General features: G+C 37.7%; 3 long non-coding RNA genes across 8 annotated transcripts; all 3 read left to right on the top strand.

Moving 5' to 3' along the window:
- The first annotated feature begins 103,290 nt into the window (after positions 1 to 103,290).
- Positions 103,291 to 126,510, top strand: LOC137853086 (uncharacterized). The gene is made up of 3 exons (XR_011094228.1): positions 103,291 to 103,398; positions 125,190 to 125,290; positions 126,281 to 126,510. It is a non-coding gene; the product is annotated as an uncharacterized lncRNA (long non-coding RNA).
- A 5,315-nt stretch (positions 126,511 to 131,825) lies between these two features.
- Positions 131,826 to 168,683, top strand: LOC137853085 (uncharacterized). The gene is made up of 3 exons (XR_011094227.1): positions 131,826 to 131,979; positions 163,096 to 163,196; positions 166,947 to 168,683. It is a non-coding gene; the product is annotated as an uncharacterized lncRNA (long non-coding RNA).
- Positions 168,684 to 170,708: 2,025 nt separating this feature from the next.
- Positions 170,709 to 240,369, top strand: LOC137854725 (uncharacterized). Of its 6 annotated transcripts, none has more exons than XR_011095357.1 (10): positions 170,709 to 170,962; positions 182,220 to 182,341; positions 193,923 to 194,609; positions 194,751 to 194,797; positions 209,281 to 209,324; positions 220,021 to 220,097; positions 226,442 to 226,570; positions 226,822 to 228,999; positions 229,142 to 229,199; positions 230,109 to 240,369. It is a non-coding gene; the product is annotated as an uncharacterized lncRNA (long non-coding RNA). The 6 variants fall into 6 exon arrangements; XR_011095360.1 differs by having other exon boundaries at positions 193,923 to 194,797; positions 226,822 to 227,706; positions 227,817 to 228,999; XR_011095359.1 differs by having other exon boundaries at positions 193,923 to 194,797; positions 226,822 to 227,943; positions 228,097 to 228,999.
- The last annotated feature ends 47,989 nt before the right edge of the window (positions 240,370 to 288,358 follow it).

Genomic DNA, 288,358 nt, shown 5'->3' with positions numbered 1-288,358 from the left:
TAACAGTGCATGTAGGATGATAGGGATATCATACATAGAGAAGAAATAGCCCTTGTACTGATAAATTGAGGACCTTATTATGTTGACTACTCTTTTTTTATTATTTATTTTCATTTTTATTTTTATTTTGTACTGGTGACTTAGACAAATTAATTAAAGAGTAGGTACATTCTCCATATACTTAATATAGATTGCGTAAGTTGCAGGAGTGGTGATCAAAGCCATACATTTTGTCTTCTTTTCTTTATTTACTCCTCTACCTCTAAGTAAATAACTGAACATTTTAAAATATGAGTGTTAAAAATGATGTATAATGAGCTCTTTAGTGGTTCTGGAGAAACCAATTAGCGCAAAATGGTATCAAACTGTGAACATTTTTATGAATATCCAGCAGATACTGAAGTCATGCACACAATGAACTTGTTCTCTTATTCTATTTACTAATTTTGTTTGAAAAACATTTCTTTTTTTCCTAATTTGTAATTCATTTGTATCCAAAATAAAATCTGAACCCCAGTTTTAAACTCTGTGGACCTCTGAATTCTATTTATGCCCATTCTTCATTGTGTCAGTTTTGCAATGTGAGATGGACATAAGTTTCAAAGAATTTAGAATATGCTGGTAGAATGGGATAAAGAAGCCTGAAGGTAATTAAATTTGGACTATATTTTGGACTTATATTTTTTGGCTTTTAAGTAAAGTAAAGGGAGTCTCAGTTTTCTATGCAGTATTTCCTTTACCTTGCCATGCATAAAAGAAAACATTAAAGACATTGATTGTGTTATACAGTGCATATTACAATAGTTGTATTTATTTGTTAATTTATATTTTACTTTAATATTAATATTTTATTTTGTTTGTATAATATACAATCGTGATTATGTCGTATTGATACCATACTATACAATATGGTATGTATTCCACCATAAAATAATCTATGTAATGTCCCAAATGCTGATAAATGTATACAAAATCAGATTTTTACTTCTGTAAAGCTACGGCAGCACATTTGTCTGAAACCTGGCTGAAAAGATATATCCTGTAAAGAAAACTGTTTCACCTAGGAATCTGTGAGCTACAGTTGTATGTTTTTGCACTTGTAGGACACTTCAAGGAGATAGGATCTGGACCACAGCCTTCAGTGGTAATGGGCAGAGCAGCTGGGAAAGGGACAAATCAAAGAGGTTTTACAGTGTGGGATCAGGAGGATTGCAACAGCTGGGGAGGGTCAGGCAGGTTATGACATTTGGGGGTACTTTTGGGTAGGGAGCTCTTCGGTGAGGTAGGATGAGAGTTATGGCAGCTGGAACTGAGTTGGCGTTGAGACTTACGATCATGAGGAATTGGGAACAGTATAGCATCTGGAAGCTGATCAGGCAAGGGGCTCATATCATCTGGGGGATCAGGAAGTACACAACAGCTGGGAAGGGTCAAGCAAATACCCAACACACATGGAAATGAACAGCAGGGCCTAGTGCCACATACGGCTTCTCACATTGCTTTTTTATGTATTGCTGCTCTCTACCTTTCTGTAAATTTCCCTTAACTCATGTTCAGAATGTGTCTTTGTGCAAAAACACAGACAGAAATAAACAACTCAAATTTCTACCAAGAGAAGTTAGCCCTTCCCAACCACAAGGTGGCTTGCCAAAGTCCTTGTAATTCTGGCTAGTGAAAAATCTCCTTCTGCCCTATTGCACCCACTGTCCTACCGGCTAAAGTTTTTTATGACATTTTCTCAGTTAGCCAGAGATTAACTTTCTCCCCCAGCAAGAGCTCAACATGTGGAGGCTCAATTCTTGGTACCATTGCTTATCAATACTGAGTTGACTTCCTGGCCAGCACTGCTACTGCAGGAAGGACTAGTTGAAACCAGCTCTGGCTGAAATGGTGTTTTGTCTATAATGCAACAATTTATCTACATTGCACTTTCCCTGCCTTGGGTATTTCTCTTTTCTATTCTGTTATTAGTTACCACAGGTATAATTTGGCACTTTTTTCCTAGTGTTTCTACTTCCTATGTGAGGTTTTTTATTTCTTATATTCTTGTTCTTCACGTGTACCTTGGACATCCTGTTTTTTTGTCTACTAATTTTAAAAGCGAGGTCTTTGTGAACAAATAACTGTACTTTCTTAGTATTCATAGCCTCATTTTCTTCCTTTTTTCATTTCTCTATGACCTTTGCTGACATTCCTAGAAGACAAACCTCTTTTATTATACCCCCTCATATCTGCACCCAAGTGTTTTGTTTCATGCTATGTTTTGATTGTAAGCTTACTTGTCAGGGACCATTTTTTAATTCTGTTTTAGGTATGTGCCTAGCATGATACAGTTCTTCACAATAGGTCTCATAGGTACTAACAGAAATAATAAATTATAATAATAAGTTCCTTGAAAGCCCCAATTCTTTATAAAGCTTTGACGAAGTGGGAAAAGATATCATAAACATCAGGCAGTTGTGACAAATACGCATAGGGTGAAGGGTAAATTGTTTAGCTCTAGAAAAATCTGTAGTACTCTCTTGTGTTTTCCATAGCTGCTCATATTATTTTTTCTTCTATAGGCTCTTATTGCTTTCCAGACATGCTGTGCCTTGTCTTTGCCAATTGTTGCCATCTGTCCTGATGACATTGTGATGGAGGTCGAGTGTGTTGCTGAGCTTCTTAATAATGTCACAGTGTCATTTTATGTTACCTCTGTCACTCTGCTTCTCTTATGCTAACTTGTCTTTCTTCATCGTTTCTTTTTCACAACTCTTATACTCAAGGCAGTCTAAAAAATGCCCTCTGGATTTCAGTTCTTCTCTTCTTTCTACCATATCTAATATCTCATCTGTGCTCTACAGCTGCTTTCTGTGTTCTGTATTTATTCCAATCATATTCTATACGGTAGAAAGTACTGCTTGTAGGACAGATTTTTTTAATTTCCTCTTGGCATTCAATAACACCCTATTAAGTGGCTGTGTTTACACTGCAGTTGTCAATGATCTTTTCCGGGTCCTCTGCTCATTAAGCAATAAATTCAACTTTCCTGGCTAGCAGTGTTTTGAACATTTCATGTGGCAATATGGAGCCAGTCCCACAGGGAATGGTTTCCTCTTACCAGACTGCTCCCTCCACGTGCTATGCTCCCTGTTGGGTTTATCTAACTATGTCATCTCTACGAAGGATACTTGAAGCAAGCTGTTGTCTCTTTCTTAGTCGCTTGCAGGTTGCCAGGGAGCCTGGGGGACCCACCATCTGACATCCATAGCACTCGGCTTCTATCCGAATATGTCTGAGAATCCCACTGAAGCGTGGGATGACAAGTTCCCTCTTTCTTTTTGCAGAATTACTTCTCATCCACAATTAAGGTAATAAACTGTTTCTGCCAACCTGTTATTGTGTTAGCATTCGGATCACTATCAGTCACTGCAGAATTATAAAAATGGACCAGAAATACTTTTTCAAGGACATCTCCTAAGTGACTTTGTTTTACGTTTACCTTGGAGACCATGAAATCTGAAAAGCCTTAGTGACTTAAGTCACAGTGATGGTACAGCACAAACAGAAATTACTTGGGCTTTCCTTCCTTGCCCCTATATTCTGCTTCAATTTTGATGTAGAAAGATGACACCCAGCTGTGGGAGAATAATTCATTGCACAATCTGGTCCTTAACCTGACTACTAAGACCGAGAACAAGGGTGTCAATTTGTGCCAGCTGTTACTCTGTTGGGGAGATGTGGGCCATTTACCATGACGTAGACCAGGACCACAGCTTATTTTAAAAAGGTCATTAAGCACTCATCAGAATAGCAATAATTCCAGTCATTCCTGAATTGGGACAGATTCAGGCCTAATTTAATAGAACAGACACTACTAAGGGTACTGAAGGTAAACTCTGGGCAAAGAGCGATATCAGAAAGGAAACATGAAAACCAGTGCAGGGACAAAGAAACTTAATAAACCCGTTAATTATCTTTATTAAAAACAAACAAACAAACAAACAAAAACTTGACAAGAAAAGACCCTAACCAAAAAATAGAGGGTTTGTTTACCGCCATGCTGTTATATAGCGGAATGATGAAACCCAATAAACTATGTTAATCCTTGATATCCTGGAGGGAGAACTGAGATCATGTAAATAGCATAGACTCCCGTCATATAAAGTACCATGTTTCAGCACTGGTAGAATTTGAAGACCAAAACTCAAATACAGTGTTGGATGTTGTACATTATTAATAGATTTATACCACTATGTTCCATCCCATTTGCAATGCCTTTGACTCTTGTAACTGCTGTGATATGTTGATGTCATTGGCTCTCTACCTTATTCTACCCATTTCCACTACCACTTAATTTTGACAGCTTGTTCTTCCTTCTTTCATAGTCTTCTATTTTGTAACCTCACTGACATTAACTTTGATACTCATGAACTATCTAATGCCTTAACTGTATTTCTTTATTCAGCTCTTCGTTCAACCCTTAGCTTTGGTACAACTCTCCAGCTTGCCAAAGGGCCATTCACATGACCTTGTCTTCAAGTGTTTCCTTTTGGCCTTTGCTTATATACAGAAGGCTATTTCAGAATTCATCTGCTTTGATCATCACCTAGTCTTACTCTGCATGACTCTTCCACCTTTCCACTCACATAATTTAAGTCTGCTTTTCATGGTTTCCTGTGCCATCAGTACTGTTGCTATCTCTTCTGATTTCAACAAAAGCTAAGTACAGTTTTGCTAGTATGCTATAGGTAAAGTAAGTTAGCAAGCATGAATTATGAACTGCTCAAGAAATAGCAGCTGTTGAGCTTGTGTGCACAGCGAGGTTTGTATGCCGCTGATCAATAAAAATCAGAGTCAGTAGCCATACTACCAGAGAGACCATCTGTGGCTAGAGAACCAGAAGCTTGCTGACCGGGATAGACACCTCTGGCTTGAAGGAGGATGGGGACAGGTTAGATTCATATAATCCCCAAAAGAGGGACATATTTAACTGTCAGAAAGTGCTAGCTGGCAATCTGTAGTCAAAAGTATGCTACTGCACTGCCTAGATCTCTGTGAAGAAGGACATTGCAATCTGACAATGGAATACTGGGACATCCCTTTCTTACGCTGTTAGTGTGATAAAGCAGTATGGCTAACAAAATGGGGATTCTTATTAAAGACAGTTTAGAAAGAAAAAAAAGTTGGAGAGAGACTTTTTACTCAGTCATATAATAGCAGGACAAGGGGGAAGGGTTTTAAGCTAAAAGAGGGGAGATTTAGATTAGAGGTTAGGAGGAAATTCTTCACTTAGAACAGGTTGCCTAGAGAGGTTGTGGATGCCCCATGTCTAGAAGTCTATGTCCCATGTCTGGCAGGAGGGTTGGAACTAGGTAGTCTTTAAGGTCCCTTCTAACCCAAACTATTCTAAGCTGTCTCTGCTGCGTGCCTACTTAATTATTTAGTCATTTATCCTCATTCTATACATTTGGTAGCAAGGAACCAGATGGGAGGAGAAGTACAGAAACTTTAGACTTATTGAAGAAACAAAGACAGTGATGTATCCTCATTTATTCTTCTTGTGAACCTTGTGTTAACACCTTGTATTGAAAATAATTCACCCTTGACCCCATTTCCTTTCCAGTTACTGCCACTCTTTGCATTATGTGCTCTATATTGCTCTTGTGTGTCCTGTGTCCTGTCACTGAATTTTTCTTCCCCAAACACAGCATAGACACCTTCAGTTTTGTTTCTGCCCTTGTTGTTCAGTTGAAATCATTCCTGTCAATCTCAAATGTCCTTTTCTTAGCCAAATCTTATACTCAGTACACTGTTCTCTCAGACCTGTCATGTCTTTGACATAACCAACTATGCTCTTCTTAAAATTCCATCATCCCCTGAGGTTTCTGAGGTGTCAACATCTGCTGTTTTTTCCTCTGACATTTCTGATAATTCCATGAGTCTGTCCTTTGATAGGTCCTTCTGATTGATTATCTCTTAATAAGACTAAATCCTTTTTCTTTTTCTCCTTTCCTTCTGTATTGAGCCTCTGAGTAATGCATACAAAATCAATTGCCTGTTCTTTGCAGATGATTCACAAAGAGAGCTTCCCTTCAGATTTTTTTCTCTCTCTCACCAACAGAAAAATCCCAGCTATTACATTATGTCTTTGTGGATGTCTACAAGTAATTTTAAAGGTCAACCTAAGTAAAACCAAATTCTCACTCTTTTACTATCCACATTTTTTTTTCTTCATTACTATGACATCATCCATGTTCTTCCATCCAGGCTATGGCATTTTTCAGATGCTTTCCTAGAACATCTTTAAAGTATGTAATGATATGTTCTTTCTTATTGTTCCACACTGTGAAGACTTTTATCCAGGTCCTTTTCCTTACATAATTATTCTTGATTAATTTCAACATCACTACAGAGATACAATTTTGCCCCTTCAATATCTATTGTCTCTCTTCTGCTTTTTTTTTTTTTTCCTATAGTTTCATTTTCTTTTTGACCATGTCAAGCTAATTATGTAACAGTTCAGTGGTTTTGTTTGCTTGTTTGTTTGTTTGTTGTTGTTGTTGAATCAATCTCTATCTTGATTGTCAAAGCCCTTCACAACTTCTCTCCTGTTCATTCTTGTTTGCTTTGAGATGTTGATTCCTGGCCTTAGCACTTGATGACAATATTTTTCTTCCTGTTTGAATTTGTATCTTCTCCTAAGGAGATCTTTCATGGAGGAAAAGCCTATGATCGTCCATAGTGCTACTTCCTTATCCACCTCCAAAAATTCTCTGTAAAACTTTTTTTTTTTTTTTTTCTGCTGAGAAACCTAGAAGAAACCTAGAAATAGTTTGGCATCTTGACTGGGATTCACCTGATCAAATGTTGTTGGTTCTTATACAGAAACTACATCTGAACTAGTTCTAATTCTTTCAGTAGTCAAGTCAGACAGGAGTCATGGATTTATCTCATCCTCAAGTTCACAAGTATCTCCCTACATTGGTGGGGACAAAACAGACAGTTCCTTTGCAGATGTCATAGATGTATAAAACCTAGTGAATATACATAAGATTGTATATTGTATACCTGGAGGTGCTGAGGGAGCCGGTGGACATGATTGCTGAGCCGCTTTTTATCACTTTTTATCATTTATCAGTGGAGGTGGTCAATTGAAGAGGTCCCAGATGACTGGAGACTTGCTAATGTGATGCCCATCTATAAGAAGGGTCGTAAGAAGGACTCAGAGAACTACAAGCTTTTCAGCATGACCTTGGCCCCAGGGAAAATTATGGAACAAATAATCTTGAGTGCAATCACCCAGCATGTGTAGGGCAGCCAGGCGATCAGGCCCAGCTGGAATGGGTTCATGAAAGGCAAGTCCTGCCTGACCAACCTTCTATGAACAGGTAACCTACCTGGTAGACGAGAGAAAGGCTGTTGATGTCATCTGCCTAGACTTCAGCAAAACCTTTGACATGGTCTCCCACAGTATTCTTCTGGAGAAGCTGGCAGCCCGTGTATGTAACAGGTACACTCTTTGCTGGTTTAAAAACTGGATAAATGGCTAGGCCCAGAGAGTGGTGGTGAATGGAGTTAAATCCAGCTGGCAACCAGTCATGAATCATGTTCCTCAGGGATCGGTATCAGGGATCTTTCTCTTTAATATCTTTATTGATGATTTGGATGAGGGAATTGAGTACACCCTCAGTAACTTTGCAGAGGAGACCAAGCTGGGGGGAAGTGATGATCTGCCGGCGGGTAGGAAGGCCCTGCAAAGGGACTTGGACAGGTTGGGTCAATGGGAAGAGGTCAATGGGATGAAGTTCAACATGACCTTGAATCCTTATGGGTTAGGATCAGTGGGAAGGCCAACAAGGGAAGCATCCCGGTGGGGGTCTGTTATAGATCGCCGAACAAGGATGAGGAGACTGATGAGGAGTTCTACAGGCAGCTGACAAAAGTTGCTAAATTGTCAGTGCTTGTTCTTGTAGGGGACTTCAACTTCCCAGATGTATCCTGGAAGCACAACACAGCCCAGAGAAAGCAGTCTAGGAGGTTTCTGGAGTGTGGAAGATAGCTTCCTGACACAGCTGGTTAGTGAGCCTACCAGGGGAGGTGCCCCGCTAGACCTTCTGTTCAAAAACAGAGAAGGACTGGTGGGAGATGTGGTGGTTGGAAACTGTCTTGGTCAGAGTGACCATGAAATGGTAGAGTTCTCCATTCTTTGAGAAGCCAGGAAGGGGACCAGTAAAACTGCTGTATTGGACTTCTGGAGGGCTGACTTTGAACTGTACAGGACAGTGGTTGGTAGAGTCCCTTGGGAGGTGGTTCTGAAGGGCAGCGGAGTCCAGGAAGGCTGGGCGCTCTTCAAGAAGGAAATCTTAATGGCACAGAAGCGGTCTGTCCCCATGTGACCAAATCTGAGCCGGTGTGGAAGAAGACTGGCCTGTCTGAACAGAGAATTGTGGCTTGAGCTTAGAAGGAAAAAGAGTGCTTACAATCTTTGGAAAAGAGGGCAGGCCACTTGGGAGGACTATAAGGATGTTGTGAGGCAGTGCAGGGACAAAATTAGAAAGGCCAAAGCTCATCTGGAGCTCAATCTGGCGACTGCCATCAAAGACAACAGTCTTTGCCTCAGTCTTTAGTGGCAAAATCAGTTTCTCTCTGGATACCCAGTACCCTGAACTGGTGGAAGGGGATGGGGAGCAGAATGTGGCCCTCACTATCCATGAAGAAACGGTTGGTAACCTGCTACAGCACTTGGATGTGCGCAAGTTGATGGGGCCAGATGGGATCCACCCGAGGGTACTGAGAGAACTGGCAGAGGAGCTGGCCAAGCCGCTTACCATCATTTATCAGCAGTCCTGGCTATCGGGGGAGGTCCCAGTTGACTGGCGGCTAGCAAACATGACGCCCATCTACAAGAAGGGCCAGAGGGCAGACCTGGGAAACTACAGGCCTGTCAGTTTGACCTCAGTGTGAGGAAGACTAATAGAGCAGATTATCTTGAGTGTCATCACGTGGCACTTGCAGGGCAACCAGGTGATCAGGCCCAGTCAGTGTGGGTTTATGAAAGGCAGGTCCTGTTTGATGAACCTGATCTCCTTCTATGATAAAGTGACGCACTTGGTGGATGAGGGAAAGGCTGTGGATGTGGTCTACCTTGACTTCAGCAAGGCTTTTGACACCATTTCCCACAGCATTCTCCTCAAGAAACTGTTTGCTTGTAGCTTGGACTGGTGTATGCTTCGTTGGGTTAAAAACTGTCTGGATAGCCGGGCCCAAAGAGTTGTGGTGAATGGAGTCAAATGCAGTTGGAGGCCGGTCACTAGTAGTGTCCCCCAGGGCTCGGTACTGGGGCCAGTCCTCTTTAATATCTTTATAGATGATCTGGATGAGGGGATCGAGTGCACCCTCAGTAAGTTCACAAATGACACCAAGTTAGGTGTGTGTGTTGATCTGCTCAAGGGTAGGAAGGCTCTGAGGAGGATCTGGATAGGCTGGACTGATGGACTGAGGCCAACTGTATGAAGTTCAACAAGGCCAAGTGTCGGGTCCTGCACCTGGGGCGCAATAACCCCAAGCAGAGCTACAGTCTAGGAAATGAGTGGTTGGAGAGCTGCCTGGCAGAGAAGGACCTGGGAATATTGGTGGGTAGTCGGTTGAATATGAGCCAGCAGTGTGCTCAGGTGGCCAAGAAGGCCAACGGCAACCTAACTTGCATAAGAAGCAGTGTGGCCAGCAGGTCTAGGGAAGTGATCGTCCCCCTGTACTCGGCTCTGGTGAGGCCGCACCTCGAGTACTGTGTTCAGTTTTGGGCCCCTCACTACAAGAAGGACATCGAGGTGCTAGAGCGAGTCCAGAGAAGGGCGACGAAGCTGGTGAGGGGTCTGGAGAACAAGCCCTACGAGGAGCGGCTGAGGAAGCTGGATTTGTTCAGCCTGGGGAAGAGGAGGCTCAGGGGCGACCTTATTGCTCTCTACAGGTACCCCAAAGGAGGCTGTAGTGAGGTGGGGGTTGGCCTGTTCTCCCACGTGCCTGGTGACAGGACGAGGGGGAATGGGCTAAAGTTGCACCAGGAGTGTTTTAGGTTGGATATTAGGAAGAACTTCTTTGCTGAGAGGGTTGTTAGGCATTGGAATGGGCTGCCCAGGGAAGTGGTGGAGTCACCATCCCTGGAGGTCTTTAAAAGATCCTTAGATGTTGAACTTAGTGATATGGTTTAGTGGAGGACTTGTTAGTGTTAGGTCAGAGGTTGGACTAGGTGATCTTGAGGTCTCTTCCAACCTAGATAATTCTGTGATTCTGTGATTCTGTGACTAAGTGCTGGGTCCTGTACTTTGGTCACAACAACCCCATGCAATGCTACAGGCTTGGGGTAGAGTGGCTGGAAAGCTGTGAGAGGAAAAGGATCTGGGATGCTGATTGGTGCTCACCTGAACATGAGCTAGCAGTGTGCCCAGGTGGCCAAGAAGGCCCATGGCATCCTGGCTTGTATCAGGAATAGTGTAGCCAGAAGAGCCAAGGAGGTGATCTCCCTGTACTCTGCTCTGGTGAGGCCACACCTCCAGTATTGTGTTCAGTTTTGGGCCTCTCGCTACAACAAAGGCATTGAGACTCTGGAGCATGTCCAAAGAAGGGCTACAAAGCTGGTGAAGGGTCTGGAATACAAGTCTTATGAGTAGCAGTTGAGGGAACTGGGATTGTTTAGTCTGGAGAAGAGGAGGCTCAGGGGGAGACCTTATTGCTCTCTACAGCTATCTAAAAGGAAGCCGTGGGGAGCTGAGGTTTTGTTGCAGGTGACTAGTGATAAACTAGAGGGAATGGCCTCAAATTGCACCAAGGGAGGTTCACATTGGAAATTAGGAAGAATTTCTTTTCAGAAAGAGTGGTCAGGCACTGGAATGGGTTACCCAGTAAAGCGGTGGAGTCACCATCCCCAGAATTGTTTAAGGAAAGGTTGGATGTGGTACTTAGGAGCATGGTTTAGTGGGTAGTATTGGTAGTAGCAGTACAGTTGGACCAGATGATCTTGGAGGTCTTTTCCAACCTTATTGATCTATGATTCTATGATCGTATGATTAACTTCCTATGTTAATTCTTTCTATCCTATTGCTTTCTGTTATTTTGATTCAGGTATTAACAATTTTTTTTCCTTGTATTGTCAACTCTAGAGAAGGTAACTTCTATTTTTCCATCTTTGCTCAACCCATAATATACCATGAAGTACTTTCATAGTTTCTGTAGTGATATATAGTATAAATAATAACCATGATAAATGATCCTATTGAGTGCAAAACAGCCAGAGAGCTCAGATAGGTGACTTTACGTATTCATCCTCCTTATGAAGCATTTGCAGAACTACTTTGTACTTTCAGCTGTTCATAAATAGCTCAGAAAAAAAATGTTTTAATGGGATAAATATTAATGAAACAAATTGTTGTTACTTTGGAACATTTCTTTTGGCCTGACTAATGTGATTGGAAAATGCATCTCCTGGTTTGACTTTAACAAATACGCAAGTTAAGTCAGGAATCAAATTAAACAGGAGAGACACAGGATAACTCAGACAATCCAGTCAACCTCATCAGCTCAAGAAACTCTACAGTCAGAAATGAACACTTTGCTATATTTGAGTGTGGAGCAGAGTCTAAAATATACTTTACTAGAGTCACAGAAAATTTCCTTATAATAAAGGAGAGAGCAAAAAAGAAAATAAAAATAGCACATACCAAAAGAAAGGAAAATAACCATTCAAAATAACCAATAGCTTGACAATTTGTTTGGTCTGATACAGCAATTACTGAGCTAAATAAAATACATTAACCAAATGCCCTGTGACTGATGCCATGTTGTAGTCAATTTAACATATGTGAGGTCTTCTCAATTGCACCAACATGTTATATTTTGTTTCATTCTATATTAGAACCTGAGGAGGTTTATTTTATTTTATTTTTTTTTCCAAAATAGCAATGTAGATATGGGCAAAACACATCTACCATTTTACCAGATAGCAGACTATATGTTCCCAGAAACATAGCATCCATCTGTCATTTCTTGTACTCTCACTGCATCTGATATTAATTTGGATAGATAAATAGTTACCTTGAAATGTTTTTCCGTAGTCCCAGATGTGTGAATTTTTAAGTAGCTCTAATAATAGTCTTTTCTATATTGTCTCTATGAACCATGATATATAACCTCTTATCTTTATAAATCACATCTAAAGTCAACATTGCAAAATCCACTGATTATAATTGTTTATATTTATTACAAGCTGCATTGTACCTCTTTAGCTACAGGCAGAAGTACACCTTGGATAAAATGCTAGTCACACAGTGACTGTCATATCTAATGTTAAAAAATAAGAAATATTAGAGCTGGAGACCTTTTGTGATGATTTATCATAGTAGAATCTGTATCAGCATGGTCACCATTGCAAATCACTCTAATATGGGAATGCCTTTCTCAAGGAAGAAATGGTTGTGTTCCAAAGAAAAATACTTCAGTTGTCTTGCTTTGTTCTTTAGCTTTCTGTCTTCCAGTAGCATTCAATCAAATACTCTTTCTTCCTCCTCTGCTCCAGGCATATTTAGAACATGTAGACTGCTGAAAGAGTGCTGAAGAATCACATCTTCACTGTAGATAGAGGTCCACAGATGCCTTGTAAAGGCTTAACATATCCAGATAATAGTTTTTAGGGTGCTACCCACTTGAAGATGCTAAAGAAGAGGTCAGTGAAAGATTGGGATATGATGAACTGTATTTTAATAGGTTCCAAATGCTTCAGGACTTTCCCCGGAGGAGTGCATATTTACTGAAGAGGATAAGTCTTTGGACCTATGTTATATCCTGTACAAAGATGTACACAGAGGACTAAAAATTTGTCTTATGTTAAAAAAAATCATCAATTTAACAATTCTCTACCCTAGTTTTTGTTTATTTGTTTGTTTGCTTTTCCAGATTTGTACATGGTATGACTTGTGTCTTCCTCTTTTCAGCTACTTTTCATTATTTTATTTCCCTTCAATAACCTCTTTATTCATGTATATTCATTTTCCATCTTCCAGTTTGACTAGAAGAGTCTTAGGTCAAAAACTATAATTTCCTTTGAGAGTATAGTAGAATATAATTTCTCGTTTCACAGCAGCATTGTATCTTTACTCTCTTTTTTAGTATTATAACAAATATTGTTACAGAAAATTACAGAAACAAACTTAGTAAAAATATATTAAACTTTATGTGAACTGTAATCAAATGCCATTAGAATTAATGCTGAAAATGCAATGGTGAATGGAATGGCAATAATGAGAGAACTGCTCAGAAGAGCTCTAGGTTGGACTGATGTACCTAATCTGTGTACCTAAACTGTTCGCAGTGTTTCTTTAGTAAGTGCATAAGTGCCCTCTTTAGTGAATAAAAGGAAAAAACAATCTTAATCACCTATGTGCCCACTGTTAATAGCTTTTAAGGGAAATTACAGCCTTTCATTGGCTCTACTAGGAATTCAGGCACTCACACGGAAGAACTACTTCCCAACGCACCTAAAATGGTGTCCTACAAGTTGGGTGCCTTGTAGTGCTCTTTCATCTGCCAGATAACCTGGAAGACCTGAAACTGCAGTTAGTGTCAGATCCTAGATCTGCCCGTAGAAGTAGCAATGTTATGTTTTTGATGGTGTTTCTACCTGCATCATATAAAAGGACATACCAGCCAACACTGATAGCAGAGGGAGAGTCTCAGCTGATGTCTTACTGACCTTTTCAGAGTCAAGGCTAAAGACGGTTATGCTAACTTTTTAGCTCTTAGATGCCCTTGATATCCTGCCTTTCTTTAATCCCTGTGACCTCAAAATCTACAGTCTCATTCAATTGCTTGTCACTTTGTATCGAGGGAAAAAGGTATTTGGGGGTGGGGTGGTGGAGGGGAGGGGCGGGGAGAAAGAGGGGGGAAGCTGGGGTTGTTTATAGTGGTACCCTAAATAGTACAATTCAAGTTTCTCGTGATACCAGTGCAGGAATTTGACTTGGCTGATGCACTGTGGTTGCAGGGCTCTGACAACTGAACTCACAGGAGGAAAAGTAATACAAATGGATTTTACTATCTGCTAGTAGGAAGCACAGGAAAATAAGGAAGGAAAATAATAATCCTGTATAGGCTTATTTAAATTAGTTTATTCTCCACTTTGAAGAAGTTCTATTCTAAGCCTCAGTTAGGTGACATAAAAACAATGCAGTCTTGAAGAAAGCCTTGAGACAGTCCTTAGGGATTTAGAGATTGCTTATATTTTTCAAGAGCTCAGGTTGTTAGCAGATACTATTATGTAGTAATCAATGTTTCCATTCTCTCTAGGAAAATGGAAAAAGGAAGACTGCCCCCGCCTCCCCCCAAAACAAAACAAAACATAACAAAAAACACAAAGAACCAACAATGAATACAACAATACAGAAAACAAACAACAAACAAACAAACAAAAAAACAAAAAAAACAAAAAAAAAACACACAAACAAAACTACAGCCCCCAAACAAACACACAAACAAACAAAACACAGAGAAAGAGTCCTTTTCTCAGTTTTTGTGGTAAATATATTTATTAATATAAGAGCCACCAGTTCCTGCAGGTCACAGGAAACAATTTAGGTTTTCTTCTTTATTTGATGAATGTTAGAAAATTATTTTAAGACAACAGTATGCTTAACTGTGCACCACACCCTATTGCACTCAGTGTAGCAGGAAATGTTAGTCTGTAGAGCCATACAAGAACAGAGTTTTGCATATGGGCTTCTGGAAATGATTGTTTTTGCAATTGCAACTTTCAAACCAAAAACTCTTCTGGAAATTTAACAGTATACAGACCAAGAATCTGATATTATGGATTTGCTAATGGCACATATGCACACAACTTGACCAAAATGCAGGTTGCAAAAGCAGATGTTTAAGTCTGTTAGCGGGTTGTATGCAACAGCATACTGGGTGTGACCTGGGTTTGCATGTGTTTTTAATAGATGAGTCTGTATAAACTGATTCCAGTGAATGTACATCATGGGAAAGATAATGCTTTAGCGCTTTAGTTGAAAACAACTAAATTCAGTCAAAAAGAATTAAGTGTCATTCTCCATCAGACCAGACTTTGTATACCTGACCTCTATTTTAGACAGTTTATTGGGAAAAGAGAGACGGGTCAATTGTCCTTCTTTTACTGAGAATGCTTTTGCAGATTCAATTGTTTATTAATTTGAATCAGAAGTTACTATTATCACCAAAATTCTTCTGCGACTGAGAGATACCTGTCTTTATAAAATGAACACAACATTTCAAGGCTTTTAATCACCCTTGGCTACACATTAGCTTATTATTTTTGAAACATCCTTGAACACATGGTGGATTTTTTTTTTTCCAAAATAGAAAGTTCCACTTCTAGCTATGATTCTGAATGATAAATAATTCAGATCAGTTATTCACTGTTAACTGTAAACCTATGGGGCAGGAAATAATCTGTGTTTTTTTACAATGTATATGCATGTGAATGAATCGTCCAGATATTACTGCATTAAAATATCATAATGAAGTGAGAATACAATGAGCTAAAGCCATCCTCATATCACTGAGATTTGTTTAAAGTATTTTCAAATTTCATTCAGAAGGCAGGCTCTACACTGGATGTAGTACTGCTGTAGAAAAAGGCAACAGGACACTCCTCAGATTGACAAATGATCCCACTTTGGAATACATCCTTTTGGAAAAGATCCTTTTACATCTCTCTCTCTCTCTCTTTCTCCTCTCTTCTCTGCTATTTAGCTTTTTCAGAGCCTGGCTGTATGAAGAGGGGCTAGTACAATGGTGTCCAGTTTCTGTTGAAAGTTTTCAGTCACAATACAGAAATGATTACCAAAGGCAGGAGAAGCATTGTGTGAGTCATTGAACATTCACAAACTATAGCCAGATCACTACTGTCCTGTTCAGGCTGCCCAGATACTAATTGTCTGGACTTGGAATTTCCATGTCATGTTCTCTGCTAATCTTTAAGCAAAATTCTATGGCCTTCCTTGTGCAAATGAACTACGTTTCTCTTTGTATGAAGATGACTGGTAATATACAGTTGTAATTACCATGTAATGAGGTTGTGCCTGAGGACATATGACATGAAGACTGTTGAGCAATACAAAAGAAAAACTAATGGGGAAATGTGAGAAAGAAAGATAGTACCTGGAAGGATTTCAGCTATTTTGTAGAACAGTCCCGTGAACAAACACTCACTTGAAAGAGACAAATCTATCAATATGACTTAAAACAGAATTACTAAAGGGTGTAGCTGTTATGTTCTGCAGGACTTCAGAGAGAGATGGAAACTGTAAAGTTTACTTATTTTACCCTAGGAGATGTCAGTTAATCAAAAAGTAACAGATACTATAAATTGCAAGCTTAATTTTTGTCTTAATTTCCAAGAAAAGCAGGGAATGTTGCTTGGGAAAATCCCGAGTCAGATGTAGATCTATTTAGCTTTCACATTAAAAAACAAACAAACAAACAAACAACAAAACTCAGCCATCTGAAATGCAGTGCTATTAAAACAGAGGACCAAGTAAAAAGTTAGGTTTGATCTGTGTGCATAATTTGTATTGTAGATTCCAATAATCCCAAATTAAGATCATGACCCACTTGTGCTAGGTGTTTTGCAGCGCTAGATGCTGCACAACACAGTAAAAAAGGGCACTTAGAAAAAAAAAATAAAGAGGTTAATAACAGGTTTTATAATCCTTCACCACCAGTATCTATCTGAACAACAGTAGCTTCTAGGAGGGTCATTTTATACAAGTTTATCCTTTATGTAAATGTCTGATGTGGAACAAGGCTGGATGATGCCTCTCTTTCTCTGTCTTTACTAGGGCACAAAGCAGGACCAGGGCTGGTGTTTGTGTTGTTGTATTCTGTAGCCTTGGCCAGACTGCCTCCTGACAATGATCCCTGGCACTAAATGGTGGCTGGGGATTCCTAATGGGGGTGCCAGTTAGGCATGGATCAAAATTGTTACAGGGATGTGCCTGCATTCTGAAATGATAGATGATGCCTTTGGCCTGGTTTAATTTACTGTTTTAGATGTAGCAAAATGTCAGAGGCATTGCCCTGCTCTCAGTGCACTCCTGGCCATGTGGGTGGGAGCATGAGCCACACGCTGAGGTGTGTACAGCACTAGACATCTTATCTTCCTTGTCCTCCCTTCAGAAAGCCAACTTGCAATGGAAAAATACTGATGATAGGTTCAGGAAGGAATTATATCTGTGCTGGTGAGACCCTGAGTATTCCAGTACCGCCAAAAAAAAAAAGAATATTAAAAAAAAAAAAAGACAAATGAACAAGGGTTTCATAACCCGACATTGTTTGTATGTTGAATTATGTTTATATTGTGTTTTCCAAGAGTAGTTCCCAGCTCCCAGGGCTGGAGTCCTCTTATTTCTGCATTGTGAATTTTTATGAGGCAAGACCTGTGTGCATACCATATTCCCCTGCTATCCACACTGGGGCTATAGTAGAGACAAAACCTGATGGAAAGAAGTCATAGTGACCTCTAACAAAATTTCATGATCTGGCCGACCACGATATGAGGGCTGCACTGTGGGGTCCCCACAGCAAAGACAGACCCTTACAACCATGGCCTCCAGAGATAATTATCATCCAGTTTCCATGTGCCAGTGATAATGTGTTAGTCTGACATTATTAATAAAATGTGTCAAATTAAAAGTTGAGAGGAAGCGGATGTTGTCAGTGAACCAATTTTTCAGCATTCAGATTATTTCTAAATGATTCTGAACATTGCTAGAGGCAATCTATGTACTTGTTTAAAAATATTTATACTTTTAAAATATTGAACATCCTGCAGTGCTTTTGTCAACAGTAACCGAAAAGATGAACCAAAAACGTGTCTATGTAACACTTGATTCAATCAAAACTAAGTTTTATATATGGAAGCCTTAATTAATCTTAACATAGCTCCAGACAAATACAGACTGTACTGCAGTAAACACTAGTAATTGGTTTCCATGATTTGTATAGACTATAGACTAGACAGAAAAGTGGAACTGTGGTTTCAAGTGACTTATGTTCTCCTCTAGAACTAATCTTAATATAAATCAGGTTTTATCCTCCTAGTATACTAGCATAATTTAGCATAATTTAATTAATATTGCAAAAGTGTTCTTTATTATATATAATTTTCTCAATATAGTTTTATTTTCCTATTATTAGAATGTAGGATACATAATGAGGTATCTTAGGTGCAAAACCAGAAAAACGTCCACTAAAAAAAGAATCACAATAGGCCTTGAAGTAGATTTAGAAGTACATTGTGAACATATTTAATGCAGTTTTACTCTTTGATATAATTCTGTGGAAGGACCTAGAAATCACTAGATAATTCTTTTGAAATATATTTTGATCTTTTGATGTTTTGTCAGTAAGTTGAGAGATGTGATCCTTCCTCTCAACTGAGCCCTGGTGAAATAAGTCTGATGTGCTGGGTCACTTGCTGGACTCACCAGTAAAATGGCAACATGGACATACTGGAGTGAGTCCAGTAAAAGTGTCATAAAGAAAATTTAGAAATTGGATCATCTGATATATAAGGAGAGGCTGAGAGTGCTGGGACTGCTCAGCCTAGAGCCAGACCTTTCTCAGTGGTGTCCAGTCAAAGGATGAAAAACAATGGGCATAACTGGAAATAAGGGAATTCAATTTAAATGTAAGAAAAACTTTTTTACTGTAAGGGTGGTTGAGCAGTGGGACAGATTGCCCAGAGAAGTTGCAGAGTCTCCATCCTTGTAATTATTCAAAACCCGACCGGAGATGGTCCTGGTAGATCTCATCACTCTCTACAACTACCTGAAAGAAGGTTGCAGCAAGGAGTGTGTTGGTCTCTTTTCTCAGATGACAAGTAATAGAATGTGAGGATACATTCCTCACATGTATGCAGTTCCAACTGGAACTGGATACAGTCTCAAGCTTCATCAGGGGAGATTTATATTGGATATTAGGAAGAATTTATTCATGGTGACAGTGGTTAAGTATTGGAATGGGCTTCCCAGGGAAGTGGTGGAGTTCCCATCCCTGGAGGTATTTCAGAGACCTGTGGTGGTGGCACTAAGGAACAGAGTGATGGGACTCGGTAGGTCAGGTTGATGGTTGGACTTGATGATCTTGAAGGTCTTTTCCAACCTAGACAATTCTATGATTCTATGATTCTGGGCAGGCTGCTCTATTTGATCATGCTTTGAGCATGAGGTTGGATAAAGCAATCTCGAAAGATGCCTTCCAGCTTCAACTCTTCTGTAACTCTGCAAAGCTGATTTGAGAGAACATTCCAACAGTCAAGGACAACATCTTTTCCTTCTTGTGATAGTGATGTTTTAGTCCTGGAATAAAACACCATACATCTTGCAATTTGCATATAGATCCTACATGATCCTACTGAAAGGCCCGAGATTACCAGTTTCTAATTTACGTCCTTAGGACTCCATTATAAACACAGCACATGAACATATAGTCTATATGCTAGCAAATTAACCATGCTGCTCTCTGGCACTGAGTCAAACTGTAATGAAAGGATTAGCATTCACACTTTTCTACTCTCCCGTCTTCCAATCAGGATGGCCCCAACCCAGCTGTCTATTGGCATGGTCCTTGGCCAGTGCTTGGGCTCCTGCACCATGCCTAAGAGTTGTCTTGGATTGGGCTTGTTGGCCTGGGCTGAAAATATGATGAGACTGTTTTGACAGTTTAACACTGTAAGCGATCAATTGCCAACTCTTGAGAACAATTCCCAGCACTGTAAAATGTGTAAGTATAGATTTACCCACGCATACCTGTGTTTTGTTTTTAAAGCATTGTTTTTCTAATTGAAAGATAAAGGAAAAAATTGTATTGACATAGTTAAAAAATCTGAAAAATGAAATCAAAATCCTAATCCCTACACTCATTTCCCAATATTTTAGTGGTCTGTATTATTCTTCAGTTTTTGTGAGAACCCACTTGGATTATTGTGTTCAGCTCTGGTGCTCCCAGCACAAGAAAGATATAAACCTGTTAGAGTGGGTCCAGAGGAGGGCCGCAAAGATGATCAAAGGGCTGGAGCACCTCTCCTATGAAGAAAGGCTGAGAGAGTTGTTTTTATTTAGCCTAGAGAAGGCTCTGGGGAGACTTTATAGCAACCTTCCAGTACCTAGGGGAGGCCTGCAGGAAAGCTGGGGAGGGACTCTGTCAGGGAGTGTAGTGACAGGATAACGGGTAACAGTTTTAAACTAAAAAGAAGGGTAGGTTTTGATTAAATATAAGGAAGACATTTTTCACTCAGAGGGTGGTGAGGCACTGGAACAGGTTGCCCGGAGAAGCTGTGGATGATACATCCCTGGAAGTGTTCAAAGTCAGGTTGGATGGGGCTTTGAGCAACCTGGTCTAGTGGAAGGTAGCCCTGACCATGGCAGACGGGTCAGAACTAGATGATCTTTAAAGGTCTCTTTCAACCCAAACCGCTCTATAGTTCTGTGATTTATGCTGGAGAATTCTTGGAGGCTCTTTGGAGACCATGATCCTTTCCTTGCATGAGTTTTTTCCAGAATCACAGACTTTTTTTTGTCTCTGAACTACAACAACTTATCTTGAATTTGGCTGGTTCCTCAAAGAGCTCATGCTCTCTTCTTGCTCCTCCATGAATGATTGAATTCTCTTTCCTTCCTGTGCTCTGCCCAGAAACTTCTTCTGTGGCCCTATTTTATAGGTCCCTGCTGGTGCCGTGGTTTCTTTGTTTTCCCCCTGGAAATTTTGCATTTTTTTTTTTCTTGCCAGTTAACTGACTTCCTGATTTAGGCTTACTCCTTTGCATACTAACTATCTAATGAATTTAGCCATTAATTACCTTCTATTGTGCCTGTTGATCTGGTGAGTATTTTCTGGAGCAGTGGTTCTCATCCTGTTTTAATCCTCAGAAAATTATGACGGTTTTAAAAAGAATCAAAAAATGTCTTAACCCTGACAAAAAATATCCACAGATATATGCAGTACTACCTTTCCAACTTTTATTTGAAAAGACAAACCACTCCAGCTAAAATGAACATGCATGAATTATTTTTATTTATTTATTTATTTATTTATTTTATATGGAGGATGAAAACATGTATGCAAGTTTTTTCCTTCCCCAAACTCAAACATACAATTATTTAGTGAATTATCTTCTGATGCCCTGACGGGAAAAAAATGTTATAGTAATTGGGATACAAATCCACATGCGTTTGGGGGACTGAACTGAACCATAGAATAGAATCAAAGAACCATCTAGGTTGGAAAGACCTTCAAGATCATCAAGTCCAACCATCAACCTGACCTACCGAGTCCCATCACTCTGTTCCTTAGTGCTACCTCCACAGGTCTCTGAAATACCTCCAGAGATGGGAACTCCACCACTTCCCTGGGCAGCCCATTCCAATGCTTAACCACTGTCGCCATGAATAAATTCTTCCTAATATCCAATATAAATCTCCCCTGATGAAGCTTGAGACCATTAATGCTGTACTTGAGCACACAGACAGGTATAAAAAGATATTTTAACATTTAAAAGTGTGAATAAGTGTCTCTGGGGCTGTTCAAAAGGGACTAAAACAGAAAAAAGGGAAAGGGAAAGGGAAAGGGAAAGGGAAAGGGAAAGGGAAAGGGAAAGGGAAAGGGAAAGGGAAAGGGAAAGGGAAAGGGAAAGGGAAAGGGAAAGGGAAAGGGAAAGGGAAAGAAGGGGAGGGGAGGGGAGGGGAGGGGAGGGGAGGGGAGGGGAGGGGAGGGGAGGGGAGGGGAGGGGAGGGGAGGGGAAGGGAAGGGAAGGGAAGGGAAGGGAAGGGAAGGGAAGGGAAGGGAAGGGAAGGGAAGGGAAGGGAAGGGAAGGGAAGGGAAGGGAAGGGAAGGGAAGGGAAGGGAGGGAAGGAAGGGAAGGGAAGGGAAGGGAAGGGAAGGGAAGGGAAGGGAAGGGAAGGGAAGGAAGGGAAGGGAAGGGAAGGGAAGGGAAGGGAAGGGAAGGGAAGGAAGGGAAGGGAAGGGAAGGGAAGGGAAGGGAAGGGAAGGGAAGAAAAAAGAAAGAAAAGAAAAGAAAAGAAAAGAAAAGAAAAGAAAAGAAAAGAAAAGAAAAGAAAAGAAAAGAAAAGAAAAGAAAAGAAAAGAAAAGAAAGAAAAGAAAAGAAAAGAAAAGAAAAGAAAAGGGGTGTTTGTGAATATCTCCTTGCATTATGAACACTGTTTGATTTAATCATATTTATAGCCTTTGTGGCAGTTTGGATGTTCTTGGCAATGTATTCAGAGTACCTAAAAGTGCCAGTATGTCCCCATTTGTTCTTCTTAGATTTGAGCTAGCATTTTTATCTTTTTCTCCTATCCTATAATTTGCAGGCTTATTATTTATTTATTATTTTCTAGAGATCAGATTTTGCTGGTTTGTATACAACTTTGAGATAACTAAGCCTGAAGCTGAAAACATTTAGCATTTCCCTTAATAGAGAAAACATAGGATTTATCATTCTGTTCATGAAGTTGGATACTCTTTTGAGATGAAGCTCCTCACCTATTCCCCTATCTACTGAAAATAGGTGATTCTTCCATTTTGATGGGTCTGGAGGCTGGGAACTCAGCAGATTTTCTGAGATGCAGGCTGTGGGACATGAGAGTCTATTATAGTTTTTCTGTAGATAGTACTATGTGATATTGCTCAAGTATGCTCATTGACCTGGTCAGTGAGGTGAAGTTGCTGAATAACCATGGTGTGAATAACTACAGGAAGCCAGCAGATCAAAGAGCTACCCACAGCTTAAAAACCTCTTTTCAGGAGAAAAAAGCATGGAGACGGAGGTCAGTTCTTAGATGCTGATCCTGTTGAGAACAGACAGTGATGGAAGAGAAGGGATCCTCTGGTAAAGGAAACAAGAGATCCAAGAGTTCTTTTTTTTTTTTTTTTTTTCCTTTTCTTTTAGGGTCTGCATAGTATGCCTCTTTATTCTCCTCCAAAATCAAAACTTTCCTTTGTGTCATCAGTGCCTTCATGCCTTATAAATCTAATTTGTTTGCATTATTAACATTTGTTTTGGTACCAGAAAACTTGGTGTAAACATGGTAAGCAAATAAATGCTGTAAGTGTGCTCCCCATGGAAAAAAATGAAGCAGTGTAGTTTTGTATGAAGGCAGAACTCTCTTTTGTCTAGGTTCATGTTTGTTCAGACATGTACCTTCTTTCGGCTACATAAGGGTGAAAAGGCCTGAGAAAAAGAAACTGTGACATGTCAGGGAATCTGTCAGTAAAACCCCAGTATAACTGCACAAAATGATCAGCAGCTGTAACCCAATTAAATGCAGCAATTTAACAGTACACTACTGCTCACCAGAGAGTGTATATCGATATTCTCTAAGTACTCAGCCAAACCATTTGTAGCGGAGCTTGCAAACTTCTCCTTAGGAATATTTAACATTTGGCTAGAGAGTCTCAAACACAAAGGGAAGATGAGAGGGAAAAGAAAAAGCAATGGAACATAGTGCAATGAGAGCCAATTAGTAAGTAAACTCACTCTGTCTCTTGAACACACAGTAATGGCTTCACAGGTGTGCAAAGAAAAAGTTGCAGTTATAACGTAACTAGAAGGTTAACTACTTAAAAGGTCATCTCAAGGAACATTTAGATTAGGCTAGCCTTTCTTCTTCAGTTCAAAGCTCCTGCTGCTGGTTTATGAGTCCAAAGTGAGGAACCAAGCTATTCCTTGTTTAATGTGATCATTTTAATAGCTAAGCCATTTCTAACTTTGCTTTTATAGCTAGCATGGCTCCAGTCTGTGCTAATCTGAATGCTCTTTTGCTTACCCATATGTGTGTGTCATAAAAGTCACTCTTTGGCTACCAATTACTGTGGTGAGGACAAAATCTTTCCCTAAAAACTGTTACAAAGCTGAGATTATACATTTCCCACTGATGCATTCAGTGTTAGACATACTAGGAGCCATCTTTCAATAAATATTAATATAAAAAATATAATGAAATAAAATATTAAACAATATAAAAACATTCATACAAAGTTCTGATTATGTGAAAGATTTATTTTTTAAGCTTTGTTTATTAATTTCATTTTATAGCTGAAACTCCATATCCTACCTAGGATTATATACTGTGATTTTTGTCCTACTCATCAGCCAGACAATTTGTCTTGGGAAGGCTTATTGTGAAATTCAGAAAGCAGGACTCAATTTCCCAATCAGTATTAGCCAATAAGATCACCTGAAGTCATGTATCTTCCGTCCACATATCTCCTGCTAGGACCACCTATGGGCAGTCATCTTGCAAACATGGATCTCAAAGAGAAGATCACACAATATGTATGCAAATTACAAATATCTTCACAAAGACTGTAGATAATGTTCTCCTGTGCTTACTGTCCCTTCGCATATATATCTAGGATTGTAGCTCTCTGCAAAGATGATTTTTTTCTTTGCTGTTGTGTGGCACTACACTGTATATTAAGAAAAAGACATAAGAAAAGAGCCTGGATCACTGCACATCTCTGTTGTTTCATTCTAGCTGTCTGAGCCAGATGCAAAGCAGTAACCTCTTAAAACTTGTTGGAGCCTTGATTGCATCCGTGGTGCTCTGCTGCTACTTAATTGACACATTTTATGACATTCTGAACACCACATGGACTGGGAGTCGCAATCCTACATCTGGGGAGATGAAACACCAGCAGACAGGGGATTCTCTCCTGCATTTTGTTTCTTTAGCATGGTCTTGTTCTATAATCACTTATTTCTGTAAATAAATCACACAACACTCACTTCCCAATAAACTGGTATTTACCAGCCTTAGGTTATCATCACCATGGTTTTCCCTCATTTCTTTATCTCCATATGGTAAAGTCCCAGTATAAACTTTATTTTATCCTTTGCAGAGCTCTGTTTCAGTTCACTTTAAGTGACTAATTTGCCTAAAGAACTTTCAGTTTGCCTTGGAACTTTTTCAGCTGAACATGGTAAGAAAATAAAGGAATGTATATGATCTATTTAAATAATTACCCCCCTTAACATCTTTAAAACTATGCAGAGTATTTTTCTAAGCGGCAATAATGCCCAGTACTCATTTTCTGCCTATTTTTGTCCTTTGTCCTCATTTCTGTAACTGAGCCCACTGTCATCTGGTAGAAATATTTACCAGTTGGATCTGAATTGGCCTGGTAACAGTGAGAACACATCTGGAGTCTAGACTCAGCGGCTCTATGGGCAGGGTCATATCTCTGCGCTACATCAGCCCCAGCGCCTATTTCTGTTTACATAGGTGGTGTGCGGCATCATCTGTTTCAGCTGTCAGACACCGCGAGCCCCCTGCTTCCCCCTCGCCACCGAGGGACAGGCCCCCTCCCCTCCTCCCTGTCCCACTGTTATCAGCTGGAGACAGGAAGCAGGGGACCTCTGGCACACAACAGGAGAGGAGGGGGAAGAAAATCCCTCACACCGATAAACTTTAGTGTTATTGGTGTACCAGTGCTGTTTACCAGCTCTGCAGGACTTGGTTTAGTGGGGTACCTTTGTCTAGTAGAGGAGGAGGCTGCAAAAAGTATGCTAGAGACAGAATAATCTCTTGGTGCAAAGTGAGGTGTGCTCTACATTCTTTAAAACCTCCTTTGTATTCTTTTTTTCCCCTAATTAAAAATGTGTGTTTAAACCCCTAGGAATTTAAGGCTAGAGAGTGTACTATTTTATATATATATATATATTATTTTTCTGAATACTGCTGTTTACAAGGATGGGACTGAAAAATGCTTAGAAACTGCCTCATGATACAATATGTAGCCATAGGAGTTTGCTGTGACAGGAATTTTTTCTCATGACAAACCTGAGACACCTGAATTTCTGTGATGTGTGAGGCAGTTTTTGTGTGTGTGTTTGCATATGAGTCAGGATGTTTTGGGATAAAAAACATTATATAAGAATGCTGCACTAATGCTTCTTTAAAACTGGATGATAGGATTCTCTTTTCATCGCTCTGCAAAATGAAACAATCAAAAGAGTAGGAACTACTCTGTTAACAATACATACAAAGAGGATCACATATTAATGTGAGACCAACTTCTTCAGTCAGGTCGAGAAGTGGCCCGTTGTACCACTGTGGCTTTATCACGAGGAGGCATGGACAGCTTGAGCTAAACACTCAGACCACTGGCAAGGGGGAGGTAACACATTGTATCTTCTGAGGATTGGCACTGTATGGCACTTATAATGCACTCTTAAGCAATGAGTTAAGGTATATTGCTGTTGCTCTTAAAACAAGGAGCAAATATTTATAAGTACAAAACATTCCACGATGTGCAAGTAGGTCCTATGAACGCTAAGAGGAATTCTGTTCACAGAGAAGAATAATAGACCGATTTATACAATCACACTTTTATCAGTAAACATCATCTCTTGTGCATATACTTGGAGCTTGAACGGGAACAAACACAATTTTGTTAGAGGGGAGGAGTGTGCTAGACAGCCTACTGTTTTTCACATCATCAACAAAATGGAAAACTAAATGCTGGGCTAAATACTGCCAACATCCTTAAGATTTGAGCCATTGTCTTCAATGTAATGGAGCTGCGAAAGAGTTAATGAGTTTAAAAAGGGCTGGCAAAGTATTCTGGTACTGATGATGTGGCAAAACTCAGAAACAATCCTGTTTGAAATCTGCAGAACAGTTGGCAGAGCAGGCGATATTTGTATTTTTTCAAATATACTTTTTTCTTGTGAACTCTAAAGAAAATTTTGAAAACTGAGTAGTGTTGGCTCAATTCAGTATATACTGGAGACAGTGTTAATATATGTTTCAACTTTAATTGGAGCAGAACTTAGCTAATACTAAGTATTTTTGAAAAATGCCACAACATCACTTTAAAAGTACCATTTTTCAATAGATATATATATATATTTAATAAAATGACTTTGTTTTCAAAGTTGAGGGCCAAAAATTATCAGGTCTATAAAAGATCTTGTATATCAGGTTTGAGTTTTCCTTTCAAACACATTGGTTTGGAGCCACCAACAAAACAAAGCTAGTTGGATTCTCAATAAAAGAGAAAATTTAATTCAGATCATATATCATGGCTCTTGGATGTAATATTTGCTTGAATAAAAATGGTGAAAATTGCTCCCATTATGATACAAGAGATTAGTTTGCAAAAATATAATACCCAGAAATTACTCAAGCATGTTTTTATCATATATCATAGCATCACAATATTTCTATGAATTTCCATGATTATTCCACTTGGGTGCATTAAGGAGGCACTCAAAAAATTACAGAAAGGAAAGTAGAATAGCTAGAAATTATTTTCTTTAAACTGATGCACACATGGCTTTAAATTATATATGATAAAGTATAGAGCTAGGAGAAGGAATATGGTTCAGTTCACAAAACTTTCCTGTGATAAGAATCTCAAATTATTGTGAAACAGTGAGAAAGGCTCATTCCCTAAGACAATTTTAGTATTACTGAAAAAAAAAATCCAGAATAAGGTAGAAGAAATTTGGTTACCATTAGAAAACAGGGAGAAATGTGTTTAGAATTGATCTTTTTACTTTATCATCTCTGTTTTTCCAGGCATTGCTGATGGTGTTAATAGTGTCACATTAAAATGTATCAACAGTTGTATCTGACCAGAAGTGTTCTGTGGAAGTAGAGCTATCAATCCACTCATTCTCATGATTTTCCTCTATCTATTCTTGTTGCTAGGGGCAAATTTGAAAAGCTTTCAGGATCAAAACCAGCTCTACTACCTGTGAGTGAATGGAGGAGGACTTATATGCTCCCTACTTTCCTAGATGTTATGAATAACATTACATTTGCTTTTCTTTTGAAAATACTAACTTTTGACTTTAATTTTCCTCCCTCTTTTCCTGTGATAAAGAAACTCATAAAAGAGTGAAATATGTTGTTGTTTTTGGACACACATCGAATGGAGTTGTTAGAAGATCATAAATGTGCAGTATTTCTCAGAATCTTCTTGGGGAGGGGAAATATACATTGCAAAGTGTGAAGGCAAATTTTTCAAAAGATTTCATGGTAAGATTTGTTGTGCTTGACGCTGAAAATGGGGTAAAATTTTGTCATGGATATGCTGCAGTTCTCATTTCAACGTGCAGATTTTTTTTAACCTTTTTAAACTTTTTTTGTTTTGTTTTCTTTAAAAAAAAAAAAAGAAAAACAACTTTTAATTGGCACATAGAGTACAACTAATTCTGAAAAGTCTGGTAACCTGTTCTGGCATTAATAAAAATTAAACTGAGAAGTCTAGAAACTAACTCTGAGGACGTACTAGAAAGGAGGACCTACTAGAAAATATACACTGGATATTTAGTGTAGCAATGAAAAGTTACCTTGCTTTGCAACTTCCCAAAAGGAGTCTCTCTTAAGAAAAAGAGAGTAAGCATTATCCCATAAATGTAGGGACGACATGAAATCACTAAAATTAAAAGACTAAACCAGAAAATAGTAAATAACATTTCCTCAGGAATAAACACTTGGTTATAGGATCCCTTGTGTTCTGTCTTCAAAGAGTTTGCTCAGGTAATATAAATGCAGCTCTCTCAATGTTTGGACAGCATTCAGGAGCCACAAAGAGAATGGATAGAGAACATGGTCTTTGTTTGAGGTGTCCTGCTGTTGCAACTGACTGCCTTCAGTCAAGTTATTCTATTGAAGAACTTGTCCTGATGTTCTCACCTCAGTTTCATACCAATTGTTGTTTCTTTTCCACAGGTGGTATGAGCAACTGTTGGGTGAGCCACACAAGGTTAGAGGTTAGTGGGAGGGAGCTATCAGTGATTTGGATGAACATCATTTAGTTTTAAGGAAACAAGGATTAGAATAAAACTCTAACCCAAATGAATACTTTTAAAAGAATAACAATGAGCAGTCAAATTGCACAATGTTTAATGGTTTCATTTGATCAAAGTTGAAAGAATCCAAAACAATCATAATGAATGGTTGGAGAGGAAAGAAGTGACTTTCAAACTTGATTGTCATGGCATAGTAGGCACGCTTATTTCTAGGCCACCATTGCAAAACTGGCTATGCTAAGAAGGGTGGAAAACCATAGCTGTGTAAGAATTGTTTATTCTCAGACAAGAAATGAGTCAGAGTAAATTTCTGTGGGTAAATCTTTGTGTACTTAAGCTTACCACCACAATGGACAGCACATGGCACTTGGCATCCACCACACAGTCTAAGTGTATGCACAGGGACAATATTAGAATGGTTACTCCTAGAAGTAAATATTGTATTCTGGATTTTTTCTCACCCTGGCAAAAGTGAAGAGAAACTTGAAGTCAAAGTATTGAAAAGGAATGTGCTTCCCAAAAGACTTCAGCTTACATTGTTACTCTGGAAATTTTTACTGTAGATGCATAGACGAAATGGAGAGGGGCTTGTGAAGATAGTGGATGTGGCCATAATTTTGGCCTGCTGCAGAAAGTACGGAACCAGATGTGGAGGTTAATGTAGGAAAGGAACACTGAAGGAGTATAAACAGATGGTGAATAAAATAAGACCTTTCTGTCTCATATTTATGAAGAAGTCACATGTAAGAAAATGAACTTCTAAGAACCCACTGTGAGTAATGAAATAGGAGAGTCTGAAAGAATGAGTCTGGGACTGATCCTATTAAATAAACTCCAGTGTCAAAGAGCATCGTGGGATGTATTGCTCAAGAACTATAAATTCTATCACAAAGATTTCTGCCGCCAAGATTTAGTATCTACAATACGCTGCACATACTGCTGGATCAGCTCTAGCCTGATAGTTCTTTGAAAAACAAGACTTCTTTGGTAAATGTTTCATCAAAGTTCCACTTTCTATCAAAAATGACTGAAATGCATTTTTCTATCAACCCTACACTTTACTGTACAGAATTTTCCATCAGGATTCCCTTTGCAATGGTAGCATTTATACTGGTGAGAGGTCCTAGTCCCAAATCCTTTCTCTCTAACAAAATAATCCACCTACTGTTATTTATTTCAGTATACTTTCTAAACTTGAGGGCCAAAATGAACCATGGCATTTTAGTTTTGCTGATAACAGTAGCAGAAGAGATATTTACTTTGCATTTCTTTCTTCATCTTAGATTCCTTTAGCTGTATATATTCTGATGGAAGAATGATATGTGTGGTAGAAATTCTTTGTTGAATTAGTATGGCAATTACAACAAAGTTATATTGCTTTTGAAATGAGTTACCATTTAACGTGTTCAGTTAAGGTTCTGAGTAGAATGACAGAGTAAACACACTGCATGAAGAATGACCATGAAAATAAAGGAAAGAAAAAAAGAAAAGATCTGGACACAATTATATAGTTCAATTTTGACTTTCTTCAGTGACTAAATACAAAACATCCCAATTTACATAATCCATGGATTTTGCTATGTTTGTACAAAATTGCAACAATTAAAAAAAATCTGAACCCTGCAGTAGATGTAAAACACAAGTCAGTAATATGAGACATATGTTACAGCAATGTTGACACTTGAACTCTTAATGGAATTTTACATTTGAAATTCTATCAGTTATTCATTTTCGACTGATTGAACACAATGAGCTCCTCATGGTTTCTAGATTTTGTCCAGAAATGAATTAGATATGAAAGTCTTAGAATCTTAAAGAAAAAGATAGCAGTTATCCTTGAAATTTTCTTGAGTACTTTTAAAAAATGGCAGATGTGCAGGAAGGAGCAGAAACCAAAATGAACAAGAAATGAAATCTTTTGTTTTATCTTTTTGAAAAGGGAAATGTCATACATCATGCAAAGCTATATAAATATAGAAGAGAAAGAGGTGGAAGTGCTGAATACAGGGAATTTTTTGTAGTTTAGAAACTGCAAGGGACAATCAATATTATGTAGTCTCTCTCTTGTATATGTAAAAACTTTTGATGACAGGAAATTGGATTGCAAGACAGTTGGAGAACAATGAAATTGTTTCTTTCAAAACTATTCTTATTCCTTTAAGGGAGAGAAAGATATGTAAAATCCTGAGTGCAGTGATCATTAAATTAAATGCAATATTAACTTTCAAGTTTCTTCTTGTTAGGCTAAATAATACCTTTTTAGCTATTACTTAAGTTCATTACTTACTTCATTAGTTTTTACTTAAATCTTATGACACCAACCTCCCTAAAAACCTGACCTTGCTTCAAAGAAGATAGACAGGTAAAATCCTGTCCCCTTGCTTTGTCAGTGACAGCAAAAGGGTTCATCTGTCTCACAGAGAAGACTTCTGAATGGAAATGACAGACTCTGCTTATATTGAAACTTTGGGACTTCACAGTGCTTCCTAACTCTTGGGTCTGGTATGTGTTCAGCCCACATCCTCACTCCAAGTTGGAAGAAACCCCAGGGAAGGATCATGTCACCGAATGACAGCATGGCAAAGGTTGGAAGGGAACTTTGGAGGCCAGCTTTCCAGCAGGGATGCCTAGAGCAGGCTGTCAAACACATGTCCAGAGAGCTTTTGAGTATCTCCATGGAGGGAGGTTCCATGACCTCTCTGAACAGCCTGTCCACATGCTCAGTCATGCTCTCAATAAAGAAATGTTTCCTTGGTTTCAGATGGCATCTTCTGTATTTCAGTTTGTGCCAATTGCCAATTGCTTCTTGACACTGGATCCTGAGTGTGGCTGCAAAACAGTGAAGAGAGGTCTGTCCAGAGCTCACACAAGCAAAACAGGCAGGTAAGGCTGTAAAGTGAGCCTTAGTGGCCATGACTGTACAGCCTGGAGTGCTGTGTCTATACCTGTGGTGGGAGTGTTGTTCATCCTCATCCATTAGGGTAGAGCCTGAGCCTCCGCTAATGCACACACAGAGCCTCTGTGAATGCACACAGGAAAGCAGTACCATTATGGTATTGTCAATGCACTGCTCTCCAGATATTCCTGTGTCTCTTCAACAGAGCAATAGGCACTAACATGTAGTTGGCTGTTCCAGTAACTTTTCATAAATTTTCTATGAAAAACACTTCTTCCTCTCTTCTACTCTTTCTCTCATACTATCTATAGGACTCTAGACAGTGTCACCATTCTTTTCTTTGTTTCTTGTTCTTAGGTGTTAAAATAAATCACTTTTATTCTTGATGTCTTATACCCCCCCCCCCCCCCCCCCCCCAAGTTCTTCAGGGTTTTCCAGTTCTTTCTGACCCTCTATAATATTGGAACAATTAGTGAGAAGAAACAGGATCTGTTCAGAAAGCAATGAACAGCTATGGCTTTTTCAAGCTTTGCCCTATTCAGCGACTCACTAAGACCAATTTGCAGAAGATTAAGGAAAGTCTGTTTCTTTTCCTAGAACAAACTGACCATGCTTATTGACCATGCTTCCTATTGCACCAGCTTGTAGTGGTTCTATGCTACGCTACTTTGCAGACAACATAGGTGAAGAACTGAGGATTTGTGTCATAGGTTTGAAAGAAAAAATAACAAGTAAAAAAATAAAACAGAGTTGGTTTGATCCAAGGGAACCCTGACACGACAAAACCTCAGAAAATCTTTGCAAAGACCTAAGTACCCAACTTATTAACAGTTGATAAACACTGGACATATAAATCTTAATATAGTTTAATATTTTAATAACTAATAACTTATGTTTACAATTAGGGAAGCTGAATACATTGACACTGCTGTTCTTTTAATATTGGACTTTCACTCTAGTTAATTTGGTGATACAGGTATTATAATTTCTTACAGGAATTAATTTATTCCAACAAGTTATAAATTCTCATAATTAATTTAATTTCAATATGAATATTATGTATATATCCTTTAACCAAACCAGGTGTTTAAAAACAAACTCTTTATCTATTAGTATGTGAAAAGTATTTTTTTTTTCACAATAAGTCATAGTAAATACAAACATAACTCTGTAGAGAGTGAAGTTTTATTTTTTTCCAAAATATAAGAGGACAGAGGCACTGAGCTTTCTGTGTTGGTTTATGTAACTTCAGCTGTAGCTTATATGTTCCTCCCTTTATTCTGTAATAAATGATTGTCAAAATATGTGTGTCTTTTCACATTAAAAAATCTGATTTTTTCCTCTAATATTAGAGATTTTATTTTCTTATATGTGGTTATATTTGTGAACATATGCTAATGGATTCCCATCAAATATATGTATATATTTATAGAGTCATGGTAGTTCTTAATATGTGTGCATCTGGGTAAAGTTCAATCTAAACTCATTATGAACAGACAGCATTGCTTCGGAAGTCTTACACTTGCTACTTTCTTCAGCTATTTGGTTAACACTGTCTTCACATATATGATGTGTTGCTTGGCTAGTCTGGTAGAACTAGAAGCTTAGACCAGTTGTCCACTGAATACAGACAAGGAACAGACTTCAAAATCTTTATTACTTTGCCACTATACAACAAGTTCAAATTCGGGCTGCTAGAAACATCTCTAGAAACAGATTTTTCTCTCACCATGTTCCTTCTGTCTTTCTCCTTTCTAACAGTAATGGTGAGTGTTGTCAGTGAACTAATCTTTTGGTGACCCACATTATTTCAAGTAGTAAACATAATGTTTGTAAATAAATATAATGTAGACACGATGGACCCCAGTCACTTATCACTTATAGCTACATGCATATACAGACATACATACATGTATATAATATGGCATAATACACTGCACAGAGGATGATAAGTCTCTGAAATACAATGGCTTTGAATATTTCTTTCAGAGATAAACGGCTAATACCCTAAACTATGTACCTCAGACCTCCAAATAGTCATACATTTTTGAGTGTTCTGAAATGTTTGGTTAACCTTTTTTCCATTCTTCTAGTTTTTACAAGCTTCTGCACTTCTGGTTTCTGTCTGAGACTAGAAACCTAAGTACCAAAATACCACAACAAAGACAGTGCTCAAGATATTTCAGGCTTGATTTAGAGCAGGAAGTATTTAGATTATTTTAAGATTTCCAGTTAAATTTTCAAACACACGAGCATTCAGATAAGCATCCAATCTGATTGGTGCTCCTCTGAACTGAACACAAATGTGAAAACATTAGAAATTACCTACTTACAGCCAATAAAGAGATCAACAAAGAGACAATTCTATATTGGTACCATGTAATCAATAAAACTCCATTATAATAAATGTTGAATTAGACTAGCTCTAAGCTCTCAGCATTGCCCTTGTGAGGCACATTTTATATTGGCTTACAAAAACAATAGATTGTATAGAGAAACCTTTTAAAAAGTATATTTATGAGAATGCTGGATAAAGAGTTAACATATGTATATACAAACATCTATAAATAGATCGAGCCCTTAACACACACCTCAGCATTTGACATTTGTGGTCTAACAAGATTACACTGTTTTGGATCATTACTCTATATTTTTCTAAGAACCAAGTAACTTTTTCAAAGCGAGTGAATGATCATAAATGTTGGTTGTTTATCACACAGTATTTTAATTCCTAACAGAATTTGCTTTATTTCTTAACCAAAGAATGGTAAACACTGCAAAAAGTATAGCACAAAAGTATAAGTATCCTCTTTAAACACTTATCTTAAAATGACCTGCATGGCTCAGCATTTTTGTGTAGCTACAGATCCCACTCAAATCAAGTCACTCTAACTCTTACTATGGTTTTAGTATTTTGATTTGGAAGGTTTAGTGTTTGTCTTTCAGGGAGTAGCTGAAATAAGGCATATTTTGGCTAAACAGGTGTTTTGGCAAAAACACACAGAAATATTATTTATTGAACCAAGATCATTCCCTTGACAGGAAAAAAAAAAAAAAAAGTCTGTCTGAAGGAGAGAGGGAGCATTTGGTGACTGTGTATTAAGACCCTAATCCAGAGTTCACCAACTCAGTAGGTCAGGATTTAGCTAGCTGAAAAGACTGTTACGAAAGGCTGGAAAGCAGATCCTGATGACTGGGTGTGGTTAACTTCTATCTGCATGCATGAAGGGAGAAAAACTCATGTGTCCAAACAGATCATTAGGCAGCTGAATTTTGTTTAAAATATTTTGCCTTTACCTTCACATGGATTCCAACTTTTAATGCTGAAACAGAAAAAATGTAATCACCACATGGAATGCTAAATGGTAAGGAATTAATAAACACATGCCAATTATGCTGGCAGAGAATAAAATATTTCTTTACTTTTTGCATGTAATAATGAAAAATTTAAAATTCACATAACAAAGCTTTGAAATTATCAGAATTTTTGAGCAATTATGACACACAGAACTTTATTTTAGTTAGATGATGGAGAAGACAGGAGAAAAGCAACTCCCGTTGAAATATCTGTGAAGCTCATTTATTTACCCTGGAAATGAGCCAAATCTCCCAGAACTGGCTGCAAATTCATTGGTGCAAGAAATTTGGCTACCAAATTGCTAAGGCTCACATGTCTAAAAGATTAAGTTATCCAATGAAATAACTGATCTCTGAAAATCAGTGGGATCATATGTTTAGAGCTTGTTGACTTAAAGAAAACCTCCTCAAAGCCCAAGAACAATCCATCCTAATGTAGAAGAATGAATGGGGAACTTAAACTGAATTCAAACACAGAAATGAAGAGCTGGAAAGTGAAAACAGGGACAGGCAACCAAGGAGAAATTTAGCATAACACAGGCAGTTTGGAATGGAGCTGGGAAAGTCAGTCCTTGTCTAGAGTGGAAATCAGTGAGGGTTACAAATACTATAAATGGCTTCTACTGGGTATCATATCTGGGAAGGAAGCAGCAGGGAAAATGTATGGCTAATGATGAAGAGGGAAGACAACCTCATGCAAAGGGCAAGGAGAAGACTGAGATACTCAGAGCCTTTTCCAGAAACATCTTTTCTCAGGCTTCAGAAGCCTCCATACCAAGTAACAAAATTTGCAGAGGGGATGAACTACTCAAAGGAAAGAAAGAGGGATTGCTTAGTTAGACACTACGGACTACTTAGGTGATCTGGCTTTACATATAATCCATGGGACCTGACAGGATGCATCCAACCATGTTGAGGGAGCTGGTAACGTTACTTTGAGTTGGATATCAGAGCTGGTAAAGTCTTCATACAAGTCTTTGAGCAACACCAGTCTAAGGAGTGAGACTTAGAAAATGGAAGACAGGGCTACTATAGAGGGACCTAAGCAGCCTAAAAGAAACAAACAAGCAAAAAACCAAGCAAACAAACAAACAATTTCATGAAGTTCAACAGAAGCAAATGAAAAGTCCTGCATCTAGAAAAATAAAAAATAAATAAAATAAAAATAAACCTAGGCACCGGTACCAACTGGAGAATGACTATCTTTTAACAAGATCTACAAAAAAGTACCTGGGAGTCCTTGTGGACCCCAAATTAAACCACTGCAGTGATGAAAGCTAAATAAAAGCCTGAGCTTTTATTTACTAACAGCAATAAATTTATTTTGTTTACAAGAATAACTTAGTAAGCCATTGCTAGCACTGATGTAAGAATATTGTGATTACTTATTATGATTCCTTCAAAAGTTTTAGGACTTTCCTTGCTTCTTTGAAGATATATTTAGTTATTGTTATCTATAAATACATGATCTGATACAATCTGCATGTGGTTCAAATAACAGATTAATTAAGGAGTTTCAATATATTCTCATCAATGAATGATCCTGCTTCAGCTTGGCACCCTGATTAAATCTTGAAGTGGTTGCCAAAGCATCTATTTGTGCTCATGAAAAGTGTTTTTATGTTTTAGCCCTCTGTATACATTGCCTATGTAACTGAAGGGGCTTTGAGAGCCCTCAGGATGTATCAACTATCCATTGTATTTCAGAAGGAAAAGATTGTCCTCTCTTAAAATAGGTCTTTTCTAAGGAAATCAGCATTATTAAAACAATTGATATTTCTGTTTTCTTCCAAAGACCCCACGTTCACAAAGGAGAATCAAAGGTGAACATTTTCAATAACTGAAAAAGTCTTAATTTACAGTCTGCTAAGGACAAAAGACTTCTGAAGAATCCTGACTTTGTTTTGTTCTAGCTAAAAGCAAGTTTTCAAATAAAGATGTAAATTTCTTTCTGAAGAAACGGTACAAAAAATAGTGACAGAATCAATATTTTTGAAAAGAGTTTTTCATTCAGAAGCTTATAAAAATCTCTGTGTATGATTTTAAAACTAATACAAGATTTAGAATGATAATCATTTATATGACAGTGCAATATGCAAGACGTACAATACAGATCAACCTACAAAAATGAGCCACAGTATCTGATAAATTAACTTTGGCCTGGTTTTCTACCCTAAGTTGTTTTAAAACAAACGAGAGACCAGGACCAGCAGTATTGAGTAGAGTGCCTAAGTACTGCTATATCTTTCTCTAAAGAAGCTTTAGTTGGAAGTGAAGTGAGACAGTGAAAACTTGCCTGTGTGGGAAGGTATAAAGTTTTTATTTTTTTTTAGAGCCATAAGGGTTTTAAAGCAGGGAAATAATAGTAAGTGTTGAAGTTAATATGGCTATTCTTGTGCTGAAGTTAATCACAGGCTTAGGCTTTTTGATGGCTTTGTCCCATTGAGTGCTATTATTCTATTACATACAAAACTAAATGCAGAGATGAACATTTCTCCTTTACATTGCTGTATATAAGAAATGAATTAAGATTGCCTACTCCTGAACAGATGTTAATTGGCTATTCTTTTCACAAGAGTCAAACTTGAGCAAATACCAAGTTTCCAAATCCAGCTGAAAGGCAAAAGAAACAGGCATGTTATGACAGACGTAGAAAACTGCTGTCCAGGCTGGTAGCCAGGCCACCTGAGACCAAACAAGAACAGCTGGGGGCCAGCAAAAATCATTACTGCCTCAGTAGAGACATGTTCATGTATTGTAAAAATGGAGAATGAATGTTACTGAAGGAATCTGTGAGATTTACTTGAATTACTACAGACATCCTGGGTAGCTCTTGAAAATAGAGGAAAAGTTAAAACCCTTATATTATTATTATTATTATTATTATTATTATTATTATTATTATTAGCAAGAATAAGTAAGGCTATATCTTTTTCAGAAGCATTGTTATAAATAAGAGGAGCACTGGAATGACCAGTACAAATTGCTTCTAGTTGAGATTGCAGCCTAGCCAGACTTTTCACTTCTGAGTCATAAGTAGCCTAACAAGGTATGCAATGAACTGAAATTACACCTTTCTGGCAAAATGTTATAATCTCAGAAATATATCATAGAATCATAGAATCATAGAATATCCTGAGTTAGTGTACTGGGTCTGGCTGGAATGTTAACTTTCCCTGCAGCAGCCCATACAGTGCTGTACTCTGCACTTGTAGCTGGAACAGCAGTGGTATCACACCAGTGTCGTGTCTGCTGCTGAACAGCGCTGGCACAGCATTGGGCCTCTCTCTAACCCTTCTAGGGGGTGGGCAAAAAGTGAGAAGAGAAACATCACCAGGGCAGCTGACCTAAACCAACCAAAGGGATATTCCATACCATATGATGTCACACTCAGCAATAAAAGGTGGAAACAGGAAGAAGAGGGGAGGGGTGGGCTCTTGTGAAAATGTTGGTCCTCCTCCCGAACATCGGCTACGTGCGTTGAGGCCCTGCTTCAGGGACGTGGTCAATCATTGCTCATTTGTGGGAAGCAGAGAGTAATTTCTTTCCTCTGCACTTCCACATAGCCTTCATTTGTTTTATTTGTTTGTTTTCCTCCTTTTCCTTCCTTTCCTCCTCCCTTTTCCCCTTTCCTTTTTTTTTTTTTTTCCTTTAGTTAAATTATTTAGTTCATAATAATCTTTCTTTAATTATTATTATTATTATTATTATTATTATTATTATTATTATTATTAATTTCCCTTTACTTAAATTATCCTTATCTCAGCCCATGAGTTGTTCTTTGCTTTACTTCTCCCCCTCCTCATCTAAGGAGGAGGAGAGAGTAGTTGTGGTGTTTAGCTGCCTAGCACAGTAAAACCACCACAGTTGGAAGGGACCCATAAGGATCATCAAGTCCAACTCCTGGTACCACACAGGTCTACCCAAAAGTTTAGACCATGTGACTAAGTGCACAGTCCAATCACTTCTTAAATTCAGACAGGCTTGGTGCAGTGACTACTCTAACGGGGAGCCTGTTCCAGTGTGCAACCACCCTCTCGGTGAAGAACCTCTTCCTGATCTCCAGCTTAAACTTCCCCTACCACAGGTTAACACCATTCCCATGGGTCATATCACTGGTGATTACGGAGAATAGGTCACTTCAAGGTAGGATTAATCTCACTGAATGTTGGACATCCACTTTTCCATTGAGTACTGACCCCACACTCCCTTTTTGATGAAAGAACACAGTACAATTCATCTAGCCTGTTTTAGTACCTATTTTTGTTTGGGGTGAACAAAGTTAGAAGTACCAATCTTTTTCCACTGACTTGCTGTTTGTCTGCCTATCAGTCACAGATTCAGTGGTATAGATGTGTTAAACTTCTGTATCATCTGATAAAACCTGTTTCTACTGGGTTTAGACAGCCAGCTCCTATGCATATTGTGCATTATAGATGCTTACATTTGGCCAGATGAATGCCACTACAGATGCAGAAATCTTTGTGAGAAATTCAATTTACTTCATATAATTCATATAATTCAATTACCAAATTACCCTGGGGCACCCAAGCCTGCATGTACATTTTCCACTTTTCAAGGACCTAAGCAGATGTATCTACATTTGCCTCTTTGCATAGTCTTTTTGATTTACCACATGAACATATTTTATTGTCTTGGATGAAACTGATGACAGCAGAGAAATGTACTGTTGTCAGTCAAAGCCTCTTAATCTAACTGAAAGATCTCTTGGCACTACAGTCAATGGATGTGGGACTGTGGGAATAAATGGCCAATCCTTTTTCACTTCTGTGTTCCTGCTGAAATGTCCATTGTATTTCACTGAAAATAAAAATGACACATTTCAAAGGCATTGGATTGTCCCATGGAATACAACAATCCACAGCATGTTAACGCATTTTTGTTTCTTTTCATATTGCCCCAAACTGCAAGAACTGTAATGTTTTAAAACATTGTTTGAAAAAAAATATAAAATAATCATTCTCACAAGTTTCTAAGTAATGGATTCTTCTAACATTTCAGGCTTTTAATTCTGTTTCGTTTCTTCCACTGATGAGATGGAAAATCCCCTAGATCAATTCAAACTCATTTTTCAAATGTGCTCACTTCCCAAGCAGAAACAAATTATCATAATCTCTGTGAGATTTAATTGCTTTTACTCCAAAAAAACACTCTTTTTGCAAAGAGGAATGAAGCAAAAGAAGAAATGCTAGATGAATCAGTAAGGAATGAGCGGTTCTGAGTTGTTCTTTCCTTCTCCTAAATTAACTTGGGGATACTTGTCAGTTAATATACAGTAATTTGTACATCATGAAGAAGTCAGTATTTCCCATGTTAAAATCAGGAACTGAAATCTCTGTTCAGCTACAGAATTCCAAAATGAAGTACTTTTGCAGAAAGAAAGGAAGAAAGGAAAAAAGAAAGGAGAAAAGAAAAAGGGGGGAGAGAGGAAGAAAGAGAGATGGAGAAAGAAAGAAAGAAAGTCAGAAAGATATAGACAGACAGAGAAAGCAAGAAATTGAGAAAACATGCCTGCATGCGAGAGAGAAAAAGAAAGAGAAAGAGAGAAAGAGAGAAAGAAAGAGAGAGAAAAAAAGAGAGAGAAAGAGAGAAATAAAAAAAAAAAGAAAGAGAGAGAGAAAGAAAAAAAAGAGAGAGAGAAAGAGAAATAGAGAAAGAGAAAGAGAGAGAGAGAGAGAGAGAGAGAGAGAGAGAGAGAGAGAAAGAAAGAAAGAAAGAAAGAAAGAAAGACAGAAAGAAAGAAAGAAAGAAAGAAAAAGATTCAATCTAAGTTGCAATATTTATGAAACAGTGGATCCAGCATGAAATAATTGGCCATTCATGTGTAATGTAAAGGAGCTCAAAGTAATAAGATTTGGTAAGGTCAGGGTCATTATTTTACTTTATTTTATTTTTTTCCAGTGAGATATTGTTCTTGAAAGTGACGCTGAGCTATGGTAGGCAGTGGTACTAAAGGAAACATCTTGTTTACAAATGTCAGCCAGCAATTAGCGTCATTTAAAGAGTGGAACCACAACTGCTGTTTTTTGTTAGCTTTGAAAACCCCATCTCTTTCTTGTGGCCACGTTTTAAGAGGCAAAGTAGACAGCAAGACTCTGAAACCAGTTCATAAATAGTTGATTTCATATTTTAAAATCTTGCCTATAACTGTCACCCCCCTCGCGTGGATCACAGATGGTGAAGAACTAATTTGTTACTGTTTGATAACGGCTTTTATGTATCAAAGCTCTTATTTACTACTCTGTGGGGGGAAATGACAGACTAAAAGCAATTATGTGTTTTTCTTTCAGTTTTTCTTTAACCACTATGCTCTTTGGCTTTTTTTTTTTTTTTTTTTTTTTTTTTTCCCCACTCCTGACATGTTTCTTATTTGAAATATAGCATTGTGAATCTTTTACATATGTTGGTTCTCATTTAACCCTCTTTCTGGGTTTTCAAGAATGCATCTGGCCAGGCAGATCAACTGTAATCTTTCATGATTGTTTATAATGGCCCAGTGATAAGTAATAACACTCAGGGGTGTCTCCCGGTAACAGCGTATTACATTTCAGTATTAAAAATGCAAATTGGGACTTTGCTTTTGAAGATTGTTAGGAAAATGTTTCAAGGAGGTAGAATAGCTACCAGGATGCCTGTAAGTGAAATACCCCCCTTTCCCTCCACCACGTGGGGCCTTCTGCCTGTAGGTTTTCTGAAGGAGCCCTCATCTCCCCCCTCCTCCTTCTCCCAAAATAAATAAATAACTGAAGAGACCTTCCTCTGTGAATGGTATTAAGTAACTGATGTTAAATTTTGGTCCTGGAAAGTCATGAACTCCCCCATCTTTACATTTTTTTCCACTCACTGGTGATAAGCAAACCTGTCACTTGGGATTGCCACCACGAATGATTGTGCTGTGGGGTATACTTTCCAGTACTTGCTGATGAGGCTGAGGGAATAGCTTGTGCACATATCTTTATTTTAAATAAACATAAAATGTTCCAGTTTGGTGATGGCTAGGGCTGACTTTGTATTAATACTTTATTAATTTGTGCGCTTCATAAATGTAAGTCATCCTGCTCGTGTTCTTAAAGTTTAGGGTGTGTATGAACACCAGGATTAATTTGTTCTGTAGAATAGAATTTGTCATATTAAAGTCAGAGTTAAAGACAGAAGAATGCTTTTATATATAGGAAACTTCAATGTAACAATGCAATATCATAATTATGGTTACAAGCTGAAGGAAACATTGCCTGTTCGTATTGAGGAATTTTCCCACTGACTTAAATAAAAGAAGGAGTAAGTCACCAGGGAAAAAAACATGGAAAGATTACAAGCTTTTGTTTGTCTTATTACATCCTTTAAATTACCTCCTGGCTCTGTTTGCCTGTTTCACCCTCCTTTTCTTCTTCCATTTTGTGCGCACGCTGGCATTAGGAGGTGCCTGCTAACATCAGTGGGACTGGTATGGAACAATATACTGCTGAACATATGGAAGGACAGAAAGTTCCCACCAAATAAATATACACAGAGCTTGCACTTCCATAATCTCTGAAGATTTGACCTTTTAATCAAATCTTAGATTACCAGCAAGAAAAATCAAGGAAATGCAGGAAAACAGAGAAGGAAAGTAAAAAGACAAGGGAAGTTAAGAAGCTAGTATGCCAGTTTAAGGATGAAACATCACAATACAACCTTTCTTACAACTGAAATATAGGAGTAGCACTTATTTCCAGGCTTTAATACCAGAAACCTTCAATAGAATCCATAAATCACTTCCACATGTTTTTGAATAAATCTCTGTCCTGTATTTTACAAATTGCTTTCTCAAGACACAGTTTGAGTAAGGTCAGCAATCCTTCCCTCCTCTTGTTTGACTTTCTCAGGGTGAAATTCACCTCTGGCAGTTGTCAAGAACAAGACCTGTGTCACCGAACTCCTGCCTAAGCCAATTGATTTCCAGTGAGAGCTATATTTAGGCTAATCAGGTCCACTGTGCCTGGATGTGGCATTGAAATAGCTGAAGCAGGCTCTATCAGGCCCCATTTGAAAATGCTGGCCCAAGTGTGCCTGTCATTTCTGCTGTATTTCAGACTCTCCATCATTTTGATAATTATACAGCTTGGAAACTTTTTTTTCTTTTTATAGTCTTTGAAACTATAATGAAGTCTTCAGTGCTGCCAACCCAAACCATCCAAAAATCTTGAATCAGGCTTGAAATAATCATGAGATTGGCCTGAAAATCATGCAACTGAATGTACTTGGCTTCTTTTTATTTGCCTTCTGGTTTTGAGTGTTTAGGGTGCAATGGGGTCACATTTGCAGGGTTTCCTCTGCATCTGTGTGGGCCAGAAATGCAATCTTTTTATAAGACAACTGAAATTCCTTGGGTATTCACATGACTCCAGGAGCTGGGATTTAATAGGAAAAAAAAGAAGTCCACTGTAGTTGGGCTTGTGATAAAAGTGGAAGCCTTGGTAATACAGAGCGCCTCACATTCTAAGTTTGTTTATAAGGGGAATATAGTTCCATGGAGAGAGAGAACAGAGTTCCCTTCTGTTCTCTTCTGACTTGAGAGAAATTCCTCCCAAAGGGTGAACTTCACTTTGCAGAGCCAGCACAAGGCCTATTCAGCATCTGAAGTGATGCATAGACCTGGCTGTGGCTCTCTTTACATGAATTTACTTCATGCTACATTAAGAGAAGCTGCAGAAGTTATTGTAGCTGAGATAGTTTAATGTTCACAAGGAAGAAAGAAATTCTTTATAAAACTGCCCATTATCAGGGATTTGGAAGCAAAGTCCAACAAGGAGGGGTGCAGGACTCCTTGTGAGAGGATGGAGGAGGCCCTTCAAGAGGGATGAAAGCATATGAGCCATTTGCTATTACTGGAGCTAGGAATCCAGTATTAGACTGAGTACATGAATGTGGAGTAGGAGATGTAGCTGGAGATGACGGTAGGAGCAGCACCTGGAAGAGCAAGCAAATGAGGATGTAGGTGAGAAAAGATTCCTCCAGGGTGCTCTTTCTAACTTTTGACATATTTAGGACATAAAGCTTTGCACGTAAGACTGAGACATAAAAGATGAGATTCATCTTATCAGTTATATCTACAGCACAACAAATTTGAAGTAGGATTCACCTCATCTACCATCTACATGTGCACTAGTTCCTTAGTAAGCGGTAGAAAAGAACAGGTACTTCTGGGATGTGATTCATTTCACCCTCAAAAAGACATCTAGAGCAGATTAGATAGACTGCACCATTAAAAATGTCTATCTATTTCCATTGGCTATGTAGAAAACTCAAGCTGATATATCTTAAGAGGACTAGTTCTTATGCAGACTACTGGCAGTGCAGAAGTCTAAAGTTAAGCATTTTTTTCCATATTTTGCTTAAGAAAAATCTTAGCTGACATCTTTTTGAGTAATTCAGAATATAACTGTAAATGTTCTTGGTGCAGCAATATGTGTGTATGTGTATGTGCACATGAACAGGGTGTTTGGATCGTTTTTGCTTATGGTAATGTCTAAAACTGGGAGGTGGCAAGAGTAGTTATTGCTGCTCCTGGAGAAGACTAGCATTGAACTGCATGAAGAGGAAGATAAAGACACGGCATTGAGCCATTTATACTATATGATAAACGTCTGGATATTGCAGTGGCTGTACATGCAGATCATAATGTCCAAACTAGTCTTAATGCCCTAATGTCTCAGATAAGTCTGTAGCCATTTAAAATTATCTGAGTGTGGTTTTCCTTTTCTTCTGTGACTAGTGACACCTTTAGGTAATACACCATTAGTGTCTCTTATCCCAGTTGTGTATGCCTTAAAAATTGGCAGTGTTTTCACTCAAAAGGTATCAGATTCAATTTAAGTACAGGATTTAGAGTGTGCCAAGCCAAGTACTCTTTGCCAGCAATTTGACATCCTGAACAAATAAGGTTTGAATTCCTGCTCTGAAACAGGAAAAGGATCATTTAGTCTGTTTGAATATCATTTAGAGTAGGATAGTGTGTTTTTTTTTTTTTTTTTTTTAATGCAGCAGTACTGTCAAGTGTTGATTCTGACAGATTTATTGTACTGATCGTTGTACGTTAAACATAAAGCTTTAGACACAGCTTATATATATATTCAATCTATTTATGAAACCTGAAGTGTGGAAATACACTATGATAGGTAGATTAAAAATGCGACATAAAATAACTGGCAGCCAAGGGTTCTCAGGGTAGGGTTTTTCCAGCAGGAGTATGACAAAGGTTAAGAACAGAGAGTAGAAAGATTACACACAAAGGAGTAAATTCAGAGAAAGACATAGGTATTTATTTGCCAATTTAGGCACAGAAGTAAAACTTCATATTCTCAGCTCTTGCCTTCCTCCTTCCTTCTGTTTCAGCTGTCACCCATCTTTTGAGACACACAACTTCAGCCAGTAAAATTTCCTGGGTGCTTTAATATCTACTGGAGAGATAACAAAATATTGACAGAGCCTGCTGCCCTAGATAATGCTAACCTGCACATGCATCTGCTGAGCTGTGGAACAGGAGACAGACAGTCAAATGAGAAGATACCTTTCTGGATGTGGAAGAAGTGTCATTTTATTAACTTGGCTATCCAAGGTAATAAGCACCACTTCTCAAACAGCAATCAGCATTAAGTGAGGAACACCACCAGTGCAGTTAGCTGTTCTGAAATTGGCCTAGTTTACCTTGGGTAAACTAGCATACCTTGGGTAGCTCTGGCAGGAACTCCACCAGGAGGAGGTATGTGGATGGTCTTAGCATCCAAGCTCTAGTGAGACACAAAACAAAGGAATTAGGGAGCACGTGTAGGAGATGGCCCTGGCTGAGCCTGACTCCTCTCCTAGTACTCTGAGCCCACCTTAGGTAGCCAGGTATGATTACCACTTACATGGTGTTATGCCTAAGCCTACATGTCCTACTAACATGGCTGTATGGTGAGGTGTTACCATTACCAGTGTTGCCCAACAAGATGCAGTGGTGATACAGGGGCTCAGGTAGTTTGGAGCAGTATTTTTGCTTATATATGTATGCAATACTGTGTCCCATCCTCTCCCTCCTACCCTTTGATTTGTACATCAAAATTATTTGCAGAAAGCCTGGTGTGGAATAGAAACATTTTCTAGCCCTCACTTGGCAGACCTAAAATTCTTTTCGTTCATGGTCATGCTGTGACATTGTTCAGAAAAAAACAACAAACGTGTAGCATTTTCTGTCTCATGGTTGCTGCAGCAGCACAACCTTTATAAGAACTTTTAGCTCTTATCTACTTTTTAAAAAAATATTATTATTTTATCATTATTATTATTATTATTATTATTATTATTATTATTACAGAGCAGTTGTTATAATGGTAATAATACCAATAACATGCCTGTCCATTTGAGTTCTGAGGCTTCTTGATTCATACATCTCCTTCATTGGGGTTGGGATTTTTGTGAGGAAACCTTCCTTCATCTGTGTCTAATTTTGCATCAGTTGAGGTGAATGAAAGCTAAGTCAAGACAATAGGGAAGGTTACAAAAGACCTCACCCAAAAAATACTAATTTACTTTAAAGAAGGGCTACAGATTCTATTGCTTTGGGGGTTAGGTGGAAAAGTATTTTTTTTTTTTAATAAACTTATGTCTGATACTTGATATAAAGATATAATCATGCAATAGAAATTGACTGTCCACTTAGGCAAACTAACTTAAGAGCTCTCACATTTTATAGAAAATCTACAGAAATGTTTCCTAATTCACATTCAGCTTGAAAGCACCTAACAACAATAAAATATTAAACATAAATCACTAAATGTTTATTATCAAAGATAAATTGAAATACCACACTTAGCACAAACAATGTGTAACCTATGATATATTAAGTATAATAAATACTAAACCCCAAATGTATACTTTCTGCATTTTACTTATGAACTTCTGGTCATTTAGGTAAATGGATTCATTTACATTAAGACAAAATGCACACAGGATATCCCCTGTGAAATAAAAAAGTCATTTATGGCTACTTGCTTGTACTCATATGCAAAAATACAACAAAATCACAAAAAGAAGAAGAGGAAGAAGAAGAAGAAAAAGAAGAAGGAGAAGATGGAACAAATACATTAATGTTACTGTTGTGCTTTTAGCAATTGTTAATTTGACAAATGAATATTTCAGGACCTATCTCTGGCTGTTGCTGTTATGGATCTGCTGTACCATATGCTATTATTCAGGCTAGCAATGGTGACGCAGAGCTCATTTTCTGTCTACTGATCAGTGTAACTTTCTAAGCTTGTTCTGCACTATTGATAAAAATATCCTTTTTTTTTTTTTTTTTTTCCCCTGACTTTCTAGCAATTAAAAGTGATCTCAGATACTGCCATTCTGTATTGCTGCATGATGTTTATTTGTTCTATCACCAACACAACAAAGGAAAGGCAGCTTTAATTTGTTGTATGTTGTGTAATGCAAACGTGAGTTACTGTATATCCCTTAACAGCCCATCATTAATTTCCCTTGCATGCCGTTTCCAGGTTTCATATATTGCTGGCTGTTGTGATAGTATGTAAAGCATCAGCTGCTGTTTCACAGCTTGGATTTTAAGGGGTCCACAAGGAGAGATCAAAAGCTGAAATTCTAATATTGCCTCTAATGGAAGAACTATTACCCAAACAAGCAGGATGTAGATTTCTTTCCTAGCAGAATGCTGCTGTGGCATTCTCTCACTAATAGCATTCCAGACTGTAGCTATGTGTGGTTTTCAGTCCTGAGAAACAATTATTTATTTTATTTTATACTTATTCTTTTGCCTAAGGGTGTGTGTGGGGGGGGGGGGGGGGGGGGGGGGGAGGAAGCCTAGCCTAGCAAATTTGAAATCAAATTTATTTTGTATAAATTCTTACAATGTGCTCATCAGCATATTATATGGGTGTAGTACATAAAGCAAATTTACGGACATTTGCAGTAAACAGAGATTAAGCTTAAAGCCAAAACTGCATGACTATGTAAGAATCTCAGTTGTGCAGAGAGCTAAAATCTGGTAACTAGTAAAGTTACAGATTGGGACCAATTTCTATACAATTTCTATATGTACCTAATGTTGTTCCTAAATTGCTGAGCATCTTCAGCAGTTGTCTTGGAGGCAATGTGACTCTCATTTGACTCACAGATTCAAACCTCAGTTTCTTTCTTTCTTTTCTGCGAATTTGAAAAGATAGATTTAGACTGTGAAATTGGGAAATCTGACATATCATGGGAGTCCAACCTCTATTACCTTAAAGAATGCTAACCTAAAAGAAACCTACCGAGATGTTTGTTATCAAAAAGGAAAGCCAAAAAAAAAAAAGGAAATTTTATTTCTAAACACAGAACAATCTCTATCTCTTAAAAATTAGGATAGTATGTATTATTTTGGTTTGAAGAAATTTTTTACTTTTTTTCTTCATGGTTGAAGGTACAGACTCTAGCTGTTGAAGGAGTGCCTGAGATTTTTATTCAGTCATCATCACTGTACATATTCTGAGCTAAAGATAAACATAGAGATAAACATGAGATTGCTATTCTAAGATCCTTCGAATAAAATTTGATTCCATGTTTAGGCATTTGGTGCCTTTTAGGATAAGACCATATAGAGCTTTATGTATTAAGACTGTTATTTCACATGCCTATTTTTGAGAAGTCAGTTGAAAATCTTTGCAAAGCTTACCATTTAGAAGCAAAATTATTTAACACATAAAAACTGTCATGAGAAATTGATTACCAACAAGGCGGTAAGCATCTTCTGAAGCCCATGTCCTGCTGGCTTGATGGTGAGTACAGCCATTCACAAATCACAGAATAAGACAGAATAGAACAGTTCAATTGGAAGGGACCTTCAAAGATCATCTAGCCCAACTGCAAGTAGAAATAAAAAAAAAATAAAAAAATCAAAACAAGAGTCCGGAAGAAAGGAAACTGCTAGGGGAAAAGCAGAGGTACGGGACAGTTCAAAACCATAATCTCTCCAACCACTTGCTGTATAAATATTGTTATTTTGTGTTAAAATATTGCCTCTTCTGCTGTCAGAGTTTGAAGTTGCTTTAAATCTCTTTACCTTATTGAACACAGTCCCAAAGTCTCCATCTACTCTGGAACAGTGCAATGGAGTATAGTGGTATTTTAACTTATTCAGGTTTTAACTTAAAACCCAGAGAAATTAAGGAGCTTTGCAAAGAAGGGAGGATAAAGCTTTCTTTACCACATTAGGTATATAGATAGCTGTTTTTCCTTGTCTGCAACACAAAACATCTCTTGACATTTTTCTGTAGATGCCTTTCTTGTAAAAGGATCATTTTTTCCCCAGAAACTTTTTCCTTTGCTGCAAAATGACTCATTTTCAAAAAATCCAAAAGTTGAAAAAAAAATAATCCAAGCAAGCTGCAAATTTCATGCAAAACTCTGTGTCTTTTTAGCTTTTAAACTTGATGCACAGGGGAATGTATGTGATGGGATAGAAATCTGGGTCACAGCATGAAATTCCTGTTTTTGTATTCATAAAAAACAAACTCTATATATCAAAGGAAGGAGGTGTGAAGTAGTAAAAAAGAAAAAAAAAAAAAAGGAAAGCAGTCTAAAATATTCTCAGCTCTTGATGTTTCTCAAAAACATACTGAGATCTTTTAAGATATGATATGATTTCTTCTGACCAGTATTGAAACAAAACTATTCAGCCAATGCTGTGCTAATAACTGCTCTAAACTCATCTTCTGAAGATGAATTAGTGAAACAGTTCCAATTTTTACAGGATTTTTTTCTATCAAAGATGGTCCAAAGTCCTGTGCTCTTGAGAAGTTCTCAAGTGAGTACAGAATTATATAGCAAAGCTGGACAAAGACATTGAATTCATGCTTCTCTATCTATATGTGATCATGAACTTAATGGATGATTGGAATTCAAACAAATATATGGTATCATAAGATGATTCTGATAACTTTAACCTTTTTAGGTCTAGAGTTCCTCATTAAGTGTGTAAAGAAAGAAATAATTGGATACACGCTCCTTTTAAATAAGACTGTAATTTGTATGTCTCCTGCATAGCAAACCAAATTTTGGACCAATTATAGTGCAATCTGAATCTCCAGAGTGGATTGTTTGGGTGATTTTTGTTTATAAACTAAAGATCAGCTCAGCTCAAGGTCTTATGCTATGGAATAAATACTTGTTTTCTGAATGAGTTTACGTGTTACAGATGCAGCTAAAAATGTCATTTTAAGACAAATCTTTAGTGCTTCAACCTGAAGATGACCAGTAAAATAGAGTAATTCTTAAGGAGAGCATATGTCAAGGACAGCATTTGTAGTGGTAAAAACTAGGACTCTTTTAGGCAGCAGTGGGGAGGCTGTTTTTCCTAATGCAATTCTGTTTCAAAAAGACAAGGAAATACAGCGTGGTTTGAAGATGAACATGCCAGCAATTGCATGAAGTGTTGTTCTGCTGCTCTGGGATTTTTGTCTCAAACAAACAAACAAACAAAATAATAGTAGCCTAAAGTAATATAATGAGTGAAAAGATGTAGTTTTAGGATGCTTGCAAGGGAAAAAGTCAAAACAAGGAAAAATAGTTGCCCCTAGAATTTACTGGTTTCCAATTCTTTTTGAGAAGCTTGCTAAGCTCTCTAATACTTTTTGACAAGGAGTTCCACTGGCCCACTATTCCATTTCCAAGGAATGAGTAACATGTAGAAGGTACATGATTACATTATTCTCTGAGTTACTTTCTTTATACTGTTTGCTTGCCACTACTTTCTTTGTGCACCCATTTGCTGTGGCAAAACACAAGTGTTATCAGCCATCACAGGGCAACTCAAATGAGGTTCCACAGACCAAGAGAGGAGATGGACATGCTCACTTTATGCTCAGTCCCAGCGAAGATTCTTTGGGACCAGTGCTCACATTATTTGGGACCCTGAACCTCAACTTATTGTCCTCCTTCAGAAGTTTACCCCCCAAACCTAAAGATCAATTTTGGTGTTTAGTGACTGAAAGGATGCATTGTCCTTTTGTAGTGGCCACAGATATTCACATTTGCACAAGAGAGATAGATGAATTTCCTCCCAATTTTCCCAAAGAAAGGAGATAATACCATGCTTTAATATCACTTAAAGGAAATCAAGTTTCCAGGAAATTATGAAAGAAATACATCTTCCTAAATCCCTTGGGCATAATTGTCCCTTTGGGTGGAGGCTGTGTCCTAAAAGCATAATTGTGCCCTCATTGTTTTCATGTTATAAAACTCCCTCAACAATAAAGCATCAGTGGAATTCCAGCTGAATGTGCTAACTCCTGAGAGATGTGTCTCTACTATAATACAGTCAGATGGGGGAAAAAAAATAATAATGATAAAAGCCATGTTTACCCAGTGGCAGAATAGTTAGATGTCGACACCAGTTCACAAAAGTGGGTTATGTTGACCTACAAATTAATTATACTCTTGAAATGCAAGAGATAGAATGTCAGCATTTGATGGGATTTGTATGAATGCTGATTTAGGCTTCAAAAGAGCACTTGCTCTCATGCTAGAGTTGAAGCACCTACTTTAGTCCCAAGTAAAAAGTCAGGACCTAAATTGTATTGTGTATTTCATTTGGAACTAATAAAAAGTAAGTACAAAAAGGGAGCATTTGAGTCAGTTTATTATACTGTATTTGACCCTATCTACCCTACTAAAACTTCACATTCTTTCTCCAGCGGTGCCGTATGGGAACACAAGATTGCAATTGTGCCCCAAGAGCATGACAGCAGTCCTTGTAATAGTTTCTTCAGTCTTTTTTTTACATTGCTTTCCAAAATGATGCTGCCATATGTGCTGTTATATTTAAGCAGCAGATGCTGTGAACTCACAAAGTTGAAGAATGCTGAAGTATGATACCATTTGAAAACAGGTTTTCTAGGGAAAGCTGACTTCTTGCAAAGCTTTGGATTTATTTCAGGCATTTCATTACTAATTACAACAGGCCATATAGAATGCATTTATACCACTTATTGGTTCTGTCTTGGGGCACCTAATATATAGTCTATATAGCTTTTACACTATATTGCTCTTCCCACAGCTACAGAGCTGTAATAGTGCCTATTTGCAACAGTGATAATGCTTTAATTTTAAAAAGACGCTGGGAGTGGGTCTTCATTTCCACACCCTTCCTTAACCTGAGATTGAACTAATGATGGTATTGTACCATTAAACCAGGGTCCTAGTGTTAGGCCAGTAAGCTAAATACAGGTATCATAAATATGCTAGCAAATTCAAATGACTTCAGGGTTCATTGCTAACTGTTTTTCTAGTCATTCCCATGTTTGACAGTCAAAAAAAGCAAACTCACAGCCCACTCTGAAGTACAGTGAGATCAGTAGACCTGCTAGACTCATGGGGAACCAGCTCAGTTACTACGGTATACACATTGCATGCAGCAAATAGGAGTTGAAAGAGGATGCAACAGAGGTATGGAGGAAAAGAGCCCCAAAGGAACATTTCTAATATAGAGGTTGGCGTTGGTCTTCATGGGCATGTTTTAGTAATATAACCAACAGGATCTGGGGATTGAAGTAAATAAAAGCATTCGTCTAGCGCTGATGACTTTCACGCATAACCTCACTGGGTTTACAAGACTGAAATACTGGGGTCTGTAAAATGGTTAGTCTTTTTCCACACATGGCCAGCTCTAAGTAACTGCAAACAGGGCAAGTTGCCACTAAGTCTTGTATTAATTGAAAGAAATTCTTACACCTTAGGGGAAAGAGACTGATTTGGAAGGAAGGGAATTACCCATTTGTAAGAGATGGCTGGGAACTGGTAGGCCCTGTGCCTTCTTTGCCTCTGTGCACACACAGATAATGTATAGTGTGGGATGGATCTCCTCTCATCAGTGGCATTGTTTAATGCTCCCATCAAATGAGTCAGTGGGAGTATATGTCTGACCTTCTTACGATCAACCTAGAAAAGTTCATTTTCTTCAGAAGTGTATTGGGTGTAAATAGCAAAGTTTAGACAGTGTGGTGTGCGTGTGCAAACATGCATGTGTGTTGGATGGCCTTTGTGGAAAGAGGCCGAGGCCTGCCCCATGCTGGACTCAGGCAGTTCCATCTGGTTGCAAAATGGACACAATGTGGGACAGAGATGAACCTGACTTGGTGGCACCTCTGTGAAAATAGATTTAAGAAAGGCAAGAAAACACGGGAAGAGGTGGAGGGAACAAAAAAGTGAGAAACAGTAAAGGGAACACCAGGTTTGGAGGAGGAGCTCCATGGCAGGACAGGTACACACCTGGATGGACTGTGGAGGACCCATGTTGGGGCACAGGGAAAGTGAAAAACAAGGAGTGTCAGAGCAAAACTGCTATGCACTGACCCGAACCTCCTGTGCTGTAATGCGTAGTAATGAAATATTTATGCAAATTGACAAAAAAAATAAGTTAAATAACCCAAGCTGAGGTGGCTATTTATTATTTTATTTTATTTTATTTTATTTTATTTTATTTTATTTTATTTTATTTTATTTTATTTTATTTTATTTTATTTTATTTTATTTTATTTTATTTTATTTTATTTTATTTTATTTTATTTTATTTATTTTTCTCACAGCTGTACTTGCTAACTGATTTTCCCTATCTTTGACCCACACAATTTTTCATTTTTCTATTTTGCCCTGCTGTCCTGCCAGGGTGGGGGTGGAGGGGTAAATGAGAAGTGGCTGTGTGGGTGCTTGGCTGCTAGCTGGGGCCAATCCACCACAAGAAGGAATTTTATTATTATTTTTCCCTCTCTTTTTCCCACCTCTTACTCTTTCATCTTATTTTCTTTGACTTCATAATGGCTCAAATGGAAGAAGTGTCTTAAATATAGTTGTCTTTAAGGTGAATTATTGTTCTTGCAAGGAATCCTTGCTTCTATCTAGCTTCTATCTTGTTTCTATCCTTGCTTCCACAATAAAAGCATTATTATGAAACTGATCCTATTGTAGATACTTCCAACAGTAAATATTGGTGCCCAGATCTCATTAAGCAATGGGATATTCTAACCATACTGCCAGTACTGGAATGAAAAAGAGAACTCCTTGTTCTAAAAAGCTATTGGACCAACATACTCACTATGGTGGGTACATCAGGATTATATAAATGGACTTGTATTTTATACCTTTTTCTAGTTTTACTGTGTTTCCTTCTTTCTCACTCAATGGCCATTTTTGGGGTGATATGTTCATCTTTCTTCTGTTGCTGGTCTCTGCACTCCCCTACAACACTGCCAGTTCAGCACCACTGGAAGTGTTTATTCCAGTCACATGATAGCGTTTAATTAGAATTTCTTGGCTGAGATGATTACTAGTAGAATTTGGATCCTTTCATCATTATGTGTGCCTGATAGCTGCCCACCCTCCTCTTGGTTAAGAGTTCTGTGTGGTGCCCCTTTCCTTCTTTCAGAAGAAGAATGGAAGACAAATGGTGGTAAAACCATTTGGAAGGGGTCCTGCAGCATTAGAGAATAAGTCTTAGAAGGAGCGGCTGTGGGAGCTGGAGTTATTTAGCCTAGAGAACAGGAGGCTCAGGGGAGACCTTATCTCTTTCTACAACTAAGTCAAAGGAGGATGTAGCGAGGTGGGGGTTTGTCTCAACTCCCAAGCAACAAGGCAAGAGGAAATGGCCTTAAGTTGTGCCAGGGGAGGTTTAGGTTGGATATTAGGAAAAAAATCGTCACTAAAAGGCGAAGTATTACAACAGGCTGCCCAGGGATGTAGATGAGTCACCATCCCTGGGGATATTAAAGAGACATATAGATGTGGTGCTTAGGGACATGGTTTAGTGGTAGACCTGGCAATGCTAGGTTAACAGTTGCACTTGATCTTAGAGATCTTTTCCATCCTAAATAATGTTGTGAATCTATGATTCTATGACTGGAGTGGTAGGTTGTGGTGACAGAGAGAGAATTTGCAGACAGGTTGCTGAAGGATCAAAATGTCATAAAGGAGAAGGACTATTGCAATAGAAAAGGAATCCTAGACTGTGCTCTCTGTGGCTCCAGACTCCTTTGTTTCTTACACTCTATTCAGTTCAACAGGTTTTATGTCTCAGCTGCAGTCTTGTGGTATGTTGATAGGCATAGAGAAGAAATGGTCTGAGAGAAGAAATTCTTAGATCCCCGTGTTTTAAGAGCTATGAAAGGCCTTCATTGGAACTGGCAAAGAAAGGTGTAGATGAAAGCAAGGGAGGGGAGAACAAAGTGTTAAGTATTCCAACTTGAGATGCTGGATTTAGCTGTTTGGAGAAGAGGGATGAAGCTATAAAACTGAGATTTAGATTTTTACAAGATCAAAGGATGTTGGCTCCCATTTGCAGTTCAGCTTTGAATCTCTCTAATAAAAAGAATCAGTCTTAGAATGAAGTTAGAGATGTTTACTTAACATTGCTAGTAAAGTTTCCTAGGAATCCCTCACTCAAAACCCTCTTACTTATATAAAAAGATGATAGGAGTATATGGAGAAGGTAATGAAAATACTGAGTTTTTCAGTATTTCTGGTTTCTGAACAGAGTCTCTGAAGCAGCTGAAACACTTATATGATTTTGCTTGTGTTTCTAAACTGATTGCTGTCCTAGTAAATGACAAAATCCAGATAGAGTGTGGGAGCAGCAGGATCCCAAATTAAACAACTGGGAGGTTGATAAATGCTTCCAGTAGCAGATTTAACTACAGATGGAATCGTTTGACCATTCGACACGCCACAGTCCACTTGTTGGGGGCTTCCGAACATCTCTCTGCAACATTAACTTCATAAAAACTTCCATCAAAGAGCCCCCACTAGAGTCTCAGTGCCTTTTTTAGAGCATTTTCAAACAGAAGAAATAAACATTGAAAGATTCTGCCCTTCCTTCCTTGACATTTTTCTGACAGTAAATTAGAATCAGATGGAAGGTATCATTATTTCCACAAAGATTATCATGCAAATTAATTACTTTATGATAACTTATTTATCTATTTATTTATTTTAAAACATGTATACATTTGTCCAATAAATTCAAAGACATGAATAAGTTTTGTCCCCAGCTGAAGTGTCTCTTTGTTGCTGTCCTTGGCCAGATATTGTTCTTCACTAACCACCACTTTTGAAAAGTAGTTTATTAATATCCTGGGCACTTGATAATTTTGTTCTTAATTTGTTTTCTCTCCATTTTTTTTTAAAGCACTGATGTTTTACACTTCAAAGTGACAAAATAATTAAATACCATTAAGAAAATAAATCTGTGAGAAATTGGAGTTATTTGAATCTAAGAATATCTAAGATCTGGAGATGATGTAATTTTAAGCCACAGTGTTCAAAAAGTAGAGTTCCAGGCATAAACAAGTGGTTCCCCTGACTTCATGTTGGTGAGTTCGAAGCAAAAGACTGCCAGTGCTCTCTAGAGAATCTGTTCATTGAGAATATGCTTTACCAGGATATCAAATTTGTGAACTGAAAATGTAACAGATATGTGGGATTGAATAGGAGGCTAAATGCAAGTACAGATGCAAGACATGACTGGGGTGTGTGCATTTATGAAGGATGATATTCATTCATTAGTATTCATTAGCTGATTTCCCAGCATAACTTAGCAAGGTTTATGACAAAAACACTTTCATTATTTTTTATATATTATAATTGCTAAAGAAGGCATCATTATAGGTTTATCCTTTAAGGTACATGTTCTCCGCAGCACTGGAGTTAGAAACATCCGTTGCTTTTCTCTCTCCTCTCCCCCCTCCCCCAGTGTGGCAGTTTGACACCAAATGCCCCTGAGAAGGTGCAGAATGATGATCCAGACAGTGGCTGTGTTTCTTTCTGAGTTATTTAGGCTTGCTTTACTGTAATAGTGACTTCCTAGAGCAGTGAAAATCCATGATTTTGCAGCTCTTTTATTCATTCATAGTTCTTTGGAAATTTTCTCAGGATCAAATAATATTTATTGACATTATACCTGAATTCTAGTTGGCAGATTGCTGCCTAATTATAATGGTCTCAAGTTAAAACTAAGCAGCTAAGTGTACAGCTATTACTTTATAATTTGTGTTTACAATACTGTAGTATGCAGAACACACTGTCCAACTCCTACCCTTGCCATGCAGTATGCACACAAAGAAAGACTCAGTGCTTATTCAGAAATGCTCATGACCTATGCAAGTAGGTACTCAGAGGTCCTTGCATTAATTTCTGAATACTTATATTCACACATTTAAATATTTTTACCGTGAACATCTTTGTGATTGTTCCAGCTACAACATAAAACTAAATAATTACTAGGATTAAAAGTCTGGTCACATCATACCTCCTCTTCATATTGTGCACATCATCCAGGATGGGTCAATGGGCAGAGGCCAATGGGATGAGGTTCAATATGGCTAAGTGCTGGGTCCTGTACTTTGGTCACAACAATTCCATGCAATGCTACAGGCATGAGGTAGAGTGTCTGGAAAGCTGTGAGAGGAAAAGGATCTGGGATGCTGATTGGTGCTTGCCTGAACATGAGCTGGCAGTGTGCCCAGGTGGCCAAGCATCCTGGCTTGCATCAGGAATAGTGTGGCCAGCAGGACCAGGGGAGGTGATTGTCTCTCTGTACTCCGCTCTGGTGAGGCCGCACCTCAAGTACTGTGTTCAGTTTTGGGCCCCTCAGTACAAGAAGGACATCGAGGCCCTGGAGCGTGTCCAGAGAAGGGCTAAGAAGCTGGTGAAGGGCCTCTAGCACAAGTCCTGTGAGGAGCGGCTGAGGGAACTGAGGTTGTTTAGTCTGGAGAAGAGGAGGCTCAGGGGAGACCTTATAGCTCTCTACAACTACCTGAAAGGAAGGTGTGGGGAGCAGGGGGTCAGACTCTTCTCACAGGTAACTAGTGATAGGACTAGAGGGAATGGCCTTAAGTTGTATCAGGGAAGGTTCAGGTTGGAAATGTGGAGACATTTCTGCTCAGGAGTAGTCAAGCATTGAAACAGGTGACATTTTAACTTCTAAATACTTGGTTTCTCTTTATTTTCTGAAAGACTCAAGATCATTCAGATCATTCAAGATTCAAGATCACTCTGACTCAATTCAGAAGTAAGAACAGTATCTTGAACTCATGTTTCTTTTCCATATAGTTTGCTACAAGAAATAATATTTTCACCTACATTTATCCACCACTGAAGTAAATCCTTGCTTCCTTCATGAAGGAAAATAAACCAGATGTATCTAGCAGACTAATAAATTCTCTTAAGCAATTTTATGCTTATTATTTATTTGAATGTCCTTCTGATGGGTGACTATGCCTTTGCTAGTGGCACTCAAAGAGCCAAAAGAAACATATGTTGTGAAAAGTACCTTTAGCAAAACAGACAGATGGATAGGTAACACTTTAAAACAGGGTGGCCAATGATTAGCAATTCATTTGGTATTCATTGCGATAACATTAATTGTGATGAATAAATTACATTTAGCATCACTTAGAATTTTGTGAAAAGAACGCTTGCCTTTTTGGTGCCTTTGTGCAAAGGGAAAAATAAAGCACTCTTCTATTTTTTCAATTTTGTGTTATTTTTCCCATCTCAGAAAACAGTTAATTTAGCAGCAGAGCCTATGCAAGAAAACCAGAAGTTGTGCATCAATGCTTTAAAATTTTAAATGCTTCTGAGGTTATTATCATCTACAAGTAAATTTTTACTTAGATCATGCTTTGAAGCTTTCCTTTTTTTATATAGCAATTGAAAAATTTCTAAACTGCTCAATCCATTTTGCTGGTTCATCACTCTCCTATTCAGTTAAATACACCACAGAAGTGAAAAAATATACCTATTGCTTGTAAGCTGTAAACAGTCAGTAGATTGTGTTCTGTTGATTACAGACAGTTTATATTGGCTGGACAGGGCTTTAGCTGTCAGCACATAAAGAGAGAAATGGACAAAAGAGGCTCTGAGAGCAGATGTTGACACTGGAAGCTCGAATTCTGGGATCCTCAGCCTGTGGCTGTGGAAGCCCAGCTGGGAGAAAGAGACAGGCTGCATTCATAGAGCCTCTCTGGGATCCCTGCCCCATGCAGGTATCCAGCCATTGAGAGACAGGAAGATGAAAGGCTGCTTCACAGATGTCACCTGCTGAGGGTTCAGCAGCCTGTCCAGAAATGTCATGTTTGGCAGCTGGTGGAGGATCCCTCCCACCAGCTCTGGCGCACAGATTCTCACAGTATTCCGGGAAAGATGCTTACACGGGGGCTTCCTAATGAGATGACATTAAAGAGAATTTTTGGCTTCTGCCTCTAACAGCACTTTGACATTAACCTAGCTGTCCATTCATTACACAGTTCTACTGAAGATCAGTCACTCTAACAAAATGAATTTTAGGCATAAGCACCAAGCCAAATTACCCTGGAAAATTGTTGAGATGGTTATCGTTTCTCATTCTGTTAAATTGATTCTACTTTTCTTTGTTTCCGTGTAAGTTTCTGAAACTGTTCTGAATTCCACTGATACAGACTCAGTTGAGGCACTTGGCCCCAAAATCAGCAGAAACTGCAAAATTCCAGAGGATATAAGGCATTCAAACATGGCACACAGAAACTCATGGGTCCTATTATTTGCTTGGGTAATAACACATGACCTCATCAGAACACACATTGAGAACATTGGCAGAAAAGATCAGAGAGTATTGGTAAGAAGATAAAAAAGAAAGGCTATATGAGTTTGGCAGAAGAATGCCAAGATCTAAGCAGAAAGGTGCCAGAATTAATCAGAAAAAGGTTATTGCTTAAACTATTTGGGAGGGGTTAATGTTTGTCCTTTTGCCCACCTACCACCTTCAGGTCAAAGCAAATAGTACATCTTGTCCTTTGCCTCTTTTTTTTTAGAGGGGGGGGAACTACTTCTAATCTACACAGAAAGAACAAGGGGTTCTTTTCCCTATTGCACACAGGCTCAGAGAAGTGCCAGGACCTGATTGCTCTCTGAGAAATCAATTAAATTCCTTTAGATTTCAAAATATCTGAACATATTACTTAAATGCATTTAAATGCATGGGATCTAAACTTGGCATTTGGATGACCAGTAACAGAAAAAAATCACTCAGTCAAATTTCTCATTAAATTTTTTGAAGCTTCCAATCTTCACTTTTTTTTTTTTTTTTTTTTTTTTTTTCCCCTCTTCTTTCTGTATTCAACATGGTAAAAAGAATAGTGTTTTTAGCAAGTGAGATTTTTGTTATGGAATCTGTCTAGTGATGTATTGCTTCTTAATAGCATTCAGAGATATCAAAATACCACTGAGTCCCAGTAGAGGACTTCTGTCAGTATCATCCATATTTTTTTCACAGATACAGTTTGGGTTATTGATAATATCCTTCCCAGAAGGCTGCTTGCATAACAGGCCAGACCAGGCAATGCTCCTGAGCACCTAGGGCATGAAAAGCTCATTTGAGGGTACCAAGTGGAAGAACTGACAATGAGATGTTTGTTATTAATTACATCAAATGGTTGAAAATAAAATCACTGTTAGAGCTAATACCCTTCTTGGCTGTGGTGAGTGAAATTTTAGAGCATTGTGGTCACCGTGGATCTTCTGTCATTGTTTTGCAGAAGCAAACAAAAAAAAATCATGAGTAAAAAAGTAATGAAGGAATTAATGGAAAGAAGTAAACACACACTGAACAATATGATCCTAAATAAATTCACAGCATTCACCAACTAGAGAAGTGTAAAAGCCATGAGCTTGTAATGGCCAACTAGCATCAACAGGATACTGGTGATTTAAGTTATTGGTAGCTCTCAAACTATGTAATTATTTAATTATTTTAAAAGAGGCTGGAAGGATGTTCCAATCTCTGGCAGTCCAAATTGAGATATCTTAAAAAAAAAAACACAACTCCTTTTGAAATAGTAGGAGGCTCAGCATTTTTTGACAATTGGATCTTTAATGATGAGATCTGACAGAGGAAGACACATAGTTCCAATGATACTTATAGCATTAGGACATCTTAAGAAGAATAACACCATAAAATCAATACCTATCATAGACAAAAATAGGAAAAAAAAATAATAAAAACTTAGATCCTGGTGCATTTTAGAGTTGTTAGTATATTTCATGTCCCCTGTGAATGAATGTTAGCAAAAGTAGGGAACTTCTCTTTAGAATTTCCTACCTTTTCTTTAGAACCTACAAAATATTAAGTATATGTATCCATTTTTTTTTAATGTTTATAAAAGTAATATTTTGTTTAAAATATAATATTATATTCTCTACCACCAGGTTAGACTTCTGTCTAGTTAAAAGGGAGTTTTAATTAAAGAACATAAAATTTAAACGGTTCAGAAAATGTCAACATGGGTTCCTATTTTCAGCCCAACACAGATGATAGAATGAGAGGGCATAAATGAAAATTAAAGAAAAACAAATTCAGAACAGATGTCAGGAAGCATTTTTTTTCAAGCAGCGAATCATAAATGTGTGGAATGGCTTATAAGGCAAGATAGTTAAGGCAAAAACACGGAGGTCATTAAAGAAACAATTAGAAGACATCATGGTGTAGAAGGAAAAGGGAATGAGACACGATGAGCCAAATGTCCTCTATTCGCTCCAAGAATGTCTCATGTTCTCAAGAAATCTGGACACTGGGAGACACTTTCAGGGCTCTAGGGTAGGTACTAGCTAGAAATCCAGACAGATCCCTCTCTTTTTCCCTCTCTCACTTGCTCTCTCTCTCTCCCTGTCTCTCCCCCTTGCTTTCTGCAGGTGCCATAACACAACTTCCAGGAATTCCATCAAAGCAGTTTTAAGTATGGGAGTGCCAGTGAAACCTTTGAAACATTTCCTATGCAAAGTGATCTTAATTACCATAAAATAAGTTTGCCAGTGTAAAGCAACAGGACACCTCTATTAGGAAAGATGTGTCTTCTACTAGGAAAAATTTAATATCATTTTTTTGTGTGTGAATATAAACTCTTTAAAGAAACATTAAATACCGTATATAAATACTGTCATAGAAGGTAGAGAAATACTTAAAACAGAAAACCAAGCCTTATGAATAAGTCAGGACAGTGCACCTGGCAAGTTTTACAGAAGAAACAAAGACTTAGATTTTGTTGTTCTTTCAGATTGGGGCAACCAGATCTTGCTTAGGTGAGGACAGATAATGGAAAAGAATTTGCTTTGCTATCACTCACCTACAGCTATGAATGGAAAAGGAGGGCAAACAAATAACCTCTGTTTGTGCAAAATTATTTTGAAACAAAATAGAAATCTGAAGTGATAATTATATCTAGAAAGCAGCAGATGTTAAAACAACAAGATGCTTTATAAACAAGTACAGGCTAGAAATGAACTAAAAGGGAATTATTGCAGTATTCCAGCTGACCGCAATTATTGCCAGTTTATGCTATTTCAATAACCTGTAAAATTCTAAATATGTGGGAATTAAGAGTCACATCTTTACTTTACAAGTCTAGAAAGGTTTCTTTATAGGGCTGGTTCTTTAGGAAGGTAGGATGATTTAAAATGTTAGAGATCCAGCTCATGCTTGGTGAAAAAATTGCTCTCCTGCCAATGTGTGCATTACAAATTGAAAACTGCATCTTGTGAAGTTCTTGATAGAGATGAACTGATATGAAATGATATTATGCTACTCCAGATAACAGCAAGGATTTGGTTGTTTAGGCCTATTGAAATTGTGTTTTTGTGCTACAAAATTTGAACTTTCAACAATACACAGTTGGCTTTGGATCTAGTCCCCTCAGCATACTGTCCATATATGAGGTAGGTGTCTGAGATCCCATGGGGATGCTGGTGATATGAACAATAAGGGCAATGCAACCAAAGTAGCAATTTAACCACTCAAGTGCAAAAAGTAGAGTGCATTCAGCTCAACCTGAAGTATATACATGTATATAGTCACATTATGTGAGCTGAATGTTTATTTAAGAACAGTGGCAACTTAAATCACAGGGGCTGTTTGAGAAAACCCTTTGTCTGGTTACTATTATTTTCATTTGCCTTAATCCATTTAGGAAGTGGGTAAATCTGAAATACATTGATCCTACCCCTTGGCCACCAGACTCATTTGGTAAAATGTTGGTATGTTTAAGATCTTAGTAACTGACTTTGGCACCATAAGTTTCATTTGTAATCAACAGAAAGAAATCTGCCCTTCCAAAGGCTGTTTCATCTCAGTCTAAAGGATGTCAGACGAATCACACTATAAAAGTGATTATTGCTCTCTACTGAATGGATACAAAGGGAGCTCAGGGTGACTAAGCTGGTGTTGAAATCTAAAGAATAATAAACATAATGTTAATTTCCCACCTTCCTATAGACACTCTTTTGATCAATTTACACAGGTAAAATCATTAGTTCTCTAAGATTGTTCTTGCAGAATACAGAACTCTCAGTGGAATAATTATTTTTCCTTCCAATTGAAGGAACTAGAAGAGCTAAAATAAGCCAATAAGTGAGTCTTAACTGATATCCTTTTAACTTATTGCCTTAGTTTTGCCAGTATGTGGAGGACCAGATGCTAATTCTCCCTAAGGTATAGAGAACACTGGGAAGGAGTCTGTGGCGTTGTGATGAAGTCTGCTCCAGGACCTTCTAGCAACAGCGATCATCTTATATCAGACATTGAAACTCTGGCTATATTGAGTTCAAACAAGTGTCATTTCAATAAAATTTATTTTGTAGTCAATATCAACAGAAGGCTAGAAAAGTAAATTTCTGGATTGGCTCTAGAATTTACCTGTAGCTGTTTTCCTTAAATTTTATACAATAATATTTGAAGCTAATTGAAATTATTTCTTAAAATGTCCTCAGCTTCTTCAATCTCTCCCCATTTATAAAAGGGACGTGAATATGAAATTACAAAACTGAGATGTTATTTGGAAGCCAAATAGTTTGTAGGAATGGAATGAATGCTTCTCAGGTAATTCAAGCTATTTGAAAAAAATGTCTAATTGTAAAGTGGTGTCTAGACTGCATCAATTCTCAAGAGAGAAAGGTGGGCCACCTGAGAGTCAATTACCTTCTTTTGTTTTTACTGTTAGACCAAGGGCAGAACAAAGTGCCTTCTGCAAGTGCCAGCCTCAGTCTGTTGAACATATAGGAAGACCAGAAAATCAGTTAAGATTCAGTTTGAATCTTAACTTTAAGATGATTAAAACTAGACAAGGATGAATCCTGACTAGAAAGCCAAGATAACTACAGCTATTTTCAGCTGGAAGCCTGCACATTAAGAGTGCTCTTAAGCAGTGCTATGAGAAACGCATATAAAAATAATAAAAATAAAAAATTATAATTTAAGAACAAATAAAACTTTTGGAAGGAGAGTATATACAAACATATATACGGGCAGACATGTCTTAATTGGGCTCAGGAACTGTTATGTATGTTGCCAAATTTCATATCATTACATATGATTTGCAGTAAAACAGAAATACCTCAGATAGGGCAATTAGCAATACAGGCTCACAACTGTGTCTGGGTGGGTACAGAAATGCTCATCAAGGTTTATCGCATAAAGTGTCAGACCCACTGTGACTTAGTGATTTTAAACACTATGGAAGTTAATAAAACAGAGAGTAAATTGGCTTATGCCATTGGAGCTGTGCATTTGGCTACATGAGTGAGCATTTGTTTTGGAAGCTGGAGACTCTGGTTTTGGTCCCAGTGTTAATTAATTGTACCATGCATTTGCACTGCAGTCCACTAAGGAAGGTGTAAGACAGTGTCTGGATGTGGATTATTTAAACATTACTGACTCATCCAAAGGGCTTTAGTGGTCAGGTAATGACCGGCTGGAACAGTTAAGGGCTGTAGGTGAAGCCAATAGTTCTGCATTTGTGAAGGACCTCCAAGTGACTCTGCTGCTCAGACAATTTTGGACTATTTTTTTCTTTTGTAATTTGATTTATTTTTTGAATGTTTAAAAAATCTGAGTCTTAATGTCATTATACTATTGCTCTGCTCTGCCAGCACACTCTGTTCAGTGGCTGCAGTCTGCTCAGGCTTGCTTTATCCTAATGGGAAATTGTTCCATTTGGAGCAAAGCAAAAGCAAAGTATTATATGCAAATTACCTTAAGAATAAATGGTTCTCTGTGGAAGGAAGATGTCAAGTCTCCCTCCAAATGATAAATCAAGATAAATAGTTTTTGAATAGAAAAGCAGACAAAGCACAACAGTTACCTGGTAGCTATTCAGATCTGTGGAGCTATCATTGCCTTCTTGCATCCAGAGCAGATAACTCCAGTCCTCACACTGAACTCAGGGCTACTGAGGCTTCAAGGCCAGCATGGAGCAAAGGCTGCCTCCCTTTGAGGCACAATCTCTCCTCTGAGCCTGTCCTTTGCTCTGCTGAGTAGTGGGCTGCAGGACCAAGGCTATGCTGAAGGCCAGCACACAGTCTGAGCCATTCAGTGCTGGATAGATGACGTGCTCTGATCCATCCAGCCATCAAGCATTGCTTGAGGACTGTGCTGAAGGCAGCACATTCTCTGCACCATGGCAGTCCAGTTGTACTTGCAAGGCCACTGCATCCATTCCCCAGTTTGAAAGGGAGTAAGCTGGCCTCTGTTATACCTGGATGACAGTCATGACAGGAGGTAGACAGTAGAGTAGCATGTAGGCTATTTTAGTCCTTACAATACTGGAATATCCTTAGGTGGGTGTATGCTGATTAACATACTGGGATTTAAAGATTATTCCTCCTCCTTTTTATTTTTAATTTTTTCTAGAGAATTCTGTTGAATAAAAGGGCCCTGGAGAGCAAACTGTTAGTGATATATATTAGAAAAAGATGCATAAAGCTGAGGAAGACAAAGCAGTGGAAGGTTCTGCTGTGGAGAATCTATCACCTTCCATGGAATGACCAAGTTCTGATGGAGATTTCCTTCAGGTGTCTGGTTACCTCAGGCTGCCTACACAGTCATGGCATCTTTTGAAAGACAGAAGTACCTAGATTGGCTTCTACTCTGAATCTGAATCCATTCAGTGAGAGCTTGCCTTTCTCCAGACTGCATAGGGAGCTTCATGTTGTTCCACTACCAAATCCAGTTTTAAGATTGTGCTTAAGCCCAGTGGAAGCAAGTCCAGCTGAAAGTTGAGTGTGTACTTACTTTCTGCAACACTGGGAATAAGAAAAAGAGAAAATAGCTATAGGGAACAAAGAAAGACCAGACTCCAAAGGAAAGAAAGAAAATACAGAAACATAGTATGAGAAACATAGTATGAGAAGGGAATAATAATATAAGAACCGGAGCTGTAGATGAAGAGAGGTGTCCTAACAGAACATTAAAAACAAACAAACAAACAAAAATACACACACACAAAACTGTTACTGTTTTGATGCTAGTTTTCTATTTCTTCATAAACTGTGGGATTCAGTGAACCAGAACTGAAGAACATTTCTTCTATTTCTTGTTTCTCTCTTATGTTTTACCTTCTACTAGCAGCAAGCAGCAAGTAGGTAGCTGGTCCTTTTGTCCTGGCACATCTTTCCTCTAGAATAAATTCTCATACATTGTAAGATTCATTTTGATTTCATATGCTTTAAAGATATTTTTCTATCAATACTGTTCACAATTTAATTACAATAATTAGCATAGTTTTCCAATATTTTTTTGTGCATTTGATTATATGCCTAAAAATGTTGCAGCTGTGTTTACCTATATCCCTTTTGTCTCAGGCTTCATCTGAAATGAGAATGTCATTTTATATATAGCTTTCTACTGGCTTTGTGAACTGCTTTTCATAATACCCCAGTTTAGCTTCATATACATTCATACAAAGGAATGTACTCAGCTTGCTCAATTTGAGTGGTTCTGGAAGAGAAATCGGGATATGCAGAAATTCCCGGTGTAAATTGTGTGACTTTTCAAGAAACAGGAAAATATGTTTTCTGTTTAAACAACACGGAAATATATATTACCCAGAGAATGCTGAGAAAAAAAAACAAAACACAAAAACAAAAAACAACACAAAACAAAACAAAACAAACAACAAAACAAACAAACAAACAAACAAACAAAAAGAGTGGTTGAAAGATACCCCTTTTCCTATTCATCAGAGGAAGTAATACCAGAAAAAGCTTTTGATTAGAAACTGATCTTTTCTCCTTGTTTCTAGTAATATGTCCAATGACTAAATGCTTTTCCATCATCCTTTGTCCAGAGAGATACTACTTTATCTTCTGTGTAGCTGACCTATTTCTGGGGAAGTGGCAAGGTAGAATATAATTAAGCTTTGTACAGCTGATGTGGACAAGAGATCTCTCACTCATTATCGGAGCATCAGCTACCATATGTGGTCTGTAGAGCAGCCAAACATTTGTGGTCCAGCAGCTGCTAACATGAATTTCTGATGGATTAGGCTTAGGAGTCTCTTCATAGATTTCATTGGGAATTGGAAAGGCCCACAGAGTTTCCAGAGAGGCTAGTGGGATTCCCTTCCTGCATGAGCAGAATCCAAAAGGGCCTGTCTGATAGCAACTGTTTCATCTAGATTGCTCTGCTGCCAGCTTCTGGAGGCAGCAGCTATCAGAAAGAGAAAAGCTGCTGTTGGGATGGGGAATTTTTAAATGATTCACAAAAGGACACAAAAATTCCTAGTTATGCAAAGATAAGAGTTGAAAGCAAAGATCACGAGAGGAAGAAGAATATGAAATCTGTGAGAGGAAGAAGAAGAACAGACAAAATTATATACAGAGATGAATAACAAAAGGTGGGTGAACAGGGCTGCTAGGTCCCTGGGTGGAAGCTTTGCTGCTTCCCAGAACTGGATGTTCTGAGCATATTCTACCTTAAATCTTCTGTTATTACAGAAATATACTACCCTAATCAGATTTCATAGTGCATGGAACAGCCAAAGAGTAAAGTGGTGAAGTTCTTAAATGGCTTCATTTTCTCTGTAGGCTGTATAACACAGCAGAGGTTTTCTGCTGAAAATCAGTGTGCTGTGGATCAGCATCATCTTCCTCTGTTATGCAGCTATTGCATCTGTGATCCTTTTTTTCATAAATGTTCCCAATAAGCTATTTATAATGAGACTAGGCACTCTGGGTTAAATTTTTGTAATTCCCTTGTGTACGTTCCACAGTATTTTCCAGGGAAATAATGTTATCAGAGGCTGGGATTATGTAATATTATCAGCCTCAAGCCCTCAGTAATAATGGAACTTAAGAAGTGGGAGATACCTTTTAAAATTTTATTTTCTGATTTCTGTTCATGTGGTATGATTAAATCTGTTTGTCACAACTGTGAGGGCTATACAGCTCCTGTTATTTATTTATTTATTTTTATTTTTACTTTTTATTGGAAGTTGAGACTTCCACTTAAGCAGTGTTACTTCAGAAGTTACTTTATGAAGAGTAATGAAAAATATTTCAGTATTCATAGTAAATTAGTGAATTGTACAACACTCTCTTGACTTTTGAAGACATCTCAAGTTGCTGCTTACATTTTCTGGACAGCTCCTTATTAACTGATCATTTCCTGTGTCAACTGCTGTTTTTATTTCTTGGTCACGTAAGACAAGTTTCCTGCTACAGCTACACCTCATGTCCTAAATACTGACTTGGAAGAGTTTAGTTGCTTAAGGCAAAGGGAAATAAATGCTTCCTTCACCCATTTTAAGTGAAGCTGATTTTAATACAAGATATAATAAAGTTCCTTCAATCATAAATATGATCAGAACACCCAGAATAACATAAGGTATTTCAACACTCCACATAATGGCATGTCCCAGCATTAAATATAGTCTGAGTTAATTAATATTGTGCTGTAATTCTGAAAGACTGTTTAATTTGCAGGATGCTTTCTGAAATTTGGCTTTGATTCTGGAACAAAAATATTTGTTTTACTACACAGAACGTTAGGGAACAGTAAAAATGGGAAGCAAATTCCTTTGTATCCCTTTCCTCTATATCCTATTTTTATGTCTGTGTTCACTGAAGGGGGTCAAGTTAATCTGAACAGGTTTCTAATATACTATGAGTTGGGTCAGAATTGTCTTCTTAGTGAGCAGACCTTCTTATTTAAGGCTTGGATTTTCTTCTTTCAGGAGATCCTTATTTGCTCTTTGAATTTTCTGAAGGGATTTGAATTTCTGGCTCCGATAGCAAAAGACAAAACATTGTGTCTAAGCTCAGCGGAGCATAAACAAATGCTGTATGCTGCTGAAGAGTTGGTTGCAATGATTCGAGTAACCAACAGTTTGGGGTTCTTCTATTTCTGGGCTCTGACCTTTGAAGGATGAAAATGTCTTTGCACAGACTTGGGTATCCAGAGGTACATGCCCAAGTCTCAGCCTCTCTTTTACTCTTTACGAGTTATTTCATATTTGAGACACCCTGAATATCAGCTAATTCCACAGTAGCATTGCTCCCTTTTGACTTTTTCTCAGCTGGATGAAATAGCAATGGAGTCCACACTCCTGGAGATGAACATCGGAGGGATGGATATAGCAAAAGAGTCTATGGCAATTCCTGAACACCAGGGCAGGAGGAAGCAGGCATCACCTTGCCTTCTGGTGGGGAGACCTTGTACCCAGGAGATGCAAGAGGGGACCACAGGGAATGCAGCTTCACTTTTGTAAAGGAGCAATGCAAAAAAAAACAACTTCTGGAGCTTTCCATCAGCTAGCCCTCTACCAGCCCTGAAAATAAAACTGCTTAGGGGGTTTTCTCTTTCCTTAGCAGGACTTGAGCCAGGACAGTTTATTTACTTTTAATCTTGGCTGCTTTATGTGATGCACCTCAGTAGTAATGGAGCCACCTAAATGCTTTGCTGTAGTGAAGGATGCTTAATTTTAAGCTGCTGAAATTGGAAAAGTTGACCTTGTGACTTCCACTGAAAAAGACGATGTTGTTCTCTGTATTGCCTTCATTCATGGCTTCTGAAAGACAATTCCACAAGCCTTGCAAAAGCATGGATCAAAAACCTTAAGAGGGACTGTACAATATTAAGCATATGAGAATAAATTATTGATATTGCATATTGATGGTCTTGAAATGATCTTATGGATTAAATCTACTACATGCATATGGAAAAGGTATTTTTCAAGGTATCATCTTGTGAACTCTCTTTGGGATCAGGGATGCTGGCAACTTCTTTCCTTTTTTTGTATCAAAAGTATTCAAGAGCCAGTGATATTTCTACAGCCTCAGTATTTTCAGTAGGTTTGTCTGGGGAGGGCCAAGCAGCTCCATCTTTAAAGATGTGGTTGCTACAGCAGGAGAAATAAAACCTCAGTTGGATCAGAAGGACTATGAGTGAAATGTCAGTGAAGCTTTATTATCATCAACAAAGTAAGCAGAGAGAGCTAAAAAGATGCAGGCAGCAAAACTGTTCAGTGATAAATTGTGACTTCATGTGCTATCTGATGCAATTTAAAAGTCTTGTACAGCTTGAAACAGAATTTCTCATTTTTTAGACCATGAAGCTACTGTTCAGCCCTCAACATTTCTGGTGAACCAGGAAGCATTTTTTACCAACCATGAGGCATTCCTGTGGGCCACCCAGTATACTATTTGTGTATGGTTTTACTGAACACAAAGGCAACATGATATGGCTGATTATCATGCTTCAACAGGCTTCTGCTGATCATTACCACAACCTCATGACCTGACAGTGGTACACAGAGCACAGCCTGGAAGCCACAGAGTCAGAAATGTGCCCACTGTCATACTGTTTGATGGAGGAAGAGTGAGAGGAGTTTCTGGAGAAGGCACTTGTACCCAGTTTGCTGTTCTAAGAGGGTGATGAAAGTGAGAGATTTATTATGTATTTATTTATTTATTTATTGTCATCTTCTGGTGGCCTTGGCAGTCTGTTTCAGAAGCCACAGCTTCTGAAGTTTCACATCAACTTGCTCAGCAGTACCTTGTCTTTCTGCTGCTGGTCCCACAGAAGCAAATGACAGGGCAAAATTAGGACTTGGGCCAGCTTATTAACAAGTCTGGGAATGTCTGCAGACATATTGCCTAGCTTGAATGTTCCACAGTGTCAGTACATGAACTATTCAGGCTCATTTCCAGTAAAAAGGGAAAGGTGGACACAGTTTTAAGATGCAGTCAATCTCAGCATTTTTTAGACATTTACTTTAGTGATAAATTGCAGTACAGAAACTCCTTTTGTTGGTTGACTGCAGAAGTAATCTAGAAACTAACTCAGATTTTAGATGTCAGTCAAATTAATCCTGACTTCAAGACAGAATTGGTCTATATGAGTCACTGTATGTCTCACTTCAGCTGTGTGTTGTACATGAGGTGTGGACTTTTCACTGATCTCCTATGCACTTGAAGATCTCTCAACAAGGAAATTTCTGTCCCACATATTTCAGATTTCTTTCTGAGTTATTCACTTTCTGTTTTTCCCAAATGCCTATGTGCTTCCAACCCTGACTACTTTTGTTTAACAATACTCTCCTTATTCTCTTTCCTCTAAAATAAATTGAAGGATCATAAATTGCAGGGTGAAAGGAGAAGGTTTTCTTTTGATTCAGCAGTCATCTTCTCTGGTTCATTCTCTTATATCTGGCTGCTTGGGTCAGCAAAACATGATTTGCTTTGTGTTTCTATAGTGCTTAGTACAATGGAGTCTACCTCATGGCCAGAGCTCCAAGGCACAATGGTTGTACAAAGAAGAGAGGAATAATGAATAGTAAATTAAGTAAGAGCTGAGTAAATAGAGAACTATGGTGAGGGAGAGGGGAATGTATGGACAGTGATATGAGAGAAGACCAGAAACAAAGAAAAAAAGGGGAGAAAGAACCAGGAGAGGCAGTGAGAAATACACTAGAGACAGAGTAAAAAGACACAGGTGGGATAGGTATGGAAAACAAAAACTGAAGGAGAATAAAGATACCCAATGAAAATAAGAATGGAAGATGAATACCATGGAAGTATTTCAGAAAGCCACATAAGGATTGAAAAATATAACAAAACAAACACTTGGAAGATAACAAGCAATGATGAGGGGCAAGAGGCAAAAAGAGGCAAACAGGACAACCAAGGCATGATACTGATTGAAGACAGGGAGCGTATTTGGCTTAGGATAAATTAATTGACTGAAGTCCTGTAAGAACACAGAGTACTGTACTGAGGGCTATCAAGCTTACTGGACTGTCTGCATTTTTTTTTTTTTTTTTTTTTTTTGGGAGGGGGGAGTGGGGAGAGGTGGGGTCGGGTAATTTATGCAATGCTTCTTGCCATGGTACGTTTACCAACCTATTTTCCTGAGGTGAGGAAATAGTCCATTTTTCCACCTGTACCCTCTGCAGTTTGCATTCAGGTATGGCTTAGTGTTACTGGGCAAAGGTAAAATCCATGGAATGAATTTTGCAGCCTGAGTGTGACAGTCCAGTCCTTACTTGTCAGCCAGACTCTGCCCTCAGATTGCTCTCACTGAGTTACACGTGTACAGTTGAGGGCAGGGTTTGGTACTGCTCTCCAGCATACAATTAACACAGAAGGTCTATACATTATCTCATCTTGCATTTTTATTATTTGCAGCTTATTGTTCAACTGAGCATGTATCATTGGTTAATTAATGCTGCCAACACTCTGCTCCACTAAATGATTGTTTAGCCTAGAGTGGAATAAAATACTACAATGACTAATACAGTATCATTATGTAACAGAAAATTAAAAATCTGATAATTTGATTGGAAGTCTCAGGTGAGTTTTTTGTATAAAAGTGTTAACCTCAAGTAGCTATAAACAGGTAAATGTTTTATTCAGCTGACTGATAAGGAATAAATGCTTATGATATAAATTATGTATAATTAATACTCCTGGGGAAAAAAAAAAAAAAAAAAGTATGCTAATAGGTTGTCAGTTAATTAGGAAAGGAATATGAGGTAAACAAAGGTGATTAGAATGTACCCTGGGACCATAAACAGAAATTGTGCCTTAAATAATCTGTAAAAAAAAAAGCCTTCACATCAAACAGCAAATAGTTCAGTTTTAATTCAGAGCAAAAACATAATGCTTTATGGAGAAAGGCATAGTGGAGATGTTAAATGAAGAAGCAGCTTGTGATAACAAATCTAGGGGCTGCAGAATAAGTTACCTTCCCTGTTGTTCTGCTCTACCTTGTTTTCTATATTGTTGTGGTCTGTCCTCAGATAAAAGATGGCTAAAATAAGTTTTGAAAAAAAATATGGCAAATAATGTACTAAATAACCAATCTTGGACTTTTGTTCATACAAAGGAGAGCTTAGACTGATGGATCGTAAATCTGCAACACAGGGAATATTCCCCAAATGAGTTTATGTGTCTTACCTGCCCTCTGACTCACTGTTCCTCCTTGTTTCTGCCAGTATCTTCATGTGATAAATGACTCCTCCTTCCTGCCATTCTGTAATTTCATTTGGGTTCATGAAACAGGGCTAAAGTTGAGAAAGACATGACAGAGATGAATAATCATTACAATGGCAGCCAAGCCTTTCTGTTGTGTTGGAAAGGGACAGACCTGCACTGTCCTTAAAGCTGGAGTGATGCCTCCTAAGAACAGCCATCGTAGAGAGAACTACAGATTCATCTCCCCAGAATCTTGTTTAGGACAGTAATCAAAAGCAGCTGTTGAGGAAAGAGTTTAACAGAACAAGTATATATGGTACTTCCTTTTAGTATTCTCCTAGCCTTCAATCATTTGCAGCCAAGGGGCTTTGAGAGCTGGATATATATGGTAATCTTCAATGAATTTAGCTGCCATTGGCTTGACCATTTCTCCTCTGAATGTATATAAACTTTAGCTATTCCTGAGGCCATCCAAGGAGAAAGGTGAGACCATGGCCCCTAATATGAAACCCACCAGAGAAAGATAAGCCAGCAACAGACACTATTTCCTTACAGCACCATGCAAACTAAAGAGGGTCATTGCCTAAAGACTCAGATTTATTATGGGTTGTAGGGGGAAGAGATTTGGGGGACTACGCAAAATTTATAACGGGGTGTTTTAAGTAGATTGAAAGACTTACTAGGGATTGTCTAGGGAAGGGACTAAAGGTGGGGAAAGGGAGGGATCCAGATAGACTGGAAAGGAAAAAGCAGGGGAAAATAGAAGATAAATGGGATAAAATGGTCTGGTTAAGTTTAAACACGTGGGTGGTCAGTACATTTCTCTGAGTGTCAGACAAATTTGAATGCTCACTACAATCTATCACATATCCTTATTAAAACCTATTTATAACTACATTCTGTGTGGGTGCACTCTTTATTCTGAGCTTGTGTCTGTGACTGCCAGCGAAGTTCAAGCTGGACTGGCTGGGGAGTAGAAGAGGTTTCAATACCAGCCACTGGAATGAGAGGCTGTCAGCCTAAGGAGTGACAGTCAACCTATGGGGCTCATAGGTCTCGTTGAAAGAACTGGGGTGTTCCTGGGTAGACCAAGTGTCTAGGAACAGATACAGGACAGACCCAAGACGTGTGTATATATTCCACCAGTGTATTTCAACAAATCGTGAGCAGAACAACCTGCTGTTGTTTTTCCTGAATCTCTCAATTCCTACCTTATTTGACAGCCTTTGGTTCATATTTTGGAAGAGGCTGTGATAGTTGGCACCTATCTGTTGTCTCTGCACCTCTGAAGAAAGTTCATCAGAGCAGTGACAGATCACCTGAAAACAGCTCTTTAGGAAGTCACCTGCTTTCTGCACTTACAGTAGTGGTTATGGTATAGAGGGACTACATTTCCTCCTGCAAAACCTAGTCCTTTTAGAAAATAAGTTCAATTGCCTTAAGAATTGCTTTTTAGAGCTATCTTAACTGACTGTAGGGGAGCCTAATGCTGCTGTATTCCTAGTGATGTTCTTCAGGGCATTGCTGTTTTCATAAGGTGCAAAAAGGTATATTCTTCTGTCTCTTACAGAGTTCAGGCATAAAACTGACATGAAACTATTTGTAAACATGTTCAGCCTGCAGGGGTGTATCATTACTGGTTGTTCAGCTGACTGAAAATGTTAACTTGATAAAAATGTATCAGTGTAGACATCAAGGCCTGCTTTCCCAAAAGAATGGTGTAACCCTTGTTGGAGTTGTTTGGAGAGTAAGGTATGCTTTCTTAATTGTAGGATCATATCAGGAAATGCATAAATTAAATCTACTTTGTGTATTTTACAATTATGCCAAGGAACAGCGCAGGTTGGAGGCTCCCTTGGGGTTGTGGAGCCAAGGCTGAGCCAGGCCTGGCGTCATGCATGGCACATAGTACCATGGGGCTCATTATGGGGTCCTTCAACAGCCCCTGACATGGTAAGTAATGAACCAGGGCCAGTGTGCAGCCAGAGGCGACAGACAGGAACAAAAGGAGATGGGACGAGGACAAGGCTTGAGACCGGCCCTGCTGTGGCCTCACTGAGGTGGGGCTGATAGCCCCAGGGGCTGCAAATGGGGTCCTGGGACATGTGCAGGGTGGGGGACAGGCAGTGTCCTGGTCAGGGACATAAGGCCTGGGAGTGTCCTCAGGGCCCTGACAGATTTTTAATGGATGCTTGCTGTACTGGTGTACGGTGAAGAACTGTCACACGTTTATTATTAGTAGTAATATTTATATCCCTGTACCACCCACACAGCCCAACAGACAATGACCTTTTCCAAGATTAGCAGGGGAAGTGACATCTGAAGGATGAGCGGTAAATGATAGAAACAAATATATGCTTTAACTCAGAACTTTTATCTATACAAAAATAAAATGAGGTCAATGTTTTCTTGGGATAACTTTTTGTTTGCTCAACATATTTTTTTCCATGCAGATTAAGATAAACTAAGTGCTGTCCTTTAGATATGATAACTTCTCATTCATACAGAAATCTACAGAATGTGATATGGCGAAAAAGATATAAAACAACAGAGAGACTCATGAAGGCAGCTAGCTTATCACTGTGGAGCACTGTGGCCATACATTTGAACTATCTGAATGTGGTGTTCGATTTCAGCCATGTATCAAGCTACCACAAAAAGTGGTCTGACATGGAAACTTAAGCTTAGCACGTGAGCCCTTCATCTCCTTTTAATGCATTGAAGATACAAAAATACTTTCAGATGGAAAGGTTTTAAATCATCAGGTTTGTAAACATAAATCAGAATATAGAAGATCTCAGGCACCTGGGTCTGTCCAAGTTCACATTTAAAATCATCTCAGCTCCACAAATTAGTTGTGCATTTCCAAGAGGGCTTTTGCACAGCTTATTGCAAGTGACTAAGGCTGTATCTATCAGAAGATGGGAAGTACAAAACATTTTGCCAACCTTAAATATGGAGGTTTAAAATTACCAAATGTAAAGCTCTAGCAGTGGGCTTTTAATTTGGCTCAAGCTTTCAGAGTCTGGCAGGCTGATGAAGTGCAATTGCCATGGGTGAAAACAGAGCATCAATTAACAGACACATGCAAGGTTGGCACCTACCAAGAATTCACCCTGAAAGATTTAAAGACAAATAACTCAGTGATCAGACACACCTGGAAATCTTGGAACAAACTTCATAGAGTTATGAAAATTAAACCAGCTAAAAACTTCCAGTCGAGTATCTGGAACAATGGTATGTGGAAGCCAAGGAGGGAAACGATACTGTATATTACTTATTGTAAATACCAGATTATTTATGGAGCAGATTTTAAATAAATTTCTAGTAATGCAAAAGACAGTCAATATTAAAGGTGAACAGCACAATAGCCAGTCCATTCCAAAAAAAGTTCTCTGAATACCCAGTGGGACTGAATCAAACCTACAGATGTCTATTTTTTTTTTTTTTTTCCATTTACTTCAAAGTCCTTGGAATCAGACTTACAGTTTGAGAAGCAGGATTAAAGCCTTCACAGATGCACTGGGGTCTTAGGTTTCCCAGAGAAGTTCAGCTGACTTTTCAAGGCATTTTACCATCGACTGAAAAATACTTGGTCTTTGCCTTAAGGTGATTCAGGATTTAAATGTTTTGAAACACTATTTATTTATTTATTTATTTATTTATTTATTTATTTATGTATGTATTTATTTATTTATTTTACTTTCTAGGTGTTTTAGGTTTAAGTTCACAAGACTCCTGAAGTAGAAAAAGATGGAGATGCTGTCCTCAGTGATGTGGATGATAGTTACCCTGCATGGGCTCTTGTGCATTTTAGTCCTATCCTTTAGATAATATGTTATGAAAAAATGTTTCTAAAAAATTTAAATGAATTTTCAAATAACATATTCATATGGTCAGTTCTTGTTATCAGAAAGAAGTTTATGGGAATGTATTCTTGAAAAGCAAAACCAAATGTCATAGAAAATGTCTATGATGAAAATATTACCAGACAGCTCATTGTTTATTTGATGAAACTCCAGAACCTTCTTCATTATGGAAGACAATACAATCTGTTACAAAGACACTGATATATTTTAGATTTTTTTAAATTGCTTCCTAATTGAGTCATTATTACTTGGTTCAACAAAGCACTTCAGAGTGTGTCAACCTTTAAGTCTGAAAAGGTTTATGTGCCAGTGATTTAATCTTAATCAAGCATTAACCATTAAATCAATACTTAAATGCTTTACTGAACAGTACTGATTTTAAAGCATGCTACAAATGAAGCCTCAACAATAGATCCTTTCCTTATTGGCCTTCTCTCCTCTTGCTTGTGTTTAAAAATTCTTCTAGTTTTCTTTTCTCAGTCTTTTTTTTTTTTTTTTTTTCTTCTCAGATTGGCTGAGTTCACCAGTTCTCAGGACTCAGTTTTATGGGGACTCAGCACTATTAAAGTCAGGGCCACCACTGCTTTCCTTGGGCTACAGTGCTGCAGCCTTTACTTCTCCCCAGTGATTCCGCTGGTTTCCAAGCCAACCCTTTATAACTAAGGGTTTTCTAAATCACTATTTTATTTTATTTTATTTTATTATATTTTATTTTTTATAGCGCATCTAAGTAAGTACATTCAGGTGGTTTATCTCCTTTTGTCTATCTTACAAAACATAAATTTGTATTTAAGAACAGCTACCCAGGACAAATCCTGGCAGGAGTATACCTTGTCAAAACTAACCAGAATGGTTATTTTAGTATTAATTTTAGTCTAGTAATGCTATGTATTATGCTGAAGATGAAACTTGCTGTATTAAATCTTGAGCAAGTGTTGAGTTGGCAGCCAGCACTATTTGAAATTTCTCAGAAACAATATTATGGTTGAGAAGGTTTGTTCTCTTTGAAATAATTGATCTGAGCAGAGTCTCTTTGGGGAAACTGAACATGACAGTTCAGGAGGCATTTCAGAGACACATATAAATATGAGAAAAATGCCAATTCCAAAGTAATTTTTGAGAGGACCAGAGACGTGGAAGTTTGGTACATTACAGCTGAAAACACAGAAGGGCAGAGCCCTGGTAGGTGTGAACAGGTGCAGCCTTCTTGAAGTCAAGGAAAATATTCTGATTCAAACCAGCTGAGGTCTTGCTACCTGTAGTTTGTTTTATGAAATGTAGTTTGTTCTGGGCAAGAGATTCAGTTCTGACTTTGAAATAAGGTGGTTATTTTTGTTTGTTTGTTTGTTTGTTTGTTGTTTCTTTTGTTAGAAATTTGGTGTTATTTTCAAGACAGGTTTGGATTTCATCTGTACTTAGACATGCTATATTGTAGAATATCTCTCCACCGTTTTCTTGGATAGGTCTAATAATTCGTGTTCTAAAGAGGTGATTTTTAATTCTTCAATTTCTTTAGCTGCATAGGTATGGTATGGTATGGTATACTGCCTATCTCTTACGCATAGGTCTATTTCAGAAGGAGGGAGAAATGAAGGGAAGAATAAACATGGGGTAGGAGTAACAAAATAAAAGAATATTTAAATGATTTCAAATGAATTGTAAAGTGTTGAATCATAAAGGATTGGCAAAAAAGCCCTCTCCTCATGAGGTCTGGCTAATATTAGGAATTATTGCCTCAAACGCTGCAGGTGTGGATCCATTTCTTTCATTGCTAGCAAATGGGGTTGCAACTGCCTTTGACAATGTAAAAGCTGCACAATCCCCATGCCCCAGGGCAGACAATGATGTTGGTGAGATGCTGATTTTAGGATAGAAAATTACAATGGTTATATAGTAAACAGCACCTGGAAGTTTACTAATGATTTTTACAATTAACAGCAGCACTGTGGTCTGATTATTCATGCGTGTTTTCTATGAAAGAAAAGAAAAGAGGCAGATGTTGAAAAGAATCACATCGGTTGAGGGATATTTATTTATTTTTTCTATTTTTTTTTTTTTTGCAACTGGAGGTAGAGACTCTGTCCTGTTATCAGTACTTGTCATAATAACATGCAAAAAAAAAAAAAAAAGGAAAAAAAATATGTTTGGAATGTTCTAATCTTCTTTAATTCCCGGTACTCACAAAGGTATATGCGAGTATACCTTTGTGTACACACATGAAATGCACATGAACAAGGAAAAGTATACGTATGTGTTTGTATGAATGTTTATGCAGATTTTAATCTCTGCCTGTGGTTTGATATGTAGATTTGGCATGCAGTTAAATAAAAAACAAAAGAAGACAAAACAAAACTGCATGGCCATGCAGTTCTTCAGCTTTAACAACTGGATCTTCTATGATAATAATGGTTGGATGTCTCCCCTTAGAAGTCCACCAGGTGTGCACCTGCCAGGTTAGTTATTCAGAATGCTGAGATTCAAAAACACTCCACCATCTGCAGCATAAATTTAAAAGTACAGTAAGGCATACTGGTACCTCATATATTTTCTCTCTCTCTCTAGTCATCATTTATTTTCACAGCTGTTCTCGACCCACTGCCAAGCAAAGACCTCTTCAGTTTCTTTTCTGTCATATTGAGGCTTAGTCAGTATCTTGACAAAGAATGGGTGAGGCAATGTTCATAAAATAGAAACTCTCTTTTCCTTTAACCCTTTGTAAATTGCCACAACTAGATATTTTAGAAGGCTCTGAAATGTTATCTTTGTCCTCTTTTTTTTTTTTTGTTTTGTTTTTGTTTTGTTTGTTTGTTTCTCAAACCAATAGGCTTTTGCACCTTGTTCTCACAGCACCTTAGGGCTTATTTTGCAGATCCAAGAACTTATAGCAGTTCTAGCAAACTTCAGATATTCTCACCAATTTTTAAGGGGTTATCTGTGACAGACTCAGTACTTCTGGGATTTATTGGTCACTAATTTCAGCTAGAAGGGCAGGTAACAACATGCATATTTGTTCTTATCTCTGGTCAGCTGGCTTGTGAAAAGTTATAAAGGACCTCACCATGAAGCAGAGTCAATATTATGGTGAATGTGAACTCTGGTAAATTCCTTTTCTGAACCAAGTCCAGGAGCTGGACAAATTATGTGCTGTTGTCTGCACAGCCTCCTGGTTTGCCATAGATAGAAAGTTCCCTGGTTTCCTGGTTAGTGGTCAGGAGAGGTGAGACTGAATTTAGACTTTAATTAGTAGTGGCTAAGTGATTGCTAAATATTTCAGCAAGTTTATTTTTAATTTGATGTCTTTGGTATCTTCTGAGGTCTTGGCCATGCTGGGTTGCTGCCTCTAGTCTTGGAAACAAAGTTGTCTTGGACATATCCAAAACTTGGTTGAGAGAAACCATCTACAAAAGTTAGGCAAAAGCATGCATCATGGAAAATGCTTGCCCACAGAAGGTTGATGACCTGAAAGGTGTGTTCATCCCCATCAGCCTGCTGAATGATCCCCGGGGTGGGGGGTGGGGGGTGGGGGGAAGCAGGATGTGCTGTGGAGCCGGATGTGGGCCTGGCATGAAGCTGGACCTTGCTGTGTTACAGGGTTCTCAACCAGGCAATTAACTGTAGCTGCTGTACATCATTTTGTTGTTGCTGTTGTTTGTTTTTGTTTTGTTTTGTTTTTGTCTCCCTAACTAGTCCTGCCTCTTTTGGGCTTTTCTTTGCTAGTTCAGACTAGGCCTCTTAACATTTTTAGGTTTAACTTCAACGTGAGTTTGGAAAGTACAAATATATACTTATATGTGATCTATTAGCTATCTAAACTTACTCAAGGGCAAGTTGAGAATATAAATGCCTGTCTGTGAGATATTGTCTTACAGATAAGAAAGTCTATCTGTTAATGAAGTCAGCCGTAATGGTTCAGATATGCAAGCACTTGTCCAGTCACTGAGAGGCTTTTGGTTAAATTTGGGTGCTGTCCTAGCCAACAGCTTCATGCTCTTATGAAATGAATATAAAATATGTAGTGGCTGTTTGGGTACGCAGTGCAGCATGAAAAAAAAAGGGTTGAATAACGAGAACATGGAGACAACAAAACATCTAGATACTTAGATCTTCATTTACATTTTCTTGGTTAACTGGATGTATGCACACATGTATATACATTTATACTCTGTAAAATTCAGGCTGCTAATTTTCAAGAGGTTCTCAAAAATCTTCTTTTCTTATGGTAAATCAGTAATAGGTGGATGAAAAGAATAAGTAACAAAGTTCACTGGCTCAAAATTCAGGTAAGACAAATGAAGTCACGTAGTTTTCAAGCCACTTGCCTGACTTCAGTGAACTGCCTCCTGGACTTTAGACAAAGGATCTTGTTCATGCTGATTTTTAATGCTTATAAACAGGGGCAGATTTATGTGGAGGAAAGCTGGGTGAGGGAGGCTGAACTCTTTCCTAGTCTAACCAACCATAGGAAGTGGTACCATCTTGTATAGTCAGGTAAAGAGGAAGTATCAGTGTGGCTTGCATGGTCTCATTTCCAATTGTCCCTGTGTCATGTTCTGGCTCCTCACAATACTAAGCACCCTCATGTGTGGTGGATCCCACTTGAATCCTTTCATGTTGAAGCCTTTGGAGTGCTGAATTTTTAAAAGAATTTGCAATCATTTTTTATTGGGTAGGATGAGGTGTGTTGTTATAAAGATGTTAGATAAAAGACACTAATTGCAAATATCATACCAATATCATATGAGACCTTTGAGACAAATTATTGTGTCTCTCAGGTTCCTGCATGAGTGCCATACACACCGTACAAATTATTTTGTGTTCTGAATACATTGTTCAAAATCATCCTGTTACGCCAAGAAAGATATGGTTCGCTTGCATTTCCTGACTTTGTTGCATTGCAGTTTTTTCTCAAGAGAAGATGCTACTGACAAAGAAGTTAGTCTGAAGGAAGAGAGCATGTAGTTTAAATAATGCAGAAACGGTATCTTTAGGATCTTCTAGATATGGAGAGAAGTCACACACAGAATCACACAGAATTTCTATGTTGGAAGAGTCCTCAGGATCATCGAGTCCAACCTCTGACCTAACGCTAACAGTCTCCACTAAACCATATCCCTAAGCTCTACATCTAAACATCTTTTAAAGATCTCCAGGGATGGTGACCCCACTACTTCCCTGGGCAGCCCATTTCAATGCCTAACAACCCTTTCAGTAAAGAAGTTCTTCCTAATATCCAACCTAAAACTCCCCCGGTGCAACTTAAGCCCATTCCCCCTCGTCCTGTCACCAGGCACGTGGGAGAATAGACCAACCCCCACCTCTCTACAGCCTCCTTTAAGGTATCTGTAAAGAGCAATAAGGTCACCCCTGAGCCTCCTTTTCTCTGGGCTGAACAAGCCCAGCTCAAAAGCATAGTCAAAACTGAAGTATGCTTTTACGCTGTTATACTACAGTACATTAAGTCCATCAAGAGACTGATGTAATTGTGAGCCACACAGAGTGTCTGGGCTGTGTGGCTTGTCCAGATGGGCAAAGTTATCTTTTCATTTGGTGCAGAAATATCAGGAATACTTTTCTTTGGTGTTACTTTGACGATCATCTCACAGGTATATAGATGGTGAGCAGAAAACAGTAGGAAAAAGGACAGTTTGATAAGCTCATTTAAGCCTTTCTTATGGCAGTATCTGTACTGTTTGGATTGTAAGGACACACTTTGCCAACTGTAACACTGGGGTTTCTTATAGCTTGATCAATCATACCAGGAAAGTGATCTCTAGCTGTGCAAGCCATAGACCCTGTGATACCAGCTGTGACAGTTGTTGACCTAATAAAAATTAAAAAGAAGACAAATAGGAGAGAAACTGCCTTTTGTGTGATTATATATATATATGCTGCCTTTGTAAGAACTAGTGAAGTGTTTTCAAATTAGTTTGTTTCAGCCTGGGGCCTAATCCTGCCAAGCACATTTTTAGCATGAGATCATGTGTCATCAGTAGGAATAAACTGAAATAAACAGAATCTCAGTGTGTTCAGTGCCTCTGAAAACTGGACTATTTATTAACATGGGGTTGAATTCAGTAGCATTTGAAAATTACGCTCACTTTTTCCTTTCCTTTGATTTCGCGCGCGCGCGTGTGTGTGTGTCTGCTTTGGAAACAATTAGATCACAAGATGCAAGTAGACTAGAATGTCATACCTGAATCATGGAAATACTAACAGAAATAGCCAACTTCTCACATCTATAACCCAAAGAATTGGAAATGTCAGAAAGACGGTATTTGGACTGAAAAAATAAATATTGAAATGTTTTACTAAATAGGAGAGACTCTTCTGACAATCTAAAACTGTCATTGCAGAACTATTTTAAGGTCTTTCACTAACAAATGCAAGTGATTAAAATTACTAGAATGGTACACTTTCTGCTTTTGTGTTTCTGGTCATAATTATGTTCTCTCATGTCAAGAGTAGGCTCCACTTTACTGTCCTTGGTTAGCTTAGCATTCATAGCCAGCCAGTATCCATTTACAGATTTACCCAGCAGAAAATACCAAATGGGAACAACAAAGGTTGAGCCAAATACATTTAAAAAGAAATACCAGTCTTCTTATGTTCTGCTCTGCACCTGACAAACAGCACTTTGCTATGCAGTGGAGTGGGAGAAAAGCATGGAGAGCAAGGTACAAAAGATGAAGGTGGTGGTGATGCTTCTGCTGTCACTCTTCTGAGTCAGATCTGAACTTAAGCCCCAGCCTTGTGTTAGGTAGTATGGTGCTGCTGAGATTGCTATGTTTCAGCTGAGATATCAAATGAAGGTCCTGACCTTGTTCTCATTAGAGATCCCTGGGTACTTGTTCTCATTAAAGATCTCCTGGCACTTTTCAAAAGGGAAAGAGTGTTAGCCCCAGTGTCTTGGCCAAATTCCAGCTTGAGTAATTATGTTCTGCCTACCTAAATTCCCTTGGCTGTTTCAATTTGAGTTTTTTAATTTTTATTATTATTATTATTTTTTATTTCTTCCCTAAATCTGTGTGTAGTTTTATCGTGTGTTGGGAAACAACTGCCTCTGGCATCCTAGATATGTTTGCAATTTTTGAAGCAGAAGAACTGATATTTGTATATAACATTAATAATTTGTTAAGTCTACAAAGTACTTGTAGACTTATGCTTTAATGCAAGATCATGTTAGAATGTAATCCAAGTCTTTCATGTCTTGGAATGATCAGTTTCACACAAAGTAGTTCTACTAAGAAAATACTTTTTTCAGATAGGTAGTTGAATGTACTGTTTACATTATGTATTTTAGTTGATACTTTTAAAAGCAAATGATGTAGAATCTATTGAATGTCAACACCCACAGAATAGTGGAAGATATATTCAGCTGAGAAACTATTTCTGTATTCATTTTTTCTTATGAGCATGAAGAGACAGAACATGGAAGATGGGAGAGTGGGGAAGATTACAGACATAGCATGTTTTAAATAATTTAAAAAGATAGTTAATCCTATCACTTACAGGCTTAATGGAATGTTCTCAGTTATGGTAAAGGTGATGGGCCAAGAACCCTCAGAGAATAAAATAAAATGAAACAGGTGAAAGCCCTCTTTGAGGTTCCAACCTGTTACCATACTAGAGATAAACTAGCTAGCCTCTTGAATCCAGTTATTCTCTTAAACAAATTCTCAAATGCATCTCCTATAAATTTTGAGAAAACAGTTTATTTGGTGTGGCCTTTCACAGAGACTAGCAGTCAGAAGTTCAGTCTACCTAGGTCAGTGATCCACCTTGTGATAACACAATCCTCTGAGGCTGTTGGGTGGCAAGTGGAGGAGGTATATTTGTGGTTGGAAATGATTTTTGTCCCATTCAGTCCAGCTCTGTTCAGTTGTGTGAGTGATTTGGCCCACTTTTCAGTACTGATAAATTTTGGCTCCCTGTACAATCAATGGAAACAGACTACTGTAGATATAACAGACCTCATGGACTGAGCAAATACTCATGACATAGCACATAAAACTTATGGCAATACTTATACAGTACTTAAATACATCTTTTCTGAATGCACGTTGCAGTGTATGTGCAGGAGCTCTTAGTCTTTTGAAGGATCTAACATGTTACCTGTATTTTTTCAGGGAAGCTCTTTTGTTCACTTCTTACTGCTCCTGCCATAATCACTGGGCTGTGGTTTGCTAACATTTTCTCAGAGAAAAGGATCTTGGAAAGATCAGAACAAGGGGTTGAGTGCCCAGTCCCACTTGATGCTGTCCCATGCTTTAGCTTTGTGAAAGTGGCGGGAGCTGAGTTGCCTTTTTGCAGACATACAGGGAACTACTTCTGTCCAAATGTTGAAACCTTTGGTGGGAAGAGGAGATCCTTGTTGTTGTTTTTAAGCTGTTCTCCAACCTGGAGAGGTTGTTCCACGTCTTTGCTCCACGTCTTTGTTTGTGTGCCATTCACTCGGTGTTTTACTGATCTGTTTCGACAGATTCCTTCAAACTACACATTATTTTCATTACAATTTGTATCTGCTTTTTAAATAAAAAACCTCACCAGAGCTGTTGCCATGAAAATAAATTAAAATTAAGAAGTCTATAATTACAACATTAGCCTGTAATTATTACAACAAACAATAATACTGTACAGAGCAACAAAATAGGAGCAAGAGTCTGATAACAACTCACACATATAAACTTTGTTGAGTAACACTAACCAGCTTACTGTAAACTAAGAAAGTCCAGAAAATCCTGAGCCAAGACTTCCACTTGGACTGAAGTCCCTGTTCTGGATAGCCCCATTATATGAGATCACAGCCTTTTCTGAGAACATTACAAATAACTAGTCCCTGAGAGAGTTGCGGGTGGAGTGAGATATCCTTACTCTGAAACTCTCTGGTAATTGTTAGTATCTAAAAATAAACGGTGTGACACAGACTGGAAGGATGTAGGTCCACTCAGGGCTTTTCAAGGATACTTCTCTTTGCCCTATGCAGAGGTAGGGACAGCAGCACTGCATATGAAGGGCAGCTGGGATTTCAAGAACTGTGTCATCTCTCATTAAAGAGACACCCAAACCACCAAGGTGTGAAGAGGTTTGCTTGAGAACAAGATCCCCTACTAGATATAGTGTTTATGGTACCCAATACCACGTGACATTGATGGTGTTGGTGATACCCACGAGGACAGTAAATGAACAGGTGGTGATCTTGATTTCAACTACCCTTATAGCACTCTTCTAAAGTATAGTTGAAGACACTGGAAACACAGAACTAATTTTAAATCTGTTTTAGTACCTACCTATTCATACGTCCTTAGATGCTTTTTGAAGCCCCCCTCAGCACCTTACACCACTGTTATCCTACGTGATTTATCTAAAGCCTAGTCTTGCAGCAAACAGAAAAGAAGGTTAAAGCTGTAACATAAAGACTGCTGCCCTGATCTCTGGTCAGAACTTTTTCATATTAAAAAGGGGTATTTTTGTTGAAATATGAGAATTTTGTCTGAACTATTTTGTGGAGTTTTTCCAATTTTTTAAATTAAATTAATTTGAAACAGAAATAGCATTATACACATTTTAAAGCTGGGGAAGAGGACTGTGAATTTCAAATTTCAATTTTAACTATTAAATTGTATTTTGAATTAATTTTCTGAACTTTGAACACTGTTGCTACTCATTTTATTTGTTTTTAAAATATAACTCTGGGATTTAAAAATGTAAAAAATTATTAAAAGAACTTTCCCAGCTATGTTCTGTTTTCAGGAGATAACCATGCTGTGGCTGCTTCTAACATCCTGAATATAGTCTCTGTTTCTTGGACGGCTTTTCTCATGGGGCATTTGATATCTGGGAAGAATCTTTGAAAAGATGTTGTTGTCACCCTTTTGCCATAGTAATCACTTCTGACCATATCTTAAAGAGGCCAAATGGAACTTGCAGGGGATATATATCCTTTGTTTCATCTGCCAGCTGTGCTTATATGGAGGTAAAAGACCTATTCTCAAAGTGCAGAGGCTGAATTTACACAAAGTCAAAAATAATGGAATTGGTATCCCTTTCCTATAGAGTGGTCTTAGTTCAAGATCCTGAGTGGAAATAGTGTTAGCATAGTGAGCTCTCCCCCTTCTGGAAGTCCCTTCTTTCAAGCCAAGATAAATACATTTTTCATTTGATAAAGAAGTGTCCACCTGGAACAGCTAAGCTAGAACAGTTAATATACCAATTTCCAGTAACTCCCAATTAATTTAACCTCTGCAGACACCAGTTGATTCTTTGCTTTCATCAGAGACTACTTATTCTGGAAGAAATTATTTGAGAACAGGCTATCTGAAGAAAGGAATAGAATTGGTATAATTATAGCAGAACAGCATCTCTGACCAGTCCAGCCCGCAGTGTCACAGCGAATTCTTGGAGCAGATCTGCATCAAGGACACTGTAGCCACAACCTTGCTCTTTCCCTCAAGACAGAATGTCAAATCATAATATTTCCCCAAATTCTTTAAGGAGGAAGAATTACAAATTACATTTTAAAAGTGTAAGCAGAATGTACCCTGAAGACACCACTCACCATAGACTTCTTTAACCAAATGTGTTTTTTTTTTTTTTTCCATATAATAACAGTAATTAAAAATACAGATTTAAGAAGCCTGAGCAGATTAGTTAAAGAGCATTTTAGGATTATAAAAGCACTTCCAGTTGCATCAAGCAGATGCCATTTCAAACGCTGCTGTTTGGATTAATTAACTGAGTTCAGGACACCACATATATTAAAACTGCTAGTTGTACTACCCATCCTCCCCCACACCCTTTTGTAATTTGTTATTAAAATCTTGGCCAATTAGAAAAACACAATGTATTAAGTAAAACAGCACACTGAACCAATCAAAAATAATTACTCAGACTAAGATTCATTTAAATGATTTATGGCAGCAATTAAGCTAGTTTAAAATGCTTCATAAAGGTGTGGTATGTTTCACACATTCACATATACAGTATGCAGAATGTATACTGTCTGTGTTAAAAGGCTACTATTAATTGCTTTTACAGAAATGCCACAAATCATGTATTTTAGCAAAAAAGATCATTATAACAGGATGTAATTGATTTAAAGCACTATTCTGGTTAAGAAATACAGCTATAATGTGCTTCAGACTTTAGTGTAAGAGCAATTCTGTTTCTCTTATAGAGATATTTAATTACTTTAATAAGTCTGTAAAACTATTTTATGGAGAAGTAGCTTTTAAATTACTTTCACCGTAGCAGAGATTGAGATCACTTTATAGAATATAATGCAAATACACTTGTCAGCATATTAATAAAACCCTAACATTTTCTTCATTGAAAGCTGGAAAAGTTCTATCTTTATTTAAATATGGGTGGCCATTACGCACATTTTCCCGCAGGCTAAAATAAATTAAGTATAGATTAAGTACTGTATAATAATATATCCTTATCTAAAACAAAGAGCATAGTGTAAGTTTGGCTACTTTAAATTGGGTCAGTTCTCCAACTGGCTTGGGGCCAACATCCAGTCTCCAGTGCTGGCCCACGACAGACACTTGGTTCAGAATTTAAGAGCATGATATTAAAACATCTTTAAATTCATTTGTCTCCAGCCTTCCCACATGACGACTCATTGTTTTCTTCCCTTTGCTACCCTGGTAGATGCCAGGCCTTCAGCTGGAAGAACTGCCAATTAAAGAACCAAGTGCAAAGTCAGTGATGAAGAAACATCTCAGTCATATCAATACCTTGGTGATGGTCCAAGCCAACAAAGTATTGATGTGACTGAGAAAAGCATTTTTAGGTGTGGGCTCTCATTAGAATGTACAGCTGCTTAAATGCCACAACTAGCATTTAGTAGAAGATACCAGTGTAGCAATACACGGCTCAGGTTACTTTATTTTTTTCAAAGAGCAACCTAACAGGAGGAAGTCACTGGAAGCCTTTGCAGCATCTTACCAATTTACCATAAAGCTGACCAAAAGTCAATAACTAGGATAAAATAGCTGATAAAATCTAATCTGTCATTAAAATAAGATAGATTAATCACAGGTTTATGATAGGTAACTCTCTGACAGCAGAGCAAAGTTTCTGATGACAAAAAAGTTTTTGATGACAAAAGTTGATTGGATCCAGGGAAATTCTATTTAGGTATTTGCCAGCTTCCAGAACTGATATTGCTATCTCTTGAAAAGAGCACAGTGTGATAGCTATGGACATTTATTTTGCTAGCATGGCAATATAACGCAGTTGATCATGCTCCATATAGGAATAGTACTACTGAGTATCTAGTTTGTAAATACACAGATCTCCTATTCTAGGCTTGATCCTAAGTGCTTCCAGAAGAAACAACTTTTTTTTTTCTTTTTTTTTTTCCCCCTCTAATAAGAGTCTGGGTGGTGGTGGTGGAAGTGGATTTATTTACAGAAGTAAAACAAATGCATTTCTTTCTACGTTTACAACCTCTGTCCACTTTCTACTTAAGGACAGGATCAGTTACTTTTTTAAGTAGCTATTTTTTTGTTTATGAAGCACACTTTCTCTGTAGTTCTCTTTCACCTCTCTTTGAAGCAAGTCTTTCTTTTAACACTGAACATAAAGTGTGATGCAAGAGAGAAGAGCTTTGGAGAACAGATCAGGGATAGTTCCCTAACTGAAATGAGCTGTACAATTTCTGTGGTCACTGGAATTAACTTTATAGAAAACAGTCTACTGAGAGCAAAGCACATTGAAATCATACCCTTATATCAGCAGAACAATCTAAGATGAATAAAAAGACAGTCCACATTAAAGGACCAGGAGATCCATTTCTGCTTTCATTCAAGGAATTCATACGCAACGTGCTGATACAGATAGATAGCAACTATGTTATCAGACACATGAAAACGTGCTGTTTAAATCAGTTTCTTTCAAGATATTCAGTTCCAACAAAATTTTAATGATTAATTAAGAATGTGTGAATAAATTTGAATATATTATTTTTTTGAGTGTTTGACTGTTTATTATCTTCATAGTCTTATTTTAGGGAATTTCATGGCTGTATGGCAATCCTATTTGGTGGGTTATCTTAGTAGAAGAAGAGGCAGCAGAGGAATTGGGAAAGGAAGATGCTCAATTAATTAATAGGGTATTAGTTCCTGCTCCTAATTAAAATCTAACTGAAATAGGAATTTGACAGGTGTTTGGCCAGAATGGAAACATTAGACACTTTTTAACCTTTGGGGAAGCAAGAAGGAAGAGATAGAGCTTGAAAGGCATTTTGAGGGCATTTTGTATTAGCTTTTATCTCATTATTTAATAAATTCTCTTTGACAGCAATTCTAATAGAGACAATTTTATATATATATATATATATATATATATATATATATATATAACTTCAAATGACTGCATTCACACCCTTTGCTTCTTCCTGGATATTGTAAATCAGTTGGGAGTCTCTTAGTTTTCTTTTTGTTTGCTTGTTTGTTTTTGCCTGAATTTTTCCTTTTACTGTGTTTTTGTCTGATTGCTTTTTTATTCCCTACTGATTATTTCCTGAAAAGATAAAAGGCTAGAGCTTTCACCATCTTACCTTACTCTGCAAGGCTGTTTGTAAAAGGTGGTTTGAGGAAGGACATCTGCTTGGTAATTCTTTCTGTGGAAGATGCCTGTCCACATCATTCTGTCTGGACAGCAAAGATGAAGTCCACTACAGAAAAAGCCACGAGATCTTTCAAGTTAGATGTGCACATTAAAGTAGTGTAATGACACTAGAATCTTGTAAATGTACAAATCTTGTAATGACACTAGAATTTTGTAAACACTCAACAAACTGAATAACCCAAATCCTGCAGTAGCAATTTACCATTGGCTAGATACACAAATAATAGCTTGGTTTATAATTTAAATTACTCTTCATTATCTCTGTTCTGAGCATGTGAATAAGACAGTAGGGTTTGACTGAAGTAAGCAGCTTTGTAGATTTGACAGGAATTCTCTTCTGGGCTTCATATAAGCTTATATCTAGCTTAACTCATAGAGTAGGTTTGGACAAAGGCTGTTACACGTAATTCACACAGTTACCTCAACAGCAAGTGAAGACTTCCCTGGGAGACCACTTCTGACCAGATGCCTTTCTGGTGGGTGGGTTATTTGGCTATGGGGCAGCTAACTAGCTAGGGTCAGCAAGCTGTAGCTCTGGAGCTCTGCACCAGCTGCACATGCCATCACATATGGAGCACATTTTGGCTTGGAAATATGAATCTGTCCCTGTAGTAGTGATGCCGTTTTGTTTCTCGAACCAAATATTGTGGAATTGCAGCTCTATGAAAATATTGTCTGTCTGGGAGGAGTTATTGACTTGATTTTCAATAATTTCCCTTTCAAAATCTTATCTCTTTTCTGGAGCTGAAGTTCTGCTTCTGGGCCAGATCTGTATGGAACCTGGAAAAAATGGTAAAAAAAAAAATAAAAAAATAATCCTAATCAGAAACCAAACAGATTCCAAATGAAGATAAAATTCTAATGACTGCTACAGCTTACTTCATCAGACCAGAGCCAATTTATCTGCAAATTATGTAACAAACTTGTCAAAGAAAGCAGCTGAAGAAGTTATATTGTCATGGAGTTCTAGTGATTATTACAATGGTTACAAATACTAGACACTATTTCAACTGGATGAATTCCTATAGATGCTTCTTTTTGGTGTCTAATGCTAAAAAACAAGTATTTCCCAACTTACAAATATAGTTCTATGGTATGTTTACATTAAAAGTTTGCATTCAGAGAGGACAAAACCAGGTCAGTTTCTTGACTAACATTTCTAACCCTGTGCCATTTCAAGACTCTTTGCTATAAAAAGACTCTTTGCTATATGTTATTATAAAATGAATGTAAAATGTCAAGTGTGATGTGATGTTCAGTATCCTCAAAACAGTGTGGTATCTGTGACTGCTAAGCTCTCAAGGGATATAAGGAATATGCTGGAATGACCCTTACTTACAGTTCCAAATCAGGGTGCAGGTAATCAATAGTTAAACTTCAATGGTCTGTCAAGTATTGGGACAAACTAATAAGGACGGCACATCTCAATATTCTTCTACATTAATCAAAAAATATTTTACAACTGCAACAGCTTTGAATAATAAATCTAAAATACAAATCATCGTACACTTTTTAGTATCACACTCAACAACTAAATGTAATAAATTAAAATAACAATAGTGTATGGGTTACTGCCTACTTCCCTGTCTCTTATTCATGTCTACCCCTCATCACCATGGGTTACTAAAATACCTACATACACAAGTTGCTTCCATAGAATTGATATATTTGGACAGATTTCAATGTACCTGATAGTAATCTGTCAATCTTCTTATTCTAATGCTGAGAATGGCTAGTACCACCTGATTCAGAAGAATATATTAGAAGTCTCATGAAATGGTAATGATTTTCTCAAGAAGGTTTCATTTTAATCTCCTGAAATAAAGTGCATTTCAAACTATAATAAACAAAGTTTTCTAGTTGCTACATTTCTTTTTTTCTTAGCATGAAACATTATACATTTGGACATTGTTATTCTATAAATCCTTATTTGAATTAACCTAGGTGGCATCCCACCACAATGAGTTCCACAGTCTAATTATTCTTTCAGTGAGGAAATTTCATTAGTTGTAAAAGAAGCAGAAAAGGTCATTTCATTATTTCTTTGCCTAAGGCCGCACCTAGAGAACTAAGTAGTCCTTTTCAGTTTGCTGAACCAGGAGCTTAGCTAAATTCAATTCAGGGGTTTATTGAAATAAAATTCACTTATTAAGAGGCAGAATAAAATTCACCCTGTGAAGAAAATGATGGAACTGAAATTGGTTAAAATTCTATGTTCAGTCAAAAGTTGCCTGAGAGCCCACTATTTGAGTCCATTTAAAAGTGACCTTTAAGTGAGCAGTAAGAAGGGTAAAACTATTACAGCTTTACAAAGTTTGATTCATGTCTGAAGGATTTCAAATCAGGGGTTTTGATATTGCCATCTCAGTCAGAAACAAATTGTTGGCATTGATGTGCTTCTTGTAGCACACAGCTGGATAATCATAAAAGAGATTATAGAGGGCATTGAGGTAAGTGGAAGCTTTTCCTTCACTTAAACTTTTCTGTGGTCAATTCACGAAATAGCTGGAATACAGCATGGCTCACTGTGTGATGTTTGATGCAAAGGTAGGAAAATGCCAGCGGTAGATGGGTAAACACATTTGTTCTGTGCTGCACAGTCACTCATCCAAATCAGTTCACCTTATCTTTGCATCTACATCATGTCAGAGAAATAACTGCTCCTGATACCTCAGGAGTGCTTTGCTGGAAGGAAGTTTCAGCTTAAAACTGAGGTTCCTAATTTTAGTAGTAATAGCACTGCTGTTCTAGTTAGATCACCTTCTGAAAAAAAATATATATATTTCTGAGAGAAACAAAAGATTGTGGTTTTCGTTCTTGTTGCTGTTGTTGTTGGCTAACACACACACACACACACACACACATACACACAAAAGTGAAAAAAAGAAAAACTTCCACAGCTTTCCCATTATTAGTTCTGGGAAAACATAATAAAGCCACAGCTGGCAGGCACTTATTTTTTTTTTTCGTAGCATTTGATAATAGAATTCATTGGTAACTGGAAAGCTTACAGCCCTGTGTTGGGTCAAACCCTTATTCTGCTGCAAGTTGCCCTCTGCTAACATTATGAATAGATGTTAAAATCCAAGCTAATTGTAATTCACCTAATAATGAATAAATGTACCATCAGTAATCAAGGCTTTTTTTTTTTTTTGATAAGTATTTTTAATATAGAGTGTCAATAAACTCTGGAAAAAGATAGTCAGGTCAGCATGAAAAGTTCAGAGAGACAGGTTATGTTCTAATGCATCACTCTAATATATATAGCTAGTCCCTGTGATTCTATTTTAATGACATTTCCTTTAACAGCACTTCAGCAACCATGGAAGGTGAGGAGGGAAAATAATGTCTATCTTACTAGTATACCACAAAGCTGAAGTTAGCAGTTCTGAGTGATGAACAGCAGTTTGAGTGGAGTTGTCTACAGTAGTTCAAGCCCATTACTCCACCCTCATTAGAGGCATTTATCATTTAGTCACTATGCTTATGCAACAGTATTCTAATGCTGAAAAAAACAACAACAAAAATCAAACAAAAAAAACCTCACCAGCTCTATAATAGGGATGGGTGAATTCATTCTGATAAAATGAGAACTGTTCTTAATTTTTCCCAGACCTGTAACTGAACCAAAACCTCATGTTCATCCATCATTATTTCAGACCTGAGATCTTGTGCTTTGCAAGCAGGGCCCCAATGTATCAGCTCAGCAAGGTCCCTGATGCAATGGCGGTGGGCATGGTATAAGAACCTGACCAGAACAGAACAGATTATTTGGGAATTTCTTCATCCCTTTCCATCTGCAAACTTCTCTCCTAGGCTTCTTGCCAGTGGTGAAACCACAGTGAGGATGTAATCTGCTGGCAGCCCAAAAGAAGCACAGTGTCAGCAATATGGATTGATATGTATATTTAGGAATGGCTGGATATGAAATATAGCATAAACTTAGATTAATTCTGGGAAATGTTATCCAGGAAAACAGTAAAAATAGTATACAAATAGTATACTTTTTTTTTTTTTTTTTTTTTTTTTTTTTTTAAATCTGTAACTACTATTTTGATTCCTGTGTCATTTTTCTCACATTTCATTATTTATGAACCAGTATGATATACACATTTAAGAGCAGCTTTCAGCAAGTTCTTGTTGTGCAGGTATAGAAGATACATCTGTAAGTATAGCAAAATTCATGTCTTTCAATGCATAGTTATATTGCATCTTATTGACTTATCACCCCCACCTAAGTAAAGATTGGTACATCCGAAGAAGTTATGCTGTAAGTGAACAGTTATCAGAAATCACCAAGTTAGAGAACAGAAATTCTTAGTACTTGATGGAAGATAAAGGCAGAAATACATTTTACAGCATTGATATGTAACATAATAAAACATTCAGGCTTTACAAAGCTTGCTGATTTTTTTTTTTTTTTTCCCCAATGTCTAAAAAATAAGCAAAAAACAGTCACAGTGATTGTACCTAAATTATTTTCAGTGTCTCAAATATGACATTTAAGCACTTTCCCTCCGGAAACTATTCTTAAGTAATAAGTCTTCCTCAAGCCTCCATCCTTCTGTGAATGAATGTATTTCTGTCTGTTAAAATTCAAGGACTGTTCACAATTTACATTTAATCATCTGTAGCTAAGGAACAAAAAATGTTACAAGAATTTTTGAAGAGTTAAAGCAAGGACTCATGTAAGGACAAATTATTGGAGTATTATTGATGACTGCAGTGAAGATTCAGTACTACAGATTCTCAGGGAGACCATGGCTATGGGTTTATCTCAGAATTTCATCTGAGTCTTCTCTTTAAGGAATTTTTCTGATACTTTCAATGACAAAAAAAAAAAAAAAGTTTTCATGACAATCAAATGGCATTGAACCTGTTCTCTTTTCTCCACCACAAGGATGTTGGTAAGCTCTCTCCAACAGGTGATGCTTTGCTTTGTGTGGTGATGGATATGGATATCTGACTCAGTTACTGGACAAGAAGGTGTGATCTGTGACTGACTTTTGGATTATTCCGTTATTTGCTCCTGGCCCTACAGGTATTTGGATGCTTTCTTAACAATATTCACCAGAACTTTGCCTTCAGTGCTAGTCCAGCTAGCTGAATGCTGTCCTGGATGTTATCAGACACGACAAGGTTGGAAAAAAAAAAAACAGCTTGGATATACTGCAGGTGTAGAGTGCATGGCACAAAACTAGGGGGACTGGCTGATGCACCAGAGGGCCATGCAGCTATCCAGAGAGACTTTGACAGGTGGACTGACAAAAACCTCATGAACAAGGAGAAGTGCAGGGTCCTGCAGCTGGGGAGGACCAGTCCCAGGCACCAGGACATACAGATGGCCATCCAGCTAGAAAGCAGCTTGACAGAAAAGCACCTATGAGTCCTTGTATACACCAAGTTGAACACAAGTCAGCAATGTCCCCTTGCTGCTAAGAAGGCTAACAGCATTCTTGGCTGCATTAGGCAAAGTATTGCCGGCTGGTCAAAAGAGGTGATCCTTCTGCTCTACTCAGCATTGTAGAGGCTGGAGCTACTGCACTGAGTACAGTTCTGGACCCCCAAGTACAAGACGGACCTGGATATACTAGAGAAAGTCCAATGAATGGCTATCAAGATGATCAAGGGACTTGGAAGACCTCTCCTATGAGGAGAAGCTGACAGAGCTGGGACTGTTCCACCTGGAGATGAGGAGGCTCTGTGGGGATCTTATCAATGTCCATAAATACCTGAAGGGAGGGTGCAAAGAGGACAGAACCAGGCTCTTTTCAGTGGTGCCCAGTGCTAGGACAAGAGGCAATGGGCACAAGCTGGAACATGGGAGGAGGTTCTGTATTTCAACCTGGAAGCACTTCTGTGCCATGTGTGTGATGCAGCACTGGCACAGGTTACACAGAGAGGTGATAGAGTCTCCCTCCTTGGAGATCTTCAAAAGCTGCCTAGACAGGGTCCTGGCAACCTGCTCTGCTGGGTAGCCCTGCTTGAGCAGGGGGTTGGACCAGATGGCCTCCAGTGGTCCCATCCCACTTTAACCATTCTGTGATTCTGTGATAATCTTATATGCTGTGTCAATTCAAGTATTATGCTGTCTTAGCTTGTTTCTGAGTCACTGCCACACAGGTAGAGATTTCTGCATGTCACTGAGAGGACATCGACAGGGATATTCCTGTGTTATAAAGTAAATGAGTAGAATTCATCAATTCATTAGTGAAAGCCCATAGGACAGAATAATGCCAACAAAACAAAACAAAAACAAATAAACAACAACAACAAACACACATAGACACACAAACCATCATAAACCTAAAAATACCAAAGTACTCTCTGGTGTTCTATACTGGTATTTAACCATGCAAAAGAATGTTGTTGGATCTTTCAGATCTTATGATCATGGTTTGTGGTTTATATGCTCTTATTTATTTATTTTTTTGACTGTTTCAAACAAAAGGTGATATGGCAGATGTAGCATACAAGAGCACTTCACCGAGTGATACACTGAATGTACCCATGAAGTTAGATTCACGTTTTCAAATCTGGGAACTGTGTGTTTGATTAGCTTAAGTAGAGACTGGTCATGGCAAGAAACAAGTTCTGTATTATTTCAGTACTTGTTTCCAGCTTTACTGTGAAGCAACATATTTGGTACATAGACCATTGAGTTACTAAGGAATGTAACAGGTATCATAGCTGTTGGCTAAAATTTAGAATAAATAAATGGGATACTGGAAAGTGTGTAGTGCACCCCACTCCATTAATAAATTGTTAAACTGAAGGCTCAGATGTGCTTTCAGTAACCACTGACATTTTATCTGAAATAAGGATGAGAAATTTCACTTACTACAAAGCAAAGCATTAAAAAGGCTCCTTATCTATGGGACCAGAATAGGGATATTAGTAACACTGTCTGCTTCTTTAAAAAAACCCTATTAGTGTCAGGTAATATGTTTCTCCAATGGCGCTTGACATTCACTGGACTCAAAAAACCCTGTGAATGAACTTTCTGAGGGAATATTTTAAGTAATACACTAATCACCAGCTAAAGAAAATGTGACCTTTGATATCAGTAAAACATACACTAGCTTTGTTCCTAAAACTGGTTTCTTATTATATACAGGCATTAGCAAAGTAATCTGCTATTTCTTTTTCTGTGCTTCTATTTTGGTCCGTATGTACACATGTATACACCAACCAAGCAAATATTGAGCTTGTGCTGTTTCTGTGAGGTCAGGAAAATGCAAAGCTAGAAGGTGGGACTATTCTAGTGGCCAAAAGTTGTATTTTTATTTTTTTTTATTTTTATTGCTGGTCTGTGTAATGCACATTAGGAAATTTGGATCCCACATTACTGTGTTAGTATTGATCAACCTTTTTCATGATAAAGTGATTTACATTACATAAAATTTCATGTGTGTAAGGCACCTAGAACTGTCTAGCTGTGCCTCACAGATTATTCCTCCAAAGGTAAAAGGTCCAAGACTGTACAACTATCATGGACACTGAATGGTATGAATAGCACAGCTGGAATGCTTGTGGAAATACTCATATTTTTAAAGGACAGAAAAATAGCTTAGTCTGCACTACTGTGACTGGAAATCTGAAGATGGAAGACACCATATCATATGCAAGAATCATAGAATCACAGAACTGTTTGAGTTGGAAGGGACCTTAAAGATCACCTAGTTCCAACTGCCCTGCCAGGAGCAGGGACACCTCCCAACAGAACAGGTTGCTCAAAGCCCCATCCAACCTGGCCTTGAACACTTCCAGGGATGGGGCATCTGCAGCTTCTCTGGGCAGCCATGGATGCTTGTATCCCTCCATTCTATACATCCCTCCATCAATATCTTTGCAGGCTGTATGTGTTCAAACTCTTTGCCTTATTGTAATATATCCTGACCTTTTACATTTCCTTAGTTTTAGGCTCCTTGCATTGTTTCAGACCCTTAAACAGAGGCATGTACAACACACAGTAACCATGTCCTGAAACCACCTTGAGTGTCAAGAAGCCTCTGGACTAAGCACAATGTGATGTAGATGGCACCTCTGTGTGTCCTTTGGCCTCAAGGTCATAAGAGAATCCTCGTCACATCTATTTTGCAGGGTCACTATAGATATATCTAATTGGAACAAATAGAAGACAACTCAAAAGCAGAATGTGGCAAATGCCACAGACAGATGGAACTGAAGCCCACTGTTTTGGAGACTTTCTGAAAAGACACCATTTATTTTGGTGAAACGTGCACCAAATATGCAAGCATATATTCCCTGTAACTCTGGGTTTGACCAGTGCTTCTGAGCTGCTTTTCAGATCTATCCCTTAATATCCTAAAATGAAGCTTAAAGCTAAACTAATTAAATACTTGGATTACTCTAAAAATAAAACATCTCCTAAAATCTGTATGTTCATTAATGAAATGATTGATTCTGATTAATGGTGGCAGAAGGTTTCCACTGAAAAGTTCTCCTGAAGCTCCACAGTGAATGTGGGAGAAATGGTCCCAAGTGATGGATCATTTGCTGAGTGGCTCAGATAACTTTCCCCTGCATTCATTCTCTGGATAAATGTTCCTTTTGAGAGTGCTTCTGAGGTCAAAAGTCTTTCTGGCCATGAAGGCTGTGAAAAAGTGGAAGGCTTTCACCAAAGCACTGTTTGTCACCAAGCACCCTGGGCTGTGAAGCTTTTCATTGTTCCATGCCTCATTCCAATGAACCAGTTTGACAGCTGCAGTTTTAGAAAGATCTACCAAATACAAGGGAACAAAAAAGAAATAAGGAGATGGGAAAAAATTTCACTGAGAACATATGGGTCAGGAAAACAGTGAAAAAACTGCTGATCTATTGATTGGCTAGAGAGCACAAAATCTGTATTTTTAGGTGATTAAAAGCTAGATTCTAATTTACTCACCCATTCTGGGTGGTAACTCACTCTCAACTTCTCCTGTTCATTTCAGTGGAACTACAGGAGAGCTTATGCACTGTGAGTAAGCAAGACAAAACCTCATGCTAATTTACATGCTGCAGTTAGCCATGGCTGATAAACATTTATCTCTTGAACATGACTACTTGCCACGCTCTCACATTCTCAATATGAGGTGTAATGGTGTTAAATATTGACACTGAATTGAACCTTGCCATACAAAATCCATCACATTTTACATGGTGAATCTTTTACGTAGCTTCTTTTGCTCCCAGCAAAGGTTTCAGACTCATCACCTGCTGTCACTGCAATATCCAACACTGGTAGTGCAATCTGACCTTAAAGCCTATATAGTAGCTAATGGAGGATTCCATGTGAAAAATACTATACTGAGCATAATGCCTGTGTAATGTTCTGCCTCTTGCTTCCAAAATTGTAGCTGGTATGTCCAGTCCATGTTGTCCTTCTGTCATGTCAACCTCTGGATGCATTTTCAGTTCTCTGGCCATTATGCAGCTGGCATAAATGAAAGCAGGGCTGTACCTTCATTGATACACCATGCCTTAACGCTGCATCTGTTTCTTTACTTGTCTCTTCTTGACCTTCATTTAAATACTAACAGAGTATTTCTCTTGTAAAAGGGCAGATGGACAGGCTAACAGGCCCTGAATCTGTGCAGGAGGAAAATTCTGCACTTACAGCCAGAATATAGTATACGATCCCATGCGTCCCTATAGAACTGCATGCCATGAAAATAAAGTTCTTTCTATATTATTCTTTATTGAATTTAAAAGACAGCTCACTCATTTTTTTCCCCTTTCTTTTTCTTTTTGTCAGTCCTAGTCTGAGTAGATGGTCATTACTATTTTAAGCCTAGGCAGTAAAGATCTTTCCCCTTCAGACTTGCCACACAAAAATATAGTGCTTTACACAGCAAGTCATACTCACAGCTTCTTTTGTCCTCAGTAAGTCTCTGAAGTGCAAATTAGAGGGAAGCGTATATAAATGACAATGATTTTTTAAGACATTGACATACTTGGTGTCACCTGTGTCTATCACAATAGTACCAAAGCATCCTTTCCCTTGCCACACATGGACTTTTGTTTTTCTTACACAGCTCTCTAATTGTGGTTTTCTTGTTTCAGTTGCCTGAAGCCAGAGACATAATGTTTCTTGTCTGACTCCAAGGCAAGTTAAATAACTGTCATATATCATATGGGCTCCCCTTTGTTATCAGTGCTCTGTGGTTGGTTCTAATTAGATGACTGAATTACTTAAGAAACCAGAAGGAGTGAGGTGGTTCCCCTGAATGTAATTAGCTATCTACTGCATGATCCTCTCGAAACTCCTGTGGCTAGGGATCTCCCAAACCTTCCTTCTTCCCTTCCAAAAGAGCTCATGTTGTCTGGGCCTTTGTTCCCTCACTAGTAATTACAGAATCAGAATTTTCATGATCGTTTAAATTTTGTGTAAAAGCTGATACAGAGCAATTTCAGTGCTGCCTCATTCTGAGAACAAACAAAACCTTGCACCTTTTGAATCCACCTCCCTGCCTGTGTGATTAGCACTGATCAAGGTTTTCAGTGTATCTGAGAGATGGAGAAATACAATTACTTTTTGCAGTACTAGAAATAATGGCACTTTGCATTTCAGTTCATGTAAGGTAGTGCAACAAAAAGCAGAGAAAGTGATGCACAGACACTTATATGTGTTTATATTGATGAAAACAGACAGACACATTCTGCCCATGCTTTCAGCTTTGCCTATAATTTGTAAATGCAGTTAATATCCAAACTAGTAAAACCTGCTTTTAACAATGCTTACCACCTGGGCATTAGGCTGTACTACTTCTGTGTGACCAGATTTGTGACCAGAACAGAAATGTCAAATCATCTGTACTCTGCTTTGAATGAACTGATTGCAACCTGCTCATGTAGAAAAGTGCCCTGTGATACCTGATCTATGCTGTAGCTAGTGAATATGACATCCACCACCTGCAAGGATTTCTGTACTTTTTCTTAAGAGGCCTCAATATCAGGGTTCTCAGAAATGTTATCTGAAGGTTTTTCAAATTACATCATAAATATAGCTTACTGAGAAATAATGTCACTGCTGCTTCATGTGCACTATACTACTGGTAGTCATGTTCCATAAGGAATTCTGTGGTTTGTATTCCTAATTTTCCAAAGTGAAAGTGATGTTGATATACCCCTTACAGCATGTTTGCTTCATCTTGCACAAACACTGAAGAATTGCAACAGAGCAACTCACCTAACTTATTATTCTGCTCAATATAATTGCGCATCTAAGACCACCTATTACAGTGTCGGTCTTCCTGCCTTCCATCTTATTAACCTTTGAAAATGCTTATTTGAGAAAAGGAAACATTCAAACTCTAATAGCTATATGCAGAAGTAGAAGCTATAGTATAGCAATACATCACTCCGCCACAGCTCTCCAACCCTGTTGTTTTTCCCTTAATGTTGAAATAGGGCTCCCTTTCAAAATCTTCTCCCTTTAGGTACGGGAAAGAATCCATCAGTATGATGCTGATAGGCTATACTCTGTATAACACATCAGGTCATCCATCAGCACAGCCATTATTATGCCAGGTGCTTCAAAGCTTGGGAAGCTACCAGCTCTCAAAACCCATTGTATTGCAAGCTGCTCTCAGTGCACAGAGACCATCTTCACTATGCATATCAGTGGGAACTTGTAAAAAGCAAAAGGTCTCTACAAGAGGGTGAATCTCAAAAGGTTTGATTCAGACACCACGGAAAAAAAAAAAAAAAAGTTTTTAAGTAGCTTCTTTGTTATGAAAATCAGTTAGAAAATCTCATGAGAATAGGTTTTCTGCTTATGAGAATTGCAGTATTGTCCCAGTTTTGGCTGAACTGAAAATACCAATAGAATGGTCTTTTCTTAAAATGCTTTAATAAATCAATAACTGTTTTTTATCAAAACCAACAAAAGTAAGAAGTCTGTGAAAACTCAAAATGTTAAACAGAGAAAGAAAATGTTTGAAAATGGATAACTTCACTCTGGAGCTGACTTCACAGACCTGGAAAAATACCCAGTAGGCCTATCTTCAAGGAGGTTAGAACCATATGTTTCTGTGCATTTGTTCTTTATCTTTTCAGCTAAACCAGAAATGAAAGAAAAAAATAATAATACAGCCCTCCAGCTCTATTATAGCTTTTATCATTTCAGATCTTTCCCTTAATAATTCAAAGTAAACTAATTACCTAATTAAGTTAACAGGTGTCAGTCATTCAAACATAAAGAGCTACTTGATAGACCTGAACTGGGGAATTCTTTTCCTTAAGTGTCTGCACTTAAAATTTGAAACATAATGGCATTAAAACAACTGATTGAGTTCTTTTAAAGACATTGTAGCTTAGATCCTTACTGGAGGCATTCACCTGTGAGGTAATTAGGCTTTTACCTCCCATTACAATACTTTGGCAAGCTTCCTGATGAATCCTTTATGTGTGGTCCCTCATGTCTAGGAGCCTACAGTAAAGAGTTGTACTGTTTGAAAGGAGGATGAGGAGCTGCTTGTTAAAGGAAGGGGAGAATGCTGGCCTTGCTGTGAGTGGAATTGTGTTGATAATTATAGTGTGTCCATTATCATCCTTAAAAATACAGTATTATACTACGATAACAGGAACAATATTGTTGGGACTATTGTATGTGGGGCTAAGTGTTGTAAAATTAGTGGATTCTTTAAAAATATGCAATACCTATTTTTTTTTTTTTTTTAAATGAAAGCTTAAGATGATTTCTATCTCTTCTCCAGTATATTTTGTGGATCTTGATTTTTTTGTACTGCCTCTTTTTTTTTTTTTTTTTCCTCCCCTGAATGAATCCAAGTGGTTGCCTGTAAGAGCTCTTCAGTTCCATAATTTCCTGAAAAGCATGAAAACATTGTGTCTCAGTAATAAGCAGGAAGTCATTGGAAATGACAAAAATTGTCTGGGACCCCTGAATACAGAGAAAGCCTATCCTGTGAGATAAAGTAGACAAACATTTCACAACTATCTGTGCTGATTTGAGACCTTCTTTTCTACTCAAAATATTTCAGGTCTTGAATGTCTATAGTTTTCTTGAATGTCTATGGAAAATCAGGAAAACCCAGCATGTCTGCTTGTTTTTGATGCTCAGCAGAAAATATATATTTTACAAAAGTAAGCTACAATCATGTCAACCAACAGAAATACTGCTTATTACTTGTCCATACACTGCGCTCATATATTAATGCTGTCCTTAGGGTATCTAGATATATGCCTGTATGTACATGTATCATTTCTGTTGACTTGATTTCTTACTGCTGTTTAGTCCAGTGGCACAAGTAGTAACTGTGTATGTTGTAGTGGTGAAAGATCATGATCCATAGCCAGCTGCTGGTAGTTCTTGTGAAACTGATCCTATGTAACAAGATGCCAGGCTAGAAAAGTGGGTGTGATGAACTTTCAGGGGGAGCTTGACTGAGATTTGGACCTGTTTCTCAGTGACTGCCTGTGAGGCAGTCCTCTGGATGGTGCGCAAACAGGAACTAAGCTATGTGTGGATGTGATCCAGAGCAGGGAGCTGAGTGCTGGTGAGTTGTCTTGTGTCAATATGTAGTGTGTGTGTGTGTATGTGCATATACACACGTACTATTCTATAATTACTATGCTTTTTATACAGAGTATAACATTTGACCACAGAAAATGGAATGGAATATCCTGAGTTGGAAGGCGCACAAGGACCATCAAGTCCAAATTCTGGCTCTGTACAGGACTACCCAAAAATTAAACCATATGTCTGACTGAGAGTGTAGTCCAACCACTCTTGAAATCTGGCAGGCTTGTACCCATGTCCACCTCCCTGGGGAGCCTGTTTCAGTTCCTGACCACACTCTCAGTGAAGAACCTTTTCCAGATATCCAACCTGACCCTCCCCTGTCCCAGGTCCGTGCTGTTCCCTTGGGTTCTGTCACCATCCCCAGAGAGCAGAGCTCAGCACCTGCCCTTCCACCCCCCTTGTGAGGGAACTGCAGGCTGCCATGAGGCCTCCCCTCAGTCTCCTCTACTCCAGGCTGAACAAATCAAGTGGCCTCAGCCATTCTTTATACGCCTTCCCCTCCGGGCTCCTCACTGTCTTTGTAGCCCTCCTTTGGACACTATAGTGGTTTTATGTCCTTCTTATATTGTGGCACCTAAAACTGCATGCTGCTTGAGGTGAGGTAGCAGCAGCACAGAGCAGGACAAGCCCTTCCCTTGACTGGCTAGCAGTGCCATGCCTGATGCACCCCAGGACACTGTTGGCCCTTTTGGCTGCTAGGGCACACTGTTGATGACTTAAATTTGAATAGCCTTCAAGCAGAACACCCAGGTCTCTTTCCTTGGGGCTTCTCTCTGGCCTCTTGTTCCCCATTGTGTACGTATATCCAAAGTTGCTCTGCCCCAGGTACAGAATCTGTCACTGGCTATTCTTAAATTTCACGTGGCTGGTGATTGTGCAGCCCTCTAATCTATCAAGAGCTCCCTGCAATACCTCTTTACCCTCTAGGGAGTCAACAGCTCCTCCCAAGTTAGTATCAGCTTCCAGGCTTGATTAAAAACAGCACTGTGTAAGTTGCATTAATTCTGTTGCTCTGAAAGCCTTTGAAATGTATAATAAATGGAAGTAAAATATTTAGTGCCTGGGTTCAAAAAAGCAGTGAGACAAATTCATGAAAGAAATGCTTAGCAGAACAGTTAAACACAAAGGTGTTGACTTCTACTTTAAGTCTTTGATTGCCTTACTGCTGGAAGGTGCAAAAGTAAGGTGAGAAATGCATCAGCTCGCATTTACCCTCTTTGGTTCTTTCTCAGGCTCTATTGGCTGATGATGGTAACAAATTATTGTGCTAAATGGACCTGCTGTCTAAACTGAAATGATTATTCTTGTCTTCTTATGTTAGCAAATTTTGGTATTTGGCATTATTTTTGGTAGTATATTTATGTTGAAGCAGTGTACAATAACAATGTCACAGCTAGGAAAAACACTGGCAGAAATGAACAAACTGAGTGGTGGTATCATTTTTCATTCTTCAAATCTCCAGTGAGAAATTATACTTGTAGTACAAATGATACGTGGGAAAATTGAATGAAAATCAAGCTTTTTTTTAACTTGTGTAGTCTCAAAGTAAATAAAATTATTTTTTTATTATTGTATTTATGCTTTGGCAATGTGCAGGTGTCAGGCAGAACATATTTCATTCATGTTAGTAAAAGCATGCAGCAAGCAAAGGGCTTGTGTGCATTGGTAGAGGTAAGTTACAGGGAGTGGATGCATCACTGAATAAAGAGTAAAGAGGAAAAACAGGTATTGTTTGATGTGGACACCTACAGACAAACTTCCCATGAACTCTGCCACACAAAATATCGTTTTATTAGATGAGCCATTATTTCTGGTTCTCTCTTTATTTATTCATTTTTAAAGAAGACTGAGATATGTAACAACCAAGCAATCCTATAATTAAGAGTGTGCTCTTTCTGTTTGTTACTGAAAAACAAAGCTATTCCTCTGACTGGGAAAGTTTATTTTGAACTGGCAAAACTATCAAAGGACATAGAGAATGAAGAATTTGGGGCAACATTCGCCTGTGTTATATAAACCACTCAGCAAATTGTGATGGTACTGCACATTTTTTGCTAGAGGCCTAGTTGGGAGAGTGGGGGCCTAAGGTCCTCAGGGAATTTAAATTCCCTGTTCAGTGAGAAAGGTCTTGAAACATGGCATCATTGTGTTTATGGAGCAGGAATAAGAAGGTTGAAAACGACAGAGAATCCTTTCACAACCAAAATGGCTTGTAGCCTGGTGCTAAGAGATCTGTTTTGGCACTGTAGGCACCGTATCAGTGGCAGAGAGTCTAAGGGTAATGACGAAGACAGAAAATAAAAGGTCCTCTTATTCCAACACAAGATATGAACTGTACTAGCTGGAGACTGCAAAGGCAACAAAGCTGTCTGTATGAGGCATACCTGGTTATAAATCAAGTTCTTGGTTGCTTCTGGAAGTCTCCGTGGCTTGACTGTGGAGCTGAATTATCAGATCTTTATAGAGAGATGAAAACCATGTATGTAATTTGGGTTAATTCTCTGAGTTGTTTGCAAATAACCAATCTGGAGTTTGTATAGAATAACTTGACTGAACGCCTCTAAAAAATGGAATTTCTAACTTGTCTGCTAATATGTATTTTTACAGGTGGATAAATCATACAGTGGTGTACAGGCGTTGCTTAAGATAATATATGGAATACTGCATTATCTATCTATATAATTTATTCTGCTTAAATCTTTGAATAGGATGTCTATTATTCCTGCAAGAATTACTCATTACTTATTCTCTTATCTAGAAATGCCTACATTTACAGGTAGTAACAACACTTGAATGTTTTCTCAAAGAAAAGCCTATGTTTTTTTTTTTTTTTTTCTCTGAAGAAACACGCAACTCTTTCCTTCAAATGATCAATTTTAACCTTCAAAAAGAAGTAACTCCTCTAGAATAGAAAACATAACAAGCTGAAAACATTTTATTTTATGCTTGTATACACTAGGATACCAATAGCTGACTGAGAAGTGAACTGTTCCAAATATAACAATGAGCACAAAAAATATGTAACTAGGTTTAGGATCCTGAAATACAACTAACCACACCAGAGCCAAACAGATTCAGTTGTCAGGTAACTGCTGCAAACACCATGCATTTTTCAACAGAACAAAATCAGAAATGCAGATTTACAGGGAGAAGGTTTGCAATATATTTACGGTAGATGTAAGTTTTTCATCTCTGGTATTCAGCTTAAACCACATTTCACCACAAAATGACACTATTCTGGCTGCTCTGGGAATCCAGCAATATCATGGAGGTTATAAATAAGAATCAAGAGAGAAGTCAGAACAGGTACTATAACAGCACAAGCATGAGATGGTATGGTTTCAGCTGTGTGAAATGTTTTTTTTTATATAATGCTACATGGAATCATACAGAAAGCTATCACGTGCTTTCAGTCCACTGAAAATAATTACGATGCTGGCTGATGCTCTACTTTCAATGAGAGCAACTAAAATTACTTGAATCAATGGTTAGGTAGAAATAATACAAAAAAAATCATAAAATTATTTGGATTCGTATTTTTTTCTTCTGAAAAGTAAAGAAAAGAATACAGAAAAAATCTCTGAAATTTATCTGTTAATGAAAAGCTGAATATGTCACCCATAATTGACCAGCTCACTTAAAAAAAAAATAAATAATAATTTGGAAGTAAAAATTGAATTTTCTTATCCAAAAATGCCAATTTCGCTTTCAGAATGTTATTTGTCAGAATTGGCATGTAAAAATGACATTTGACTTATGAAAAATCTGTAATTTGTAGATAGGCAATTACTTATTGGAGGATTTTTAACCAGATGTAACTGAAACTATTATTTCAGAACAAAATGTTGTCCCTGTGATTAGAAACATAATAATATTACTGCACTCTCCTGTGCTAATCCTGACAAAACTATTATTTTGAAATCAATGATAAAATTATCATCAATTTCAATGGGTGAGAATGTAAACTGCTAGATTACACAAGAAATTACATTTTCTGCAGTTGTTGAGTGTTTAAATGTTTTCTTGCAAGAGATACATTGCTGAGATCTGGTCAGCAGTTACTTGTCTTTTTGCTGTTGTTCACTGAGGTTGTATGCAAAAAAAAATACACATTTTAGTAGCAGAGATCTGCTGCAAGAATGTAGTTGAGGGACTGTATAATTAGACATCCATCAGCCTCCTCCTCTCACTTTCAATTTAGTAGAGTCTGCTCTTGTTGCTGCTTGTACTTGGGCCGGGATACCCACACCAAATCCAGGACACCTGTTTAAAACCACCTATTGAAGGTCAGCCCATGCTAGATGAACCACGGTTGCTGTGGTCCTGTGGCTCAGGTGCAGAGAAGGGTCTCAGCCCCTGTTTGGCCCTAAAAGCTTGCATCTAAACCCTGTGCTCTGGGGCTTAGAGAAATAAAACCTGTAAGCACTGATCCATCCGGGGATTTCTTCCTTTTCACTGTGCCGTAAGACATTAGTGGTCATTACTGGATTGCTTCTCAGGGCTGAAATTTTCCAGCTTTACCTCCATTTTCACAGAAGACATTCCAGCATCGCTGGCATTCAGTGTTATTACCCTCTGAATCCAGTGCTGAATTTGCAGACCAGCTGGCAAGGCAAATGCCTTGAGCCTGAAAAATTAGTGATTTTGTAGGCTGTATGATTTCATAAAATGTCTGAAAGGGCTGTATATTTTTACCTGCCTTTCCAATCTTTGGAGAGGCAAGTTTAAGGTTCTAATAAAATCTCAAAATCCTAGGGGAAAAGGAAACAGAAACCTGTATTATCTCATTCATGAACAACGAATATAATAGCAAATTGCACTCAGAAATTCTAGAATAAGGGGTTTAAAATACCAATGAGACTAATGTGTTGCATCTAATAAAGGGGGCAGATAACTGAGGAGACAGAAGGCAGGAGACAGAACTCACCTGTGCATTTCAGCACAGCATTCTGTCAGTGCTGAGTTCACAGAAAACCACCTCACACTGATATCAGGGTCCTAAGGGCATTGCTAAGCTGTAATACCCCTGACGAGTCCCTACTGCAGGTACCCCCCACCCTGCCCAGGACCCCACATCAGCCCCCAGAGCTGTCAGCCCCTGCCCCAACAAGGCTGCAGCAGGGCCAGCCTCCAACTCCCCATAGCACTCCCTTGCCTGGCCATGGGCCCCACTGAACCATGTCCACTTGCAGTCTCACATTCTGGCCTGGCCTTGGCCTGTTGCTGTCCTAAGGGAAATGCTCAGGCCTGTGGCTGTCCTGGTGCCTTCAGCTGGGGTGTTGTGAAGGGCCCTGGCTGTCGGGCCTTGCCCAGCTGCACTGGGGAATCCCTGGCTCACCCTGAAGTTTTTATCTCATAGATTTTTGGGTACTTTCTTTCCTGTGCTCCTTAAAATTCTTTTTGCAAATATTGTGGCTTTTCATAGTTTTCCTTCCGTCTTTCTTTCTTCTCTGTGAACTGTAGCACTGAAAGGCCAGATAATTATTTTATCCAAAAGAAAACAGGACTGCGATGAGACTTAATCCCCTTCTGTGCATTAATTTGTGTTAGACCTATGTTACAATTACATGACGGAGGTAAGATTTAATGGATCAGGGCATTTATTGGATGCCAGGGGACCTGGCTGCCATTTTTGACTGTCCAGCTGCTATGTGAGATGGCTGCCGAGAATTGCCTTGCTTACTTCCCTGTAAGTGAGGGGGAAAAAAATGAGGATGGTGTTCCTGTGCACCTCTTTCTAGCTTTCTGAGTTGTAAATGCATGTTAAATGTTGAACCTGTGAAACAAAAGAGGTGCAAGTTAAGAACAGTGCAACTTCTCCATAAACCATGGAGAGCAGTAAGAGCTTCCTGCACTTTGAGACTCAAGTAGCTTTCAAAACAAAGAAAATCCTTATTTAACAGATGAGAACTGAGACACAGACATGAAGTGACATTTCTTGTTCCACGCACATAGGTTATATACTCAGCCTTATAATTTTCTCATATCAAAAGCTTTTTAAGCCATTTCTACTACAGATACTCCAGGTGGGTGTAAATCATCCTTTAATCCATTAATTAAGAAAACAGATCTCCCAACAGTTTGTTTTCTCAATTTAGAAGAATAAAGGATTTTTTTTTGCCATGCACTACAGGCACATATTGTTCTTCCCAAATTGATCTTTTCCAAAAAAAAGCTGTTTGTTACTATGCTGCATTTCACATGCAAATACATTGTGTTCCTTTTACTTGTTCACAGTTTAATTGGAGAACAGCAGGTGATCAAAATCACAGTAGTAAGAAAGGTGTATTTCTGTAGAACAGATGAGTGCCATTTAAATCCATACAGGGGTGATTTTTGCTTCCTGTATTAAACAGACTTGCAAATCCCATCACAATAAAATCAAAGCTGAGCCTTACCCTACTTACAAGTTCCCTCAACCACACACACATGAAGAGAAATCTTAGGCTAGTTTGCAGCCTTGTTTCTTCAAATTTGGTCTGATTGATTTTTTTTTTTTTTTTTTTTCCAACTGAAGCTATATCACAAGAACGCATAGCAAACTAGAGAGAAAAATCTATTTTCCTTTCACTAAGTAATTTTTATTTTTAAATTCATTGTGAATTGTGACACATGATTCTTGTCCAGTGCATAATATAAGGTTTCAAGAAACAGATACACAATGCAATTTATGTAGAAGAATTAAGTAACATACATAAATTGAGTAAGACATTAAAGCATAGGAATGCTCTTTAATTAAGTCTATTTTTACAAGCTGGTTATGTTTTGGATGTATCTCTATAAACATGCAATCGTTCCTTCCAAATAATTGTGTGTGATTTGTCTTTCTTGAGTCCAAATCTTCATCCTTTCTAAGCCTTTATAAACATACAAATTAGTGATATGCTTTCTTCCTAACAACTCATGAACCGGGCCTGGAAAACTAAACAGAAATGAATAAAGATGGCAGAAGTAGAGAACACAAAACCAAAAGAGGTGGTTTGCTTTATTCTGCTCTTTTTTTCTTTCTTTCTTTTTTTTTTTTTTCCCTCCATTGTTACATCCTTACTTTGCTATTATTTTTCACTTTTTTTTTTTAAATATATATTTTTAATATATATCCACACATTTATCATATGTGCACTTTTCAACCTTTAAAATATATATTAATACCAAAAACTCATAACAAACTGCCAGAGACTGTCAGGAAGCAGATGATCCCAGTATTAATTGCTCCTAACAAATGCCATAAGTTGGAAGTCCTGCAGCACACCATCATTTAAATATGAGACATCTTTCATCTAATACCTTTACAGGCAGGAGTCTGGATAAACATGCATATCTTTCTTGCCTTGTAGGTCAGCTCATTTGTGTTCTGACTGAGCAGAAGGGGAATGAGTGTCAGCTATTGCCACAGATATTTTTGCTTTTCGTAAAAATCACTAATCAGGAAAAGCTCTATCTTCGGCCATTTTAAGTAAACCTTAGCCCTGAACAAGGATTACATTGCCCAGATGCTTTATTAGTGTGATTAAATCAATATGTTGGATTTCCATAAGTTAGCTATACTTATGAAACACAACTGCTTACAGCTAAAGCATGTTTAGTGTTATTTGGCTTACATCGTTGCTGCAACAGATTACAGGGAGAACTAGTTTTTGTGGTGTCAGCTTGAATTAGTAAGCAAGAATTTTTTCTTTACCACTTTTATACCTATTGGGAAAATCTTGTATATACAATTTCTCTGGGCTGTAGGTTTAAGGAAATGGCACTCAGAGCAGCTTTGCTTCTTTACCCTGTGTTTGTTAATGTGTTTTAAGTGTGACTATGTATCATACAATAACATTTAAATTTATTACTCAATCTGAATTGTATTTGACTGCAAAACAGGTTTCAAAGGTGTTGCTGCAGGGTTAATTAAAATAGGAAGTCTGAAAGAGATGCTGACAAAGAAACAAGAGCTAAAAGGTTTATCTATTACAAGTAGATAATCTATATAGGAGAGGAACACCAGAAGTCAGACTTCATAAATTGTAGATAACTGCTTTTGGGATTGTTTTGTTCATGGTTGGATGGAAGGCTGGATAGGATAGAATAAAATAGTTCAATTGGAAGGGACTTTCAAAGATCATCTAGTCCAGCTGCCTGACCACTTCAGGGCTAACCAGAAGTTAAAGCAAATTAATGAGGACATTATCCAAATGCCTCTTGAATGCTGACAGGTATGGGACATCAGACACCTCTCTAGGAAGCCTGTTCCTGTGTTTGACCACCCTCACAGATGTAACATCTTATGTGGCCTTCAGAATTTATTTACAATTTCTGCTTTGTATTAACATAAATTCATTTAGTGATATTTGGAATATCATTAGCAAGCTGATATATTTTAGATTCAGTATTTTTTTCCTAATTTTATTCGGCTGTGTTTGAAGAAGAAAAATTGGATCCCTGTCCTCTATTTACCTGTTTACATATACTTTTTTTTTTTTTTTTTTCTGTAGAAGAGTTTGTAGTTCCAAACATAAAAACATTTGTACATAGATTAAGGACTTACTTAATCATAATGAACCAAAATAAATCTATTTTTGTTGTTTGTGGAGGTGTCTCTAGCTGAATACACCACCTGGAGAAATGGACTGACAAAAAAAATCGTGAAATTCAACAAGGTGAATTACAAAGTCCTGCAATTGGAAAGGAACTACCCCAGGCACCATTACATGCTGGGGGCTACCCAGCTGGAAAACATCAGGAAAGGACCTGGGGGGTCCTGATGGATACCAAGCTTAACATGAGCCAGCAAGGTGCTCTTGCAGCAAAGGAGGATAATGGTGTCCTGGGCTGCATTAGGCAAGGTATTGCCAACAGGTTGAGGGGTGTCAAGGGTCTATAGAGCAAGTCTTATGAGGAGTGGCTGAGGGAGTTTGGGTTGTTTAGTCTGGAGAAAAGGAGGTTCATGAAAGACCTTATCGCACTCCATAATTACCTTTAAAAATGCAGTGGATCTGTCCCAGAATTTGCCACTGGAACTGAGAGCAGAATTAGGCTGCCTGAATTTCCACAGGTTTAAATCAAGGCAGCATTCACCCCTGGATATAGTGTTGTTAACAAGGATAGCAATGGGGGTCTTTCGTCAGGATATTCTTTCATGGGAGATATCAAAATAATCGTTTTATGTTGACTGAATGTTTTGTCATAGATAATACGAAGTCCCTTGTGCAGTTTTCTCAGGGACATGGTTTAGTAGTAGACTTGGCAGTGCTAGGTTAACAGTTGGACTTGATGATCTTAGAGGACTTTTCCACCCTAAATTCTATATTCTATGATTATTATTATATTCTATAATTCTATGATTCTATAGTGAGGTGGGGATCAGTCTCTTCTCCCATGAACCAAGTGATTAGATGAGGAAATTGCCTTAAGTTGTGCCAGGGGAGGTTTAGGTTGGCTATTAGGAAAAATTCAGTGAAAGGGTGGTAAAGTATTGGAACAGGATGCATGGGGAAGTAGTTGCGTCACTATCCCTAGAGGTCTTCCAAAAACATGTAGATTTAAAGCTTAGGGACATGGATTAATGATTGAAATATCAGTGCTAGGTGAAATGATCTTGGAGGTCTTTTCCAATGTAAAAGATTCTTTATCAGAATTCCGTTCCAGAAGAATTATGGAATTCTTCTTCACAATTCCAATATTAATGTAGGACTTCCTTGTTGTACTTAAATGCTCATCTGAGGTTAAAACTGCATTGAAAGAACAGTCATGCTTAAAAATTTCTGTACTGTATGAAATATTTCCTATATTGAATATGAGCTGAAGTTTGATTTAATTGCTCCTGAGAAGGCATACCTTAAACATTTGTAAAGTATCTGAACAAATGCTCTTTGTTCAGTACTCAAGATCATGAATGTACTTAAAAATGTCAAAGCATGCTACGTTGAACATAGCATTGCCACAAAAATATTTCAGAATGGTTGGAATCAGTCTCTCTGTCCTCTCTGTTCCTTTAGCACTGTTAACATACCTGTTTAAAGAGATTTATTTCTTTGACTTTGGTGGGTGCTGGATTGATTGGGCTATTCAGGAGGTAAAGTCACAGCTTCTCAAGCACAACCATCAGCAGGATGCTCACAAACAGTTTGGGCAGAATAAGAATAGTGGATCCCATGTCATTCACACAGGTCAGGGAGGTTCTGGAAACCCTGTCCACTGCTGCTGTTGTGATTGTGGCAGATAAAATGTTTTAAAGCCAGTACACTGATCTGAGGTACTGTAAGGCATTTCTTTCCTCACAGTCAAATCTTGGCAGAGGAATCAGGGGAGAGACTGAACAAGTTTTTCTGATGTAGATTTGTACTCCTCATCATTCATGTTCTCTCTTTCTCCTTTATGGTTAATTATTTAATCCAGACATCTGTAACACTCTGCTTTGTATTAACAAATATTTACCAATGCTGTGACTCCTTTGCACTGTAGTTAGCCACTTGACTGAGAAAACTGCAATACTTAGCTGTTGAAATGCAGAGTTAATGTAAGCAATGAATTTCTATGTATTAATACAAACATGTGGAGTAGAACTAATGTCAAAATAAGGAACGGTTTCTCTTTTGACCTACTGTGATTACTATTTTGAGCTACTCCTCCAAATTCCTACTTCTGTAATTCCTGTTTATTAATTAATTTGTTTAAAGTTAACATCCTCAGCCATCTGAGCTCTCCCTCAGGAGTCAGTGGGACTACTCACAATACTCATCTTGCTTGTGCAAGTGCAGGTTGCTGTCCTGTGTGAAGAGAGCACTTTTTCTCCGCTGCTGTATTTCAGACTGTAGAAAGCTCTTAGCTGCAGCAGAGACATGCTAAGAAATTGGTTTGGAGAGCAAGGCAAATTTTGATTGGAGTCTTACCTTTGCACTGCATTTTCCCTTCCTCTTCTACTGAGAGAGGCAGCAAATAGTAGAGCAACCCAAGAAGGTAACTGAGGCGGTGACACTGAACATCTGCTCCCTAGCCAGGGAAAGGCAAAGCCTTGCCACTGCAAACTTGTTCAGAGTATGAAAGGTATGTTCAATGTGGTGAAAGCTGGAGGGGAATGTTAATCACAGTTTTTACCTTTAATCTATTTTTTTTTTTTTCTTCAAATAATTAATACAGATCAAAATTTTTTTACCCATTAACAAAATTAAAAGGGAACTTGTAACTACTGTGATCGGTAGTTTGTCTTTACATCTCTCAGTGAGGTATTGCTATCTCTTAGGTACAGAACTGGGGAGTGGAAAGCTTGGGAGACTTGTTCCTGGCCATCTTTCTTATGAAGAAATCAAATCCAAACTTTCCATATGTTACTGGAGGGTTGTGACACTTACCAGATAGTGTGCATCTGCACAACAGTACTCTTTGTGGAGATCTCTGGAGATGTTATACATCATGCAGTACTTGCAGGGCAACCAGGTGATCAGGCCCAGGGTTTTATGAAAGGCAGGTCGTGCTTGACGAACCTGATCTCCTTCTATGATAAAGTGACGCTCTAGGTGGATGAGGGAAAGGCTGTGGATGTGGTCTACGTTGACTTCAGTAAGGCTTTTGAAACCGTTTCTCACAGCGTTCTCCTCAAGAAACTGTCTGTTTATGGCTTGGACTGGTGTACACATTGTTGGGTTAAAAACTGGCTGGATAGCTGGGCCCAAAGAGTTGTGGTGAATGGAGTCAAATCCAGCTGGAGGCCGGTCACTAGTAGTGTCCCCCAGGGCTCGGTGCTGGGGCCAGTCCTCTTAAATATCTTTATTGATGATCTGGATGAGGGGATTGAGTGCACCCTCATTAAGTTCACAGATGACACCAAGTTAGGTGCGTGTGTCGATCTGCTCAAGGGTAGGAAGGCTCTGAGGAGGATCTGGATAGGCTGGACTGATGGGCTGCGGCCAACTGCATGAAGTTCAACAAGGCCAAGTGCCGGGTCCTGCACCTGGGGCGCAACAACCCCAAGCAGAGCTACAGGCTGGGAGATGAGTGGTTGGAGAGCTGCCAGGCAGAGAAGGACCTGGGAATATTGGTTGATAGTTGGCTGAATATGAGCCAGCAGTGTGCTCAGGTGGCCAAGAAGGCTAACGGCATCCTGGCTTGTATAAGAAGCAGTGTGGCCAGCAGGTCTAGAGAAGTGATTGTCTGCCTGTACTCAGCTCTGGTGAGGCCGCACCTCGAGTACTGTGTTCAGTTTTGGGCCCCTCGCTACAAGAAGGATATGGAGGCACTCAAGAGAGTTCAGAGAAGGGCAGTGAAGCTGATTATGGGCCTGGAGAACAAGTCCTACGAGGAGCAGCTGAGGGAGCTGGGCTTGTTCAGCCTGGAGAAAAGGAGGCTCAGGGGCGACCTTATTGCTCTCTACAGGTACCTTAAAGGAGGCTGTAGCGAGGTGGGGGTTGGTCTGTTCTCCCACGTGCCTGGTGACAGGATGAGGGGGAATGGGCTAAAGTTGTGCCAGGGGTGTTTTAGGTTGGATATTAGGAAGAACTTCTTTACTGAAAGGGTTGTTAGGCATTGAAATGGGCTGCCCAGGGAAGTAGTGGGGTCACCATCCCTGGAGATCTTTAAAAGATGTTTAGATGTAGAGCTTAGTGATATGGTTTAGGGGAGGACTGGTTAGTGTTAGGTCAGAGGTTGGACTAGGTGATCTTGGACGTCTCATCCAACCTAGATGATTCTGTGATTCTTTTAGTCACTTGACAAGTAGATTCTGAATACCTGGAAAGGCTAGCATAACATTTTATGCAAAATTCAGAAGCTATGAAGGATCTCAGTGTGGGGCTGAGAGACATACACACTTTGTTTTCTTTTATCATTTTCCTCTTGCTAGTGAGTGCCTCAATCACCCAGTAGCATCTCCCATCCATTCCCATTTACTATCTACATGGACCACAGTAAAACAAAAGTCATCACCGCTTGCAAAGTCATGTTAGGATGAGAGCCTGGGAAGTAGGTTAAGCCGCAAAAGGTGTATGTCTTGCCAAATACTGTGCTTACTCTGTAACTTCTTCTTAATTTATCTTCCTAATTTCTTGCACATTCCTCTTTCACACTGTTTCTCAATTCCTTAGCAGTCTAAATAATTTATAGTAGACAACGGAACTGTGGATAGAAACAAATTTGCACAGGTGCGGTCTAATCCTCTCAGATCTTAATTGCTGGTGAAGGATTGGACAGTCTTTTCCATTCTATCTCTTGCAAGTCTATATAGAAAATGAGCTGGCAGGTGGCATGTTCCACTCCTTTCATTTTTTGTGTGGTCCCTCTAATAAGCAGATGCACAAAATGCATCTTTTGGATTGACATGTGTGAAGCTGAAATTTTGTAGGAAGGGTGGGACCTCTTTGTTTCATTTGAATATATTTACCCTTGCAACAGAATTCATTTATATGGATTTCCAGGAGGACTGCATGGGTTATCCAAAGACCATCTTTCAAAGGCAACTCTCATAAAATATGCATGTGAAACATGCCTATGCTGTCACAAGCAGGTAATTTCACATGCAAAAATATGCTGTTGTAGACTATGAAAAACAAGCTGTCATTCATGAAAGTAGTGCTTTACTTGTGCAGTTAATATTTACAGATTCATCTTAGGAACAGAGACCTGCAGGAGACCATCTGGGTCATCAGGTCTAGTTGCCATAAGTGCAGTCAAGAGAAGCATAAGACAGTGCCATTTTCTGGCACGCAGGATGGCACGAAACTGGTGCCATACTAGAATCTTTAAGATCAAATATCAAATGACATAAAAGACTGGGATGGGCTACAGGAAATGGAGAAGGTGAGATCAAGGGTATCACCAGTGTCCTAGGTCTTTCTAGGTCCTTGCTCTTTGGTTCAGTGAACAGCCATATAGTCCTAGAAAGTTCACCTTCTATGGAAAAGCTGTTGTATGCTCCTTTCTTGGAGATTCAGAACTGGCCTAGACAAGGTTCTGATCAGTCTGTTCTAGCTGGCCCTGCTATGTTGGATTAAATGGCCTCGAGAAGTCCCTTCCAATCTAAACTGCTTTTACTATGCTATGGTTGTTTTCCTGTTCTCCATTGCAGCACTTCCTTCTGAGCTGAAGTGCTCCCATGCTTTTTGACTAATTTGCTGCGGGCCAACAGTTGAAAAAAATGTTGAAAGTGCTTTCAACATTTGATATCCTTGCTTAGTTTGGGATTCTCTTTGTCTCAGATTTTAGAGCCTTTGTCAACGCTGGACAGTTGGGAGTGAAACCAATTGCACAGGACAAGATTAAATGTTAATGTTTTCATTAGGTTACAAAAAAAGACGCTTCTGATTTACTGTGTATTAAACTGGACACATAAGCCTGGCTTTGGGGTTATACAAGAAAAATACACAGACAAGAGTACTGAGGGAAGGATGAGCTCTCTGTACCTTATGTAGTGTGATATTGTAACGCTGTATGTTGCTGAAATTTGGGGGGTATATTCAGTATTTTGAACCTGACATCTGTTCTGTTTGCTTGAAGGACAACATGCAGATAGGAAGTTGGGCTGTAGGGGAGCTTGATCCTTCATTGATTGAAATCAGTGGTAAAAGTTGTCTGAGATTAGTAGAGCTGGATTAGGCACTTTTAGCTGTGAAACTCATTAGGAGAGTTTCCTTGTCCTTATGGGAGCCTGGAAGAGATCTGGTCAGCTAAACCCAACACAATGCTCAAAAGAATGATCCTGTACGTCATAAGATCGGACAGGTTCCCTCCATCAGTGAACATTTGTGCTGATAGTGTAATTCCATCTGAGCTCAGCAGAAAAGCAAGCACCCACATCTAGCTGATTTAATTTGGTAGAGCATAATTAATTAAAGTAGTATCTGTGATCTGTTAATTAAAAGAATGAAATCTGAAATTAGATTTTTGGTAAAACAGAAAATGTGGACTTGGCAAAAGTTTTGAAACTCACATAAGGCTTCTGATAAATTCACAGTGGATATGCAGTTATTTGGGGGGTGGGGTAGAGGTTAAAAAGGGTCTTTTATCTCCCCCACAAAACCATCTGTGAGCCTTTTTTTATCTGACAGGCAGTAGAAGAGGAGGAGATGTGCAGGAAAAATTAAATGTTCACATTGTTCAGGAAGAAGAAAGGCATGTGTCTTAGAAGCTCTCTTATCCAAACTTCTGCTTTCCTAAAAGCCCTATAAGCCGTATTTAGGTCATGTCCTCTGTAGTGCATCATTTGCCTTAAGGAACTTTTTTAGCAAAGATATCAGCGTGTCCAATTACAGGCTGAGGGCCTGATCCAAATATCACTGAAGTCAATATCACCACATTCCATCTCAGTGATTATAAATGAGGGGGTGGAGGTCTACTGTGCAAAGCCATGAAATTATTCTCCCTTTTCAGGGCACATGTAACTTAAAAATAATCTCTGATATGTAAACAAGCATTATCAACCTATGTGGAAGATAATGTTGAAACACAAAGCACCATTCAACATGTTAAACCCTGCATTTATCCACAAGTTTCCTCACATCACCCAGTTTAATGTATAGCTCTTTTTTAGAAGTCCTTAGACATCTACTTTTTGTATGTATCTTGCTATTCAAAATCCTAAGATTGATTTTTCCAAGTAAAACCCTGTGAAAAGTTAAATCCTATGGATGACCTAAAATTATACATCCTTATATACAAATATTGTCTGTGTGTGCGTACATAAAAGAAATGTATGTAAGATACATTATTATATGTGGTAGATAAAAAGCTGAATACTCTACTCTGGTAAAACTGAATGTTTTTACATCACAAACATTCAAAATCGTTCCATTAGGCAGTATTGGAAATGAGTGGGTAAAAATGTTGGGAGAATGTTCAGCATCAGTAATTATTTAACAAGAATATATTTAGAGGAATTATTCCAGTGACTCCAGTGACTCTTAAAGTATCTGTATAATTTCATCCCATGACTGTATCAGGGTGACACAAAGGAAAAAGTGTACTGAGTGTGCTTTTTTATTTATTTATTTATTTTTAAACAAGTGCTTTAAAGTAGTTCAAGATATCCTTTGGCTTTATTTTCCCAAGCAGCCATCTCCTAGTAGGTGTTACCACATCAGCCAGGGCTTTGACCCAACATACAAATAGCTCAGTATTTGAAAAGCAAAACAAGTGAAGAAGAAAACAGTTGTCTGAGTACAAATACAAATGTGCATATGCACACAGACACACAAAAAAAATATGTATTTTTAGGAAGTATTCTCACTAGTCTCATATATGACTAAGGTACAGGAAAATTCATGGTGCTCTTCTGTACGTGAGCACATACACAACAGACAAACACTATAAGGGCTATGTGTCTAAAACTTGTAGGTATTTCTAAACATTATTTTATTTAGAAACCAAAACTTGTTCTTCAGTATCTTAAAGGTCAGGTAAATTCAAATAAAGAAACACTTTAGTCTGACTATAAGCAAAGCTAAAAGGATATGGTGTTTTCAGTACAATTTTGACAACCAATGTGATAGTCTTTATTTTATATGTTAAGAGAAAAATGATTTTTTCATCGTGTATTGTAGATAAGTGTATGTAAAAAAAAATTCAATGTTTGTGTAACAGTATCTAAACGTGATGACAGCTGATACAGAAATCAACAATTTTTCATAATAAGTAAGTGATGGATCCTTGCTAATTAATAGGATTTATTTATTTATTTATTATCATTTCTTTGCTAGGAATAAGATTAGTGAGTTATTTCCAACCTGAGATGTAGGTCAGAACATAGTCATGAAGAAATTTTCTTTCAGGTAATGTAACCTGGAAATGCTCTGAATATATATATTAATATATATATATAAAGGAAACATCTTGAAGTTCAACAAGGGGAAGGAACAACCCTGCTGAGTACAGACCAGCTGAAAAGCAGCTTGGCAGAAAAGGACCTCAGGGTACTAGTGGACACCATGCTGAACATGAGCCAGCAAAGTGCCCTTGCAGCAAAAGATAAAGCTGTCCTGGTCTGCCTTAGGCAGAGAGTTTTGGCAGGCTGAGGGAGGTGTCCAGTCCTGGGCTCCTTAGTAAAAGAGAGACTTGGATATACTGGGGAGAGTCCAACAAAGGGCCACAAATATGCTGAATGGACTGGAACATCTCTCCAGTGGGAAAAGGCTGAGAAATCTGGGACTCTTTAGCCTAGAGAGGAGGAGGCTTTGGGGAATCATTGATGTCTATAAATATCTGAAAGGAGGGTAAAAACAGAGCCAGGCTATACTCAGAAGCACTTGGGACATGGTCCTGGGCAAGTGGCTCTAGGTAGCCCTGCTTGAGCAGGGATATTGGGCAAATTGACCTCTAGCAGTCCTTTCTAACCTAACCACTCTGTGATTCTGTGATTTTTTTTTTTTTTTTTCTTAGTATTACAAAATTTACACTTAAAAATTGATATCTGTAAATTCAATTTTATGATTAAGAAAAACATTATCTCTAAAATAGATGAAAGCTGCTTATCATTATCCAATTCCTGATTTAAATCCTTGTGTTTTCTACCTACTGTTTGAAGAGTCTCTTTAGTTTAAATTTGTTCATTCAGTCTGAAAATATGTGGCATATGACAAACCTCTAGTTTATCAACAACTGTGGTTTCTAGTGCCTTAATAATCTGAAAATATTATTAAGAGATACTTGTAATCATATGTATTGCAATGGCTCCTTGGCTGAATGTTCTAGGGGAAGATCAGGCCTAAGGGCTAGCAGAGCCAAGTGCATCTCTATTACATGCATCTTGAGCATCAGGAGCAGGTCTCAGACACATATTCAGATGTGGTCAGGTATCCACATGCCTTTAACTACATCAACAGTAGCAAATAGAACAGGTTAGGGACTCTTCTTTGGCCTTATGGACAACCAGCATGGCTAAAGTGTCTGCCCCGCAGAAGGGTGGCCTCATCCTGACTGACAATAGACCCTTGAGCTTACTGTTTCTGCAAACTGTACCTGGTCTTTTTCAGAGAGTGGACTAAACCAGTAGAGATGAACATATATTGGTGCTTACATTCTCCAGTCCTAGTCTACCCACATAGGCAAAACCTTTTTTTTTTATGTGCTTTTTCTGATGTTTCCTGCTAATATGAATAAATATAATTAGAAAATAAAATCTACTACATCAGAAACAATTGCTTCAAAATGGCCAAGTAAGATCTTCTAAAGTTCTTGAAAATTATCAGATTTGTTCCATGAACCACTGAAGACCACCGCACAACTCAGCATTGTCTGGCCAGTGAAGGCTGCATAAGAACCAGTGCAAATGGTAGATGTGCAGAAGGATCCTTTATGGGTTCAGTGAAGCTGAAAGGTTGTTGCTCTTCCTTTCTGTCAGCCTACAGCCCACAGTCTCAGTTCCTCTGCAAGGCCCTCAGCCTCACCCAAAGACATTTGTGTTTTTAATTACCAATACAGCTGCAACATTTTTAAGAAACTGTTTTCTCCTCTCTTTGCCCTTAAATGGAGGCAAGCAGACAGCCACAAATGACACTTTAATGAAACGTGTTGAAATACTCATAGATTACTCAGTGCCCTCATACCATTATCACTTTTTTCATTTTCTTATTATTTTCCAAATCCTCCTGTGTTCCTAATCGTTTCTTAGCCTGGGCAGAGCTAAGAAAAATAATGGGCGTTCCACTTATGTGTAGGTGAAGAAGGATGTAGCACAAGACAAAATTTTCTTTTCCCTCAGGATGACCTCTTTGTTTATGGAAGTCCTCGATTCACAGAGACCATCACCACCACCACGACCACCAAAGAAGAACAACAAAAAAATTCTTAGTCTTCACTGCAACTGTGTGCTGGAGTGGTTGTGGTGAAAATAATGCTATTCTATCATGACTAATGTTGTCTTTAGTTTTGTGTGGGCTTTTCTGGTGGAATGTGAGGACAACAAGAAGGATAAAATAATTAGAGTTGATATATACCACCTCATAGCAAACACTAGAAGGAAAATTCATGGTGCTAGAAGGGTGTTATGAGACAACTCCAGATTAGAGAAAGGTAACCAAAACTGAGGTTCATCATAGAGGTCTACAATTTGAGTTTTGAAATCTGTGGTTATATGTTTGGAAAGTGCTATTTCTAACCTGCAGACTGGCTAAAGTAACCCTGTTTTTGCCCTAGACCCTAGTCCTCATTCCTGGCCTTTCTCTCCCAACAAATCCATTGTGGCAATTTTCTGTGCAGACATTCAGTGAAATGGAACAAAGAACTAGGGGACTAAAACCAGCCTTTCCAAAACTTTTTCATTTTTGCTGGATGTTATGTCATTTAAACACAAACACCATCCTGGAAAGCAGCTCCGCAAAGGACCTAGAAGTCCTGATATACACAAAGTTTAACATGAGTCAGCTTGCTGCTAAGAAGGTTAACAGTATTCTTGGCTGCATTAGGCAAAGTATCACCAGCTGGTCAAAAGAGGTGATCCTTCTGCTCTACTCAGCAATGTAGAGGCCATACCTGGAGTACAGTGTCCAGTTCTGGGCCCCCCAGTACAAGACAGACCTGGACATACTAGAGAAAGTCCAATGAAGGACTATCAAGATGATCAAGGGACTTGGAAGACCTCTCCTATGAGGAGAAGCTGACAGAGCTGGGACTGTTCCACCTGGAGATGAGGAGGCTCTGTGGGGATCTTATCAATGTCCATAAATACCTGAAGGGAGGGTGCAAAGAGGACAGAACCAGGCTCTTTTCAGTGGTGCCCAGTGCTAGGACAAGAGGCAATGGGCAAAAGCTGGAACATGGGAGGAGGTTCTGTGTTTCAACCAGGAAGCACTTCTGTGCCATGTGTGTGATGCAACACTGGCACAGGTTACCCAGAGAGGTGATAGAGTCTCCCTCCTTGGAGATCTTCAAAAGTCCACTGGAGATGGTCCTGTGCTCTGCTGGGTGTCTTTGCTTGAGTGGCGGTTGGACCAGATGGTCTCCAGAGGTCCCTTCCCAATTTAATCATTCTTTGATTATGTGATTTTCTGTGATCCTTGCATTTTTCTCATTAAAGACCTTATAGCAAAGGAATACTGCCAGTACTTTGAAACAGAGAGAAGTGTTAGCTAGTCCTGTAAACAAGGTAGAATATGTCATGCAGAAAACAGTAATCTGTTTCTTTGTCTTTACGTGAAGACAAACATAAAGTTGTAGTTTGACAAATCTAATGACAAATTCTGAAATTTTCATCATTTGTTTGGTAATAGCTAGAAACCTTTACACTTAATATGGGCAAAAATTTTAGTAGCAAAAGTTACCTTGCATTCAAAATAATAATAATAATAAAATAGAGACTATATTGCAGAACCAGCTCTTTTGCAGAGGCATGATGACTTCTTTGGGTTTAATAAGGAGCCAGTTTGAGTTTCTAGTTACTTGGTTGCCAGCACTCTCCCTTGTTTTCTGAGATGCTATTGAAATTATAGATGCCTATGGTCAGAAAAGGTTTTCTCAGTCATGTTTTGAAGGTGAAAGGTTTATTCTTGAACAATCCAGGCTCTCCCAAAACAATGACAACAAGGGATCCATCACAATCCTGATTGGATAAATAAAAAATTGTTTCACCAAATTAAAGGTCCAGGTCAAGAATGACTGAGTTGAGACTGGTGATGGCTGATAACTGTTACCCGAATCTGATGCTTTGAGGATATAATTCATTTGACTTAGAAGACACAGCTATAGGGGTCTTCCAACACCTATGCCTCTGCTTTTGGTGGAAAAACTTCTAAAGATTGAAAGTGCAGAAATATAACATCTCCTTAACATCACCTAACTCATCTTTGCAGGTTTACATGCAGAAGAGATGCTAGGTCCAAAGGCTAAGTGCATTCACTGGAAAGTTCCCCTACAACTCCATATGCTTTGGGTCATACTTAGAGGTGTAGAGGTATGTATGGTCCATATAGCCAAACTGTGTTCACTCATGGAACAGTGTGACTACTTACACTGCTTACTGAGATGAACCCATGGTTTGTGCTAAATCCCTAAACTGAGTTTGGACATTGTCGAAAATTTGTCCTGGCTCAAAACTGTGTCATGGTTTGTACTAATATTAAACAGTAGGGGTGACTGAGGCCTTGTGCTCAAATGTCTGTCCTGGTCTTGCACGCTTTACTGTAAGGAAGACAGCTGAAGTTATTACCACCAGGAGAAGAGAAGGAAGAAGCTTGTTTGCAGGGGAATGTGTTCTCTCTTCAGTTCTAATGATTCCTGGCTATTTTTATGTACAGTAGTTAGTTTTCAGACTGATGAGAAGGAGTCTCATTTGTGCAGATGGGAAATGCTTATTATGCTAATAGTGTTCTGCATTGTTAGCAGAGATTATTAGACAGAGATGTTAGAAATGCCTCTAGTGGAATTAAGTAGGTGACAAGGTAAAACGAAGAGATAAATGACAACAGTGATTAGGAAATGGATTGTGCGAAGTACAGCAGTGCAAATGAAGAAGAGAAAGGAACTTCTCCTACAAGGATTTGTTTAATCAGTAATGTATCTATGAAAAAGAAACATAAAAGGTAGTTTACCCAGATGGTACCAAACACTGCCCTTTAGATTAAATGTGATGTTTAATCTGGAGAAAGCTGAGAGGAATGTCAAAACGGTCAGCAAGGAGGAAAAACAGAACACCTGAAAGCAAGGAAACCACAGACAAGCTTGTGTTTTATAATGAATATATTCTGCCAAAGATCTGTATTATATATGGCCAACTATATATTTTAACATGCAATTCAGTGAAATGTGCTATTCATCTTCTCTGAACTTGTAATAAATCAAGAAAATCCACCAACAGAGGCAGGCACATAGACCGCATAGTCACACAGTTGTCTTGCACTACACTGAAAACTGTTGCTTTTTGGCATGTTGTTTCTATACCTAGGTCCACTGTTCCAGCTGGAAGATGGCATTTGTGACTGCAACCTGAAAAACAGGCATTAGGATTTATTTCCGAAGCAACACATCTGCAGCCTAACTATGCTGTAAACTTTCATTAAATGCTTGATGGAAATCAATGCTCATTTATAAAGTGATATTGCAGCACTACAGTTTGATATGACAGAACTAGTCATGGTAAATAAATGATTCAGGGAATATGGCTTTTTTGCTTTTTCTGTGAATCACCAGTGAATCAGTCCTGCCAATGTATTGATTCTTCTTAATTATTCAGTATGGGTAAAGGCTTTCCTTGTTGTATCAATTACCATCTCATGACATGTTCAAACATTGATCATTTTCACTTGTTCCAACTAACAACATGTAACATATCACTGAAGTTTCTGGAGTTATTTTTGACTCTCTCATCAGGTGCTTGAAAATTCCATGAGGGGCAGAAAGAAGAGTGATGAAGAGCAAATAGTTACGGTTGTAAACTGATAACAAATATTCTCATTTCCCTTCACAGTTTCCTGATTTTCTATCTGGCAGGCAATATAATGATTACTTTTTCTCCCTAAGATTGAATATATGTTAAGCAGAGAATTTGGATAGGATGAACAGCATCTTTTGGATTAATTCTGTACAGTATTTGTGACTTGCTGGTAGGGAGAATCACGAATGCAAAAGGCTTATAGACCAGATAACTTCCCTTCACTAGTCATAAAATGAGATCCTGAAGTCTGTCTGAAGTGGGCATACATGAAGAAGCTCTTTGTTGATTTCCATAATCACTGAAAAACTGGGTTTATTTCCTCCCCTTCTGATTGTGTTGATGGAGGGCCAGATTCCCTGGCCAACCTGTCCAAAACTGAGGACTATCTATCTCCATAAGTTAGGGGTTGGTGTGCCCTCTTACTTCAGTATGTGAACACCTCAACATTTTTAAAACTCTGAGAGGGGCAAGGACAATTTTCTTATTGCATAGAATCATAGAATAGCTTGGGTTGGAAGGGACCCAGATGATCTAGTTACAACCCCCCTACCATGGCCAGGGATGTCAGCCATTAGATCAGGTTGCCAAGGACCTCATCCAAGGACCTAGACCATCTCCAGGGATGGGGCATTGTGGTGTTTTTACCCAGCTGGACAGCTGAGCTCCACCACAACGGGTCTCTCACTCCCCCTCCTCAAAGAGAAACTGGAAGAAAATACAATGAAGAAGGCTCAAGGTTTGAGATAAGGACAGGGAGATCACTCAACAGTTATCACAATGGGCAAAACAGACACAGCATAGGGAGATTAATGTAATTTATTACCTATTACTAACAAGCTAGAGCACTTAGAAATTAAAAAAAAAAAAAAAAAAAAAAGGTAAAAACATCTTCCCCCCCATCCACTTTCTTCTACCTCCTTCCCTGAGTGGTACTGGGGGCTGCGGTCAGTCCCTAAAGCTTCACCTCTGCCACTCCTTCACAGTCACTCTATGCTCCTGCTTCATGTGGCATCCCTCCCACGGGATGCTGTCCTTCCCAAACTGATCCTGTGGGGCTGCCCACAGGCAGCAGCTCTTCAAGAACTGCTCCCACATGATTCTGTACCATGGGGTCCATCAGTTGGGAGTAAACTGCTCCAGCACATGTCCCCCACAGGCGGCAGCTCCCACAAGACCCCCTACTCCTGCATGGGCTCCTCTTCTCTCCACAGGCTGCAGCTCCGGCCCGGGGCCTGCTCCTGTGGGGGCTCTCCATGGGCCGCAGCCTCCTCCAGGCCACATCCACCTGCTCCACCGGGGGCTCCTCCATGGGCTGCAGTGTGGAGATCTGCTCCATGTGGGACCCATGGGCTGCAGGGGGACAGCCTGTGCCACCAGGGGCCTCTGCACAGGCTGCAGGGGAACTGCTGCTGTGTGCCTGGAACACCTCCTACCCTCCTGCTGCACTGACCTTGGGGGCTGCAGGGCTGGTTCTCACTCCTCACTCTCCCAGTTACTGTGGTGCAGCAGCTTTTTTCCTTTTTTTAAATCTTCTCTTACAGAGGTGCAAACAACATCACTTACTGGCTCAGCTCTGGGCAGTGGTGGGTCCTTTTGCAGCCAGCTTGAGCTGGCCCTTATCTAACATGGGGCAGCTGCTTCTAACAGAGGCCACCCCTGCACCCCCTGCTACCAAAACCTTGCCACATAAACATAATACAGATATCCACAGCTTCTCTGCGCAACCTTTTCCGATGCCTTACCACCCTCTGAGTTAAGAATTTCCTCATAACATCTAATTTAAATCTTCCCTCTTTTAGTTTAAACCCATTCACCCTTGTCTTTTCATTATCTGCTTGAGTTAAAAGTCACTCAATCTTTTTTCTTAGCTGCCTTTAAGTATTGAATAGCTGCAATGATCCTGCCCAAAGCCTTCTTTTCTCCTGGCTGAACGTCCTCAGCGCTCATTCTTTCTTCACCGGAGAGGTGCTCCAGCCCTCTGATCATCTTTCTAGTACTCTTCTGGACCCGCTCCAAAAGGTCCATACCCTTCTTGTGCTGGGAATCCCAGAGCTGAACACAGTACTCCAAGTGGAGCCTCACAAGGGCAGAGTAGAAGAGAAAAATCACCTCCCTCAACCTGCTGGCCACTCTGATGTTGATACAGTCCAGGATGCAGTTGGTCTTCTGGTCTGCAAGTGCACACTGCTGGCTCATATCAAGCTCTTTGTCAAAAAGAACACCCAAATCCTTCTCTGCAGGGCTGCTCTAAATGAATTCTTGACCTAGGCTGTCTGGGATTTTCCCAATCCAGATGTATCATCTTGTACTTGAACATGTTGAACTTCATTAGGTTCAAATGGGCCCACTTACCTAACTTGTCCAGGTCCCTTTGGGTGGCATCCCTCCTTCTGTTGTATCGACTGTACCACTTATTTCATAGATGTGAAACTGGGGCAAAGAAAGTGTCTATGGCTTGTCTAATGTCGCAGAGGAAGTCTGTGATAGAACAGGGAAACAAAAGTGATTTTCCAGGTTCTGGTCCTTAGACTTAAAAATCCTTCCTGTTGATGATACATGAGATGTTTGAGCTGCAGGGACCAACAAGAAAGGTTATCTCGCATGAGGGTGGCCCCATCTCCTTGGGTGACCCCAAGATACAGAAAAATTGCTCAGCTCTCTTTGGTGGCTGATATGAGGGGAAGAAGAGAGAAAAAGACTGTTTCATTTCTACTGAAAAGCAATTCAGAAGATTGTGGATATATGTGATTTTACAGGATCGAGCAGATGTAGGTTGTTGTAGGTACTGAGGAGTCACCTGTGTCCTGTTATGAGAAAGGCCTTATTTCACTCCTTTCTCTGATCAAGCAAGGAAAGTGCAGCAGGAGAGAATGGGCTTTCCCTGGTGGTGTGATGACAATAGAAAATATTTATTTTGGAGTGGGAAGTTCTTGCTTTAAAGACTATCAATTTTTACATGACCGTTTAGTGAAGTTTGACTGTTTCTACCAGAAGAAGAAAAGACATTTAACACAAGGGCCTACTCAGAGTCTTCTGGTATTTCATTAGGCATAAGGAGCTGTTTGCTGTGGTTCCCTGGAACAAAGTAAGAACGAGGTAATCTTTCCTTTGGGTTACTACAGCTTTGGGGAGGAACAAAGTTACACTGCAGAGAATATTTCTGTATCACAAGTGACTCTGTGAATCCAGGTTGCCCTGACCAGGCATATTTTTGCAATACAATTAATTATCTCTTTTTTTTTTTTTTTTTTAAAGTTGAGAATAGACACAGACACAATGTCCTCTTTTTGCTGCTCAGCCCATTCCCACACTGTCACAAAAGCATTGTCATCAGGCTACGCCTCCAACTGTGACTCTGACACTCTGACCTCTGTCCTTCCTGGACAGTAAAAACCTCATTCAGTACTTGAGACTCCTGCAAACAACGAGCTTTGATGAGAGTACGCTAAAGCCTCTAATGTTCCAAAACCGATCACTGAAAAAAAAAAAAAAAAAAAAAAAGGAATCCCTGGATGAATCCCTGGACAATATGGGTCTCAAAAACAGCCATTCAGACTATTTCTTTTATACGTAATGCAACTAAGACGCATGTAAGTGCCATTGCTGTCACTTCAGTTTCTCCTTAGACATCTGTTTGGCTTCAAATTTATATATGGCACAGGCAGCAATTCTTGTGGTGAAATTCTGACTTTACAAAAAATTTTGGGATTCTTAGGGAAAACTAGCAAAACACTTTGGGATAAGGAAATCTGAATTGAAACTGCAACATTTAATTTGGGGCTATTTTTGATTTTCTTTATTTTCTCCTGACCTGCCAAGTTGCCTTCTCAAAGATTTGTTTCAGATATTTCTGAATATCTGGAGATTTGTGATTCAAAATAGAACATGAAAAGTACTGGGTACTGCAGTAAGTCCGGGTACAATAAATTCTTAAATGGAGTCAAAGTGAAACATCGTGATTCAGTTCAGTAAACTGAACTTAAATATCTAAGTGAAGTAATATTGTTATGCTGTATTTGGATTTTGTAAATTATACAATTTCCTTTGTGTTAAAGGCATTAATTAAGCAATTTTTGTCACTTTGTATCTGTAATGAGTTGGAAAATATCCTGCAAAAGAAAAAGTCTATTCTTATTTACCAAATGCAGACCTGCTAACAATTATGTATACTTCTTGACTATTTAGATTCATTTATTACATTTAAAATTGAAACAATCTGGAAAACTCCACTTAATAGAATAAACCAGCATACATTAAAAATCATCTGAAAATATTTACCTGAAATACTGTATTTCTAAATAGATTTTATATTGGCTGGCAAAGAGTAAATGTGTTCTGTTTACTTTCTGAGTCAAGTCCTTACTTTCCCTGTAGATAAATACTAGATGACATTGGTTCTCTAGAGCAAGTGAAGAACTAAAGTGAGGACTGAGCTCTCATGAGAGGGGAATCACAGGATTCCTTAATGAAAGTGCAGACCTAATTATATGTTCTTGTCCCTGTGTTCGTTCAGTGTAAGCACTGAAAAGATGAAGCACTGAAAAGTCTCTTGCATGACTTCTGTTCTGCCTGTGAGTACTTTTTGTTATTGCCTCCAGAAAAACTCAGACTAACTAAACTCTTAATCTATGTCTCAGAAACAAGCCTTCACATAGATGACACAATTCCATGTTGCCCTCTGCCTAAAATTCAAGGTAGAGCTGCGCAAGAAATACTGTTCCCATCTAGTAAAACTCTTAGGACATGTTTCTCTGTTTTTCATCCTCCTTTGGGATGATCAGGGATCTCATAAAGTGTTTTGGTAGAGAACAGAAGGGAAAGAAAATGAAGCATGAGGTAAGGGATTTATGTTAAAATCCCCGCTCTGAACAAGTGCACTGTGACTAAAAGAATACATTGATTTGGGAAATAATGAGAGGTAAGGTGTGAGTCGGTGTGAATCAGTGTGAACACAGAGCTTTTCTGCTTCATTTTCTTCCAGTTCCCTAGGATCCCAAAGTTTGAGTCAAATTTTCTGTCTGCTGCTAAGACTTTATGTGAGTTGTTTTTCTCTTTCTGAGGGTTTACTTCTCCATGACAATAAGAGCCTTTGGTGAGTACCTGCCACTGGGAAAACTGCTTCTGGCTAAGAGCAAGCTGATGAACTCAGAAACTTTCACAGACCCGGATTTAGGCTACAGAACTCACAAAGGATTAGGAAATCTATGGAGGTGAGCATTTTCAGTCTAAACACTTTTTTTTTTTTTTTTTCTCTTTGTATTCTCATTTCCTGCAAAATTTCAGAATGTACACCATTATCATAATTTTTCTTTCTTAAAACATTTTTTTGCATCCACACAAGAATCAGAAATAATATATCCAGACTACTTTCCCTGCAAGCAAGGTAAAAGATGGTGTAACAAAGACTGCAATATCTAAACAGCAAATTTTCAGCTGTAAAATCAGGAAGTCTATAAGGTAGATTAATACTTCTTTTTGCATTAACATATAACTCTAATTAACTACTGCTTCTGTAAACATAAGAAAAAATGGACATATCATCATCGATTTTTAAATTACAAGCCCTGTAGTACTTGTTTCAGAACTTTGGACGTTGGACTTCCCTGAATTAATTCTTGCTTGAACTAGAGTATAGCTTGTAGTAAATAATCTAATCTCAATAATTTATTTAGCAATTCTTAAATAACAGGATTGGGGCTACATTATGCTAAAAATTAAGGCCAACTTAGCAGATGTAGCATATTTTATATTTACTATCACACAAGTGCACCTATCTCTCTATTCATCTCCTTAAATGCTACTGTAGACCAAATCCAAATAAAAAGTGTACCTAAAATATATTTTTATTTCTTTTCAACCCCATAGCTTTTATTTTATTTTATTTTATTTTATTTTATTTTATTTTATTTTATTTTATTTTATTTTATTTTATTTTATTTTATTTTATTTTATTTTATTTTATTTTATTTTATTTTATTTTAATTTTTAAGAAATCAGAACAATTCCTTCTGCGCAGACATTAGCTCCTGTTCTCTGCAACAGACATGCTCAGCTCCAGAAGACTTCCAAGACAGGATCACATTATATGCAATGAATGTATGTATGTATATATGGTATGATGTCACTGATTGCAACTTACACATTCAGACTCTTCACAAGGTGAAAAACTAAAATTAAAGGGTATGGACATGTCCCAAACTTTTGATTGCACTCACCAAATGTAATTTCCAGTGTTAGGAAAGATTAATTACTCTTTTCAGTGTGTATATTTAAAGTCAGTCTGGCATGCATGTTTAAAGTAATAAGGTAGACATCAACATCAGAAAGTTAACGGTTTAATAACAGGTTGCACAAGAATTCCAGGGCTCTTACAGTGATCTGAACATAATTGACAGCTATTATTCTTCACTTAGGAGCAATGGCCCACCCCGGGAGCAATGAACAGACAAATCATATAGTATCATGTTCCTTCTTGACTGAACAACTTTAGGGGCCCATGGCTAACTGCATGGCCTCTTGTTCAGCTGCAAAAGTGTCTTTTTATTTGTTTGAGGAAGTGCACCATTGAATACAGAGGTGAAAGAGAGGCCATTTCTCTTCTCTCTCTCTCACTCTCTCTGTTTTTTTTTTTTTTTTTTTTTTTTTTTCTCTCCTTTTTTGCCTCAGCCTCAGAAAGGTCAGGAGCCTGCTTCATCTGTCATGCTTAATCAGCTGATGAAAACTCTGCTGATGCACGAGGTTGTGGCTCCTCTATTTTAAGCATAAATCTTAATGGGAGAATCGTTCTGTAATTTGTTACTTCCTGAAATGTGGAGCTGCTCTTTTAGGAGTGTGCTGGAGGCTTCTGGTAGCATGGGTGTACAGTGTGTCTGGAGTTCTCCTGGGGCACCACGCTTTTGTTGGCTGATATATGTGACAGCTTCCCAATTGCATATGATAAGGCATGTGGTCCCAGACTTCAGCAGAAAGCTGTAACAAAGGAAATAGACGTCCCAATTGGAATGTGAAGCAAGTCATCATGCCTACAGTTAACAGGATGCTGCTGACTGAAGAACAAAGGCAGGAGTACATCTCAATTGCGAAAAATCAATTGCCCTCATTACCCACCAACCCACCATTTTTCTGATTAAAACTATTTGAAAAACAGGGGAAGGGGGCTGTGTATCTAGTGAAGATTGCAAGAGATGTGCAAGCGTTCAGCTAGAGAGGAGGATGGAATTATACATTGTTGGCACAAGTGCTCCTTTGTCCTGGCTGGTAGGTCTGGCTGAGCATGCAGAGGGACAGATATAGTCCCTCTTTTTTTAGTGACCCATCTCTTATGACTCTTCTGAAATCTTTGTGGTAAATATGGCTTAATACTTATCTATCTATTTATATCCCATGTTATAGTTATTAATTTTCAGATATGGCTTTTTTTGTGTGTGTTTTGTTTTGCTTTCCTTATTCACATAGATTCCAGGATGGCTCTGGAAAAAAAGAAAGGGAAACAATACCTATGGACATGGCGCAGAATTGAAGAACCCTTGATGTGGCCAGTGTCGGGTATTCTGACAGGAAAATGTTTGCTACTTTAAAAAAATTAACAGACCTAGCTGGATTTCAAGAAATGTTTGTCCCATAGGATGACTGGCAAAGTTAAATAGTTCATCTTTGTATTCATATACATACTGAGTTTACCAAGATAAGCATGCAACAAAGAGCCTTCACAACACTCTCCCTCTGCCCTAGTTACATGTATATCTCATGAAACCAGGAGGCATTTCTTACTATATCACAACGTACCAAAAAACCACAAGTGAATGCACAGACGAGCCATGTTACATGCATGGAACATTAGTTAGCTCTCCGCTGCCGTACACAGAATCCAAGGTCCTTTTGCTTACCAGTATATTTTACAAAAGTTGGCAATAATTTCGTAACATTTTGAGGCTACAAATACCACCTCGAGCATTACTTATATAGTGCACATAGAAGCTGCATTTAAATATACAGCCAACTCAGATTGGCAGAAGTATATGTAGAGGATATAATATTTTCTAGCACAGCTCTTCCAAACATACAAGGCTATGACCTCATGAAGAGTCATGATGGCAGTTCTGTTTCCAGTGCTGAGCCAGAAGTTCAGTTCACAACCATGTGTAAAGTTGCAAGTGGAAAGGATTTGGGAACTGGTATTCCAGTGACAAATGCAACTCTGCAAGTTTAAGCAATGTCTCAAGATTGAGTGCATGTGTGCTCATGTGTGTGTGATTCATGTCACTAGTTCTCCACCTGCTGGTGGCATTTTTAAGGCCTATAAACCCTAATGCCCTTGCTATGAGTGATGTGGAGGTTGCCACTAGTTAACCCCATAAAAATGTGCAATCAGCTAATTGGAAAATTCTAATTAAGCCTCTGCTCATGGTACAGACATCCACATGTGAAAGACACTCAGCTTCTCTATACGACTGGCCTGCTTGCCACTGGAGAGCAGCAATCAGGTTGGGCAAGCTTTGCTTTCCCAATCACTGGAGCATGATGGCCCGGACAACTGTGCTGATGGCTGGCTTGTTGAGGGCCGATTTTTCTGCTGCAGCCACCCATGGTTCCTTAGTTCCAGCTGCCTATTCAACCATGTTCCCTGTTCTCACTAATCGCCATTTCAGAAACAAAATGAACGGGGGTGTACACAACTATCATTAGGAAAAACGATGACAATTAAATATAATTAATAAACACTCCTATTACAGGGCATATGCATGCTGTGTGTCTAAACTGGACTGAGTCTGAAAATTAGCACACCTCATTACCCAAATGAATTGGAATTACACAGTGCAACTTCCACTATTAATACAGCTTAAAGAAATCCTCCATTTTTTCTCATGTATATCTGTGTCCAGAAAACGATGTGCTTTTTAGTCAAAGAATATTAGAATGAACATTGCTAATCACATCAGTCCAGATGGTTGGCTCTCTTCTTGCCAAGTGGCAGTATTGTAACCTATTTAATGTGCAATTTACATAAGCTCTGTGTTAATAAAGATCCATGAGCTTGTGGACTTTTCCTTTACTCTTTTCTGTATCTCAGGTTCAGTCCACAGAGGCACAGCATAGTGCTTGCGACTGCCATTGATGCTGGTTGCTGAAGTGAGGACTACTTAGTACCTTGCCCACAACCCTCTGCCCCTGTCTTCTCACAGCAGTATGGGATCCTTTAATTGATCATTATCCCCTTTTGAACTTAAAAGTACAGTTAGGAGCATATATGCCAAGCCCACATAAATCTGTGGTGAAGGCTGGAGTGAAACCTAGAACTATCTCAAAATAAAATTATCCTGTTACTGTGTGCATTCAGCCTGCATTTTCAGACCAGCTGGAATTTGTTAGAATTGTTTTGTGTTTATGGACTCTCCATCTAAACCTTACACAATTTAATTTTCTTTGGAAATTTACTAACTCTGATGCTACTGTGCATCCTGTCCTCCAGTCCAGCTAGAATTTTGTGTGTGGCCAGTCACACTATACTGACAATCAAAACATATTTTCCTGATAGGTGGAATGATGTGCCTAGAAATTATTGTCGGTATCTCTACAACTCACATGAGAAAATATTTTGTAACTGAGAATATGTCTCCAGCAGGTTTGGCAGGTCATACACCTTTCTGTTATCCAACTGTTATGTGGAAAGAAATAATACAACCACAGATCATCTAACATTAAATCACGGGCTTGGCTGTACATCCCCCGCATTTCCTGGATCTTCTATAGATACCTATAGAAAGCAGAAACTCTATTTTTCTAATCACTGCAGAAAGTCTAAGAGGAGGTACTTGTGCTTTGAAGAGCTTGCAGTATGTAAAAATGGGACAGACACCAGGTAAACAAAGAAAACAGGCAAATTTGTTTTGAAGGCCGCATGGAAGTCATAGAAGTCTAGAATCACCTGGCTCCTTCTACAAGGCTGTGCTATCAAGATTAGCAATAAAATCTGACTCATATCTGGAAAGGGGACCAATGCATCTGATTCTTTTCTAATTTATTTGGTTGTTGGCCCACCTGGGCTTGTTCTGTTAAAAGCATTAAAACCTATTTAATTATTCATTTAATGTTTTATACTTTAAATTATCAATTAACATTTCAAAATGTATTAAAAGTACATTGGAAAAGAGTCCAGTGGAGGGCCACAAAGATGATACGGGGCCTGGAGCATCTCCCCTCTGAAGAAAGGCTGAGAGACCTGGGTCTGTTCAGCCTGGAGAAAAGAAGACTGAGAGGGGATCTTATCAATGTTTATAAACACCTGAAGTGTGGGAAACAAAGGGGTATGGACAACCTCTTTTCAGTGGCCTGTAGGGACAGGAGAAGGGGTAATGTCCACAAAATGAAGCACAAGAAGTTCAGCACCAACTTACGAAAGAACTTCGCAGTGAGGGTGACAGAGCACTAGAACAGGCTGCCCAGGGAGGTTGTGGAGTCTCCTTCTCTGGAGATATTCAAGGTCTGACTTGATACAGAGAAACTTTTTATTGCTATTAAATTGAGCTTGACTATTAAAATGAACTTTGTTATTGAAAATATGACATCAGAGGAGACTTTTTAATAGAAAGGATAGTCAGTAGAATCAGTTGACTGGTGGGGTTGTGGGATTTTTGAAATTGGAGGTTTTTAAGAACAGCTTGCACAGAGGTCCGCTGGTCTCTTTAATGCTTTTCAGTGGCATTTCAAGTGAAATTTTTGTTGTAAGTTGTGTGTGTATATTTTTGTATGTACATATGTGCATGTGCAAAATGGGGGTTTAGGAGAACAAATTATTATGAAGCAAGAACCTTACAGATTATCAATTACCAAGACAAGGGTCATTATGGTAATATTTAGCAGTTATATGATAGAAAACGTTAAAATAAACATATCATTTATTTGTAAAGAACCTTGTAAACTTCTCCTGTGCACAGCTTGTCACACAGCTTAAGGTGACACTTACCTGTCTTTGTGAACCTAGGGAAAGCCAGTGAAATCCCCCCCCAAGGGATTTCACAGAATGCCTGGTGCCAAGCATGGAACTAGCAGATGTACTGCTTGTGCTTAGCATTGTGAGAGTAGACTCAGAAGGTTTTACTGAGAGCTGCAAATTTCTGTTTGGGATTCTTCTGCCTCAGTGTAGAAGCTTCCCTTGAAAGCCTCTGTCAGTCTGGTGTAGCTAGAAGAACTCTTGATTTCTGAGGGAAAGGGGTTAATGGATAGGATGACTCCTCCATGTCCCTTTCTGTGACTTGTGAAAACAAACAACTCAAATTCTCAGTGAGATTATTTTCAATTACCACCAGTCTCAAGACTCCAAGACGCCTGAAAATTTAGGGGAATGTTTTGGTGACAGGAAACTGTCACTTGCATTTCTGACAGACGTCCTGTTTGGTTGCTGTTTTTGCCTCTTTCAACTGAAATGTTGAAATATCCTTTCCATGTTTATGGCAAAGCTGGAGTAACTTAAAAGTGATTTCTTCTAACTCTTAGAAAACGCCCCCAGAGTTTGCCATTGGCTGCTTCTAGTGCCTCCTGCTGCTTTAGCCTCTGTTTTCCTGCAGAATTCTGTGTTTATAGCATTTTAAATCATGTCTCCTTACTAAAGGTGTGAGCACCATTTTATATGAGACGAAGTCTTGAGCACAACCTACATCAACACCTGACAAAGCCTAGAGATTATACATAACCTACATAACAGCTTTTCTGTTACACTTTTGACTAAGATCTCACTCATTTCCTAAACCTTGACAAGACAGACAATCTGCCTTCCCATCATTAGAATCTCATGCCCACTGCTCACCATTACAGTCAGCTATCAATGAACGAGGTGACTGTAAACTAAACTACATTTTCTGGTACCTGCTAGTACCAGCTAAAACTTCTTTATCTCTCTTTATATATATATATATATATATATATATACACAAAATCCCTGATGAATACATGTGCTTAAAAGATTTAGAGTAGGGATTAGAATCTGAAAAATAAATTTTCCTTCACGTTACACATATGCAACCTATTGCCAGGTCAGGATGCATTCTGTCACTTAACACAAGGGAAGACTGGCATGAAAACCAGGATGTGTTTTAATCTATTAATCAAAATTGGTGTAAACACATCTTTAGATCTTGTGCAGACAAGAATGAAAAATCAAGTCCAAGCATGAATAGCTAAAACAAGTTCTTACCTGCTCTCTTTTCTTTCTCCCTCTCTCTTTCTCTCTCGATTATTTATTTGATACTTGGTTGAGATTTTACTGTTGAACAGTAAACAGGGGTCTCTCAAAGGCCATATTTTAGCTCTGTAATGATTATGAGTATTTCTATTGCAGATAAAAAGTCCACAAGAAGAGTCTCCAAGAAGGTTTTCATTTGTACTGGATATTATTCCAACATTTAGAAAGACTTTTCTTCTACAAAGCCTTTAGAAAAGTTTAAGAACCTGAAAGTATTAAAACTTTACCAAAGCAAAACTTCAGTTGCCGTAACATTCAGTTCAACTTTCAGCTGCCAAAGTTTGGACACAGTTGCCTAATTGTAGCAAATATGTCATATGAATGACTGAATTATCGTATCAGTAAGTACTGATTTCTACTTTTGGTTATTCAGATTACTTTTATTGCCTAATCTTACAATTGGTTCTGCCTAAGTAAGCCCAATAACCTTGCTACAGCACTGGTAGTAACTGGTTCTTTTCTGTCTTATAGGGAAGAGTACTCTCATAGGGTAATCTTACTCATAAAAATTATTTCTCTAAACAAAGAAGAATCTCATGTCTCATTAGAAGAATAACATGTCTCATTAGTTTATCCTGTTGAAAAATCAGGCAAATAGAAGGATAAACATATTTCTGTTCCACTTCCTCTGCCTGTTCTATCAGGTTGTCCCCCAGTAGTTAAGAACATTGCAACACCAGAATTTACCAAGTGCCTCTCAAACTCAAAAAAGATAATTTTTTACCTTCTCTTTTATAGCTGGCCTCAGGCTCTAAATCTCCCCATATGACCCTCAAGTAATAATTAGAGCAATTAGTTCGTGCCCCTCTGGGATAATTGCTAGTATAAATCGAGCTGACTTTCCTAAAAGTTTGTTCAAAAAGTAGGTAAGAAAGAAAGGAGGAAATGAGGAAAAAGAAAACACACACACACACACACAAGGGGCAGGAAAAGGCTGCAGAGACAAATAGGCAACAAGAAAAAGGAAAAACAAGACAAGACAGTTTTCCACATTCCATTCCCGTGATTCTGCCTCATTCACAAGCACCACATATATAACATTCCTTCTTGCATGCAACAGGCCTCCCTACCCCAGGTGCCATCAAAAATTATGGGAGGGAAAAAAAGAGAAACTAGAGAAACTCATATCTTAAAAGCAACCCTGTTTTTCATCAAAATGTATTGCTTTAAGGCAACCATCTGACTGGAAAGGGGAAAAAAGAATTAAAAGAGTCCTGTTCTCTACATTTCTATGTAATGCTCAGGCAAAAGAATAACTGAACAGTAATGAGAAGGAACTTGAATTTACCAAGTTAAAGAGAAAAACACTGCAGTGGAATAATTTGTTAGAGCGCATTAGGTGCAGGTCAGTGTAGTCCTCTGTGGTCAGCAGCAACAAAAGCTGAATTAAGCAGAAATTCATTACAAAGCTGGTGCTGGGGCAGGAATGTTGCATTTAATGGTTTCAAAACCTGTCTTAGTTCACAATCAGCATAAGACATGACAATTTAAAATTTCTTTCTGAAGGAAAAAAAAAACAAAAACAACAAGCTATTATTCTATTATATTTCTTTCAAAGCCTTCTGTTTAAACAACATTAAAATATTTTTCAGTTTTGTTTTGTTTTGTTTTGTAGTGTGCAACATACATAGTAAATTTTTGAAGTAAACAAATAGGAAGCCCTCATATTTGATTCATACAGAAATAGGATAGTCTAAACTGTGTCCTCCACTTGCTTTTTTTTTTTTTTCATTTTTTTAAGTGAAAGTGAAACACTGGTGAATTTCAAGAAGCACTCATGTAGACACACATGGAAACATAATGTATTCTCCCAATAATACTGAAGCCATCTCTTCTTCAGAATTTAATTGTCCACTGTTGCTTTACTGCAAATATATTACATAAGTGCGCGCAGTCTAGCAGGAAATACAATGAAAGTAGTTAATATGAGACAATTATCTTGGGCTGTGAAAGAGCAAAAAAAAAAAATCAATAAAAGAATCTTGAAATGATTTCTTGTCACTTGTATAATTGTATAACCCTTCTAATTACATCTCTTTTTCTTCTGTCTATAAGGATACTTTTGTGTCTTCTAACTCTGCCCCTATTTCCTTACAAAAACATCTTAGGACAAGACTGCCATTTTACCACAGTACCACTGGTGAGAAATACTGTGCTTTAGAAATGGAAAAAAATAGCTATGATTCAGAAAATGATTCAACTTCTGCTTTAGTATTGGCCCTTGGGAAAGATAATCATGCCCTGTGTGTAAATGAATATCAGTTTGCGTGGCTCAGCTGCCCTGCTGAAGGGGTTCTGAGAGAGACAGCCCCTGCTCCCCTCTCTTGTGCAGGGAAACAACAGAAGCACAGAGGTTTGGAAGAACCAAGAGCAGGTCTCTGACTTCACTGAACCTATGTCAGTCTGTCTCATGTGGAACATCAAGGCTGAAGATGATCATCCACGAGCAGAAACAACAATTGGTAGGCTGGCTGCTGATATCTGGTAAATCAAAAAAAATTTTTGGTTTGAACATACAGTCAGACAAAAGCACACATGTTGAATACTGGGTGCTTAATAAAAATAATAATTGGGTGTGTTTTGTAGGTTAACAAAATGTTGAGACTGTGGCCTAAGACAAAAAAGTCAGTATAGGCATTGACCAATTATTTAGCTCTTTCCATCCATCATCTTTTTGAGCAATCACAAAAAGGCAGAAGAACTTCAGTGATAAAATATAGGATTAATGCAGTGCTAAAGAATAAGGATAAGCAACACCTAAATCCTCACATAATGCTCTCCTCACATATGGTTAATGCAGTGTGAATTCAAATGAAATACATAAATCTAAAACAGGGAGAGCAGATCATGGCTGACATCAGACACCACAGACATATTTATGTTTTCTTCAGTATTTCCTTTGAGATCAGGAAGCACAGCTGACATACATTCAGATGAAGTAATTTCCTTATCCTTGAAGACCGTATAACGTGTACTTGGTCACTTTAAGTAGGTGAAGCAATATACAACTATTGGCTACATTAATCTCGGTTGTATAAAGGACCTCATGGACCTTTGAGAATTTACACCTTTCTAACTATTGGTATGAAATATAAATGGTACGACTTTAAATTGGTGAGTTAGGATGTCAGGTTACCAACATCCAGCAGCCAAGAATCATGGAGGGCATCAGGTCTTACAAGAACTCTGCTCTGAAAAACATTAATGGGAAAACTCAAACAAACTGTTGTTATGTACTACTCTGAGCTTTGGAGTAGCCTTTAAAGCTTTGCAGGAATCTAAATGAACGGGTTAAATATGTCTAGAATAGAGATGCCAATGATACAGCCAAAAGAGACAACAGTAAGACAAGTGTGAGGTTAGGAACATTTCCTTTAGCTAAAAGTCTAGTAAAGTTTACACAACTCTGCTTCATGGATGAAATGTCTTCCATTTTATTGTTTCTGATTGTTTCTTTTGTGTCAGGGTCTGGGGGAAAGGCAAGCATCGCAGTTAAACCCTGATGAGAATGCATGCTAAATCCCCACATCAAAGTTCTTTCAGTATTTTGCAAAGTCAAGTCCTTCTGTGAAGGTTCAAAAGATGTTGAAAATGTAGAAGTTGAGGGAGGCAATAATGTGAGTGGTAGCACTGATAAGCTGAGTGAGTGCAGGTACATCGCATGCCTTTGTGGGTGTGAAGAAGACTATGTGTGGGAGGACATGGGAGGGATTTAACTTTTCTAAGATGATATCAAACTTAACATCCCATCTACAAAGGATTTTTTTTAGCTTCAAACCTAAAAGTTCTGCACTGCAATAAAATGCAACAACAGATATTTCATTGTTTTGAATCATAAACATAAGGATCTTCCCCTCTTAGGAAGGATCTTTTAAGATTCATTGACAAGAGAACTCTGTACTTACTGTTAAGGGGAACAATGTGCAAGTTCTCAGGAAGATACTAATTTCCCAAAGGTAAACATGTCTATAAAACACCACTGCATTGACCAGTGGCACAGTACTTCAAGAGGGATGATTTCCAGTGCAAATTTTATAGAAAAAGTAGAGACTTTGTTACCTGTTTCCAAGTGTATTTCTTAGCTTTTAAACTAAAAAATGTTTTTGTTCAGTGCTGAAAGTTCAAAGAGCCTGACTACGTGCAAATAAATCTCTGTAACTAGAGTCCGAAGGATGAATCTACCTAAGGATCATCCTTTTACAAGATAGTAGTCACTGAAGTCTGTGAAGCTGGGAATATGATTGTATTTCTCATCTGCACTTCCCTATGTTCAAGCAGTGTGGATTTTACATGATTAGGGAAGAGCGTGGGGAAGTAGTGAATTTCTGAGAGGGAATGTGTCAGATCTATAACTACACAGTGTTAACACACACTTGGGCTCCCACTCTCATCATTCTCTCCTTTACATCACCTGCCTGCTCAGTTGAACACCTTGGAGATGGTGAGACAACATGACAAGAAAGGACTTTTCCAGCTCTGGCAGAACACAGGAAAAGTGTAAATGGGCCAGCTCACACAGGGGATGTTAGGATTTTAGAATAGGACTTAACTACTTCTGCATTTAATTTCTAATGTTCTGCAACACATCAGCCAGGTATACTGCCAATTCCTTCCCAAGCTGCAAGAAGGTTTAACACACATTGGACCATAATCCACTGAAGATCTTAACCAGATGAATATGACCTTTGTTGCATACACAAAGAATTAGATTTCTGCATTTTGCACATAGTAGCTTATTTTTTACCATTGCCTCAGTTTGAAATTGGATTGAAATGAGTCTCCAAATATTGATTCTTCTTACTTCAGTGGTAATTTCAGGTGCTCAGCATCTTTGAAAAAACATGGTTAGAAATACTGTAGGTGATTACCCAAAAGTATTATACTGGATCAGGCACTGAGTCATTTGACCAAAACGTGTGTCTTTGAAGTCTTTAGAACATGACCCAAAACAATTACAGGGAGAATATAGTATGTGCTATATTAAGGCCTTCTAATCCCTATTAGAGGTTAGATAAAACTTCGAAGCAATGCCTTCAAGAGCTGCATTAGCTGTTTTGACTCTAGATTCTTGCCATCCATATAAACATACATTTTCCCTTTAAGTTTTACCACTCATGAACTGCAACTATTTACAAACAGTAAGAAGTAGGTCACTCCCACTTCTTCAGATCCTGAAGCTGTAATGAAGTGTAAACATTAATGCATTCCTGTTGAGCTGATCATAAGTCAATTTTTATTCTCACACCTATCTGTGGGATTGAAGCCTAACCAGCGACTGTATGCAAAGCTATAGACAGAAATGGTTGGAAAGGAATGCATTACAAGACCGCTATTAATCTATACTTTTTTACTGCCCTCTCCACTTTGTACTCTTTCTTTATACCATTGTTCTTTTTGCATTTATTTCCCCTACCATATTACTGGTCTTGCTTAACAGCTTTCATTCCTGTTCAGAAGCTATTTTTCATTCAGTAGCTAATCATTCTTGTTTTCAGTAATATATTCCCAAATAACTTTTTAAATGGGATTTGACCATGCCAAGCCTTTCCTTGAGCATGATTTTCTTTAGGCATTTGAAAATTACAAAGAATTTAGTTCTTTTTAAGCATGAAGAGAATGGACGAACAAAACAAAACAAAAAAAAATCCTGTTGTAAAAACAGCATAGGTACAACATTTTTTGATAGTAGTAAAGAAAAAGTGATTAGAACTCAGAGCTGAAAACTAAAATATTAAGATCCCTTAGTCCCATAAGAGCAACATTTGCTTACTTTAAATTCTGTTATTAATCTGCCCAAACTTATAGATCTGTCTCTTTGTGCTCTGTTAGTAATCAAAACAGAAACACTTTGGATTACAAGTTCTCAAGTTTATTTTGGATACCCTGGACAAGAAATGGTTTATCTTAAAAAGCTAGCAATAGTTACAGCTCCTTTAATCAGATAAATGTTAGTTTTGTCCCTGATTCTCCATAGTTCATCACTTGCCACATCCATGTGAAAGAGATATTTCATGATTCAGCAGTAATGAGATGATGCCTGGAGCTGCAGAGGAGATCTCAGGGAATTTATGCCCTATTTGGCAGTGCTAGTAGGTGAAGTCTCTGGTCACTTTTGTCTCCCTCTGGTAAACTTTAACCCATGAACTGTTTAAATGTCTCAAAGAATTAGGTCCTGATGGCTTTTGCACCTTCATTCTCAGACATAAGCACTCAAGCAGCCTCTATGAATATCAACAGTAGTAACCTATTTGCAGTGAAGGGAAAATATACACTATTGTTGAGCTTAATTCCCTGTGATTTTTTTTTTTTTTTTTTTTTTTATAATTTCCATCGATTTTCTTCTAGCTTTGATGGCTCATAGTTTCACTTCTCTGTTGGTCTAGTAGGAAGTCATTTTAAGCACTGCATGTCTGCCCACAGTAATGATCACTCTAAATGCCATTGTGTGGTTTGGATGTTCACAAATCAAAGCTGCTCTGTTACCTTTCCTGAGCAAAGGTTATAGGTCCAATAATTAGAGTGGTCCCTTGATGCGCACATTGAGATCCAGTTTGAATGCCTCAATTGCAGCGATAAGAATAAAATTATAGCTCTTCATAGAAATCTTTTTTTGATATGGTGTTAACTCTGTATTGCATTAAGTTAAAGTGTGGTTATTATATCATTGGATGCCAGTAGAATTTCACTCATAAGGAAATAAGGGAGTTTCATCCTCTTGGGACATTCTAAAACTTTGTTTAAAGAAAAAAGACCTAAATATATAAAACACCTGGACAGAAGACTTATTTATTTCTTTATGTATTTATTTATTCTGTTTAATAAACAATTATTATTACTAGGCAGGTAGGACAATCTTCCTGTTAATGGGGACCCAGATCAGACCAGCATCTGAACACAGGGCAGCACCTTATGACTTGAGTGGGATTTATACGTGTGCTTAAATGTTCAGCATATACTTATCCACCCTTCTGGAAGAGCTACATTTTGCTGAATTAGGGCCAATTTTAGTGGTGCAGTGCAGTAAAAACAATTACTATAGGAATAAATAAAATGAATAGTGGTTTTAATACTATAAAAATGCTCACATGTATCTACAAGCAAAAAGAGAAAATAGTGGTGCTGACTGAACTGTGGGTAGTCAAAAGCAATGGAGTTGAGTCATGTTAAGTCCTTAAAATACCAAAGGACAGATCATTCCCATTTTGAAGAGGCTGAACTCCTGTGAAGTTCCCATCGAAATAATATTTTAGGAATGAGAGTTATGTGAAAGAAAATGACATTTAAAAACTGTTGAAGACTAAAATCATTTGGTGTATTGGGTGTCTTTGTCTGGGTGTTGGCAGTGCAGACCTGCAAGGATGGCCTCTGAGAGGAGATGCTGGGACCTCCCCGTGCCAGTTCCAGCCAGCTCTAACAGCCCCACTGCAGGGCATGGTTGGGCCCAGCAGCCAAAATGGTGGTGCCTCTGCCAAAATGTACTTAAGAAATGGCATAAAATGCTGGACAATGTGGTGGTTTTACTCTGCTAGGAAGCTGAACTACACCGCTTTCCCACTGCCCTTCCTCAAAGAAAAAGGGGGAGACAATATGATGGAAGGGGCTCAAGGATTAAGATAAGGACAGGGAGATCACCCACCACCAGTTACTATCATGGGCAAAACAGGCTCAGTGTAGGGAGATTATTATAATGTATTGCCATTAGCAGACAGTGAGAAACCAAAAAGCAAACTAAAACCACCTTCCCCCCATTCACCCTCTTCTACCTCCTCCCCCAAAGAAGTGCAGGGGAACAGGGAATGGGGGCTGCAGACAGTCCCTGATGCTCCCTCACAGTCACTCTATGCTCCTGCTTCATGTGGCATCCCTCCCAAGGCTGCCGTCCTTCCTGAACTGAGCCTGCGGGGGCTGCCCACAGGCAGTAGCTCTTCAAGAACTGCTCCCACATGGCTCCGTACCATGGGGTCCATCCGTCGGGAGCAAACTGTTCCAGCACATGTCCCCCACAGGCGGCAGCTCCCACAAGACCCCCTGCTCCTGTGTGGGCTCCTCTCCACGAGCTGCAGCTCTGGCCCGGGGCCTGCTCCTGCCGGGGTTCTCCATGAGCCGCAGCCTCCTCCAGGCCACATCCACCTGATCCAACCAGGGCTCCTCCATGGGTTGCAGCATGGAGATCTGCTCCATGTGGGACCCATGGGCTGCAGGGGGACAGCCTGCTCCACCAGGGGCCCCTGCACAGGCTGCAGGGGAACTTCTGCTCCAAGCCTGGAACACCATTCCCCCTCCTTTTGCACTGATCTTGAGAGCTGCAGGGCTGGTTCTTTCACATTTCTCACTCCTCTCTCTCCCAGCTGCAGTTGCACAGCATTTTTTTTTTCTTTTTTTTTTCTTTTTTTTTTTTTTTTTCTTCCCCCCCACACCCTTTTCTTCAATCGTCTCTCCCAGAGGCCCAACCAGTGTCTCTCACTTGCTCGGCTCTGGCCACCAGCGGGTCCTTTTTGGAGACAGCTGAGCTGGCTCTGATCTGACATAGGGCAGCTGCTGGGCTCTGCCCACAGAGGCCACCCCTGCTGTCTCCCCACTACCAAAACCTTGCCACATAAGCCCAGTACAGACTGGCAGAAGAGCAGGGAACAAAAAGAGTGTGAAACAGCACAGGGAGAACCAATATTAGAGGAGGCGGAGCATAGCAGAGCAGGTATCCCCTGCAGTCCATTGAGAAGCCACACTGCAGCAGGGAAAAAGAGTGGCAGAGAGGAACCCTAACAAGCCCCATCATTGCCATGCAGTGCTCAGGGAGGTAGAGGAGTCTGAAGTGAAGGAGTGAAATGGAGCGTGGGAATGGGAAGGTGTTGCTTTTAATGTTTGTATCTTTGTTTCCCACTATAAAAATTAGTAATTACATTTTTGGTTTTTGTTTACTACAAATTTAGTTAATTTTTGCAAGTCAATGTAACAAAACAGTAATTGATAAACAATTTTTTTGCCTTTGTTTGGCACTAAGGGACACGTGCCACTAATGGTCATGAGATATGGTTTAGGGGTGGGACTCAGTAGGTCAGATTGATGGTTGGACTTGATTGAACGTTTTTCCAACCTAGGTTATTCTGTGATTCTCTCTTAACCTACTAGCTTTCTTATTCCTCTTCTTCCTATTTTTTTTGCCTGGTCCTGCCGTGGATTTCAAGAGAGTGGGCAAGCAGCTGGCGTTTGGATCTTAGCCAAGGTTAACCCACTACACTGGACCCAGTCTTTAATACTGTGCCCTTTGCAGTTTGAATGCCTGAAATACCGACTGCATTGTATTGTACAGTTTTTCACTTGGATGTGTTGTGAAATCAGATTATAATCTTGCAAAGCATCATTTGTTGCATATTCAAGTTTTTCCATGACTTACTGAAAAGCATTACTTATTAGTCTTTTATCTCAGAAATTTAAACAGCAATGAAAACAAAACAAAACAAAACAACAACAAAAAACAACACCCCAAACCAACCAACCAACAAACCCAAAAGAAACAAGATGATTAACAATAAAAAAGAATGGGGTTGTAACATGATTACTCTGCCTTTTTAAACTGTTTTATGTAAAGATGGAACAACATTGCCTGCATAGCAGACACTGACTCCAGAAATCTTTGTAAATGACTTGTGGATCTGAAGGGATTATTCTGGCCAGAGATAAAGTGAAATAAGAATAATCTTAATTTATCTTTGGGCAGTTCTTGATATATAGCTTTCAGTTCTTTGAAGCGTCTAAACAAGTTTAATACATTGAGGAAATAGTCTCCATACAGACTTTTTTTCAGAACAATTATAATTCCATAGATTCAAATTCCTCCTTTTTTACAAGTTAAAGCAATAAAGTAGAGCATATGTAAGGGTTTTAAATGGAATCTTTTGGAAATAAAATCATTCCTTTAAGTCAATTTCATACAATTTTCATATGTTTTGAACTTTCTAAAAGGAACATCTTCCAAAATTAAATTAAATGAAGCCCTGGGTAGAAAAAAATTTCCCATGAATGTTGTTTTTGTGTTACTGCTAAATTGCTTCCAGTACATTAGATTAGTTTCTTGCATAACATTGCATAATTCAGTGCTTGTGCTTTTTCCTCACTCCTATTTCTAGCTCTTACTCGTTATTCATCTCTGGGGACAGGGAGTTATCTGACAGATATTCCCACCTGCCGAGGTATAAACTTGGGAGATTGTCCTAAAATTAAACAAGTTCATGAACTAAAAATTTTGATAGGGTTGTCTACCGGGGCTGAGCATGATATCTCAAAGTACAGGTGACTTCAGCTAGTTCTGAAGCTAAAGGATCTGCTCCATCACAGACAGGCAGCAGTGAAGTTGTGCAAGTTGTGCCCCATTGAGTATGGACTAGGTAATGAAAAAGGACAGTGAACTGCACTGTCTTTGTAGAAAGCTACAGTCTGTAGCCAGAAAGAATCACTATGATCATCTTGACTGGGATTTCTGTGTATACAGGCTATAGAGTTTCTTATAAAACTAGATTAAATCTGAGTGATGGAAAGGATGTGTGATGATTATATCCTTGGATGCCAGTAAAATTTCAGTAGTGAATGAAGAAAATTTGGCCACTTTGCCTGATAGAATGTAGATGTACATGCTGAAGTAGCTGATGTTAATTGAGAAGAGCTTCACCCTCCTGGATGCCCTTCCTTGCTAAACCAGTATTTGAGTCAAAAGCGTGTATCTTAAAAAAAAAAATATATATATATATATAGAGAGAGAGAGATTAAAATATAATATATATATATTATACATATATATATATGATTAGTTCCAAACATTTATATGATTTGTCCCAAACATTGATACATTTCTGTAGCAATTACAGTTAAATACCCTAACTTGTAGGAAAATGTATCTTGTTTCTCTAAATTCAGTACTCAGCTATTTGTTGTAGGCTTTTCTTTGACAGCAAAGTTCTTTCCCTTTTCCTCAGACACCTTTTCCCTTAGCAAATATCAGTGATCTAATCACTTATATTTACTGTGGCACAGAAAGTGTTCCCTGAGCCTTGTCTTGTACAGTATGTTCCTTGTCCCTGTCTTGTTTGAAGAGTGAATCCCAGAACTGGTTGCAATAATTTTACTATGTCTGTATTCAGGAATTTTATCAGTTAAACCCTTCGTTTGTTTTTATGTTTGTGGTTGTGGAATTGTGGCTTTGGGAGTGACAGCATTGGAACAAGGCACTCTGAAAATGTCATTTTTTGTTAATGCTTCCAATATTTTTTTTGATATTTCTGGATAGTTAGGGTTTAAGGTTGGGATGCTTCTTCTTTTAAAAGGCCCATTTATATTTATTACTTTGCAGTGCAATATTCTGGTTACACAAAATGCAAAATACTCTATATTCATAGAAAGTGTGAATGAATGTACATTAGAAATGCCATCATTTCTCTGATCTGTATACATTTGTTCCAGGATAAAACAGTGTCTTGTAATATATAGAACATTATTATCCCTCTGACAAGCAGTTCTGCTGTACTTCAGGTATTTTAAGCCAGGTTTCAACAGGTGTTTAATAGGAAAAGTATATGATAAAAGATTTGCAAAAGCATAGTTTCTTCATTCCATTAATTTCAGCAAGAGTTAGGTAAGTATGGTTGTGAATATTTGCACATACCTGTGTCTTGTTTGCTATTTACTGTCTAAATTACTAGTTGGTTGTGGATATTCTCTAAGCACGTAATGGATCTAACTCCATGTGGGATTTTTTTTTTTTTTTTCAAAGTTAATACCAGCTGCATAGAGAGAGTGTTGAGCCTGAATTCTTCTGTTTTAGTTCATGAACTGGCTTCCTGCTTCACTTTTCTCTTGCCTCATGAAGAGACAACCACTGGTGAGGCCTTGAAGTTAGTTACTAGTTCTTTGTCTGCAGATTAATTGGTCTGGAGATAACACTGGTTTTCCTTGAATTTCTGGTGTGGTGGTCAGTAAGTAACAAGCTCTTAGCTCTGTGGAGATTAGCTGATTACTACATTGATAGTGTTTTAGATGAAGATAGAACTCATCTAAATGTTGGAGTGTCCTCCCTGTCCTGGATGTCTACAAGATCCTTCACTTTCACAGGACTTCACATGGGCTACTTGTTGGAGGGGTCTAATGTGCTCTACTAGCAGACTGGGATTTATCTATCAGTGCTCATTGCAGAAGAACACACCTTTACTAAAGTCATCAGGAAGAAGAATTCATGGTTCTCATTCTTGGTCATTGTAAGGGTGAACATAAATGACAGTCATCATCTGGTTACATTTTCTGAAAATAGTATCAGTCTTCAGTTGGAAGTTACTCTTTTATAGCCCTGTCAACAGATGAGATAATATTAACTATCCCTTAATCCATCTGGTGCAGAGTCATCTAGATTTGCATAGAGCCCTTCATCAGTTACTTAAGCCAATGCAGATGTCTTTGCCTTAACTGCTTGCATGAACTTCACTGGTGGAGATGTAATCTCCACCAGTGAAAAAACAAGCAATAAGATGCTGCTGCGTGCAAATAGTAAAGCAGTTTGCAGCCTGAACTCTCAGGCATAGTCTCATGTTCATTTTTAAATATTTACGTTTTGTCAAAAGTGTGTTGTCTGTCCTTGTATCAGTTTTATTAAGCTGGTATAGCCTAATACACCCCCCTTGCAAGCTGTGGAAAGAATGCTTTTACTGATTTCCCTATGGAAAATGCAAATGAAAATTGGGTTATGGAGTCTTCCTGATTTTGGTTTAATTTATGACTGCAAAAAGGCAAATCCATTTTTCTTTATTTTTCTTTATTTATTTTATTTTATTTTATTTTATTTTATTTTATTTTATTTTATTTTATTTTATTTTATTTTATTTTATTTTATTTTATTTATTTTATTTTATTTTTATTTTATTTTATTTTTACATTTATTTATTTATTTATTTTTCCAAAGATTGGTTATAGTTTGAGTAACGGATTCTGCATTGTGGATTAAATAGTGGTTTCCTAAATGAAAAGCGATACCCATCATAAAAGAAAAAGATCAGGAGTGAAGCACAATTAGGCCAAAGCTACCAGTAGTCATTCCTCTTTCTTCTTCCTCAGGAAGCTCATTCTGTGAGTAAGTTTCTGCAACTTTGGCAGTGAAAGGCCACTTTACAACTGAAAAAAAAAAAAAAAAGAGAGAGAAAAGAAGGAAAGGGGAGAAGAAAGAAAATTCTTAGAAGTGCTCTGGCATTTTTGTGATATTTTTCCCAAATATGGCAAAACATAATTCATAGACTTCATGTAATTGTATGGAAGAAAGCCAAATACTTTCTTATGAGAGAGAGGTGAATTATGTCCAATCAGAGATACAATTCAGCTATAAGGAATTGACATACTGAGAGGCTAGCAGAGAAAATACAGAAGTAACACAATTACTTTCTAAGTACTTGTTACTTTCTAAAAGGTGGTTTATGATCTGTAGTACTGATGACTCAGTATCATTGAAATTACTTTATTTGGCATTTGTCTAAAAGAGTGGTTTATTCACTTAAAGTACTTCTGCTTGGTTGTAGAATACAGAGGAACTACTTAAATATTTGAATGCATATGATTAAATAAAAAACAACGCAAGTCTTCACAATGTATACTCCTGTGCCAGCTGTCTGTATAAGTACAAATCACATCTTTAAGCTAGCCCCAAAACTCCAGGTTAATAGACAGACCTATGTCATTTATAGGGTATGTTTTAAATATGATGAACTAAGAAAGCATTTATTGAGTTTATTAATTTAATGAGTTTAGATAACATTGTTTGGAGCTGAATGTTACTCTGACCTAGGTGACACATCATGAAAACAGTGGATTGGATTGCTAATATCTCAAGGGTTGGATTGTAGCTTAGTTTTTGATTCTCTGGGAAAAATAAATAAAAAACTGAAGAACTGGAGAAGACAGCAGAATTTTACTACATGATGAAGATGCTGACTATCTTCATATCCACCAAAACTGAATGGGAATAAACATACATTGGAATATATGAATCTTTTTTTTTTTTTTTCTTCTTGATGTTATGGAGATGTGCAAATTGAAGAATTTTAAATATTCTGTGATTTGGGACTTTCTGTTACTCACCACTGAATCAGTGTCTGAACCCTCAAATTTTATTAGAAGTGCCCCAAGTATATATATTCACTGAGGCAGTCTCATTAGCAGAATGTTTTATGTAGACTTATTTTGGTAGAAACATATCTGTTCCAGTACACTGTTTCGGTGCAAGAAGCTGGTAGCAGAGCATCACTGCTAACGAGGAGGGCTGGTTTCCTGCGTGCTCATATATACATGTTAGTAATGATGAATGACTTACAGACTGCATGCTTCTATGTGTATTTTGGCAATTAAAGGGCTGCCTTGCTCCCTTTTACTACTGTATGTGTATTTTGGCATGTTGGTTTAGTGTGTGTTCATAAATAGTATGTAGATTTGTAATGCTGTGCCTAGGTTTGCATGTTGTATTCTTTCATAGCACTAGACAGGACAAGAATAATTAAAGGGGAAGTAGGATATTATTTTGCTAGTTTAATAACGTTGTAAGTCAGCAGGGAAACTGAAAAAGGGTAAAAACTTTTGTATCACTATTGGCTGAGAATTGGAAAGCCAAGCTGGCCATGATTTAAGTAGCTGAAGAAGCAAACCAAAAAGTCTGAAATTTTGCTAAGAAACAAAGAGAAATGGACCCCCCTGCTTATCTCTAAAGTCACCTTATCCTTACATATGATATATACTCCATAATGATTTTTAAAGATTAGTTGAAATATCCCTGTCATAATTGAGTATGATTCTTTTGTTATCTGCATCAGGATGAATTAGGAATAATTTTGTGGAAATAAATACCTTTAAACTGTCCAAAGAGAATATGGTCCACCAAATACAGTTCTGCTTTACTACTTGCCACAGACCATTACTGCCAAATTAAGAAGTGAGAAATATTGCATGTTATTTTGACCACATAGTCCATGTAAGAGTGAACATGTGGCTAAAGTGAAAAAAAAAAATAAAAATAAATGACGACAACAACAACAAAATACGCTATCCAGAAAGTTCAGTCTATGTCTCAATGCAGAGTTTCTGAAATGAAACTAATGAAACTTTCTGAAAACCTGTATCTCTGAGAAATCAAATGAGATTTTAAAGGCCCATGGGACCTAGATACTTTGAATTAAGCAACAAAAAATATATATATTTTTTCCTTCTAAACATTTATCTCTGCATTGCTTGAGGGAATACAAGGGAAAGGGTATACTGTGTAACTTGCCAAGAAATGTACAGGAGTTTGGTGTGGGAATAGTCCTAATAAAATACAAAACAAAACAAAACAAAACAAAAGGCTAGGAAACTCTCTTTTGAGTGGTCAGTGAAGAAGAATAATAGGGTAGGTATAATGCTTACTAATGTTTATTAAAAAACTCCCCTTATCTTCACTATGAAATAGATAAAGCTGGTCACTCCCTTCTGTATTTGCATACAATATGTGCCTAACTTAACTTCAGAAAGTTAACTCATTGTGCTGTGTCAGAGAGAGATCTCCTTCCACCTATTTACAATGAAATTATGTTGCAAAAGAAAATGAGGTTTTGTAGGGTTTTTGAGGTTTTTGTAAGGTTAGTTGAAAATATATAAAGAGAAAGTGCCTGGAAAGAAAGAGAGTAGTGGTGCAGTTTAACCAAACCATTTGCCTGTTTATACCACCTCCGTGTTTCTTTTTGCTTTTTTGCCTTGGTTCTTTTGCTTAGGACGTTTGTATCATGACACAAGTTCTCATAATACCACTAATTTAATCTCTTTTCCCTGACAAGGGTATCCCCCTTGTAAAGTAAAATTGGACTTGGTGGCTCTAATGCACACTTGGAGTACTCTATCTGGCATCAGTAAATACAGATTTACACCAGGTAAGAGACGAATGAGATTACTATTTCCTTACCATCTCTGCTAGTGAGACACCAAGCAAACAAATGAGCCCCTTCCAAAGGACCTTCAGGGCTCTAAATGCAGCTTCCTGGCTTTGAATTTCAACCACCCTTTATCTTCTGTCTAAATCAGTGGGTGGAATTGTACCTCTGTGATTTCCTAGTAGGCTGCTAAGTCATCTTGATGATTCTTTGAAGGGTAGTGCTTTTACAGAGAAAGCAAGAACTTTCCCACTCCATACATTTTGAATTTATCTTTATGAATTTTCAAACTTCATATTTGAGAACCTAAACCTAATTGTAAGTATAAAACCATGTTGGGATATAATGGAGAAAAGATATTATCCTATGCATGCCTACAGGAGGAATTTTACACCATGCTGAATTAGAGGACCCTGTGTCTGAGTCTAGGACTGTTTCTACGTTTTTGTAAAAATGTTCATTAAAGACAAGGCATTAGGGTAAATTTTTTGAAAGTGTTATGTAAGTCCAACTGTTAAGCTGAAGCTGTAGTTAGTTATTATGTGGGACAATGAAGAAGTAATGTGTGGAAGAAGATTAAGGCAATATGAAATAAACAAGATGTAAATTGGAATTAATTTTAAAACAAACTAAGAGATATCTTCTAGTAACTCATGTAAAGCAGTATTTTATTTTTTATTTTATTTTATTTTATTTTATTTTATTTTATTATTTATTTTTTCATTTCTTTTCTATGGACAGTTTTGTGTGATCACAAAGGAAATGTGAAAACAGCATTCAAACATGGCAGTGACTTTTTTATTTTTATTTCATTTTATATTATTATTTTGTGTGTCTCTTTCAAATAATATTCTATATATGAAATGTGGAATAAGGTGGGTTTTTGTGCATGGCTCTCTGATGACTTTATTCCCTGCAATAGCTGAAGTCCAAAAGAATAACCCCCCACCCCCCCAAGCTGTATCTCACTTTTTTTCTTGAAGCAACAGAGATGGGGTTTTAGCGCTTCACAGCACTCTCCTCATCAGGAAAAATATGTCTTTTCTCTGGGCTGTGTCACACTGTATTTGCTTTTGCAGTTATACCCTTTGGACCAGGTTCTGCCACTGGTTACACTCAGCGGTGCTTATAGAAGAGTACAACAGAGGGACAAATTTGGTCCTCTGTTTGTAAGCAAGCACCCGGGGAATGACATGGGCTGCCTTATTAGGCAGCACAAAAGGAAATAGTGCCGCTTGGCGATCCTCACGTGTTCAGCCGCCAGCGTCTGTAGTTCCTCAGCCCTCTCAGGCCTGTGCTTTTTCATTGTGAAACAGCAAGCCCTTGAAAATACAGTGCCGGCTTGGCAACTGACCACTGCCAGATAACAATTGACACTAGGACTAATTTGGTAATGTGCAGCTTTGGGGAGTGACATTTACTGTATCTCCTGGCGCAATTGATAAAAAGCATGCAGCCGTGGCAAGCCCTGCATGGTATTTGCAAAGTGTCAACTTGAAAGAGTCAGGCTGCTCTTATGTCTGCTCTCAGAGGCAATTGCTGCAGCCCATCAAATCAACCTTCATGTAATATAAACAGGGAGACGTTCTCCCGCCATTCAGTGTTACTATTCTGTGCGGTTGCTGGTTATATCATATGTCAACACATTGTACAGATAATGAAAATGGGGAGTCTGAACTTGTACGGGAGATAAAGATTTCCCTGGAGAAGCAAAATTACAGTGAACCTGTCAGGCAAAGATTAAGGATTTTACGAAATAATCAAAGACACAAAAGTTAGCACTTTTGATACGACTGTTAGCCATGGTGTGACTTACTGCACAGAATAATTCTATCAAATTAATTCATTAATATGTAAGTTGTAATGATCTCTGTAAAAGAGACTTTCAGCAGAAAATACTGGTAGTTCTTTCAGTATTTCAAGATGGGTTTTGAAAGCTATTGCGATAATGATTGCAGCACTAAAGATCTCACAAAGGAATTTTCACCTGGACTTATACGTTAGACAGATATTTCGGAGGAAAGGTTTAAATAATGAGTATTATTGAATCCTCAGATAGGGCTATTGTTTTCATCATTTCTCCCCTTTCACAGAAAAAGGGTTGTTAAGCAATGGAAGGTTTCCAAACAGAACAATGGAAGGGTGTGTGTGGGCAATTTTACTTTCACCCACTGACTTTTTGCCAGAACAAGCAAAATGCTTAGATCTCAGCAATTCAATGGTGTTTTTTAATAAGAGCTGCAGTTGTAATCTATCGCTGTGCTGAGAGCAGAATATCTTGTCCTAACATCCAACTTCTTCCCGAGCCAGGCTCATTGTGAAGCTGCTCTGGGGCTGCCTCAGTGAAACCCTCTGATAACCTGCACTACTATTTCTGCTGCAGAAGCTCACAACAGATGAGACATGTTGGTCATGCAGACCAACAAATGACATCACAGTTTCTCCTTGGTAACTGCTTCCTGCATCAGGTTGACTCTAACCTTCAGGAAGCTGATGAATCTGAATATTAAAGCCTATCAGAACTCTTAATGTTTGTCTATCTCATGCAGAAGAAAAACCTCAGTCTGGAAAGACATGTCAGAGTTGTTAGCATTTTTCTCATGTTATTTTCCATGCCACTTTTTATTGTTTGTTTGTTAGTTTTTGAGACTTTTCTGCAATTTAGAAACAAATTATTTTCAATCATGTGAACTTAGAAAGGAGTCACTGCTCAGTAGACTCAGTAATAATGAATTTCCAAAGGTTAACAATCTTTCAGTAGAAAATAGCAGAAAAAATGTTGAAGAAATCAATTAAAAATGAATGCCAAACAATTTCTGTTAAAATTTCATTTTTGAAAAAAAAAATGGTATTTATAACAAGGTGAAGTTCTAGCAATGAAATTTTAATCTATCACAAGATGCTTATGATACATTTCTATCCATGATGAATTATTTCTGAAAGTACCTTGAAGCTTTACCAAAGTACAAACAGATCTGTGAACTGTGCCAGCGGTGTTTCTGCAATATCTATGCTGCTGTACTTAATGTGGGAACATTAAGAACATGAAATGTTAAAATGTGATGACTTCAGTTTTCACTCCTCTGTATAACCTCCTAATGAGAAGTCACAAAACTCACTGTGGGAGAATTTTGGTGTCTCCATGGTTAATTACTCTTATTTTTTTTTTTCTTTTTTTCTTTTTTCTTTCTTATAATAATACTGTTGTAGTTGTCTTAAAACAACATTTCCATGCGTAGATCAGTGATTTAAGCTCTTCTATCTATATAGGCCATGGATCAAAACTAAATGTGTTCTAGAAATCCTAAGGAATCTTAACTGTCTGAAATCAGTATCTAATAGGGTGAAGACAAACTCTAGTTACCCGGACTTGAAGATATTGTTCTTTATCAGTCTGTGTGAACTAATTACATGGATCATACAAGGGCTTTGAGGGAGCAGAATGCTACTGCAGAATGGCACCCAAAAAACATCCTCCCTTCACAGCAGCCTGGTCTGCGAGCAGTCTTGCAGACACAAAGGGAGATATAAAATGACAGAGCCTACACATGAAGACAGCCCTACAGAACAGCAGGGAACAATTCAAGACACTTCTTAATCTGTTTTATATTCCCACTACATTTGCAAATGCTATTTCATATTACAGGAGGGAGATAATGCATGGATTTGGGAGGAAATTAGGGGAATATTAGATGTTTGGGAAATAAAATATTTCTGTTTCAGTGCTGTCTGCAAGTCACAGAAGTGTACTGTTTACTGTGACATAGAGTTTTGCTTTAAATTATTTTCGTGGATTGTGATTAACAATTTGTTAGTATTTATAATATATATATATCAGTTATATATTTTCCAGTCACAAATATGAGCTCTATGATATGATCTTAGTAACATAATAAATTAATAGAAAAGGACAAAGCAAGAAGAAAGTAAATCTCCAGGAAAGAACGTGGTACCTGTGTGAAGTTTCACTGAAATTTACATGATGTAGCAACTGCAGTTGAGTGGACAATGAAGTTCAGCTCTATTTTATAGAAATAACACCATTGCTGCATGCCACATCAAACACAGTGACACATGCTAGCGAAGAAAAACAGAATAGGTTTTTCTGTAGATTATAGAGGAGGAACAATCTGTCCAATGTTAAGGTCTGAAACAAAGTAATGATTTTAAAGTTTTATTTAGCCCTCCTCATTGTTTAATTTAGGTTGGGAAAATATATATATATATTTCTGCAAATTGCCAGGTTTGCTCTAGGGGAAAAGGTAAATGTTTCTGCAGTGTTTGAAAGCAATAAGCAATACATCAAATTGTTGCTGAGTTAGAGATCACTAAGTTCCACGTGAAATAGTAGATAAAATCCAAAAGAGCTTTTCCATTAACACCAGTAAGGCATTTGAACTTTTAAAGAAATATTTTACTATTTAAAATATGATGGTTATTAGCCATTTACAATTTGCTGTGCAGACCGAGCTTTTTGGAAAACTGGTGCCTATTCTATTTGAGGACAATACACTTTATGCTAATAATTACGATTTTTGAGGCTAAACTGACTGTGACTAGAAAGAAGTTTTCTTTTGTTTTTATTTTCTATTTTTGTTTTGGTTTGTGTCCTTATGTGAAAGCAGAAAATAAGCACTGAGAATAAAATTCATGTCAACTGAGGTCTCTTTAGAAGCTTGCACTTTCTTCAGATGGACAGATTTTTCCCACTGTTGCTTTGTGTCACTTCAAGGTGATATTCTGATCATCTGAGAGAGGATGGTTCTCACAACTGTCTCCCAGCTGAGAGCTGTGCTTCAGAAGGCACTTAGGCATTAAAATTTCACTTAAATAGTGTGGTTGTTTTTTATAGAGGCACAGAAGTTAATGAATAGCTAAAAATTGCTAATCAGATTGTGAGCACTCTTCAGCATTCATGATATTATATGATTTGTGCAATGTAAAATATATTGTCTACTTAAGCGGTAATTTTCTTGTTTAATCTAGAATTAGAAGAAATTATTGTTCTTCCTTAGAGAAGATATGAAATTGATAATTTGACAAGAAACTGTAAATTGCTCTCCTGTTCTGAGTTAGTTTTGGAATATCCCGACTTTACTTGATGACTTTCAGTGACTTAAAGATATGTGAGTGCTCCAACTTAAAACAAACAAAAACAATTCTCTCTTTTTATTTATTTATTTATTTATTTATTTTTCTCCTCGTTTCAAGAATATTTATTTGCATTCATTTTTGTAAAATAAATCTAATCCTAATCTGTACACTGAGAACTCCTATTGCTTCATGCTGAAATATGAGTTATACAGACATGACACCAATCACAGAGAAACACTGTTTTTTTCAAGGTACTTGTATTTAGAAGACAGCAGTACAAAATGACAGACTTTTCCCTATCTCTAGGGAACAAATGTTGGGAATTGGTGTAACATTTTAAGCAATAATTTGGCATCTTTTGAGACTTTACGCCATTGCTGGTAGGAAGCATATTCATGCAGAACTATAACAATATGTGCAAGACAAAACCAATATAAATATCTCATGAGATAAATACTGGCTATGGCTGTCTGAATTAACTCATATAATTTCCCATATTGTATATATGCATATATGCATGCACAAAATCTTATAAATTGGATGCTTATTATTTATATAAATATAAATAATACAGTTTTTATATCATACTTTTATCAGGAAGTTCCAAAGTGATGTCATATAATTAAGAAGGCAAAATCTAACTGTTAAGGATTTTCTCATCCAGATATTAATTCATTAAAATAAAATGGGAGGATGAGATTCTGGATGAGAACTTGTGAAATTTGGGTGACATTCCATCTCTGCATGAACTTTGAGAACTGATCTCATCTCAGTTTGTCTCTTTATATGTATAAGGTGATGATACTCAATTTGTCTTCATTGGGGAACACCCTAAGAAATGCATAAGTGACTTAGAGCTTGGCTCCCTCATTTCCCATAATGCTGAAAGAACAAAAAGGATATTTTAAAGTGGGTATCTGACTGAGTGCTTGACAAGTTGATCATTTTAACGCATTCGTACAAAGATGGTATTGTATGTTAATGGCATGGTCTCAAATAGAGCATTTTGAACAGGTATCTTCTCTAAATGATAGGTCATCATTTAACTATAGTCATTTGATATGATGTACTGGAAAAAAAACCTTTTTTTTTCATGCTTCTGACTCAGCTGCTTTTGAGAAGTATTTCTCTTCACATTCCTGAGTCACAAATTCTAATGGACAAAAGCCATCTCTCTGCATTATTACAGTAGGATGCTCCTTGATGCAAATAGATACATGCTGCTAGAGTATGGCTGTTAGTACAAGGGTAAGTACATCTAGCATTGTAAGAGCTGTATCAAACTCCTGCTTTCTAATTCAATGTCCTCAGTAGTACCACTGGGGGGAATTTACGCAGCAAACATTCAAATTTCACCATAAACCTCATGGCATAGATGATTATTGAATGGAAGCAGGAGATCTCTAGTACCCAATGAGTTTATTCTTTTTTCTCACTTTTGTCTTTAAACTGAAACTATTGCTTCCAAATAAATTTATATATATATATATATATATATATATATATATATATATAAATTGACAACAGAAATAGCTTCAATTTCTTTAGGACTGGAGATGGTAGCAATCATTTTTGGTTTGACTATATCCCTGAATAAAATAATTCACCTATGCTTCAAATCTATCACAAAAAATGTTGCTGTTTTCGTAGATAAGCCTAAAGCTAGAAGCTCAGATCAAGACCAGATCTCGTTGCTCTGGCAAACATCACTGTGCAGCAAGGTTCATTATTACTTGTTTTCACAGTCTTCATAATAGTTGAATTTGTGGAGCAACTTGCACTCTACAAAGGGTTTTGAATGGTTTTAATTAAATGTTGATAAAACAGAAAAGGAATCTTGGGATGTGAAAACAAATTAATTCTGGTCATTAGTCACCTGACAAGCATATTACAGTACAGATTTTTTATAGCTCCATGGATGCCTGTGAAACTGGAAAGATGGTATTCTAAATGGATTCCTTGTTAGCTGCTTTGAGTCACTGTGAATATCACTTTAGTTACCTACAGTCATTACTGAAACAGTTATGTAAAGTGCTTTCAGGGCAATGTATTTCCATGCATGTGTCTGATTTTGAAAATGAATTCTGAAGGCTAAACTATAAAAAAATACGGGATTAGTTTAGTACAGTTCAGAAACTGCTGTAACCAAGTAGAATGTTTTAGTGATATGCAGCTGTGAGCTGCTCTCAGGGACATTGCAGAAATACGTCACATATTATGCTCTCTTCCCACCCCCCTTCCCTTGTCTCCCCTTTAGTCTTTTCTGTTTGTTACATGTAAGATGAAGTTAACATTTAGCCTCTGTTCTTTGCATCCAGTATAGTCCTTATGTTAGCTGACAAAGACATAACTCAGGTAATCAAAATATGGTGAAACCCCATAGGTAAATCAAGGAATTACAGACAAGCTCTTCCAATTTCACACATTGATCAAGCCTATTCTTTGATAAGGAAACTGGTCTGTGTAGATGGAAAACCATGTGATGTATACGGGACAAAGTCTTCCATGTTCCCTAGAAAACTGCTACTTAGATGTATATTACTGGGGTTAAGAGGGACAAATAATTCCCTCTTTCTATGCAAATTGTGTTGGCAGTTTCTGGCAGAAGTCGTATGAGATTTGATATTACTTTTACCAATGTGCTGTTGCTCACAGTTTCCTTTTAGCTGTTATGCAGAAAAAGGTTTCTTGTGTTATGTCCTATATATCAGCAAAGAATGTTACAGGGACTGAAGGATGTTTGGATATCCAGATTGTATATATTAATTTGCAGAAGAGTAGCAAAGTGGAGGAGAGCATAAAGTAAATGAGCCAAACTAGGCTAGCAAGATTTTTTATTTTCTTTTAACATAACATAACGTGATCATTAGATTTCCACCAAGAATTAATCCTGCTTGCTTTTTGTCTGTGGTAGAGCTATCAAAGAAAAAAGGAGAAGGAAAAATAATGAAAAATTTGCATTTTCCCGGCTGACTGACACAGATGTACAAACCCTTGAAAAATGAGTCTACATAGGGAGCTGGAATGAAAATGGTATAACTGACATCAAGGTCTGCTTTCCTGTCTTTCAGGGCTATGGAGTTCACATGAGGAACAGGCCTGAGATTGTCTGGGAAGCCCTGAACAACCTGTAGTAAGGCAGCTTGTGTGGATGTTCGCTCTGATATTCTGGGTCAGTGGATCTTTGGGCTCCTCTGTTGATGGAAGGAGTCTGCACAGAGTCTGCACAGTGTCTTGGTGATGCAGGGCAACCAGACTTTAGGGAGGTTCACTATTTTTGTGAAATATTGCAAGTTTCAAAGAAAGGAAAAATATTTGATCAGAATTTTTTCTGACCAACTGAACCTTATAATAGGGTGAAAGTTGCTTTACAGCTAAGTGGGAATTTGCTGCCTTGTGGTGAGAGTGTCCTAGTTATCCTCCAAATAATGTAATTGTTTCTTTTGTAGCAATATTACATGCTTGTCTGCCTGTCAGGATGGCCACTGCATCTACAACTGCTGGGATATCCCACTTGCACAGAACAACAACAACAAAAACTACAACAACAAAAAGCCACAATATTTTTATGTTATGAAAAGATAATTATAAACTTTCCAGTGCAATGGTGTGCTCTTTGAGTGCATTCCATAGGAAATCTGTGTGGCAAAACTTTTGAATAAAGGACAGAAGAGGAATCATATCAGCAGCTATCAACAGGACAGCTCGTTTTGTTTCATATCCCTGTGCCTCTATATTTAATAGCTGCCACCTACAAAATGACATTATCTCTGGCAGAGGAGCATTAAGCGTAGCTAAACAAAAGGAAGAATTAGGTTCATTATCTTAAATTGGTTTATCGTAGAACTATCTTGGAGGATAATGTAATTTTTAAACAGTGCATTAAGGAAATAAAATACAAATGAACAATTCTTTTAATATGATTGACCAAAACCCAAACAGATTGAAACATTCATTCATTTAGAAAGCAAGACTGATCCTTTGAGCCTTTTCTACTGAATGTAATGCTTATATACATATAATGCTGTGAGTTAAAATCAATGGCATTACACCAAAAAGCAAGCACAACATGCTGCTTTGTAAGAGCCCACAGAAAAACAGACCCTCAGGAAGTCCCCACTAAAAATGTTAAAGTCTTCAGCACCTTCTGTTTGTTAAGGTGAGACACTCAGCTTTACCTCACAAAATGGCAGTTGTTATTGCTGGTTGTAGCTCTTAGTGATTGAAAGGGCTGAAATTACTGATAGCATCCTCACTGTGTAACACAAACTGCCACCACCAAGACAGAATCAGGAAAATTATCGCACTAGAAAAAAGGTATTGGTGTTTCAAAATGCATGCTGTGGAAGACCCTTTTTCAAGGTCAGTGTTCATTTCTTTTCCTCCACATCTAACCCCCCTGTGTTCTTCAGGCTCATACTTCAGATTCAGGAGCTAGCAGAGGTGTGGAAGGAGAATGAAAAAACATTTCTTTTATAGGAGGAGATTATGTTGTTATTTCATAATGAAGATTCAGTCAGTGAGCACCAAACTCAGATATGACTTATTCTTTAAAACAAAAATTAAAAACAAAAACAAAAACAACCAACAACATCAGACCTTATAAAACCATTTCAGTTCTCTAAAATCATGGTTAATAAATTCCCCAGCTGCCTTCTTGTACAATAATAGATTCAAATCCACTTTTCCAAGACCTGAGGTGTTATGATGCATTGTGTTTTCCTCTACCTCAGAACTGCTGCCAGTGACAATGAGACCTCTGCGTCCCTGAAAATCAGCCAGCGTGAATCTCATCTTGCACCTCTAGCCCCAGTGAATCTGTCACCCATGACGAGACAACTCAGCAAATCCAATGCTAGCTGAGACTGAGGGCAGAAAGGTGGCTGTGAGGATGAGGAAACTGCAGATATTTTCCCCATAACTGAGCTGAAACAGCGTGCTAGTCCCATTGCTTTTATGTACATATTTTTGGCAGTAAATGAAATGGAATATGTTGTTTTCTGCTACCACAGAGAGTCATCCAGCACTTCAGTTAGTGAACACATTATTTCATTCTGAGGTTTTACTATTGCCACTCCAGATTCTGGTCTGCTTGTACTGTCTATAAGGAGACACAGTAAACACGGTCGATTTAATCCCAGTCTATGAAAAAGAAAATAAGTATTTTTTTTATCACATGGAGAAGACTTAAGATTTTAATTGCGAGTTCTCAGGAAAACTAACTTTGGCTTGGAGGCTTCCCATGTTCTTTATCAGAAGATCAAAGGGGGAAAATCCTTTTTTTTTTTTTTTTTTTTTTCCTAATCGTTCTGCAATATTTTCCTGCATTTAGAGTGTCTCTAAAGCAATTTACGTGTAAGGCATTTATGTAGCAGTTTGATTAGGCAGCAGGCACAACAAGGAGAGCCATTTGGATAGTTAATATTTGCACCAGTTGTGGAGCTCTGAGGCATGCAGCCAGAGGCCAAGTGACATTAGCTTCTCAAGAAATGCACTAATCACCTTAGAAATGCAATGCCTGGAGAGTCTTTTTGTGTATTATGTAATGGAAATTGTAAGGGAAAGGATGAAAGCCAAACTCTGTGTATTTACTAAAGGTTATTGACGTAGCTGTGACATCACTGACAGGCAGTCACAGGACACCTTTTGCGTACAAAGTCCCAATGCCAGTTGGCAATTAGAGCAATGCCACCCAGGCAGCTGGAAATTTGGTTCTCTACCTAAAAACACAAGCCAGGAGGCATTTCAGTAATAGTGAGCTGCCTTCTGAACTCAATATACAGAAAGTGTTAAAGGACTGTCCATTTGTCTTGTCGTAACCATGTCAATGTCATCTGAAGGGTTGAATTTTCCTCCTCTCCTCTAAGACTGCTCAGCTTGAACTGCAGCTGAAGGCTTGGCCCCACAGATCACTTCTGTTAGGATCCACGCAATATGAAGGACTTCGCAAAACACAACTGTGCTTTTTACTGATTTGGGGAATTCAGTCATCTTACAGGAGAAATGAGCATGTCAATGAGGTAATTAAGGATGTGGTGGATCGTGACTCCTCCAGACCAACAGAAATCCCAAAGGAAAATAAAATTTCCCTTAGCTGCATGGAGACGCCTGATATACAGAGAAGGTCCTTGGGTAAAACAGTTAAGATGCATGACGTCCTGACAAATTCACAAGTCCAGAGGCCAGAAGAAGGTTGCCAGAAGGCCAAACAGAGGAGTCTGGATCTCTGAACACATAGCATCTACCTTCCTGACATCTGAGTTGTTCACTGCAGGTCAATTGGATTTTCTAGACAGGATTTCCCCAGATATGTCCTTTATGGTCAAGCAAACTACTCTGTAAAAAGACTTTTGAACATCACAAAAATTTTACAGCAGAAGAGGGGGGAAGGAATGTAGCCCATGGGTTTTAAAGCAGTTGTTTTACCTGCATCTATTAAGAGCTGAGAAAGGTAACAAATTAAAGCAGGAAAGCAGTAAGTTTCCTAGTAGCTAATAGTTCAGGTCAGGTATTAGGGCTGTGTGCAAATCTGTTAATTTAATTGAAAATCTACAGCTGCCTCTGCCAGAATTCACAAGCCTGGTAAACAAGTCATACAAAGCTTGTAGCTTCGGCTAGCAAGTTCATTGCTGTTCAGCTGGTGGCCCTGATCTGATATAATTGTAAAAGTCATCTAAATAAAAATAAAAATAAATAAAAATAAAAAAGTGTAACAAAAATCTTGATACAGGAGTAAAGAGAGAGTCTTGAATTCTGCTTAAAGTTATGCATTTTTATCACAAAAGAAAATTGTGACGCAGTGGTAAAAGAGAAGATGATAATTATCTTTAACCAGATGACTAGATACAGTAAATATTTAGGAACTGCTGAAGTGAATTGGACCAGTAACCTATGTGCTGTGACACCCTGTGCTCTGTTGTAGGAAGCGCTGCAGGAGTGAGGAACCAGGTAGTGAGCACCCCTGGGGCAGGCTGTCCTAGAAGAGACCTATCAGGTGAGGACTCCAGCCTTCTCTTCATGACTCCTCCCAGGTGCTCCTGGGGGAACCAGACTCAGAAAGGAGCAACCTGGCCTTAGAAAGTGCTCCTCTGCCTGATTTTATCATGAACTCATGCTTCTCCTTCTAGTGCCATGCAGGCTGAGTATTAATTTAGGAAACATTTTGTATAATAAAACGGACACAGAAACATCCAAAAGTCATGTCATGTTTTCCCTTACCATGCTTTATTTTCTGAAGCCAGGGCTGACAGCAACTTGAAATACCACATTAGGAACAAAAGACACTATTTATTTCTAGTCCCTCCAGTGACTACTGTATTTGGCTAGAGAAAGCATTACAGGCAGGAACGGTGAGCTTAGGACCAGACAGGATGGAAAGATTTTGATCTCCTGAGTACCAAGCAAATTCACCGGAAGTTTAAGTTCTGAATGCCCTTTCTTGGAACCTAGAGACATCTCTCTACCTCTGCTACCAGCTAACGTCATCCTTACAGTACCTCCATCAAAGCAGGAAAGACTATCCAAATAATTACAAAACACTGTGACTGGGTTGGGCTTATCTTATATCTTAAACCATTCAGCTGAAGTTGAGAACATTACTTTCCCAAAGTAGGAAACTCTTAACAACAAGGGAAATAACACATTGGTTTCAGTCCAGTAGCTTGATGTTCATAGGAGCGACATTAAATTCTGGTTCATAAAAGTTTCAGACAATAGTGATTCAGATCATTCCTTTACTTTGAAAACATAAAGAGCTCAGGGAATGTTTGCCTCGTAACTGTAAGCCATGGTGGACAAACACAGTGATGCAATTTGCCATGCAGAAGTGATTAAAATAAGTGTATCTACTCAAAAGGTAGTCTGCAAAGATTCTGCTGATACATGATGCACTTTAGGCTCAGAGCTTATCCATGTTACCCTCTGCTTTGGTATCTGTGGTGCCTTAAAAAAGATTGTCATACAATCCATCTGGCTGGTGGGTATGTGTCTGCTGGATAGTGGTAGACTCCTGCATTTTCCCCAGCACTTATGCAAGTTCCCATGAACAACAAAAAACTGTGAATTTTATCAACAGACAGAAGAACAGGATTATGTTTACTCCATTAGGAGACCTAAACACTCCCAAGTTTAAGCATCATACCTGAATAAAACTGCATCAGTGTTTTTCCATCTTACAGGTCTGCAACATACATCAGCTTAGCAGACACTGATCATGGAGTAGTCTCTGTAAGCCCACAATTACTTCTTTGACACCAGGAATAAAGTGCAAGTGGTAAAATACTATAAAAAAGAATATTATTTATTTTGATTTACTAATGCAATTTATTAATATTACTATCTGCTTTACTATTGTTCTTGTAGAGGGCATATTACACACCTCCCCACCTTTCTGATTATTATTAGATCTTTTCCTGGTGATTAGCATTTACAAAAGAACCAAAGGGTAATTGAACCTTCCTCACCTTTCATGTTTTCAGCTGGGGAGAGCCACAAAGGCATTTGTGATGCAGTGACTACAGTGGCTAGCCTTGGCCAGACTGTTCTGATCTGATCTCCTACATTTATGGATATCAGGAGTGGAATTTGGTGACAATCATACCAAAAATGTTTTAATTTATGTGAGTAGCAGTTGTCTCTTACTCTATGTACATGTGTCTCAGTGAGGAAGGTTGATCAGTAAAGCAACAACTATATTTCATCGTATGGTTCAGAAAATGGAATGAAAATGAAAACATGAAATAAAGCAAACACAAGAAAAATGAGTTTGTGTTTCCAGAGTATGAAATTCTGGAGTTTTCTGTGATTTCTCCCATATTTCTAGAACCTGTATCTTTACAATGCTATGTCAAGATGAGAGAGAAAGCAGTGAAAATGATTCCACTGATTGCAACACTACGTGCCTGGCAAAAGACGCACATAAATAGCATCAGAAACAAAAGGTTTGTCACCTCATAGAAGGTAGTACTACAAAAACCAAAAGCTAATATATGACCTGCAGGAGATTTTCCTCACAGAGCTGTGAAGGGACATTGACAATAGCAGTATGATATTCTTGGTTTAGCTCAGCAAATGATTTTGGCCATGAAATGCTGTTTAGAAGAGCTAGAGTCAGGAATGGAGTAAAGGGGAATGGAGTCAGTGTTTGGCAGCAGTTACATGCAGTGGGACCTGACCTGTCATCATATCACTTTGTAGCGAGAACGAGAAATAAATACGATTTTAGAATAAGAGGTGCCGTGTGTGACTTCCAAAGCACAACATGGGCCTTTTACAGCTCCACTGTTGCCAGGTCTCGATGTTTAGAGTGAGAGCTTGGTGGGAAGAAGGGCTTATAGAAGTCATTTGCCACTTGAACTGCCTGGCTCAGTGGAGTTGGATGGGACAAATGCAATATAACACTTGCAGCCTGCTGAACGCTTCCAGAGACCGACAATTTTGCCAAACTGTTTTCAAATAAAAGAGTATACCTAATATATATATATATACATACATACATATATATATAATAGGATATTTTACTTGGGGAGTTGAACAGGAATATTGCACAAAACCTTGCATGCAGTTTCACAGCACACTTTCTTACAGTGCTAGAGATGTTTCCCCACATATGCCATGCACTGGGGTGAATGTTTGCCCAGGGAGGAGCAGAAGTCAGGGCTCTGCCACTTACAGCACCTCGAGGGCAGACGAGAACACAGGTGTGTGCGTGGGTGGGGAGTTTATAGCTGAGGAAGAATACCGAGTGAAGAGCAAAACCACACAAAGGGACTGTGTTTGATCTTTGTTCTGAAAACTCAAAGACAGCAAGAGCTGTAAAAATTACTTGCTGTTCCCATGTAACAAGCAAATTGGTACAATATTTCGCAAAGGCCCAGGACTCTTCCACATTTCTTAAGGACAACTGAATGCATTTTGTCTCACTACGACCAATAGACCTCGTCTGGATAGATGGGAGCCACTTTTTTTCCCTGACACTCTGAAACTGTGAAACTCTTCACTGTGTTAAAATCCTTTGATGCAGGAATTTCAGTCACAGGTCATTCTTTATGTAAGTTTATGTTCCCTTGGTTATTTAGATTTGTATATTATACATTCTCAAGCTTTTTACAAGCTCATTTGTGTGTCTCATGATTAAAAAATCTGTTTATGTTTTTTTGCTTGTCAAGACATAATCAGCTTTCATGCTGTGTCTATGTGATATGTTCAATAATCAGTCAGGTTTATGGGGAAAGCAGGAGCAGCAATGCCATACAAAGTACTTCTCGGGGATAAGTCTGAAGCTGTGAACTCGCTTTTCATTCTGCTTCACCTAAAATCTTAAAGCTATGCACCGCCGTCAAGGAAGTTTTTGTAGCAACCTGGGTTCTGTTAGCTGACTAGCTCCCCCTTTTGAAACTCTGCAAACACTGACTGAAAACTAGTCAGGGCTGTAAAAAGGAGTGAAATGAAATCCAGCGGTGTTGTAGTACTTCATTTTTATATCAGTTCTGGATTTTTATTTTTTTCATTTGCAACCTTGACAGCTGGCGAACAGTTCTTTCCTTGCTGTTGCTGCCGGTTTCTGAAGTGAAGTTTTAAGAACATATCAGGGGTTTTGGTGCCTGTTGCAGAAGGGTTGAAGGCTGCAAAGTTCACCCTAATGCCGTGTCCAGGGGGGATGGAGAGCAGAGCTCCCCAGCTGAAGGGCACTGGAGAAGGACGGTGGAGGACAAGGATGGCTGGGGGACATCATGGTTCAGCTCCACCCTGCAGCAGACCCCATGCAGGGACTCCAGCAAGCAGCGGGGCAGGAAGGGTAGTGCCCATCTGTGCAGGAGTGCAAACATCAGCTGTGCCTCCTGGGGCATTCCCTCCTGACAATGAGCCCAGCTGACACAGGGAGGTGGCAGCTGTGCCTCCACGCTGCATGGCTTGGCTAGGAACAGGGCTGTAAACATGGTAGGTAACTACAGAAAGTAGTTTCTTTATAATTTTTGATTTGTTTTGTTTTCTAGAACAGATACAAGGTATAGGAGGAGATTTTGTTCTTGGGTGTCACGGGGAGAGAGGTACGTGGGTCTGCAGCTGTGAACAAGGTGTCCTTCCTCAGTGTACAGCATGCCTCATTAAGTAGAGCAAAGCTCACGCACGTTTTACAAAGAGCTGTCCCTGCCCTACCCTCTATAGAGGGGTAGCTGAGATATAGAACAACACTCAGACTTCATACTATATTATTAAAGCATTTTATCAAAAGACTCTTTATTTGAAAACACATTTGGCATCCCTGAAGCAAGAAACAGAACTCAGGACTCTTCCTTTTCTAGGGTTTTTCTGGCAGTGGGCTATAAAACCAGTCTCCTTTCATTTACCTTTCCTTTTTCTGCATGAATCATGCCTGCTTTTGGATGCAGTGGCCCATTTTCAACAGGAAGGACAGAGAGTGAGACTACTATCTAATCAGGTGAATTTCTTTCTGGGTAAGGACAGAAATTGTTTGGAAAGTCTTTAGGTTGAAGAGAGGGTGACCCAGTTTCTAGGTAGAAGTTTGTAAACAATGTTTAAAATGGAGAGAACTACCTCTAGCTTGATTTTAAGCTGATTTTGATGCTTTGTGTCATTTTCAAGGGTGCGTAAGTGTCAGCTGAAATAGCTGTTTTGGCACTCCATGTATGTAGCTGTTGCTTTTCCCTGAACCGCAATGGAGCAAACATCACAGCTAGTGATGCAACTGAGAGTTTATTCCCTTCTCGAGTGAACAACGTGGCATTTACTCACTTCTCATATAATCCAAATGGTTGAGGTTTTACAGTCTTAGAGTCATGCTTAAATCTTTCTGATCAGCCTGAAGACATCCTTGGAGATGCAGCTTAGTTGTTTAGGTGTCTTGAATCCTATGTAAATCCACAGTAAATCTTAAGTGTCATAATATCTTTCAAATATCTTTAACTTATGTTGCCTGTCCCAAGTCATCATGAAAATCTGTAAGAACTGGAAACAAATTATCCATACTCTTCACAAGAGTCTTAACTTCAGAATGATGCTTCACATAAATTAAATGAGAAGCATTTTTTAAATAAATGGCAGACACAAGGATTTCAATTTTTCTGTATCAGTTCTAGGACACCTTACATTTCACCTAAAGGTGATAGGTGGATAAATACCTCCTTCTGGACAACTAAAACATCCCTCTGATCTGTTTACACTGTAAACTGTGAGCTGTAAACACTGACCCAATTAAAATTACTTGCCTTTTTTGAAAATCTTAGCTTTCATTTCTAGGATTAAGAAAGACATGCATGAATGCTTTCAGGAATAAAAAAGAAGGGTTAGAGATACCCTCTCAAATCTGCTGAACTATTGAGAAGAACCGTAGGATCAGTGAAAAACTAAAACAATGAAAAACTAAAACAAACAAACAAACTATAAACAAACAAACAAACAAAAACAACAAACAATCAAACAAAAAACAACACAGAGTTTTAGTCTCCAAAATGTATTTAGTCTCCAGTATTTAGTCTAGTAAACTATCAACAAATAAAGAAAACTGCTAAGGAAGTACTTTGAGGTAAACTTTGTTTTAATATCTTCCCAAATATTTTAACAATATCTTATGTACCCAAACCATAATACATGTTTTTAATTTCAAGCAGTAATGATCTAAAATTGAAGGAAAGACAGATCTATTTTGTATCCAGTCTTCTAATATACATTATTTCATACCTCTGAAAGCCCTTTCTGTGTGCTTTTAAAACAGAACTGTAAAATTCAGCTCTTCAGCTGATAACCTTAGAGAAACTCTGCCCACTTTTATCACATAAAAATTTGAAGGTCAAACGTTGTCACAAAAACAAACAACCCCCCAAACCTCACTATTCCCAAATTATGCATACTGGAAACATGTCATGGAGTGCGGTGGTATGGTTCAAAATACAGTGTATTATTCCTGATGTGCCTTTTATAAAACGCACAAATACCAGCACAAACTGAATGTCTGGGTCTGCATGCAGGAGTATTCTTTAATGCTCATCATGTTTAAAGCTGGGGGTCCTCTAGGCAAGAAGTGACTGTCTGGTTTGGAGGTGATGCAAAGAAGGTCATCTACATTAAATCAACTAGACTGGGCTCAATAATAGTGAGCCATTCTCAGATACTAATGACCATCTGGATTACAGATGCAGTAGCCAGATTGTCTGTTGTGTCCACCAAGTGAGTTGTCTTACCCTGGGAAAAAACTGTCATCTGTCTGTCTTGCCCTGTAGACACAAGCTTTCTTCCAACCTGTCCACATGGATTTACTGGTGGCAAGGTCATTCCGTTCTCTGGAACGTCACTCACTTGCGTTTGCTGGCTGCTTAGCAGCTGCCAAAATGTTTGGAACAGAGCAGAATGGCAAGGGGCTGAGAATAAGACAGTAAAACTGAAATATTTTCGATTTCTTTCTGGTGCACATTTACCAGTAGTTAAAGAAAACAATACCTATTTATTAGCTGAATAACAATTCTTTTTCCAGCTCTGTTTGTTAAATAGATGATGTCGGTTTTAGGGTGTTTCTCTTCTCTGCTCCCACGCTGTGAAACTCCTTCCCTTTTGTTTAGCAGAATAAGCAAATCATTGCAAGACCTAAAATCTTGTTAAAAATGCACCAGTTTGATTTGGCATTTAATTAACACATTTTTTGTTTTGTTTTACTGTGTGAATCCTGACTTTACTTTCAGGTTTCCTTTTCATTTTATTAATGTAATTATGCTTTGCTCTTAAATGTGGCCAGCAAACACATAATCTATATATTGCTATTGTTTGTTTGTTTGTGGTTTTATCATCATGCTATCTTTCATGCAATAGAGGATTGTACATATTTTTCTGAGTGCAAAAAGTAGAAGTTAACTATTTCTGAAGGTTTTATACTACTGAATGTTATTCTTGTGTTTGAAATGCACAATCCTAAACAACCTTTGCAATGCATCTCAAACAGTGTAATACACTGCAATATACAAACATCAAACACTTCCAATTATTTTCAGAACTTCCTTATATCCTTGTGAACACATACAAAATGAAGACATGAAAGGGGCTAATGCTTGTGTTAGCTTCAGATTCTGAGAAAATAGTCCTTCTGGAAAAGGTTTCATCCCCAAATCTACAGGTAGATATCCTGGGGATTCATTTGTGATTGTCATGGTGAAGTGTTTTTGCTAATTAATTTTGCTAATGAGGTGATAAACAAACTAAGGGAGTCCTCTCCTTTTTGACACTAGCTCAGATTTCATTAGTAGAAGCTTGTCTATGACAGATACAGGTAAATCCCAGACAGTGTGTGCTACAAACAGTACATATAAGGCACTGTGATGCTCTGACACCAGTTTGAGCCCAAAGACTAGGGTTACTTGTATAACTCTCAAGCTGACTATTCAGTCAGCTACAACGTGAATAAGGAAGGTCATACTTCCATGTTACTGTATGGCTTTGATAGGAACATGCTGTGACAGACAGTATAGGTAATGGGGAGAGGGGAAGGAAGGAGAAGGGCTACTGTTCCTTACCCTGTCCTTTAAGATTTGCATCTCTGTGTGTGTTTAGACACATGTATTCAGCATATATATTTTCCGCATGTATACATAATCTGGGCACCTAAGTAGGTTTTCAGTGTTAAGAGTGTTGTTAAGTGTTGTATTACCCCATGGTCGTAAGAAACATAGCTAAGAAAATAAAAAAGAGGATGGTGAAAAGGAAATAAATTAGGAGATCAAATGAAAAAGGAAGAACAATATGTTAATTTTGGTCACATTCTTCATGGACTGCTAATGTAGCCTGTATATACATGTCTCTGTGTATATAGATGTAGACAAGTGCATATGGTTAGATATTCAGAAATCCTGTGTGCAGATAGAGCTTTTATCTTCATTACATGTGAAAGAGAACCAAGTGTACGGCTTGAAAAAAAATAAAAAATCTTCTGTATGGTATTTCATCTGGCATCATCAGAAAAGGTGTTTTCCAAGCAGATCAGAAACAGTCTGTAGCTTACTGTGGCAATTCTGTTTGGAGTAAATGAGCTCTTAATTAGGTGAGGGCTGATTTCTTGGCATTTGAGACTCTTTGAACCTCTCAGACTACTCTTCACATTAAAAAAGAAAAAAGACTGTTCTTTGTAAAACTTCCTAGGAAGTGGGAGCATAGTACAGGAGAAAACAAGACTGAAAGAACACATACTTCACTGCAAAGGGCACGATGCAAAAGCAAACTGGACTCTGTTTTGCACTTGAACAGTTCCACAGAGGTGTCATTTGGCATATACTGGAGTAAGATAAAAGAAATAATCTGCTGGAACTATAGGTAATTCATGGCCAAGACATGGGAGCTGAGACCCATCCTAAGAATTGTCCTCTGCTGTGGCAGGCATCACAAAGCACATCAGCTTCTTTTTGGAGCTGATTACTTTCTTGTCCTTGCAGCAGCAGAGGGAAAGCTGTTTATTAGCTTAATTCCAGGGGCGTTTAGAAACTATTTATCAGAAACCTTTTCATGGCCGTTCCATACCCACCTATATTTAACATTGGATGTCGTCACGTTACAAGGCACATCCACCCAAGAGTGATATCTGGTCCCCTGACCCAAGTAGCCTAGAGTGGCTAATACTCAAGGCTAATCCTGTATAGAGCAGATGAATCCCATCCATGCCATATTGCCCATATGGTGCTCACATACATCTAAAACATGTCTGTTTTTGTCTGTGGGGGTGGTTCAGTTCATTGTATTTAAAAATGTGAGGGCTGTGTTGCAAGCCCACAGAACAGTTTTTCTGTGGCATGAACTGCAGATTAGATGTTGCCTGCTCTGAGCCACAGCATAGATGTGCTGCGAATTCTTGAGGATTCCTGAATTTTGTTTTGGTGGTGACTGGTTGATTTCCTCCCAAAGAGACCTTCTTTCATAATCAATAGAGAGAAATAAGTGATTCATCTCATTCTGAAGTAAAGGTTTGAAAAAGGTCAGATCAATAACGTCTGGAAGTGCCTATTTGTCTCCTTTGACTGCAAATGCAGGCTGGGTTGGGCAGCTAGGGGAAATATGCCTACACTGTAGACACCTGAAGTTAGGTCAGATGAATTCCTGATTGATCAATACTGAAATGATCACCCTGACCTTCCTTCTTTGCTGTCAGTAGCACCTAAGAGCCTCTAACTTACAGGAATTATTCTTGTTATAAACCTGTAATTGCAGGAGCTTCCATATGTTGTATTAATTAGGTAATTCATGAATTTCTATTAGCCTGGTCCTCAGGGTTAATATAACACTTCTCCTGTGTGATATTCCAATTCTCCTCCATACTGGCAGTGTCTCTCAGCTCTATGTCAGCACCCAGATTGAATTTGTAGGCTCCTATATTTTGTGCTGTTTTTGAAAACTTTCAATCATTTGCTCCCTCACAGCTTTTAAAGAAACTTTAAGATTAATGTCCTTCAAATACAGGTGTCACCTTCAGTACAAACTATTGCCATCTCATAGTTGGTTCCATTTTTAATATACAATACAATTCTCTGTTAATGCTTAGCTTCTCTATTAACTGACAGTGTAAGAGAAGCTTAATAACTTAGCAAAGTCCAGGTAGATGAGATACATGTTTTAGAAAAAAAATCTTTTTATAATAAAAATCAAGAAAGAATATACTGCTCAACCAAAAGGTATTTCTTGAAAAATCTGTTACTGCCTTATCCTATTTGCAATGTAACTCCATGGCAAGTTATTGTTTCTTTCAAATTATGTTCTGAACAATGCAAATTCTTGAGGCAATATGAATGCAATCCTAATGTTTCTCTTCTTAAATATTAGTAGCTTATTTCTTTCCTCATTTATTATCAGATTGTGGTCTTTCCTCATTTATTATCTGATTTGATCAATTCTGTAACTACCACAGATTCACAGAATCATAGGGGTTGGAAGAGACCTTGAAAGATCATTGGGTCCAACCCCCCTGCCAAAGCAGGTTCCTTAGGGCAGACTGCCCTGGTAGGGGTCCAGACGGGCCTTGAATATCTCCAGAGAAGGAGACTCCACAACCTCCCTGGGCCCTGAAGAAGGACTTTTTCCTCTGATGGTTCTTTCAATATTCTGAAATGTTTCACCTCCTATACCTTCTTCAGCCTGAACTCTCTGTGTCTACCTTCTGTGTCTACCTCAGATTTCATTTTTGTTTCAGCTTTCATTTCTCTTTGCCTTCTTGCCTTCACATCTTCCCATTCATTGTTAATTTCATTGAAAACTGGGGCGAAATATTCCTTTGATAGCTGGATTTTATCTAGATTGTTTAATTTCTCTTCTGCTATCTCACCCCTTGTCCTCAGTGATAAGAACTCTCTTCTTGCTTCATCTCTTCTTGCCCATGTGGCTGAGGGTATTTGTTTTATTTTGTTTTATTTTGTTTTATTTTGTTTTATTTTGTTTTACTTTTTTGCTGTGATATGTAACTCAGCTTTACTGTGGCAGTTCTCACATTGTTCCTCCACTTTCTCACCTTCAGGATATATTTGTCATTTCTTTTCAGTCTTTTTATTTTTTTTTTCAGTCACTTGTAGAATTTGCTTACCTTTAATATACCTTCTATGGCAATTATTCTTCTAGTTATACCTAAAGCATTTTCTCCTTGCTTGCAAATTGAATGACAGACAAATTCAGAACTTTGTCAAGGAAATTCCAAGCCTTACATATGAGCCTCTGAGCTCTTCAGCACAGTTGACGACACTTGTTAATTTCCTTAATTTCCCACAGTCTGTTTCTTGAATTAAAAAATCTTAACTGTAGACTTGTTTCATTTAAACTGAATCATCTTATCATTACTCAGGGCAAAATTTCTTTTGTGACTAGAGTTTCTATAAAGTCTTTGCTGTTTACAAAAAATAAGCCTAAAAGAATCTGTTAGGTGGTAGACTTCCTCTGCAGTCAAAGAGGAGAGACAGAAAAGTCCAAAGGTTGAGTTGGCCCATGCAAGGTCTCTAGAAGGGCATTTTTCACCTTCGTGACTTAGAGGAACTTTAGCTCAAACAGCTTGTGTGTCTTTTCTGGATCTGGCCTTTGGAGGCCACAGTTGGTCAGCTGTGGCATTCCCAGTGCCATTTGCTTACCCCATAATCATGTGTTTCCCAGCAGTCTGCTGTGTGTATTGTGTATGCATGTGGACCTGAGTGTTCTACAAAGCTCAAGCTATATTCAGATTTAAATGAAGGTCTGAAGGCCTCTCACACTGTCAGGATGAATTCCTTTGCACTGCTTTCCTAACGTATTTGTGAACTACGATAATCCCATTTCACTCATCCCACCACCTCCTATTTCTTTGCACTGTCTCACATAACTGATGCATTGATGTGATGATACCATCGTGATATGATTCTGATGACTGTACAACAGAGCTCACTGCCCTTACCTTGTTTCTACCAAGTTTGCATTTAGCAAGAAGTCAAAAGAGACCAGGACTTTCCTGTTGGCAGCACTTGGTGAAGTGAATGATCCCTTACAGATGTTACTGTGGAGTCTCCTCTTGCCCTTTCCCTGCTCTATAAGTATGCTGCAGTATACTGAATCCTTATTTTTACTTCTCTCAAGCCAGTCATATCCTTCATTCATTTCAGCCCTTAGAGCAATTAACTTAATCAAGTGCAACTCCAGCTTTTAAAAATAAGGCAGAACCTGTAGGAATAGATGTGACTATCCTGTCAACTAAGGAGTCACAGATAGGTGATATGAATTAAAAAATTACTATATATATATATGTGTGTGTGTTTTCACTGGGATACATTTTCTTTTCCTCCTGATCTTTTTCTCTCACTTTTTCTTCTTTGGTTGCTTTGTGGCTTCACCTTTTTCTTGCTTTCCTCTAAATTTCACTTATCCCCAGCTCTTTTATTTTTTAATGCCTTTCTAAGAAAAATCACAAACTCTATCAGTGGTCAAATTAAGTCCTATGGGGCTTCAGAAGATGCAATCTAAAGGTGATTACTTCTATTGTGAACCCTGCCAGCTGTCACAGTAGCTGTAAGAGCCGATGTCATGTCCAGGCTGATGGCTTAGGAGACCTCCAACCCTGTCACTATATGGCCATTTTTAACAGTCCCCCCAAAAGAAGCAAACACATAAAAGTAAACTCAGCTACTGCTGCTCTCAGTGCTGAAAGATATGTCACTGCCTAAAAAGTGACAAATCCCAGGAATCTGAAGATTCCTTTTGTTCTGATTTATGAAAAAATAAAACTATTGCTTTGGTACAGGAATTACCTTGACTGTATAATTTAGCATATAGTCTTGCTTTACTGGAAGTGTACTGAGCTATGTAATCTAGCAAACTTTTTAGCTCCCAGGAGACAGTCTCTGAGGGATTTCAATGAAAAATTCAGTTTCAGTTTAAGCCATCTCAGTCAGGGAATATATCTTTTCCTGGTTTAGAAGTAAAGGTCATGCAAACAAAGATTTTTCATTCCTGAAAGTGAATCCTGCTCTTTTTTTTTTTTTTTTTTTTTATGTAGATTTTTCACAGATTTTCAACAGACAGAAAAATTTCTTCAAAATTTCATGTGAGCTTTTGCTGTTTAAATTCTAACATGCTCACTAGGTAAAAAAGAGGGAGTTGAGGCTTTTAGGATTCAGGTTCTTAATTCTGCATAAAAGTGCCCTGGAAGTCTTGAAGTGCCTGAACTTAGAGTTGATCGCGATGGATCTGCCTTGAAACTGCAGTCTTTGAAATTCTAGGCCAAATTCCCTTTTGCTTCAGTGGAAATTCATTGGAAGTAATACAGATATCTGTGATCCAATGTCTTATCAAGGAATAAAAGTCTTCTCTGATGAAAATGTGCTTTAGTGGGAAGTTCCATACTGGTGCTAAGTAAAATACTAGAAATAATGAATATCCCACTGAGGGAATATTTGGTAAGTATGCAAATCTGAAAGTGAACTGAATAATAGGGTGCAGCTGGTTCTTAGTCTTATATTTGACTGTTGCTGTTCACATACAGTATAACAGCCGTGCATGGGGGAGGAGTGTTAACATGATATTCAGTGAAGGCTGCATGGCGTGGGTGTATCACAGTTCCAGGAAGAGCCTGAGGTTATGGTTAACAGAGTTCACGCCAACTCTTCATTTTAAAATGTAGTGGCACACTGCAAGTCTGCTGCTGACAGAATGAAGTTTTACTGATGCTTGACATGGTGACTAAACTATTAGGCCCATCCAAGCTCAAAATATAAAGCTGTTTTCTGACAGCTTATCAGAAAACAAGACTAACTGCTTTTCAGCTGAATATTTGCTAAACCTCTCTCATTCCTCAACCAATACACATTCTTGTGACACACATTTTGAAAATCCACTTATGTATTTCGCTTTGTTTGGGAATTCAGGCCTGCTTTCTGTACAGAGAAAGCTTGAGCTGTCTTTTTTTTTTTTTTTTTTTTTTTTTTATCAGACATCCCAAACAATTTGCTGTTAGCTCTTCTTTTCCTAAATTTATAAGTTTCAGATAATTTCTAGTATTACAACTTGTAAAATTTTAAACAGACTGACTAATGCACGAAAAATATATTTCTGGAAAAAACATCCTGTGTTGTCAGGAGATAGATTTTTTCCACATCTTGCATCTTTCTTTGCTAGGTTTGGTGATTGTTTTCAGTGAAATGCATTTAATTATTTCCAAAGCTTCTATGCAAAACAATTGCAAAACTCTCCTTTTGTGAGTACACTAAGAAAATGGCATTACCTCTAAAACTTTAGTCTCTCTGCAGCTGACTTAGAATGTGTTTCTCATTTGCTCTGTAGATAAGTTTGATGTCTCATTAGGTTTTAGCATGTTCCAAACCCTGGATTTTTTCATACTTTATTTGGATTGATCTCTGTACTAATATATACAGTAAGAGGTGAGAAAATAAAAATAAGTCACTGCATGAATGAGACTCCTTTTATATTAACCCTGTGTTCTGTATAACCAGTTTCAGATTTTCAGCGTCAATGTCTATTTAGTTGGGAAATGTAATACTTTAAAGTGCTTGATGGAGAGATATTTTGATCTTTATATGTTGAAAATTGAATTCTTTGTCTTTATATGTAATATCCATAAAATATATTTTTCCTCAGGTGCCTTTATCAGAAAAACAAATTTCAGTTATTCACACCAAAGTACATTTGAACAAAAAATAACTTTTAACACATGATGTGGAAACTGACACTAAGGAACTTGAAAAATGAAATACCCTACTGTTCAGCAGCCAAAACTATAACTGGTGCCTGGACGACAGGCTATTCCTTTGTCCAGTCATCATATTTCCTTCCGTGTCAAAATTCCCTACAGTCTGGAGTGGTCATCACATGATCATAGATCTTCTAATTTATTTCATTGTGAAGAATGTTAGGTTTGGAATATTTCTAATATGGTATCATGGAAAATTCAACAGGCAAGAAAAATACAATATTTTGAAATCTCTAAGAAACAGGAAACATGGTTGCTTTCTCCCTTTCTTCTTTTTCATAACACTGCAGTGTGTTGACTGCCTTTTGTTTTGCAGTATAATTGGAATCATATCTGTAGAATGGGAGTATCCTTACAATAAATGATTTTTTAAATTTTCAAATGCTTAAGCTTTGTTTGGCATTTAATTACCTCCTCCTCTCTCCAAAGCCGTTTTTGTGGGCTCCACACCTCTGTCAGGAGCTGTTCATTATCCTACATTAGAGAAAGCTGTTTTATCTTGAAACATACATTTTTAATTAAAAATTTCACTTATGCTCAGAAGGCTTAGGTATGCGTCACCATGCTTTTTTAATCATAAAAGTCATATTGAAAAGCAGGTCTGTTATAGACAGAGCAGTGTGGGTTTAATCAGTTAATTGTACAGTTACACTGTTCATAATCACTTTATTTGCTTTTAATGACAATGAGATGGATATTTCCAAAGGAGTCTCATTGTCCTCTGTGTAAATAACTAATTGTTTTGTTATTAAATACTGAAGTACTAAACATGCCCTGTAAATGAAATCTGCATGTGAAACCAAACCCCACATTTTACCCACTTTACATTTCACAGAGAGGTAGTTGCATCCAAATAGTGCCCTGGTTCACCTCTGGGCAAAGGTGAAGTCATTCCTTTACGTCAAGAGGTGAATAATCCGATTCTAAGTGATTAATTATTGCAATGTTCACTAATTATTTTACTTGATTTTATCTATTTCTCTACTGGAAAAGATACAGGGAAGACAACTATTCACACAGCCAGGCAGCCGTCTCATCTAAGAAGGTGCCAGCACTGAATCTGGGTGGAATATAAATGCTGCTCCTTTCTGCCTCTTAAATGAGACCAGTTCAAAGTAAGTGTGAGCTTTTCCTCCTTTCATCTGAATAAGGCAGAATAGGTGAGTACAAAAACCATGTAGGATATATATCACTTGGAAGATAATCTACTCAAGCTCCCACTACAGAAACCATGTTTGCGTACTGTTTCCTCAGTTCTCCCCCTTCTTCCTGGGAAAGCATGGCCCTGAGGGCCCTTGTTTTATCTAGTTTCATCCAGATTGCATGGCTTTTGCTGTCACTCATGTTAAAGGAAAAACAAGCTGGAAATGATAGAAGACAGACTGGAAAACAGCTGATCTAAGACGGCTGCAGTGTGGAGATCTAAATCTGATCTAGTCGCACTAGGTTCCCTTTATAGTCAATAAGGAGAAGTAGGCACTTTAAAGACATGATTCATCTGACCTATATTCAGTGTCTACTGTGGGTTAAGATGAATCATACCCTAAAAGTGCCTATTTCTTTCTATTGACTATAAAGAGAGTTTTGACAATGGCTCAGTTGTAGACAGTTACATTTACTTTTGTTGCTGGTCAAAGATGTGCTGTGTAGCTGCTAATGGATTGTATTACTAAGATGGAAAGATCTGGGTTGGGAAAAATATAATAGAGAGCTATTATAGGAAAAGTAATGTCAAAGGAGGTGAGCACTAGTTTGAAGCAACGGAAGAAAAGCAGAAGTAGCAAAACAGCGGAAGGGGGAAGGAAAGTCTGAGTGAATTCAGTTGGCATAAAGATATGACTATATGATTATATTAGCAAATAATTTGACAGAATACAAGATATAAGTATGAGATCTCTATATCTCTACTGTATACAGACTGAGGCTTTTACTTCAGCTTAGATTTAGTGGTGTGCCCTGTACTGAACATCACTGCAACAAATATATTTCCGAGTTAACTAAAGGACCAATAGTTGGTTGCATCTCCTATATCCACATGAAGGGCCAAGGCACATTTGGTGTGCACCAAACACAGCCTCCAGAGGGATCTGGTTTGTAAACACTGAAAACTCTCCATGAAGTCAGCCAATGTGCAGTGAGTGGGGTGACTGAAAGAGTTATTTCAAGACTGCACAACTGCTCTGAACCAATATGCTAATGTAAATGAAGCCTAAGACAGGCATTTTGCATACAAAATTTAAAATTGTAATGAAACAGTCCTCTTGACATAACTGCCTAAAATCCTGATGGAAGTGGTGAGAAGTACATATCTCTGAGAGCTGCCAGATCAAGTTGATAGATGAACTAAAGAGGACAAGATTTTCCTCTGGAAGACTTTACAGGCACTTCTCATTCCTTGTTGATTATACGGGACACGTGAGGAAAATCTAGCAGCCTGGCACCCACTCTGGCAGTACACAACTGTGTGTGTCAGGTCTGATGGGAGAAAAACAGAACTAGGTTGTTTTTTAAGAGAATAACATGGCAGGGAAATAAAAACACAGTTTGAGCTGAGTTGCTGGGAGGAGACCTGAATAGTACCTGATCACCAAAAGTTGACCAAAAACAAAAGATGAGAAGGAGACAGGTGCAAAGAAGGAAAACATGACATGGCAAGTGCAAGGAAATTCAAATTTGAAATACTCTACAGTTAAAATACAATTTTACATAAGGCAGAGGACAAAGCAATACATATGGAGAGTTTTGTTTGCATTTGTACCGCATTGTCCAGACTTTCTGTTGCTATGGTTTTATGCCACCTGTCTGCTCTCAAGAACTGTTTACCTTTTTCAGTACTGCACGGGGTTATTTAGATGGTTATCTCAGCATGATAGATTGAGTTACCTTTCTGGCTTCACATGCTAAGAACTTGAATTCTGTAAAAAGTGTCTGTTGAACCATTGTGTTACTCCCTTATCTCTTTCTCTTTCTCTTTTTAAAGGAACAGTGTACGTCTTAATCACAATAATTGATTGTTTTATAAGAGGCCAGATGTGTTTTTCATAAAATGTGAAGAATGGTGAATGTAAGGAAAACCATTAGCATGCAAAAAGACCACACAAAGCTGATGCCAGTTTTCTTTTCAACTTCATATACATTTTTTTTTTATCAATTACAGAACACACAATTTTGTTTACTTGTAGTTTGGAGTTAGTGAAAATTGTGAGCCAGTTTTTCAGGTAGTATGAAGCAATGCATTTCTATTGGTTTCGGTTTAACTGTTTTTGTTTACATCTTCTAAAGTTTATAGGATAGCATAAACATTTCAATAATGTATCGTTCTGTTAGCTTTGGAAAGACAATGTATCTAAGAAAGAATAAGATGGATTCTTGTGCTGATGCTGAGCCAAACTGTTCCTTCCTATATCTTCAGAAATCTGAGAAAAAACAGGGGAAAACCTTGTAGCTTAATCAAAAACTACTTGATTGTATTCAAGGGGCTCATTGGAGCTCTGAAACCCTCATTAATATTGTTACAAATAGCAATGATCTTCCAAGTCCAGCTGGAGTTTGTAGACATAATATTCAGAAGTAATTTCTTTATGTGTAAGCTGAGTGCATTTAAATGACCGTTATTGACAGACGACAATTAAGAAACATTATTTTGCTGTTTATGAAGTCAATTTTTAAAATAGGGCCATATTTTAAGCCCTAAAGCTTTACTCCCCTCATGCATTTAAACCAGATCTCACAAAGGAAGTTGGTGCGAGGAACAGGAAGCTTAGGTAGGGCTTAGTCAGAAAGAGAGCTCCTGACACCAAGAAGTCAAAACAAACAATGTGTCATCCCTAGCCTCACTATGACAGAATCTATGAGCCATCAAACATGCCGTTTATCTGATCCTCCATTCTTCTGTATATGAACATCACTGTTTGCATCTCTCCCCTTCAAAAATTCTCTACCTGACCTTGATATATGCGGATATACCACATAGCTGAGTCTCTTAAACCTGTTAGCAGCGTATCAGGGCTGAAAATCTTCAATAATAAGAGAAACATGTTGCACAGACATCAAAGGCAAGAATTGTTGAAGCGGCCTACAGTAATAAGACTCTAGCCTACCTGAGATAGAAACTGTACAGCGGTCTTGGGATGAAGGTAGTCTGCACTCAATTCTATTGAAGAATGAGAACGCAATGGAAAAACAACTCCTATTTCCACACAAATGAGAAAACTCTCTAAACCCTCCCTTTTTCTGACACCTTCATTATTTCTGAAGAGTATCTGGCCTATGGATTCCAATCGTACCTTTTTAGGTACTTCAGAAAGAATGGAAGAAACTATTGTATATGGAAATGGTGTCAAACAGCCTCGTGAATGATGTTTCCATCTCTCCTTGTCAGAAAGGAGTGGTAAATTGCTCATCAAAATATCAGGTTTATTGTATCAAAAAAGGAGCAAATACACAGCTGAAGGGAAACCAGAGGATGAGCCCTCTCATGGTTGCTGTTTAGTATGGATGAATGGTTTCAGGGAACAGAGATAACAAGCTGCAGGTGACACTGTGAAATTAAAATAGTAATGATCTATAATTAGTGGTCATAAAACAAGGTTGAAAGACAAAAGAGGGTTTCTTGTAAATCTTTATGGAATATGGCAGAACCTCTTCAGAATTTGGAGACAGAGAACTTGGGAGAGCAAATCCTGAATTTGAACCTGCATGGAGCACTGGCTGACCTCTAGGTTAAAAGTTGCCAAGCACCACTGAGCTTTTGCTAGCATTGAATTACATGAAAACTTTTAGTCTGCATGAACTCTGATGAAGCGTTAAAAGCTCAAATCCATGAACATTATATCTAAACCTTTTTTTTTGTTTTAACCCACATCCTTAGAAGGTGTGACATTTCTTACTATTTAAAAGTTCAGAGTCAGTAGATCCTCAGGGAACTTTATTTTTTTATTTCTTTCAGAGAAAAATGAGATATTATTAAACTAATTATGGCCATGAAGAATCATTTTTAATATTTAAAGACTATTCATGTCTTTAAATAAAATATGTACAGTCAAAAAAAAAGTTCCCTCATGACAGAAATTTTAAAGTCTTTGCCAGCTTTATCTATGTTAAACTTCAGGATGAAAACAGTCCACTCTGGCCCTAAATTCACTGAATCTGTGCCATTTGAAAATGCTATTTTCCATTAAATAAACGAAAGTGTTTACCCCTTGTGCTTTTTATGGCACTAATGCATACGGAATACAAGAATTATCTTAAACTAATCCATGGACTTTAATAATTTGCAATCAGTTAATTGTTTCCTTGGGACTGAATCACAGGATTTAGTTCCACCAGTTCTGATTATTTCAGGAAAGGTGATTGCAATTATTAGTATTAGTCATTCTTTCAAAAGTATTTGAATCCTCCCTTCTTGTGTCCACACAATGAAATTCTCAGCTATTGCCTTTACAAAATAATCTAATGCAACTTAGTTTATGCTGCTAAAATCTAATTCTGAAATAACACTAGTCAAAAGGACTTCTATTTCTGCAGGTCATGTGCAAAAGTGACCTCAACAGGTTCTAGCAACAGTACTGCTTTTCATATTAAGCAGTTATTTTGCTCTACAGCCCTCTGCTGGAGTGTTCAGCTGGCCTTTATAGATTTTTTATAAACAAGAATTTAAGATATAGAGAGTAAAATACTTTTTAATCACTTCTATTTTCAACATCCTGTAAATCCCTGGTGAATCTCTGTGATGATTTCGTTTTATCATTTATGTCCAATCTTTTCATATAGTCCATGTATACTACCAGTATTCATGGGATTTCTGGTTCACTTATATATTTATATATACATTTATTTTTTTTTTTTCACGGACTGAGCTTTGTACTGAAGTTCCACCATTATGCAAGACTATATCACTGACATTTTCTAAAATCTTACTTCTGAAAGTAAGTAAGCACTTCAGCAGCTGAGGTCTGGCAGTGCAGGAGCATCTCATTGCTACACTCCAGCAGTGGGACAGTAGCCTATCAGTTTTTTGATGTTAAGGTCTGTTTTCCGCCTGGAGGTCCTGGGATAACATAATCCAAATCAGGAAAGACAAGGCCAAGAGGAGTGATTTACAACAATTCCATGAGGAATATCCAGTCTCATTGTAGGACTCCAGCTGGGAATAGGAAGAAGTACAAGACTGGTGACGCAAATAGTCTTTGTCAGTGAATAACAATATCCAAAACTGCCAGATTTTCATGGCATCCATATTTCTATCATAGATCCCAGATTTATTGCAGGCATTTCTACAATGGCAGGCATCTAGGGAGCAAACTGACCTGTAATTTTATTGTGTGTCCACATCAAGGTGGTTGATTGGACCTGCTGAAAATAGGTCAGAAGCATTAGCACAGTGCCCTCAACATCACCAAGAATCTACCTGTGAGTGGCCTATCACTGAAGCAGAGAGTTTCTGGAAATTATTCTAGTACATGGGACTGGATATTTCTCATCTACTAGAATTCTCTTCTGTTTGGGCTACTTTTCTGAGAAAGGTTGGAAGGAGATTGTATTTACTTTTACCGGGAATAAACTGGGATTCTTTTTGCCTGTATGTTTGTTTGTTTTTTATTTGATTTTCTTTTTATTCAGTTTATGGACTTTGATCAAGTACATGGAAAGGCAGTACATAATTCGAAGACTGTCCTTTTATGGATATGCATTAATACTAGATTGTTTGTGAAATGCCTGCCTTCCTTTGAGTAATCTGTCCCCCATCTGTGGCCTTAAAAGGGCTTCTGTGTGCACTTAATCTGTTCTAAATGACCCAAATAAGCTACGACTGTTCTGATAGGAGCAGGTTATCTTCTCTGTAGGTGGACTGTGACTGAACTGCTCCCCTCATGAATTTGTTTCTGTAGAAAGGACAGGTCTGTAAGCTTGCCCTTCAATAAAAGGTGTGTGAAGGTGGACAATTTCTAGTACAGACTGCTGCTCTGAGATTTCCCTGCTCAGCAGTCTCTCTACAGGGCCAGTATAGCTGTACAAACAGCAAAAAATGTATTTGCTTGAGAATGTTAAAAGATTATTTTTTTTTTTTCTTGGGCAACAACAAGAAATTTTGGTGTTTGATAGCACATAATGGTTCTTTTGACTGTGTCTGGTAGGAAAAATGAACTTACCCCCCACCAGGTGTGCCAGTGGCCCACTCACTTTCTTTTGTGTGATCTTCTTGGAAGCCTCATAGGTTGTAAAGGCTCCATTCTCCTGATGTTAAGTGTGCAGAAAACACATGGATGATCTTTTCCACACTAGCATTGAACCATTCTCACTGTCAGAGTCCTAAAATAACCAAACACACATCTGACAAATGTCTGGCAGAGGCTAAAAATCTTGTTGTATCCTCTCCGTGAGTGCAATGGTCAAAAGGTCATAAGCAGAAGGCAAAAATTCTTGGTTGAGGTTAAGTGAAGTTGGCTTGAGGTGCAGATTTGGTATTTTCCTTAAGATAAGATGATATGTTGATTTATTTATTTATTTATTTATTTTTTAGTCACAGAAGGATAATGTCAGAGATTTGAAATAGACTGGCAATATGAGCATGGCTGGTAAAGACGATGCATGCAAGTGGCCTACCATCATGAAGCATCCCTGTATGGTTATAATAAATTCAGATAGATTCAGAGAATACTGTGGGGGTAGTGTATTCTGTTGATAGTCTTGTAGCGGCTGGATATGGTATTCTTATGGAACATGGCAATGATGCCTGAGCTATCAGAAATCTTGTCAAGGATGAAGCAGATGGAGAAGAGCCCTGCAGAAGCTCCTTGATAATGACAGCAATAAAATAATTCCTAACTTGGAACTGTTAAGCCTCAGCTCTATAGACGTCTGATGCAGTCACTTTAATAAAGCTAATGAACCTATTAAGGCTCCAGAATACTGTGTTGCTGCTCTAGAGCTGTCACCAGTTCCTGGCACAGAGCCAGCTGAGTAGCCTTTTGCAGCCTGAAATCATCAGCTTTGTGTCTACAGTATGGTGTCTTTTCACATGTGAGTGCTAAAGCCCTGGACAAGTTAAAGAAAGGTGTCTTGATCCTGGTATTGATGCCATCCAATGTTTAGATCATGATTCTGTTTTACAGAGAAGCTGAGAAACATCTGACAATCTCTCTGGTCATGGCATCATGGTTTACGAGAAAAGGCTTCATTTTGGTAATCCTGCCATGACCCAGTCCTGCTCCCTTTTCTCCCCATCTTCATCCTCTCAGGCTGTAGTTTACCACTTTGTGCTACCACAACAGGATTAGTGCGAACCCTAAGACACCAGAGTGCTTCTTGGTGCAGGTGGTACGCGTGGTGTGGGTGAGTCCAGGGCTGATGTCTTCTGTATGCTGGCCATTGGGTCGTGGGTGCTGTGCCTGCAAGCTGACCATGCTCCATGAAGTGCAGACATGCTGCAGAAAAGTGGAGGTTCCCTAGAGGTCTGCAGTACAGAAAACAAACAAACAAACAAACAAACAAACAAACACAACCTGGGAAGGGGTGTCCTCATTGGGATAGTCCTTGAAATAAAACTGCATAGACAATAAGAATTATCAATAATTCAATGTTTCTTTATTTCTCGTAAAGAATAGAATTTGGGGGCAGGGGAAGAGGATGTTAAGGGAGCTGAATTAAAATAATCTTTCTTTAAATGTTTAAAATCAAGAATAATAAATTGTTCTTTCTCAGGTTGATTTGGCTTTTAGAGAAAACTTTCTAGCTGTAAACTGCAGAGTCTAAATGGTTGTGTCAACATGAGAACATGGTTCCTAAAAGTGCCCACTTCAATTTAGATTAAAAAAATGGAGGACTGGTAATAAAGCTGAAACCCAAAGAAATATATGAACCACATCTTGTTACTTCCTTAAAATTTGTGTGAAAATGATGTTTCAATTTTCAGTACTGCTTCAATTCTGACCAAAAAATTTCCACAGTCTATACCATGAATTCCTGCAAAATAATATTTTTTCACCCAATGGCAGGAATCTCTTTCACCATATCAGAGAATTAATTTAATAGTCTTTAGAATAGTTTTAATAATAATAATATTAAAAAGGTCCAACCATCTGATAAAGCAGCCTGTCTTATTTTTACATTTTCTGTTGCTGCTGATCAGATTCCGTTTGTGTACAATACAGAAAACAGACCGCTACTGAAAGAAAGAACAAAAGGCAAATCATTGTAAAATCTGAACTGCCAGAATTAGGCCGTCATGTTACAAAGTGGTAATTCTTTCTGACAGCCTCAGCTGTACCAATCATGACATTCGGCAAATTAGCCAGGCCAAGAACAAATAAAAAGAAGAAACAGGTGTGAAACCAACTTCCTGCCTCCCAGGATAAATACATTGTACACTGAAGGGCAATGCACCTGCACTATTGTTTCTAGCATGTGTGTGTGTGGGGGAAGCTTTTAAGTGCAAATACACTTGAGACTTGATAAAGACTAGAGACTTCTCTATAATTTGGGTGTAAACGGGCATTTTCTTTCGTGATTATTTATAATAAGTTAACTCTTTGAGGAGACATTTAGAACTGGAGCTTGAATAAGTGATTGCTCTGCAAGGGAAGATGAAATGAAGTGAAGCAGAAAGCCTTCTCTGGGCTTGCCAGAGGAATAATAAGATAACCTCTCATTTCCTTTCTGGGTATGGCCTTGCTTCTCAACATCACCATCCTGGCTGGGAGCACTCAGATCCTCAGTTGGATCCAGTGGGGCCAGGGAAAGGAGCCCACTGCTGTCATCCTGCTGCACCTTTGCAGGAATTCCTATGTGACCAGATAATGTTGGGGGTGCTGGCCTGCCTGCACCTATTCAAGGGAAAAAGAGACATGGAAGACTGGGAGACAAGAGAAGGGCAACAAATAGGCTGTAGCCTGCACACCCTAACAGTTATTTTATTTTATTTTATTTATTTATTTTATTTTATTTTTTTGTCTTCTTCTTAAATTCTTAAATTCTGCTTGTGACTTGGTGCTTGGGAATATTTATTTCATCATAATATCTACTGGCAGGCAAAGGAATGTGAAGGGAAGTGACTATGATTTAAATCTAAGAGAGGTTCCTTTCTGGAACCCAAATCACATGCATCAGCCAGACTGCTTTTCTGATTTTTTTTTTTTTTCTCCACTGGAACAGATTCTCAGAGACATATTCTAATATGTTCCTTTCTGCACACATGCAGATGCAGACCAATGGCATGACTGGAAGTCTAACATCCCTTTCGTTCTAGAAAGGGGCAGTAAGTATGAGGTTTCAGCCTCTGTTGAGGAACAGGGACTTTTTTTTTTTTTTTTAACCCCTAATACATATGGTATAAAATATCTACATTTCACATTTTTCTTTTCAGTAGGAAGACAGAGTGGATCAGAAGTAACACACTGAGTAGATGATTCTTAAGGGGCAACAGCAGGACAGCCATGAACTGGTTTCTAGTTTTTCTGGGACAGCTGCTGAGCAAACATATAGCACTGGCTTTTAGGGTAAGAGCTCCTCCCTGGTTCTCTGGGAAAGACTGACTCCCGCAACCAGCACTTTTACAGCTGCACCAGTGCCTGGGAAGTGTGATGGGAAATTGCTGTCATTCTCACAAATCCCCGGGAGGACAGGAAACACAGTTGTAGAGTTATGGGAATAAGAGAATGTCCAGGAGAGATGGGCAAGGAGGTTTCTTGCATTGACCTCAAATGGTCCCCAGAGTTTTTTGTGAACAACTTTGTATACTACAGGTTCTTCTTGTTTGTTTGGTGCCTGGTTCCCTGTGACTTTTGGTGATGTGATTCTGAGAGCTGGCAAGCTCTCAGCAAGCCTGGCTCCTTGCACAGTCTGAACTAAGACAAGTGAAATAGGAGAATGAAGTTATTACATATAAATGTTTCTATTCTTGAATATTAGGGTTACTAAATGAGCATTTGTACATGGGGTGTCAGTATGCTTTATTAAAGCAGGCGATACCCCATGACATATGGGTACCTCCTCCACCTTCCCCTGCAGCCCTGTTATCCTTAACAACAAGGTGATCACTGTGACAAAACCCTTTAGAAAATGAATACCTGTGCAGCCTTTAAGTCACACGAACCTGCCATTAATCTGAAGTAGTTTAGGGCCAGGCTTTATGCAAGGTGAAGAAAGAAAGCTGCTTCCATGTAAATATAAAACAGTCCGTGATGTAGTAGGTGGTGAAAGGACTAGTATAGACATCACTAGTAATCAATGTTATATATTGATTTATATTATAGAGTTATGGAGAGCAAAGGAATCAAGATGTACAGGACAGTACTGCTACTGTGGCATTTTTCTCTAGCTAAGGAGCAGAACTGCAAATGAAGAGACTGTAAAGGCTTTACTTTAGACATTATTTGGAATGAGTTGCGCAATTGCAGTGAAGATTAGTGCTTGACTGCACCTGACTTTTTATTTATTTATGATTTTATTCTATGGGAAATATGACAGAAAAAGACTTACTGAAGTTCTGTGAGTGAGCACAAGCACTTGCATCATTTTAACATCTGTCACCAAGCACAATTGATAATGGTGACTGCTATTATGGCATCTTCCTCCCCTCCGCACAAGGCCATCTGGGATTTGTGTTATGTAAGAGGATTAGCATTTTTGCTTTCCTCTGTTATTTAAAGTATTTCTCAGAACTAGTTTTTGAATAATAATAACAACAACAATAATAATTGGGCTGTTTTCTGTGTGGCTTTCTGAAAGGAAAATTCGGGAATTCTAAAGCCATTGCTCTTAAGACGAACACCTGGCCTTGCCATTTGGGTTTCAATGGGATTCACTTGAAATGGGATTTTTCAAGCTGTGGTGGATAGGACTGATGGAAGGCTGATATGACTGGATGAAATGAAGGATAAAGCATAAATTATCGTGAGTGGATCTATTCCAGCAAGGAAACAATTGTGATTTCCTTTTCCTCCTCTCAGACCTGATTATTCGTCACATTGTTTATAAGGAAAATTTCAGCTTCAAATACTATCTCATATAATTATAGTGGTGGCTGGTAATTTTGACTGTTAAGAAAGCCTGATATTTATCATTATCTGACCCTGGCTTGGGTTGTTTATATATTTATGAAAATTGAATTATTTCGTCTGAAATTTTTCATATAGAGTATTCAGACATCATTAAGATAGAGAATTTTGGAAAGGTCTAATCAAAATATCTGACTATTTTTCAAGATTTACTTAAACAAAACAACAACAAAAATTTACCATGAAAAAAGCGTAATGCATTAGGAATACCACTCAAATTCACATCAGCTGGAGCTAGGACTCAGTACTGTAAGGCAGGAATAGGGAGAAGAGATGCGTAGTTAGACCTGTGACTGTTTCTGCCTTCACAGGAGACTTTCAGATTTAGCCAGAAATATGTATTTGAAAAAAATGTTAATTCAATGGAGCCTTAAGGAGACGCCTTGAACAAACACTTCAGTAATTAATGGTGGAGAATCTCAGACGGGAAAAAAATATATGAAAAAAGTAGGGTGAGATACAAATCCCAGTCTGCCTACACTGTTCCTGCAGTCTCCTTCCTCTTCCTCCAGTTATCTTATGAAAAATCTCTTCCTGTCTGTCACTTCTGTGGCCAGGCCATATCCAGTGCTTGTTGTTTCCAGATATCACCCACTCCTTGTTTGCTGCATGTCTGACCCTGACCCACCATGTTTTCCAGAAGGGGAGTTTGCTCATGGATGGTCTCAGGAGGAGCAAGATATTCCACCCCCTATGGAGGACTTCACCTGAACTAGAGCAGAGCAATTAAATCAAGATAAGTGGTCACAGCCTGCTAAAGAAATGACATGAAATGCACAACGAACTGCAAACAACCAAATAAAATGACTCACTATTACACTATGCTCATATATTCCCACTAAAGAAATCTTAGTCCACAGCTTAAGACTCCATGGTCTCCAATATACATTAACTGTGATCTAGTCTCTCACTCATCCTTTACAAACCTATGCAAAAGAAACCTCTGCAGCAGAGCTTAGTATACACCAGTAAAAAGTATTAGACTTCTTTTTGGTGAACGCTGCTGGTGTGGGAGCAGTCTGTTAAAAGCAATAAGGAAGCATTTACAGCCTCTGGACCAGGTGCTGGAGCTAAAAAGCAATAAAAATGGCTGAGTGAAGACTGGTAATTTGGACTGGGAGCTTAGCATTAGCTTCTTAGAGCTAAAGTCTGGATGGGAAACCAGCAGCAGAAGCAATGACTGTTGGGAGATGGTAACTGGAATGAGCTGTGGTTGGAGGTTCATGCTGGAACAAGGCTCTTGGGCAGGGAGACAGAAGAGAGCTAGAAGAGTCAGGCAGCCCCGTGCATGTCAGCTTTTAATCTTGTCAAGCCTGCAGTGAAGCCAGTGAGTCTTGAGCTCTACCATTCCTCAGCTGCTAGCAATTTTCATGAAACCTCTTGCAGTTTTGCTGCTGTTAATGGTAAGTACATCAGACTGACTCGCTGGGTCAGACCATCTAACCCAATATCCTGTCTCCTCCCACAGCCAGAAGTAAATGCTAAGGGAAGAACACAAGAACAGACCCACAAAGTGTAAGTCAATGCATTCTCAATTACCGCAGTATTTTTTTTTCTTCACATAGAAGAGGTCCCTGCAGTAGATATAAAGTTTTCAAGTAGCTGCTGACTCATAGCAATGTCAAAATAATGCCACGTGACAGCTTTGCTTTCTTTTCAGCTCACTTTTCAGAGCATTAGGAAACCACACATGAAAGCAGCTGTTGTGATGCTGTGCTCTGAGGTGATCCTGACTTGCTTGCTTCTCCCTAAGCTTGCCCTGGCCTGCAGCTGCATGGTGGCACACTTGTTTTCCACAAGGACTTACTCCCTGCCAGTGCAGAAAGGAGACCAAAGACCTGGTAGAGATCTGGTAGTGATAGAGATGTCCCAAAAGACCTGCAGTGCTAGGGAAGTTAAAAGTAGCCCTTGAAGGGTGGCTGCTGTAGAAGAGATTATTTTCAACTCATTTTAGAGGTTTAAACATTTAGGCCTCTAAACCTAAGTTAGTCATTACTGGTGCCTGTCTGATTCAGTGAAGACAGACACCTTGAGCAGATCTGTTTTTAACCTACGTAAGGATGAGATTAATTTTGAGGTGCTCATTTTTTTCTGTTGATTGTAACAGGGACCTAAGACGCAGCCGGCAAACACTACCTTGCTTCCGTCACATCTTTCCCTGCTTGAGGCTGTGAGGCATTATGTGCAAAAATATTGAATTGTCACAGCTTGTTCCCTCAGAAAAGGGAGGGCAAAATAATCAAAGTAAGGAGGCTAAAAGAAAAAGTATAAAGAAGTAGGGCAGTAAGAAGGGCAAAGCCTATCAAACAGCTATACATTGAATGATTTTTGTCCATCCTGCATGCTGAGAAGTTAACTTTGCAACTACAATTGCCTTTGATTTATGATTATATAAATAAGCCTGTGTCTAGTAAGTATAAAACTATCTGGACAGAAGTAGTCTTTTGATTTGTTTATTTATTTATTTTATCTTTCTAGTGTTGCAAAAACAATCTGCTAGCAACATGTCTGCCTACTATGTATATATATCTACCGTGAGCTGTTTTGTTTATGATATACAGATACTTATATAGTTGTCTCCCTTTTCTGACATGACTGTGATCTCATGTGGAGACTGAAGAATGCCACAGTGATGCAGCTTCAGTCCCTAAGTCATAGTCTCACAGGTGGGTCTGCTAAACTTTAGGTTGCTTTTGGTTCTTTAGGAGGTATTTTTCATAAATGACAAAATAGGAAAGCAAATTGGAAACAAGGTAGAAAGATGAACCCTGTAAATGAAGTGATTACATGTATATGCAAGGCGTAGGCTCAAATTTCTGCTTTGAATGTGGTAGGGCAGAAATCTGAAGTTGTAGTGCAGTTCTGCTAAGTGCAAGTCTATAGCTTCTTGCAGTTAGGTTTCTTCTACATAAACATGAAACCTGAATCTCAGTTTTTCTTCACATGAAGTTTGAAAACAATTACAAAAATAATTTGTAGTAAGAAGAAATTCTTGATTGCCAGCCTAATTCCTCATAAAGTAATTCCTCATAAAGTAAAGTTTCTGGTCATTTCCACGCGGATCATTGCCACGCAGATACCATAGGTTTAAGTAAAAAAAAAATATATATATAAAAAATTGTCCATTTTTTTTCCTATCTTCATGTCAACCATACCATTTTTATTTTTTTTTTCTTCGCCCTCTAAGTCTCCATTCTTCTGGTTATGTTTTGCCAGTGGAGCAATCAACATTTTAAACAGAATCTGTAATACAATCTGATAGAGTTTAACAGAAAAAAAAAAAAAAAGGCGGAAAAAAAAAGGGAAAAAATGATTTTAATAACACAGCAGATAGCAAAGGAATGCTATCCTTATTGCATCACTTAGGCAGACATGCAGTTCAGTAAATCCTTCCTCTATCCAACCCCCATTTTCTTGGAACCAGGTCACAGTTCCTATTGGGCTTCAGATTTCAGTGCTGTGCACTGCAGAAGTACATGATTTTTTCGCACAGTATGTTTTCAATGTGAAATAGAGTATATTTTTTCTCTGTGAAACTTCCAAACACTGACTCCATGCTGTTGGAGTCATTTTGCATTGTGTTCCTGGTTGAATGCCTAGGAACAACCTTATTCCTAGCTGAGAACTAGATTGCAAGGAAGCTAATCCTTTTATGCATGTGTGTTCCTGCTTTCTCATTCGGACGTAGTAAGTATTGTTAAGAATCTTGGCACTGCTCTTTGCCTTGACTTTCCATGCAAATCCATGTGCCAGATGTCATCAGAGAGTGTTTTTCTTCTTCTTCTTTTTTTTTTTTTCCTTTTCTTTTCTTTCCTTTTTTTTTTTTTTTTTTTTTTTTTTCTCCCAGCTGTATGCATTTTGTTGATATACTAGTGGACCATTGTAACAATGTGGTCATAAAGTGGGGAACCTGGTCATTATATCTGCAGAAGTCCCTGATAGCATTTTCAGTATGGCTTTGAAGAAAGCTTTTATTGCCCCACCCCATCCTTAACTGGTCTCTTTTTGTTATAATCAAACCACAAAGAGTAAGGTCAGCAAAAAGGTATGAGGGAGGTTTAACAAGAAGGTTCTCTAAGAACATATCCTGATCTATAAATACATGAAACTTTATTTTTCTTTATGTAAATGTGCTGCAGAGCTGGAGCCCAATTGCTTGTATTGAAGTCTGGACATAGATGCTAATATTTTTCTTAACATTTTGCAAGAGACCATTGTCCAAATGCATTGTCCAAATAAGCCACAGGAGATATTAGTGTGCAATCTGGTGAATTTTAGCATATAGCATGCTAATATGATATTTTAATATGCACACTCATATGTTTTTTGAAACTAAGCCTTCTTTTTTAGGAGAAAAAAAAAAGAAACTGGTATTATTGGTAAAAAAAAAAAAAAAAAAAAAAAAAAAAAACAGAAAGATATCCTTGGAAACATAGCCAGATGTAAAACAATGACTGGGGCTGAAAATTTGTCACTGATTTTTTTTTTTTTTCCTTAAAGATCACACATAGGTTATTTACTGTCCCCTCTACAGCTGGTCAGGGTTATGATTTTCAGCCTGTGATTATAGCAGGATTTTATTTTTTTTTGTAAGAGCTAGCTCTCAACTAAAATCTGTGATATGCTTGTGTGAGGAGCAGAAAACACAGGAGCTAACAGAATGATAAAAAAAAAAAGTTTCTCTTTTTGTCAGTTTGTAAATATGTTAATGTCCTTGAAAACTTAAATTTAGTTATGGTCAAAAAGAGTACTCATTCAATGAGTACAAGAAACTAATCTTCTCCCTAAAACATTTTTTTTTCTTATTTCACTAATATGAAACATGAAACATTTTCCTATCATTCTGATTTCTTTTATTTTTTTATTTTTTATTTTTTGTCTATGATATGCTAACCCTTACTAGCAAGAGAAGAAACGTAAGCAGCCTTTACCATAAAAGAATGACATGCAACACCTTGGTATCAGAAAATAATGAAATCACTTGCAAGCTTGTATCAGAAATTTGGGGTTACAGGACACACAAATCGTGTAGTATTTAAACCCTCATTTCTGTGTGAAAATAGCAATGAACCCATGTTTCTTTTGGTGTTATAAAACTCCATTTTGTACTATATTTGGCATTCTGCATTAAACAGGCTGTAAACTTTCACCTATTTATCCTTCTGCAAAGACAAATGATTAAAACATAGCTTCCATGTTGTTTTGATTTCAGGGAATTGACATATGGTTGATTCATCAACTGTTATATTATTCCCATGATTATTTTTCTCCCCCTAAAGATTTGTATCTGATTTCAAACTGGAAATTTTCTGATGCAAAATTGCAGCTGTTGGTTCAATTTGGGCCGTTCCTCCTCTTGATAAAAAATAACAGAATTTGAAATTTTAAGAATACCTGAAATTTAAGGAATAGTGAAATTTGAGATATCTAGAACTTTGTTAACCCAGCAATGTACTACTACATAGCATTCACATCATCTCTCATTCCTTCTGAAAAATGAGACCAAACACTTGAATGAATTGTCTGCTCACTTCAGAGGAGAATGGTCAAAATTATGTAAAAAATTCTAATGTTGTCCTATAGTCCTATGGATAATATGAAACCTAGACTTTGGTGCAGTACTGATTCATTAGTTTTGCTCTGTTTTCCAAGGTAAAATAAATCCACTAATTTACTCATGACATCGCTTTCATACATTCAACAATTTCACTGGCTCTTGGTATATTGGCTCCCAATATATGTAACACACACCTATTTATTTTTAATATTTTTTATATCAGAAAGTTAAATCAGAAATCCCAAATATATTAGAAAACTATATTGCATTTATGATGTTGTCTGTATCAGCCAAACTATAACCTCACTCAAATAATGGAATCCTTTTTGTTCTCATACATTGTCTTCCATAAAAATATGTTGACATAAAATCATAAATATAGTATACCTATGAATTAATTCCCTCTCAATTGTATCCACATATGTTTTCATTATTTAACTCAGAATTAGATTCAGGCCAGATAGCCTATGATTATCCAGGTCATTTAATTTGCCCTTTTAAATACTGCCCCAACCTTTTTATTCATAATTCGTCTCTATTCAAAAATGCAGCAGAAATTAACAAGTCCAGAAGTTATTTTCCTGGCTCTTTTAGGAGTCTTAGGTACAAAATTAATACCAAGTCTATCAATTTAAAGGTGTTTAAACATGGTAGGTACTAATTAATAATGGACTAGAAAATATTTCACATGTTCTATCCAACTTCACTCCAAACAGAAACCAAATTTGTTTACTGCCCTATTGCCTCCTCTGCCTTACTAACAGCTAGCAGAAAACATTTCTGAACAGCTAGTGATCTAAGTGCTAGAGAAAAGATAGCAGGTGGACACAGACAAGCAGACAGAGGCAGAGCACAAGGAAACCACATTGGTCACCAGGGAAGATGGTGATCTTGGCATGCTGCTGCCGAACCATTGCCAAGCTCTGGCAGGCATAGTGGAAAAGGAGAATGTTAAGATGGAATTGAAAGACAATAAGTAACTGAAAGAACTTATTTCCCTGACTAAGCATTTGCTGTCTGGTATATTTGGGGCAGATGGCACCTACCTAAAGCAACAATGAAATAGAAATTGAGATGTGGAAGGGGTAGATCCAGTCCTTGTCACCGAGTTGTGGGTATCATTCTTGTCAAACCACTTAGCTACTCACTAGCTGACAAAGTTTTTTTTTTTTTTTTTTTTTTTTTTGAAATAAGTTTAAACCTCCTCCTCTTGTACAATTAGCATTTTTCAAGTGGAGCTGAGTTAGTTGAAGCAGATGGTTTATCTTTTTTGGTAGTGCTTCTAGTTGGACAAATGAGACTTATATCATTTCTACATCTTCCTCTCTCTTGCAGTGCTTACAAAGTCATTCCACATTTTACGCACCGTGTTTTGACTTATTTAATGCAGACATACTTTCCCTGCAGTAAACATGATTACCCAAATACTTTAACTAGAGAGCTTCTGCTTTCCTCTCTGGTATAATTAGTCACACTGCACTCACACTGCATTTAAAGGGGGAAAAAACCCACACATGGAGCATCTTGCAAATGTGCCTATAATCCCATACAGCTGCTTTCTTCACTTTATTCTTTTTTTGACTGCTTATAGAACAAAATTGCTGCAGCTGGGCAGCAAACTGAGCAAAGTTGCAAAGACACCTCTCTTTTCTTTTCTTTGTGGAATCCACCCATTCAGGTGTCGAGGGATAGCTCTTGATTAGCAATAGCTTAACATGGGGCTAAGTTTTCTTGGATTCTAGCATTGAATAACTTGGCAGGATTTCTATTAGGTTTGAATTTCAAAGCCAAAAGAGTGATCTGAGATCGCATACTGGCAGTTCCACAGTGGTAATTTCCATGTTAAAAGAATACTTATCACCAGCACCACAGCGAAAGAGGCAGCTTTACACAGAAAGGGCCTCTTGTGAAATTAATTTGGTGTTTATTTTATTAAGAAGCCGTTTCCAATTTTTTATTATTTTATTTTATTTTTTTTTTGTAAAGAAACTGTTTCTAATTCTGCTGATATTTTAAGGGAAAGATCTGGTTGTTTAAAAAAATGTTCACAAAAATCCCACTGAAAGTTTTTTCATTTATGTGGCCAGCATACTTTTTATTCCAGCTTTTTAGAAATGGAGCAGGAGATGGAAAAGGAAATATCTGTTCATATTCAGTAAGATGCTGGCTTGATTAGCTTGGCTACTGTTCTAAATTCAGTAGAAGGCTTACTTGAAAGATTATTGAAGTATTGATCTTTGGTAAGTTTAAAATAATAAGGTTAAGGAAAGGAAAGGGGAAAGGAAAACGTATATATGTAAAAGGTTTACAAAATCTTTCACCATAAGCAAGCTGATTTTCTTAATAAAGCACAGGCATAGGGAATAGAATACCAGGTGAGATTCACGTAACAATCATGGTGAATACAAAAATCTGTCTGAATCCTGGATGTCTAGAATATTCTAACTGCTGATAGAAGGAAATGGGCATTTCCAGTTCTGATTTATCTAATCTGAAAATATGTATTTATGACACGTCAGCTAAATTCTGTGCTTATTTTTATGTTAACTCGAAATGAACTTTAGTCAACTTGTTCAGATGTAGGCACCTAAAGTCAACTAAAATAAATTCCACGTTTCTCTTTCTCTGCTCCTAACTTGCTATGTTGCCTGGTCAACGTCTTTTCTGGGCAGAGATGTTTTCTGACACAAGGCAATCTTGTCCTGTGTGTCGGTACAGTACTCAGTTCCTTCAGAATAAATACAATATTTTAGGATTCTTTAAAGAGCTGATGTATCCCAAGGAAGCAGCAGACGGACATTAACTTGTGATCACAAATACAGAAGCAGTAGCTAGGATGGACACTAATGCAGGGAAAGATAAAAGCTTCATGAAGAGCTCTCTGTCTGTTGCCATGACTGAGGAAGAAGGGGTGAAAACATGAATGCTCCCTAAGAAACATAGATCATTTAAAAAAAAAAGAAAAAATAGAAAAAGGAAAAAAGAATCAAACCTGGCTTAAATCAGGTCAGAAAAAAAACAAACTCATCCATATCTGAGTGCATCTGCCAATGCATACATAATTCCTGATGGCACAGTTAAAACAGACCACTTTTTATGTAATAGAGATTACTGTAGCATAACGCCTTTTCACCTCTGGAGATGTTAATATTGATCTGTTGATACAATAAACAATAAACTTTACAAAAATATGCAGAGAGCTAAGTAGCTCTTCAGTTGTTGCAGGAGATCATTTCATGCACTGAGAAAGGATCACATTAAGTCCCAACAGCAGCAATGAAAGTGAAGAAGGCAGTAGGATCGAGACTGTCAGTTCAGGAAGATACAGCTCTGAGAAGAGAGACCAGAGAACTGGTCATTGAGTGACTGAGTCCATTGCATTATTGAAGAAGAAAACCCTAAATGGTAGATAAACAAAAGATCTTGAGAGTTTCTGACCTTGAGGAAGAAGATAGCAAAGTTTCTGAACAACCTTCTTGTCATTTAAACAAAAAATATTATTTTATTTTGAGAAGATAGTGCAACTAGAAGAAATGCAAAGCTATGCCACAGATAAATATTATATTATGCAGTATTCAAAAAGATAATTGCTAATACATTTAGAAGATAAAATTTTGATTAATTTAAAACAACTGCATTCAGAAGATGGCAAATGAGTATTTTATTAGAACAATTGTATTAGTAGGGTTTCACTCATATAATTATTATTTTCCTTCCCTCCCTGGCTCATTCTTATAATCTTTCTCTGCTTGTCTATTTTTGCATTTTATTTTATTTTTTCTTGTAGTTTGGAAAGGGTCTCTGTTCATTCTCTACATTTTCTCCAAAGTACAGCATAAATCCAGGAAACGTTAGGATTGAACTTTCAACCCAGACCTGTAAAGGCAGAATCATAATTAGGCAAAGTTAGTTTGTCTGTCACTGAATGTAAACACATTGAATAACTTCATTATTTTCAAGCTTTGCCCCTACATTAGAATAATTCACACTACTTCAGGGAAATGACACCTGCTAATTAAGCACAAGCAGACAAAGCACTTTAACAGTCATAATCAGTCATTTTCTTCTCCAGTTTTAAAAAAAGACTAAAAAAAAAAAAAGGAAAAAAAAAGGAGATCAAAATGAGTCAAGATGTTTTCATGTTTCCTCTTGAGGAAACCTTATTGCCTGAAGTAGACTTAACTACAATGACTTTAGGCAGTTTAGATTATAAGTAAAAACACATATATACCCCACCATACACACAAATGCATGTTTGGGACCGTGAAGAGACTTAGTTACAACTAAAAGTAGATGTCAGTATGTATAGTTAGTATGCATTTCTTGTATGTGATTCATCTTATTCCCAAGGGGGGGGGTTTGTAATAATGAGCCAGCAACTTCCCTAAGAACCTTCTTTTTCCATTGAAGAGTTTTACTTTTGATGCACGCATCAGCATTGTAGATGTCTGAAGTTAAATGGTATGAATCAAAACCCCAAACCCTTTTCCCTGGATAATATACATTCAACATGCACAAGAGAAATAAAATGTGGGCAAAAGGAAATTTTATTCCTATTTTACAGTGAGAAGATGAAGCATGGAAAATAAATCTTATATGCAAAGGTTCAGTGAAAGTCTGTGATGGAATTAGGAAATTGGGAGCTAATCCCAAATTGTCGGAGTATTTGTTCAGGAATCTAGTCACACTTTTTTTTTTTTTCTCCCTCTGCTTTCACATCCTGGGACCCTGCAGAATTGTTGTTTCAACTGTACTTTTAAGAGTTCTCATAAATCCTAATTTCACAATTCATTTGCAATGTCTAACGAGGTACTTTATATGTCTTGGTGGGCTATCATGTTAACCAAAACTGTACTGATATTCTCCAGAACTGAGTGGAAAACTTAGAACATGATCAATAATCCTTGCTGGAAACAGCAAAGCCTTCAAAGACTTCTAGCTATTTTCTTATTGACTCATACTTATGCTGGATTGGAAAGAGATGCTTCCTGGGACATACTAGGAAGAAAAGCCTTAATGCTAAAAGTGGGAGACATACAAGAAAATGGCTTCAGAGTAATTAGCAGTTGGCAAGCTGAACGTAAAAACACAAAACACAGATAATACAGTCTCAGTTCTCCAGTAGTATGGAGAGAAAAATGAGCCCTGGAGAAAAGTGGTGAATCATAGGGAAAGAAATTACAGAAATTCATTTAAGAAACTGAAATTGTGAATGGTATTCACAAAATAAAAGGGGACTCCAAGGACATAGAAGACGTCACAGCCTTCTTGCATTTGTCGAGAGAAGTGAGCATATTTGATATTTCTACTGTATACATGAAAACCAGGTAAATGCTATCATAAGGAGAAGGTGAACAGGCTGCAGGACTACAGACACTTTCTGCCATCACACACCTCAGAGCAGGTTGGATAGTCCTAGTGCTAGAGACCTTTAGTCCTTTATTGAAGCTGATCATCTCTGGACATGTTCTTGTCTTCATCTTTATTTTGCTACGTATCTGCATTCCTTTTAATAATCTGTGAGATAAATTAGAGAAGCTTTTATTAAAGAATTGTAATTTTCTCAACCACAGCTTCAGCTGTTACCAAAAAATAATTATAAACTTTGATCAGATTCTGAATGCGTTTATATGATGGGCTTGCTGGAGATGCTAGGAGAAGGGAAATTTTCACTAATCATTAATGAAGGACCTGCCAGGAAATCTCATTCTGCAGATCACCTAAAGGAATTATTGTGGTCTTTGCTTTGAGAAATTCTGGTACCTCCACTGCTTCCATCAAGGCTTTGTTATTTGGCATGTGATAGCTACATAGGTGAGAAAAGTATCTTTTATTTCTCAGAAGAAATTCTACATGGATTGGCTGAGCTGTATAGTGTTGAGGATTACTGTCCTTAGCTTTTACAGGAAAATGCTGCTGATTGCCAAAATCTGGAACATTCCAGAGAACCTCATGCAAGACAGTGCCAAACATGCAGCTGGACAACTGCAGCCAACAGCACTGTTCTGGGAACACTGAAGAGGAGGGGTAGTTGTCATACGTGGTAGAGAGTGACCCAGACTTCACATCTTGCAACTGCTGTGTAGTGTCAGGATGGTTACCACATCCTTGGAAAAATTTCTGGAAAAGGAACCCTACTGCTGAGGGACAGAGGGCTGATCTCCTGGACAGACATATGACCGATAGTCTTCTATCCCTGGTACCATATGGTCTGGAAGGACTGCAAGCAAGTATCAGGAGTCTCTGCCCTAAGTATCTAAGGAGTATCTAAGGAGTATCAGGAGTCTCTGCCCTAAGTATCAGAGAGGGAATAAAGAGAGTGTGAGAGGCAGGAGGCTACCTTACCACCTTCTGAATCAAGGATCTGCTGCCTGCTCCCTTGGGGCCTTTCCCCTAAAGCTGCATCCTTTCTGTGCTGCCTGACAGAGAGCTAGATGCAGTCCAGAGGACTTGAGTATTCAAGTAGCTCAAGTATTTGCAGTCTGTGATGCCATCCCATCAGATTTCTCTGATATGTAACAGCATTGAATTCCATCTTTTCTCTACCAAAATTTGTGCAAAAATACTCCTGAAAGATTGTTGCTTAGGTTGCAAAATTGAAGTCCTGTGGATTATGTATATATATGTGAAAATCTGACCTTGCCCAGGATTTTGAAGAAATACCAGAGAAAGAATTAGGATGTCCACATATTTGGCATTTCCTAAAAATTAATTGAATTTACAACCCAAGCAACTTCATTTTACTGTTATTTTTGTTTTGTTTTGGTTTGGTATTTTAATTACAGACACGCACATACACTTACATGCTCATGTAAGTTTCTAATAGTGAGAGAAAGGAAGGTGTATTTTCCATTTAGTGTGAAAGTATGTCTGACTAACATGCTTATCCTAACATGATAGACCTTTGACTGGCGGTGTTCCCCAGGGGTTGTTGCTGGGTCCAGTCTTGTTCAACATCTTCATCGATGACCTTGATGAAGGAATAGTGTCTGCCCTCAGAAAGTATGCCGATGACACAAAGCTGGGAGGAGTGGCTGACACGCCAGAAGGCTGTGCTTCCATTCAGCGAGACCTGGACTGCCTGGAGAGATGGGCAGGAAGAAACCAAATGAGATTTAATAAGAGCAAGTGTAGAGTCCTGCACCTGGTAAGGAACAACCCAAAGTATCAGTACAGGCTGGGGGATGACCTGGTGGAGAAGAGCTCTGAGAAGGACCTGGGGGTCCTGGTGGATGACAGGTTGACCATGAGCCAGCAGTGTGCCCTCGTGGCCAAGAGGGCCAATGGCATCCTGTCATGCATTAAAAGGAGTGTGGCGAGCAGGTCAAGGGAGGTGATCCTCCCCCTCTACTCTGCCCTGGCCAGGCCTCACCTGGAGTCCTGTGTCCAGTTCTGGGCTTCCTGGTACAAGAAAGACAGGGATCTCCTGGAAAGAGACCAGCAGAGGGCCACAAAGATGATACGGGGCCTGGAGCATCTTCCTTATGAAGAAAGGCAGAGAGACCTGTGTCTGTTCAGCCTGGAGAAGAGAAGACTGGGAGGGGATCTCATCAATGTGTATAAATACCTGAGGTGTGGGAGACAGAGGGATTTGGCCAAACTCTTTTCAGTGGTTTGTGGGGACAGGACAAGGGACAATGTCCACAAAATGGAGCACAGGAAGTTCTGCAACAACATGCAGAAGAACTTCCTCACGGTGAGGGTAATGGAGCACTGGAATAGGCTGCCTAGGGAGGCTGTGGGATCTCCTTCTCTGGAGATATTCAAGGCCCATCTGGGCAGCCTGCTCTAAGGAAGCTGCTTTGGCATGGGGTTTGGACCCGATGATCTTTCAAGGTCCCATCCAACCCCTACAATTCTGTGTTTCTCTGATTCTGTGATTATTGGTAACAATTCTTGAAAAAGACAGGTAAAGTAAAAAGGATAGTGACCTTACAAACTGTATGCTACATCCATACCCATAATTGCAGTACTTAAGGGTTCTTAACCACAGTGCACAAGAATCAAAGCACTCAAGCACTCTTGGATACATGCTAAAAGTCCGTTCACCTTTTTCATAGACCACAGGCTCCCACCAGCTGACCTAGTAAGTCCCTTCTGACTCCAGAAAATCTACTTTTGCCATTCCAGCTGGGAATGAGCAAGGTTGTATGTTGCCATGGCAGCAGTTAGACTGAGAAGGGGATAAGTAGAAAAGGTGGCAAAGGCAGCCAAAAATAACAAGTTATAAAGAAGTAGGATTCTGTTTATCTGCAGTTAGGTGGATAGTGCTAAGCACCCAACCCTGATGCTGTGGAGCTTTGGCTAGGAAAGAGTTTTAAACCCTGTTTCAGCATGGTTTCTGTGGTAATAGGCTGTTAACCTCTGGGATCACAGGTATTTAACATGATCTCATTTCTCCACTCTACAGAGCATCCTCCTGCTTCATTGCATGTACCCATTCTCTACTACCCACTTATTATTCAGCACTGTATATTGTATTGCAAGCTGTGACTCCTCAATTCTCTTCCTTGAGCAACATGAGATCAGAGTAGGAGTAACAAATGAGTATGACTAGGTAACAACAGTTCAGCGGTTCAATAATTTTCCTTTATATCTTGCTGAGAGTTCATCACAGAAAAGGTTGCTCCAGGTCTGCTTCAATGTAAGGGAGAGTCAAGTCCTTGCAGAAAAACATCCTGATGGGAGACAGATTATTCATAGCTTCTAATTTTAATTCTGCATCCTCCTATTAAATGTATTTGCTTTTGGAGACACTTAAAAAAAAAAAAAAAAAAAAAGGGGAATAAAAACTCTGAAGTCTACAGACTTGCAGACCTCCATCATTACTTGCAGCTGAACAAACCATGCAATTCAAAATGTACCAAAGAGATGGCGTGAAGCTAGAATCCCTGAGGTCTGTAAAAAGTTTGAAGAGAAGAACAAATAGTTATGGCAGTTTGATCTAGCCCAGCTATTTGATGTACGACTGATGTAGGAGCCGATGTGTGACTGGTAGGCCAGGTTAAATTAGGAAGTACAATTAATTGTCTGTATGGATTGTTCTTATACCTATTTCCTCTTTCTTTGCTTTCTGAGAACTCTGCTGTATTTTATTCACCATGTTATAAGGTATTAACAGGTCATATATGATAAATGTGTGGAAATCCTGGGATGAAAATGGTCATGCATTTCACAACACATCAAATGATTTATTTAGTTTTTGGTCATATAACCAGGAATGATCTGATCAAGAATTCGTTTTCTTTTGGTTTTATTATGAGAAGTTGATATGTATGGTCCTTGAGTACTTCCATGTGAGGCTGTTATGTTCCCCATTAGCTAAGATGCAGATCACTTGTGCAGGTGGCCGAACAGTGGTTATAACTTAAATTATTTAGGGCTTAAAATTGAGACGACATTTGAAATGTGTCATGGCTAATTTCAAAAATAGGATTGTTGTGATGTCATGCCCACCCACATGTGCATAGCTTTGTCTATCTGTATATTTATCTTGATTTTGTACCCGAGAGCAACTTTGTCACCCTCCTCAGCCTGCCATCTCCACTTAATGATGAAAGAAATATTAGGATATTTAGGCCCCAAGAAGCTATGAAGAATATAACCCAGTTTTGGCTGCAAATAAGAAATAACAAGGTGTAATGTGGAATAATGTCTGAAAACTCATTTATCTGAATAGTCCACTTATGTCAATAGAATTACTCAAGTGCTTAGAAGTGTAAAAATAAGAGCAACATTTTGTTAGAATGAATATTGTAATTTGTCTTTTAGACCTTTTATGTATTCATCTAACCACACTGTTGCTGTAGAACTTGCTGACATTGTCATTTAAACTTTCAGCACCCACAGTAGGGACAACGCTCTTCTTGGGGACTGTGGAGTCTGCCCCCACAATAGCTTTATAGCAAAATCTTTTTCTGCAGGGAGGTGTGCTTTCCAGCACCGAGATAAAGACACACCAGATCAGGATGTTACTCTGACAGCCTGCTGAGATCCCACCAGCCAGACTGTAATGGTGTTGCCACTGTCCCACAGTTCTCTGAATTCCCTTAGAGCATAGTTTTTCAACTTACTGTAAATAAATTATCCATGCAACAGGCTGTAGTAAGATACCCCCACTAATCCCCATGCCCTGGTCAGTGTGAGAAGAGCATATGCATTAGCAGGGCTCCCAGACGGTCACCGAGTGCACCTGATCCACAGTGCATTGAACAGCCCAGTATGCTGGGCATTTGGAGCAGCTGTGCTCCACCTAACTCAAGGTGTCCACTGTTTAAGTCTCAGCAAGTCATACCTCACCCTTTAAAAAAAGAAAAAATCAAAAAAATGTTTGCTATAAATGGAAATAACTACCTCTAGGGTAGGAATTGAGAAAGGCTCTGAAAATTAATTTGGGATGAAATCCCTTTCTATTAAGTAAAAATATTAATTGTCTTTACAGAAGCTGATGAATGGCTGTAAGCCAGCTAACTGTTGGACACTGAGGTGAGCACTGCCTTTTGTATCTTATTGTAGAATATTATCAAATTTGCATGGAAGAAGACTAATATATGTAATATATAAAATATAAATATAATTATATTTATATATCTATATATAATATATATTTAATATATATATATATATTTATTTTATAAAATATAAGTATAATTAATATAATTATATTTATTTATAAGCTTGTAAACCCTAATAATTCTGCGGTTGCTCCACAAAAGACCTGAATTTATGGAATATCATAACCTCTCATACTGCAGTATTTATTTGTTTTTTAACAGCCCAATAATTAGTTTGCAGCTTATATATTGTTTCAGATAATGCTTTATGAAGTCAAGATTCAGTATTATAAGCACATCATTCAATCCCCAAACTTTTGTACCCTTTTTGAACTCTTTGGTATTTTGCAATTTCAGTTCCCCAGTGCAGCTGAGAGAAATTTGGTAGTAGCATATGTTTTGTAGTTTTAACTTGGAGGGATACAGCTAAATATATTTTAGAAATAAGTAGGTTATAGCATTACATTTTATTATTTATTATTGAAATAAAACAATGTTGTAGGACTTAGAAATCAAAATAAACCTTGGAAATACCTTACATTGCTTCTTTGGATTCATAGTAATGAAGGTAAAAATAAAATCAGAATATATTTTTGTGGGAGACAAACGAACAAACAGACAAACAAACCACTGACAAAATGTAGAGGATGAACAAACATCACTTAGTTTTTGCCTTCTTTAGGTTTATAAAAGAGGACTTTGTCATCTTGAAAACCACTATTCATTAGCAGTTAACAGTTTAACAGCCAGTATAATCCTAACCATTAAAAAAAAAATCAGCAGGCACTGTCAACTCTCATGTGGGGATAAAACTGCAGGAAAAAAACAGTGCTCTAAAAGTACATATGATTGATTTGTAGAAACTTTTTTTTTTTTTTTTTTTTTTTTTTTTTTTTTTTTTGTCGGGCTTGCAGCTTTTTTTAAAGAAACAGCATGTGTCTTTTTCAGGTATTTCTGGGTGCTCTGCGCTGTTTCTGAAGCATTAGCAAACTGACAACAATCAGTACAGAGCAGATTTAAAATACTGTTGTTTAAACATACCCTACTTCTGTACATATTGCTCATTCTGCATGCTGGAAATGGAATACAATCCCCCTTTTTCTTAAAAAGTGTGTTCTTAACATAAACTAGATGCCTGCTTTTCTGATTTGGAACATGTAAACTCTCACTTCATGAACAGTCATGAGTCAAAAACTGAAGAATATTATTGGCACGTTCTGAGTCATATTGCTATTTTAATATCTACACATTACACTTGCACAGATCTCACAAGAGAATGAATTACCTCCAGACACACACACACACACACACACGCACACACATGCACACACAAAGACACAGTTGATATTTTCCTTATCTTCTAAGTCAAACTTTATATAAAATCTTTCTGAAAATGTATTTTTGATTACTACCAGATTTTCTATAGCCGCTAAAATAAATGTGTCTAATGAATTTAAAAAGATTACAGAGAATTTCATCTATCTGGATTTACTGTGCTTAGATACTGGGAAAGATCAAGGAATTCATATTGGTTACTTATAATGAGGCAATCAGGCTTTAATGAAAATCAACAGTTATTAGATAATCAGTTCAGCCTGGTGACTATTGGCCTGTTATTGCAGGACAAGAATAATTAAAGGGCACTTAAGGTATGGAAAAAATGGCAGTCAGAAATTGATGTGTCTATAGAAGTCTCCAAACGACAGACATTTAATAGTCCTTTATATGTTACTATAGCAACCCACTTTGATAACTCATCTACCCGCACCATAGTAAAACAAGGGGCATGGGGCTCTTCGGAAAGTGCAATCTCCTTTAAACAGATCTATAAGCACTGCAGATGAACAGAACTCTAAACATTCCTCCATGAATATTCATGAACTAAGTTGTTTTTTGTTGCCTGCCTAGTCAGCAGTCACAAAACACATGGTGTGTGTTGGCAGCATCTTGCCTAGGTAGAGGGCTATGGACTGAGGCAATGGCAGGAACCAGGACCTGTGAGGCTGACTGACATTTCCATCTGTAGCGAAGGCTGGTAATTAACAGGAAGGAGTGTGCCTGCAGCATTGCACCATCTGCTAGGGAAACGGCTCAATAAGAAAGGAGCTGGATATCATCTCAGTGGTGGCTCGATCTGGTTCCGACATGAGGCTGGGCATCTGTTAGCTGAGGAGATAGGCTATTAGGAAATTCGACTGGGAATGAACAACATGGAAAGAGCACTCTGACCTAGCCCATAAAAGCATCTCTTCAGAAATGGTGTCTTTTTATCTTACTTACACAAGTCTTCTGAAAATGGTTTGCTGAGGGACCATTATGGATCTGTTTGAAGTAACACAATGCTTTCAAAAATGCTGCTTAATTCCAACATGAAATTCTTGAAATCAGGATACAGCTGTCATCTTTTGACAATAGAGCTAATTTCAGAGTGAGGATATGAGGTTAAATTCCTTCTTGTTGTTTGTTTTTTTGGGGGCAGGAAAGAAAATTAACTTTTAACTATTGTATAGTTTAACTCTCACAGCACAGTAAAATGGATACTCAAATGGAAAACGTGCAGAGATGAAAACACAAAACCTTGCCATTTTTTAAATGCAGGCATATGCAAAGCACAACAGTTGAAAAGGACATCAGTATACGTTCTCTGTGTGTATGTATACATGTATAAATATATATCTATGTGTAAAAATTCTTAAACTTTTTTTTTCTGATAGGAATTTAAGTAGTTTGTGGGTTGCAGAAGGATTTTCAGGGACAAGTTTTGCATTTCAGGGTGTTATGATAGGTTTGTTCTTTGTGCTAGTACATAATTTAAATATTTCAGAATATAAACAGTGTTACTAAGGTCTTTTTAAACATAATGAATTATAGTGTTCTTGGAAATGACAGTCTGACATTCCTCAGGCCTCTGCTGATGTACAGATTCAGCAAAATTTGGGTAAATTTCTCCGTTTTTCTCTGCTGACGTTCTTGAAATATCTTCAGGTGAGGAAAAATCTTTGAATCCTTTTCCTGCCTGGCCCATGCTGCTGACAGCAAGTGTCCACGTTGTGTGCATGACATGATGTGATTCACTGCAACTGGCACTGACTGCGGGATAAAATAGCTCCAACCATCCTGCATTTGCAGGCTCTGAGAGCAAGTATGAGTACAACAGCTGGGCTGGTGTTCACTTAGACTATGATAATGTGGTTTTATGCCAGTCATAAGGGTATCTTCAGTCATCTCTGAGATCTTTCTGGGCTTTGTCTGCAGTCCAGGAACAGAGATAACACTTCCAGTAAACTGCTTCAGTGTTTCAAGGGGCTGATGTGATTATTTGTTGAGCCTAGACCTGACACATACCTCTTAAATCCTCATCCTAGTAGTCATTCCCTTCCCAAAGAGTTCATAGAAACAGTGACATGCACAAATAACAGCTGGGAGATGAGCTTACATGTAGAGCATTGTCCAGAATATCCAGGAGAGGGAAACTATTTTTTATCATTACAGGAATGAGATGGATGGGAGCTTAGGGAAAAAAAATAAAAATAAAAAAATATAACCCTGAAAGGATGATTGCACAGAGGTGCCTGGAACAATAAAAAAAATAGATTTATTTGCATGTGCTGTATATTTTGGGAGTTTTCTGTTTATCTGTTTAGTTTTTAAGCTGCTCCTCTTGCAAAACAATTTTGTATTTTTTTCTTGAAACATTGAGGAACATTTGGCTTTTCCCTATAATGATAGGGACCAACTTGTCCCCCACAGGGGTTATACAGCTGTATTTATATTTCATCACCATCCCTTTCAAATGGAAACAGAAACGCTATAGGGCTTATTCTCCTAGGGACTCAGAAACCAGTTACCTGTAGTGGAACTTTGATCAAAGATATTAGCACCGAAAATGCCATTGTAACAGTGTATGAGAAAGTATTGGAAGGCATTTATGCAGACAGTGAATAGTTAGGACATGCAGCCTTCCTGCTGCTGTTTGTGTTGGTATCTTTTACAGGGATCCATGCAAACTGGAGCTCTCATAAGTTACTCTGCCCTTGTCGAGCTCTCCACTCACAAAACTGCAGGCAACAATGTCCTCCTAGTCAAAATCAACAGGCAATTGGAAAAGCAATTTTTGTCAACTGAGGGGCTAATCAAGCATAAATCACCATTGTCTGTCCTCGGCAACTGAAGGCTGACAATTGAAGGCTGATCCACACCCAGTAAAATGGACAAATCTTTTTATTTTTATTTTTATTTTTTTAATTTAATTATTATTATATATTTTTTTAAGATTTCCCAAATATCTCTTTTCTTGACAGCAGGTTCCTCACTATTCAGTCAAGGGCAATATGACTTCAGTCAACAATTTTCCCTTTCTTTCTTTTCTTTGTGTGTGTGTGTATGTGTATAACACTGTTCTTAAAGCTCTCTGCAGCTGGTTGTCATCTGAATGACTGCCAATAGCCTCCGAGAGCACTACCCCCTCCTGAACACATCGTTTGGCTCCCTGAGATTATTTACTAGTGAAAACTCTGCATGCACTGAGTCAATCTGATACGACTCTCTGAGGAAAGTGCTGGGTGTGGTTGTGGCATTTTGGGAAATGAGTTATGAGAGGAGACAGAAATACCACTTGGCAAGTAGAAGGATGTGTCCTCTGAAGCCACGTGTCAAGGCAGGGCAGCCCAGGACGGCCCAGAGGAAAATGTAGTTCTGATCAGCAGAGTCCTAAGACAACGGATAGTTTAACTGAAAGGCAGCACAACCTTTTGGATAGAGGATTTTCTTGGAGACAGGGAAGCAGAGAGTATGGTAATAGTGGAAAGGGAATGATACAAATCCTTTTGAAATCCACAGAAGAGTTAATTGATTTCACTGGGCTTTCTTCTAGGCCCAAAATGTTTACTTCATAGCAAAAATGGTTTTAAATATACAGCTGTAATTATTTAGTTTAATATTAATTGAGTGTAAGTGGATTCAGTCCCAGAAGGTTTTAACAATACGCTAAATAAGAATTCATTTAGGTATCATTTCGAAGAGGCTGATATTCAGTACTGGGCTATTAAGCCCACACACATGCTTGCACACACATGCAATTACAGCATCCAACTTCTATCTGCAAACATGATGTTTTACTCTGTCCAGTGAAATGAACTCAAAACTTGAGGGTCTTCACGTTACCTTTAGCACTCACCTCCCAAGCATTCCCCATGGGAAAGATCCAGAGGTAACTCTGGAAGCCCAGGGTGCCAATTTGCACTTCCCTCAGCTGAAATAGGAGCCACTTCATCCCTACAGCTAGTAGTGTAATGAGTTGCTACAAAAGAAGAAAAATAAATATTAGTCATTATTTGAGTTATTGAATTATGTGAATTATTTGCATTTGCATGTACAATCTTTTCAAACTCATCCAAGGATGCTGAGTCAACAAACAAAATGCTAAAGAATATATAAGATTTTTGCTGCCTTATTAACACTATGGGGTAAATATTAAAGACAACATATGTTATCAGGTGGCACTTGAAAGATATTAACTCTGGTTATGTTGCTTGAAAAGGTTAAACAGCTCTGCTTAGTCCGTATCCTAGCCCTGCGTTTACAAACATTTCCAGAAAATAGTGTATTTAACCCAAAGAAAGGGATAGAATGAACTTCCAGATTTGAATCTGACATTAGGGTTCCCAGCAAAACAACTTAGGTGGGATTTCTCCTAGGTTCAAACCACGCAGACAATAGCATGGGCACACATCCAGGATTAGGGCCTTTCATTCATACCAGCTAAGCACTTGAAAGTCCAGATTCTGTTCAGGGTAATAAAACCTTCCAAGCTCTCCTTCCAAAAGCCCCGGTGCAGCTTGGCAAGGTGGAGCGAGTGCAGGGGCACAGGGAGGAGGGAGGCAGGATGCTGGGCGTCTGCAATGCATTGGCAGGGCTGCATGGGGAGAGCTTGCACAGCACCTGCCTGCACAGGGTCTGGCTCCAGCCAGTGTCATTAGCCACTCGTTTCGTAAGCATTAAAGCCAGCCATAACATAAATAAAATAATAAAAAAGGGGACCACAATGTAGCAGAGCAGTGAAGGGCAAGAAACAACACTGTGAAAAACTTTAAAATACTTTAACTTCAATGTTTAAGTCTAGCTCCTGCAGATACAGAGAAACAGTTTGTGTTCATCAAGGCATTTAAACTGTACAGAGAAGGTATCCATGCACGTACAAAGCTTCCAGTGCTATAGAGGATGAAAAGGGGAAGGAAATGAAAGCTGAAGGTTCGCTCTATAGTGAGGACACAATGCTCAAAGGCCGCAGCGTTTGGAACACATTGAAGTCAGTGTGATGCTCAATATTCTTCATAATGAAGAAGAGGGGTTGTATTTTTTTTTTTTTCTGCTTGCCTCAGTCATACTACTAATTATTTAGTGGTCTTTCAAACCTTTTGTAATCTCGACTTGAGAAAGCACTGAAAGATATTAATTCTTAGCCATGTGTCTCATAAATGAAGGCCATTCTGCTATACTTAATGACAAGGCTGAGGCAGCAAGATGTCATTTGCTTTTTTCTCGGTTTTTAAATTGCTTTCTAAATGAACTACAGCTGTGAGGGCCAGGTGCTGTGATCCCTTTAGAAAGATCAGGAAATGATGAAATCCAAAATTTCAAAGTGTGATGGATGTCAGCTCCCGATTTGGTGTGTGTGTGAGGTCACCCCCATGCACCTGGTGCTATCTCCACAGCAGAATCACTTTACTGTGGAAAAAAAAAAAATAGATGCACATGTCGAGTGTAAGTGTAACAATATGAGATGCAGTTTATAATTATCCCTTTGTTTTCTCCTCATCGAGATGGAAATGACGAATATACAGTGTGTGTGCTTCTTGTTCTAGGTGCTGTGGAGTATATTAAAGCAAGTTTTTAGTTAAAATAACCAACATGTCAGAGTAGTGAGTTGAGCAGCCATCACACAGAGAATGCAATGTTAGGAAAATAAAAGATCACTGACTAACTTCACTTAATTAGAAATTCTAGCTGCAAGGTCAAGAACTCTATTAGCTAAAATTTATTTCACAAAACATGGCTTGGAAGGTGACTGAGGTGCATGAGAGCAAACAATGCTTTTGTCGCAGTTACTCCAGGCTCTACATCTGACTCTGTGATAATTCAAGCAGGCTGGCTGAACCATTTTAAAATATACTGTTGAAATATTATTACTATCTTTACTGAAGATATAGCTTAATCCTGCACAATCAGCAAGCAGCCTGAGCAAGAGGGGATACACTCTAAGGGAAATACAAATAAAACACAGACGCTGAAAGCCGGAGCCCTTCTCTCTGATACCAGCATTTGACGTGTTGCTGTGCAGAAGCAGCCACTGCAGATTCTGGGGTATGTGCAGACATAGTCAACTGCTCACCCTATTGCACCTCTCCTTGTGAATTGGCCAAATTGCTCCTCTGACCTAGCACAAAGACTAGCTTGCTCTGGCAAGTCACCAAAGAGATCCAGTTCACCAAACACAAGGTATGTCAGATTCAGCCTCGGGACTGTCCAACAGAAGCACAAATAAAACCATTCAAAGGCAGTATTCTCTGTTGTTTAAAGACATGTTGCATCTTCTGCTGAGTTTTAGTAACAGAGCAAGTCAAAAATTAAACAGCTGGTTTTATTCAAAGTTTTCTAGCGACTGAGGTGTTTTTGACTGAGATTAATTCTTGAGAGAATATGTAATTTTACATGAAACACATCTAAGTTCTGGACGTTATTAGGAGCTTATCCTCAGTTCTCAAATCTGCATTGTCCAACCTGAATTGGAAACCTCTTGCGAGAAATATTTTGACTTCCAGTACTTTGTCATTCTTAGGTAGAGCATAGTCATAGCAATGTGCAGAAAGGTGAATAAAAATTAAATTATCAAGCATAGACGGAAAGTTCAGAACAGGGCAAATGTATCTTCAAAATATATGACTGGGCAATTTACTTCACAAAACATTATATTCATTACTTGTGAAAATTTTTGATTTGTTGGGAATTTTCCACATCAATTAGAATAATATCATACTCCAACAAACAGCTGTCTATAAGGCTACCAACTCAGACAAAGAGTTTTAAGCTTCTCATTGTAGGCATAAATGAAGTACTGGTTTTTACTTCTTGTCTGTACTGCACAAAGTGGAGAAGTTTTGAAACATCTACCTTAGCGTAATATATGTGGCAAAAGATGCTTGCATCGTCTTTGCTGAGAAAACAGGAAACATCTTTAATTTCATTTAACCCCATAAATTTTATGGGATGTCAAATCATGTGATTGCCTAAAGAAGTTCATGTCACCTATCCACTTACAAATTTCTAAGTGATCCATTACCATGAAAGAACTACAGGGAGGTCTTCAGTCTAAAGGATTAACAAGCTATTAAGTAAAAGGTAGTGAATTATTAGTACAAACATGTCTAAACTCCTGATACAGAAATCTAAAACTCACAATTTAAATAAATAAATAAAATCTACAGAATATTTAGATGCCAACTAACTTCAACACTTTCAGATTTATAGAGAGATCATTTGAGAAGGATGTCAGTGCTTGACCTAAAAGATGACTGCTCAGTTTGGGAAAATTTTTTATTTGTTTCCTCCATTAGCTCTGTATTTGTATATATTTGTATCAGAGATGTGAGTGCACAAGTCTTTATGTCAGATCAGCTCAACTACGACATTACAAAATGATTTTTTTTTTTTTTTCAGGCAATTGGTTCCAGAGTCTTTTACTTATTTCAAAATCTTCAAATATTCCAATAAACAAGATTCCATTGAGTCATTTCACAGCAAAGCACACAAAAGACATTTGTGCAATGCATAAGAATGGCAGAACAGGCCACTCGATTTCCTCTAATGTCCTTTTTTTTTTTTTTTTAATATATATGTATTTATTTATTTTGTGCAGAACACTGTTTGGCTAAGAATTGTAACTCCTTACTAATGCAGATACCATTATAAAAATATTGACAGGTTCTGGACTGCTATCCACTGGTTCTAATCTTTACAAGGTCTTTAGAAAGAAAAGACACAGAAAGGAAGAAATAGCCGCTAAACAAACTCTGTGCATTGAGATGCTCCTGGATTATGGGGCTGTCAGTGTTACAAAACTAAGTACTCTGAAGATCAGTTTTGGAAATGTCTTTTTATCTGTATCAAAGTCTATATCAAAACACCAGATTGAGATTTCATGTGTCTGAAATCCAGATTCAAAGTCTGTGGTTTGAACCTATTTCTGGCTTTCTGTTGGTTCAGTTTGCAGAAGGCATTGTGAGAAATTAAACTCACAGATACTTGGTATAATGACAAACCAATTTAAAAAAAAAAAAAAGAAAGAAAGGAAAGAAAACTCAAACTGCACCACCCTTCAGTCAGATTGGAACAAAATCAATTGTTAACCCCTGGGGAGCCACTAATTTTTCTAACACAGCTGCAACAAAGCAGCTTTCTCCATCCTCGTGTTGCTATTCTTTAATGGCATTATTGTAGTCAAAATGAGCAGGATTTGTGATGGTAATAATTTCTTTAAAATTACCTGTTTTAAATAGTTCCAGGATTTACTTTACATTGTTAAAATATTTTTGTCAGATTCGATTGTAATACAGCTTGATATAGCAGGAGAGCAGGGGGAGAGGAGTCTTTTGTAGACAGGTTTGAATATATGGTTCCGCAGATCAGCTATTTGTTAATTTTATGCAGGCTGTCTCCAGTTTCTGCATCTCACAGTTTGGGCACAACAGGAGGTGACACTGTTAACTGTTACTCTTTTCACTTACTTTTTTTCCCCTAGCTGAACATAAACATATCATTACACAGTTACACTACACTATATTTAGAGTTGATTTTTAACTATCTATTAGATAAAAAGACTAGAGCTGAGCTAAAGTACCTGGAATGAACTGGGAAGGTCTGACAGAATGGCACTACCCACAAAAATTCCAGTGTGAGTAGGCTATTTCAGCAGTGTGATGATGCTACCTATTTCATTTACTGATGAGAATTCTCTGATTTGACTGGACAAGCTGAGTCTATGTGATGTGGTCCGTGGAGTGGCTGTCAGTAATTTGGGATTAAGTTTTGATTAATTTGGGATGCCCAAGTACAAATTATATAGGCCCACTACTGTAGGCTCCCTACATGAGAAAGGAATTTACACTAAGTCCACTAAGGAGTTTAGTCACCAGCACTGAGTCCCTTAGTCTTTTCTTTCCCCTGAAGGCAAGAACCATGCCTGGACTGTGAAACCTGGGAATATTTCCATCATCTGACATGGCATCCTGGCTGCATCAGAGGGGCACATGAGTCTTCTTCCTTCACACCTCTCCCCCATAACTGGCTTCTTGCAGAACAAACATGGGTCCCATGCCAGGAAGGAAATAGCAGACATTCCAGCAGATTGTCCAGCTTGGATGTTCATGGGATGAAATTCAGGAGTATGTTGTAGAGCACATTCCTTCCACTATGTAACTCAACCTATGCGCTAAGTGTTTGCCAATTTATGTATACATAACCATTAAAACATTTGAGAGGTTAAGTTATTCCCACTGTAACCCTGGCAAAACACTTGCCAGACACCCTGTTCCAGAGAACAGGGTGGTCTCAACACTGAGATTTCCTCACAGGATCTTTACCTGCTGGGACCACAGGAAAAAGCATGAGGAAAAAGATGTGTCCACCCATCACCAATTTGACAAACAAGGTAAGGAATTTACCTGGAAGCCAAAATATTATTATTATTATTATTTTCCTTCACATTTCACTTGAACATGATCTGAAGCACAGATTCAAATGTCAGTCATTAACATCTGAGTTGAGTGTTTATCAACCAGACCAGGCAATTCTTCACATGAATCTCTATCTTTGTCTCCTGTACAAACTGTTCTGTTTTGTAAAATGATAGGATACGCTGAACTTGAGACCTGAACCCTTCTACCACATACCGATTCAGTGCTGTAAATACTGGTATAAAGATCTCTTTTTTTTTTTTTTTTTTTTTTATGAGAAAAAGGTGTACCTAGCTAAGGCATCCAGCTCTGGATGGCTGAAAGTGTTAAAATGTATTCCATGTGTTCAAACAGCTCTATATGTTCTTCCACATTTGGATGCAATATTTATAATAAGGAACATACATATACCACTTAAGAATGTATCTTTTGCCAGCAGTTCCCATATATCTGGGAATACTGTACCTTTCCTCTGTGTTTCAAAAAAGAAGTATTACAGACTCATGATCATTGGTTGATAGCTGGTAAGTGACTGATTGTTCTATGACTTCTTGGCTGCAATTCTCTTTTTATCACAGGGGAAGGGAAAACAACTTTTTAATATGCTTAGCAAATTTATTTTGTTGGTGGTCTGTTTCTTACAGTGCATAGGTTTTCCACATAAAACCTGACAGCTATAAATAACTACATGAACCAAAGCAATCTCCAAAGTAATTGTATTAATTCAAATGAGGTCAATTGAAGTATAAATTGGACTCAGTGATGCTTCAGTAATGTATCTGACTAGTACAAAAGAAGGGTCAAACATCCAAGACTGAATATCTTTCTCAGAGAAACAGAGACTTAATGGAGGAGTACCTATACTGATGGTAACTGTGCTGCTTATTTATCTGAGCTCTTATATACTGTGTTTTCTGCATGTTCAGTCTTAAGTACACCCTGGAAAGGAAGTGCTAAAAACATAGCCTGTCTTAGACATCTGTGCACCACTTAGAGTCAAAATATCTGAGCATAAAATCATAGAATCATAGAATCATCTAGGTTGGAAAAGACCTTCAAGATCATCAAGACTGAACATCAACCTGACCTATTGAGTCACATCACTAAGCCATGTCACTTAGTGCCATACCCATGCATCTCTTAAATACCTCCAAAGATGGGGACTTTTCACTTCCCTGTGAAGCCTATTCCAATGCTTGACAACCATCCCTGTGAAGAAATTTTTCTTAATATCCAATCTAAACCTCTCGTGGTACAACTTGAAGCCATTTCATCACATCCTATCACTTTTTCACCTGAGAAAAGAGACTGACACCCTCCTTGCTACAATCTTCTTTCAGGTAGTTATAGACAGTGATGAGGTCTCCCCTCAGCCTCCTTTTATCCAGACTAAACAAATCCAAATCCTTCAGTTGCTTCTCATATGTCTTGTTTTCTAGTCATCTCACTAACTTTGTTGCTCTTCTCTTCACACATGCTTCTTGTAGTGAGGGGCTCCAAATGGAACAAAATATTCGTAGTGCAGTCTCACTAGCACCTCAAACAAGGGGAAAAATCCTTCCCTAGACCTGCTGACCACACTGTTTCTGATGCAGGCCAGGATGCCATTGGCCTTCTTGGCCCCCTGGGCACACTGCTGGCTTGTGTTCAGCTGGATGTCAGCCATCAGACCCAGGTCATTTTCTGCCAGGCAACTTTCCAGACACTCTTTCCCAAGTCTATACCTCAGCATGGGTTTGTTATGACCCAAGTACGGGACTCAGCACTTAGTCTTATTAAATACGCTATTGGACCCAGCCAATTGATCCAGCCTATCCAGATCTTACCCTCAAGCTGATCAACAGTCCCACCTAATTTGGTATCATCTGCAAACTTACTGAGGGTGCACTCAATCTTCTCATCCAGATTGTTGATAAAAATATTAAACATAACTGGCCCTAATACTGAGCCCTGAGGAGCACCATTGGTGACTGGCCTCCATCTGGCTTGAACTCCATTCACTGTGACTCTCTGAGCCCAGACATCCAGCCAGTTCTTTACCTACTACACTTTTCCAAGCCATGAGCAGCCAGTTTGTCCAGAAGAATACTGTGGGAACCAGTGTCAAACACTTTACTAAAATCTAGGTAAACATCCGCAGCCTTTCCTTTATCTGCTAAACACATCATCTTGTCATAGAAGGAATCAGTTTAGTCAGGCAGGACCTGCCCTTCTTAAACATGTGCTGTCTACATCTGATCACTCAATTGTCCCGCATGTGCCATCTGATGACATTCAAGATGATCTGCTCCATGAATTCCCCTAGCACCAATGCCAGACTTACAGGAATGTAATTCCCTGGATCTTCTTTCCTGACATTCTTGTAGATTGGAATCCCATTCACTAGCATCCAGTCAACTGGGACCTCCCTGGTTAGCCAGGACTGCTGGTAAATTGTTGAAAGTGATGCATACTTCCATTGATCCTCAGACACCCTGTATAGAAACCAAGGTGAATATTTTTTTAAAAATGAATTTAAGAATTGCTCAATTTATGGAAGTGAACATCAGATTTCAATTCATTGTTCACATTTTAATTTTTATTGTTATTGATGAGTGGTCCTTCACCAGTGAGCTATCTTCAGTGGCTGCACTGACTTGTGCTGTTCCCATTTTAACATAATCGCTTGCAAGACCTATCTTTAGGTCATCTCTTTATCTGATCCAGTTTTAAGAAGGCCCCCCTCAAAATTTCTGTGTTACAGTGTTTTTATTTTTTTTTTAAAGCCAGAACTCTTCATCGATCCAGTTTACAACATGAGCTACAAATGACATGCCATTGCTGAAGTACTGGTGTACTATGCACAGGGGCGGGGTTGCATACAACCTATTTACAGCTTTTCTTGAGCTAAAATAATGTAAAACTCCTTAAAATAAAGTAAAAGGAAAACCAAAAGATTTATATCAAATTTATCTGACTTAAAGCATAGATGTACAAATGGAAAAGTATTGAAACATGAGGTTCCAGGCCTATTAAGGACTGTCACACTCAGATGAGGCTGCTTTTGTCTTCAGCATAGAGCTTGTTGGTTTCCATTAGTGGTGAGGACTCTACACAGTGGATTGTGGATGCAAACCTAATACACAAGTTTTTCAGTGTAATAACCAGAGCTCAAATGGGTAGCAGGTTTCAGTAATCAAAGTGAAATTTCTAGTCTGTGTTCTATTAATTACTGGAAGAAAAACACAAAATTTGAAAGAATTACTCAGTATATTCTTGCCTTGAATGCTGTAATATCACTTTCATGGTCAAGCAATGCAAGGGAGGGAGAGTGGTTCATCTGAGAGAAGAAATCAGAGACACTGCACATCTGGCTTGTAGAACACTGTTGCAGGATAAGAAAGTTTGATAAGAAACATTTACAGTTTTGTTTCATGTCAGAGTAGAGACACTGCTGGGAAGAAGTGCATCCTATTGGCATAAAACTTGTTATCCTGTGGGAATCTATAATAATGTCACACTATGAACAAAGATAGCAGGTTCCATAATAATAATTAAGGTCTGACTTCTGTTTCTGAGCCTGGTTATTTTAAGTGTCTTATGTTTTTTTGGAAGAAAAAAACCTGGCTTGTGTTTATTTTTAAAGATTGATTGGCTCTGTTTTCAAGTAAACAAGTCAGTTTATTCATCCTGAATACTTTAGTATCATCAGGGGCTCCATTGTTTCCCATTGCAAATTTTGGAAGCACCATCTCCAGAAATTTTCAAGAGTCTCTTGTGCCTCTTGTGTGCTGAAGCAATTGTACAAACACCACATGCACTTCTGCTTTGCTATGGCAATTATTTGCTCCATATCACCCACCTCCAACAATGCTAGTGTTATTTCTTCCTCATGCCCACACAGATTTGTGTGTATTCTCATGAAATGCACCATCAAATAACAAGCAGAATTCAGTGCTAGAAAAATTATGACAGAGTCCACAATGGATACAGAGACACATCTTTTTTGTTGTAGGACAAAAAAGAAAAACAAACAAAATGTTTTGAGGTTTGAATTAAAGTGTCCTTCTCATTAACAGTTATGCCACCATGAAAGCAAACAACCAAACTAAAAGCAAAACAGTTTCTAGCTGAAAAAGAACAAAATACTGTGCATATATATAGTTGTCATGGTGTGCACACTGCTAAAACTTTATTTTTAGTGATTAGCTTGTTTGTAATGGAGTTTGAAATAATGTTAGGTATAGTACAAAAAGTCTATGGCCAATTTAGTCACTCAAGCAGGGATAGAAATCTTCTTGTTCAGGCTGCAGTGGGAGATAACTTGCCACAAGATGCAGGGATTGGAAGTCTGCGAAGTCTATGCTTCAGTGACTTTTGGAACAGACAAAAGCAGTGCATGAATTCAGAGGGGAGCACAAAGGAGGCAAAGGCACTCACCAGCAGTGACAGACTTTGGAATTTAATAGGGGATTGTTCTCTTCTCCCACTTTTGAAAAGGAATTTTTGGAATATGTATTAATTGCCTTATAGCCCAACGACTGTCTCAGGGTAGAGAAAGTGGAGCGGGTCCCAACTGGTACAAGACTGGCAGCCCATGTATGGTTGCTGGGTGACTGGACAGTGCAGAAACAATGATGTATATATCAATAAGATCAGTGTGCTGACAGACTTGGAACATGGTAAGAATGTTTTCATGGGTTTCATCATCAAAGATGAGTACATATTAGACATTCAATGCTTAACAAACAGTCAGAAGATGGATTTGAAGTGCAGGACAGTATTTTATTATTTGCATAAGCAGACGGCTCAATCCGAATCTCTTTAGGCTTTCCTTTGCTCTTTTCTGCTGACCCTGAAGAAATCCCAGAGTAGCCCTTCCCAAAAACACATGCATTGCAGTTGGTCTGCTTGTATCTTGCAACACAAAGTAGAGTCAAGCATGATCTGGGAAAAACAAATGAACTTTGAATGGAAAATGAATGATTCTAGGAAGCAGATAATATTAGGATATGGTTACACGTTCTCCCAATCCCCAGCCTCAGAAGGCTATGCATTAAGTGCATGCCTATCCTATATCTGAAGTCTTTACTTCTAAACTGCCATAATGACTCTACCATTTTAATAAATCAGCCAACACCTACTTCTTGGAGGTATAACTCTTCGTTGTGGGAAATGGTAAAACCGATCTCATACAATGAAAATAGCACATACCTGAGCACAGGGAGGTGAGAACAAGAGAGAAACATAGAACATGACAAAAAACTTACATTTTTTTATTATTTTTATTATTATTTTTAATTTTTATATGATATTTACTTCAGGTGTGTCCATAACACTTGCTATGAAAGCTGAAAAGTTTGAAAAACTGTTATCACTGTGGGAAAAAAAAAAAAAAAAAAAAGGAAAAAAATATGATTTGCTATTTCAGAGATTCTTTTTAATATAAGTGGATTGTGCTTTTTATAACACTGTTCTGCAGAATACTGAAAGTTCCTAACATATCTGTAAAAATGATAACAAAATGTCTATACACTGTATATCGAGAAATACATATGTTGCAACTTCAAATATGCATTTTTGTATATACAATAAAAATAACCTTTTATACCTTTGCACTTTTTTTTTTTTTGCCTTGGTTACATTAATTTCTAAATGACTTTTATTTTTTTATTTTTTTTTCAGAAATGAGGAAAATTAAGAAAAATATATCAATTTAAAATCTGGAAGGCAAAATTCACTTATCATTATAGAAAACAGCAATCGGCTCAAATGCACAAAAATAACTCAGGCAGTTATCTCTCACCAGCTTGCACACTCTACTGATATATATCGTTTACTACTTTATATCCATCTGCCAAACCCACCTGGGTTTCATATGGGGCATTTGCTAGCTCTGTTAATGATAAGCTTCACTCTATTCCCTATCATCCTCTCAACACTTTCTGAAAAAAAAAAAAAAAAAAAGGAAGAAATTATACAGACTGTATTGTGTCATAGTGTGTTAATCTAAATACTACATTAAGCGAAGAGCATATTAAAAAGTATGTCAGAGAGTGTTTTCTTCTCATTATGACCCCCAGAATGAGTCAGGTAGAAGTCATATAATCTACAGTCAAAAGCCAAAACTAGATGGATGGTGGGTAAGGCAGAATAATATATATATATATATATATATATATATATATTTTTTTTATGAAGCACTTTTCAGGATGAAGTTATCTCCAAGCACTTGCAGAAATACTACAAGTGCTAATATTTTAGTGGATTTGTTGTAGTAGTATTTAAGGCCTGCTGGAACTGGATAATTAGAGCATCACAGACCATCTTTGGCTTACAGGGAGCTTCAGGTCTGCACAGAGATAATGCCGGGAGAGTGGAAAGTTCCCTGTCATGATCATGCAATGTGAGGGACTACCTTGTCCTCCAATTTCTCTAAGGCCCAGATGAACCAGGAGTCTTTACCCAAGTAGGTAGCATCAGTGTACATTTTATTCTCATTCAAACCAACAGTGTTCAAACATTCTCTGAAAGTAACCCATGCTTAACGGGTTTCATGAACAAGAACCCCAGCTCCAGAGAAGCACCCACATGTGCAAACTGCACAGTGTTTGGGAAGCTGTGGCAGACAGCAGACAGGTGAGTAATACACTCTCACTGACCTGGAAAAAGTCTATACGATTTCCCTTCTCTCTGACATGCTATGTCTTCCTTTTGCAGGAAGCTGAACTTGGCAAGTCACAAGCTCCAGCAGAATGGAGATGCACAGCACTGCCTTCAGGACGCAGATAAAGTGGCAAGGAGCTGACCAGCTACTTGGTCATTTCTACAGGCTGATACACAATACAGTATTGTTTCATTTGAGAGAATCCCTGCTTACTGTAGGGAAAAGCCCTTCCCTACTTGATTGCATCAAGTTTTGTTTGTTTGTTCTTACCAAAGCATTAAAGTCACCTTCATTCTGTGAAGATAACAGAGCAGAAGACAGAGACAAGGCCAGCACTGCTCGCTAGTGCAGCAAGAAAAAGTAAATTGCTTTCTTTTAGGGCAGAATTTCACACAGATGGTGCACAGGTGTTTCCTGTACATCATAGTAATATGTGAGTAACACACAGGGAAATTAGTAGGGTGGTTCATGTCCATGAGGTTGTCCCCTTCTTATGGCTTTTTGTCAGACTTTAGTGACTAAAAGTATGTCTTAAGCTTGTCAGCCTAAGTCCTGCAATTTCCCATAGCTAACAGTCAGGAATCCTTCCCAAACTCAAGGGCTGAAAAGGGATTATTCTAGACATTATCAAGTAATTGACTTTCAGCTTTTTTACTTTACATTTTGACATTGAGCTCTGAAATAAGTAAAGCTGGAAACCATTTCTGTGTTACATGAAGGGTAAAAGAAAGAGATAGTATCCCTTCAAACAGGCTAGGTGTGTAAGAGATGGCTCTATCAGCTGAAGATCAGCAGTATCAACTACAAACTTCTCCGTCAAAGCTAATTTTCCAGTCTCCCTGGAGAAGATCGGTTGTGTACACATTCCTCTCCAGGCACCTGCACAGGATGTGGGCACACTCAAGGACAGGAAGGCTTTCTGTTCCCCAAACATGCAGGTGTGTGCAAAGTCAGGCGTCAGCTCTGCATTTTCAGGATCATTTCATATTGCACACGCAGTGCTGTTTTGCTGGATGTCAGCAATCTGAAGCTGTTTTCTCACTGATAGAGTTGTGGTAAATACGACAGTAAATGGACGGCTCTGATGGATGGTTCCCCTCCAGCTCTTTCAAGATGGGGGATTATCAGTGTTCTCTGCTGCATTCTCCAAACCACAGCCAAGAAGGGAGGGTTTAGTGAGCACACTCTATATTGCACTTTAATGTGGCTGAGAAAGAAGTTATTTTTATTTCATTAACAGAAATATGAGCCAAATAATAAGAAGTAAGGCAACTGTTGATGGCTTACTGTTTTCCAGGTTGGTGCTTATTTTGGTATTTATATCATAGGATAATTGTTGACTTGCCTCCATGAGCAAAATGAAGTGACCAGCAGAGACAGACAAGATCATGTTAAAACTCAAATAAGGAGAGACATGTCAAACAGTAAAAATATGTGAAGCAGACAAGCTAAGTATATTTAAAGTCATAAGCAATTAGTAATTAAAAGATAAGATAAAACAGAAATAAGGAGTTTGCAATATAATTCTTGTCTGGTTCTTGTAATTGCTGCTAAGCCTGAGGCTAGTGTTTGGGGTCTATTTCTTTTCCTAATCCTACCAAAGTAAAATTTAATCCTCCCGAGTAGGTCATTTACAGTCTCATCTATGTGAAGACCCTTAAGTAAATATCACAGAATCACAGAATAATCTAGGTTGGAAGAGACCTTCAATATCACTGAGTCCAACCTGTGACCTAACACTAACAAGTCCTTCACTAAACCATATCACTAAGCTCTACATCTAAACGTCTTTTAAAGACCTCCAGGGATGGTGACTCAACCACTTCCCTGGGCAGCCTATTACAATGCCTAACAACCCTTTCAGTTCTTCCTAATATCCAACCTGAATCTTCCTTGGTGCAACTTTAACCCATTCCCCCTTGTCCTGTCACCAGGCACACAGGTCACCAGGATACATAGGTGCATATTGTCAGTCATGTATTTGGAAGCAAAATAGAATGCTGTTTAGACATTCATTTATTTATTTATGCTGCTTCTTCATATTTTTACTTATATTTTGATTATGTAAATCAGGGGTACTCTAATCCCAGGAACAATGAGGATGGACCTTTCTGGGCCCTCCAACTGAGCACGTGATATTCTTCCCCTCAAAGCTGCAGCTTCTGGCATTGTCTGGCACTGACATTCACTTGGTGCTGCTGCTTCAGGAGAAAGGAATTGTTTTTGAGGAGGTAAGGGAAAGTGCGTACACTCCCTCCCACAGGTGACATCAGCAGCTTTACTCCATGTGCTGACTGTGTCTACAGCAGGAGATGTCTTTCAGCTGTTTTCATTGCTTCTGATGCATGAATGCTGATTTCATTGCTTTTCCAGGTGAAAAAAAGCCCTCTGCCTTGGATGAGGATGTTCGGTGGGCCACCATCTAACCAAGGTAACAAGACCAAAGGTCCTTCCTAAAAATGTGGTATTAAAAGAAGACAGTGTATTGTATTGAGTTATACTGAAACTGTGAAGATGGAAGACCAATCTGATGACTGTCTCCTAAAACAGAGAAAACCCAAACAGAACAATGTAAAATATCACATCTAAATGATACCTATGTTATTCTTCAGGAAATCAGTAATCACCCATAAAGGTATAACATAGAAAAACTGTGATATGCTAATGGTGTTTTAATACAGAGGATTTCAAAAGAAAAATACCATTCCTTTAATCATTAATATTATTTTAGGAGGAATAAATGGCTTTACTTATTGTGAAAAAAAAAAAAAAAGAAGAAAAATTCTGAATTTTGTGTCCCTTTTCCTGGTCCAACCAAACCCCTTTCTCTTAAAAGCAGGGAGAAAAAAGTGAACAGAACTTGTCAGAGATGCTTAGGTTTTAAATCAATAGTTGAATAAAAGCCTACTTTTGATATATTATTGATATATTTTGATATATATTTATTGTATAGCTCAGTCTCACTGGTTGTAAGTCTTGAACTGGGGATGAGAATAAAACTAGATGCAGTCTTTCAGCTATAACCCTATCCAAAATACTTTAGAAATACCTACTATCAATGCAAAGCAATCCATTTTGAAATCCAGAGAAGGTTCTTCAGAAACATTTTATGTCCCTGAGAGGTAACTCATCTCTGGCAGGGATTATTTAGTAGTATCTAGACAAAGTTAGAATTGTATCAGAGGAAGGGGAATCATCCCAATTTTACCTTCAGTTTGGCAATGAAATTATAACAATCATAAATTGCTCCCAGCTGTCCCTGAAATCTCCCCTTCAGTACATCACTGTAGGGAAGACAACAAGTTCTGCAACAATCAATCCCTTTTATATCTCTCTACAGACACATAGGCATTGTACTGGAGCTCAAACTATGTTGCTGGCTGCAAAAAGATGACTGGTAAATCAAATACCCAATTAAATCACTCATATACTATCCACTACCTTCATTTAAGCAAGGGAGCTATTCTTGAAATACTTTCTTCACTTTTTACCAAATGTATATATATAAACCAGCAGTTCCTTCTTAATGTTTCTAACCTCTATGCACCTCAGATATTTACTCTTGTGGGTACCATTTCTCTCATTGTGTGACCTACAGGTTGCCTTCCCCTAATTCCTTTTTTGTTTGTGATCCTCTGTAGAGTCCTCTTTCCAGGTGCCCTCTATTCAGTGTATGCTTACCTCGGTCACTGGACATCATCATTACTTCCTTGCTCAGAGTGCTTTTTCTGATTCCTACACTATGGTACTTTCTGGACTGAATGGATCTCTGTCTGTCAGTGATCAAAGCTGTCAGTTGCTGTTTATTTCCTCACCTCCTCAATTTGGCTCCTGGGAGGATGTTTCAACAGACGTTTTAGAGAGATGGAAAAAAACAATGTCCTATTAAACTAATGACCCTTGGCTATACTGTCTACAAATGAATGCAGGCACAATTGCCCAGTTTTGTACTGAGGTTTTGTATGCATATTTTTGATATCAATACTCTTTTTTTTTTTTTTTTAATTTCAAAACTCTTATGCATATTGTCTAGCTATAAAATGTATGCATATAACATCAAAAAAAAAAGCGTATTATTTCCACTTAACAGTAATTATCCCAATGTAACTATGCTACTCCACTAATTATTTTTGCTTATTAAGAATATTAACAAAGTTCATGTCCAGATTTTCTGGTAGAAAGCACTGGTGGCTCTTCTGTTTATTCTTTTCAGAAGGCTTCTGTAAAGAATTTCTGAAGCCTTTTTATTACGTTAGTTTTTGTTTGTTTGTTTGTTTTGTTTTGTTTTTACAGAATCAAAAATCTGGGATAAATTTGTTGTGACTAGCTATTAGCAAACAAGATTTTCTATTCAGAACAGCAATAAGCTCTTTCTTTTGGATAACATAGCTGTAGTGTTTCACAAATTCAACTCCATCTTCATGTCTTACGATCACTGCACTAATCCCAAATATTGCTGCTGATTTTTACTAACAAATGGTTTCTCCACTATCAACATTCTGCTTAATAGGTTATATTTAATATATTTGCACTAAAAAAATGTTGAGAGGACTTTTTAAAAAAGACTTTTTTTACTGTATTGGATGAGGGATTTTGGAGACCATGATGGAGAAAAAAAAAAAAAAAGTGGAAAGACCTTGAGAAAGAGAGAAAAAGAAAGATAAAGAACATTTTTTTTTTTTTTTATGTCATTGAACAGAATAGCTGACTAGGAATACATGAAGAGCTGTTCAGGATGAGATTTTAGCATGAACAGAAAAACAATGGTCTGAAAGAGAGACACAGATCTTTGCACAGAAACAGCAGTTGAATATGTATTTAAAAGAGGGGAGAGGAGAGGAAAGGGTGGGGGGGTGGGGAGGGGAGGAGATTTCTAACGACTTGTTGGACTCTAAAGAAGGCTGAAGGTGACTGCACTGGGATGCTCTAAAGGAAAAACAAACAAACAAACAAAACACACAGGAAGAGTAAAAACTTACCAGTTAAAAGAAAGGTGAGGGCTGATGTTGGGTCAGCATGAGGAGAAAATACTAGGAGTGTAGACTAAAATGTCAAAAGTACTGGAATCATTAAGAGCAGATCCAGTAAAGCCTAAGAAATGAGGAGAGGGAAAGAGGAGAAAGAGATTAAAATGAAAGAACAACTCTTCACAGTTAATGTTGAGAATATATTCAGTATTTTTAAAATTGAAAGGAGGCAGAGAGATTAACAGTTGGAGAAGCAGGGGAGTTCACTTGACAGTTTTTAAAATTTATTTTTATATGCATTAAAATTTATTAAACAAGAAGAAACTTGAAGCATATTTTTATTTCTAGAAGAAGGAACTATAAGATACAGGGAAAAAGAGGCTATGATAAAGTAGTGAAGGATGAGAGTAGCCACACTGGAATTTGGAAAACATGGTCAGACAGGGCCGTAAAAATGGAAATGTGAGGATGCAAGGTATCAAATGCTGAGGAGAGTGGACTAAATCATCTCTGTCTGTGAAAGAAAAACATAGGAGCTGTGGTTAAAGGGAATGAGAAAGGGAAAAAACTCAAGCCATACTGTGTTTGCTAATTTTTCTCCTGGAAGAAATCATCCACATTACCGGGAAAGACGCAGAAACTTTATTGTAATAACCGATTCCTCATAACACTTTGTAATACATATAGCATATAATAAAGCAAAACACTGTGAACTGCAAAATTATCTCTAAAAAATATAGAGAAAACAAAGGTTTTATTGGATTCATCAAAAGCTTGTGCAGGTGATCTAGCTAAAATTACCCTTGTTTGGATAAACACTAGTAAAATGTGCATTAAAGTATAAAACACAGGTCATTATTCACTGTTTCCAAGGCACTGTTCATACGGAAAAGCAAATGAGAGATCATGAGAATGGTTTAAGCATTACTGTTGATTCATGCCAAATTAGGTTTCTAATCTGTGCATACAGCTATTATTATTAAAACAAAACATTTATCCTCTTGAGTACTCTATTGCTTTTTCTGACTTCAGATGATGTCCTGTACCTACCAGTGCTGTGCACCCATCTTTTAATCTGTGTTTTTTGGCACAATTCCTTGTTTGTTGAGCAATAGATTGATACACTCGCAAGGAATAAAAGAAAGTGCTTTGCAGTACTAGCATACATGCTGTGGTATTTTGAATACATTGGAAATACCAGCTAATGATAACAGGTTGTAATGAAATCTTTCAGGGCTGTAAGGCTGAATGGAAAAAAAAAAATTAAAAAAAATCTCCCTCTAATTTGTAGTGGGGAGGACTATAATAAATGCTTCTGTACCTCAGTGTGTTTGCATGCATTCAGTGTGTATAGGAGGTAATGTTTAAAATGATAGTTGCATTTGGCCTAACCATTTACAAACTGAAGATGCTTCTGAGACATTTCTGCAGCTGGTTACCATTTTATATCTTTTATCAGGGGAATATTTTGCATGATAGCCTTGTCTTCCTCACACAAAGGACAATAATTATGCAACAGAGATGAATAAAGCAGCTCAGATAAGGAGTATATCAAATTCATATCCTGTGCTACCTCAGAAATCTGATAGGAGATTGAATTTATTTCCACAATACAGATCACAGTTACAAAAAGCTTTTCAGTCACTTCTGGACAGAGTTAGGACACTGGCTCATGAGAAAAGTTACAGCAAGCTAAACTATAGCATGATTTTAAAGCCTGTCAGCTTCAAGGGTTGCTTCAGTGGATGATTCAGTGCATGGTCTTACCACAGAGAAAAGGCAAGGTAGGTCACCCAGCTTTTATTGAAGAGTAAAGTAAGCTTCCTTGTATACAGGCAGTTCTCACAGACTCTACACGTTTTACTTCTCAATAAGCTAATTGTTTGTTGATACCACCAGTCTCCTGTGCTGCTAACAGTTAACATTCTATCTGCATTTCCTCTTTATGTTGAAAATAAAAAAGGATCAAAAAAGAATCATTAAAACAATAATAGCACCCTCAGAGAAATATAGTCATGCATACTCACCTAGACAATAAAACTGGATGTAGAAGGTGGTCTTATTAGGAGCTCAGACTAGATGGCCTTTCTGATACCACAGCCAATTCTAATTAGCAAAATGTTTACTCTGAAGTGTCTTGTTCAGCTCTGGAAGGAGATTCATCTACAGTCTTCATCAGATCATTCAGGTCTATTCTTGCATGTTTGGCCTGGGTCCTAATTACATAAAAATCTTCCCTCATCTGGGGACTCACCACCTTAATTCTCCTCCTGTAAAACACAACACCCCCCCCACTCGATGAGCTCCCTAAGAGTTGAAAAGTTTGATTGTAAAGCCATCTTGTCTAGGAACTCTTGAAGAGTACAGTTAGTATCTCCAGACCCTGGGGAAAAAGATTTGTTCTCGGACATAGTGTAGCACAAAGACCTGTGATTCAGGGGTACATAAACTGGATCAGGCTTCTGGTAGCATTCTCTCTGTACCCTCTGCAAAGGTGTCCAGCCCTCCATTCGGACTACAGCACAACAGGTCTCACAGTCATCAGCATGAGGTCACCCGTTCATCTCTTTCTAATTCTATTTCTCTTCCTCATTCTAATACTTGGAAGTTGGCTTAAAACAATGAGCATGAGGTTTTACATTCCTTTCCACCATCTATTTTTAGCTTTCACTATCATAACATGGAGTATTCTCAGCATTCATACAAATGCCCATTTCCCCACGGATTTTTGCTAAACTTTTGGCCTTGGTGGTATCTATTGTCAGTGATTTATGAAGTTTAATTGCACATTGTCTGCTCTCTCCCCCCCCCTTTTATGCATTTTCAATTGGCTGCCTTCAAATTTAATCAAGTGTACTAATCTGCCACTGTATTATTTTAGAATAGCTTATCCTTTCTGAAATTCTTTACTGTCCCTCTGGATTTCAATAAAATCTAAATAAATTCATGTTATCTGTAAATTTTAGTATCTCACTGCTTGACCCCATTTCTGGATAATTAATAAATACATTAAATCATTCCTTAATCTCTGATGCAGCCTTAAAACCTTCTGTTGCTAGTGGTTTATTATCATGCGTCTCCTGCTTTCTGATTCTTAGCTACTTTTGAAAGCATAACAATACTTTGCAACTTTTTCCTTGTTGTTCACAGCTGCATTGTATCCAATGAATTTTCACAAGCAATGGTAAATGTATTCTCTTGAAACTTCTGTATTCTTCTCAGGGACTGTCAATTTTTCAAAGGAGGGTTAATTAACTGGTAGTTTACACTAACTTTGGACTTTGAGTATAAAATAGCTAATGTATGTCTCACAAAAGCACACATATACATCACTTCTTAAGCTTTGCATTCACTGGTCTTTTGGAAATTTCCATAGAGCTATTAGGATTTTTATTTTCCTCAGTCCTTGAGAGAAAATGTGTTTGTCCTTTAATTCGTTTGAGAAGGGCCCTGTATGGGCCAGTTTGGGAATGAGCATCACAGAACCCCATCAACAAAATGTCTGTGAAGCAAGAAAATTTTAAATATCTATCTTCTAAAGTGTTTTTTTTTTTTTTTTTTTTTTTAATTCCTCTGAGTTTCTCTTAAGTAATTCTTCTCTAAGTAAGAGTTCTTTGAAGCCTAGTCTCCCATGTGCAGTTACAGGGTCCACCTGTGCATCCATCCACACAGAGAAGGGTTGGTGTGTCAATCTGATGTGCTACACTTACATGAAATCATCATCAATAATAATCGCGTAATGAGGTATTGCATTTTGTATGAAACTAGAAAAAGAATCAGACCTGAGTTTCACTGTTATTTTTTTTTAAAGTTTTACATTTTACAAAAGGTGGGGCAGACAACCATTTTCCTGTGAAAAAGCACGTCCTCCCCAGTATACTCCCAGCATTTTCCAAACCATTGTCTTTTCATACAGTTCTCAAATAGCCCTGGGAAATAAAATATGTTTTTACTTTTTCACTCTTCCCCTTGTTCAGAATATTACTAAATTAAAAAAAAAAAAAAAAAAAAAAAAAAAAGTTTATAAAGGACAACATGAAAACCAGTAAAGAATTGAAAAAACTATCTGTTATCTAAAAAGACATTTTTTCCTCTTCAGTTTAAAATGCTCAGACAAAACCTGTATTAATTTTAAATTACTAACTTGAGAGAGAAATGTAATAAAATGTTTTGCTAATGCTTTGTTATCCTTATGGTTTCAACTCCAGCTCAAAAATGCAATTAATTCTGTAACTTACACTCTGTGGCGGATGTCATTCAAGCTGCGACAGTTTATTGGGTAGTTAAAAGGATAAAATCAAGTAGTCATTCTACTAATCCCTTTACAAGGAAACAGCTTTATGCATAAAAAGTGGAACTTATGTGGTCATTAGCAGATGCTACATCAAGCAACCAAAAATACACACATTTAAATTCTTAAGCACAATCTATGAACACTACACAGATGGTTTCCAAGAAACTGTACCTAAATTGATTACGATAAAAATGATCTGCTGCAATTGTTTCTGTCAAAAGGGAGAACAGAATTTGTCCCAATGTGTCGCTCTGCCCACTCATGCAGAGAACCCAGCTGCTGAGACAGATGTTGCTCTAAGCACTTTATTTTAGGGTCATTAAAATGGTTACAGGGGTTAGTCATTCATTGTTTTATAAATTGTGCTTACTAGCTGAGCTCCATAGATGCTAGAAAACTTCTTTGTGGTTGATCAAAAAAAGTTGCATGTTATATCGCATTTACCTTATGCTAGCAGTAAAAATGAGTGAAGCACTTGCATAGGACAGGATGAGAACAAACAAAAAAACAAAAGCAAAAAAAAAAAACAGTTACTTTTTCTGGTTTGTTTAGACCTGATAAAAACCTGCCTGTTCTGTAATCAGTAGAAATACATAACTTGCCTCTAAGGCCTTCTTTCATTTTAGTTTCTTTAGTCATTAAAGACTTTGTTTTTTCAACATAACTCATTCCTGTAACCATTCTTCCATGGTATTATGAGAAAGAAGTGTCAGACAAGCAAAGGTTTAAGATCAGTTGATTAGATCAGTGCAGAATGGGTCCGTCTACCTCCCCGCTGTCTTTGCAAATGCTGCTCTTTGGCAGTTTGAGCATACTCAAGCTTTACTTAGAAATATTTGGCTAAATCTCTTCACTGTTGGCAGATTCTATGGTTTTCCATGGCTCATCTAATTCAGGATTGACTTAGCTGTGTGCATGTGATGTATTGGTGCAGCAGCTAATGTGTCAATGAGAAACAGAACAGTAAAAGATGAAGCTCAGAGAAAAACAGCAAGGATAGGAGATCCAACTTCTTTTCAGATCATACTGTAGCCTTTTATAGCCTGCACTACAAAGCATAGCCAACATCCACTCTTTTATTTCATTTTTGTCCCTATACACTTTTTATTATGTAGATGGTTCTATTTATCTTACTTAATTGGTGGCTAAACTCTGGCAACCAAGTTCTTAATTCTAAGCAGTGATCATCCACACAGTTTAACAGACATTTTTTGACCTTTCCTTTGTACATTTAGACAGTAATCTATGAAAATCTAGCAGAAAATATTAGTATCATTTGACCTGCCTCCTTCAAACATGGCTGCTTTGGTCGTGGGTTGACTTCCTGCATTTTTGCAGAGAGATTAATTTATTTCCCCTGGCTTAATATGCTTCATTTAGATAATTGTGGACTATGTACATGTAGTTCCTCATAACTAAACAACACAGTATTTCACTGCTTTGAAAATGCCCAAAGTTACAATTTTTAAATTAAAATCAAAATAGCCTCAGAAAATTCAAAAGCTGGAAGAATGAAGCCCACAAATCTAGCTGTTTCTGAATAGTAATTCCACGGTAAAACATTTTTAAAAGACCCCATCAAAACTATTAGGTTAGAATTTGGATGGAAGACATTCTTCCAGAATATGTAATTCTTACAAATGCAGTGAGACGTTCTCTCAGAAACAGGCACATTTCACCCACTTCAACATTCACTGAAAACAAACTAACCAACACAAATACAAATTCAGCCAAGAGAGCCATACTTTCACCTGGGTGAATGTTAAAATCTATACATTATTTTAGTTTAATGTAAATTTGAATTGAATTTTATCTCTATTTTGATGACGAAACAAGACCTTTAAACTAGTGATTTTTATTTATTTATTTCCCTTCTCCCCCTGGCATTTCTCAATATTGTAAAACAGGTTCATCCATAAACTGTATCTGTATCAAAAGCAGTGAGGGGGCCTTTCATACATAATGCCAATTTATTACAATTTCATGGCAGGAAAATTTTTATTTGCTAAGTAAGGTGTTAGGAGCTGATTTGACTGCAATATAAGCTTACTAGAAACTGCAAAGTCAGTGGCTCCTGGGCTGCATTAGAAGCTTGGAGACATTCTGTTCATAGTCTCCTGTTGATCTACACAATGAAAATCACATTTCTGCTCTGTTTTCCTCTTCCTATATTGCAAGGTTTTCAGGACAAAAACTGTTACCCACTTTGCCTATATGCAATATTCACTATAAAGATTATTGTTTTGGAATACATTTCTTGGGACATTAGATACTGATGAGTGTTCTCATCTTCTCATGTGTTGCATTTGGAGGGGAGATTCAGTGGACCTATGCGAGTCCAAAACAGTGGCAGCGCCACACTTTCAGAACAAACGTCCTTTTTCACATTGGTGGTTCATGCATTGCTCACAGAACAGCATAAAGAGAAACATCCTGATGAAAAGCAAGCCTGAGTTCTTAAAAGAGTTTTTGATATTCTGCACACCAGGCATGACAACATAAGGCTGCTCGCAGCCTGGGTGTCACTCCAAATTCCATTATACTTACATTAGATTCTGTTTGTTCCTCCTGCAAATGCACTGACAGATTTTTGCAGCCCTGTACATGGCTTTTTTTAGTGTATGAAAGGTTTGTAGTTATTTTAGCCATGGAGTTGCTAAAAAATTATTAAAGAAAATCAAAGTTTGCTCTCATCTACCCTGAATTAAGCCAAAAAATATGTTATTTTTTTTAGAAACAAATCAATGGGAACTGGCTAGTAAACCACTTGCACTGAGATGTCTGGGGCTGCAAAAAGGGTGTGATTACTTGATTACAAGTTACAGAAATGAAAGTATTTCTCCTTGAAAAGCCATCATGATACCTATCTCCAATTCTTTTTGTTTTTCTTTCTTTTTTTTTCTTGCCATCTTTTTGTTATGTAGCGTCAGATTTTTAGCTGAGATGTGAAGTAGACATATACTTACCCTGAAAAGTATAGATTTTTATATAGAATGAGAAAACAAAACCAAACCAAACCACAATGCAATAACAGCCTAAAAACCCAACAACAATTAAAAAACTTAAATAGGAATGCAGTCTGTTGTGCACCATAGGTTTTCTCAAGGTAACATTATTTAGTGTTAAGATGAACAGTTCTTGCAGATTTAAAGCATCACAAAATATAACATAAGCATATATATACTCAGTCACACTGAGTCCTGCTATCCCAACCTACAGACTTCAAAAGTGGATGCTTATGAAAAAGCATAAGAATAAAATATCAGTCTTTTTTTCCTTTCTCTGAACAATCTCTCAGCCTTCAAAAATTTGTGGCTCAAGGACTTCTTCTGTGTGGTCCACCTATCCCACCCTCCATGGTATTCACAAGCCAGAAATATTATCTAAGGTATCAAAGGAGAAATCTTGGCTCCCTTAACATCCAAACCTTAACTACCTTATATTGAACAGAAGAGGGTTTACTTTTTCTACTATTCTCAGACTTCCCAGCCTTGACACAAAGTCAAAACTGAGTGGATGACACTAATATCAAATTTACCAGCTAGAAATAAAGACTACGTGACCTAAAGATTAGGATATGATTATAAATATTACACTACCTTTGCCAAAGACGAGAAGCCTAGGAGGTTTTTAGATGGTATTCAGAAGAATCTATACATATATTCACATCTTCAGTTTGAAATGAAACTGGTGTGAAGCTACACAAAAGCTGTACCTAAGCTATGAATTATTGTATGTTTATGTAAGGGTATTAAGTTAAGGTACGTGATAACTGGAAAGAGAGGAGTAAACAGCCCCTGGTCCAGCTAAAACTATGGTCTTTTACATCTACGTATGTCTTCATCATCATGCATTCTCTCAGTTAAAAATAAAAACCAAAAGAAAACATAGCTCAAATATCTGGTTAAACTTAGTTCATGTGGTGATAGAAAAGAAAGAACGCTAATACATTTGGGCTATTCACCATTGGTTGGAGGATCTGAATGCACCTGTGAGAGCGTAGGTGTGTTTTTCTACTCTTGTTGATTATCTTCTAAAGGTTTCTGATGGAAACCACATCCTCTCACCCAGAATTGGGAGGTGTTTATTAAAGTCACTGAGAACACACAATGAGCAGCCCTCACCCCCTAAAAAAATAACTGATATAGATATGATTGTCTATAATTTTCTCTTTAACTTAACTGTAAATGTGACCTTTTCAAACCAACAGTACTTTCCACAATGAAAAGGTGTTTCAACTACATGACAATGTAGTACATCATATTGCAGTGCTTTGCACTTTCACCTTTGGATAAAGTAAATTAAAAATGCCACTGTCTTGATTTGGTGATATATGGCACCTGTTTTTCATCAGTGCAAATGACTCTTCAAAGAGCTAAGCATGAGACAGTCAGATAGTTTTTTTTAAACAACTACTTTGGTGTTAAAGGAGTGATCAACCTGACAACAGAAAGACCAGCCAATTAATGCCTAAAATTCCCATTTCTTCTGTCAGCCATTTAATTTTCTGTCTTATAGGGGTTTCCAGTAAGTGTTTAGCAATGTTGAAGATTGTGAAATTTAGTCTGAATGAAGGAATCAAAAAATCAATGAGATAATGAATCTTCTATTTTCTATTTCAGTTGAGGTGGGTTTGTTAACTGACGAAATCCTTTTTTCTCCATGTTATCAATGGATCTGGTTTTAAAGCTATATAAATGCAATAGAGAGTAAGGAGTTTGTTTGTTTGTTTGTTTGTTTTGTTTTGTTTGTTTGTTTTTGCTACAAATAGCTTGTATATATTTAAATGTCCAGGGAAAAAAAATGATTTATTATAAACCACCAGGACTTAGATCATGAGCACAGTAGATCTCTGTGTAGTTGATGAACTTACAGGGACTTTTCTTTGTTCTACTAAACATATAATATTTTTATAAAATCCATTCTGAAATATATGTGTTTTTTTTTTTTTTTTTGTTTTGTTTTGTTTTTTTCAAGGCTTAATCAGATTCTTGTAGACACTCTTAGAAAGTCCAATGCCTTTTTTTTTTTTTTTTTGTTAAGTTGATCTTCCATAGTGGATATATGTATATAAATATAATGGTATTTTTCACTGTCCGTGTTGCTCAACTTCCAGCTACTTCCAGCTGTCTTCTGACTGAAGGAGTGATACAAGGAAGCCTGTGGGCCCTTCGGCTGTCCCTTGGACTCACACTTTTTTCTTTCTATAAGATGGCAGACAAGATATGTAAGCCAGAAGGAAGTGATCCACCAACATACCCACAAGCTCTTCAGTTTGGCTGCCCTCGGATGAAGTACTCAGACCCTTTACAGGATATTTATAATATACATGTACATATATAATCCTGAGGTTGCCACTGAAATATTCACATACTTGAAAATATGTTAATAAATATATTTAACTGAGGCAACTAAAGGAGGAGTCCAACAAGCTCTAGTCCAACACTAGCAGTTGGTGAAGAGAAGAGGCACATTCAGAAGACAATCGACTTTGGGTAGCCTGAACTATGAGCTGGGATGCCCATCCCATATTTCTAGAGCTAAGATCTCATTCTCCTTCTTTCATCCCAGAAAAAAAATCTCACCCACACTCTTTATTCTTCTCTGGCTCAGTGTTTATAACAAGACACTGGAGAAAGTGATTGTTTTAACATTTTTTTGGATATATAATGTGCCTAATTTTCTGAAGATAGTGGAATATTCCAAAAATAGCTTTAAACATTTTAAAACAGGTGTTTCTGTTTAAAGAATAACCAAATAAAGTTTCAAATATGTTTGCTGAAAGACAAGTAGTCTAGTGTTGGTCCAGCAGGGAGGATTTCTGGTAATAATAATTTGAAGACATTCACATGATGCAAATAACAAGGTTACTTTTATCATCTACAAAAAGAAGGTGGTAAAAAGAAGCCTAGTCAATGGGAAGTCAATGCATTATGAGAGTCAATGAAAAAGGGGAAAAGGAACACATACTAATATTTACAAAGTAAACAGTCCAGATGGAACAAAGAACTGGAGCAGCAGTTCAGCTTCAGGATAAAAGGAGAATATGCATCATTGATTCTGAAGAGTTTAAACTTCTTGAGCTGCTTTTTTTGAACTGCTTTTTTTTTTTTTTTTTTTTTTTTTTTGGTCATTTGCACCAGAGTTAAACTGGTTTCTAGTTTTATGTGATGAATCTATCCATAAGTTGCCATTAGTCCTCTGCTCACTAAGGATGAGTATGCACTGTTGCACCTTATTGGAAGAAACTGAGTAGAAACACCAGCTTTTTATCTCATTTTTTTTCCTATTTTCTGAATAACATCCAATGTATGGCACAAGCATTTCACAAAGACACCTGTTCCACTTCTACAGTCAAGCAAAACAAAGCAATTCATTGCTAGAGAGAATGGTGTAGACTTTCATCATCCAAGCTCCATACCTATGCATCTTTCCCAAGCAGTGTTTCTCCAGCTGTAATGGGCACAAGGTTACAGATCAGTTATTATTACTTTCAGGATCTAGTTCAAAGGTCTGATGAAAGCCAGTTCATAATACTTGCTTAATAATGTTATCAGGATGAAGTTTATTACAAAGAGGAGGGTGAATAGGCTGATAAAGCCTCTTTTTAACTAAGACTTAAAGGTAGCTTGGCAGAAGAGAGGTGGTAATGCCACCTAACCCTTGCACAGAACCTTTCATCCGGAGATCCTAAAGCACTTGGAAAAGACAAATCAAGGTCACATGTGGAGATTTTGGAACTGGCAAAAATGAGAAGCAGCTGAGCGGTATTACTGATGAGATAGGACAGTAGAGCTGAGATTACAGATTAGCTTTACTACACTGATATATCTGACAGCGACAGGAGTTACTATAAATGAACAGTGCATAGCATTATATCCTGAGTAAATCTTTGCTATGCACTTATGGAAACAGAGGCAAAAGGCTTTTCCTCTGGCAATAATAAATCTACCTTTCTCAACCCTTTGTCCGTAACCTAACAGTAGGATTAGCAGTGCGACCTTTTTCAGGTATAGACAAAACAATTATGTGTTACAAATACTTTTTAACAAAACATATTTGATGCTCACTTAGCTTAGATACAAAGAAAAATCTTCAATTGCCATAAATGGATGTAGTTCTATTCGAACCTTTGTTTCTAAAAAGTGTGTTCAGTATGGAACAACTGAAGAACTAATCTATACACCTTACATGATCTATGCTATATGATAACATCATCCAAAGGAGAAAATATTCTTTTAAACAATAACTTGTATTAAAAATCCTTTGATTATAATCGATCATCATTTATAGCACATGGTTTCAACACTGTGTAGAAATATTTTTAAAACAGTTAAGTGCATTCTGGACTAGATATCTGTGTGTCCAATTTCATTGCAATGCAGAAATGATAGTTTTGCAATGTGCTCTATTACTGTTGCATGCTAACTTTACATTTGAATTGTAAGCATTTGGCCCTGTGAGATCAAATTTCATTTTAACAGTACCAGCATAGATAACAGGATGATTTAAACAAATTGTGTCCAGCCAACGAATCCAGACAAGTTACTTCATTTTAGAGGAACTGTTTTAAATGATTTATTTTATTTTATTTTATTTTATTTTATTTTATTTTATTTTATTTTATTTTATTTTATTTTATTTTATTTTATAACTAACACCCAATATATTTCTATCCCAGTAGTATTTTGTTGTACTTTGTCACTTTTTAGGTATGGGATCAATCCTGTAATAGGAGGAAATACATGTAGGTTTTAAATCACCATAATGGGAACACGATTGACTGAAATTCACTGCAAGTTATAAAATGTCTGCCATGATAGAGTTTTGTCTGTGATATTTAAAATGCTAGTCCTGCAACCCTTCACAGGGACAGGAAGTTTACTAGTTGAGTACTCTAACTGAGTAAGGGTTGTCTGAGAAGATCCTGGGAGATCTTCAGCAGTCACACCATGGCTTTACTCTGATGCTACCAAAGGAGAGAAAGTCAGGTTAGGTGAAATGACAATTAGTCTACTGAACTTTATGTGGGAACTTCTACAAGGGTAAATATTGATTATTTGGTTTTGCTGTTTTAAATCATAGTAGCACTTAGGGATTATTATACAGCCATTGAAGTCAATGGTGAAACTTGAACAGAGATTTCCTGCTTGCCTCACATCAGCTAACAAACAGCTGTCAGATGATAATAGCTGTCAGATAACAACAACCTGAGCTGAATTTGAACCAGCCAAATTTTACACAGTTTGTTTCTAATGATACTAGCTGTCTTTTGCCATGTCATATTGTGGCTTTTTAATACACTGGTTCAGAAAAATATCTTCTCTGCCTCCATTTTCCTAGGTATCTGACAAGTATATTGCTGCCACTCTAATAAAGGCAAGGCAATTAATGACATGTAGTTGATTACCTGCAGTTGAGAATAGATATACCTGTTGGCTGAAACCACAATATTTCATAGAATAGTGTCAGAGAGGAAAACAAACCATTATATAAGCAGTAACTGAATGAGAGAAATTTCTCACCTAAAATGGCATATTTGGTTGCAGTTGTTCTCTGTTTCTTCCACAAAGATTTTAATAGGAAGACTATTAGAAAAGTTGTTTTCTTTTAAAAGAGATTTGCTGTACTGAGACATTATTTATCTGTAACTGAATCTTATATTTCTATACAGTGCTGAGCAAAAGAAATCAATGTCACTTATCAAATTATTTATACAAAGAGGTATTGGCAGTATATTGGTATAGAGCAGGTATTGGCTTCATAAAATATTTAATGTTTGACTTCTAGTAAAGTTTTCCATTGTGACTGTTCCCTACAACATACATAATAAGGAGCTCTTGAGAAAATACCTATGTCTAGTATTTATTGCTCCGGTAATAGCAAACTGGCCTTACTGATTTGTGTTCTCAAGAACTTGAGTTAAATGCTTCATCTATTCATATATTTGAGGAAAATTCAGCCATCAGATGTGAAAATGTCTAAAAAAAATGGAGATTTGCAGTAACAAGTTGAATGGCACTATAATCACAATCAAGCTGTCTTCACAGCAAGGTTCTCAATGGCAAAAGCATTTGTAAAAGGGGTGCCATAGGCAGAATTCTCATTAATGAGGTTAATTCAGTTCATGTGCTGAAATTTAAATTATGTGGAATTTTCAGATTAATTCAAACAAACATTAATACAGAAATAAAAATGCAATATAAATACAAATGAGTATATATTAGTTTCATTTTGATGGAATAAATATCACAAAAACTGCAAAATCAAATGGGTATACCCTGTCTTCCATTTTTTTTTTTTTTTTTTAAGTAGTATGTTGAAGGACTGTATTGTCTTCATAAAAGTCAGCTATACTTTTTAAAGTAAAGCATGCAATTTGCCTCATCATTTATCTTTTTCTTTTTAAATCTGCATATATCCAGTAATGTCCTGACATGTCTCAGCTAAAATTATAGCCATATTTTTGTCAAATTGAAAGGAATTAAATATGTTAGAAATTAGGAATGTTGTCCACCCCAGTTTTCTTTTCTTCTTAATGGGCTTCAGCTGAAGCTTTCAGAGTAGATGAAAATTCTGTGTGAGGCTGACAGTGCGTATAATTGAGCAGAACTTATTCTGCTGCTACTTTCTGCAAGAGAACAATGGGCCTGATTTTAGTCAGAGAATTTGGGAAAGGCTCTGCCATTTGGCATTTTGCAGTTGGTCCTGTGGGGCACTGGGGAATTAAATGTACCTCCCCTCTAGGCTAGATGGATTTTAGAGGATGACTGACATCTGGTGTTGAGGGAATGGGCACTTGGTTTTCCATGGTGTCTGTAGGCTGTTCCAGCTGGAAAGGGTGCTGGGTCGATGGCAAGGAGCAGCAGAGATGAATTCCAAGGCAAGCTGATCATTTTACAGCTCAGTGAGCAATGCGTACTGTGCTGGACAGTTTGGGGTCTTTTTAAAGAACACTGGAAAGAGTTTAAACGCTGTGAATAGTGAATGCCTTAAAATACCTGCAAGGGATGAAACTGATAAAATATTAAGTGATTAATAATAATTGATTCCTTATATCAGTGTGAAGCTTTAGAATAAGTCTTCACTTACTAGAAGATAACATTGTGAAGCATGTTTGATAATTAACTATCTTTGCTATTAATCTGCTTGAAGAAAAATATTTGGGTGGCTATTATTTTCCTTCATCATCAGGCAGCATATATCACAGCATCAATGTGAGATGTCAGATGCCAATCGTCGGTTATCAGGTACAGGTAATAAACATATTGAATCTGGTGTCAAACAGGTTTGCCTCAGAGTTTTATAGGCATAGGACAGCAGGTGTTATAGAAACAAATAAGTCCTAGCCACCCTTACAGCAACTGATGTGTACTAAATCTCCTTCTTAATAACAGGCTTGTAAGCAAAGTATTCTCTTCTGTTTCATTACTTTAGTGCACTGCTTGTCAGCCTTTGTCTTAAAATGTGTATGTCGTTACCACCTTAAACACATTCACTGTTTCCTCTGGAAGACGAGCACAACAGCTCTGGAGAATTCTTAAGTCTGAAGTATCATTGTAGAAACACATTTCTTTAACACCACAGTGCAGGTCAGACTCACTTCTGAACAATCAACTCATGAATCATCTGAAACTTCAGAAAGGTGCTTTCATTTTCATAGTCACAATACCCAGTTACAAAAAGTGATACTACAGAAATCAAATAGTTTTCTTCATTATATATGCACATTGAAAATATATACAGAATTGAATAGACATTTGAAAATGTGCCATGTAATAAGCAAGGAGCTTAAATACCAGATAGGGAAAAACATAGTAGCAATTCAAAAACAATGACCAGAAGAAATTGTTACAAGCAAGACCAATGAATTACAGATTAGGGAAGAATCTAGCTGGAGATATGCTTTTTAAATGAAGATGAAAGTGTAATTTAACTAAATATGACACCAAAATTGGAAGGGGAGCAATGCAAGAGAAAAGACTGGAATGTTTTAAGAGTCCAAGAAACATTTGAAAAGTAGGTTACTTTCAACACATTGCAGAATCAATATTTGGAAGTGAAGAAGAAGAAAATTCATATAAGACTTGAGCATCTGTTTAAAGACAGTCTCCTGGACTTTCTCCTTAACTCTTAATTGGAGACAGGGATAGGAGCCTTCAGAAGATGGCTAGCTCTTCCTAAGATAGGTGCACAGATAAGTGAAATAAATTCTCTTCTGTGGGTGTCCATCTCTTTCCATTGAAGTTAGAAGAAATTTATATTGCCAGTCAGAGTAAAAACTATCCTTTGTGTGGAATTCATCTCAGTTCTGAGGATGTAAACAGTCAATAATGAAATGTAAATGTCTAGAAGAAATACTGTATTTTGGCCATGCCAGATCTTCCAGTCCAACTTTTAACGACATGTTGACAAGCAAGCTTTCACGTGCTCTAATTTCTATTTTCCATTTCTTGTAATAATATGCATACTAATGCAATTCAAAAAGTGATTTCAATGTGAATTTATTTCACTGAATTTCTCAGATTTTATACTTCTTTGAAGCACGTGGTTGAGGAACTAACATTGATTTGCATCACTATGTACTGATTCAGAACCGAACTCAATATCAAATTCTTCTTGTGTCTGAGAAATGGCTACTGCTCTTGATGTGTCTAACAACTGCTAATTCTAGCCTGAGGGTAAAGGGGCAAGTGAATGAACTTGATTCCATTTCTTAGGCTGCAGTTTATTAAAGAAATAAATAATACAGAAGTTGAGGAGGATGTTTGCTGTAACGTTGGTTTTCTAATTTAAAGTTGGTAAGCCAGAATTTCAGTAATGAGTGATTTCAGAGGGCATACAGGAATAAGATGAAGTACTGCAGTATCACCCATCTAACGAATGAGATTTCTGAGAAAAAAAAAAAAATCAATCTTGTAAACACAGAATTCCGAATGTGTGGAATTGCCTCCACAATCCATTAAATATTTTGGCCTGTCAGTAGAAGTAGCTCAGCTTTCATTTTTTCTACTGGCCTGAACAGCTGTTGAAAGAATTATCCACTTGGTGCTGGTATACTCACTGTCCACTGCTGTGTTTTTTTTTTTGTTTTTTTTTTTTTTCTTTCATAGGATCATACAATAATGCAGTTTATCTCATCTGGCAGGGAAAGTACTCCAAACCTGGCCATTTAGGTGACCTCCACTGAACTCAGACAGGAAACCAAGGACCCTGAACTATATGCATGATCTAGATATGGTCTAAAAAGTACTGAGCAGAGCAGGATAATCATTTGCTACAGGCTGTGCTTCTGCTCATACAGCCCAGTATTTTTTTGGTCTTTAATTGGCCCGTTCCACCTTGTGTGAACCAGGATCCCTAGTTCTTGTCAAGACACCTCAGTCAGGACTGAATGCAACAATAACTTGATTGTCCTGCCCATACTCCACTGGGACCCCCACCCACTCTTCCTCACCAGGACCACCTTTCAGCACCACCCAAGATTTTCAGTCACTGCAGCCAGACTGCAGCTGTGGTGGCCTCCAGTCCTGGTTTTGTTCCTGTCTCCTATTGCTTCTGGCTGGAACTTCTGTCTGTGTCCTCACTCTGGTTCATTACTTGCCATGCTGAAGGTTGTCAATGGACCCCATTACCAGCCCCATGGGACTGTGTCCTGTGGGCAGGGGGAATGCTGGAACTGGGTCATCCTTGGCTCCAGCTCCCTGGCCCTGGGGGAGATGCTGGCCTGTGCCACTCTCTGGCAAGCTGCATCCCCACTAGGCATCACCATCTTGTATTTCTGCCAAGGTTTCTTCCTTCCCAGATGCAGGACTTTGCACTTGTCCTCACTGAATTTCATAAGGCTCCTGTTGGCCCACTCCTCCAACCTGGCTAGGTCTCTCTGAATGGCAGCCTTGCCATTTTCCTTCATAATATATGTATGCAAAACATACACATATATATACATAAATGCATCACACTGCTCTACATTTCAGAGTATCAAAATGGTTTTTAAGTATGTCACCCTTCACGACTGTATACGCTTCTACAAGAACTACAACGTTAATGAAATTCTGTACAATTACTGTGCTGTCTACTGCCTTTGACATGTAGAAAATAACTCTCCTAATTTGTAAGTGAAGAATCACCACTGTAATTCTTAGTTCTTCAAATGAGAATTAAAATTACCACACTATTTCTTCAGCTCAGACATTTTAAAAGGAGAATAAATAATGAAGCAGTTGCAATGGTTACTTACATTTGTAAATCTCTTGTAGGTATACAAAATTATTGAGGACAAATTAAATTTCAGTCTTCAGTTAAGAACCTGGTGCATTTGTACTTTGTAACAATGGGTTCACTCCACCATTTTTAACGTATGCTATTCTACTTGGAAAAATGGTTTGTGAATCTTATGGTGAGAGGTGATCCCCATCAATACCATATAAATCTTATTTTAGTGTTCCTGGATACTGCTGAAACATTATTTTTAGAAAGATTTTATTCTATGCAAAGACAGCCATTTAATTTTATATATTCTGTCTAGCTATACAGAAAGATCAGATCAAAGAGATCCAGAGTAGATTTCATTTGCTTAAAGATTTGCTTATTTATTCTTGCAATATGAAGACTTTTTTATATATATATTCTTTGTAAATATCTGAATGTCATAATTTATTTATTTACATATTTGTTTATCTTCTGGATTACAAATGAAATTTTCTTGAGTGCTCACAAAAACTGGTGAATTTTTCAAAAAAGAAATATGGTTAGGCTATGCCTTGCTGATGCAAAAGGTTCAGGGTTAATTCCTTATTCCAAACACACATACACAAAACAAAACAAAACAAAAACATAAAGGGTTGAAAATGGTCTAAGTCTTATGTCTTTCTACTGGGTATATAGGATACTTAAGCTATTAATTAGGGAGCATCAGTTAGGTTCCTGAAAATAGTCATGGTGAGATAGATGTTTCTTATCCACTGAATATTTAATTACATGATATCAGACAGTTGCAGAAACTGGAATAAAAGACCATGACTCTAAAAAAAGCACTTTTCTGCTATGAAACCAAAGAACAGGTCTTTGTTTTGAATCAAGTAGATGTGAACTCCCTGCATTCCAGATGAGTGCTCTATGTGGTTTCTGTTTGTTTGTCTCTCCAGAAATTGGGTTCTGGACATAAGGTAATTTCATGATAAAATAAGTCACTTATGTGACTTATAAGTCACTTACCACATAAACTTTTGTTTTGAGTAAAAAAACATTTTCCATTTATCACAAAAATATATATTGTTTTCCAAGTTATAACAATCATCTGCTCTTATGAGAGACAGTATACAAGCACACATTAAAAGGATAGTTCCCTGCCCAAAAGAGAACCCACAAGGTGCTAAAAAGGCAGCATTATACCTTTTTAACAGATAGGCAATTGTGAGCTGGGACAGTGCAATAAATTGGCTGGGGATGACACAGCCTACGGTAAAACTCAGCTTTCATTCCTGTTGTTCTATATTCCCTCTTTTGCTGCAACTCCAAGGCTGAAAAGACTAAAGACTAAAGAAATATGTGCCAGCTACACAAAAACAAAATACTCTGTCCACCTAGCAAATGAACTGTAACTCCCTCCCTCCCTCCCTCCCTGCCTTCCTTCCTTCCTTCCTTCCTTCCTTCCTTCCTTCCTTCCTTCCTTCCTTCCTTCCTTCCTTCCTTCCTTCCTTCCTTCCTTCCTTCCTTCCTTCCTCCCTCCTTCCCTCCCTCCCTCCCTCCCTCCCTCCCTCATGTTTTTGGGCATAAAAGGAAACAAGACATAAAGGTAGTCAGAGGAGTTATACCAGATTTACATCCACTCTTCAGTTTTATTTTTACAAATTCCTCTTGTCATAAATTGGTGTTACAAGCAAGATTTCATATTGGCATCTGACCCTACTCTGGTGTAAACATCTTTAGAAATAAAGAGGCAGGGAACAAGCAAATACAGAGGCACAACATAACCTGACAAATTACTTTGATGAGAATAGCACCAAAGTCCTGTACAAGAAATGTAGCATTTTGAATGGTTTCTCATTCCTCTTCAGAGGGTCTGTGAAAATTATCTAAGGTTTATGCATGCTGCTTCTATATCTTCTGTAACAGTTTGAGAGACTTTATGATGTGACAATTTAAAATAAAATATCTGTCTTCTTACAAACATTTTTCCCATTTCCCAACTGTCTTGTTATTTCTAGGGAACTGTCAGCAGTACACACACATTTAAATTCCTGCTCTTATAATGGAGCTTTTATCTGGATAAGCCTTTTTATATGGAAAACAACATTCAAGTTTGGGTGATACAATGAAGCCAATGTTTTTTTTTTGTTGTTTGTTTGTTTGTTTGTTTTTTTCATTATTCTTCTTTACAAGAAGCTCTTATAAAATCCAGTGATTCTGTTGTAGTCCAAAGAACGTCGGTATTCTTAAGCCTAATGTGACAGTGTTGCACAGAATAGGTCAAATATTTTCCAGTAAATCAGATTTTCATGTTTAATGGATTTACAGTGATGTCAACAAACTTACAACTGACTTCTCTCTGAAACTTGATTGGTCTTTTTCCAGTGGACTTTTGCCTACAGATATCCAGGACTTTCTATGGGGGTGCTCTGGGTTAAAGACTGTAGATTTCTAGCTCTGTATTCCCAAGTATTGGCATTGAGACCATACAAGTCTTGCTAATTCTAAGGCATCTGATAGTCTCAGAGTAACACAGGCTGTATGTGAGGCTGTATCATATGGATTAACATGACTTTAAGTGCTTACACGAGGTACCTTAATTAGAAACTCTCCTTATCCTGTCAATAAGGAACCTACGGACAGCAGCTCAAATCTCTGTTGGATTGGATCTCCAGAGTTCAAACTAATTTCAACATTTGTGTAAAAAAATGAACATCATACACAAAATTAACATCTACAGTAGTATTTCTTATGTCTCTTCTAAAAATTTTGTATTTTACTTTCTGAAATAAATATTTTTTTTCTTTCTTTCTTTCTTTTTTTTTTTTTCCCCATAAGTTCCAAAGTTTCCAAAAATTCCATGATAACCTCTTTTCTCTTTTATTTATTTATTTATTTATTTTTCAGATATAATCAGATACATTTTGAGGTTCTAGATTAATATATTTAGTCTATTTTTTTCAAAGACAGTGGGATAGTACTATGCCACCCCTCTGGACACAGGAGGGGTGGATAGTAGTTTTCTCTTAGTAATGAAAGGCAGGACACTCCTAAAATACAATTGTGTAAGTAGATAGTGAATACTGCTTCCACTGCTATTTCCAGCTTGTTCCTTCTTGCTGTTTTTGGGGTGAATCAGAAGTCCTAAAGGGTTTATGGAAGGAACCTTTCCTCTATTCCCCTTAACAGCTGGAAGAAGATCTTTAAAAAGGCATATGGTTCTGATTGATTTTCCCTATTGTTGACGCCTTGGATGTTTGATTCAGATAAGTCATCCAAACTACAAAAGCTCAGAACTGCAGACCCTGGGTACTGATTTTGATCTGTGGTTTACAGATGTCCAGAACTGAGGCATAATTTGGATTTGTCCATGATACAGTTAGCTAGTTTGGGAAGTCTAGAAATTGGACAATAAATCTTGAGAGTTCAAACTGTTTTCTGCTATTTCTAGAATTTCAAGGTATGGCAACCACAGATACCACACAAATTGCCACATCACAGACTTGTGATCCTTTTTCTCCTCAGTCTAACTGAAAGAGATTAAAAAAACATAGGCACAATCATGAAAACTCAGTCTTTTAATGAGCATTTTCTAGTCTTGAGAGCTGTTCTACATTAGGAAACAAAAAACCAAACCCTGATGATTGTATTCAGCTGATGATTAACATATTGTAATAAATATTGCAATATCATGGTTTCTCCAAGTGTAATTGACATCTACTAGTTTTAATCAATATCCTTACAATTTCCATTCTCAGGGTCAGCCCCCCTGGTCCAGTTCTGTTTCTTTGTGCAGCTTCAGGAATGCAAAGCAGCTGCAAATCTAGTTAAAATTGCAAGTCTGTTCAGGTGCATAGTTCTTTTCCACATGCAGTGTAGTTCGAAGTATCTGGTAGGTAACTGTATGACCTATCTGCTTTATGTTGCTGTCATGTATTGACAATAGAGTCCCTGCTTAGGCATTGGAGAGAGAAGCATGAGCCTGAAACAAATAATGATTCAAAAAAATATTTTTAAAAAAAGACTTAAATCCCTTTTCTTGAGAGCTTGGCCAAAGCACGTTGAAGAAGCCAACCTATAATTTAAAAAATAAGGAAAATTCTGGAATGGGTCAGCAGGGCCTCTTTATAGTTTAAGTATTATGCTGGTTTGGATTTTGGCAACGTCTGGGATTTCATATATCACTCAGTGCCAACTGATAGCCTGCAAGTTGAATCAGTATTTAGCTGGTTTGTGGTTCCTTTTTTTTTTTTTTTTTTTTTTCCCGCTAGATTGTTGTTGGTCTTATGGTTTTCATTTGAACTTGTTTTTATACTTCTGCCAGTTGTTGAATATTTCCCCTTCCCTGTTTGTTAATGGGATTTAATGTGTTTTATGGTGTTGATTTTTTTTATGAGTATCTCTTTTCTTCAGCAAGTTTCCAACATGTAGGCAGATTTCCTAATTCCTTTTAATGTTTGTGAAATAAAGATGGTACTTTGAAGAATGATCTTTCGAATTGATTACTGTTCTCCACCATTTGTATAAATATCTTATTTTTGTTAGTTTTTTATAGATTTCTTTTATGATTTCTTAGGTGAAGTATACCATACCTATTGCACAGGCATTTAATGACTGATTCTTTATTTCTCTATTGGCTTCCTATTTGTTTTGTCCCATTTGCCTAAACTATATAAGATATAAAAACGGAGATGAATATTATTCTTGCAACATATGTAAATCATGTTGTTGGCACATCTATATGATATCTTCATATGTCACCTATTTTCATAAACAGTGAACTGTGTGTTGTAATCCTGTCTTGAGAAGCATAGGGATTATGTGGGAAGTAAAGCATTAATAAACTGCAAAATTAACATTTTTAACCTCAAATATCATATTTCAGGTTTTACTCCTCATTTGGGGATGATAACAGTTTATTTGGAAGTTGGTTTTCTTTGTTTGTTTGTTTTGTATTTTAAATAGGGTTTTACAGGAAACAGTTCAGAGATATTGTTATGTGAACATAATTATTATTTTAATCATACCGTTTCACGTATTGTTCTGGTGTCTCTTATTAATAATTTTATGAGGAATAAACTAACATGAAATTTAAAAAAAAGATAAAAAATTGCTGCACCTTAATGACTTTTCCAGCCTCTAGCTTTCCTACTGAGATTTTATTTATTTATTTATTTATTTATTTTTATTCAGTGATATTAACTATTAGAAATAGGTGTCTTAGGTTGAGTTATTAGAAGTTGGGGAAGTGATATTTTTTTCCAAAAAATAAATTGTATGGTTCAAAAAATAGTATTATTTATTTATTTATTCCCCCCCCCTACACACACCATTTTAATTGTGGAATGACCATCTCCAAAGCAAAAGCAAATTCTCTATAGGATCAACAATTCTTAAAATATGGATATGCACTAGTAGATCTTAAAAGAAATGGTTTGTTTCAGCAGTCCTTGTTTTAACATGTATTCTTGTTAATGAAATTGCTTAGAATTAGATTGGAAGTAGCTATTTTTGTTTGTAGGTAGTAGCTTTGTTGTTCACTAGTATCTAGATTTTCCACAGAAGTGATCCAAAATCCCGTCTCTGATTAAAATATGCAATTGCATGATAGCTTAGTTATTTATTCAGCATGTCACTGTTACTTCATGTCATGTTGTAAATTGAAATGTATTAGTTTTCTACTTTAGAAGTTAACGTATTGAAAAAGTCATATTGATTTTGGATCTTCTGCTGGGTTTGGCTTAAGACTTTGGTGTGCTTTGTTGAGTTTGGAAAGTTAATTTGAACATATCTCTGACAAAGCTCTTAGCATATTTGGGGATATATTCTGGCCCTGCTGAAGATGGTGGCAAGAATCCAATTGAACATTAGCAATGTAGGATTTTGTTCTTGCTATATACCATGTTTTGACATCCATATTAGGAGGAAGTGAATCACATTCTAGAAGTGCCTATTTTCCCTCTTGATTATAAAAGAAATCTGCCTCAGATGTAGTTGAAGTTAGATGAGGTTAACTCATTTGAAGTAGCCAAACCATCTATTTTTTCATTGAGCTGCAGACATATGAAATATACATAAAACCAAATCATCAGAAACATTATATATACTTGCATTGTTATATTAGCTATGATCTTGGTTATGATTCAGTATCTTTTTTTTTTTTTTTTTTTTTTTAATAGGAAGTAGACAAACACAATACAAGAAGAGGTTTTCAAACAGAAAGAACTTATGAAGGCTTAAGCGCACAAAGTTATAGCTATCGATTAATACATATATAGAGGGAAAAGTGTGAATCCTTAGAAACGGCTGAGAGGTCTTATGCAAAGAAAGAAGCTGAGGAAGAAGAAAAGAGAGGGACACAGATTGAGCTAATCAGGGAGAAATCATCTTTAGAAAGTGTTTTGACTCTTTGCTCCTAATTCATTTAATTATAGATGTTAATGTACCTATATGACAAAAGTGAAATGTTTCATCTTACTACACTGTAAGTGGAAACTTTTTTCCTGTGGAAGGAGAACAATCATTGTTTCATTTGGCAGATACTCTAATAACATTAATCATGGTGAACTCTTTTAGTATTGCTGTGAGTATAATATAATCCAGTAGGAATTCCACTGTAATGAAACTAATTTTATCCTTTTTTTTTTTTTTTTACTTTCTATTTACATTTGTTTTTTATTTTTTGTTCTGATCTGCTTACAGCATGAGTTACACATTCATTACAAAGGTCAGTGTACTCTAATATATTTGATATAAAATTTTAAGTGGAGAATCAGAGAATTTAGAAACGAAAAGGATATTGCCTCTATTGGCTGGCAATGACATTTCAAATTTTACTGTCCTTTAACTCTTCTGCAAGGCACTGTGATGCCTTAACCCCACAGATACTGCTCTGCTGTCCAGCCCATTCTAGTGACTAAAGAAAATCACATTCATCATTGTCTGGACAAAAGAGCAAGAGCATCCATGTTTCTGCTTGTTACCTGCTACGTTGCCTTAGAAGTGAACTGAAGTGCTATGTACCACTTCCAACACTATATTCTTTAAAAAGCTAAACTTTGTAGTCTTAATATGTTTACCTGACTTTCACTACTCTATTCCAAGAAAGCTGTATTTCTGTGATCTCATGCCTCACTTCCACAATACTCAAACACAAGCCACGCCTTGCATAGCTAACTAAACTCTATCCTTTGTTTCATGTACACAGAAATAAATAGGTGAACATGGGTATAGTTAGGTGAAAGAGTCTTTTAGGCTAGAAAAATCCTTGCTCTGATATAAATGGTACAACCCTTGAGATCTCCAGCATGTTATTACAGATTCAGCAGCATAGGAATCAGCACTCGAGGTGCTGAATTCTGGGTAAATGGTAACTTACAGTAGAGATTTAGAAAGGTCTATGAACATGAAAAACAGCTATCCAACAGAGACAATAAAGACCTGAATTAAAGACTCTACGGTCTCCTGAGGTGGAAAGTTCTGTGTCCTGGAGAAGATAAAATTAAACTTATTCATGATTTCATTGTAATTTCAGAATAAAAGAATTCTGATAGGCCTTGTATTTTAGTTCAGCAGTGTCAAGTGACATGGAAAAATGTCAACACCAGTTACACAGCAAATACTGACAGATAAATACAGTTCTGGAAACATCAGAATGAAAGGACCAGAGACCTTGTCATATGACTAATAGGCAAAATAAAAAATAAATAAAAAATCAGAAATTATTTCAGTTCTGAAATTGAACCTTTGAAGATGAATGCCAATGAAAACATCAGTGTGAAAGATTTTTTAAAGCACTTCTGGAAGATTAGAAGCAGAAGGATTTGATGTGCCTGTAAGGATAATGAAGCAATGCCTTATTCTAACAGAGGTGGTAGGAAATACTGTTCCTGTGATTCACGCTGGTGCAATGTATATACAATTTGCATCACTTCCTAAACCTACTTTAAAATGTAACTCTTTCAAAGTGTGTATAAATAACTCTTCAGGCACTATAAGCCATAAAAATGCATCCTCTACACACTGAGGTTCAGGCATTTTAAAATCCATGTCTTGCTATTGTTGCATTTACCCTCTATAGCTTTCTAAATATGATGACCCTCATGAATACTTTCTGTCTTCACTGGAAATTGAGTGTCTCCACTTTTCTCACCTTTATGTCATTCATACAATGTTATTCCAGGTAAGTAACAGAGCTAACAGGGAAACAAAATATGCAAAGACAAGCAGGAAAAAAAAAAAAAAAAAAAAAAAAAGAGGGACTGGAATTAAGATTATCATAAAGCAAATGATTTTATGAGCAGAAAACCAGTAAAACTGGACTCCCATAGTTTTGTGTGTCATTGCTGTCATTGTTGCATTTTCTGTTGTCCGGGAAGGTGGCAAACATGGAAAAGATAATAATTATTATTTTTTTTTAATAATGAAGTTCTTTGTAACATCTCTCTTCTGCACGTGTTTTCTAGCTTGACAGAGCAGCCTTCTCTCAGTTAGGAACAATAATATTGTTCTCCTTTTATCCAGATATTTTTAATGAAATTTGCAAGAAAATATTAGTGAGCTTTCAGCCTTCTGTGAATATCTGTTCAGACTGAATGTTTACTTCTACAAGTGCGGGTGTACAATAGGGGTTCAATAGGTGTACACATTAAAACACACAGACAATGAAAAGAATTATCTAAAATTTATGATCTTAAAAGGACATGAAATCTTTTACAATATAGTTTGTGAGACAAACAAACAAAAGATTAATGTACAGAAATCCCAGGCAATAAAAACAAAGAAAGTAGTAATTCTTATAAAAACTTTGCATAACAAGTCATGGCCAAATTCTTATACAAAATGCCAATGATAAACCCACTGTACAAAAACAAACACCAAAAAAGCAGTTCTCCCTCCAAATCCCAAGACCTCAAGACATACCAAACCAGCAATTTCTGCTTTCAGATTTTGTTTTGAAAATACAGCTGATCGCAGAAATGGAAAAATATGAAAATAAAGTGAAGAAAACTTAAATCTGAGTACGAAAAAGTAAGGGAACAGTATGTCAAGAATAGCCAGCTGTGACAAAGAAAGACATGATAAGAATATTCATCAAAGTGAAATAAAGGAAACCAAGGAAGAACAAGATTTTTTTAGGCTTCATAAGCGATGATAATTATATTAAAGGTAAGCAAGCTGAAATATAGTATTGAGTGCCCATATGGAGTTCTGAAGAGTAAATTCTAGTGGACTGTGCAATAATCTCCTCTGAGGGAACAAGTTTAATATCCAACCGATTTATAAAAATCCTTTCCAAATTTACTAAGATAGTACTGCAGAAATAAAATAACCTGAAAATGATTCCAGTGAATGCATAAGTTGCCTAAAGAAGGCAAAGTGCCTGAAAACATATCATAGGGAACAATACTGCAATCTAATACATTAAGAGATGGATGGGAATGGTAAAGACAATCATTTCTATGTTATGGTATTAGTAAAAAAATATATAGTATTTCAAATACAATAAGATGTATGGATAAAAACTTTTTTAACTGAGAGACCTAATTTAGGTTAATTGCTGCTTAAATATTTGCTGACATTTAGTTTACAATGGTAAAGCTGAAAGGTGGACTTTGAAGGATTTCCAATTAAAACCACATCATATGCAGTGATATAGTTCAGAGAGTTCCTAGTGCAGAAGTGACATTAAGCAATTTTTCCGTATATTAATATCTCAGAACTGGTTCTCTGCCTGCCCATTCCTCATGGGTGCATTACTTTATGAGTGCCGAGGGCCTCTGGGGTCACAGAGTGACTGGAAAGCCTTGAGATGTGAAGAGCAGTCTGCTCTTAAAGAAGCATGAAGAAGACTCTTCTTTTGTTGGTGGAAGCTTTCAGGTGGTGTTAAGTTGATGTTACTAATCCTGAAACTATTCTTGTACAAAACCCTAGATGAGACGTTGCAGATAGAAGGGAGTCTTTACCAGAGCACTCTAATGTCTGACAAGCCAGTAACTCTAGGAAATTTAGATTCAACCTGAAAATACTTGGAGAATCCTGAGCTATTCAGCAACATGTTGTAACTTATGTAGTGTGACAATCATGTCTGGGGTCAGGGGCAAAAACCTGGTCCTTTGCAATGCCCTGAAGTGCCTGGTAGAGAAAGGCTGCAGGCAAGTAACATGCTGCTACTATTTCTCTAGCAGTTTAGCTAAATTATATTGGAGAAGTCCAAATCACTAAAATTAGCAAATATTTTCTTGCTTCACCAGAGCAAGAAAAGTAAAGTAAAAAAATAAAAGTAAAAAAGTAAAAATAAAGCCTAATTAATCAGTGTGAGTGAGGAGTTTATGATAATGAACACTATAGCATGTTTATATGAAAAAGTTTAAAATGAACAGTCATGGACTTTTACAAATCGGTGGTGTATCTTGGCATAATATATAAGATCCAAAGCAATGTATTCTTGGTATTGTTCCAGCTACTCTCTCTGAGATTTTGTGCTATTTGTTCATCATAAATTGAAAACTCATAAATAACATATATTCTATTTAGTATAATATATCCAGTTTACTCAGTTACTGGATGAGCCATATATATATAATATATATATATAATCTTCTCATTTTTCTCAGCAACTATAATTTGCAGTATCAGGTACCTGACTGCCTGCATACAAATCTAGATGAGACTAGTTAACTGCAACTGGTGGCAAGTATTATGCATATGAACAGCCCATTTTCATCAGATCATTGATGTAAGAAACCCTGAGACAAAAGGAATCCTTTGTCTAATTGGTAACAAAAGAACCGATTAGGAGGAGGTTTCTTAGGATTATATCATTAAATGGTAATGATACAGGTACATAGCAATGTGCTCATGAAACCAAATGTGGAGGTGAATATTTTACACTTCAAAAAGATCACTTATAAAAAAAGATCTTGGCATACTAATTAGTCTTTCCATCTTCGATGTAGTTTGCCACTTGCACAATTAAATATTTTTAGTTATGAAATATAGAACTGCATAAAATACAATTTTACAAAGAGAAAATTAAACCACAGAATTTTCAAAAGGCTGCAACACACATCACATGAGTCTTAAAAGTGATTGTGCTTTGTCTTTTTTTTTTAGTGTAAAACAATTTTCTGATTAATTTACGAAGCAATAAATGAATACTTAAGACGTAGCTTTGTGCTTTGAAACTCAGCCACTGAATGTCCTAAATAGTAAATTAGTACCCATTGCAAATTCTTAAGATGAAAACCTGTAATTCCTTGTAGAGGTATCTTTGCCCTGTCAAACTCAGCATTCTCTCTGTGATGATGATTAGGTGGAAAATTCATTGTCCAGGTGCTGAGTTCTGCTTGCTAAAAAAATTAAGCAAATCACTAAGCTGCTGCTGCTATTGTAGTCTAATCATTGGTTTTCTACAGTAAATGACAAGCCTGTTTTCCAGAAAGTGGCAGCAGCAGTGGGTTGCTTTCTTCCTTTGTGCTTCCACAAGGCTTAATTGTTCTCGTGTTCTGACAATAGGAAGAATCCCATATGACCCAGCCTGGATAGAGTGTTTCAGGATGCTATCATGTTTTAATAGTGACATGGGTAACAGTAACATTAGCAAAGTTGGTGCATGAAGCAGCCAGAATTTTAAGTCTATGCAGTGTTTATTCAAATAGAAAATTTGTTTTGAACAGGTATTTTGCTATTTAAAAAATAACATGTAAGAGGTGAATACTTTCAAGCTGGAAATTCCAATAAGAGATCAGGCAATTTCAAATGACATTAGCAAATCATGTCCCTCAGAGAACCATTGGTTGTTACCATGTACCACATCCATGGCCACTCATGATGCCGAAAGATCAATTTCTTCCAGCTGTGCAAAATATCATGCATAATTCGCAAGTGAACAGTTCTTATGCTATTAAAAATGGTGGATCAAATTATTTACGGTACATGGAACACAACACTATCACATGAACAGTGGGAGTTTTCAGTCTAATATTTTTTGTTCTGGTAAAAAACTTAGACAAGAAGTAGAAGTTCCATCGACAGCACAGAGCAGACTGCCCTTTCTTGGTACTCAGACTCAGTCTGATTATGAGCTGGCAGGAGATGAGAGCTGCAACCAATACAGTTTCTCTGTTGAAAAGAGAATTATTTCAGTGATACACTGTGGCCTATGACCATGTAGGATTTATATTTGCATATCTCTAGCACTTGCCTGGATACAGCTATATACGTTTAAGTGGTCTGTTTCCTAGGAATGCTGAGGAACACAAGACAGACTGACGCCAATAGGTCTTTGCAATGAAGTCTCAGCTTATATGGAGGCTCTTGTCTTTATGCAGCTAGTCCTAAATGTTGTCTCTCTCTCTTAAATATTCAAATACTTTAAATATTAAATATTTAAACAACATTATTTAACTTCACAAATTGTATAAAACTTGATTAAAAGGTATACAGAGTTTTCTTTGAAAATATACAAATGCTTAAAAGCTGCCTAACAGAAAACTTACAGGGAATTTAACAGGATTAAAGCCAAGAAAAGACATTTCTCTGTGTAGTTAAGGTGTAGTTAAGGAATTTAACTCCAGTTTCCAAAATTAAAGAGGATATTTTGTGTGTGGGAGGGGAGGAGGCATGAAAGGGATGCCTGTCTGCTAGTCAGTCTCTATCTAATAATTTCTGAATCTGTTACTAATTGCAACCAAATTGCACAGAGGGACAGTTCTCTCAACAATATTAATTTCCTGTATGTTTCAGTGACCAATAACACAGAAAGCTCTAATCAGAGCTATTCTTGTGGTAGCCCAAAAAACAAAACTGCAAGAGAACCGAAAGTATTGGTTCGATTACTTAGAGCACACTTGTTGAACTGTCCCAATAAATTAAATAGCAGAAATGCATTTGATATGAATTTAAATTCTGTAGGACAATATGAAAATAAAATACACTAAATTTTATTATTATTATTATTAATAGAAGTAGTAGTAGAAATAGTATTGGGTTTCTTTATCATTTTGTGATGATGTGATATTTTTAGTCTGTTGATAATGTGAAATTTGCTGACATCCTTCCAGGTGCTCTGTTCCATGTCTCATCTTATCTGAATGCTTGCATTCCTCTCGTTAAAATGGTCTCCAGTGGACTCACTGCAAGCATTTTTTGTATCTAGCTATTGCAATATGCCACTTGCTAGGGTTTGTTGGCTGAATATGCAAGGATCAGAAAATAACAGAAGGTGTCAAACAGTATTTTTCCTCCTTTTTATTTCCACACTGCTAACATACTATTTCACTGAAGCTGAAAATTTTCATGGAACACTTTTGATGAAACTTCATTGGGAAAATTGGCCAAGATCAGACAGTTCATACTGATGTGGCTATTAACATAGCCAGTGTTTCATGAGTCTTATGAGTTTTAAGAATGCTTTTTGGCAAATGCAAATTGAAGCACCTGCTTTTGTCTATTGAATTTCCTTGGGTTGATTTGTTAAAATTAATTGAATGGACTCCGTTCTGTCTCTTGCAGAAAAAGGAGGTCTCCAAAATCTTTACATTATTTCTGAGATAGAGGAGTTTGATGTTTTTAGTGGCTAAATGAATAATGTCTGTGGCTTAGGGAAAACATATTTGCTGTGAAGCTGCCACAAGATCAGATAACTTAAAGTATGGTAAATAAATTGTCTTGAAAAAAATACGTTATTTTAAATAAAGTACTTTCTTTTTGAGTACTGTGAAGCATGTGGACACTTCACAGAAAAAGAACTTTTAGCTGAGGCATAGTGAACAGCCTCAATCTATCCTTCTTATGAGCTCATGGTTCAAAGGACACTTTCATGTTTTTATATTAAGCACTTAGAATTCTTTGTATGCAAAAACTTCCAGCTTTTAAAAAGACTCTTTCCAATATTTCTGGGAGACTGCACAAGCAACATATCCAGGATTCAGAACAATCCCATAAAATGAATAAACTTTGACATACAAGTGCCTATCACATCTTGAAAGTGTTTGGCTTTTAAGAACACTTTTTAGATATTTTTTTCTTATGTGGAACTTTCAGCCATTTTCCCATCCACATATAGGGGCCAAAATTTATTATCACACAAACCTGTGCAGCACTCACAAAATAAAAATGAAGGTGTTTTGGAAGGTAAAATTTCAGTTCTTTATGTTTATATCAGTTTATATCAGAGTTCAAGAGAAAGATTTGCTACAATCTCCAGTCAGGCATAAAGGAAGAAAAAGTTACAGGGCCCATGAAGCTTGTATTTCCTAAACAAGTGTTAACAAATCACCATTTATCTAATTTAAAATGTGTATAAAAGCATTGAGTTGAACATATTTAACAAACAAAATCTGATAACCTGAGGCAAAAGTGTCCAGTACAAATAGGGTAGTGTTAGCCTTGCAAAAATCAAGAAACTATTTTACAAAGTTGTTTTGAAAATGCCTCTTGGAGACATTGACTACTACAACTGTGCACTGATAGAATCATGTTAACATTTTTGACTCTTAGATTAAAATAGTCTAAAATAGTCTAGTAATAGTCTTGGATTTCTTAATAGACTACAAGCCAGTTTGTCTTTGCAGGGTCACAGCCTTATTTATCTAAGATCTTTCCCAGAATCTCAAATGATAAAGATTGGGGACTTAGAGTAGTAAGGTCACTGTACACTGATAACAAATGAGAAATATACCTTGGAAGTGGCTGGTTCCTTATGCTGAGTAATTTCTTTTATTGTATAAGGTCCTTATATTTTATATTTTCAGACTTTATACTGTAAGATTACTGCTGACCTAAAAAAAGAATAAGGATGTTGTAACATATCAGCATTATTAACATATCAACCCTCCTATAGAGAAAACAGTCCAGAAACTATCTCTATAAATATTTGATTTTCTCTGTATTACTTTCAGTAATTCAGATTCATTGAATCTATTGTACATGAAGACACCTAAAAAAATATTTGATTGGTGTCATGCACACCAGTTTTTACCTTTTGGTCATCTCAGATTTCTGGTTCTTTAGAGGCAAGTCTTTAAAAAAGGCACTACATCCCTCTCTCTTCACAAAAGTGACTGTTTGTTAAAGTGATCCTCACAAACATTACTTGCTTCAGGACAGGGGATGTGGTTAGGAAATACCACACAGTACCTTGTCCCAAAATAAATTATCTTGCTAGTCATTAAATAATATAAGCTTTTAATAACAAGTAGTATTACCAAAAAGAACATACATAAAAATAAAATATTAATCATCTAAGCACAGCCTTCAGATTCTATCTAGAAACCTGGCAGAGCTCCTTTATTCTATTAGTTACAGAGAGAACTGATGATTTAAACCAGTCCCAATCACTTAAGTGAAGGCTTTAGGAAATTCCATGCTTTTTCTCACGACAATGACTACTTGTATATTAGAATACAGTGTTACAACACTTATGGCATTTCTCTAAACATCTCTTTTCCCACTTTTTTTTTCTTTTTTTTTTCTTTTTTATCCAGGCAGAAAAGAGAATTTTGGCTATTTTACTAGGGAATTCCTGGCATAATGCAAAAGCCCAGACAGTGCAGTGACTATAAATCCTTGGGCAGTGAATCACAACATGTGTTCAGTGCAGCTCTACTGGACATGCAGGGACTGGAAGATATCTAAGACCAGAAGATGATTATGCTTTGTTTGCTATTCAGATACACAGTGCCTGTGTAATAAAATTTCATATTCTAGGTGTATTGGAATTGTTGCACACCTCTGTATAGCTGACCTGACTGATGCATATGGAATGTATTTGGATGCACCATACAAATACAGACTCCCTATAAAGCAATGCCCAATATGTTGGATAAACCCCAAACACATCAGAAATGATGTTTTATGTATGTGTACCTATCTCTATCCAAGAAATTCTGACTTAAATATGGGAGCCTCATGTGAATACAAAATAAATGGCAATCATGGTCACTGTAAATTTCACATCCATTAATGTATATTATGAACTGTTAAAAGTAATATTCTTTCTATTTATTATTTATTTTATTTTATTTTATTTTATTTTATTTCATTTCATTTCATTTCATTTCATTTCATTTCATTCCATTTTGCTTCTGCACCAAGGGGAATATATCTTATTCCTATGATTTTGGTTTTGGTGTTCATATATCTGAAATTTCAGTAATAAGTGTTTTTTTAACCCACAAAAAGTGGCTCAGAACTCTGAGGTGCTGTTTGATAAAGGTAAAAAAATAATTGAGATATTAACAACTAAACCAAAGGTTTCCTTATGGCAAGTGATGGAGAAGAAGAAAAGGAAATGTCATGCTAGACAAGATGATGATTTAAATCCAGTTAAAGAAACACCCACAACAGAATTTTTCTATAAATGGAAGAAAATTTTCAACCTCCCAAGACCTATTGGTACAAATTTACAAGAACAAACTATTTACAAGATGAAGGTCAAAGTAAGGATTCAAATTTCAAGGAGATATGTAAAAGTTCAGGAGCTGCAAATCAAGGTAGCACTGACTATGGGTTTAAAGTATCATTATTATTTTTTTTATCCTAATTGTCTATGTCAGGAAAGCTCTTTTCCAAAATAGCACTAGTTTCTAATAGGATGTGGTTTCCAACAATACACAGATTAAATAAATCAATCAGTGAAATAGATAATCAAAGATTCATAGAATCATTCAGGTTGGAAAACACCTCTAAGATCATCGAGTCATTGAGTTGAACCTTTAACCTAGTACTAAAGTCCACCACTAACCCATGCTATTCAGTTCTAAATCTACACATTTCTTGAAGACCTCTAGGGATGGTGACTCAACCACTTCCCTGGGCAGCCTGTTCCAATGACGTACAACTCAGTACATTCTCTTAATATCCAGCCTATATAATAGGTATCACATTTGTGATGATTGTTACAAAATAATGTATCATATTTGACCCTAATATCATTAAGTACTTTTTCACTAGGATATCCACTATGGATGTGAATCATAAAAAAACTCTCAGTCCTTTCCACAAGGCTTTGACTATCTATTGTGACTATAAAGGGACAGTTTCTTCTGGTGGCTATAGGACTGAAATCTACATTACAGAATTCAGACTTTACCTTAAACATCGTTCTGTTTTAATGTTTTATCTCTGCTAGGAAAAAGATTCAAAATAAAAGAACATAGAAACAGTTTGAACCACAGCTCACTGTTCACTGAAAATAAGTAGTAGACATAAAAGAAACATTGCCCTCAACTGTGCATAAAGACAGTTTGGCACAAACTGTAGTTTCCCTCGTTGCACAACTAACATCTTGAAACTGCACCCCGTCTGTTGTAGTGTTTTTCCAAAGCAACCACCTTAAGACTAGAAGTATTTCTTATGTTTATAATCTTCAGTGATTTTTGTAGATTTTTTTCTTGTTTTGCCTCCATTTGAGGCAATATTATTTTTTTCTGAAGAGTTCATTTAGTAAGATCAGCCCTGTCTTTTAGCACTACTGTACACTGTTCTGGCATATCTAGGAAGAAGCCACAGCCTGAATAGACTGTTATTTAGTCCATAAGACTGTCTCCTGGCTATATGTGTTATTGAAGCTGTGGATCAATGTGTGGGAACAAAAGTGGGCAAGAGCAAGTGATATAGGGATGTGCTCACCCAGCTCCTCTGAGTCTAGACAGCTTCATTTTCTGCCAGCTAGAACCACAGCTGTGCATTCAGGTGTAGCAATATCAAGTTTTGGGAATTCAATCAGAGAGGAAAAAAATATGTGGTATCATTATGGTTCTAGCTTCTTCTGTTAAGAAGGGCTGGACATCATCAATAGGTCTCAGAAGAATAGAGCTTTTTAATCAGAGAGGCTACTAACTTAATTAGTCTCCTTGATGAATCAAATGGGTTCTAATGACTCAGACTACTTTGAAGGTTATAGGATAGGAGGCAATAGAAAGAGAGGATGTCAAGCTAAAAACAAAATAAAATAAAATAAAAATAATAAAAAAAAACACCCCACAACTTTTTTGAATCGAATCTTTCCCCCAGTTTCAATTAATCTGTTTGCACCCAAGGGACAGCCTCTTATAGGTTTTTTTGGCTTCATTATGATGACATTCCAACTGGCTTGCAAAATGGGAAATACATCAGGGTGTTACTGCCATTCTCAAGGCAGCTAAGCTACAACATTTGAGCCATCTACCCATCCTGCATCAGCACTCAAAAAAGAAAGAAGCAGCATGAATACACATGCTATCCAATAGATCGGGGTTTCTGGAAAAACATACATTTTGAAATACCTGGCTCAATGACAGTATGTCTAAAAAATCCATATGTATATAAAAGCTCACTCCTCAGCTCAACAAAGCACTGCTGCAGTGAATAGAGGGAGGCCCCAAACTACAAATGGGAACAAAATACCCCAAAATGAGACTACGGGATGGAATTTCCGCTGGAGCCCTTTGTCATTTATTTTGTATGGTCTAAATTAACCAATTAAACATTTCAGAAATAAAATTATTTGGCCTGTAAACTGTGTAGAATAAAATGTTTGAATAGCTGGGTTCCATAAATCAACCTATGTAATATAAGACACTAGTCCTGTTTTTACCTACCCTTTTAAAGGATTAACAGGGAACTGGCAAGAAGAACAGTAATGTTGATATGAGCTTCCAGCTGGGATTGATTACAGGCTACAGCCTAATACAGTAATGTTTTGTGCTAGCATAACAGTTTAACTAGAGAGTGCTCACAATACATATCCCCCACCTTCTGCCTTATAAGTGGTGATATAAAGAAACCAGCTAATTTTGTTGTGATTTTGACCTTTGATCTGTTAAATCCCCAAATTAATTATCTAGCACGCATGTGATCTTCTACTGTTTAAATTACGGTACATTAGTAAAACACATCTTATGTTAATAGCTTGTTTCCAGGCAAGTCTCTTGTCTAGACCCCATTCTCAGCCAGAGGATGGTGTGAGTTGGACAGAATGGGCACAGAGAGAGAACACAGATGTTATTTCCTTACCAGAAAAATCAGGGTCAACACAATACTGTGGAATTTAAAATCAAAAATGGCAGAGAGTCATCAGGCTACATTTCCTACAGATTACCCAATATACATGGAGAAAATGAAATATAAGGCAATGTCAGAAGTACAATTAATGCTTTGCTTAGTGGACTGAGATATTTGGAAGTTGTTTTTATTATGAGAGAAATTCCTGGGATGGAATCACAAGGCAGGAAGTGTGTTGTAAGATGTGTCAACAGATACTGCAGTCTAGGACAATGAGGATCAACTGTTCTTGTCTAGATATTAATATTTCCAGAGATATTCTTATTGATGTTTTTAGGTTTCTGAGCCTGAAATTACTTATTTCTGAATATTTCACATTTGGAGGAATTGCATGCTGTCACAGAAATTGCAGAATTTACACGAAGGTGCCAAAGTAAAAAACTGACACATTAACAACAACGTGCTTGCCATTATAGACATTATTGCCACTGTGGAAATTAGAGGTGACTAAAGTGCAGTGTTGATCTGAAGTCTTGTATCCCTTTAACTAACTCTAGGCCTAATAGTAGCAAAAACTAATTGCAATCTTTTCTTCTAGAACTTAGGGTGGGAAGGTAGTGCAGAAAAGGAATGAGTTCCACATGAAAACAATAAAAAAGTGTAGTGCTTAATGCTGGTACTCTTTTGGATGCAGAATCCATTATTTCAATCATAAAGTTTCTTGAAAGAAAGTGTCCTCAGTTGCAGTTTGAATTAAACCTCTCAATCCTGTCCCTACATTTCAAGTAAGTTCAAGAACACATAGAATGTGGATGCACAGGAAATGTGGATGTCCAAGACTGCTTTTTCCTCTCTTGAAACTGCTGGGGCAGAGCTGAAATACTAAGAGATTTCTTGGGATGTGCAGATTTAGAACTGCCAGGAACAGGAAACAATGTAAAACAGATGCAGAATACTAGAGGTATGCTGTGCATTGGAGATTTTGGGCCTGGATTTTTCATTCTGTTTAAAGGCTGCATCAGACACCTGAGTCCATGAGATGTAGCCCTATGTGAATAGAAGGAGAAGCAGTATTATGGAAACATTCTAACAATCAAGTTTTCCAGTGCAATAACAGACCTTTGTCAGATAATCATTACAACTTTCAATGTGTATATGAAGGTTTGAATCTTTCGGGACAGGGGAAAGTTAGCTATGAAGTGCGATATGACATACTCTCTGCAGTGTATGACTATGGGTGTATTTATTTGCAGAGATATTAATGGCAGCTGACCTGAAATAGAAGAAACACTAAAGAAGGAAAATTGTATTTTATTTTATTTTTTCTATACATTTAAGGAATGTGAGGACTGTCTTATATAAAGGTCCATTTAACAATGTTTGCAGGGATGCAGTGCTCTTAACTAGGGTTCTTAAAATGACCAAAATGATTTTCAACATGCTAGTTCTGAAATCCTGTATATACAATAGAGAGCCTTTTATCACCACACCTTGATAAGTCCCTGATATCACAGTACTTTTATCAGTTCACAATAACTATCATATATGGTCATGCCCTTTGCTAATATGATTCTGCACTAACAGAAGATAGCAAACACTGGTGGTATTTTTTAGAAGTGGTAAAAGCAAACTACATTGACAAATGCAACCTTCATAACTAATAATGCATATTTGAGAACAAATGAATGGTGGCTGTTTTATAAAGAACTAGTTGGAATAGGAAAGCTATTCACAGGATTATATGAAGTTTTTAATCTGAAAGATTTTAAAACTGAATGGAATCACTTAATCATCTCTTCTGATCTACATGAAACATGCTTTAGGAGCTCCTGCATTGATTCTTGCTTCAAGGCTAAGAGCTGTAACTTCGTTGGAGCCTATCTTTTAGGGTGAAACCACACAAACAAACAAACAAACAAACAAAAAACTTATAGAACTTATAGCAAGGGAAACATGACTCATGATACGTTTTCTAGCTGTATGTGCTTCTTAACAATATGAAGGATATAACAAGGCAGAAACATTTGCTTCCCTCACCCCATGCACGTAACACAACTTATTGCAACTGGACTGGGCTATTGGCTGGGACTTCAAGACCCTCACAGAACAGTAGAATATGAAACATGTTATAAGAAGTACTAGTGCCACATGGCTTGGTCAGCCACTGGAGACATTGAGTTTTGCAGGCTGGAGCACAGCGAGACTGGGAAGTAAAATGAGACATTCTAAAGCTGAATCTGTTAGCCTGGGAATATGAAGAATTCTAGCTTCCCTTTCTAAGGAAATAAAGGTTATAAATGACATTTTCTACCTGTTTTTCAGTCTCTCTCTGAAACAGTGCACTCATCACTTCTCCACTTCTACCAAGTGAAGGAACCCGTTAATCAATTTCAAACAAAATTGACATGGACACAGACAAACAGACAAGGAGAAGATTTAGGGGAAAGGGAAAGAAGAAATGTGCTAGGAGTTCTGGAAGAAGCCTGTAGCAAACTAGGCTTCATTTGTTCTGTTCACAGAATAGCTTTTTTTTTTTTTTTTTTTTTTTTTTTTTTAACTGAAGTGATCTGTAGCCCTCTGTATGCCTGAGTCATATCTACATACTTGTCTGACAATAAGTGCTTTCTATTTACTACAGCATCAGAGCCAAGAGAGTTAAGGACAAGAAAATTGGATTCTATTCTTCCTTATGAGTCACTAGTAAAAATGCCAGCTATGTGACTGTACAATCTTTATTATCAAAGATAATATAAAGCAAAGAAAACAACAAGATTTTCACATTCCAGGCTATGTATGCACTTCTGGAAGCTGGAAAGTTTCTCTCCAGGGCCATAAACTGAACACATTTGTACATATGGGATACAAATGGAACGAAATCCTCTTTTTTTTTTTTTTTTCTCCTGACTCTTGAAAATGCATGAAGTAGAGCATTTAGCTATGCATATTAAAGGCTGGACTGAATTGTTCTTCAGTGTTGTTGTATGATAGTGAAATAATAGTCTACCTTAATAGCAACATGAAATGAAGAATATTGAAACAAGGAGGCTAGATGCCAGGTTAATATCAAGAGACTACACAGTACTAGTGCCACATGGCTGGGTCGACCACTGCAGACATTGAGCTTTGCTGGCAAGAGCATAACAAAACTGGGCAGTAAGATGGGACATTCTAAAGCTGAATCTGTTACTCTCTGAATGAATCATTACTTACCACTGGAAAGCTGTTAGAGACTAACTTAGCATCCATAGCTCATTAAAAGCATCTTCAAAGTGAATATTAATTACATCTTGGAAAATGTCAGGTTTTGAACAGTTGGAATGACAAAGTAGGCTAGTTCGGTGGGGAGACTTATCTTGCCCATCAGCAACCAGCCTTCCGCTTATGTTCCTTTGGACATCTCTTGCTTTACTTTCTTGTTGTTGCCAAGAAAACACTTCCATATTTCTGTACATACTGTACTGGACATTGCATGCCCATGTGCTGTTTACAGAATAAGAAAAACAGCTGATATCAAAGTAATTTTCCATACTCCTTGCTTTTTTTCTCAAAATGGAAGCCAAAAAAGTTAGCTATTTGTTCAGTTGTTGAGCTTGGGTCTGCAATGCAAGAATTAGAACTCCGGTGTGACAAATTAGGGGCTATGTGACATGTTATACAGGAGGTAAGATTAAATGATGAGACTAGTTCTTTCTGGCCTTATAAACCACTGTTCTATTTTTATTGTATTTATTAACATCTACTTCATTATAGAATGATATTCTGATCATGGGAAAGTTGTTTCTATTTTACCAGTATACAATCATAAAATTATACAGTGTGGTAACGGAGAACAAAGAGACTGCTAGAAAAAAAAAAAAAAAAAGATACTGTGGAATGATCTTTACTATTTTGGGAAAAACTGTCTCAGAGGAGTATATCACAAGTTAATCAGAGTTCTTATGGTTTGCAACTTAGATGGGACCATGTCGAGGCTGGCAGCAAAATGCCGGGCAGAGACTGTTGAAAAGAAATTGTATTCTGCAGACTTCCAGAGCAAAGCCATAGAAAATTCTTGAATATTTTCTCTTCACTTTAAGATTAATAAACAATAGGGTAATGCAACTACTCAGCACTATGTTCCTTTCAGAGCTTCTGCGGCTGTCCTTTGCTCTTCAAGAGAGACTGTTAGAACATCCTTTGTCTGACCTTATCTCATATGAATCAACCACAACAGTCCATAAAGCAGAAATCTTAAGTACATTGTACATCACTGGTTTAAGAAAATATAGTTTTGTTTTTTATTAGTTCTTTCATTTTTGCAGATCAACAGAAAGAAAAAAAAAAAAAAGGAACAGAAGTCAAAAATGTATTTTTTCTTAACTTTCTTGTGGTAACTGGGGACAACGGAATTATTGCTTTCCCTCTGCTCCTCTTTACATTGTGCAATTTCAATGCTACTTTGCTGCTAAAACTGTTTCACCATGCTAAATTCCAGAATTTAGACCTGTCCCATGAAAAGCACATGTGAGGAATTGTAACTTCAGAGAGCTGACTGTAATTTTTCTAGAGATTTTTTTATCACATTTAAGAAAGAAAGAAAGAAAGAAAGAAAGAAAGAAAGAAAGAAAGAAAGAAAGAAAGAAAGAAAGAAAGAAAGAAAGGAAGAAAGAAAGAAAGGAAGAAAAAATAAAAGCAAAACCAAACAACAACAACAAAAAAGATACCTGTAATCCATTCGTGTTATGTCCTCCTGAACATTCAGAATCCTCCTTCGCAAAAGTTATTTTATGAAGGTACCAGCCGATGAAGTAGTATTTAGTATGGAAGCAAGGTTTGATGTGCAACTCATTCATCCCATCTTCAAACCATTTTTCCTTAACAGTGAGCAAGTATTCATTGCACTTACTACAGCATGGAGTAGTCCTTTCTCATGCTAGCAATGATGTATTCCTTCCAGTCTATTTTAGACAGCATTTTTTCAGCCTTCAAGGCAACTACATAAGTATTTTTAAGGAACAAGGCCATTAAGAAGTCTCAAGCTTTCAATAGATTTTTTAACAATCTGAGATAATAGAGAATTATACCATCGTCCAAAAATTGTTACAGAAAAATGATAATTTCTAAGTGAAAATTCATTTTCAAAAAACCTCTACTTCTCATCTGTATTAGCATTTTTTCCATTTTCCTTTAGAAGACTGTTCAAAATGCTTTTTTACTTCTAACCATCTAGGACTTAACTCAGCGGCATCCACAAACCCCCAGATCACAAGAATTCTATTCTTCTGCAGTCCTGGGGAACACAGAGAACAGCTGTCTGATGCACTTGCCTCTGCCACCAAGGCACCTCTCTCCCAGCTTCCTGAGCCAGGGAGTCAGCTCTCAGCTGAGCGCATTTACTCCCTCCCAGGGAGAAGAAAATATATCAGAGGCCAACAGTCGCCAGGTGCCTATTATACCAAATTATTCCCACAGGTATTATATGCACTGCATGGTAAGTCCAGTGTGTAGTGTACAAGATAAATTTATTTGCTGAAGAGTCCAAAGTCTTATTTTGCACATTTAGCTGTGGCAATGGTTGCTTGCACCAGGCGTCCCTAGTGTTACTGCATGCGGTGCTGCACTTGTGAGAGGGCTACTGGGCAGTCAGGCTGTAGCCACCATACAGATTCCAGTTTAGCAATCAAAATTAGTATCTGCGGTGTTGGCCTGGCAGCAGGAAGAACTTTTTCTTTTTTCTTCTTGGGATCCTAGTGATCCCAATGAAATATTTTCTATATGAAATATGTTATTGCATACATATCCAGGCCATTCTGCTGATCCAGCCAGAAGCAGGTCAGCTGGCACCTCACTGGAGATGGGCTGAAGCCAGGCTGGGATATGGGCCCACCTCAGTGAGACCCATGTCTAGGCAAGGCAGGACTGTGCAGACCAGCCCTGCTATGGCCTCACTAGGGCAGGGAGTGATGTCCTCAGGGGCTGACATGGGGTCCTGGGACATGGAGGAGGCCATAAGTGAGCTGGCCAGGGATAGTTCAAATCTAGAGATGCCCTCAGGCCATGATACCACTGTAGTAGCAGATGCACAGTTAAAAAAAAAAATAAAAAAAAAAATAAATAAAAAAGCAATCACTATTTCATATAGATTTCAGTCAGTGAACCTGGTAATTTATACCAAATAGGCAGAAGAAACAATAATGACAATAATGATCAAAAAACTGTTACTGAAGACAAATGTGTTCCCAACATGGTTTTGTACTTGCATTATAATAAAATGGAAATGCAAGTGAGATGTACAAAAACAAACAAAATCAACCCTGTTGCTGACAAGCCATTTTAAATAATATGGCTGTGGTTGATAACCTATCTGTAAAATAAATGGTTCTCCTCATGAACACTGCAGCTTTTTTACAGCAGTTTTTTAACATGCTCAGTGAAGCCTTTCATTAAGAAACAAATCAACAACAAAAATGAAAAACCCTCATCAGCCCAAACAGTAGAAGATTCAAACTCATGGTCTAACGATAAAATGTAAGTTCTTTGGAGATACGTGATGCTGCTGTTTCTCTGAAACTGTATCACTTCAAAACCAGTTTCACTCAATTTAACTGCTTGTTGATCCTTCAAAATTACAGATATTAAACACTTGGTTTCACAACAAACTTAATTAACAGTTCTGAGTCTCTTTAAGTATGGCCACGGGAAATACATGGACCAGTTGGAATCAGAGATTACAGCAATGTCCCATTGGCCTGCAATTTTCTGGCAGCTGAGTCATTGCCTGGATATATATATATGTATGCTGCAACTTTTTTCTCCTAAGAATGGTATCTAAACTCAAAAATCCTAGCTGCAGAGGATAAACATACTGAAATAGATAATTCTGTTATTGTGGGACATGTAAAGCTGTAGAGAGGGGTTTGGTCCAGAGGAGAAACATTTATGTTAAGTTCTTTGGATAGATTTACCCTCTGAACAAGAAAAAAGATGAAATGGAAGATTAAAAGAGATGAGAGTGAATGTGTGCACAGAGTGAAAGAAAGAAAAGGAAAATACAGGAGGGGGAAAAGGAGAGGTTTAAATTTGCTGAAACTGCATGATGGTGTTGTAAGCTATGAAGATTTCTAGTAAGCTAGAAATCTCTGTGGTCCCTCCCTTGTGTCCAAATTTGTGCACTAATTCTTCATTCACCCAAACCATTGAATCCTTAAGTTGTGACTCTGGTCACAGATGTTGTCAGAGGACTGTGAGGGTCAATACAAGTGAAACAGTGAGTTGCAACTGAGGGGTGGTTACAAAAGGTGTTTCTATTTGAAAGAAATTGTAAACTCAGAGGGTTGTGAGGGCACTGGCACAGGCTGTGCAGAGAAGCTGTGGATGCCCCATCCTTGGAGGTGTTCAAGGCCAGGCTTGATGGGGCTTTGGGCAACCTGGTCTACTCAGAGGTGTCCCTGCCCATGGTAGGGTGGTTGTAACTAGATGATCTAAAGTCCTTCCCAACCTCAAACATTCTATGATTCTATGATTGCATGATTCTAGTCTTCTCCCAGCAAATGAATTGTTGCTTCCCACCTGACACCAGAGTCCCATTGCAAGAGAGATCTTGAGACTATACAGCCAGATGTAAAATATACTACTAGCTGTCTTTTAGCTGAAAACTTTGTTAGTTGTGTGAGAAACTCCTTTCCATACAGCTCACCTCCCCTATCATCAGGGCCCTTTTAGAAAATAGTGTTCGAAGAGAAGCATTTAACACATAGGCAGACCCTGGTGTCAGCTAAGAGGTCCCAGCTGAAATTGGTCACTGTATAGATTAATCTGCTAAATTGTTTAAGAGGGCATACCAGTCTGAGCTGGGGTTCATTAAGGTAAGTCATATAGCTTAGTCCTCAGTCACAGTTACTGTATATTCACTGTAAAATTGGGAAGGTCAGATGAACATACTGATATGCAGTTGTAACAATATGACTTCAATGCAGGAGAAAAACAGAAGTTGGAATTGAAAGACTTGAGCTGTATAAGCTTTTCTATGGTCCTGGGCATGTATGCGGATTCCCAAAACCCATGCTGAAAAAGTACTGTTTCAAATTCCATTGATGATATTGGAGGTACCTTGGAAAGACCTCTCTTCCACAGTATAAATGCTGAGTGTTCCCAGGATTCAAGAACTGAGGAGTAATTTTTAATTGGATAGAATATTTTGTGTGAAAGAAAGGAGTCGGTCATATTAGTTTAATTTAAATGAGATATGGTCAAGTAAAAAAAGAACATTTGGGAGGAAGCTATGCTCAGGAGATAGTGATAGAGAGGAGATAGAACAGATTCATAGAATCATAACATGGTTTGTGCTGGATGGGACCTTAAAGATCGCCTAGTTCCAAACCCCCTGCTATGGGCAGGGACAACTTCTACTAAATCAGATTGTCCAAAGCCCCATCCAGCCTGGTCTTGAACACTTCCAGGGATGGGGCATCAACACTTTCTCTGGGCAACCTGTTCCAGTGGCTCACTAGCCTCACACTGAAGAATTTCTTTCTTATATGTAATCTAAACCTACACTCTTTTAGTTTAAAGCCTTGTCCTATATAACTATACATAACTATAAAGAGCTAACATTATCTGGGCAATTCTGATACTCCTACCTGAAGCTTAATGTTACATTTCTTCCAAGAAGTTCTACTTAAATGAGTTTGACAGTTGTGGATTTAATTGCAGCTTAAATACTGAGTAACAACAAAGATGGTGTTCTAAACTAAAATTAGGTCAATGGGAAGATCATTATCTTTTTTTTTTAGAGACAAACTGAGACAAACTGATGATCAGAGAATAGAGTAAGTTAACAGCAATGTATCCTACCTGCACAGGCTGCAAATAGATTCAGCTCCATTTATTATTCTGAAATAGCAGGTGCACCAAAACCAACTAGAGAATACCCAGTATATGTACTGCTTTTCATGTACTTTTTGTATAAAGAACAGATTGGCTTTATTGCTCCTGACCTTACATTTCTTTGTCAAACATATCAATCAATCCCCCTAACCTTTAATAGGAAAGGCTAAAGTTGTTTACTGCAGCAGTTCCTATTCACCACAAGGACACCACTTCCATTCTGAACCAGTCAGATTTGCATAACTTCCACTGATTATCCAAAAAGATTGCTTCTTCCCCTAAAATATTTGTCCATTTTTTTCCCAAGGAGGTCATTCATTGCCAGTGAGGTTAAATCTAAAAGTCAGCAGTATTTGGCAGAGATTTATGTGGGAATAGATATGGGTCTGTACTGCTCTCAGACTGATTAAATAAAGAATGTCATGGGAGTAGTATGATAGTATATGCATACTCCAGTAAATGAAAGTAATGCATTAGAATGCAGCTTTAGGGTCTAATTTAAAAACATAATTCAGACACAAGCAGAAGCCTTTAAAATATTGGCAGATGTCTTCATACTGTATTTCATATAGAGGACAAAGTGGATTAAAGATAAATGTAATCCAAATAATGGTGCTGTTTCATTTATTTTTTCACTTATGTTTTATTTCTTTTAAAGAAATTCAATTTGTAGAGGATTGTTTTCTGGGTTTTCATAGTTTTATGCAGATCCGCTTAAAAACATGAGCAGGGGAAAAAACGCATTCATTACAAATTGATGCTTTTCCTGAGGCAGCCTATGTTAAGTCACAGCCTTTACTCAGCCTAGGTGAAATAAATACTGTTGTTAAAAGAAGCATTTCAATAAGCAGAAACTTTAATTCCTCTCTTTCTGTCTCCTACCCCCTTTCAATCTCATTATTTGTCAAGGTGATTAGGCTTAACTGGTTATTCTCACTTAGGATTCTCAACTTTTATTGTTGCCCATTGCTGAAGGACAGGCAGGCTATTATTGTCTCTGTTCCACGTTATATTTTTCCCTAGTGACATTCTATCAGGTTGGTGCTTTTACAACATTTTTTTTTTCTTCCTCCTTCTCTGCACTGCTTTAGAAGTCAGGAGAAAATGAATAAAAATTCAAATGTGTCTCAAGTACGTATTTAAATGGATAATTTATCAATTCAGGAAAAGTTGGCTGGAGGTCATGACACATGTTTATGTCCTCATATGTCTGAAAAGAGAGAGAGCTGATCCTATGTTGAGATCTTCCAATTTCCTTACTCATTTATATTCTTTTGAATGTATGACTGCAATTGTCACAGGAACACCACAGCACCTATTTCATTGAGAAAATTTTATGACTAAAGCCAGAGGTTTTGAAGGGAAGAAGGAAATTTTTTATATTGTTTTGAGCTTGAGACTTAGCTGAAATAATAAGATGAATGCAGATGCAATGTTAAAAATAATATTGACTAGCTCAACATTGTAATTCTATTTTGATTGGTTTTATCTAGTCACTTTATTTTCAATCATGCCTTTAAAAACATGGGGAACTTCTGAATCTCTTCAATCTCTTCTATTTTGGATTTGATCTTCTCAGCCTTTCACAATTACTGTGAGATTTATGTGATTGGTTTAATTTTTGGAGGTAACAAGCACTTTACATTTTCTTGAGAAAAATGGCAGCTGCCATTGTTCTCTATTTCGAAAGAATAAGCGTGTAGCTGACTTGAAAAATGACTGCAGAACATAAACCAAAAACATTCCTTCTCAGAAGGAAGTTTATTAACATTGTTCAAACTAAACACCATTAATATGCATTCTCTTTTATTAGCTCAAAGTGGTCTTGGAGACTGCTATAACCTCTCTACACTTCCCCTAATTTTGAACAAAAATTAGCAATCATATTTTGATCTATGAGGTTAATTAAACTTTGAAGTAATTTTCTCATTCAGGAGAGAAATCACTGTTCCTGATGTGTTTAAATCAAGACAGATGGTTTATTTATTTATTTATTTATTTATTTATTTATTTATTTATTTATTTAAAGAAATTAAAGTCCAGCTCAGGAAGAAATTCTGCAAAAGGTCCAGCTATGGTATCAAAAAAGAATCTTAAAGTTATAAAATTTTTCACTAGAAGGAGTGTCTGGAAAGCATCTTGTCTAACCTGAAGTAGGACTACTGCCAACTAGATCAGGTCATCCATGGCCTTACCAGTCATGTCTTGAAAATTTCCAAGGGGCGGAAAATTGATCTATCATTAATATAACAATTTAAAATGTCCATTAGAATATAGTTCATTTAGTCATGTATTATGGCTATGTTTATAGCTACAAAACTATCCACAACCTGGAACAATCCTCATATCTCAGGACAGAAGGTGTAGAGTACGTGCTCTTACAATGTTCTAGGTTTGGAGTGGATTGTCTCTTTTCCTGGTGTTTAATACTATATATAAATGTCCCCAGAACAATGAGAGATATGGCTGGAAAACATATCTGCTGCTGTAATATTTTTTTTCTCCTTTCAAAGCCTCTGGAGTACACCAGAGTGGAATTTTGTATCATGAGGGCAAGGATATTGATAGCATGTAAGTGTGTGAGGGGTGGTGGTGATGGATAGTACTGACAGATAAGGGATGAACTTGGCAGATAAGGGATGGCATGCTTCTTGTGTGTTTTTCCCATATAACTCATAGAGAGTCATATCTGGACGGCAAGAGGAAACTGTTTTTCAGATGAAACTTGCTTATTTTATTAAAAATAAAATGTACATATCAACTAAAATATAGGTCCTGCAGATAGGGCCAAGACACGGAACCGAACCAGTGAGCTAAATTATATGACTACTGATGAGGTATACCCTGTAAACATCCTCCAGTTGTATTTTCCAGGTAGTACACTTGTTCCCTGATTCACTTGCTACCTTCTCTTTGTCAATTTGCAGAGTAAGAGTGATGCCTATGCAGAATCTGAAATGGAAATAAAGTAAATAGTATCTCTCTTTTCCCATTATCGTACAGACGTAGGTGTGAAAACCCTAACCACTTACAGGGTCAACCCACCATAATAATGAAACAAGAATCCTACTCATGGGCATTATGTTGAGTTGATATTGGCAGTTATGGGCGTGTAGCTTAGTTTTTGGGGTTACTGTAGCATCTAGATTCAACAGCATGACAAGTAACTTGTACTTAGGCCAACTGGCGCTGTGGCTATTTCTCTCTTTCAAGACATCCTCTTACAGCCCTAAATAGAGACAGGTACAAGTCTGCCATTGGTGAATTTAAAGATCTGTATGCAGCTTTGATAAATGTGTGAGAAGTAATTAAAAGTCAGCAGTTTGATGAAATTTGATGAATTGTGATGTCAGGGTATATATTTTTACAGATACATATTTTGGACAAAGCTAAAGTTAACAGATATTTTCTATCCTTCTGATATCGTTCAACTAAAAATTGAAAACATTTTTAAAATTCTCTTGTAAAACTGGAAAAGGTGAAGAGAGAAGCCACAGAATAATGAGAGGACTGGAACAAATAGTTTACAGTGGGAGACTTAAGGACCTTGATCTGTGTAGCTCATCAAATGCACCAAGAGTTGATTTGATTGTGGGATAGTCTAAATGCTCTCATGTGGAGAAAATATTGAATATTTCAATCTTCTTAATATAGCTGAAAGGACATGAGAGAAACCAAAGGCTGAATTTAAAGACAGATGAATTCAGACTGGGAAAAAACATTTATTTATGATAGTGAAAGTGATTAATCCTTGGAAATAGTAAACATGAGAAATGTTATGGACTTCATCTTTTGTTATCCTTTAGCTGAGGTTATGGACAGAGCTATATCCAGTCTCAGAGATGAATGATGTTTGATGCAGTAATGTAGATGTTTAAAATTGCAAAGAGAAAAGGCAGGAAAAGTGCATCTGATATGCCTTTGCCATATACAAGGCTTTGTCTATAATGACATGAGATAACCACCTTCTAAGCTGTGCAGAAGGTTAACAAAGATGATGTAATTGCTTTTTCTAGCTTCCATATCTGATTTCTACCTTTAAAAATCTACAGCACAACGGATCAAAAACATGTTTTTCAGAAGATCCCAAGGTATGTGAATGCATTCATTGCAAGTTAAATATCTTTATTTTACTAAGTAATGACGTCTGTTTTAAAACTCCTAACTGCAGAGGAGATCCTTATCCTGGATATGACTCAGCCTCTTGTGGGAATGTCGTGGTAAAGATAAAGCTTCACTATCTTCAAGAGTACCAGTGGACACTTTCTCACTGAGGTCAGGTGAGGGTTGGTAATCCCAGACTATTTTCCCTCTCTCATGAGTAGGACTATCAGCACAGGCAAAAAACAAAAAAACAACAACAACAACAACAACAACAAATAATTTTAAAACACAGGTAGGATATTAACAGTTACAGCTCTGGAAATTCTCAGACAAACATTGATAGAAAGGGAATCATATTGCAGCTGAGAAGCATTTGTGTAACAAATTTGAACAGAAGGTGACCCTGTGTGCTTCAGAATAAGCCCTCATTGTATTCTAATTTAAATTCCTTTGCACAGCCCTCCTACCACAGTAATGCATGATTATTGAATGTATTCAATGCTAAACTCGACCCAAACCACACAATTTTGTTCCTCCATTAAAACTGAACAGGAAACAGACAGGTCCTACATACTTTCCACAGTGCCTGTCCCCGGTGCTGATAATCTCTTTACTGTGAAGGTTGCTTCAGTATACTTGTGAAGATATGGACCAAATAACAGAATCCCCTTTCCAGATGTGGTCATAAGCAAAAGAAAACAAACAAACAAACAAAAAACCACAAAAACATGTAATAGTAACAAAATAAAATCCTGAAATGAAGAAAGAGGAAGAAATGGGGAAAATGTAAAAATCCAATGATTTTCAGGCTGATAACTGCTACAAAGTTTAAATTTCTGAAGCTGATTTAATTGAAGAAATTACAAGTGCCCGGCAATCTACAACAGATTTTTTTCTCTTAACTTTCAATTTTTTTTTTTTTTCCTGTTCGTTTTATTTGGCTGACAATAAGAAAAGAATGTTTTAGGTTTTCAGAGTGCATATTTCAGTGTGGAAGTCCTGGAAATGGAAGCCATATGCCATATCAAAACTATGGTAAACAAATACAGTTAAAAAGTAGATTTTTCTTAAACATATACATACATGGGGAGAAGAGGAGAAAATGCACACCTACATATAAACATATCATAGAATCATAGAATCATAGAATATCCTGAGTTGGAAGGGACCCTTAAGGATCATCAAGTCCAACTCTTGACACCGCACAGGTCTACCCAAAAGTTCAGACCATGTGACTAAGTGCACAGTCCAATCTCTTCTTAAATTCAGACAGGCTCGGTGCAGTGACCACTTCCCTGGGGAGCCTGTTCCAGTGTGCAACCACCCTCTCTGTGAAGAACTTCCTCCTGATGTCAAGCCTAAATTTCCCCTGCCTCAGCTTAACCCCGTTCCCGCGGGTCCTGTCGCTGGTGTTAATGGAGAAAAGGTCTCCTGCCTCTCGACACCCCCCTTACGAGGAAGTTGTAGACTGCAATGAGGTCTCCCCTCAGCCTCCTCTTCTCCAGGCTGAACAGGCCCAGTGCCCTCAGCCGTTCCTCGTACGTCTTCCCCTCCAGGCCTTTCACCATCTTCGTAGCCCTCCTCTGGACACTCTCCAACAGTTTCATGTCCTTTTTATACTGTGGTGCCCAGAACTGCACACAGTACTCGAGGTGAGGCCTCACCAGCGCAGAGTAGAGCGGGACAATCACCTCCTTTGACCTACTAGCGATGCCGTGCTTGATACACCCCAGGACACGGTTGGCCCTCCTGGCTGCCAGGGCACACTGCTGGCTCATATTCAACTTGCTGTCTACCACGACCCCCAGATCCCTCTCTTCTAGGCTGCTCTCCAGCGTCTCATCGCCCAGTCTGTACGTGCAGCCAGGGTTTCCCGTCCCAGGTGCAGGACCCGGCATATGGTAAAGAAGAGAGTAATCTGAGTACCTGGGTAATAAACTATCAAAAAACTATCAGTGTGGCAAAACAGAAAAATAATGGAAGAAGGCAGCCTGGAATAAACTAACTGTTGAAAATATGACCAACCCCTCACCCACCCGCCAACCCCCCATGAAACTGATATTTGAAAGTGAAATGATTAGTGTTCTTCATATACTTAAAATCAAAAGAGAGCCATCAATGAAAAGACAACATGAGCATTGGAGACAATTATGGAGACAATTATATGTGCATTATGGATAGTCCATATCTAGAAAATATAGATCTCTCTGAAGTGTATTATAGTATTCATCAGCATGTTTTCAGACATTACTTTCAAATACACAATATTTCAGAATGTTAATGCTTGACATGAGGTTCCTGTGGACTACAAAATGCTCCCTTCAGGGTGTGTTTCAGCAACATGTTGACAGAATAGACACTGCAGTCTGGATTGACAATGAGTTTGGCTCTATTATCAGTAGTGAAAAAGTATAAGGGACTCAACCTGGCAACAAGTTAGCTGAATGTAATGCAGTTTGGCAGTAACCTAACACATAAATGACTTCATAAATTAAACAACTTGAGTTTCACTCCCTCTAGGACAGGAAAAGAAAAATAATTAGGGAGCACTTTCACTTGCAAGAACATCAATTACCATAAGCTACATGTGAAATGTTACTGTCTTCAGATAAGGAGTTAATCTACTTTACTAAATAAAATGTGTCAGCCCTATATAGGTGAATTAGACAATTATGCACTTAAACTGTACATAACCAATGTATGTTGTAAGATTCACCTTTATAAAAGTTTTGGAGATTTTGTGAACTGACTGGTTTTACAATAATGCTTGCAAATATAATGTATTGTTCAAGCAATTTGAAATGTAACTTCAGCAAGTAAATACAAGACCAAAAAAATCTTCTATAGACTTAAAAAAAAAAAAAAAAAAAAAAAGAACATTTGGGATTAAAGAAAGGATACCAGATTTTTTTGTGAATATATTCTAGGTTTGAATACATACTTCTAGTATAAACGTTAGATCAAATGGAGTGCACTCATTTGTGAGTGTAAGTATAGACAGTATATACAGGATGCTTATTTTATTTTTAACTACAGGACTGCTAAGATGAGAATAAAGAAGAGAGATTCAGTTATGATATTCCTCATATTTAAAAGAATATTGAATGAAGTGAGAAGGAAGTAGGGAAGGATTACAAAAAATGTACTCTTGGATTTTCTGTGTACAATTTGAGGAGCTTGTGTATCTGCTCAGGATTTCCCAGGATCATGAACCTGATTCCAGTATGATGCATAGTCCTGTATCTGATGTTCCATTTCTACATCAGAAAGCATAAGATTCATTGCATTATTTGCATAGCTTATAAATAATTTTGCTTAAAGCACAACTAATTCTGAGTTAGGACTCGAAATTTTAACATCAATTTAATATATGAGTAATCAATTTAAGGGAAATGTTTTAAATTTAAATTTCATTTTAAAATGCAAATTAAAAAAAAAAAAGTTTTAAAGTTAGATTGACTTTTAAACCAGCACTTTTGTTAATGTGCTGCTGGCTAATTTAATAGGGAGGCTGAAATAGTTGTTTTCCTTCAGATGCCAAAGTATGCTATCTAACTTTTGGCACTTATGTCTGGAAAAACTCTTCCTCTTTGTTTGTTTCCCTGATGATGTGCAACAGATAAATATCTACATCAAAAGATGCTATAATGATAGATACTTGAACTGGACCTTGGAGACTAATGAACTTAAAGAGGCAGAGAAGCCATGAGATCCTGTAGTGTGACCTCCAGTATATCTTACAGTAATGTCCTCTCTGTTTCTTAGAGCCTGACACATAGACCTCAGCTGATGCATTATTTATGTTTGCTGAAATAAATTTTTTGTGAAAGGTAGCCATCAGCCTTGATGGGAGGACATCGGGAAATGGATAGTCTACCACTACCCACATGAACTTGTTCCCAAGCTTAATCATTTCTGCTGACAAAAATGAAAGCCTAATTTTATTGTCAGTTAGATTCCAACTGTTCTGCTATGCCTTCTTATCCCTCTAGTTTCCAGCCTTTATCTCAATTTCCACTTTACTATAAGTAGAATTAATGGATAGTTATGCCCCGCTTTTTAGAGCCATAACTTTCCAGGAGAGAGGTTGGAATTTTGTAAGAGTAAACTTGCTCAGTGAAGAGCACAGTGATGTAGGTTCTTTTAATCGTAATTTTAATCACCAGCTTTGTACTTGGTGCCTAACTCAAGCACCTAAAGCTGTATGGGATGGATGCAAAGACTGATGCTGAAGGAGGTACTCACATTCCTGACTCATACATGGCTATATAGAGCAACTGTCTGAACAGTCCTAGGAGGTATACACGACATACAGAATTACTACCTTGACATCATAGACCTCTGTCAAGCTTTCTTCTGGAAGAGGTAATTTTTTTATAAAATGATTTTTACATTTGCTTCCAAATAGTTGTTGAAATACAGCTCCAAAATGTTGACTAGTATCAGACACATTGCAGATCCCTGTGGATGCCCAACACAATACTTCAGGAACACACTGCAGCTTCCACCATGAGAATATTCTTAAGTTTGCGGAAAAACTATGCAGAGATTAATCTTTAGTTTAAGAATGCAGTATACAAGCTTTGAAGATTTTGAAGTTTTTTCAAACTTGTTTTTAGAAATCATTGCTCCTGTAACCAGAATGAGTTATTATTGTAAATTCTACAGAATGCATTTAATGTGTGGGTGTTCAGCAAACCACACTGAAAGCATTTTTTTTTCTTCTATAGTTAGGTCACATTAAATACTATGTGCCAAGTATCGTCAGAAATAAAAAGAGAAAAAAACAACAACAACAACAACAAAACCACCCTCCCCCTTCTTCCTTCAAATAAGTGATTAAAACTCTAATATTTACTACAGTCTCAAAGGCAATCATCTGCCACAAAATAAACAAACAGCACAACCAAAAAGTCACAGCTGCCCACTTTCAGTGTCAGACATTTGAGAGATGAAGGGCTAAATGCAGTCCATTTTGTTATCTTGCAGCTGGGTTTCCTATGATGAAATATCCATTGATCCACTCCATTTTATTGGCTTTAGATGAGTTTTTCCTGATACTCCAGTAGGAAGTCTCTTGTGGTACACAATTCAATCATTGTATTGGTTTAAAAAAAAAAGAACAAACAAAAAAACCCACATACTTTGTAGTTTTTGTCCTTGATATTCTCCACATGTTTGGAGCATTGGACAGCTGGGGCCATTGAAAACATTTAGAAATCACATTCTTTTATGTAGATCAATCACTTTTGTATATATTGCACCAGGCAAATGAAAATTGTTCATTTACATGTCAGTGGGAGTTTGATGTCTTAAAACAATCTTCTAGACATTAGTGTAGGCCACTGTTTGTTTTCATTTGGAAAAAAAAAAAGGAAGAAAAAGAATAAAAAAAAAAGGAACCATATACCCAAGAACGAAGCTCTAAAATCAGTTCAAGATTGAGAAATAAAATGTATGAAACAACAATCTCTTCCCCCTATCTTTGACTTAAGCTTAAGAACATACACTCCTTCATCTATTTTTTTTTGGGGGGGGGGGGGGGGGTAGGGGGGGGGGGGTATGGGGAGGCATAAACAACATCAGAGTGAGTGTGATATATATTGTAAACTATGTATAAACAACTGTTATTTAATAAATAAACAGTAATCATAACAAATAGGTTTATGAAAGCTATGAAATGCCTACCATCATGTTTTTTTCCTCATAAGTCTGTCACTCTCTCATACCCCACTCTCCTTTTCTAGTGGAACGGCTTGTCATAATCTACTTTAGGAGGAGAAGATTTTTAAAAGTTATTTTATATTACACTAATAGGTGATAAGTCTCTTCAAGATACTTTTATTGTGCAGCTGCAGTTACATTCAAGGTAATGCTGTGCAAAATGCAATTCTTAAGTGTCTTGCAAGAAGTGGTATACCTATATTTTTAGAGGCTAACTACAGAGTTTATCTGCTTCTCAGCTAAATTGTGTTCTCTCAAGATCACCAGTGGCACCTTCTTCCCTGATGGCTCAAAAGCATCTGGAAAAGACTTTATTTGAAGATGAGATGATCCTGACATCACTTGATGTGGAAGACTTTCATTCATTTCAGTCCCCTCTTTTGAAACAGAAAGATTATTTTGGTCAGGTGCTTCGTATTAGAACTCCAGGGTGTTGAAATATCCTCCTTGTCCAAAACAGTTTGCATACACCAACATGTTACCCCCCCTCCCTCCCCCCCCCCCCCCCCGCAGCCTACTTTAACAGAAGGCCTGTGGCAAGAATTAGGTGAGAGTGAAGGACTGCACTGTGTCAGTCAGTATGTTCACATTTGCATGGAGACCTGCAGCCTCATGGAAGGAGAGAGGTGATTAAAATGCACATTTAGGTTTCAGTTGTAAAGCTCTAGCAGACACTTTTGCTCATGTGCTCTTTTAAACTGAGAGAAAATAGATTCATTGTTATAATCTGTGTTGTTTTGCCCGAAAGTGTCAGTGAGACAGTCTGTAAGTATTCAGATAGAAAAGCAATTTAAACAGCTTCTCCTGAGTATGTTTTTTTACTCCTAGTTTCCTCGTGGGTCCATTTATTGGACATACTAAAACCCTATTGCGTAATGCTTCTGGCTTCTTAGAGATCAGTGATCATTCCTGGAATCTGAGCATACCTGTGAAGACCATGGTGAAGTGGGAAATGACAAGCTGCTGAAGAGAGGAGGACCTAACCAAAAGAGAAAGTATACAACCAAAGGAAAGGCAAGGCTGTCCTAATTTAACAGGAACTTTGTGCCAGATGCTTTATTCTTAAGCACATAGAAAACACCCCTCTCTTCTTAAAAGGGAGATCACTGAGCTCTTGCTGCAAGCTCTTGAGGTATCCTAGCAAGCCTGGCATGAAAAAGGATATGCAAATGTATGTTGGAAAAAGAAAACTAATAATAAACATAGGTTTACCACCAACTATACTTGGAGTAATTAACATGGCACATACTGAAATTTGGGCCAGAAGTGCATATGTTATGTTTACAGTAGTTAGGGGGACAGGATGAGGGTACTAATTTCAGAGCTAGTTCTTATTCACCACATAGAATGAGTAATGGAAACAGAAACACAGTACAAATCCACAGTAAAGAATAGATCCTGGGGAAAACAAACATACAAACAAACAAACACCTAATATGTGCTAGAATTCTGAGGCAA

The sequence above is a fragment of the Anas acuta genome, chromosome 3, assembly GCF_963932015.1.
Source record: "Anas acuta chromosome 3, bAnaAcu1.1, whole genome shotgun sequence".
In the NCBI taxonomy this organism is placed as follows: domain Eukaryota; kingdom Metazoa; phylum Chordata; class Aves; order Anseriformes; family Anatidae; genus Anas; species Anas acuta.
Note: the sequence above shows the minus strand (reverse complement) of the source record. Positions and strands in the feature narration are given on the sequence as shown.